General features: G+C 35.6%; 8 protein-coding genes across 11 annotated transcripts; 3 read left to right on the forward strand and 5 right to left on the reverse strand.

Annotated features, from left to right (window-relative positions):
* Positions 1-8,165: 8,165 nt before the first annotated feature.
* Positions 8,166-13,315, reverse strand: LOC113496155 (uridine phosphorylase 1-like). The gene is made up of 7 exons (XM_026875288.1): positions 13,010-13,315; positions 12,125-12,248; positions 10,758-10,916; positions 10,083-10,268; positions 9,490-9,628; positions 8,939-9,132; positions 8,166-8,585 (listed from the first exon to the last, which is right to left on the reverse strand). Exons 1-7 carry the CDS (start codon positions 13,180-13,182, stop codon positions 8,487-8,489), a joined length of 1,074 nt encoding a protein of 357 aa, XP_026731089.1. The 5' UTR covers positions 13,183-13,315; the 3' UTR covers positions 8,166-8,486.
* A 3,106-nt stretch (positions 13,316-16,421) lies between these two features.
* On the forward strand, positions 16,422-27,147 carry LOC113495985 (stabilizer of axonemal microtubules 1). 2 transcript variants are annotated; one of them, XM_026875017.1, is made up of 13 exons: positions 16,422-16,566; positions 18,135-18,307; positions 19,322-19,525; positions 19,953-20,139; positions 21,452-21,594; positions 22,160-22,251; positions 22,840-22,950; positions 23,907-24,003; positions 24,540-24,726; positions 24,978-25,070; positions 25,578-25,690; positions 26,045-26,138; positions 26,808-27,147. In XM_026875017.1, coding segments are annotated over exons 1-13 (1,578 nt in total). In that variant the 5' UTR covers positions 16,422-16,565; the 3' UTR covers positions 26,891-27,147. The 2 variants fall into 2 exon arrangements, with proteins under 2 accessions (XP_026730818.1, XP_026730819.1); XM_026875018.1 differs by having other exon boundaries at positions 16,424-16,566; positions 18,151-18,307; positions 26,808-27,146.
* Positions 27,148-27,476: 329 nt separating this feature from the next.
* Positions 27,477-34,307, reverse strand: LOC113495987 (NSFL1 cofactor p47). Its single transcript, XM_026875020.1, has 9 exons — positions 34,112-34,307; positions 32,315-32,537; positions 30,658-30,763; positions 30,113-30,195; positions 29,460-29,512; positions 29,152-29,273; positions 28,702-28,833; positions 28,256-28,382; positions 27,477-27,904 (listed from the first exon to the last, which is right to left on the reverse strand). The coding sequence occupies exons 1-9, from the start codon at positions 34,214-34,216 to the stop codon at positions 27,689-27,691; spliced, it is 1,167 nt and encodes a 388-aa protein (XP_026730821.1). The 5' UTR covers positions 34,217-34,307; the 3' UTR covers positions 27,477-27,688.
* Positions 34,308-34,628: 321 nt separating this feature from the next.
* Positions 34,629-38,559, forward strand: LOC113495986. Its single transcript, XM_026875019.1, has 2 exons — positions 34,629-34,746; positions 34,823-38,559. The coding sequence occupies exon 2, from the start codon at positions 34,840-34,842 to the stop codon at positions 36,340-36,342; it is 1,503 nt and encodes a 500-aa protein (XP_026730820.1). The 5' UTR covers positions 34,629-34,746; positions 34,823-34,839; the 3' UTR covers positions 36,343-38,559.
* Positions 38,560-43,455: 4,896 nt separating this feature from the next.
* On the reverse strand, positions 43,456-102,162 carry LOC113495890 (rho guanine nucleotide exchange factor 28). Its single transcript, XM_026874886.1, has 35 exons — positions 101,719-102,162; positions 100,263-100,321; positions 85,210-85,319; positions 84,122-84,238; positions 83,505-83,625; positions 82,358-82,466; positions 81,674-81,779; positions 81,041-81,222; positions 78,813-78,938; positions 78,024-78,090; positions 77,585-77,690; positions 77,029-77,102; positions 76,764-76,849; positions 72,537-72,596; positions 71,598-71,738; positions 71,033-71,129; positions 70,192-70,405; positions 69,332-69,450; positions 64,298-64,432; positions 63,541-63,695; positions 62,733-62,865; positions 62,182-62,339; positions 61,458-61,579; positions 60,162-60,188; positions 51,804-51,914; positions 51,327-51,433; positions 50,648-50,804; positions 50,104-50,269; positions 49,357-49,529; positions 48,699-48,806; positions 48,170-48,262; positions 47,428-47,558; positions 46,698-46,793; positions 44,164-44,258; positions 43,456-43,627 (listed from the first exon to the last, which is right to left on the reverse strand). The coding sequence occupies exons 2-35, from the start codon at positions 100,318-100,320 to the stop codon at positions 43,456-43,458; spliced, it is 4,032 nt and encodes a 1,343-aa protein (XP_026730687.1). The 5' UTR covers position 100,321; positions 101,719-102,162.
* A 2,162-nt stretch (positions 102,163-104,324) lies between these two features.
* Positions 104,325-136,509, reverse strand: LOC113495838. The gene is made up of 7 exons (XM_026874827.1): positions 136,067-136,509; positions 110,755-111,093; positions 107,266-107,409; positions 106,822-106,917; positions 106,370-106,482; positions 105,848-105,960; positions 104,325-105,400 (listed from the first exon to the last, which is right to left on the reverse strand). The coding sequence occupies exons 2-7, from the start codon at positions 110,875-110,877 to the stop codon at positions 104,835-104,837; spliced, it is 1,155 nt and encodes a 384-aa protein (XP_026730628.1). The 5' UTR covers positions 110,878-111,093; positions 136,067-136,509; the 3' UTR covers positions 104,325-104,834.
* A 3,759-nt stretch (positions 136,510-140,268) lies between these two features.
* Positions 140,269-166,520, reverse strand: LOC113495616 (F-box only protein 33). Its single transcript, XM_026874438.1, has 12 exons — positions 166,340-166,520; positions 164,203-164,339; positions 162,465-162,611; positions 155,788-155,880; positions 153,604-153,709; positions 153,190-153,303; positions 152,412-152,588; positions 151,599-151,694; positions 150,391-150,522; positions 150,074-150,152; positions 149,389-149,576; positions 140,269-148,871 (listed from the first exon to the last, which is right to left on the reverse strand). Exons 2-12 carry the CDS (start codon positions 164,337-164,339, stop codon positions 148,722-148,724), a joined length of 1,419 nt encoding a protein of 472 aa, XP_026730239.1. The 5' UTR covers positions 166,340-166,520; the 3' UTR covers positions 140,269-148,721.
* A 659-nt stretch (positions 166,521-167,179) lies between these two features.
* LOC113495695 (anoctamin-8-like) lies at positions 167,180-203,088 on the forward strand. Of its 3 annotated transcripts, XM_026874572.1 has the most exons (24): positions 167,180-167,651; positions 167,840-167,968; positions 175,499-175,628; positions 177,340-177,445; positions 184,070-184,208; positions 186,038-186,154; positions 186,661-186,767; positions 186,968-187,071; positions 187,376-187,457; positions 187,848-188,000; positions 188,306-188,423; positions 189,338-189,393; positions 191,212-191,286; positions 191,801-191,933; positions 192,364-192,545; positions 192,958-193,155; positions 193,715-193,846; positions 194,048-194,179; positions 194,578-194,729; positions 197,837-197,942; positions 198,568-198,696; positions 199,840-199,963; positions 200,203-200,330; positions 201,188-203,088. In XM_026874572.1, exons 1-24 carry the CDS (start codon positions 167,531-167,533, stop codon positions 201,278-201,280), a joined length of 2,946 nt encoding a protein of 981 aa, XP_026730373.1. In that variant the 5' UTR covers positions 167,180-167,530; the 3' UTR covers positions 201,281-203,088. The 3 variants fall into 3 exon arrangements, with proteins under 3 accessions (XP_026730373.1, XP_026730374.1, XP_026730375.1); XM_026874573.1 differs by lacking the exon at positions 200,203-200,330 and having other exon boundaries at positions 167,188-167,651; XM_026874574.1 differs by lacking the exons at positions 197,837-197,942; positions 198,568-198,696; positions 199,840-199,963; positions 200,203-200,330; positions 201,188-203,088 and adding an exon at positions 195,531-195,795 and having other exon boundaries at positions 167,202-167,651.
* The last annotated feature ends 16,337 nt before the right edge of the window (positions 203,089-219,425 follow it).

Raw genomic sequence — 219,425 nt, forward strand, 5'->3', positions numbered from 1 at the left:
ATAATTTGCTCCCGTTGGATTGAATACTTTTTTACTCTTGGTATAAATCTTTTCTTCAAGTATAACCTTGAATTGAAAACTGGAATGTTAATACATACCATAAAAACCCATCTCATTATACCTACCTAGTAACTTAGCCGGCAATAATGTGTAAACAGTAAAAGATTTCTATTTAAGATAACATTGTCATTTGTGATAGCATTTATGTTCCTCGCTATTTTCTCTCGAAGAAAGAAAAACATTAATAGAATTGTGTAACACAATTTAAATGTAAAATGACGGATTTGTTAACGATAATTATGTTATGCTAATGTGGTTTAGATCTAAAACGAATATAGTAGGTTCAGTGCGTTGATATGAGGTTCAACTTCAACGGTTTTGTAAAATTCAATGCTTTACGTAATTAAAAAATGTATCTTTAATACTCACTTGATTTGTTAAAGACCTTAGAGGTTTTGTCTTTACATATAGAAAAGGAACATGAATCTATGGTTGAGGTTTATGTAAAGATTTCCAATCCAATATATATTAAGGAGTCGTCAACATAAAGCGACTTATAAACATCAACAAAAGTATATCAATTATTTTGTTGATAGCTGGTACTTTGTAACTTAATAACTAACAAAAAATATAAATATACCGTAGAGTTAAACTCGACGCTGCTGTATTCCCTTTTAACGGAGTCACAACGAGTTTATGGCGTGGCGTGAAAAATTATATTACAAATTGGTTTTTGCATTTGCCTTTGAATGTTGTGTACTTTTTTGAGTTGCGTACAGAAATGGAAAAAAAACGAACCATATAACTGCGGCGCTGTTTGTCCATCTGTCATATGATCACGGTTTCATAGTCACGGTATTTTTATGAGGTGTTATATGTTTAAAGGTTTATTAAAAATATCCATTTTCTGCGATATTAAATTTGCTTAGTCTCATTTAAAATAAACATTTGAAAAAAAGACACAAGTTGTTCGCTAGGAAGTTTTGACGTTTCCATTTCTTATAATTAATTATTTTTTCCCTTATCAAATTTGAATAAAAACTGTATGAGCCAGGTACATTGGTAGTCGCTCAACATTAACGAAAAGAAACGCAGACTTTTTGTTATTCACTCTATGTTAACTAAAGTTTCACGCTGAGATTGATAAATGCAAAGCTGTGTCGATAGAAAATACAGAATATCTACTACATTATTCAAGCACTGACCAAGTTGTAAGATTTATATACGAGCTGGTGAGTCAGTTTCACTGTTTCTCGAAGATTTACATTGTGCATATATTTCGTGAACCTAAACAGTACCAAACAATACTTTAGACACATATATTGCAAATGGTCTATATTCAACACTGGCTGACCGACTCATAGTTTGTAAGGTAGTGTTTTCGTGTTGAAATGTAATCTGCGACACTCACATATAACGTTGTGCCTATTAGCAAAAACTTTCGCAAAATCGGTTGAGTATTTCTTAAGATAGCCGATAAACTGTTACTGACAAATTATTTTAAGAACTTTAGTACAGATTATATCAAAATTACTGAACTATTGACATCAAGTTCTGTACACAAACTATGAGGTCTCCAAAATTTTCTATACATACTATGTATCCGTTGTAATATCGAACCCAACCCTCCTTGAATTTATTTATGGAAATCGTATTGTGTGAGATCGGTTTAAAATACGATTTCTATACTTGGACGTCCAAATATTTTAAACGTTTTACTTTATTTATTTTTGATTTTGAATCATATAAAAATTATAATCGTCATCTAAAGAAAGGTTGAAAGCATCTAATTACTCTTACCTCCCAATTGAGGTAAAAATGATCCTAATTCGTGGACAACAATCCAAAAATAAAAATGAAAAATTACTCACATTAGACTGCTAACTGCTAGGCAGCACTTTATAAACGTCAAATAGTTATAATAGAGAGCATCCTGACTCGCCCACTCTTCATCTCTTCCTAAGTGCTCCGGCGGTAGAAAAGAAAGCACAAAAAAAATATTTTTACGGAGAGCAGATTGTCACCAAGTTCTCATCGAACAATAAAATAACTTCGGCGTAGGCCAGTTTACAGCTGCTGATAGTAAATTAAAAAAGAATAGTATCAAATGATTCGTAACCAAAACTGGAGGTAAAAATGTAAGCAGACTTGATCTCATTTAAAAATATAAATTCAATTCTATTAATATATCATTCCATTATTTTTTTTAATTTTGAAGAACACTGAATTAACCATTTGCATGCTATCACCGAATGTCGAACATAAAAATACAACATACACATAAATAAATTTGAAATGCCTATGTAAATTATATGGAACACAATAGAGCGAACGTGGCGTGAACGTTGGCACGCAAACATATCGTTATTGGCACGGAAAGCTGCGGAATAAAGCGGAACAGCCAATCAACTTATCTCACTGTGGTTAGAGGTAATGTGTTGCTTAATATGACATGCAGGTTGCGTTTTAATTAGGTTTTATTACTGTGAATAGCTTCGAATTCTCCGCTCTACGATTGTCAATCGCTTGGGCCTAGCTTAAAACTCCCCACTCTTCTTCCAATTGTCAATCACATGGGTTTTTGATTGAAGTGTATTAAAAAATTGACGTGAAAATCTTCAAACACTTGTTTGCAATTCCAATAACGGTAATACAAAATGGTATCCACCTAAATCAGGTATAAAATTTTTATAAAAGCCTTAAACAACATAACTCTGAAAAGGTTTAACTAAGAAACCTGAAATATGTAGAGTTTCTAAAAACAGGTCAAATGATCCGAGACGATATTTCTATCGTTTCAGTAAAGGAATATAATTCCATACTAAAATGGTTATCACCTTTTGCACTTGTAGATTCAAGTTGGCCGCTACAAGGCGAAGATTTCTGTCTTCCTCATCTTTGATATTCTCAAAGCTTGATACAATGCTGGGCAGCATTGTATGTATAGTGCCCATTCTAATTTGTGTTTTGATGAATGAAGATAATAGTTTAATTAAATAAGAATATAGGACATCAAAGACACAGGCGGATTAGGAAACCTTACACATTTAATAGAGTATCGGGTTCTGTTCCTGCCTGTCTTCATCGTATCGAATTCTACTACAAAAGCTAAATGTACGAATGAGGAGTTCATAGTAACTGCGGAAACAAAGTACTGTGAACTTCGAAAGCTGATAAATAATGACCTTTTATATAAAAGCCAGAATCATAAATGGAGAGGATTTAATTTAGACTCTATTTTTTGTGTGTTACCTCATATTTTACTGCATGTGTTGGTTTTGTTGATGTACTTTAATTATTTATTAATGTCAGTAAGCTCTGACAAAACAGCTATCTATAATAATGTGTCCTATAATAGACCAATCGCCTTCTATTTAAGATACGCAACTCGACATAAAAAATAGGTATTATATCGACTCTCCTTTTATGTACTTCACCTCATATCTTACTGCGTTTTTTTTTAATTGATAATACTTAATTTTTGGAATACAGTAGGAAAAACACTGGCTTTTTATAATTTATTCAACATAGATTTAATGTATTGACACTAAAACTATTTTTTCAAATTTAATTTCATTTTGAAATTCAAATCTCCAATAGACACCTACAGCACTCCAGTTGTTCATCTCAAATACTTCCAAAAACTCAGAATATTAATACTAGAAAAGCTGTGAATTTCTATTGTAATAAATCAGGTGACAGAACCAGAGCCACCGTTTTGTTAAAGGCTCTATGCTCGGCAAACACTGCATATAACTGAATACCTGCAATTACTGTCCGCTGTTGAAGTATGGAAACCGCTTGGGATAATAATTATTTTCATTAATTCAACGAAAACGGGATCAACTATATGAAAAGACTAACGACCGTATGAAATAATAACATTGAGTAATCCCTTAGGTGTCATGCTGTCTCTTTCATTATCGAGTGGAACGTAGAGACAGATAGATAATTAGCAAAGTATTATTTTTGCACATGGCTGTTAGACTTTTAATCTAGTTTTTCCCGTTTCTGTTGAATTAATGCAATTCATTTTGAATCCAAACGGTAGCAGTGTAATTGTAAATGTCGCCTTCAGCGAAAAACTTAACAATATTGTGTTTACGAATCCCTTTAACAGTAGGTAAAATCATCAACAAATTTTTTTTTAAATTAAATTTTTTTTTCCACGCCGAAATTTGGTCAGCATATTACTATTTTATGTTTTAAGGTATCAAACTAGGCTTGAAAACAGAAAACAAGTGAAAACGTACAAAAATAACCTACATCTTCCTCAAAAGTACCAGCACTTCGTAAATCGGATTGTTTTAACCGACTTCTGTTGCTAACTGTACTTACATTTTGATACAATTCCAATACTATTACACAAACACCTACTTACAAATCACATTCGACCTTTTTTAATCGAATACTTCCAACTACAAATAGGTAAACATATTTTCTTCCTACAAGTCGAGGTTAAATATTTTCAACCGACTTAAAAAAGAGGTGAGTTCTTAATTCGTCTGTTTTTTTTTTATACTTTTTCATTTAACGTGGAATAGACGTCATTTGGTTCCATGGTCACTTCATAGAGCTCAGTAGTTTTTATTTGTTTTTATATTTGTGTGCTTTTGTTTAAAACAATATTACAAAAAACAAATCACGTTGAGATGATGATTATAGAATCCGTTTCATTACAAAATAATTAAATGAATCTTTGAAAGCCTCCGAAATCCGATTCATCTTCATTCATATTTAAGAGACGATGGTATTCAGTTGAATCGTCCCTATCATACATTCATAATTAAATGAGTCACCTAATTAATCATTTTCGTGAATAATTAACGAATTATTACGACTAATTAGTTTGAAATCGTGATACCGAATGTTTGATTTGAATTATCATTTGAAGGCTTGCGTAATTTACATGATACATACACATATAACATTTAACAGTCAAAAGACTGAAGATATACATATATAATTTCTTTATTAAATGTTACGCCATTGATGTTGACGATACAAAATGTCAAAGATATTTTAAATGAAATTCAATATAAATACGAGTTTACAACCAGTATTTTAATCCTACTAATATTAGAAGCAAAAGTTTGTATTTTATTATTTGTTCCTCTTTCACGCAAATACCACTGAACGGATTTAGACGAAACTTAGCACACAGATAGTTTATACCTAGGATTAATACATAGGATAGTTTTTATCCCGATTTCATGATCACGTAAGATCATTTTCAATTTGTAGTGGGCAGGTTGCGAGCAACAGCTAGTAATACATAATTAATATATAAAGTTGAAGTTGCCCTTCCTGAATGCGCATGCAAATGCTTGTAGATTCAAAAGTGAATTTCAAAGCGATGTAACACTACTAGCTGTTGCGCGTGACTTCGTCCACGTGGTTATGAATGTTTAAAATCGTTTTCTAATGCCCGCGTTTTTCTAACATATTTCAATACTATTCTTTTTCTATTAATCATAGCGTAATAGTATATGGTATAGCCTTCCTCAACAAATGGGTTATCTAGCACTGAAATGATTTTTGAAAGTTCCTGAGAATCAAACACAAACTCTTTAGCTGTATAGTCTTAGTAAAGGTGAGGGATTTCTGTCGTATTTGTAATACGAATAAAACATTTAGGGGAACAAAAATAGATAGCAGAGGATTCTCAGATCTACTTAATATGCGTAGAAAAATTTCATACAAAGCAGCCAATCAGTTTCGGAGATATATGGTAACTAAATTGTGACTCGAGAATGTAACGTATAAGAGTTTCCAAAAGAAACCTGGCTCTCAACTAGTGAAATAATTGCGTCTTTTACTTTATTCCTATTCTACATAGAGATCAAAATATCCTTTCCAATAGCAACATGAATACAAACATATAACTACGATATTCACAAACTAGCAATTACAACGTTACGTTCATTTGAAATAGGTATAAACGGACCGTGGTAAACTACTCGGTTAATTAATTAAAACCCGTGGTTAGGTTAGTTTTCACGTGTAGAGTTTATAGTTAAATATTTTAATAAGCGAAATTAACTGGGCATGATCGTATTTCCTTGTTATTTCCCGGTTGGAGAGCGAAGAGTTATGTTACAAATTCATGTAAGCAGAGATATTTGTAGCGTCGGAGTTAAATTAAAACATCTTAATAGGAAAGAAAAAGAAAATCTAATTACTATTCGAAGAGTTTATTATTTATACTGGTCAGTGGTGACCAACAATGAGGTTTTGTAAATGGCATTTTCTTGTCAACCTGTTTTAAATAACCTTTCTTTAAAATAAACATGGAAGTTACTAAATTCTATAACATTTGTACATTTATAAATAAATAACTAAATAAATATAGAATTTTTAAAACATTAGTGTATTGAGACTATAAAAAATATAGTCAATTCACTATGAAAATATTTACACTATCAACGAAAATATAAGTGAATACTTACTCATAATAGCTAATCTGATCCCAATATACAACAGAGGATAACAGAGACAGATAGCAGCGAAAAAATAACGTAATCTCACGCCACCAAAACCTCTACTTCCCTCATTAACACGAACACTAACACGCAAAAAACACTAACAAACACGAAAACACACTCACAGTCAAACAAAATTCACTTAAACACACAATCAAATACAGTTTTAATAGAGAAATTGTGATTTGAAACAACAATAGAGTGTCGTAGAGCCCGCGTAGACCCGTCCGGCCGCTACGAGGCTCCGCTACGGACTGACGTAGCTTGGAGGGAAATAGATTTGCGCACGCTACGCCGTCAGTTATTTGGTGCTTTTCTTATTGAATACGTTCTCGTGGTGGAGTTGAATGGGTTGTTTTTAATGTTTTGCACACATTTTTATAAGGGTTAGGGCTTATGCTCATTGGGGATTACCGCCTTGGATTTTCATGTAAATTTATAACAAGTTTTTTAGCTTGTAGAAGTTTTTGCTTGATTTATTATTCATTACGATAGTCAAATACAAAAGAGCTGTTTATACTTTTCAATTTGGTTTTCATAATGAGTTTCAAATAAGCTGTAACATTAATTGGGAATGAGTACTAGCTTTGTATAAGATTATGATGTGTTTTTAATTTAAAAGAAAATGTTAGTATTATTGAAATGGCATCTACCATTTCGACCTTTGAAATAATAAGAATTCGGACGTTAAATAATTCTGAATAGTTTGATTAGTAACGTATTTAACGGAGTAACCGTAACAGTATTTTAAACCATTTTGACGTCATTTATTTTGTTTTGAAAAACATTTTCTTAATTTTCCTTTTTTTATTAATAACATGGACTTATAACTTATTGTACATAATCTTCTATATGCTAGCGCATTCAGCGCCCTGCACATTAAGATTCAATGTAACGAAACGCCGCGCCGTTTAAATTTATAATGAGACAGTTTAGATCTATTTCTGTAATAGTGGAGTATTAGGTCACTGAGACAAAACAAATTTAAAGTTACACGCCTATACAAATATATAATCTATACTAATATATAAAGCTGAAGAGTTTATTTGTTTAAACGCGCTAATCTCAGGATCTACTGGTTCAAATTGAAAAATTATTATTGTGTTCAATAGACCATTTATCAAGGAACTATAGGTTACATAACATCACGATGCTACTAATAGGAGCGAAGATACAATTTAAAAAGTGGAAAAAATAGAAAAAAAAAATCACCTTCGAGGTCTTCCGTTGCATGCGCTGCGAAAACGGTTCAAGATCTTCAACCACGCGGACGAAGTCGCGGGCAACAGCTAGTCCAAGTATAAAGAGATTCATTATTTCAAATGAGAATCACTGACAATAAAAAAGTCAAGTAAAAAAAACAAAAATATAATTTGGCAAGGACTATAATAAGAAGTAGTAAAATATAAAATAGTCTATGCCTTTGTTATCTTCGCTCTGAAGTAACCACAACCCAACTCATTAGTCTGGTTCCTCATAAGCACTTAGCGATAATACAAGACAAGTTATCTTTGCGTCTTAATGATTAATTTTTTATTACGGTTTAAGCCTGAATAGAAAAGAGGTTGGTATTCTTATCTATTCGTTTAAGTTATCAATTATTATAATAATCAAGTTTTAATTAACTTTTTAGTGGTTTAAACATATATTATAGCGTCCTTGGCCATAAAATAATACAAAAGGTAATTTATAGATACGATGTTTATTAGATATAAATAAGTATTGGTTATTAAAATAGAGCAAGCATATGCCTTAAAAGGTTACCTATTATTGTAAATTTATTTGTTTCAAAAAGCGATTATTAATTATTAGAACAACACCGTCATCTTATTTCAAAGAGCTACGAGACAGGACATTTAATTGGAAATATAATTTCATGTGAAATATTTTGTGTCTAATCATTTTAGCATCGAAATCGGTAGTCAGTTTTAAGAAGCATTTAAGATTTTGAAACTGAATCAAATTTTCTACTAAGTATAGTAATTTTTTATGACGTTCTTTTTATTACATTTTTCTGTCCTCGAAATACTTCTCGATATATCTGCCGACGACAATCATTGGTCGTTTCTGCCATTCTTTTAAAGTAGCTTTGTTTGGAGTAACCTGTAAAGAAGAATATAGATTAGTTTTTCATTTTTGACTATTTCCTTAACGATAATACTATCCATCTAACTATCTAACATTATTCATGTGCCTGTGACTTTTTGTTTGCACTTTTCTACACTGTACATCATCATCATCATCAAAATCAAAAAGCAAAAATCAACCTTATTGCGTTAAGATAAAATTGTCAGCACAAACTAGGCTTAAGCTAGGCTAGGCCAAGGTTAGCAAATATAAAACTTCTACGTAATAATAGAAACGTTGTTGCAATAAGTGAGGCTAACGCCATCTAACGAAACAAACTGCAACTAAAACAAAACTTAACAGCGCCATCTCTTAGCAGTTTAACGTACCTGATCGCCGAGTAAGCGGTTTAAGAAGGTGACACAGATGATACCGGCTCGTATGCCCGCTGCCCTGGTATATGCGGCGAAAGCATTCGCTTCCATCTCAATGTTGCGGACGCCTAAGCCCTTCAGAGTGTTGAGAAAAGTCATTTTATCTGTCTGCGTGTAGTCACAGAATGGCCCATCTAGACGCCCTTGGCCTGTGAACGACGTTTGAATAAATATGAGATTACGCATAGATGTGTTCACTGTTCTCTATGCAAAAGTATATTACTATAGTGTCAGTAGTTATATGGCAAAGTAATTTGTATCAAGAAAGATTGATGCTTATGTTTTCAGATGATTTTTTTTAGAAGACAAATCTTACAATAGATACCAATAACAGACCTAGTAATGGTATGCACACTTTTATTTACCATGTTATAATGGAATATTTTTAGTAAATAATAGTAGGTCTTATTTCTTTCTACTACTGAATCATTCAAGACTTGAAATCTTCTTACTACTAACTCAAAGTTTAAGGCTCATTCCAATCCACTCGAATATGAAAGTCTTACCGATATAAAAGTCATCAGCTCCCATAGTCCCTCCAATATAAGTCCCGAAGTCATCATTGTCCACACTTAGTGAGTGTACTTCCTGACACACTCGAGAGTCCAGAATAGATGGTAACTGACGAGTTTTGCCCAGCACTGGCTGAAACAGGAAATTCAATAACACTTAGCCAGATGAAAGATAGAAAAAAGTTACACTAAATGAACTCTTGGTCGCCATCGGCATAATATCTTCCTATTATGACGATCTTAGTTCTTTATATGTTTAGCCCCAAAAAAATTACATGCATTATCTATCAATTCTTCTTAAAGACTTTTTAAATAGAGAGTGGGCAAAATTTTTGTTCTGGTTCTTTACATCGTCCTTACTCCGTCCGTAATCCTTACGTCGCTCGCGGTTTCTCAAACATTCACTCAGGACATGCTTGCGATCACGCATATCCTCTGTAGCGATCGAAACCACGACATGTCGCGCGCAGCGAGTTTGACGTATTGGCCTAAAGAACTCACCTATCCTATGCCTTGCTGACCTCAACTCATTTACTAGATAAAACAGCCTTAGCTCTCATCTGCTAAGAATATATACGTTCACTTACTATATCGAAAGTTTTGCCCAGATTCCCGTTGAGTCCAAACGATGTCACCACGACTGACCCTGGAGGGATGTCCAGACCACCGCTCGTTCCTATCCTGAAGATGATCGGGTCTTTGACCTTCGCGTATGCTAGCAGCTTGATCACCTCTTGAAGAACCGTTGTCATTGATGGGACTCCTATACCATGCTGTAATGGAAACAATGAGATATTTCAGTTTGGTTTTTAATCGCTCATCACATACATTTTGGGGAGTGAATAGACTTTTTTAAGGCTATAAAGAATGTTTTCATAATGGACGGAATCATAAACAAAAATGCTAAAATGAAGATTTTTAATCTCTGATTAGTGCTGCAACATCATTAATTTAGAGCTCAAATAGAATAGTCAAGAATTATAACACTATTGACTTATAATTGTGCTAGCATTGGACTGCGGGTAATCTCAGGGCGCTAAACAGAAATGAGTTTTAGCATTAATAATTTAGTGCTTAGTGCGTAGAATCGGACAAAATCTATTTTTGATCCTCCTTAGCGATTTTATCCGCATCAGTGCAAAACAACGCTGGGTCAGCTCAGCTCTTAAAAGATTAGATAATATTAGTTACCTACAGTTGGATGCTAACCTTCGTCTCTATTTTTTACTCACAAAAGAAAAAGACAGCAATAGGGTACTTACGCTAACTGAGAGGACTGGTCCAGCTTTATACATGGCGTATCTTTGGGAGTGTTTGGTGAGGTTCACGAGCTTCTTATTCTTCTCAGGAAGGTCCAATAATTCGGCTATGTACTGTGCAAAATCTCGCATGCGATACTTGGTGCCGCCCATGCAGACAAACTGGGAAAAGTAACGAAACATTCAAGGTTCCGGTCAAGACCGAGTCGGACTCGCTTCACTGGCGTTTCTGTACAAATTTGCGATTTGTTAATTATCGAAGATATATTCAAAAGTAAAAGTAAGTAAAAGACATTTTTTTTTTTGAACGTCAAACAATTTATTTACACAATATTAAAATCTAAAATGTCAGTCTGTAGGTAGATTCTCATGGAGAAAAACGAGCAAGAAACTCCATGGTTACTCTTTTTCACTGCCGTATAAAAATTATCTGGGTTATATATATTATTATGGTTGCATTCTATGAAAACGATGTAACACCAATATTCGGCCAAACAAATATGTTTAGTATTGTAATATCATCATTGGCCTAGCCTTTTCCCAACTATGTTGGGGTCGGCTACCAGTCTAACCGGTTTCAGCTAAGTACCAGTGTTTTACAAGGAGCGACTGCCTATCTGACCTCCTCAACCCAGATACCTGGGCGACACGATACCCCTTGGTTAGACTGGTTGTCAGACTTTTCAAGGTTCTGACTACCTGTAACGACTGTCAAAGATGTAAGAATAACAGCCGGGACCCACAATTTAACGTGCCTTCCGTGTAATAGTCCTTATATATTTTTATAGTGTTATAGTCCTCTTGAAAACGCATTTGATTTGATGATAAAATCAAATGCATTTTCAAGAGACAGATACTTATTAACTATGTTTGAAGTGCTTTTAGGTGTTTTTATGAAGTGATGTCATGATTGCATCACACTTATATTAGAAACGTGAAATGATGAGAGTGTGTTTGTATGTGTGCTTGTTACCTCCCTAAAAACGGGTGGACCGATTTCGATGATAGCCCGTATGGACTTAGCTGAGCTACTATTTTAGGTTTGGAATTGTTAAGTATTCTTTTCTTTGAAATAATGTTTTTTTTAATATAAATAGTAAATAAATGTTAGTTACCGAACTCCTCCGAAACGGCAAAACTGATTTTTACCAAATTTTATATACGTATTGGGTAGGTCTGAGAATCGACCAACATCTATTTTTCATACCCCTAAGGGATAAGGGTTGCTCACACTAAAAAAAAATATTTTTTGGACGAAATTGTTTGTTTTTATTTTTTTTATAATGTGGCACTAAAAATACATACAACTAGAAAAAAAAATCGGCAAATCAACGTTTGCTGGGTCAGCTAGTTATTAAATAAATATTTACCTTAACATCTCCGAATATAGCTGGCAGGTCGTAGTTTTGCGTGTCAAGTCCGAGGTGGTAGAGAATGTCTACTTTTAACTCCTGAAGATGCTTGTTCAAGAGTTTTATGGTTCCATCGTTGTTCCTGGAATCAATGTTCATACTTCCACTTCAAAATACCAAAACAAAGATTGAGGCCTACTGCCATATTTTAAAGGATTATTATTATCGGATGTGGAAGAAAGATGCTGCTCTACATTGTGCATTGCTCTGTCGCGCTTCAACATCTATATTAATATTACTTCAAGACGTGGCAGTAGACAGGCTTAAATTAAAATACGGTAAGGTCCATTAGATTCTTTCGAAATTGAAAGCCAGCTTAAATTGTGAAGACTTTAGAAGTTAATCGTTAAGAACACATACGTTGTAGACAACCAGTGTTCAGCTGGAGAGGCATCTCCCATTTTCCAGATTCTTAAGAACTTACTTTAAAAATTACAGTAACTCATCATCATTGGCCTAGCCTTTTCCCAACTATGTTGGGGTCGGCTACCAGTCTAACCGGGTTCAGCTAAGTACCAGTGTTTTACAAGGAGCGATCTGACCTCCTCAACCCAGTTGCCTGGGCAACACGATACCCCTTGGTTAGACTGGTTGTCAGACTTTTCAAGCTTCTGACTACCTGTAACGACTGTCAAAGATGTAGGAATGACAGCCGTGACTCACAATTTAACGTGCCTTTCAAAACACGGAAAATTACAGGAACTACTTTTAATTTAGCTGTGCTATAACTGATATAAAATTAAAGATCTCTAGTCGAGATTGCAATTCCTGGAAAGAACTTTGGATTTGGTAGTTGGTGTTTATTATTTTTTGCACATGTTAATTTTTTCACTTTTTTCTTACCTAGGGTACTCTTTTCCCGGATTCAGTTCGTTCCACAACAGCCTGCAGTTGTCATAGTGAGCCACCAGCCGCGGATTGTCCCGGATCACAAAATCGCAATCACACTTCATTTTCTTTTCTGAAACAATATAATTAAGATATTCTGTCGAAATGTCCACTGACCTTAAATACATATTTAAAAACAATCATCTAAACTAACTGAACTATCTGGTTTCAGATAAGTATGTTTGTCAGTAAAAACACAATAATAATGCTCTACATTAAAGTGTTGGATCGGACAATAAATCTTTTTTTCGCCAGCCCATTTCTTCCCACTGCTGGCCTTAATTCTTTGCGAAATTCTTTCACAATCCTTAATCAAATGCTACCTTCAAGCATTCATTGAGGTCATTCGGTGAGAACATTTGGTAACTATTATCATTGTACAACCGACTTGCAAAAACTCATTTTCTAAAAATCCACTGAAGCGTACGCTAATAATTTTATTTTAACAACAGGAACATACAACTGTCTTCAAATAAAAACTATCTGGTAATCGAAACTCAATGAAATAATTAAGGGGCCTAATGACAGCTAATTACGTAAATCTTCAAGAAAATCGAAAATTTATCCAGAACGAGGGTCTGAGGTAACAAACATAAAAATAGAAACGAATTGAAAAAAGAACTCTTTTTTAGTCAGCTGATAATGTCTACATCGTTGTCCACAAAAAACTGGCTTAGTCCTTTCTTGTAAAAAAAAATGATATAAAACACACATTGTCTGTTTTAGTCCTACCTTGTAAAAAAAAACTAAATTGGATCTAAAACACACATTGTCCAATAACACAAATACCATATTCAAAACCTTGTCATTGTATCACTAACCTTTCAAGAAACAACTTGTTGGTGAGACAAACAACTAGCAAATGCCGCTTGTTCAATACATTGCAGCAATAAATTATAACTCCGCCGATTGTTCTTGCAAGCGCATTGGATATTTATCTGTAGTACTTATAATCTTGATTGTACGGTAAGTAGTGCGGCGTGCATAGTAATTACAAGGATGTGATCTAAGCATTATAATTAGGAATCATATCTTTCATGTTAATGGGTTGAATTAACATTTTGTTGTAATGATTTAGTGTATTTACTGATGGCTTATACTAAATCCTCTTTTTTTGGATTATTTACTAAAAGAGTTTCAACGGAACCCTTTTAGTCAGGCTCGGTTGTCCGTCTGTCACCAGGCTGTATCTCATGAACAGTTATGGCTAAACAGATAGCCGCTATAACAAGAAATACAGAAAAAAAGGTATATGTTAGTCAACCCCACTGCGTACTAACACACTACTTCAAGACTTATATTGTCATGTATTGGAAACCTCAAATACTAACGATCTAGAATCAGAAAGCTTCAAAGTTCATTTCGGTTTGAAGAAACATTTTTGCAGATAACCCGAGTTTAATACTAGGCCGCCTATTTCATCAGTGCAAGCCAGATAAATACCCAATGCAAAATCGACTTTGCGAACATGCTAAATGGTAAATCGATTTATTTATCACAGGTGTTTGTTGCTATGCACCAAATACAGTACGGCTCTATGCGGAACTAGATAATGACAGTCTCACCTTGACCCTGACCCTTGATTGTGATCTTTTAGGTGTATAATAGGATATTATCCAAAAATAATCTGTTTATTCCGTTAGATAGATTTCCAAAAAATATTGGATACGTATTTTTTCTTTTATCTCGTAAACAAAAAATGAAGGGTCAAGGAATGATACAGTGAAATAAAATCTCGCGTGACGTCACTTACCAGTATGCTTTTTACTAGCAAGTGATGTTACTTTAGATTTATTTAAATACGTATTCTTAATGTTAATTACTGCACGGTTCGTTGACTGGTATTTACATAGATTCTGATCCTAACATATGATAAACATTTATCAGTTTTAAGTCAAGGTGCTCTTAGACAGAGTCATGTAATGATGGTACTTGTAAACAAGAGCACAAGCTTAACTTTTCAACTAAAGCGTTGCATGCTCATCTTCATTTATAAATACAGGAATGAACACGTCACGTCGAGCCGTAAAATAACTTAAGCATATTCGCTCTACAAATTTTTAAATTCTTATACCCAATGGAATACTTTACTTCACGAAAAAAAGTTTCTAAATAAAGATCTTTGCCGCTCTATATTTCTAATCAACTAAGTTTTAAATTACACAGACATTTCGGTATTTATAATGCGATTGGCGATGGAACTTGGCATTCATTATAGGGCCCCGGTAATTTGAAGTTAGCATAATTCTGTTAGTTAGTTTGCCTGGGGCACGCGAACGCTCGCGTCGAATAGTTCGCTTCGATTTGCCTAGAAATGGTGTTAAATAAATAGATACTGCAGTGTCTTGTGATGATGTGAAATATGTATTTAGAATTTTGTATTTTATTGAAAGTTCAAAGAACTTAAAGTATTATCATCAGATGTGGCAGCGCTATAAACGAATACTGACGTCAATTTATTTGTTTTACTTACTAATATAACAAAGATCATCTAGATTTAAACTACATGGATAGCCAAGTGGTATAGTGCACTACGTCAAATATGCTGTGTGCTACTTGTCGCAGGTTTGATCCCCGCGTAGGACAAGCATTTGTGTGATCCGATTGCAAGGAACGCTTGTTCTGACTCTGGGTGTATTTTTGCCTGTGACTTGAATGTCTGCAAAACCTCCGCGACATAAGGATTGGATTCATTAATGTGGGAGTCGTTTCAAAAAACGAGAACTTCCGATTAATGAAGTATAGAGCAAGTAGAGTCTCCGTGGACTATAAACTTTTTATAACCGCTTGTTGGTCGATAGTTCACGACTTTAAGCTTTGGAAGCCTTTTAAACCACGTGTAGAAGGCCCCTTATGAAACCTGTGTTTACCTATAAACATTCCACATGATCAATTTCCAATTTATATCACAATATCCAGTTTCATAAAAGAGGTGCCTAACATGAAGAGAAAGTATATTCAGATCCTCAATGAAACCACTAATCCATAAGATGTAAGATCCAAATCACTCTTTATAGCGGGTGTCATTTTTTATTGACTTGAACCAATAAATAGATTTTGTTTTGTTCACATTCAGTAAACGTGAATGCGACTAATCTTCAGGCAGATTAAAAACAGAAGTTAGGGACTTACGACGTAGGACGAAATGTATGAAGAACTCTACAAATAAGAGCAATCGTGGAAGCGAGGCACGGCATAGAACGAGTTGTAGTATAAGTTGAGGTAAAGCTCATTATGTAATAAGCTCCTATTAAGTCTCGTTTTATAGGATTTTTTAATTAAAAACTTCTTTTGCACGAACTTTCAAAATAAGAACGCGGCCAACTTGAAAATAAAAATGATGTAAACAAGTGCTAACGTTTGCAACCTGTCATTTTTCTATGATCCATTTTTAGACTGAAATGTTTTTATAAATTATTTTCAGTTAATTTTCATATTAGATTTTAGTTTTTATTTAACTTTTTTTTTATACAGTGGACCTAGTATAAGGATTACTACAAAATCATGCCAGAGTAAGCATTTTTATAACTATATTTGTATATTTTTGTGGATGTTGGCCTCTTAGTACATGGCTTCCGTAGCTTTGAAGTAGTATGGAAATATGAAAACGTTTAGAAGTATAAAGTAGTATAACAAAGTTCCACAATCTAAAAGCCAGACTTTGACGTCTGATAATATTAAACAAAAACTATTAAAAAATAGAACAACAAGTATTGGAGTCGTAGGTAGTCATTTTCACCTATTGTGGCACAACGCGTAAATTCGGAAAATGTTTTAGATCAAAATTATAACTTAAAAAAAATGTTTCGTGCCACTGTATTACGTATGTAGTACACAAAACAGGTCTTCATGTACAGTTATTATAAGAACCTATTTTGTGCACTCAACTACAGAATAGTATTTGACACAACTATTATTTTATCAACCTAGTCACACTCGCACAGTGATAATTACTGTTGAATTTTCTTGATAAAACCTTGCGACAACTTACTGCATATGGTTTAAAATTTAATAAATCTTAATCGAAAGTAAGTCTGTCTGTCTGTTACGCTTTCACGTCTAAGCCACTGAACTGATTTTAATGAAATTTGGTACAGAGATAGAGTTGACCTTGAGAAAGAACTTAGGATAGCTTTTATCCCGACCTTTTGAAGAGTTCTCTTGGAAATGCGATATAACCAACCTCGACGCGGGCGAAAAGCTAGTACGCTATAAACCAGCTAATACGGAAACCGAAAGGATAAAATGTAACTTACAAGATTTGATAACAGACCAACATTGGGACAGTTGAAACTAAACAAAAGCTTGTACGAAAACACCACGCTTACTCACCAATAAACACAAATGCTCACAACAAAATCATTAAATCCAAAACACGTGTGAACCGAGCGAAGACTTATCGAGAAATAATTGTGAACAAATAGTAACAGCTGATTGGTTGTATAATGATCTGATATTAACGCTTCCGTTACAAACTAAGTGCTGATAATGAGTGCTCTCATGTGTTGAGATAAAAGATGGGTTGTAACCTGCTTTTATTTAGAGTACATTGTTTTGTTTTGTATTAACAATTTAATATAATACTGGAATGTAATCGTCTCCGTATTACACAAATTGAAAGCTTTATCGTGTTAGATAATATCTTTTGGTGCTAGCTAAATTAGGTTTCATTTCTTTAAGTATTTGGCAGTAGTAAGCATTGATCATCACGGTTGGTTGGTTGTTAAGAACTTTGTAATATTCAAGAAAAACTTGAACGAGCTTTGTAGTACTTTTCAAATATAATTATCATCAGATGTATTCAGTAATAAGCTATTAAACCATTTGCTTTTAAGATATCAATAGAATTCTTCATGGGCTGCCTATAATATAATTCAAAAACGGTGATTTTATTTCGTAAAAGCTTTTTATTGATCCATATTTTTTAGCTTCCCTCAAACCTTTGACAAATGCACGTCCAAAGACAAAATTTCCGCTGAGTCTTAAAAACGTTTCATAACATCGTATCCCGTCACATAAACGTGCCTGTCTGTCTGTCACGTGTATGTCTTCATCACAAATGCTGGCTGATTATATTTAGTGCTATATGTCCGTAGGTGCTGCGTGCCGTGCCCGGCGGCGGCGCCGTGTGCGCCCTCTGCCGGCATCAAGTCCGGCCTGCGGGATGGCAACAGGCAGACCATCGATGGTCAGCAGGAACACCCCTGCCCCTGCCGCACGTGCTGCTGTGGAAAGCCTCCGCTTGTTAAGCCGGTAATGTACCTTTTAGCGGTAAATTGTAAATTGCCGGTTCCTTAGAAGCGGTGGTAGAACGATCTAAATGATTACTGTGTGGACTGGTTCCATGCGGCCATGTACAGAGAATCGTGGAAGGATTTGAGGGGCCTTTGTCCGGTAGCGGGAAAAACAGGGTAATATAAAAAAAATGTCAGTTGAAGTCGGTTTATTAGCCAAGATGTGAAAAATAGCTTTTCGTATATGCTACGAAAAATATCAGAAATTTTGTGTGTGTCGCCATTGTAAAGGGAAATAGCGCTAACTGCAGTAAAATATCCCGTCTCTTTACAAAACTGCAACAATACTTCGCTTTAAGAGAATCCTTTTTCTGTGGAATCCTAGTTCTTGACTTTGGGAATGACTGGAATCAATAACATAGCCATACGATGTAGAGGGTCACATTGTTGTACGTTATCTTGAAGTCTGAAACCAAAACCACTTTTCACTTCTGAATACCAGCTAGTATAATCATGAATTGATGTCTCGGATACTAATAAATACGTAATATCAGTCAATATTATTATGCGTAAAATAGGTTACAACTGATACTGCGACCTTATCTTTATTTTTGGACGTGAACTCGAGAGTTCAAGATCATAACAATTAAATCCGTACCAAACATTGGCATAATAGAGTGAAAACAGACAGTTGGATGGGTACTAATTTATTCGTAAACCCTGTCTAGATCGGCTACTAAATAAGTCACAAAAAGTCGGTGTCTTTAAAAAAACAATATACATTTTGAAATGACTATCCTGAAACTAACGAAGCGAATGATCACAATGCAAGAAATTTGTGGGTTCGATCCCCGTTTAGGACAAGCATTAACACTTGTGGTACTTTTGTCACGTGATTTTTGTGAAACTTCGTGTCAAGGATTTTCTTTCCTAACAAATCCTACAAAACAATACTATTTATATGATATTTATTAAAACTGCATACTAACTACACATCCCAACTTATAATAATTTCTGTCTTTCATATTTCCAGTGCTACAAACAACCCCGCATCCCGGAGTCGTACGCTCCCCGGCGCTGTTACATGAAGCCGACGGCGCCGGTGGAGTCGTGCACCACATACAAGCTGTCCTACCTGCCGGTGGACGGGTGCAGGAACCTGCGTGGAGAGGCGCGCAGGCCTCCGCCCAACCTCGTGCCCAGCTGCGAACCGATGGAGGGATGTACTGTGCAGAAGGTATGTATAGAGGGTCATGAAAAGAAGTGTGGGAAAAGGAAAGAAGGATTGGAAACACCAGAATGAAATTAATTCTGTGTGGTGCTGTTCTTGATATTTTAGTCTTTGTTAAAGTTTTCTGCCCTGATTTTTTTCGTAAGGCGAGGAAATCCTCTTAGACACTTACCTCCTTGGTTGAGGATGTGGGTAGTGTCAGCCTCTTACTGACCAAACCTTGCAAAGTCTCCCACATTTAGTCGTAGGTCCCACATCAAGGTCGCAGCAAAAATGTATGGTTAGGAACAGGTGCCACTGCTTCAGATTAGCTCTTGCAATATACTCCAGTAAAAATTTCGCTACACAGCATTAGTCACAGAATATCAAACTGTCTATAGCTTGCCTGGTTCCTTAAATTCCTTTTTACTACAACCCGCTATAATCTTTGCAGCTCTCGTACCTGCCGAACCCAACGTGTGTGACGCAACCAATCCGACCATGCAACCACGACATGTGGGGTCAGGGTCCGATGCAAAACATCACGACGCAGCGACACGACTACGTGCCCAAGCCCTGCGTCTTGAGAGAGAGCTGCAAGCCACCTGCGAAGTTTCACTGCGTTGAACAGCCTTTCGAAAGTATGTATTGTCAATTCAAGTATTCTTTGCTATCGGCAAAATGTGTGGGTAACTCTTATTAATGTAGACTAACGGTTGCGCACTTGAAGATATTGAATTGTGATTTGAAATATGGACATGTCATGTGATATTTTACTAGAAATGTGTATAGAGTGTTGGAAGAGTAAGCATGGGTTTCTGGTGATTGATAAAGAGGTTGAGATGACCAACGGCCGATATAGAACGGTATTTGATGTGTTCATTATAATATAGCTGAGCATATTAAATACCTACCAAATAAACGCAAGCTTTAACGCTTAGATCTTTGGTAATAAGGAGCTCAAGCGTAAACTCATTTAGTCAGTAAGTTCAGTTAAAAAGTAAATAAGTACATTTTTCAAAGGTCAGTTCAAAGGAAACCAATTCTGTCTAGATTAAGTACGTTCAGTTGTTGAGTTGTAGCACGGTCTGTGACCGCGTGTGGTCCCGGTGTGCCGGCGTTGGTCGCGTCCCTGTCGCACGCATGCGCTCTCGCTTAGGTAGATACCTTTATCGCTTTTTTGTAAAAAAAATGTTAATGTTTGTAATGTAAAGTTGTAAAAGATAGTAATTCCCACACATAAAAAAATGGAATACAGTTGAGCCCCGGTCCCTGGCTAATCCAGCACCTCCTGTAATCCGACATCGTCTATAACATTGCCAGTTTTTTTTTTTTGACAAGTCGGGACTTTGGTACTTTATGAGTGAAAATAGCGGGATTCTTCCGTCAGAAGCGGGACATAGTAGATCGAGCGTCTTTTTCGCACTTGCTGTGAATCCCCCGGGCGACGGTAACCCTCGCTCCCCCGCTGGTTTCAAAGAATAGTCTGTGTGAACCCTACGAAAGGCGTACTACTTTCGTACGTAATGTTCTCGCACGGACCCACCCCTCTCTCTCTCCCACACTTTTATCTTCATTACGCGACTTTCTTTCTCTACAATCTGCACGTAGTACCTGCCACATACGTTCAAGTTCTCTCCGAAAAGCAGGACACGGGGTGTTCAGTAGCATTGAATTCCAGGCACTACTGGACCCTTTGTCTATCAACCTCAACATCCATAAATTTGTTCAATCGCACCGCCTAGCAACAAATAGTTAAAATAATTTTTAATAATCATAGACAAATTCGGCATTATCAACCTTATTTAATAAAGTCCATTTTCACACGCATCCCTGATCTCTAAGAACACCTTATCTATCATCTATGCCACCAGAGCTCAGCTCAACTGTCGCATTATCCCATACATACCCCTACCAAAACAAACACCAACGACATTTCTTCGTATCTTTCAGACCGTACAATAAACAAGCTTTCGTACCTTCCTCCGGAGAAGATTGAGCTGACGAAGTCATTCGCGCCGGACCGATGTTACGAGCGCCCCGCCGCCAAGATGGAGGGCACCACCACGCACAAGATGAGCTACATGCCGAACCAGGTACTGGCAGAACTTAAAATCCTACTTAACTATCACTCACTTTCAACAAACCAAACCATTTTCAACATAAGTAGGTATACTTTGTGTTGGAAATGGTTTTCTAGTTTGACTGCACGGATAGCCGAGTGGTATATTGCATCACGCCCAACTCATTGAGCGCGACATGTAGCGGGTTTTCAAACCCCGCGTAAGATCTTTTGTGTGATCCATAAACGCTTGTTCTGAGTATTGGTGTCTTGGGAATTTGCCTTGAATGGTTTTTGAAAACCCTCGCGACACAAGAATAAAAGTCTGAAGATAGTTAACGTGAGGAGTTTTTACAGTGATGCTTTGCATTGCATCTATTTGCAGATTAATAGTTTGGTGAAGTAGACAATAGCTGCGCTCTATCTTTAGGATTCTGTTAAAGCGATGCTCGCTGATGTTTAAGAAGATGATGAGGATGTAGACAAATTTCTCTGATCTCTAATCGTTTCTTCAGACAGTTTTTGTTGAATCAAATTTTTACCTACATATGGAAATATTGATCTGACTTCTCAATCTTCATTTTCAACGATGTTTTCAGATCCTGCCAAAAGAGCCGTTGCCGTGGGCATGTAAGGGGCAATACCAGAAGCCTTGTCAGAAACTAGACGCTCATACTACTTACAATATGAGGTACATTTAATCAACCAACTACTATAATATGTGTCCTCGTCTGATGATGTTCATAATCCAAGTATAATCTAAAGCTATCAAGATATATCAAGATCGCCCATTTTCTATCTAGGGTACTTTTCGATTGACGTTTTTTTAAAACGATTGACGGTGTGTACAAGCTTTTGGAACTTTCACATGTCACCACCGTAAAGAAGACTGTGTCCGTAATATTACGGCTATATGACAGAACCGCTTTCCTAACCAAAAAAAGCTTTAGGGTCGGAGATATAAATACGAGTTATCAAGCTTATCGCTAATGTGTTTCCTGCCTCGCTAGATAAGTCCTCTTTTATATCTAACTATATCGAACCCCATACTGATTGAATCTATAAAATTCGTCTGTATGTTAAGACGCTATCAGATAATTTCTCAACTCGTGACTGAACAGTCAAAGAATGAGACTAACAAATGAAACATGCTAAAAATGAACTCACCGTTTTTGATGGCGGAACAAACAACATTTTGTTGTAATAACCACCAGAAACGGATTTACAGGGACACAAAATTATTCCAATGTATGATTTCACTCATCAATTTGTCCCACAGTTATCTAGACGCGCAAAGCGACTGCAGACGACGCGCCATCATCCCGGACAGCTGCACCAACCCCGTGACCGCGTCCAAACGGTTTGAAACGCAAACGATCTACAAGAACAGGTATTGCCACAGCAAATACTTTAATAAACATATTTAGGTACCTACTTACTTTCTTTTTCGTATGCCTGGTGTCAGAAATTAAACCTTCCCATAAACTCCTGACGTGGTTTAACATCCTTTGGAAAATGTTCTGGGATGCTTGTTTCTTCACGTTTATCTTCGTTGTTGCTAGCTAGTGGGAATTTATTCGCTATATGCACATGATTTGGAATGACACTGGTTCCTTTTTGGATTTGAATCAGCGATCTTAAACTCGGCAATCCAAAGGTCATGCCTCCAGGCTATTACTGAAAGAAATCATACAGAAGGCCGAAATGATTTCCTGATTACTTAAATTGCTTAATACCAAGTTTTGTCAAAATTTTAATGAAAATTATATCTTCCTGTTGCTACTAGAATGAATATCGCAAGGTCTAGTCCTTGCCCTTGAGGTGTCCCTATAATGTAATAAAAACTAACATATAGTGTAATGAAAACCCCATTGTTAGCCGTCGCCGTGTCGGTCACCTATTGTCACTTGTCAAAGCGTTCAAACCGCAAATACCATTAGTTGTAACGCAACCGTTATCACTGTCACTGGTTTGCTAGCATGAGTTTTTCTCTTTTATTTACCTATATAATCAAATTATTTTATTTGATGTTGGATACCAAGTGGTAAGATGGCGAACTAGGTAGCTATTACAAAATACTGCACTGGGAACGTAAGATTGTGAAGAAGAAACAGCTTTAATCTCTGGCAGCATCGTGTTGGACGTAACGGAAGACTTGTAAAAAGTCATTCATTTGTTTTTTGTTTTACTTATAAAGAGGCGACAGTCTTTTCACAAACAACAGTTTCCTAAAGGCGTTACCTATAACCCTTAGAAGCCGAAAACGAACGAATGGCAGACGAGAGAAACCGTCAGGGGCTAGGGCCACAGCCAGTAGCTACCTAATGATACGAATTTGTTTGATAGCTATCTGCCAACGAAGGCCCCGATCCCACAGCCTATCAAGCCGCTGTCCAATTTAGTGCCGTCGACCGCGCAGATGGAAGGGGATACTGTGCAGAAGGTATTTATGAATGTATTTTGTATGAACGTAAACAAATTACTATAATACGTATTTGAGAATCACGGATAGCCGAGTGGTTACGGTCACCACGCCACACCGAGGACGTGTCGCTTGATCTCCGCATAAGACAAGCTTTTGTGCGCCACGAATGCTTGGAGTCTGGGTGTCTTTGTGTCCATGAGTTGAATGTTTGTGAAAAACCACTGCGACACAAGGATTACATTCCTTAACGTGGAAGTCGTTTTTGTTAAGAAAAAATATATGCAAGGAATAAGAAAAAACCAATGACTATTTTCAAAATTTTCTATACTTCCATTTAAGTTTTAAAGCGGTTTTGAGTGTAGTCTACGCAGTTTTTCATTCACACATTTCATTAATCAAGTTATTTAAGTAATTTTGTGACATATACCCATAACAAAGCATTCATCTATTCCAAACAAAATTCCAAGAAGGAATTCTTAAAGGTTGCACCTTGATTTATCACTACTCCTAATACTATTTCAACCACAAGATTTCATTCGCATTTTTGTATCTAGCTGTCGTACTTACCGAATCCGATCTGTACGACGCAACCGATCCGACCGTGCCACCACGACATGTGGGGTCAGGGTCCGATGCAGAACATCACGACGCAGCGACACGACTACGTGCCCAAGCCCTGCGCCACGAGAGAGTCCTGCAAGCCCCCCAATAAGTACCACTGCGTCGAACAACCGTTTGAGAGTGAGTGTCCATGTATTTTCCACAGTTGAATCACGAAAATGCGAAATTTCATTGCAGATATTGTTCATGACTGTTTTAATAATAACTATTACTGATATAAAGAACTATATGTAACTATATGAACTACCTAAATTGCGAAATATAAAATGGATCCGAAGTTTACACTTTACCCCTTTTTTTTCATTACTATCCCAGTTTATAAGTAATTTTATTTGTCTTTTTATAACGTTCGAATCATTTAATTACTCCAGATCGCACCATCAACCGCATGTCGTTCCTGGATCCGGGCCGCTGTGCGATACCGGAGTCGTACGCGCCTCTCAAGTGCTACGAAAAACCAGCAGGTTAGTTTTAGTAGTTGATGAGTTACAAGAAGTCTCATACATACAAGAAGTCTCATACATTTTCCTTATTGCATAAAATATCGACCATTGCTCATAATCAAACCAACTTGGTTTGTCACACCCTTAACCTTAACCTATTACTGAACGTGATCTATTTAAGTACCAAATAAGCTTTTGTATGACTCGCCGCACTTTCAATCGATTATAGATACTTCCGTGGGCAGGTATCTGAATTTAAAAAATATGACTCTTCTCAATCATCATTATCATCATCCACAGCCTTTGTCCTCCCACTGCTGGTCATAGGCCTCCCCTTTCTCGCGCCAATTTCTACGGTCCTGTGCCAGCCTCATCCAGACTCGACTATGTCATCGATCCATCGTCAAGCTCCCGGACGACCGACGTCTCTTTTCACTCTTCGCAATACAACTATAAAAATCACTAGCGTTGGAATAGTTTCGGAAGGTTTAAGTGTATTATGATCATCTAAAACTATTCACATTGCAGCGAAAATGGAGTCGACGACGACTCAGAAAATGTCGTACCAGCCCGTGTGCGTGCCGCAGCCACAGCGCCCGCCGTGGGCCTGCAAGGGACAGTACCAGAAGCCTTGCCAGAAGGTAATTCACTAAACTGTACCCATAAGTACCTACTAAGTGCCATACGATTGCCGATGAATGATTGGAAATTGGATTAAAAAGATACTACCTATTCGTATTTTCCTAAGCATTTTGCCAACACCTTAATGGGGAATTCAGTATGGGGCGAAACACTGAACTGTGAATACAAAACAATGAATATGTGAATAGACAACTATATACGATTCCCCATGTTCGAGTTAAAGAATAACTCGTGAATTTTGGAAGTCAAGTAAAATACTTACTAGATTCATGACAAAATAATATTGGTGAATATCAGGACATTTAGTAGAATGACCAGTACATGCATTTAAGTGTTCTATTCACGTTTCTCAGTTGGAAGCGACTACGATATACAAGTCGTCGTTCCTCCCGCCTGGCGAAGACTGTACAGAGTACATGGACCCCTGCAAGTACGGCGACTGCAAACGTAAGTGACATATTTTAGTTTTTTGGCGTTTTATTAGCTCTGGGGGATGTATTTTAACGAAAAAAACACGATGATTGCATTGTTTTTATCGTTGTTTTGTCTTCAATTTACGATCGGATAGCTTAGTAGTGTAGGAAACTACACCCAGCCACTATGCGCGAAATGTCGCGGGTTCAATCCCCGCTTAGAACCAACTACAGATTGGAGTCTGACGTCTGTGCATGTATTAATGTTTGTGAAGCTTCCGCGACATAAGGATTAATCCTACAATTAGTGCAATTAGTCGTATTAAAGAACAATCTGCCTTGGTTCAACATTGACAAGCTCTCACCAGTGCCGGCGTTTGGGGGAGGTCGTGATGGGGCGATGGCCCAGGGCGACAAATTCTGGGGGCGCCAAGGTCTGAAGTTAGAGTCTCTTGCCTCTCCTGGTGGAAACCCTCAGAACTGTGCTCTACGCTAGAGGTGGAATACTTCCAGCGCCAAACGTAACGCTAAAGGAAAGATGAAATTCTTAATATAATTTTACTTGGGATCAGCAAAAACTAACACCTGATATTGCTTCCCTCAAGTGAGTGCCACAATATTTTCGCCCGGGGTGTCAGTGGCCCTTACGCCGGCACTGGCTCTCACTACTAACTTACCTTCAACTCGTTTGTTTTAATTCCAGCTTGCGATTGCATTTGCCCTGCGGAGTGCATAACAACAGACCCCTGTGCCTGCAATTTCCCTAAAGCGGCTTGCTGTTCCTAACTGCCAACTGTCAACGGCGTTCCAAATTCAAAGGTAAACAAGATGGCGGATCTTTAACGGCTTGGCTTGGTAAATCAGGCAGTGAGATGTAGTACTGCACATACGAATAAATCATGAGTTTATTTAATTTTTAATAATAATTTACAATAGCAGTACATAGCATTATGGATAATTTTGAATTGATATAATTAGAGGTTAAATTTTAATCTATGGTTAAATTATGTTTTGATTAAATTATATTTTGTATTATATTAAATAAAGGATTAGATCTTTCTATTACTTCGGCCTTTTCATTTTATAATCTAACAAACATTTCATATACATACACTGGATATAAAAAATATTGAAGTAATATTATTCATCTTTAATAAATAAGTCAATGTTTCCAAACACTATTGGTGACTTTCTCATTTTACATATTTATTATCCACATCCAAACAACTCGATGACAGGGGTAAAACGTAATTTTACCTACCCTTTAGATTTGATTATCCAATTAGATTACCATACTATTGCCTGGTATGGTAATCTAATTGTTGAGAAAGAGTGGAGGATCACTTTGAAAACTTCAAGTAAAACAAAGAAAAAGGAACTTAAAAACTTTATTTATTGACCGATACACTGTTTCACTCGCGAGATCGCGTTAAATAGGTCTGTGCCCGTTCATTCATAACCTTATCCACACGCAAAACGTCAAAACCTGACATAAAAAATTCTAAAAGCCGATCTAAATATCATTTTACGTGTCTGAACGGGCAGAGTCCGTGAGAATGGACCTTATGCGGTTGGATTAAGGTTTTATTTGAGTCGTTGGAGTAGCGTGGTGTTGAGGACATTGGCTTGCGCGAGCGTTGCTGAGAGGTCGGAAAGCTCAGAGCTTGGGAAAGTCGTGAGTAGAGCGAACGAGTGCAGTTGGTACAGAGGCTCTGCGCGCTGCACATACTCGAGTAAGTCGCCAACTGTGTGCGAGTGGTTGAAACGCCCTGTCAGCCTGCTGCCGTCTGCCAGCCGGAACTGTGGAAAAGTTTATTTATTTATTTAATAGTTCATGTACACAGATACACACACAGAGTACAGAAAAGAAGAAAGATAGAACACATAGTTTAGTTATAATGCATATTCCATATGTCGATAGATTGAAGTAGGTAGCAAGGTTCTTGCATTGAACATGCAGATGACCAATGTATGTGAGTATTGTGTAAAATAACAGCCGTATGCAAGGACAATACTTAAAATGTTTTAAAATGTCTATTTGTCTTTACATTCCGCCCAAAGACAAAGATAGCATGTCAGCTAAGGGCAATAATACGCTGCCTACTATACACCTTTCTTGCGTACAGCTATATCAATCTACATATGCCTTACCTGTATAGTAGTAACGGGTTGCTTGTCGTCCAGCTTGACAGCTTCCTGTGCAGCGCGCAGGTTGGCGTCGCGGTCGCTCGGGGTGGAAGCTACACCCACTGTAGCCCCCACTGTTGGTGGGGTCGGGCTGTGCAACGAAATAAGAAGAGGTTTATTATTATTGCACATGAGTAAAGTTATTTTTGGCAAAATAACTTCCGTATATTCCTGACGAGAAAATGAATTTGAAACCAAAAGATTATTACCCAGGGCAATGGATTTTTTTAAATTTTTAAGAAAAAAAAACGAAAAGTAGACAGAGTTTCTGTAACATATTCACTCTCAAACGATTAAACTTCCAAAATTCGTAACATTTAATATGGGCATACTACTATTTGCACCTATAACTAACATCCACGGATACTGCCACTAGCACTCATTAGATATACGAAGCTCTGCTACAGTACCTGCCGAGCAGATGTCCCTTGCCGGCGAAGGGCTGCGGCTTGGCGATGTGTCGCGGACACTCCTCGTGGCGCCGGTCCTCCAGCGACACGCGGACCTCGCCGCCAGACCCCGACAGCTCGGGGGGGATCTCGCTGTGGGACAACCATGTATGTAATGGAACTTTCATACACACAAACACAATTTTAACTGGTTTCTTAGAGTAAGAGCCAGATGCCTACGTTATTTTATAAAAGCTGAAAGTTTCACAGCGGATGCTCCCAACATAGCTAAAAACAGTGGTCTATTATGGAGTTTCGGTCATGGTGGCTTTGGCAGATAAACGGAACTAAAGCTAAACTAAGACGGTTGTTTACAAAAGAGGGACGCCGCTCTAGGCCGTGTAGTTTACGATTTCGTTTACACAAGTAGAACAATATATAACTACTCAATACAACTAATATTTCACTTACCCCCTACGTATACAATTGAGGAAATCAGCGTGATCGGGGTCTGTGTACTGCCGCAGCGGCCCGGAATCCACAGTGAAACCTTCGCGGTACAGTCGCAGACGCACGGAGCGAGGCTGGTCAGTCTATAACAAACAGTACAGATAATATTTATCCTTAAAGAAAGGACGTTAAGGTATATATTAGCGAATGTTTCCTTCAAACTATGCTTTTGTACTAGTAAAGTATGATAGGCCAAGTCAAATTGAACCTTAATGAAGAAAGGTTGAAGTATTTTTTTACTTGGCAATTTCTACTGTGTTTAAACTTACTTGTTGCTGTTGATTCCCAGTTGGTATCGGCTCATGATCATCTGATGTTTGACCTGTAAGTTAAATATTTATTATAAAGGTAGTAATATGAATATATCACATCCATTCAGAGTTTGTAAAAAGTTCACGAGTTTAAGTCCGTTTAGTGAACTTTGAAATTTTTGTTGTGACATTTTACACAAGCTTAACTTTGCTTTTAAGGAGCTTCAAGCGGTTAAAAGGTTTCCATAAACACTTAAGTTTGAGATTGGTAGCCCTTTTGTTAACAAGCATGACTGGGCATCACAATACAATACTAGAGAAAACCATTACTTGTTCATCATCTACATTGGGGTCGGCTTCCAGACTAACCAGATGCAGCTAAGTTAACCCAGTTACCTGGACAACACAATTCTAATGCTATTCCTTCGATTTTATCCCTAATTGTATGTCCCTCAATTAAAAGTTTTACAAATCGTGTATAAAACCTCCTAAAAATATGTTGAAATAAAACTACTTTTACGGATTGTATCGCGGTTTAATTTTAGATTTTAGTTCCTGACGTTCGACACCTTTGCAGGTATAAACCACAATTAAATCCGTAAAAGAAGTTTTATTTCAATGTCTAACATTCGCGTAATCCTAAGAAACCAGTATTCTTAAATTATAGTTACCAAGTCTGTATCCTACGCCACTGAATGCAGATCTCCCTCGGCTCGTAGAGGACGGTTCGTCTTCAAACACGACCGCGCCACGCCTGATAAACCATAGTACAGAGTATTAGAGAAATAACAACCTTATGCAGAAGTGCTTAGAGTTCATTTTTAACATTTTTATGAATAAAGAGATTTAAGTTGCATTGACAGCTGTCTTAGAACTGTGTTATATTCATTCCCCACTAAACAAGTATCTAGGTTACTTCACAACAATTATCGTGACAACTATCACGATAATCAATCGATCGGTCTTATGACTCTGACTCGTTGCGACTATCGAGTCAAAATTACGTCGTAGGCAACCACGCTTCAGTCGTTAATTAAGCACTCCGGTTGGGTCCGAAACTAGATTGGCTATCCCAATAAATAAAAATGATTAAATCGTTATTGAATAAAATATCATGAATACCTCTTAGAAAAGATATTATACTAAGGTAGACCATAGCCCTGGAACGTAAAGAACATGTCTGAAAAATATCAATATTAACAAGCTCATTACTTACTCTCTTACACTTTTGAACACTTCGGTAACAATATCCTTCCTGCCTTTGCTGGGCCCAAGGATCTGCTGCCCAGATCGTTCTGAACCGCCGGCGTAGAAGGCTTGACCTGAAACAAAGAAAACTATGTTACTTTTCTAAAGAAATGACGTCGACATCATTGGTATGTAGGTCTACTATGTATGGTATGAGCAGTTTTATTTATTTCTTCATATCCATAACTTAAAAATGACAACTTTTATACAAGGGTATAGCTGTTGAAAAAATAATTCATTTTTAGTAACAAAAACACTTTAAATATAAAAAATACTGAGCCAAACTTGGTATTTTTTTATGATACCAAATGATACTTTGCTTTAAGTGAAAGAAATAATAACCACATTTGGTTTTCCCAATCTGAAGTTCTGAGGAACAAACATAAAAAAGAACCCGACGAACGTCAAATTGAGAACCTCATCCTTTTTAAAGTCACTTGAAAATAATAGAACTATAATTTTTGCCTGTTTGATACAGATTGACTGTTTTTGTTGAGGTTGGTTTCCAATGATTCATCAACAAATTCACGATGATATGTAATTAAATGTCACGCCTACAAAAACTAAGTACTGATCATTGTAAGTGATACAAATAAAACAATAGAACTGTTTTGAAGGGTATATGCCGAAACCGGAGCGATACCTTTAAGACAGCATTTCGTAGCATGGTACAGTGAAATTACGTATTGAAACCTGCTAAGTACAAGAAATTTCGGAACTTCCCAAACCTAACATGAAAAGATGACTACGAAACTCAAGACTACAAGACATAATTCACAGACCTGTCTCACTTGCATCATCAGTTTCTCCTTTCAGTCTTCTTATATCTTTCCTCAACTTACTATTCTCACTCAACAATCTCTCCACTTCTTGTTTCATCCTCTCATATTCTTGTCTACTATCATCTGTGGATGTATCTCTAACAGTCTGTGATGAAACTTTTGACGGAGCCATATCACAATCCTTGGCAGGTATTTCCTTCCTCGTACTCGCTTTTTCATAAAAGTATTGTCGCGTTATCATTTCTATTGTATTTCTAAACCAACAGCATTTCGATTTTACTGTTTGAAAAAATTGTGTTTTTAATATTTGTTGGTTAAGTACTGTAATATTTCATTTCTTTTGTCACTGTACTTACTTGAGGAGCACAAGCTCTTACACGGCCACGTCGCATTAGCTGCAGTGCCGAGGTGGATGTATGTAACAAATATTTGTATCACCTACATATATGATCAGTCTCTATCTTGAACTATTTATTCCTAAACTACAGCCTATCATAATCATATCTAAGTACGTATAAGTTATAATCAGTAAGATATTTCGTACGATCAATGGACATGGATTCAAAGATCATATAGAAATATCTCAATTGACGCTGTAATATTCAAATTCACCAGCAAATTTTGTTATATATGCAAGACTAGAAATAACCCTATTCATAATGTCAGTCAAAAAGAATTGCAAACAGCAGAGCTTGTTCTCAAACTAATGTTTGGTTACATTTTTTAATACTCCCAAAACATACCCATGAAATTAAACACTATATACCTGACGTTTTTAAGGAATTGCACATCTAGCATTAAAGATCAGTGCAATACAAACGAGGTTGTCCTGTGTACATTTACCTTCTTCGTCATCGCTAGAACTCTCTTGCTGCAAGGAGTCTAGAGTAGCAAACTTGGAAGGTGGGGCCTTCTTCTTGTCTTTTTTCTGCGGCTGTAGCGGTGAGCCAGGCGGGGACTCCATATCGCTGTCTGAGAGAGTCGGCAGTGAGGACGCGGCGGCGGCTGGGTTGGCAGGCGCCACGTCAGCGTTTCCGCCGTGCTCGTAAAAACTAGACAGCGCTACCTGTAATTGCAAGTTCGCTTTTGAAGTTTATTTTACGTTCTTATAATGAATAGATGGTGTTGCGTGCATTGCGTTTTGTAGTCAACATCTTCCAAATTCCAAAATTATTATTTAATTTTTATAATTTTTTACTAATTATCCAGATTGTGAATATATTGTTGGTTGTATTAGATAGCTACAAGTTTGTGAAAATGAACAGTCTCTTTTCTGTTGTGTCTATCACACCAAAGAGTAGGCCAATTTTTAGTTTCTGCAAGTCCTAAATTGACGTGATTAAGGGATGAAGGGCAGTAAAAGTTAGACTTAACACAGTGTTAGGTGTAGATGATAAAGACAATCATGTGTTTTACCATATCACCTATGCATACACAAGCTGCAGTGCAATTTTTTATTTGAGGCACCAAAATTACATGAAGCGGGATGCTGCATTATTGCCAATGTTAAGGGCAACTTTGTTAAAAAATTAAAAAATGTAACAATGAATCTATTCTATTTGAGTTGATGTAGAACATTTTTTTCATGAATCATTATAGTTTATCAACCCTAAAAGTCAGACAAAATAGCCGTAGTGGACATTTTCAATTTTTTTTACGAATAACAGTTCTGTCATAATTCATAACATATGTGATTTTTATGTAACTGATGATGCAGTGCGTGCACAGAAGTGAAATTTTCTCAATGTTTTTGTAGCAACTCTCATTGCGTTGTTGATGATGGCATAATAGAATAGCCAGAAGCCTTCCATGATATCAATTTTTTAAACACAACACAAAACATGGAAACAATTTTTAAAATCGGATCAGTAGTTTCTGAGATAATGCATTCAAATTAACAAACCCTTAAGCTTTAAATATGTAGCATACATTTGTATCAGAATGCTACATATTTAGTATCAGACATAAACAAAGACTGCAATATTGTATCTTGTATAATTTCATTTACATTAACTTGCATTCTTGTTTTACCATCAACCCTAAATACTTATAACCTTTTTAGTTAATTATTCCATGGTATATCAAAGATTTGTTGAGTCCCATAGACAAGTAACACATACACAATTTCTACTCATAAAATTTTACACAGTCATGCCTAACATCCAAGTAATGAATGTAATGATTTGATAGATCAGTATGGCTGTTCTAATAAGATTCTATTTCACTTGAATAGGTATAATATTACTATCCTTTCTGCTTTATATGCGTTTTGTTAATAAGGAGCGATACCCATAATAAACTAACAATGAACTGTATGTTCCAATAAGTTAGCACAGCTAGGTCACAGTCAAGATCACATTAATTAATGAGACAAATAAAGACCTAAGTACCAGAAACTTAATCGATAGTATGTCAATAACTAAAACAACGCTTGGGTATAAAATATGAATGATTTAACATATTTATCTTTGTTTTAACTTGGTTATTTTTTTATCTAGAAACATTTACAATTTCAGGAATACATTCAATCAAAAGCCTCAAAGCTCAAAGTATTTGCTCAAGACTCGTTAAAATTGAAAATAATAAGATATTATGACGCGAAAAACAGCAAAAAGGTGATAAAACAAGCAAACTACATACGTCTAGCTGCCAGTTCGATGACTCCAAGAAAAACTTGCTGCGGCCCTCATCAGCACCAGTAACATCGCAAAACTGTCTCAAAGTCTCATCTTTATTGGTGGACATATTTGAAATTAATTTTATATTCAACTACACAAGACTATCCATGAAAACGCCGATGACTTGCTCGCTTTTGGTTTTTGTTTTGTGATTATGGCAGAATTGAGTCATTGACAAAACACTAGAGGATGGACCCAGCCAAGATTTCAGGACATACTATGACGTTTAAAATTAACACCGACTTTATTCAAACACCAGTAAAAAAATATCTAAGGAAAAGTGTGAAGAAATCATACGTTCTCAGCGTAAAAGAATGTGTATAAATTTTACTTTGTTAAAATTAGATCAAAAGTGACTATCAGAAACAAAAGTAGAATACTGACGAAAAAATAAAACCTGTAGTTGTGTTCTCATCTCTATAACACAGGTTAGCCACAATAAAAAAGCTAACATCATTCAATTGTCAGACTGACAGTAGTAGTAGTGTGTGTTCATTCATTTTGATTCATTCATAACAATCATCTGCAATGCTGTGAAATGATTATCCCCTTTTGGAAGTTATTATTTTAATTATTTTTCTGTTCTACACTGAATAGGTAAGTTAAGGAATGTTAATTAGTGTCATATTTTAATGGCATATATACGATCTCAGTGGCTGATAATTCTTTATAGATGCCGCCGGTGAATAAATGAAGTCTTCTCGAAGCTCTTCAGGGACCACAATGAGGAAATATTATCAACTTATACTCGTGATAGTGTGTTTTATAAGCGTAATAACATTACTCATATACCGCCATGAGTATTACAGGCTTAGATATGTGTTGGAGGTGCTGAATTTCTTCGGCAAACCGGGACTCTCTGAGATCGAGTTTTGCGGGCCCGGGTTCAATGCTACGATGTTGTCAGAAATTCTTCGTAACTCGTCGATGGAGATTCGCGAAACACCGCCTCTGTTCCAGCAGATCGATGAGAATTTCTATTCTTATTCATCGTTCTTGAGATCGTACCAGAAATACGATCAGTTGACTCCAACACACGCACATAACATCGACACTATCGTCATCGGTAAGGCGAGTATCCCGCCTAACTTTCGTTGCAACATTTGGTTAGAGAATACAAACAAGCCAAAAGCAGGCCGTTTTAGTTACAAAACAGTTTCAGAACCGACAAATGATTTCCGTTTGTATATCTTCCAATGTTCACTGGGTCAGAATCTGGGGAAACCAAAGGGTGTTAGTTTCTACATCAACGATTACAATATAAACCCTATTCATGCCCCAATTAATAGAGTGATTGAAGTGAACACTAAACGGAAACCTAGAGAAAGCAGCAGCATTAAATTTGTTAATAACATTGAACCAGCTATCTGTGTTATACCAAACCAAGTGCCATTAGTATCCCGAGATTCCTTTATAGAGTTTCTGGTCTTCCACCATATGATGGGGGTTAATGAATTCACAATATATGATAGCATGATTTCCGAGGACATTATAAGGAGACTGAACTTACTGCCGGCCGATATCACACAATGGAATATACAATTCTTCCCTTTGAACTATCCTTTTGTGTTTGCTAAATCTTACAGTATAGTGAAGGATGCAATAGAGCTTGATTGCTTGTTCAGACATTTTCGATTGGATAAAGAAGAGGAGAATAAAGCAAGTCATGCCATGGTATTGTCCTGGGATGAGTTCTTGGCCCCCCGAGTACATAACAACATTAAAGAAATATTCAACGACTTTGACCCAACAAGGAAGTTCAAGACTTTAGAGGTCAAACCTCTTTTGTTTTGCTTGAACCAGCCTGAGGATGATAGAACTGAAGAGGGATTCCCGGATATAATGAGAAAAACTCATTACTATATACTGCCACAGAAGTTGAAGTCTGTTAATGTGAGGAACATGGATTCTATGCAGACATTTGAAGATATCTTCACTCTGAACTCAAGTACTAAAGTAGTTCCAGTTGAGATACTAGGAGCCCATAAATACACAGAGTGTAGGGATCCGAAAATACCCAATCCTTCTGGCACAGGTTACAATGAGACTCAAATGCAAGTATTCCAACACAAGTTTGAAGGTGGGATGGCGAAATTCGGTCAAGCTTTGGTAAACAACAAAATCTACCGCCTGTATAGATCAGGAAAGATATGGGAGAAAGTCACAAATGAATTCGTTAGAGACATGTTATGAAGTGATCATTTTGTTGCTATGGCAAAGCATTGGCCATAAGATTAGATTGTTCCCAGAAATGCCAAGCTAATTTCCATTTTCAGTAGTATCAAAGTAAATTAGCGAATAGTTATCCTAATTTTGAGTAGCACTCGCTCAATTAGAACAAACAAGTATTCATAGTTGCCATTTTATTGAGACAGAAATTGTACATGATTAAGATGTTTATCTTGGTCCGATTATTGGAATTTGTGTGACCTATAAATGTTTATGATGTTGTTACGAGTGGGGCAGTTATCTAAAGATAAGGATTTGTTGAATACAGTAAATACAAGGTGTTTCGAATGTGTGGTCATTTCTGAAGTATAGGAGAGAAATAAAAAATATCCTCCTAACCAAAAAAAAAAAACAAATTACGTTAAAAAAATGTTTTTCAAAACAGTAAAAAAATGTTTTCCTAGTGAAAGTTGATTATTTCTACGTGCTATATAACTTTACTTGGAATATGACCCCAGATTACCGTAACACCCTGTATTTAAATAATTGAAGAGTTTTTGTTACTAACAGATTCAAGTAACGATAAGTCATGTTTTCTTTGGAATATCGCTTTCGGCAAAAAAAAATCCAGCTAAGCTAGATTCAAAAATCAAATTCAAAATTTTCTTAAATTTGAAATTCCTTAGAATCGATTAGGTTATCGTTAAGATGTGCCTTGATAATAGTGGTGGCTAGATAGATAGACCTTCTCAATTCTTCTCCTTAAATATAGAAATAAGATTGCTTCTAGAAGCGTTAATCCAATACTGCCATAGGTAATCGATGAGGCCGTGTTATGACAGTGTAGTGAAACTAGTTTTAGTCACCAATAGGAAAAAGTACGCAAAGCAACACAAGTCCAATTCTTTAATATTGTACTCTCGAAGTATTTAATGAATATCTACGGATCCACAACCACAATATCATGAAGACTATTTCAGCTGTGGAAGCAGGATGCCCCGTCTCTACAACTGCAAAAATATGACTAATGCTGGGGACACACTAACGAGATATGCTATTAATTATCTCGATTATGGACATTATGCCGTTTAGCATTAGACGATAGCTCAAGTGGCGGTACATGAAAAAATTACTCAATTATTATTGCGCTAGTGGGCATTGACCTTAGCCACTAGTGTGGCCCCAGCATTAGGAATATGGGGGTAGTCTCGTTCAGCGTTTGGAGACCTTCATAGATTTACCTTGTGTAAGATAGGATGAACCTTCTACGTCATAACACGGCTAAAAATCGTAAAATAAGTATTTAAGTATTCTCTTTTTTGTATTGAAGTTTAATTTATGGTTGCTAGTTGATCTCTTCCAGAATTTTATTTTTTAATCAATTCGAGCGTAGAGTAAGCTCGTTTGTTTTAAGTTTGTGTGCTTTCAAATTTCTTTATTTTTTATACTATTGCGAAGGTCCGCCTTCTCTTACCGTAATATTGTTGTTGTGTGAGAGTAACGCTACGCTGTGACACTTCCACAAATGAAATATGATAAATGCTGGTAGGGCCCTAGAAGAAATAAGGTTGAATTTACAAAAGCAAGGTTGTAGTCCCAGACCTCAGGTTGTAATGTTCCTGATATTTAACCTTGTATTCTTCTGTGACTTTTTAAGTGCAATAATAAATACATTTTGTTGCGAATAGCTTATTAATGTAAGTCTTCCATTTTATGTTTATATTGTAAGAAAACCACTTGCAGACAACAAAAAATCAGTTTTAAGCAGAAGATTATTACTGTTTTTTATTTATTGAAGGTAGTTCTAGTTTTGTTTTGGTAGTAGGCACTGCTAGCAATGTATCATTTCACATAGTATCTAAGATATGAGCACTAAAAGGTATTCGAATTAATATTAGGCCACTCAATACTAACCATGTTTATAGATTTACAATTTTGTATCACAATACATTTAAATTGTTTAAATAATTGTAAACGGATTGTGGAAATGTTTAAAGTTTGTTGTTTGTAGCTATTAAATGAATTTCTCTTGTTTTAAGATTGTACCACAGATTTTGCAATGAACATTTTAAAGACTGATAAAAATTGCAAGATTCTATTGTAACTGATCTTAAACCATGTGAAATTCATTCAATTGTTACTTTTGTAAGTGGAATGTAATATTCGAATAAGGGATCCGTTGAAACTAAAATCTTTGTTTATTACGTTTGTTTAAAATAAAAACACATGAAATGATACTAAGTAAATGTTTATTTTGTCATCTATACTAAATACAAGTCAGGCGTCGCCTGCAAATCTTCACAGATCAATTTATTAAACACAATTAAATAAAAAAAGAATTACGAATAGACAAACGATATATAACCGATTGTTTTATACAATTAAATTTATATCACTAGAGAAATAAGTACAAGGATAATGAGCACACATTGAGCAATACATGAAGTATTGTCGTTGCCACAAAATAATGGAATTTGGAGGGAACATCAACTTATATAAAGTATTAATATATTTTTTAAAGCTTACATAAATTTTAAATATTGCAACGAGCGAACTTATATTAAGGCTACATTGTTAAGTACAGATTAATATCTCACTAACGCGCGTCTATGCAGGGACAAATACTGAAATATGGAGCTCTATGTTAAATCAGTGATGATTGCGTAATCTTGGGGCATATTTGACTGCCGAAATATTTAAGCCAAATATATATAACACCTTATTCATTATTATTAAAGGGAAAAATAACATTCTATTAACAATTTGAGCAGTCAAATGATTTTGTCGAAGTATACTGTTTAGGAGGGATTGTCGAAAAGAAGGTTTTAATTTAAGAAGGCACGGACTGTTATACCTGCACACAATGGCATCCAAGTCTTGTGTCAAGCTCACACATCGAAAGGAAGCTGTATATTAAAGTTTTAAAACCCAAGGTGTAAGGCAGTGCTTTTGTTTACATACTGCCCATGACACGTATTAAATCTCTAATAACGCCTCAGTTAAAATAGCAACTCTGGAATTACATATTATGTGACAATTTAAATGCTTTAAATATTTATTTATCAGTTACAATTAAAATAATCTTTATACTCTTAATTATAAGGAGAAAAATATTCAATGGTATTTCAAAATACGGCTTTACCTTAATAGAGATTAGGATAAAATTATTTAATGTAAGATCGTGTATTAAAATAAGCCCCTCTGGTTCCAGTTGAACATCTAAATGCAATATTATGCTTACGTCTACAATAGCAAAATACCCAATGAATAAGACAAAAGTTACATTTTATGTAAGGAACAATATTTAAATGCATTGTCTCTGGCCATTGGAATGCAAATGAAAAGCGTAACATGATTATAGGATAATGTTCTAGTAATAAGCATAGTAAAACAATGAATACATTAGGTTTCATACTTCAAGTTTGAACATGTCGTAATAGTTCAGAAAAATAGAACATTATTTATTTATTGTCATGATGTTTTAAGTCGACAGCTCCGGCCGTAAGCCGACGTTCTTAACACAATACAAATTAATTATTTATAAACTCTATATCCGATTAAAACACTTTATAAACTACTAATTTAAAATTTTCCATATATTTTTTTGTATCGAATAAAATTTATGCATATTTATTGCAAGTTGAAAACATCGATCGATCGAAACGTAAATCAATCGGTATATCAAGATTTATCTTAATATTAATATATTCAAACATCAACGTTAATATATATACACACAGTATGAAAAGGTCCTAAACAAGAAAATAGATTTAAATATCACCTCGTCTAAAGACTAAATAGTAAAAAGGATTACAGTAAATGCACGAAAAATAGTTACATAGTCTTGAGTTTTTTTTTTATAACAACAGTATTTTCTAAATGAGCTAAACAACTGCTGTGTGCGGATATCATATATTTACGACAAATTAATATATTACAAGAACATTTTTATTATTATATTATTATTGCCATATGGCTTAGCTGCCAGAAAACGTTTGGTTAAGTTCACTGCAGCATTAAATATTAAACACACAATAGCTGCACACAAACCTAGGATAACCGCAACCGAATTTACAGACGAGATTATTTAGAAATGTCAACCTTGAGCACGTTATTTTTAAGTCCATATTTGTTTGGCAATTAAAGTCTGTGAATTCGGCTGGAAGAATGGTATTTTTAAGTCTTTGTTGTGGCTTTACGATAACTGGACAGTTTTCGTTTCCTGATACTTCATTTTACTGTACTCTTTCATGGGATTCTTGACTTTAAGGACGCAATACAATGGCTTACTGAAATGCTATCCTAATGAAGATACTTTTAAGTTTACATTCAGATTACACGGAATAAGATGGTGACTGCCCAGTGATCATGAAGCCTAAAGCTAAGACGTTCGCCAAACGCTACACTAGCGCCACGCGAAACATGCGTAGACGGCGAAAAACTATATTTGAAAAAAGAACCATTTACTAAGATACATATGGTCGTTACTTTTCACTTGTTTGAAACCTATATCATGATGTCATCAACTCACAATGTTCCGTTTCTAAAGAATTTGATCTATATTTACAGATACCAACATTTCTTATACAGAACAATGACTGAGTTTCATAATACAGGTTCACGTTTGACGAACTTATACAGTGGTACAAAGAACCTTTAATCCAAAGCAGTAAAGTCTATTTTCCAATCGAACTACGAACCACAGTACCATGCAACTGCAGAGCGTTTAAATACAAGCTTATATAACGCCCTATACAAAGTATCTTAGTACATTATATATAATTACAATAATAACATTCTAATTACAACATGTCAACATATATACAGTTAACAGTTATCAACGTTACCAGAAGTTAAAAACGTAGTTTGTATAATAACAATTTTTACTTTATTTTAAAATATACATGTATATTTTGGAACAGCGTGCGTATTTCAAAAGATAAATTTGTTTAGTGGAGAAAATTTATTGATAGATTTATGTTGCCTGTGCGCGAACAACGCAGGGGCTTTTTATATGATAATAATATTCCAAAACTCAGCGCCATCTAGTCTCAAACTAAGCAAAGCTTGTGTTATGAGTACTAGACAACTGATAAACATACTTATATATTTCTAAATACACACATAATATAGATAAGTTACATTTAATTTTTCTATGAAATTCGTTAAATTCATACATTTCATGACAGTTAAATTACATTTTGATACTGAAATAATCAAAATTTTCTCCCGGTAAGGGCGGCAAGTCTCTAAGTAAAAGATGTATTAACAGTTTTTTGCCTATTTACACAGGTTTATTTAAACAGTCCTATTTAAACAGTTTAACTATTGTAAAGCCCCTGCTTTGCCCACGCTCCCACTATACGTGTCACACCTCCTACTCCCACTCCACACACCAATACCGATTAACAAGTAATTCAAAAAGATATAATTTATGTAAAAATGTTTCATAACAAACAATTTTATTATTTTCAAACATTAATTTCATATCGAAAACATTTTCTATGACATTCATCCAACATTATATACATATACTATTTCTTGTCATGGCTTTTTAACATATTGCTCACATATTAACCATCCTGAATGTTTTGGAAAATGTTTTCTCACATAATATACATATATCAATGTATAATTCAACAAGATTTTTCATTTATTTCGAAAAACATCTAATTTAACAATTTCTATTATTTACCTATAGACCGCTAGTGTAGACATTTTTCTACGTTCATAATATTAAAGTTTCGCTTTTATTTAAAGACGAAATCGATTTTTTAATTCGATATTTAATCGATTGTGTTTTATTCTCACGTGAGCTATTAACACTAACCGATGTTATTAATAAATCTACTGGAGAAAACGCATCAGATAAACGATTAGTTAACATATACATAGCTCATTTTATCGATTAAATCGTAACTAATCGATTACCGATCTTCAAATAAAAGGTAACACGAATAAATGTAACATTATCGCCCACTTCGTTTGGTTAGAATATACATTTTCGTTACACTACAGCGATGGCATACGTCAGCCGGTCAATTAACTCTCAGATCTGGTTTCGTTTGAACTTTGTCAACTAGTCACAGTTTATCGTCAAAATGCATTACCACACACACGTACAAGTCGTGTATTTTATATATCGATTCTCACACTTAGGAAATCGTAATCGACTAATAACGTCACTGTCTTTCAGTATACTTCTGATTATTATCACCTAATTATTTAAAAGTTCACCTCACTCGACCTTCCTATTAAAATTATAAAGGAACAGTGTAAAGTTGCCTCTGTGCTCAAGCTGCTACAAAAATACTGTTACAGTAAAATAGATTTTATAGTGTGTAAAATAGAGATCAGTTTTGTTAAAATGGAATGGTTTTAAAATTTTAAGCTCTGTTCTTTTTGTTTGTACTTTATATAAATATGTAGGTTATTTGATAAAAAAAATTAAGCTGCCAGAATAATTTTAAAAGTAATTCATATTGTTGATAGTAAATAAAGAATGGCAGTCCTTATTGGGATTTAAGGAATAAGTAGTAATTCTACTTACAAAAATAATAATAAAAATCTTAACTCAGACTCATGCTTAATATAAAGACGAATTTTATTGTTAATTTGATAACCATCTTAATCCAGGACTAGAGATGTACTGACTAGAATATCGACTAATTAATCGATACTTTAGGGATTCAAATTAGTTACGAAAGACTCGTTGGCCTGTCAGTCAGCACATCACTAATAACTAAAATTGTAAACTAAGGTTAGTTTATTTTAGTCAGTCGTTCAGATTGACTAATACGATCTTAAACCGATCGTTCGAGCTGTTGTTTCAATAAAAAAATATAACTTTTTATCTTTAATTGTCTATTCCCATATCAGTATAGTCCTTACCAGATTTAATAAAATATGTAGTGTATTTTAAGTGGAACCAATATTAATCCCACTTTTTTCGGTAAGACTGTCTAATTGTGTGAAAATAGTAAAAAAATATAGGTTAAAAACGTAGTTAAAAGTCAAGGTTATTGTTAAGAGCAGGCAGAATCACTTAAAAGCAAGTACCAGGGCTACAGATGTCGGAAGGTCTTATGAGAGGCGGCAGTCTCAGGAGCGCGTCTGCGGCGTGTTGTGTCGCGCGTGTCAGAAGAAGATGACCTCCTCCTCGGAGGGCGGCGCGGCGGGGGGCGAGCCCGCGCCCGCGCCCCCCACCGCGCCCCCACCCGCGCCTCCCGCCCCCGCGCCCGCCGCGCCCCCGCCGCTCTCGGGAGAGCGCACGCGGAACTTGTCCGGTAGCTTCGGGTATGTGTTCGTTCTATAACATATGTATGAATCAGTATTGTTTAATCAATTATGAATGCATTTACAGGGCAAAAATATAAATCAATTTAGGGACCTAGACTATACGAAATACTACTACACTGCTGCATGAGCACTACGAGTCGTTAGTCTCGTCTACTCGACTTTAGACGATACATCGATACTGACAGTTCTGTAAGTGATTTCTAAATCTAAATTCTCAACATGTGTGCGTCACATTCTGCAACGCAAGAAAGCTGCTTTTTTTCTTTTTTTTAACTACTCCCGCAATAAGTAAGTCCTTTTAATGCGGGGGGTTTCACAAACATACAAATCACATGCACAAAGACACCCAGACTCAGAAGAAGCATTCGTGGATCACACAAATGCTTGTCCTACGCGGGATCGAACCCGCGACAGAGGTTTCGGCGTGGTGACCTTAACTATTCGGCTATTAGTGCAGTCAATGCTAGTATAATGGGTGTACTTTCCCACTTATTCATGCTGAGTGACAACTATTTTACAAAACGGGTTAAAATAAGGATATATTACCTGGTAGCCTTGTTGTTAATCTGTTGCTGCGACGGCAGCGGGGCGGGCGAGCTGCCCGTGCGAGTGTGGTGGATCACTAAGCCTTGGCTCTGATGCTGGAAACACATTGTTAATGATATTATTTAGTAACTATCGTGAGCCTGATTAATTATTTAATGATGTAACGGTTTACGCAATCGTATTTATGGGGGTAGCCCGACTAGTTTCGGACCCAACCGGAGTCTTTAATCATGAGCTGACGCGGCGGGATCGCAAGTCGAACTGAGACGGGCAACTCCGATAAATACGCGTGAGTAAACCCTTTCATCATTTAATAGTGAAGATTTTACCCACTTTTTTTGTTTAATCTTTCATTCCGTGTATTCAAATGCACGGCCCTTGCTTCTCCTCTGTTTTATTATTTTTATTCTGTATTGATTTCTTCAGTATAGATTGAGAATGGTTAACTCACGAAATGCCACGACGATGATTAAAGACCCAGGTTGGGTCCAAAACTAAAACGGCGATACCGATAAATACGCGTCAAGCATACTTATCAATAATGCTTTCTTTTTTTAACTAATTCCTTTCTTTCATCCCATTTGAGTGGTCAAAATGGTGAATGAACTTTAAATGAGAATTGTATTCTTTCGCAAAGTTATCACATACTTCTTAAAAAAATGATATGAATACTTTACCTATTAATTATACTTAAAATGCATGCTTTGATATAGCTTTCTGCACTGTTCCGACCAACTGTTTAAATGATAACTTGGCAGATACTCGATAACAAATTTTAACAAATTTGAACTTTACTTATAACAAAATAAGAGTGTTTTTCATTTGTAGACCGGTGCAGTGCAAAAGCTTAATACAACTTAACATCGAAAGCCGAACAGATAAAATGGTTGTAAATACACCGAATACAGAAGAATTAAAGCCAATTGTGTTGTGGTTAGATAATAATTTTGTCAGCCGAAGCCAATATTTATAATCTGTGTATTTTTTTGTACACGGCAACACTAAAAGCTTAAGCGATTGTGTAATGTAAAATAAGGGTGTGAGAATATTATAAAAAAGCGTATTATTTATTTGTTGAAACATACTTTTTTTAAGAGTAATAATCAGTCATATTATATGAATGCACAACAAGACACTTTTAGGTCTTTTTCCTTCTTACTAATTCAAATTCAAATTCAAATACTTTTATTTCAGACATGTGTCGTAATAATATTATTATTCTTTTTCACTTATTATATTTAAAATAAAAAGTTATGTTTTATTATTAAATCATCCTATATTGACATTGCTTTGCTTGTAGATATTAGAAAGGGTGCAATTGGACAGTTAATAGAAACACACATTATAAAGTATTTAGTCTCTAAGGGAGATTACAAATGAGTGTAAATAGACATTTATTAAAGCTCTATCTACAGGGATAGTTACTTAGAAAATCTATTCACATAAGAAAGATAGAAGACCTATGTTTACGGAATATAGTTACTAATTATTAATTTTCAGTTTTAGAATCAGAATATTAGGTTTAATCGATTGAAAATCCGTCTGTATTTTATCAACTCGAGGCAAATATGTATGTAGGGTGGTCAACTATATACTTTAAAAAGAACTTGATAACAATAATCGTCATTTTTTTTTGCTTTCAAAAGAAAAGAAAAAATTGTCATTGGTTTGAAATGCTGTATGAAGACAAGACTTTTTCCTTGTCATTTCATCGTCCACCCTTTTTATATACCAATTAAAACAAAATCTCATTTCTGTTTACTACGACGGACAGACAGTATATTTATACAGGTAATAACTAAGCTTTACACTACATCTAACATATATTACCACAAAACGTGTTGCTGTGTACACAACGTAACTAAGATACTTACTATATAACACAATATCCGTTAAAATACGTTCGGATAGTCGATGTCCTGTAACATTCATCAACCATTTGATCTGTTTCGCTAGATTTGTGTTTTATGGACGTATTTATAGTACTATTGGTATTTTAAATTATTATATGGAGGAATAGGGATGATGACAAATCCTATCTAAAATTGTTGACTTCACTTCTTTACAACAGAGTATATGATCTAGTTCAGATAAAGGCAAAAATATAAGTGAGTAGTTTATATTTTAAAATCATCCACGAGACGAAATTAGAGTCGTCATCCCTATTAGTATAATTCTCTTTAAGAAAAAGGAAATTTTGTTTTTTCATTTCGTTAACGCGTTCGGGGGAGTCCTAGCTAACTAAAAAAGTGGACTAAATATCTGAATATTTTTAAATGAAATAATGATATGTAAAACTAAACTACTATATTTTAATTCAAGCAAAGAACATTCATTTTAAATAAATAAATGACATTAAACACCTATATATACAGACAAAAAAAAATAACTTTTATGAATGGTTTACCAATTAAAATCAAAATAGTTTCAAGTAAATGGTACGGAACGTTATTAATAAATTTTCCAAAAAATATGTTTATAGAATAAAATTAACCACGTAAAGTGTGAACTGGATAAATTTCGTGAATACATACATCGCTCGGCGACTCGTGCAGTCTGTGGTAGCCCGGCGGCGGTTGTTGACTCTTACCGCTCGCTAGTTTCAGTGGTAGCTGTTGTTTCACCATTTGCTAAAAGTAATCACCACAATTTACTTACATATTTACTAAATTTAAACTTGGATTGAATCAATTAACTATATAAAGTACCAGTAAAGTAACAGATCGCGCGGTCGATCCGTGGACGGTTGATCCTCTATGTCCTACTGAATTCCTTCGTATTTCGGAAGGCACGTTAAATTGTGCAGTTGTAAGGAACAAGCAACCATACATAAAAACTTTCGAGTTTATAATATTAGAAGTATTTAAAGATATAATTCACCAGTGGTCCAGTACTCATAATACAATCTTTGCTTAGTTTGAGTAAATTTGTGAAATGTTAACTATTTAAAAAAAGTTACAGGTTGCACTCCGGGTGTGCCGGAAGTTAAAACCTGTATATTAACATTGAGTTTCTTATATTCCGGAATGGTTATGAAATAATTTTACACGAATTGTTTTAATTATCACTATTAAATTACTGTCATTTATGTGATAGAATACAATACTTATTTATTTCGCTATCGATGCAGTATTGTGCTAAAGAAGTTTTCGTCTTACGAATTTTCGATCAGGTCACGTGTCTTGACGCGAGTTTAACAGTTTTTACCAGTCAAAACTGTTAAACTTTTAGGCCGCTAAAGGAGTTTTCAGTTCAGGCACTTACGGAGATGGCGGAGGCATGCACGGTGGCGCGGGTCTCGTTCTGCGCGGACAGCAGCTGCGGCGGCGGCAGCACGCCGCTGCGCACGCTGCACGCGCTCACCGACGACTCCGAGCCCGTCGAGCCGCGGTTATCTGCCCAGGGGTGGGGAGTTACATGTGTTAGAGTGGAGGGTATTGATGATTTGGTAACAATACTTATGGGAAAACAAGACATAAGTGAAGAATACATACATATAATGCTCCGTTTTTCTGGTGGCATGGAAGTTTTTGAATTTCGGTTAATGAACGCATAAGTGAATCGATCACTTGTGCAGTCAGATAAGAAGTCGCTCCTTCTAAAACACTGGTACGTAGCTGAATCCGATGTAATTCCAAAATTCAAACTTTTCATCATCTTAGTTATATTTTTTTATATATCCCAATACGAAATTGCAAATAATTGACGAGCATCTTCATCATCCGCGGTCACACACATCACCATTGAGATTTGAACTCTAGGTCAGTGTTCTCGATAACTTTGTTGGTAGAGCGACTGGTGCCTTTACCAGCTATCACTAAGTAAAATCCTACCTAATGTTTGAAATTTTTCTATCACCATATTTATTGGGACTAGCCCACCCCTTGTAGCTTCTTTAAGCCAGGATCTACAATAAAACCAACAAACCGCTGTACCTCGGTATGTCCCAGGGAAAACGATTAACTATACACTGTTTGTATTATATTCACTATAGTTCAATACATACTTCGCCACTTGGGTTCTTTCCGTCGCGTTGTATCGCTCACGCTTGAGTCTGGAGACAGAGTGCCCACGCTTGCTATCTCCTCTTGTGATCCACCTATCACAGGGAAAATATTTATGTAGAGGTTCATTACATTATGTAAGATAACACATAGCTAAGTGACGTTTTAAAATTGCCCCTTTAGTGATTCCATTTGAGTTTAATATACAGCATGTAATTTAAGGGTGACCCTTTGATATGCGTCTGCAGTGCGTTATTCTTAAATACTGCTCAGAAATCATCCATTCAGAATTGTATTTAAATAAAACACGTCGAAATTCATTCTGAAGGATGGAAGAAGCCAAAAATGGCATCGTTAGTACTGCCTTCACAAAAAAAACTGGAATAACTGTAATTTTTTTATAGTTACGGCTTGCACAGTTATACAAATCTTAATTTGACTTGAACAATTGGTACAAACAGTTTGTGATGACGTCACCGCTCCGGTGATACGGAATTCGTTCATAATCCTACAATGTATAATGTAACGTACCGTGTTGCTGCAACCGTTCTAATCGCCTGAAGAGCCTTTCGCGTTGCTGTTCCACATCCTTCTGTTGTTCGGCTAGCTCCTGCCTCGCCGCTTGCAATTGCTGGCGTTCTGTAACATGTTACATTAGTTAAGTATATCTGCATCAAATTTTGTGTCTGAAAAGTTTTATTAATTAAATGCCGATCGCTTTGCTGAATCGAAAGAGTACATTATGTACACGGCAGTACTTGTGTTTGACTGATTTAAGAAATTATCAGCTACTGCTTAACAACATGCAGCGATCTTCTGATTACTTTATCTTATAGTAGTAAGCTCTAACAGCCTTTGCGCTGTTTTTTATCCACCCACTTCTTGTGATACTAATAGTTTTTATCGCCAACGTACTCCTACTTGTATATCGGCTCTCTTTTTCACTAAGGCCTAACATATTATAGTTCATATCATATTATTATTTTTTATCGTTCTTCAAATTCTATGCGGTGGTGAGAGAAGCGCTGGATCGAAACCGATGGAGGCAGATCATCAGTTTCAAATGCTGCGCTGCATTAAAGAGAGAGAGAAAGACCAATTTTCGGGGAAGGGGGGCTCCATCCCTACCAATGCCTCTACAACCAATCTGTTAAGACTTATACTGAAGAGAGAAGATGTAATGACTTACCCTGTGCTAAGGCAGCATGATCAGCCGCCCGTTGCGCGTCGAAGGCGGCCCTGTCGCGCGTGAGGCGGGCCTGCGCGTGTCGCAGCTCCTCCAGCTGCGCGTCCGACCAGTCGGGGGTGCGCGCCGCCCCGCCGCCGCCCTGCCAGCGCCACGCACTCACCTGGGCTTCCAGGCTAAAGGGGGGAGGAGAAAGATAGCGTTTTACTAAAGGGGGAGCAGGAAAAAAATGACATTGCACTCACCTGGGATTCGTGACAAGGTGGTTAAGAGGTGAAAGTTAACATTTTACGACATTTAAACTATATAAATTTAAATCTGATTAGCGGTTTGGGAGATGATGTTAGAAATAAATGTTGGGACATCTTTTCGCTAGCCGTTTTAATAGCCAAACCTGCAACACAGAGGCATAAACTACGGTTCAAATACGTTGAAGACGGTACAAACTGGTAAATCTTCAGAAGTGAATATATGATAAAACAAACTAACTGCGCAAACGATCAAAGGCGAATGGTTGAGGTCACCAAGCCAAACCCACTATGCGCGACATGTCACGGGTTCAATCCCCATGTAAGACAAGAGTTTGTTAATCAAAATACACGAAAGCGTGTCCTGAGTCCGAGGAGTTTTTAAGCATGTAATTTGACTGTTTATAAAATCCCCCACTACACAAGGATTAAACTCACTGCAGGAGTCGTTTAAAAAAGAACAAATTAACCAGTCCTTGCTTATAACTTGTTGTTTACTAACCTGTGTATAGTAGTCAGCTGCTGCCACACAATACAGGTGAGCGTGTAGATAGCGTGTTGCAGCTTGAGTACGGCCTCGCTGCTGAGCTCGGGCCGGTCGTCGGGCGGCCTGGCCTCGGGCTCGGCGGCCTCTGTCGGCGTGTCTGTCGACATGCGGAGGGTTACGCCTGGAACGAGACCTATATGTTAGTGCGTAAAGCTGCTCTTTTCTTTGTTAATGATTGACTTTAATTCGCGTTTGGTGAAATTAAGTCTTATCTATCAGATAGGACTGAATTGCGGATTATCAGAATTGCGGAAAATTTACACGCGATGGTATATGTTACCACGGTTCATATACAAGGTCTTTGACAGGGATCCATATCTATAGGTTCATATTATCGTATTTGTACCCTGATATGATCTGCTTTCTTAACTAAAAACTCAAAAACAAGTTGTAGTCTACATTAAAAAAATATCGCAATACTTCCAAAGTTTGACTGAACCCTCATCTCATACCAGCCTTCAAATTTCAAGTCTGATCATCTCCATGAGTTCCTAGTTACCTCTATGTCTATTAGCGTCGAATCCAGCGAAGGTGTCAGCCCTGCGCGGTAGAGCAGGACTCTCGTATGCTACAGAGTGTCGCTCGCCGGCAGAGCTCGTACTTCGGCCTAGAGCGCCGCCACACTGCCACTGTGCGCTGCTCGCTTCTAGGGCATCCTGGGGTAAAGGATTTAAAACGGTTAAAGAAAATTTAATTTTTCTGCTGGAATAACAGATGCTTAAGGTAGCCCCACCTGATGATGACTGTGTATCAAAAGAAAAAATCTCATGAGGCCCTCAGTTAGATAATTGAAAAGTATTCATTCACTGTTTTATGTATTGTTTTTAATTTATGTATGCGGGAAAAATTAAAAAATACGTATCCATTATTATACAAAAAACCACAAGACGGACACTGCAAAAAAAATTGCCATCATTCTTAATTTGCCATTTGGGAGACCAATTAGCCACCACTTAGCCAAGTGACGTTTTAAACTGTATATGAGCTACATTCAAAGATACGCTAACTCTTAAAAACGACATTGCACTTAGTTTTAAATTTAAATATAACTATTATAACCAATCACCACGCTGAACAAAGCATCAGACTAAAGTTTTCTGTGTGGATTCAATTCAAAATCAATACAAACAAGAAACCAAGAGCCTCCATTGCTATACGTCATAAATAAGTAATATTACCTTGACAACTTTGCAGACCTCCTGCCATAGAGTGTATTTGTCAGCTGACGGGGCTGCCAGTCGGAGGTAGTCGGGAAACACTAGCCCTGGAAACGCTGTGTTACTGCCTAAAACATCAAATAATATAAACGTATTACATTAAAATCTTCGATTTTTTTTTGCTTGGACACAAGACTGACAGACAGACTAGAAAAATTTGCTCAGGTTAATCCATACACCGTAGAACCTACCAGAATTTTCCTTTTTATACAATGTTACCTCACTTGAAAGATATATTTATTTGTAAGAATATGGTATTTTGAATGTTACAAAAATTTCGCTACATAATATTCTGCCGTTTTCGGCGCAAATATTTGGGGATAAGTCGAAAGAAACAAACGAAACATAAAAGAAAACTCTTTAAGCTTTGATAACATTACTATAACAAAAAGACAAACATTTCAATATCATTTGGTTGTAGCAACACTGATTTGTTACCTGAATTAGGTGCAAGCCACGTCTCATCTGTGATGCCGACCATTTTCATTTGTAGCGCCATTTTCTCTTCTAGCAATGTCGCGTGCTCCCTGTCTTTGGCTCTCAGAGCCTCTGTGGAAATAAAATAGCCAATTTACATTAATAAAGACCCTTTTATGATCTGCTTAAACAGTCGAAGACTGCGCTTAAGCTAAATCCACGATTTACATAAAATACACATTCAAAACATTCTGCACTTCGCTTTTAAGGTGTAAATAAGTTTAATTTTATTTTAAGACAGTTTCGTGACATCTGATAATTAAGATCTGTACTGTTGTACTAAAGGAAGTGCATTAGTGCTGTAAAACCCGAGGTCGACTTCCGAGGGATATTAATAACACCACAGATTACGTCACTTCCCGTTTATTAAATATAATTAGTTACACGTAACCCCGATAGGTGCGCTGCTCACACAAAATAAAATTAATAAATACTACCTAACCAAATGCATGTAACGAAACCATAGCGCGATCTAAATCGACGCCAACGCCATCTATCGAGCGCCGCGACAACTCGTGACAATAATTCAGTAGAAATGTTGATCGCGCTATGATTTCGCTCCAGATCTATACATACCGCCCACCAAGGACATATTGGCTAAATGTCCTTAAGCACCGCCCACCATGCCAAATATACTGTAAGTACCCCACTAACATCACGTCCTTGGCGGTCGTGTGTAACATACAATATAAAAATCTCCTGAATTCAAATTAACTTAAAAATAACAACACAAAAATACCGAAAAATTAACATTACCAGGGTAAACTTAACCATATTAATAATAATATAATATAATGTACCTAAATAATTAGCAACTTAGATTACTGGCAAATTGGCAATACGCATAACTTCGATGTCGGTCTTTTAATTACCGACGTTTGTGTGCGTATTGTGACTACCCTAGTAATTCCGTCAGGCCCTGGATGTTTCTGCTCAATTTTGCCCATTAACCACCTGCCTGGAGGCATGTTGTCCTCCTTTATTAAAACGATCTCCCCCACAGATGGTTCCGGGTTTTTCTGAGCCCATTTATGCCGCTGCAGAAATTGATGCAAGTAGTCGTTAGACCAACGCCGCCAAAAATCCTGCATCATCTTCTGATGGAATTGCCAACGTTTCAAACTGTTTACATTGTTTGACCTTTCATAATTTGACTCCGGTGGTAAAACAGGTGGCTCCCCAATCAGAAAATGACCAGGCGTTAATATGGTAAACTTACCTTGGTCCTCCACGTAAGACAATGGCCTTGAATTGAGGCACGCCTCAATTTGAGCCAGCACGGTGGCCATCTCCTCGTATGTCAAGGTAGAGTTTCCTATCACCCGTTTAAGGTGGTGCTTGGTGGACTTTATTCCTGCCTCCCATAAGCCTCCAAAGTTGGGCGCGTGAGGCGGAATAAAATGCCACTCCGTACCATTATTGGCGAGGTATTCTGCTAACTCTGGATTGCAACTAGATTGCTGTGCATTAAACAAATAGAGCAATTCACGTGCTGCGCCCACGAAATTTGTGCCATTGTCGCTGTGTAACTCAGTGCAACGACCCCGCCTTGCCACAAATCTCCTGAATGCAGCCAAAAAACCCCGTGTGCTCAGTTCACTGACAGCTTCTAAATGCACTGCTCTGGTGGACATGCATATGAATAATGCAATGTAGCCCTTGTAGCTTTTATTACCCCGACCCTTTGATACCCTTATGTCAATAGGGCCGGCGTAGTCCACTCCGCTACACAGAAATGGTTTTTTAGGAGAAACCCGTGCTGATGGCAACTGCCCCATTAATTGGGTTTTAACCTTCGATGCATAACGAATGCATCTACTGCATTGCCTTACATACTTCCTAACTAACAGTTTCACTCCTATAATCCAATATTTGGCCCGCAAATATGTTATCATAAGTTGCGGCCCACCATGCATAGTTTTACTATGCGCCTCTGCAATTAAAAGATTTGTCAGAAAGGACTCTTTCGATATTAATATGGGATGAACTCGATCGTAAGGTAATTGAGCCATCTCAAGCCTCCCTCCGACTCTTATAATTTCTTTGGAATCCAAAAATAAATTTAATGATTTTAGACTTCCTTTCTGACAGATCCCGTTCTTCTTCAATTCCTCCAATTCAATTGCGAATCTTTCTTCTTGACTTCTTTTTAAACATATTTCTGTTGCTTCATCTAGTTCTTGTTTACTCAGATATTTCAACCTATTTCCTGGCCTTTTTAAAAACCGACGACAATACGCTACAACTCGGATCATTCTCGGCAGCGTTGAAAATCTGCTCCAAAAGGTCACATCCAACGTACAGGTATGTACCCTAACTTCTTCTAACCGCGTAGCAAGATGTTTTGGCCTTTTGTAGTCTATTACCATTTCTTTTAGGAGACTCGGCCCTTCCCACCATATCGACATGCCTACAAGTTCGGAAGAAGAAACCCCATGCGATGCACAATCTGCCGGATTTTGCTTAGTCGGAACATGTGCCCAGTGATGCGTATCTAATGTGGTCAGAATATCTGAGACTCGGTTGGCCACAAAGGTTTTCCAGCGGCATGGATGACAGTTTAACCATGCCAATACTACTTCACTGTCGGTCCATGCATGCCAATCCGTTTTTGGTATACCCATGACTTCACCTACTTCTGCTATTAATTTACTAACAAGAACTGCCGCACAGAGTTCCAGCCTTGGGATGGACACTTGTTTAATAGGTGCCACCTTTGTTTTAGACGTTATTAACGACGTATGAATATTTCCAGAACTATCGACCACCCTCAGGTACACAACTGCTGCGTACGCTAGCTTTGATGCATCTGAGAACCCGTGTAACTCTGACTTCGTGTTATCAGACCCGGTATGTAACCATCGAGGAATTCTAATTTGAACCAGAGATGCCAAGCTGTGATGGTAAGTACTCCATTCTTGTTCTAAATTGCTTGGAATTTCTTGATCCCACTCTAACCCTGCCAACCATAATTTTTGTATATACATTTTAGCTAAGATTATGGTAGGTGCTAACCATCCCAAAGGGTCGAATAAACGCGATATTGCTGAAATAATTTTTCTTTTTGTTACCGGTGCAGTCATCGTCGGGAGTTTCAGAGAGTATTGAAACGTGTCTTTGCGTGAATTCCAGATAAGTCCTAATATTTTCGATATCTCATCCATTTTTATTAGTAACTCTTCATCTGTAGGTTTTTTCTCATCTCTTATATTATTTAATAATTCTTTACTATTAGTCATCCACTTTTGCAATTTGAATCCAGCTCTACTCAAAATATCATTCATTTCTGTGAAGATTTTAAAGCCCTTTTCTATGTTTTCAGCTCCAGTCATCAGATCGTCCATGTAGAAGTCATTTAATATAATTTTCTTTATTTCAGGATTAAATTCACACTCATCATAAGCCACTTGGTGAAGAGCGCGAACCGCCAAGTATGGTGCTGATGCAGTACCAAATGTCACCGTCATCAGTTCGTACTCTTCTATTTCATTTTCAGGATTATCCCTCCAAAGTATGCGCTGAAATATTGTGTCCTTCCGGTTAACTAAAACTTGCCGATACATTTTAACTATATCGGCAACCAAACATATTTGATATGATCTCCAGCGCATAATAATATGGCGAAGTTCTGCCTGTAAGGGAGGTCCAATCAACAAATTGTCATTAAGTGACATCCCATTTGAACCCTTACAGGAAGCGTCGAATACGACTCGCACCTTGGTCGTATCCCTGTCTTCGCGGATGACAGCGTGATGTGGTAAGTATATAGCTTCTTTACATTTTCTTTTATCCTGTGATACCTTTTCCATATGCTGCAATTCTGAATATTCATGTATGACCTTTTTGTAATCTTGTTTTAATGTATCATTCCTTCCTAATTTTAATTCTAAGCTTTTCAGTCTTTTTTCAGCTATAGCTTTTGACTCGCCATACTTACCAACCAGCTCTTCATCCCGCAAAGGTAATCTTACGATGTACCTTCCTGCTTCATTACGCAATGTAGAAGTTGTAAACAATTGTTCACATTTGACTTCATCCTCCGTGAGCATCTTTTTTGTTCCAGATGGTTCCGCCTCTAACTCCCAAAATTTTCGCAACATAATATCATCATCTTGGACACTAGAATGCATCACGGCAATATGTGACTGAATGTTAGGATCATTGTCTACTTCGACCGCCCCCGACAATATCCAGCCTAAAGCGGTGCCTTGCGCTAAGAGCGTCCCGCTTAAGTTCTTCTTTAAACCATCCCGAATAACCTGGCTGTATATTTCAGCACCCAATAAAATGTCAATTTTATTAGGCCTAAAATATTCGGGATCAGCTAACTCGTTGTCGTCTAAGTCTACCCATTCTACCCTGGTTACCCTGGTAGCTGGGAGAAGGCCCGTGACTGACTTAAGAACGTAAGCGTGCATCTGCAATCTGAAGGTTGGATCGACTCTAGAGCCAATCGTGACTACTACTTTGGCAGTCGACGTAGTACTTTTCTGACCACCTACACCTATCACTGTATTTTTTGAAGGTATTTTCTTTAAACCCAAATACTGGACCATGGATTCCGTTACAAAGGATCCCTGTGATCCTTGATCCAGTAACGCCCTAACCACCCGGTAAGTCCCATGTTTCGACTCAGCTTTTAATAAAGCTGTGGTTAATAACACCGCTTGCCTGATGTTTCCTGTCGAAAGGCATGAGACTATTGGTTTATCGTCCGCTTTTGCGGCAACATCTTTTTCCTCATTAGCAACCGATGAGGTTCCCTCGTGAGCAGCCGAGCTACCCTCACCAACAGCCGACCCAGAAACACCCGTGGGGTGTAACAGAGAATGGTGGCGGCGTTTACACACCTGGCACCTGTGAGTATTTCTGCAGAACCTAGCAGAGTGGTTACTATTTAAGCAAAGAAAACATAAATTCTTTTCTTGCACGATATTTCGACGGCTATCTACCGACTCTTTAGAAAACTTTGGGCAAGAGGAAATTCTATGATCAGCTGAACAATATCCGCAAGTAACATTTTTTATTTTATCTTTTGTTACGTGAAACGACTGTGTACTTTTGGGGTTTTTATCTGTTTTGCTATCGAGATTTTCCAAACCACGGAAGCGACTTATTAAAAATTCACTAAACAGGTCAAACGTGGGAAAATCATCTTTGGAATCTGATGCAACTTGAAACTCCCAGACTTTTCTAGTTTCTCTATCTAACTTTGTACTCACGATATGAATTATCATGATGTCCCAAGAAGCAACATCAATTCCTAAGTTTTTTAATGACCCCAAACACTCAGATGTTGTACTGATTAACCTTTTAATATCCGTAGCTGATTCTACCGTTAAAGCCTTTTGCCCAAATAGACGTTTCAATAGACCGTTTGCCAGAAATCTTTTGTTGTTATACATCGACTCTAACTTTTTCCAACTTTCCTTATAATTATCAGAAGTAACATTTACATTTCTTAACAAGTGTTCTGCGTCTCCGGTTAAATATCCTTTCAAATAATACATTTTTTGTGCATCATCCAGCCTTTTATTATTATGAATTAACCCGATAAATAAGTCCCGAAAGGTCTGCCACTCGTGGTATTTACCGGAGAACACAGGAATTTTTACTTCTGGTAATTTAAAATTTGAAACTTCATTATTATTTCCTGGAATACTACTTGTATCACTACATGGCATCGTCTTACGTTTACACAACAATTCTTTTAAATCACTTTTATATAGCACGTAAGTTTCCTCTACCTCATCATACATACCATTTTTGTGATACTCTGAACTAAACAACTCTGACCGTTTAATTTCGCTAATTATTTTTAAGTGCGTAGTATAAAACATATTCCAATGTTGTTCCAGGCTTTCCAAACGAGTTTCTATATATGAAGCCGTAAGCCGATCTTTTGGACATTTTTTAAAATTTATTTTAGCCTTTATAATTTTGGACTTAAGGTCCTCTTGGATATCATTATATGAATCCATTTTTATAAGCAAGAAAAAACACAACAGGAAATACACATACACAATAGAAGAAAACAATTTAAACTTATAATAATAGCATTACACTACTACTAATTCAACTTAATGTCTCTCACTTCGAACTTCTTCAAAATTATCACTTTAGACCGAATCACAATTCCTTAAAATTTTACAAGTGTTTCAGCAACCGACTATTTTTGAAATTTGGACATAGGTTCCCCGTTCCAACCACTTTTTGTAAAAATATTTTACAAGTCCGAAACTACTACTGAGACTGCACTTTTCAATATTATGTAAATGTACTCACAGTTTTTCTTCCGAATTACTATTTTTCTCACTAACAATTACCACTTGCACCGTTCAAGTGGCGCCCTCTGCTTGAACTCCGCTTCACCTCCCTAGCGCCGCTCCTCCAGGGTGTCCACATCCAGTCCCAGCTGCCTTGGCTCCAACAGGCTGCTCCAGACTGCAACTCCACCCGGCTCCACCTCCAAGGCACCTCTCACCTGGTGCCTCCTCTTGAAGGGGCTGCTCTGGACAGCGATCCACTGTCCAGTCACGGCGCGTAGGGTGGTAATCACTACCACCACCGGTGACCACCAAAAACACTCACGACCATATCCAACTCGAAGGACCATGTAAAACCCGAGGTCGACTTCCGAGGGATATAAATAACACCACAGATTACGTCACTTCCCGTTTATTAAATATAATTAGTTACACGTAACCCCGATAGGTGCGCTGCTCACACAAAATAAAATTAATAAATACTACCTAACCAAATGCATGTAACGAAACCATAGCGCGATCTAAATCGACGCCAACGCCATCTATCGAGCGCCGCGACAACTCGTGACAATAATTCAGTAGAAATGTTGATCGCGCTATGATTTCGCTCCAGATCTATACAAGTGCAGTAACTTAACCATTTAACACTTTCATTGATCAAATATTAACAAATTATCGTATTTCAAAAACAGTTACGACCATACTCAAGGTATAAACTATTTTTTATGTATGCAACGCCCTATGACATTTGATCCGTAGACAAGTATAACTTTCAGAGCTGATTACTGAATATGAATAGAATAGCTGAAATATACTGAAGGGAGTAATCGATGTTGAAAAAGTACGTCAGATACATTTTAGTGAGACGGAACCACTATGGACCCAAAATAACGTAGAGTTACAATGTAGGTTTCCATTATTTGTATTAACAACGTGCAGTTCAGTTATCACAATGCGTTGCATACTTTGAACCTGTTTATGTCTGAGTACAAGTGGGATTACACAATTTTCTTCGGTTTGTTTTACTACTCCGTTTTATCGGATACCAACCAATGTTTCGATATTATACTAACTACTAACATCATACGCCATCAATAAAAAAAACTTATATCTCAATCCGATAAAACAGACCAGGAAAACGGACACCCATGTGTAAATGGGCCGAAGTAAAGTCATAAGGTTAAAATTCTTGTCAAGAAAGTTTGAAACTACTTTCGGCAAAATTTGATGATAACATAACGAAACATATCGAAACATTTAAGAAATTAAAATTTATGAAGCATTAGGGATATACATATAATGACCAAAAATTTACTATTTGGAATACATTTTACCATACTTATACAGATACATAATATATCAAGACACAGAATAAATTATAACATTTATACTACATACAATATGTTCACAGGGGATTATAGGGTTGCGTCTTACACTTTGAAGAACAGCGTATAAAAAACTATACAATTATGAATGTTATCACGTCTAAAGACGTACACTGTCCGACAAAGTGTTAAGTTTAAAATGGTAGCTGTCAATTTAATAAGCGGAGTTCCTTACCTTAATGTCATAAAACAAAGTTGAGGTTTCACACTTAAAAACAAAGAGATGGACATTATGAATGTGAGCTCTATTTGTCTGTGGTACAATAGAGCTGAAAGAAGTGAGCGATTTGGCTGTGGAAATTAAGGAATTTATCAATACCATTTACAGGTCTTATCATATGTGTTCCATTAAAAGTAATCGCAGCACCATCCTAGCCTTTCTCAATTATGTTGGGAACGGATTAGTATGTATCAGAGGAGGGACTGTCTCCATCCGTAACGACTGTCAAAGTTGTGTAAATAACAGCCAGCCACGGGCTAATGACAATTTAAAGGGCCAAGTGGATATTTCCATTATTTAATACCAATATAATTATGTCTATCTTTAGCCAGATAACTAACAAAAAAAGAGGTACGATTTTGACAGCTACCATTTAAAACATTCGTCAGACGCTACATAAACATGACATGCGTTCATGCATCAGGCACATATTACTTTGATTTATCACCTTCTATTTGCCACCACGGAGTTTCATCTGTTCAATAACAAAATTTTTATTTACCGAAGTTCTTGGTACATTTTATATAGAATTGGGAATGATGTTGAGGTCAATTTCAATAAGATGGATATCTTATTGAAACCCACGGATGTGGATCGTTTTTATACTCGAGATTTGAGACAATTTGTACGTCAATATCCCGTTTCTTGCTGGAAAAAATAAGGCTACGCCATATTTCATGGAAAAAATTTCTAAATTAGCCGAGAAACATTACTATTTCGTCAGTCAGGCACATGAATTTAAAATATTGTATTCATGACTGTTTAAACACACCCAGACTCAGAACAAGCATTCGTAGATCAAACAAACTCTTGTCCTATGCGAGGTAAGACCCGCGACACGACACGTTCAGTGAGTGGGTTTGACTTAGTGACTTCAACCACTCTGATATCCGTGCAGTTTAACAATAAATACAGCTTATATATACATTTTGATTTACAATTACGTAAAAGAAATACAGAAATTTTACTGCCATTCATTTTCTATTGGTAGTAATCATCTCCACAAAAAAAAAATACGTGTTCTTATATTTCTCATGATCTAACTGACTAAATAGATAGTTCCTTTTCTCATTCCCATTAAGCTATATAAATTGTACTAAGAACAAAATAAACGTACTGGCTCATAGATGAAGAAATTTTGAAGAAATACTTTGAGTGTATACTTTAAGTGCCAATCTAAGACGTCTTTACGCAGTTCAGTAAAGACTAACTTTAACGCCACAAGACAGTACAAAATAGTCCTTAACGCTATTAGAATAGAATACAATTTAGTTTACATGATAAGGTTCAATTTGGTCCTACGAAGTTCGACCAGAATTTGTTTTACTAGCCTTTATGTTAGAAAGAGGCTCAGCCTTAAATTTGTATTGCTGTTTTTCGTGTTGTTCGTTTTAATTGTATTTCCAGAAAAGCAAATTAAATAAAAAGTTATTAAAACTTGGATTTTTCTAGGTGACTAGAATAGAATAGAATAGACTTTAAATTAATTAATACTAATAGAAATATAATAATATAAAGTAACGTTGATTTTAAGAAATGTAAGTTCAAAAATCCTTCGAAAAAGAGCTTTAAAATATCACTAACTGAAAATAACTCAGAGACTTACTTTCCGGCAAACATTACTCTATTATTAAAAACATGTACGTTGAGCATATTTCCAACAAAAACAGGCTTAAGAAACGAGGTCTCAAGAATCTATATACAACTTTGTAACATAGTCCGTAAGGTATAAATTAGCACATACCAGTGATCAGTCTTATATTCTCGTGTCTGGCGTCGAGCTGTCTCTGTCGTTCCTCAGCTGACGGCGCGGTCGCTCCCACTTCTGACTCCTCGACTTCTTCAGGACAACTTTGGACTACCGCTCTGGTACAATAATGTTTAATAAGTAAGAAGAGCAATACGACAGAATTAGCTCAAAAAGGGGATCGTTTTTTTTTAGCCTTCAGTCCCCCTAGAAAAAATCAAAATCAAAAGTTTTTATTTCAAGGAGGCTGTTTTACAGGCCCTATCAAAACGTTAAAATATGACTCTAGGTGAACGGTTCCAAAATGTCATTCATATGGAGAAGAACCGGCAAGAAACCCCATAAGTTCACTGATGGGCTGGTCTTTAGGTCACATACACAAAGACACCCGGACTCACAACAAGCATTACACAAGTCGCGCAGTAGGCTTAACTTGTGTTTGACTGCACGGATAGCCGAGTGGTTGAGGTCATCACGCCAAACCCACGTTGCGCGGCGTGTCGCGGGTTCGATCCCCGCGTAGGACAAGCATTTGTGTGATCCACGAATGCTTGTTCTGAGTCTGGGTATGCACGTGAATTGTGTGTTTGTGAAACACCCCGCGACACAAGGATTAAATTCCTAAGTGCGGGAGCAGTTTAAAAAAAAAACTTGGCGACCTTAACCACTCGCCTATACTTTGTCATAGTCTCTACATAGCGGAACAGTCTTGGTCCATTACCTGATAGCCTGTATCCATGTATGTATGTCCTTGGGCCTGTGCACCCTCAACTCGAACATCTCAGGCTCCGTAGGGCCGGAACAGATGAGGTACAGGCCGCGACCTTCAGCGCCAGCCTTCTCTCTCACTAGGAGCTTCACTAGGGATACAACGCCCGTCTGGGGATGAAGATATAATGTTGGTAAGTCAGGCTAAGTACTTAGGATTGGATTGTATAGTGTTGGGTGTAAGGGCAGAATTTGTTATAGGTACAGTGGTGTATATTTTACTGTTAGATATAGTTAATCGATTGCACATGAAAAATGATCTGAAAGATTTCCCCAGAAATTCTACATTAAAAATACACTCATGCGTTACAGTGGTTTGAGAATACAGCCTAGAGTAGACTATACATAGGCGGTGAAAAGAAGGTATTCTTTGTATAATGGTTCACTTCTAATGTACAATACATTCCGAATTTATTTACTCCTGTACCTTAACCATGTTAAAATATAATATCATAAAAAGCGAACCCATTTTAAATACTCGTTAAAAACTTAAGGAAAACGTACCTTATTATCAGGCGTAAAGAACGTATATTTGTTGTTGTTGTCGTGTAAGAAGAACAGTACGTCGGTGAGTACTATTACGAGGAGAGTCTGCATCTTGCTGCGGCCCTGCATTAGCGTTGCTACGCCTTCGAACCTGAAATAAAAACATAATAAGTGCATCTTGTTTTATTAGAGTATATTATGATGCACGGCGATAGTGCCTTTTGAAAATGTTAAATGATTGATGTTAACAGATTAAATACGAGTGCATTTTAAACTCTCGAAGTTTTCACACCATGAACCCTTGACAAAACCGGGTCATAAGTCGGTCAATCACGATTAAAATTTGCTACTATGTATGTTTAAAGAAACAAAATTCGCTAATAGAAATGACAATAAGTATGAAAAGGAATTATATTATTTACGAAGATAGCCTACCTCCGGAAGTAAGAATAAGAGTAGCTGCGAAAGCGAGATAGCGATACACATCATATATGAGCGTTTCACTTCAAAAACCAGTTTTTTTTTAAAAGAAAGACTCCCGCACTAAGAAATGAAATCCTTGTGTCGCGGGGGATTTTACAAACATACAATTCACATGCACAAGGACACCCAGACTCAGAACAAGCATTGGTGGATCACACAAACGCTTGTCCTACGCGGGGATCGAACCCGCGGCATGTTGCGCAAAGTGGTTTTGAAGTGATGACCTCAACCACTCAGCTATCCGTGCTGTCAAGAAATTATTGTGGAAACAAAGTTGTCGCAGTTAGAGTCAAAAGAGGTCTAGACCAATTCACGACTTTAAGGACAATAATATTCCACTCACTTCAAGCTCCTATTCCCCTGCAATATATCGCTCTTCTTGAACTTGCGTCCCCTGAAGTTAGCGAAGGACTTCGCGTCGATGCGGTGGTAGATCTCCAGCTTGCGGTCTTCGCGCTCCTTGGCTGCCACTTGGTTGTCTACGTCTACTAGGATTTCCTGGAAAGGACGTATGTTTCATTAGACGTCCTCAGTCATTTTTGTTGGTTTTAGTGTAATTTTCTCACCAACGTCTAAAAAGGAGAGATTCTCAATTTGTACTTTAGTATTATTTTATGTATGTTCTTATTGAATATCTTTGTTTTTTTATAAGCGGTTTCGCATAATTGTTTTAAGGAATTATCCAACATTATCCTAGCCTCTTCATAAATATGTTTGGGTCGTCAGTTTACAAGGAGCGACTTCTTATTCAAAATAAATATCCTAATTCATTTAAAGTAAAAAATAAAAAATATGAGCCATATATCCTCAGTTATAATCCAATTAAAACTCTTTGACCTACCCTTTTACAGACTAGGTCAATTAGAAAAGGAAAACTACGCTTGTTGCTATCGACTGTCATGATGAGTAATTAGACAGTTTTATGACTGAGTACATTTTAAACAACTTGTTTAAGGTTTCACTAAGTGTAAAGATAAATGATAAACACGGACAATCAATCAATCCACCTAAAATTCTATTGATAATTACAATCAAAAACAGGCTAAGGGGTATAGTATGGTAAAATGTACTCTAATACCATACGGTATGGTTCAGTTTACCTTGACACCACACAAAGCTTTCTGTAAGAGCTCCCTCTCGTTGACGTCATCGCCGGCCGTCTTCAGAAGCGGCTCCAGCAGCAGCGGGTATTTGGTTAGTCTTTGTGCGACGAATAACACACATTCTGGTACACCCTGTATGCGACATAGATGTTTTATAGTTAATTTTGAATTGAAATAAAGATATGATTAGTTAAGGTTTTGAGCATTGATTCCCACGGTTGCTCACTGCAGTTTGGCAATTTCAGATTCCAATATTTGGGATCTATTTGATACATCGTTTGTCATACATATCTGTTATAATATAGTAATTTGTGAATCATGCGCCTTGCAACACTGGTATAATATTTTGTCTATCGCTTTTTTATCTTATATATACTCTGTGAACATTATTAGTGACGCTACACGTTTTTCAATTATATCCAAAGTTATTAAAGTTATTTCTTATCAAATCAAGAAGTATATTCATTTATTTCATCAGGTTATGGGCCCAGAAAGCCTAGAAATATAAAGTGTTGAAAAAAGAAAAAAAAAAAAAACGTGACATTGAACTTAGTGTTGAAAAATTAGTGCTCAAGTCCAATAAACGTATAATATGACTACAAATAATCAAACAGCATTAATTGAAAAACTAACTGGCCGCGAAAACTACGCAACGTGGCGTTTTGCAATGCAAACGTATCTTCAGCACGAGGAGTTGTGGGACTGCATAGAATCCGACAGTGAAAAGGATCCGAAACGAGATACGAAGGCGAGAACAAAAATAATCCTCTCTATTGATCCTATAAATTATGTACATATTCAAGAGGCTCGCACCGCTAAAGAAGTATGGACTAAGTTATCCGCAACATTTGATGACTCTGGGCTGACACGCAGAGTTGGACTACTGCGTGATCTGTGTAACACGTCACTAACGGAATGTCGAGATGTCGAAGAGTATGTAAGCAAAATAATGAATACCGCTCATAAGCTCAGAAATATAGGTTTCAAGGTCGACGATGAGTGGCTTGGAACGATGCTGCTCTCTGGTCTGCCAGACACTTATAAGCCCATGATAATAGCAATAGAAAGCTCAGGCATGAAAATCACTTCAGATTCAGTCAAAGCAAAATTATTACAAGATGTTAGACCAGTAGAAAATGAATCAAAAGCGTTCGCAGTAAATAAAAAGTTTCACAAGACATTAAAGAAACAGTCAAAAGGACCAAGGTGCTACACCTGCAATAAATATGGACACAAAAGCCCAGAATGCAGATCCAAAGTTAAGGATACAGTGCAAAAATCTAGTAGTTCCTCATCGTATGCTGCTGCATTTATAGCGACAAATGTACAATGTGATTCCTGGTATATTGACTCGGGCGCATCCTCTCATATGGTCAAAGATAAAAGTTTGCTACAGAATGAAACTACCTCTGTTATCAAAAATATAAGAGTAGCCGACAATAAAGTGTTATCAGTGCAATGCTCAGGACAAGTAAGTTTAAATACCTACAATCAAAAAGGTCAAGAAAACAAGATTCTGTTTAGAAATGTCTTGTATGTTCCAGAACTTGCTACTAACCTACTATCAGTAAGTCAGATTATAAACAGTGGTGGCCAAGTAAGATTTGACAAAACTGGTTGTGTTATTATGAACAACAGAAGTCAGATAGTAGCAACAGCTAGCATTATCAACAACATGTACCGGCTGAATATGCCTGGAGCAGGCTATGCATGCATGTCAGATGTTGAAGAACAAGATGTCTTCCTATGGCACCAAAGAATGGGACACCTAAATTTTAATAGTTTAAAGAGAATGTCTGAAAACACAGACCATGTAATTTTCTCCGCTAAAACAGAAAAACTGACATGTGTCACGTGTAAGGAAGGTAAACAGACTAGGTTACCTTTTAAAAGTGAAGGAAGCAAGGCAAAATGTCAATTAGAATTGGTTCACTCGGACATATGTGGACCTATGGAAACACAAACACTAGGTGGTGCTAAATATTTTATAACATTCCTTGATGACTACTCAAAGAAAATTTATGTGTATTTTCTTAAACATAAATCTGAAGCATTAGAAAAATTCAAAGAATTTAGACAAGAAGTAGAAAATCAACTAAGCACTAGTATAAAAATCCTTAGAACAGATAATGGATTAGAATATGTAAATAAGAATTTCTCCGAATATCTGAAAGCAGCAGGTATCATACACCAGACGACTACACCCTATTCTCCTGAACAAAATGGGACTGCCGAGCGCATGAATAGAAGCCTAATTGAGAGAGCAAAATGCATGCTTCTAAATGCTAATCTACCTAAACAATTTTGGGCCGATGCAGTTCATACAGCGGCATATGTAATAAACCGTTCTCCAACTCAGTCTCTATTTTTTAAAACACCAGAAGAATTGTGGTCGGGGCATAAACCAAGTGTGAAACACATGCGTATATTCGGCTGTGAAGCTATGGTACACATACCTCAAGAGAAACGAAAGAAGTGGGACCCTAAGGCACAAAAACTGATATTTATTGGCTACTGTGATCACACCAAAGGCTATAGATTCTGGATGCCGAAAACTAAAAAGGTGATCAAGAGCAGGGATGCCACATTTCTAGAATCAACTGTCAAAAGAGACTATGTACAAGTAGACTTAACTGAGAAGAATTCAACTATGAACGATAAAATTAGTGAAGAAAATATCACTGAAATTGAAGAAGGAGATACCAGTATAAGTTCATATGATACTGTGTGTGACAACAAATCTAGTTCTGACAGTGAATATATACCAGACATCAGTTTTAATTCTCCTCCAGTTAGCAACATTACTCTGAGACCAAGAAAACACAGAGTTGAAAAAGGAAAACAAGATGATTTAGTAGAACGGATTTACTTGTGTCAACATGAATGCAACTTGACAGATGTACCTATGACATATAAAGAAGCAATCAACTCAACAGATAGAGATAATTGGATGAAATCTATAAGTGAAGAACTTGACGCCCATAAGAAAAATAATACTTGGACACTAGTAGAGAAACCCTCAAATGCTAAATTGATAAACTGCAAATGGGTGTTCAGAATTAAAGACGAACCAACTGGACTGAGATATAAATCGCGTTTATGTGCAAAAGGCTATGCTCAAACTAAAGGCATTGACTATCATGAAACCTTTGCCCCCACAGTGAGATATGACTCGATAAGATTGTTACTTTCCACAGCTGTACAAAACAACCTTAAGATGATGCAGCTAGATGTCAAGACAGCATTTCTGTATGGAGAGCTTGAAGAGACTATATTTATGAAACCTCCAGAAGGGCTAGAGCATGATGAAAATATGGTTTGTAAATTAAATAAGTCACTTTATGGACTGAAACAAGCTCCCAGGTGTTGGAACAGTAAATTTGACTCAATACTCAAAAGATTTGGCTTTGTTAACAGTCCAGCTGACCAATGTGTGTATGTTGGGACAGTTAATAAGAGCATATGTTATTTGTGTCTGTATGTAGACGATGGACTATTATTTTCAACTGACAAATTAGCACTTAAAGAAATTACTGAAGAATTGCAGACTATCCTTGAAATCAAAATTATAACTGAACCTTGTAACTTTGTAGGAATGCAAATTAAACAGTTTAATAAGTCCATATTCATACATCAAACAAAATATACAGAACAAATTTTACAGAAATTTAACATGAATGAAGCAAATCCCAATAGTATTCCGGTAGATCCTCACATGAAACTATGTAAAGAAGAAGGAGAAGCAGACGCATCAATACCCTACAGAGAAGCAGTCGGCTCCCTGATGCACCTGGCTACAGTGAGTCGACCAGATATAATGTTTGCTGTCAGTTTGGTGAGTCGCTTTCTCAATTGTTATAAACAATCACATTGGAACGCAGTTAAAAAGATTTTTAAGTATCTGAGAGGTACAAAAGACTATGGGTTGTGTTACACACAGACTCCACAAGCTGCAGAAGTCACTGGCTACAGTGACGCAGACTATGCAAATGATTTGGATACACGCCGTTCAGTCACCGGTTATGTATTCATCAAAAATGGAGCAGCTGTAACTTGGTGCAGTCAGAGACAGCAAACAGTTGCTCTCTCTACAACAGAGGCTGAATTCATGGCGGCATGTGCTGCCACTAAAGAGACTATGTGGTTAAAGCAAATTTTAGGTGATATTAATCAGTATCTACAAGACTCTATGTATTTATTTTTAGACAGTCAGAGTGCTATTAGTATCATTAAAAATATAAATTTCCATAAGAGATGTAAACATATTGAAGTTAAATATCACTTTATCAAAGAAAAATATCATCAAAAGGTTATTGTACTTAAGTATGTTAGTACTGGTAATCAATATGCAGACATTCTCACAAAAGCATTATCAAAAGACAAATTTCAATTTCTTAGAAATAAACTAGGAATGTGTTCATATAATTCACTATGTATTAATACTTAAGAGGAAGATATTGTTTAAATAGTCTTGTACTTGGTGTCTCTATAGAAAGTTTCATTTTGATTTTTATGATTTATGTTTCTTTACCACATTGTTTGGTTTATATGTAATTAGTTTATAAGTATTAATTATTCTTTTGTTGATAAGGCTTAAATTCAGGAGGAATGTTATAATATAGTAATTTGTGAATCATGCGCCTTGCAACACTGGTATAATATTTTGTCTATCGCTTTTTTATCTTATATATACTCTGTGAACATTATTAGTGACGCTACACGTTTTTCAATTATATCCAAAGTTATTAAAGTTATTTCTTATCAAATCAAGAAGTATATTCATTTATTTCATCAATATCAAAAATTTATTTTAGCAAAAAAAACGTATAAAATGTAAAATAAATCAGTAACCTTGGACCTTACTGTCTACTTTCAACCTAAAATCTTTAATTCAAGATTATTATTTGTTGGGTAGAATGACTACATGATGTCATAGGCAATTAATAACAGGAAATTGAAATTAGGTAAAATGAGGGATACATGTACATTGCAATGGGACACTAATAAAGATATTTCATTATAAAAACATACCTTTTTCCTGAGCAATGGGTTCTGTTGGCACTTCCTTATGAATCGCGAGAGTCGCGGCTCGCGCGTGCAACACTCCTTGAAGACTTCTACTGCGTCGCGGTGACGAGAACAGAACTCTCCTACAACACAAGTTATAGGTAAATTAATTAAGGAATATGTATTGTGGGAAAGTGTAAGTATAAGATTGCGTTTCCATAAGGGTTCCGTAATTCCTTTTATATCTACATCTAGTTATAAAGCTTCTAGCTAGAAATATTGAGATTCTCTTAAGTTCTTAAAAAACCGATAAAATTCCTTTTAACAATACATTCCTCCCGCGAATAAATGTTTTATACTTCATTCTTTCTAATTTATACTAATATTTGTCTATTTACCACAGATACAGAATCAAAATATATTTATTTGTAGATTCAAAGTTTTCGTAAATTATTTAGGTTCTGATCATTCAGATAAAACTGTAGATCATCACACTGCAAGTATTGCAAGAAGCGCAATAACACACTATATACGAAGTAACAGAAAAATACATTCGAGTTGCTTTATCAGCATCAACCGACACTCAAAATAATACAAAGTGTCTGAACATATGTTACACTAGCTGTTGCCCGCGACTTCGTCCGCGTGGTTAGAAGATATAAGTTCTGATTTATATCACATTTTCCATTGTATCTTCGCTCCTATTAGTCGCAGCCTAAAACATTCCTCGACCTAATCAACCCAAAAATATTTTTTCAATTTGAACCAGTAGTTCATGAGATAAGCGCGTCCAAACAAACAAGTAAACAAACAAACTCTTCAGCTTTATATATTAGTATAGATTACAGTAAAGCTAATTGAGTATAAAGTATAGCAGGAGTCACCGTAAGCCGCCTTGAGTTTCTGATGTCCGGGCGGCGCGAAGGTGTCGGCCAGGATGTCGGCGATGCTGGGCACCGTGGGCGCGGCGGCCTGGCGCGCGCGCAGGCGGGCCAGCAGCGCCGCGTGCAGCGCCCACAGCTCGTCCACGCGCGGGAACATGCGCGCCACCTGCGCCGCCGACACGCCCGCGCCGCGGACCATGCCCGCCGCGAACATCTACACACAATTATATTCTATTTTCATTTCCTTTTCATTTCTTGAAGCTATTTTGTCAATTCGCGGATCATAAAGGCCGCTAGCATTTAAAAAAATTACATTCCATTTTAAAAAAAACAACAAGTCGTCCTTGAAGCTATGTAGTCAATTCGCGGACTATAACGGCCGCGAGGGTCTGGGACAATTCAATTAAATTTCATTATTTTTTTCAAGTCACTCGTCTAACCTATGCTGTCAATTCGTCCAACGATTGTTAGAAAACGTTCAATTCGAGCAAAGGAGTATTTGAAAAAAAAATCAGTTTAGTTCTTATGACAGATTTCCAAAAAATACTGGATAAGTACGTATTTTTTTATTTTGTCTCGTAAGCAAAATTCAAAGGATGACGTAATGACGTCACCCCGTAATGTACTAGCCCCTACTACAATACATTTCACCATCTTAAGTGCTTTTCAGATCAATCTTCGTTGCTTTCAGAAGAAAATCTTTTACTATCAGAATTAGTCAAATACCCTATAAGCGCTTATAGGAAACGCTAACCTGTTACCGTTAACCAATTTATTGCAGAAATTTCAATTTTATTTGTATGTAAAAATCGTAGATCCTAGAAGAGAAAGTTTTACCCACCTTTTGCATAAGTCTGATCGTTAAACAATGATGTTTCTCCGTCAATATCAGTTCGTATATGTGTTCTTGACGTTTGGTTTCTCTATCGCCAAGTGCCCTGTAAAGGAGAACACGTTTAGAAAGAATTTCGTTTCTGCCTTTTTTTGATACAGCTCAATTTACGAGGCATCATTTTGAGTATTATAATTGTTTGGCAGGAGACAACGAGCAAAAAGAACGAATTCATAAATAGTGACATGCGTACCTAGCTCGAGCGCAAATCATCAGATGATTACCTACTTTAGACCACCATGAGTCTGGACATGAGCCGGTCAACTGACACGCCACATAGAATACATGCGCATTGACCTCCTAGCACTGAAGCCGAGTACTGGAGCCAAAATATTACTTCACTGGTTCCTGGTGGTTAAAGTCATCTTCCTTGTCATCAGTCCTTGCTAGGCACTAAGTCTTGTACCAACTGTTTTTAGGACCTTTTTACACTTAGTTTGCAAATAAACACTTTGACTTTTGCTTGTCTTTTCATCCAGTTACGAAGTTAAGTCACTAAACACATAGTACATACTTGGCTAGTCCCTTAGGAGCGCCTGCTGCCCAGGTGTCGGGCTCGGCGGCGCCCAGGCCGAGGCGGATGGCCTCGTCGCCGAGCTGCTCCGGAGTCAGGAACACCTCCGGCCACTCCGACACGCCCGCGTCGTCTGACGCGCTGTAAGGATATTGTCATACTAAATACTGGCAGGGACGGCAAGGCCAGAGGGCAGTGGCGTAGCTACGGGGAGGCGGAGGGGCGATCCGCCCCGGGCGCCACTACCAGGAGGGCGGCAATATTGAGAAAAGTTGGCAAATGATCATGTAAAATTTCGATGTTCCGCGCGTGAACGAAACATAAACAAACAGGGGTGACTTTACTTCGTGACAAATTAAATTGAGCGCCAAGCTGTGAATCCCGCCCCGGGCGACGGTGACCTCAGCTACGCCACTGCCAGAGGGCATACTAAAAAGTCTTTAAAGCGCGCTCTACACTCGCGGCGCGAAATACCGCGAAATGCGTGTCTAGATGGATTCGCGCGCACGCTTCGCAACGTTCCCCGTTCGTTGCGGGGAACGGCGCGAATCGCGCGCGAGTTAAGAGGCCGCTTTAAATGTGTTATTGCAGTGGTGCTGGCCTTACGGTTTTATGTGTGGATTTATATGCACAAGGGTAAGTTCGATCCTAACGCAGGATATGACTACTTAATGATTAATACTTATCTATTTGACATTAAGCCTCATCGACCAGTTGGACATTTAACGCTTCGAAAATTTTCTTAAAATACTGTTGTATTCCAACTTTGTTCGTGGATTAAAAACTTAAATTATACAAAATATATTTCTTTTTCGGGATCATTTAGTGAGATATGTTTTTAAACCGGTAAAATATTGTATTTTGGTCATACACAGATTTTTAAAGCAAATTCTCCCTCACAACGAATCCTGATTTTAATGAATGATCAAAGTTTCTTACTTGCTCTGGTCGTGTTTGTGATCGGAGCCATCCTTCTCGTCGTTGTAAATGTGGCTCGTGCTGCAAACACAAATAATGGCGTCAGAGCTACGTCACTACTAGACGCGATTATTGATGGCAACACAGAATAATCTCGATTCGGTAAACAAACATAAAAGACTATCTTAAATGAGCAATTTTATCTTTGATAATCAACAAGTCCATAAATCATGAATTCTAAAATAATTAGAATAGAGTTTTTTTTGGTCCCAAAAAGACAACATAATTAAGAGAATAGACTTAGTTTGAATACTTATCACCGCAATAAATTATTTACAATTACAAACAAAAACCTCACATTATTCTGTGTTGCCATAAAACAAAAACAAAATGCAAATACAGGGTCGAATCAACCGAGACATAACATGGACGACACTGTGGACCGTACAAATACTCTTACACATAAAATATTTAATACTCAATTTATTTAATTCTTATATTAATATCAGCAAAGCCTAAATAATAAGAAGAAGCAAAGAACTTACAATACGTGTCATGCAAAACTTTGATATAAAATATGAAAAAGTATATTATCAAAAGAGTTTCGTTGCTGCGTCGAATAAATCTACCATCTGTTCGAGGTTAGACATGTTTTTTGAAAAAGGAAAACTTTCTCATTCTTTTCTTTCTAAAGTATTTGCAGTAGAAGTAATATAGTGTCTGTGTCTTTAACGTGTTGCAGTAACGTTCGATATGGGTTAAATCATTAGACATTCGGTTTGTTAGTCATGTCTTGTATTCTTATATTATTCTGGCAAGCCGATCCTTTGATCCATCATGACAAGTGTCTGTAACAGGTATCGTCGGGTTTGTAATAAAATAAATCAAGCTAATTGACTTCAGTACCATCACTAGCGTGTTACGTCAAAATGTGTCATTGTTAGTTATATCATGAATGTGTTGTGTCATATTATCATATATAATAAATACTCAGATAAGTGCAAGCCATTTTCAAACTTACGTGAATACAAAAAAGATTCAAACTAGCATCTACAAAACATCCCTTTCCAGAACAACCATGCCAAAACCTTGAACAGACAACCTGTGACCTATGAACAAAATAATAAACTCCAGCAATAACGATATAACAGATGAATAACAATAAAATCTTTTATTGAACAAGTGCTACAACAATTTCAAAGAGAAATTCAAACTACCTCCGTACTTAATAGAGAGAAAGGTACACAAGTAAGGCGTCGTGGATGATTCGAGAACAATCTAGAAGAATCTCTGCTTTACACTATGTGTCATGGAGAGTTGGCGCGGTCTCGCAAAGCGCGGATGAATTACTGTGACTTTAAACTTGTGACTTGTATGTATGTTGGTAGACTGTAGTCCTGACTATGAAACTGTTTCTACACATTCTACAGAAGAAGTCTAAACCTTATGCTTAAGAATTAATATTACTTAATTGTTCTTATGTTAGCTCATTATTATATATTTATTATAGTAAACATTATTCGTACTTCGTCATATTTTATGTGTGCTTTTAGCAATATTTCCAAATTGATCTTAATTACTCTAGCCTAGCTGTAAACAATCATTATACTTTTCTACCTAGAAATGCCAACACATAAACTATTAGAAAACCACTTCGAATACCTTCAATTTATGAAGGTATATGTTGGTCTTCTGGACAATTAAAACTACGTTTATAACCATGTAAAGTCTTCTAATTATTCAATAATTACACAGCGACCTTAAGGTACAAACACCCACAGCTGACAGTCTTAAAGCGTACCAAATACTGTAGGTACTTCACTGTCAAAGAATAAACCGCAACCTACCAGGACTACATAACCGCAAGTGAACAGAAAGAGACAGATACAATAACAAACAATGTACGTGATGTATGGATGAGAGAGTAAGAAATAGGCAGCTTGCTGGCAGCATTCCCGAACTTACTGCACGCCGAGTTTGGTGGCGACGCGACGCCACGGCGAGTAGCATCCTGACTGCTTCTTGCTGTGTGTGCGCACAACACGAAACACACGTACACATGTGCCCGGCACAGCGACGGCCGGGCATGTCGAGGTGGCCATACTTAGCTATACGTACTACTTGTGTCACACCTAACATCTAACGTATCGTAGTGATTGAACCGAACATTGTAACTGATAAGGAGAAAGTATAGAGAAATTGTTTTCTAATTTTATATCGATGTGGTATGGTTGTTTGAAACAAATTGTGAAATAGATAACTTATATAACAGTTTTATGATTTTATTTTGTGTGAAGTCTTTAAGGAGACAAAATCAGTTATATTGAAATAATATATAGCGTAAAATTCGTGAAAAAGATGATTGAAAAAACAGTGTAATAAATAAGATTCCTAGTTTTAACACTCGATTATAATTTGACTTAAGTATTGATGTTACTTTGATTTTAAATTTAAGTATTTAGCCACCTCAACATCTCCACAATCCAATGATACTTATAGAAAAACATTCCGTTCACCGAAAAAAATAAATAAATAAAATACCAACGAAAACACGAAATATATAGCTTACAGGAAAAATAACATAGCATAGAAACAGCAGAGAAGAAGATATATACAAAGAGTAAATAAATAGCGAGAGTACGAAGCAAAATATATAATTATATATTTCAAATAGGTAACAGACTATATTGATATAAAACCTCTTTGCATTTGTCGCGAAAATATGGCATTAGCAAAAGGCGGGTTTCTTGACAGCCAGCCAGACTGTAGAGTTTTGTTTTACAAGCCATCATAAGTTGCAATAAAAATTATACCTTGTTTTGTCTGAAATAAAGTTTCATTCTCTTTACAAACTATGATTTATCATTTATGAAATTCGGGAGTTTCTTTCTATCATACTTAACGTTTATTGGCATTGCTCAAAGTGTTTTGATAAGTTTTTATGTAGTAGAAAGTTTATGGTGAATGAGCTTTTGTCATGTCTATTATTTATTTATCAACAAAAGCGTTACCATAGCAACGTATCAAAAATAATGACACAAAAACAATCAAGTTTTATATGAACCAGAAAGTAATACATCATAATAGTCTGTTATCTATGTTTTAAAATAACACTCGTGTTTCTTATAATATGACATTAATAAAACGGGCCTATCCAAGTTGATATTCGAATTGTTTAATATTGGGTATTGGCACTTATTCTATTGGACTTGCTTGGACTTGCTCAACTTATTTTATTCACGGTCTCTTTCCTTCCTCATACTATTAGAAAGGGATAAAATGTATATATGTTGAGTCGAACACTGAAAAGTCTCATATAAGCTCTTTATGAATTCTTTTCGTGATCTTAACCTACTAATCAAATTGCACTTGCTCTTTTCCTCAAAACTTGTTAAACTTGTGCGTTTACAAACTGTTCCACATATGTTATCTATATTAGTTGTTTTCGCAGGTCAAAAGCCAATAACACACTTCCAAATATCCATAAATGTGATGCTTTCGCTTTCTCTTTCATGTAAGAAAGAAACGTGATCAATCTAAGTTGGTGTCCAATACAATCAGTGCGGTTTGTTTATTGTGATAAGTTGTTAATGATTATAATTTTTGGAGACAAAGTTTTTATTTTTTGTTTTTTATTTGCAGACACAATTTTAGATGTATGTTGCCTGATCATTATTATGTCGTTGCTTAATTACGTTATCATATTTGTGTCAATATATTAATATTAATTACGTGAATCTGGTGAAAAGCAGTATTCAAATACCATTATGAAATGTAAAGGCAACACGACTAACTTGTCCTAAATGAGAAGAACAATAGAGTCATATCATGCTACCCTTCTCAATCCGCTTGAAAAAGACAACATGATATCATCTTATAACTTTCATAGTATTTCTAGAATGTAGGCTTTAGATTCTATGTCCCATTACAAATTATAATCAAACCACAGATCAAAATAAACTCACCAACCCTACGTGTATCATAACAATAATTATCCCAGTGTACAGAGCTATAGAAATAGCACCATTAATCAAAGAATAAAATGTATTTCTCAATAATTATAATTCATAAAAGCCCTCTCATCTGCACGCAAAACAATAAAAATCAGCGCATTCTGGGCGAATATCGTTGCAATGAAATTAAGCAGCAAAATATATGCCATACATAATCTACGCTTTAAACGTGGCATTATTTTTTTTTATTTAATGTTGGTTAGTTCTCTTTGGGTGATGTAGATGGCGTACTTACCTATTGGTGTTTTGTGATTGGCTGGAGACGGAGCTGCGCTTGCCGCTCTTGCCGCTGTTCGCGCTTAGGGATTTGCCGACCGATGTCTGTGGATGAAAGTAGATAATTAGCTATAGACATAGTATGTATCTATAGCGTTAAAGTTTTAATATTACTTCAAAATCAGGGAATAATGTAAATATTATGGTGTAAAGTGTGAATAGAAAAGTTAATGTAGTACTTATTGCATATTTCAGAATGAAATTAGTATTGAATTGACACTTACCTTAGAAGTTTTTGGCTTGTTACACTCAATTATGTAGTCTTTGCATGCATTCTGATGCACTGTCATTGTACAATCTGCGAAAATAAGTATACAAATATTAGTTTATTTGACGTCATGACATCGTCAATTTTATTTACAGCTCCTGGTAAGTGTTGGAAATATGTATAATCATAGGAGTCCTCTGACTTCCATCAGGTCCTCATATTGCAACAAGTATTGCTTTTTTCGATTCGTTCAAATCAAATCGTCTTCATACCAAATTGATAGTAATATATTTTTTTAATTTTGCTACGACATATGCATTTATCTGTAACGTTACTCAGACATATAGTGATAATTTTGGTAATCTATGTATTTATAACAAAAAGTTGAGAAAATGTTTAGTTAATCCCGCCACAATTTCACGTTAATGTTATGTTATTGGACACAGTTTTCATACTTATTTTAGCAATTTATCACTGCACTGATATTTGCAACTTGAATTTTAATCCGCCTCCCTCTCATTCACCCCGTTACACAAATTCCTGACATATTTAACGAAAGTCTGATAACTTACTATCGCAGTATAGCGATGGTTTATCGGCCAACGCACGTCCGCACCAATCACAGTCGCCGCCCGAGCCGGCCGCAGACCACGCGTGCGCCGCCTTGCGGGATTTGTCCTATAAACATTTACATATTATAAAATATTGTAGAAACCACCTCTTTTGTTTTGAAAAACAAGATAAAGATTTTTTTAACTTGTTGTGGCGCAACTTTTGTGAGATAAATGTCTAGCGGAGAACTGCGATTGAAGCTGGGTGGCTGTCATTACTAATAAGCTTTAATTTACTAGTATTCGGCTACAAATTCGCCTGCTAGATATACTCGTACATTATTCAGTCTTTCCTGGGGTCTCAGCTCCATGCAAACAGATTATCTTAAAAGAGGTCGCTTACAAATCTCTTACATCTAATTCATCGATCGCGAAATTGTCAAAGTCGGCCAAAAATTACCTTCTTCTTCCTGAAGAATAAACTGCCCCGTTTCCGTCGCTTCTCCGCGTGGTGATCAAAAGCCGCCCTGTATAACAATCAACGTTATTACCAACACAACACAACAAAGATTTAACAAGTACCCTCAACTCTGAACGTAGTGTAACTGTTTGTGTTTCAGTCTTGTTTCCGTGGCATGCAGAAAAAGCGAAAAATAACAATAATAATAAAAAATTGTTTTCGTAAAAAGTGTAATTAACGAACACATCAAGCGAAGCTTGTGCCTTTAGCATGCTAGTTTAAAAAGTGCTCGTACTGTTTTTCTCTTTTTTTTTGTATTCACTTACGGCATTTTGCAGGAATTATCTGGTGATGGAAACCTATACTGTGAGTTTACGAAAATACGGTTGAACGTCTTGCTTGCGGATTTAATCAACACTGATCTGATCACAGGTAACTGAGATTGAAGTATTCACGGTTAGCCTTTTTTAAGCGACGGGTCGATAGTATATTACTACACTATCGTCGACTGTAAACCTTTGAGGCAGTAACTTACCTGTCATACAATCGTGGTGGCAGTTACGAAGGCAGAGAAAATCCTTTGAAGCACCTTTTGCTAGTTTTATGACAGCTCGTAGTTGCAGCGTGTCGTTGCGGCGATGACCGGTGCCTAACGGTCGTTGTCCATTGTATGTGGAGCGCGATACTTACTATACGAAGAAGGCGAGGCGGTTCAGGCTGAGCTGGTCGGGCAACGCGTGACCGTTGGGTGATGGTCTCTGTCCAATGTATGTGGAGCGCGATACTCACTGCTCTAGGAAGGCGAGGCGGTGCAGGCCGAGCTGGTCGGGCAGCGCGTTGTTGCGGCGCGTGACGGGCGCCGGCGCCGCTCCCAGCGCTTCGTCGCTCTCCGACTCGCTGCCCGTCGCCCGCGCACTAGCCCCACACGTATGCTTATGTATCTACTCGCGTGATTTATCGCACCGGACGACAAAGCTTGTAGAGGTGACAAAATCAGTCACAAGGAGACGAACGGCCATGAAACCACTCATAGGGAATGACACTAGTCGAAAGACTAAAAAACTATTAAGAGGGTTACGAGCCAGTCATAGGAAATACAAAACCAGTCGAAGTGGACCGAAACGACTCGGAGTGGTACTCCTTCTACTCCACTTCTTTACAGGGAGTATGAAACCAATCACAGGGAAGACGAAATTTTCCGTAGGAGGACGGAACCACTCGGACGGGTACTAACTGACGCATAGGAGGGACTACACTAGTCTTTAAGAGTTTATTAGGTATGAATAAAAGAAAATACGAAGCCAATACGCATAACTCGAATAAACTCGAGTTAGGGTCCAATAAAAGTCTCATAAGAAGGGTGAAACCGCGATAAGGAGGAAAGTATACTTTCACTCTTAAATAAATGGAAACGCTGCCAAGTTCTTAATTCCTTGATACCACGCAACTGTAGTTTTTTTACTACATATTAGCATTAAATAAAATATAAAGAGAAAAAAATATTGTAAAGACAAACTTTAGTGCTAAGATTTCAGTGCAGAAAGATATGAAAATCGAATAAAATCTTTTCAAACGCAGTAAGACCTTATAAAAACTCGAATAAATCACGCTAGTAATACAAAAATGCAAACAATAACAAGTAAAAAAAAAAACAAAAACAATCGTCGTGTCGGGAAGTGCTAAAAACTTCAATCTGAGCAAAGCAATAGTGCAACGACAAATAAAAACATTGACTCACACATGCATAGCACACACTTCCAATATTGGGACCAATATTTGCGATGTACGTACGTTTACATGACACAAAAAAATCTGTGTGACTAAGTTATTATAACTATTTCAGCATTTATCGGGATTGACCCGAATGAAGGCCAATTTATCAGCTATCGCGTCAGCGAAGTAGCAGGTCGAACTGACCTTCTGATTAAGGACTCCGGTAGGGCCCGTAACTAGTCGGTCGATTTCGTATGAAAGATCCATCCAAAAAATTAGGCGGACATTTTTATAAAAACCATTTTAGTCCCAATACTTGAAGATGGTGAAATATTAAAACAGTGATCTATTAAATCATTTTTTTTTATTTCATGCACAAAAATTGTAGGTTTAAATGACTTATTCATAGGTATGTGAGGTTGTCGATGTTACTGTAATTCTAGGTTTGTAGATACATGGTGTGTATTTTTGAAGTTTACGAACAAAATTTTCTTAAGGAAATTACTTTTGAAAGGTTTATACTAATTCAAATGTTGTTTATTTACTAAGTGGTTTAATAATGTGTTCAATATGGCTGATGTCAGAGTGTAAGGATTTCATATTCACAGGGCTCACAAGATACATGGTTGAGGAAAATCTACACATTGTTTTATAAATATATTTTAATTTGTATACCAAATAATCAATAAGATAAGTAAGTAGAACTTTAGATCCTATTTATAAAGAGTTGAGATTCATGGACGTGTATTTTATTGTTTTAGTTGACATGTTACCAGTATTATTTTAAAGTTAATTTTATAACCGTCAATTTGGGATCGTAACAAAATATTGTGAGTCATGACGTAAAGATTTTCTTTATTGGTACTGAATTAAATTCGTATTACAGGTTATTTGAGCGTATTCGGTTCTGCGGTTCTAGAGTATTAATTAGATTGAATCTAGACTCGATTATGTCGGGAGTAGGAAGACTAGCTAACTTTGATCTTTTTGTTTCTCTGTCATTTTTACTTCTTACAGAAAAATTATGTGTCTAGCAGGGGCGGACTTAATATGTTTCTCTAGGCCTACAAAATATTGACTCTATCTATTCAAAAACACATGAACAGGTGGGTTAGTCCCTAATCGGCCTTTGTCTAAATCCACCTCTTGCTTCTTTTACTCAAAGTCTTTTGAGACTGTCAATTGTCAAGTGTACCTTCAGTACTGGATATGTAGTATGAACATATCCGCCAATTGTGTCTGGTATTAAAATCTTTTTGCGACTATCAAGTGTGCCTATATTAACAGTGTAGTGTAGTACTCACACGCTGGGCGGCGGCTGCGCCAGATGCGGCTGCACGGCGGCCACGATGCTGGGCGTGGACACGGACTTCTGCAGCGGCAGGCGCGCCGCCAGCCGCCCCGCGTCCGCCGCCGCCGCCGCGCCCGCCGCCGCGCCCGCGCCCGCGCCCGCGCGGAGGGCCGCTGTTACCTTCTCGAAGTCCTTCTGTATACGTAATTGGGATGTTATAGTAAAGATTGAAAGCATAGGTTATATATTTAATTCCATGGGTTCATAATTCTTCGTAGATATTTAGTTCCTTTTATTTTATTAAGTTATATGTAGCATGGTGAATGGCAAAATGCGATGATACTATTTGTTAATGTAACAACTTTATGTAAACGCTTTAACCGTATTTAGAAAATGATTTTGATTGGGTATGGAAGAAAAGAGAAAGATATTTTTTGTTTTTAACTACTACAGATAATAGCGGATTTTTGTTAAAAAATTCTTTAACTTTCACCAATACAGACGAGTTTTAAATATCATTTTTTAATCATCTTTTCCAGCAATAGTTTGAAACCAAGAGATAGACATGGAGTACACTAGAAGAATTAAGTGTTGAGTGGTATGCCTGCCAATTTATCAAAGTAATAACAATAAAAAAATGACTTACAGCAAGATCATTATCGTTGAGCGAGTGTGTGGAGTGCCGGACAGGACGCGGCACTTCCCCCTCCGATTCCATTGACGACAGCGACGCACTGTGACCATTTAACGCACTAAAATCAACAAAGTTCCTATAAAAAACACAACTACATACTTTTTAAGAAAACCGAGTTTTCGAAAACCGTGCAATCTCATTACAGTTCAAAGCAATAGGAATTGGCCTTTATATGATGCAAGTATTATACACACTGAAATTGTGGTAGGAAAGAGATGATACCCTATCTATACCCGGCGGTAGAAGAGTACAAAAGTATTTTCGACTTCGTGATCAAACGGCGTGACGAATTATTGAAATATACTTTTTCCTACTCCCTACGTCTTCTTTACTATTTTTACACACCGAGCTTAAGCCCTAAATAATAAGTGTTTCGGTGGTATTCTTTGTAATAATGAAATGTCTGTCGGTCAATGACTGGCATGTTTAGCCGGTTACACAGTCTGTGTAACCTAGCTATAATAGTAGTAAATAGAAAAGGAAAGGAATCTTTACTTTTTTGTCACACCAAGCTTAAGCGCAAAATAGTAAAATGTTTCGGCGGTATTCTTCGGTTTCATGAGCATGGCATGTTAAGCGAGCATATCCCTGTTTTCCTGAGCACACTGTTACCTAGTTATATAATGTGGTACATACTTGCGTTGCCTGTGCGGCTCGTGTACCCGCGGGCCGGGCTCGAGCGCGGCCCAGCTGCTGCGCCGGCCTTCGTCGCGACGCTCCCATAGGCCCCATTGCCGGGACTCGCCTGGACAAATGTTACTATTAGATATACACTAAAATAGTCATAGGAACCTCGGTTTTTTAAACAGGAAATATGTGTAATATTTTGCTCACTTCTTTGCCTCTGTGTTCAGATTAGTTTACTTCTCCCATAAAAAAGTACTGATAATTTTGTATAATAGTAATGCCAGTAGATTTAACATTGACTATGGCACCCTTGATTTAGAATTAGACCTATTTTATGATGTAAAAGGTTGTAGAAAAACTAAAAATCGAAATCTTCTGAGTGCATGCACATCATACACCTATATTAACAATAATCATACGCAGTGATAGTCGGAGTGATGATACAAACACAAGTATACACCATAGAAAACTTATTCCTCACCTTATTTTTACAATTAATAAAACTCCAGTATCTAAATACAAAACTTATATTTTCGGGGAGAGGGGTGAAGGGTACTTCTTTAGGATACACCAGTAACAATGCAGGTACAACAAATACAAATGGGTTTCTCTATCAATACAGGGTTTATCTTCAAAATCTATAGGGGTTCACAGAAGTAACAACATCAATTGGGGAAATATCTAAACTGTACGTAAAGAATAACACCTGAAACCACAACGTCAACCAAACACAATTTTACCAAGTACCAAAAATATATTTGTGGAATCTCCCAATTTTCCTACCTGTCACATCTTCATTTACATTCCGTAATTAAATTTTGATTCCCAGACGGCGTTGGTCGAATTAAATGCACAAAACAACAGAACAGATTTAACGATGTTCATGTACACAATAAAAAAAGGCAAAATATTAAGTACACGGATGTAAAGCTTAAACCACGCAACCCACTTATGAAAATAACAACTCACTGTGATATTCCCAATAATGTCAAACGAAGAAAATTTTTGGGGGGTAATAGTTAAGGTCCTTTAGTTCTTTTTTATTTTAGCTTTTCAGGTAGATTAGTCATTGTCAAATTCTCAGTACATACAAGAGTCAATCGTATAACAACCTTTTGCATCGGGAACTTTATTATTTTTCCATGTAATAACTCACCGCTTCCTTTCCTGCTCTGTGGATAGAAGTCCAGATGTGTTGGCGACGAGCAGTCTGCCTCCACTACACCGTCTTTGCATAGTGAGGGGCAAGACGTGCTCAGTCGACTTGTGCCTGTTGCCTGCGGAAAATATGAGAGTAAGTTAAGAGGAGAGGTAGATGGATCACGAATGGATGTGAAATGGAGAATCATACTGGTGAGTTTGAGCTAGTAAGCCTTCTTCACCTATCCCGGAGCGAAAAGTCCAAGAATGTAGAGAAAATGTTAATGAAAATCTTTGACTGATTTTGGTTGCTTTTCCAGGTATCCAACATAACAAAATGCTGAAACATCCAACAGCGTAGACTTTATTTTCCCCGCTTTTAATTCACTTTATTCGTCGTCCATAACTATAGGTTTTAACTTATTTCTATGTAGCTTATGTAACTGGATATGAAACGCATCAACTATTGCAAAGTTCGAAATAAGTACTGATTTTTAAAACCAAATTGTTTTTGTTTCCAGTCTACAATAAAATAAGGCATCAGAGGGTCATTTCCTGGTAAATGACGAAGTACTCAAGCGCTGTACAACCTAAAATGAAACTTTAGAGTTACAGCATAAAGACCACAGTTACCAGTAATGGTAGTGGCGCAGTTCTCATGCGCTGGACAGCCGCGTGTAACCTCCGCAGCTGTTGCAGACTGTCTTCTAGTAACCCCGGGCTGTGCGGGGTCACGCTTATAGTTGGCACCTGTAGAGAAGACAATATTATGAGAATTGGAAATAGAAGGTATTTTGTGGTAATATGATGGGGACAGCTGTAGATGACAAGAGAAACCAGTTTCAAATAGAATTTCTAGATTTCTTTCAATTTTTAGGTCAATCCTCGATTTTTGATGGCTTTGCATTTCTCTGTTCAATCAACTACGACAATGATGACACAGTGAGCTAGGGTGGCGATTGATGCTCCAAACCTTCTCCATATTATTTGGGTGGAGGCTTCTGCCCATTGTGGCACCATGTAACTATTTAAGATTTTAATGTAATAGTGCAATAATGAATATTCCATCTCTGTATCTTTGCCGAAACACCCTGTATACTTTTCCTAGAGAATAACATAAGAGTAGGTATGATCAAAAAGGCAAGTTCTATTGGATTCTGACATCTCCGAACATAGTGAAAAAACACAAGTAAAATAAAATCTACATTCGATTTTTCCTCGTATGCCAATCCCATTGAATTTCCGTAATACATAAATGTCATTATTGTTCAAATATTCTAAGGGACTCTGTATGCGATGTTCAAAGGTAAGGTAAGTCAATTTACCGATATCCTCTTTGTCAATTTCAGTATGGTTCAATACTACGTCTTGTCCTTGCTCTTAATTTCATGATTTTGAGTATCGGTACTCTTCTCTCCACTTCGGTACTCTTTTGTTTTATTTACCCTACTTATTTTAGTAAAGAACACTAGATTGATAGTGACTTAAAATTTAGTTATTCTTATTTGAAGATTCTCCGTGTATCTAAAGGACAGTTATTTACGTTCTTAAATTCACGCATATGGATTCTATCTATGGCGTCATTACGGCATTGTTACCAACGACTCAAAATCATCAATACATTTTGACTCCCTGCAATGATCACTTCTCGTCAGCTTAGCGCCCATTCAGCTCTTTTTGGACATATACTATTTTGTAGCTAAGTAGGTATATAGTAGTACCTGTGCCCTGGCGGCGGCCATGTCTGGTGGTGGCGTGGAGCGCGTCACGTGCTCTGTGACTTCGTCCTCGCTGCTGTCCGAGCGCGAGTCCGAACTGCCGCCGCCTTCGTCTGAAAACAACAAAACAAATATTCAACAATCGAAAACATACTTTACGTAATTGAAAACCTGAGGGAAATGTATTATTGGTTTTAATTACTCTCTTTAAATAATGAAAGAGATTTCCCTACAAAATATTTATTGTTTATGTTTGTTATGCTATTTTTTAAGTAGAAGTAATTCATATTTTCATAATAAATGTTTCGGTCGAAGGCTTAGGGGTGAAATAGGAAAAAAATAAAGACTGTGAGTTGGTGTTGCGACTGCCAGTATAAAAGATACCCCAATACTCAGTTACTGGGAGGATAAGTCTTCGACAAGAATGTTTCAATTAGAGGCAATGGAATTGAAACCATTAAGCCTGTAAACATCCAAAAAATATTTAGTCCGATGAAAGTATTTCACAAAGGCTGCTCGTTAGCCAGATGTATAAAGGAAAATATTTGCCGATCCAACAAAATACTACAGCACTAAAGAAGCATAGTTAAAGCCGCATTTCCCAGCAGCAAATACAAAACGCAAACGTTGCTATCGCATCGTAAATAAACTCCAACCAGCGAATGCTCACAAACGCAGCAACTTTGTTCCAGTTCCGGAGCGGAATTCAACCGATGCTTCATACAAATACAGCGCTACAGATCGACCTGTGTTTGCATGTAAACTTGTACAAGCTTATACGGGCGTAACGACAAGCGCTTACATGCCGTGAATATTTTATAAGAGGAAAGGATGCGTACATATTTAAACGGGGAATTTATATTGCTGGGGGCTAGAATGCGCTTGTTTTAGAGCTTTTTAATATGGATTATTCTAGAATACGCTAGGTATTCACGAGTTTTATGCTATCCTTATTTTTTATAAGCACCGACTATGAACGGCAGGAATATTTATGATTTCTGTAGTACATAATAGACAAATTGTATTACGGAAAGATTTTCTTCGTCTACCAGGGTTTAGAGAAATTAAGGCAAATGGTTAAATAATGAAAAGCAGGAAAAAGTCAATCATCAGGCAATGAATTCTGAAAATGAGAGAAGTATTTTAACGAGCACTGTTTAACGTCCTTTTATATACATGTACTCCGCTAGTAGAACGATTAACAATCTAGGGTGCTGGGAGTAATAATTACTTTAATCAGAAACTGTACAAAGCAACCCATCAACAACCCAGTCTTCTACAAAGAGCTTGTTCGCTTTTGAAGCGTAACTTCCATTTAAATGCAAACCTTCATCCAAAGCGAGTATATCATGCACTAGCTGTTGCCCGCGGGTCTGCCCGCTACAAATCGGAAATAATCCCAGGGGAAAGTTTTATAACATCGGGATAAAAACTATGCTGTGTTATCCTGGTTATAACCTATCTGTGTACCAAGTTCGTCTAAATCCATTCGTTGGTTTTTGCGTGAAAGAGCAGTGGTTTATAATATTAGTAGGATATCCCTACCTATTAGTAAGTACCCTCTGTTCGAGAACCAGGCACAGATAACTCAACTCAGCTCATATGATCGACTGGAATATACTCCCAAAATTACGTTACTTAATACCACCTTAATACAGTGCAGGATTTACTTCTCGTATTTACCTCACGGAACAGCATTGGGCCCTCTGATTGTAAAGCCAATTACATATCTGTATTTGGATTGGTACAAATATCGTGTCAAAACGGCTTCACATTTGTTTGTTCAATTGGTTGACACAGATTAGTAGATTCTTAGGAATCTAGAAAACCTGACTCATTGCTTTTGCGTTGCGCGTATTGTATTTTTTTTTGTAGTCCGCTTACGCAGGAAAACTTATGACATTTACTTATATTTAAACTTTCACGTTGCATAATTATATGTAACCCGGTTGAAACGTCGCGGGCTAATCAAGGTAAAATTCGCGTTTATCCCCGTATTCGTTTATGTTATAACATTTATTTTTCAATTTTATTGCTGGGAGGCGAAACGAAAATATCAAGCATATTAGACCCAACTTCAATTGTCATAGTTATCCATCCAATAGTAAACTTTAATTTCCTTCATCCACATACCAAAGCTTAGGAAAAGGCTTGGCAGTAACTTTCTTCCATCGCCTCGTAAATCCCTCACATTACAGGCACATTGTAGAAGTACAAAGAAAACTTCTAAGCTACGAGACACGCGTATAAATCCGTCGTAAGTTGGAAGTTATCTGATGCAGACAGCGGAACCGGATATTTGTTGCAGTCGGACATCCCTATCGCTGGGATGACAAACTCCACTTCAGAACTCGCTCTCACGGCGTTAATGAGCGCTTTGAGGACTGAGGATAGACTTTCATTACGTATTGCTATTTTAAACATCGACTCTTATAAAGACTGTTGACTATCTACTATTTGAACTCTTTATGGATACTAAATCTCCAAAACTTTTATCGGAACCGAGGTGTATCAATCACTTACCCTAGTTTTTTTTCTCATAAAATAAGTAGTAACATTGCAACACACAAATAATGCGTACATTTTATTACTACGAGTACGTACTATGTTCACTAGACCAAAGTAATTAGCTTACCGTATTGTTAAGGTGTTTACAACGTGATCCAAAAGAAACAATTAAAAGGCAACGATCGCATAACACGATAAACGTTCATGTCGCGTTAATGTGAACAAAGCATTATACAATCTCTGACACAGATCCCTTATATTCCCACGCAAAAAAAGGTAAAAACAAAAGCAAACACATCCCATATTTTCCCATTTAGCGGCATACAAAATGCATAATGATCCGCAGACGGGCGGTGCGGCCTGACCCACTTTCCTCCAAGGGGTCAAGGCTTTACATACAACCCTGTTGAGCTTAACCAACCTAAATAGACCTAGTACGCCCGTGACACCCAAACAAAAGGTTTGGACAAACGGAAACTAGGAGAATGGAGACAGCTCTTCTAAAGTTGGACAGGTCCCAAATTGTAACTGTCTGTTTTACTTGTCGAGCTTTTGTTGCATGCTCATAATACAAATGGCTGAATCTATTTTATAGTGAACCTCTGAGTGGGACATGGCTTTGAATAGAAAGCTCTATATTTGTATTCCTGATTTCCGAAAGAGGTTTAGGTAAATTGGCGGCATCTAGTTTACTTTCTCTTAAGGTCAGAGAGGTTAGATGTCTTTGCGGAATCGTATTATATCATCAGTAGAAACGCACGACTAGACTATTTAATGTGGACCCTAATAATGGCTGAGACACCCTAGAAGTACGTAAAACACGAACTGAATGCGAGCGTCCGGAGATGTGGGAAAGTTAGGAATCTAAAAAAGGCTACAGGTAAAAACTATTATGAATATTTTGTAAATGTATTTGAATTAGGATATCTCTTATAAGCCCGAAGTTGCCAACAAATGAGCCAAGACCCCCGTTCATTTTAGTTCACCTGACTTTGTCTAATTAAAACCAACGTATGCGTCCTTCGACTACCACACACTATTCTACGATACCTCTTTACAACAAAATAATTATAAAGAACAAAATTAAACGGTGCTAATTTACATTAAAAAGTATTTCAAGAACACAAACATAATATTTCATTGTAGATAAAACACTCCTTCACCCCGATCGGGTAAGCACGCCATTAGTTTATGTTTTTATTGTCTCTAATTGGCATAACAATGATAGTCGGCGGTTCAATAAAAATAAATACTAAGAGGCACATCAGCGATCAGTTAGGCAACTGTTTGTAAATGGGCTTTTGTTATCCACTCAGCAACTAGAAACTAGGTAGAAGTCAAACTTCTTGAGCATTTTGACAAAAACGTTAATCAATGATTTGCAGATGATTCTTCCCCACTTCTCCAAAGCCCAAAGATTATAATTTCAACCGACTTCCAAAAGAAGAAGGTTCTCAATTCTTTGATATTATTTCCTTCCTTTTTTTTGTTTGTTACTTCTGAAATTCGGCTGTACGTTTTTGTAACAAAAAACATATCTATTATTGAACTATATTTTTCATGTCTTTGCTTTTTGCACTACATATTTTTTTTTTTTATCAATCATTATCATCATCTATACTTCTATACTAATATTATAAAGAGGAAATATTGGATTGTTTGTTTGATACGAATAGGCTTCGAAACCACTGGTCCGATTTGAAAAATTATTTTATTGTTGAGAAGCTACATTATTCCCGCTTAACATAGGCTATAATTTATTTCAAAACTATTAGGGTTCCGTAACAAAATTGCGATATTGTTACCCGAGGTGTCATAACTTATATCTTCCAACCACGCGGCCGAAGTCGCGGGCAACTGCTAGTTATTGATATAAAAGTAGCTAGCGAAATTTTCACTTCATCAGGAACCAAAGTCATAGGGCCATAGTGTACAACACTAATCAATGTTAAAGTAAAGGATCAGTAATTTAATCATGTGGATTCGTATTCGCATACCGTTAGGCCGCAGGTCAGTCTTGACAATGAACACGAGGCCAAATATCAAGCCAGCAATGCTTGAAAATTTTCAGTAAAAAAAACGAGACTGAACTCTAAAAATACCAATATGACGTAGGAAATAGCAAAGAAAGTTATCAAAGCCAATCGATTGAACTGGTGAGGGTTGAGAGGCGGGGTTCTACGTAGTACGTACATAGAGAAGCGAGACAAAATACTAACAGTTTTAGGTCTGAAATATTTTTCAGGAATATTCGGGTCAAGGAAATAAAAGAAGTGCTTCCGAGGAGCAAATACAATACGAAAATAGAACTATTTCTATTTATGACCGACTTTTAAGAAGTCGCGTCTTCACTGAACTAGTATTGATTTTAGAGAGATAAAAAAATCTATAATTTTTATCCGGCTAAACTTTTGGAACGAATTCGCATATGGTTTGACATCAAAATGCCATCAATAACATGTTAATTTTTATCTGTTTTTATACCTTTAACTGTTGGAAAAGAAAATATTTGCATTACAGACAAGCGAATACTTCCATAAGTTATACGCTCTCCTCGGCTTTGTGTCAGTCGAAGCTATTTTCATTAAATTACGGTACCATCGTACTTCGCATATTCTCTGAAAGCTAACGATGTTTCAGGTCGTGTATGAGAATAGCAAAAGCTTGACATTTCTAATTCATGCCTTTATTTTTACCTTTTCGCTTTAGACAGAATTTGGAAATAGAGTAAATGTACAGATAGTGTCGTATGTACGCATTGTATGCAATATGATCTAAACTTTGAATTTTATACAAAAAGCTGTGATACCCTCATCATAAGCTAATTATTTGTGAAGAGTGAATGAAGAGGAAAATCAAGGATCTACATTGTACGTGTCATAATGTGTTTCATATGTTGCGAACGCGCGACTAGTTTGTCTCAACTTAAAGGCAACCAAAACCTCAATTCAAAATCGTCAGAAGCTTCACTTGGTTTCAGAATTAAGCTCCCACAGGAGTCCCCTGAGATCTTAATGAATGACAGTCTCTGGGGTTTGATATCAAAGACAAAGGGCTAGCACACAATAATGTTAAGCTTTTGATCTCTATCGACGTCAGTTAAGAGTATTCGCCAACAGTATAAGATGCTGAAGAGTATTTGGTAACCTCTAAGGACTTGTATAAAGGGGGGACTGGTTTTAAGGAGTTAAGGAGTGAGAATAAACAATACCGGTTGATTGGATCTTAGCGTTATTTTAAACGCTAGATCTAAAAGGTAGACAGAAGGATTTTAAACATTTTAGATATTTGATCATTTAAATATTAATGTTGGTATTTCGATCACGCAAAAAGGCAGATTTTTTAACCTACCCATAGTTAAATAATTTTGACTAAACATCTTTTGCAGCTACAGTCACATAAAGAACTCAATATTACAATCTATTGACGTACAATAAATAGGTTTCCTGTGGAATGCTAAGAAATATCGAGAAACCATTTTAGTTCTTGTGGGAAAGCAAACGGGATATCAGATAACGAAATTCCCAGATATTGAATTTCGAAGCAAAGCAATCAGTTGAGCGTGGAGGCAAATAAACAGATAAACATCACTTTCTTAAGATCTGAAGGCCTACCTTCCTAGGGACTTACAGTTGTGGGAAAGAGATGACGCTCTATGCTACATAGGGCTGTCTTACTTTTAGAGATTATACTATTTAGAGATCTGCTGATAGTCTGTCTGACGGTCAGTAGGGCAATGTGATAAGAGATAAGCACGTGTTTGTGTTGATATTATTAGCACTGTTAGCCTTTAAATTGCATTCCTCTGTAGATAAGGGATTCACACCTTGAAATGACTTGCGTTTACTTTAATGGAAACATACTGCAAGTAATATAATATGCTGTTGAGAAGTTCTATTTATTTATCTAATATTTCATGCAACCAAAATAGTAAGTGACCAAAATAAGATGCAAAAAGAACACTGCTTAAACCTCTACCAGCAGATCCGCAAAAGGATTGCTATCCCAAAACAGGTTTTTGCTAAAATTTCTCCCACAAGTTCAGCTAATTTAGCTAACCATCAATCATCACAAAATCGCTCAGAAAACTGTAACCAAATATCATTTAAAAACGCGTCGTTCCGTTGTAATTACAGCACACCTTAAATTAGGTCCTACTAATCTTATTTCTGTTCGCTAGGACTCTTCACTCAAGGGCGAAGGGCTCTAATTTTCCGATTGGACGGTATTTGAGGAATCTAATTAACATCGTGTCATATAACGGGGGATTATGGAGGGCGGAACGTGCCTGCGCTCAACTCTGATGTAATACGTGTTTATTGCATATTTCCCAATTAATGTGCTCAGGTTTATGGTTTGTTTGCGCGACAATGTCTCGTTGATATCATGGGAGGTAATAATAAACTTAAAGGTCAACTATTATGAAACCTTGTTTGAAAGCATTTCGGACGGAATCTACTCGTAACACGAATTACTTTGCTGGTATTGCAATGACGAGAATGACAACGGGACTTAGTAATAAAAAACTGTTCAAGTGCGAGTTAGACTAGCGAGCGATGCTTCAACAACAATAAACATCATCTGCCTGGTGACTGATAGTGGTCTTTTAGTAAAAGAGATCCGATTCAACCCTCTGTGTACGGAACCTAATAAATTTGTCCTGATGCCGATATTCACTCAAAACAACCATTCAAAGTCAAATTCTTAATTTCAATTAGACCTTTATTTCAGTCAGAAAAGTGCATAATACATATCCTGTTTAATGAGATAGGAGTGATTCGCTTAATCAAATCGAGTCAAATGAGCACAGACACTCAGCTCTTATAAAAAAAATATGTTTATACGAAAACTTTACACGAACTTGGAATTGAAATAAAAATAAAAGATGAATCCTTACATCAGCCTCTAATATATTGAGAGCAAATATCGTAAGAGCAAATTGGGAGAATTGGATTCATTTCTCCACGCCGATGTTGACTTCTAAGATGTCTTTTCTGAACTTTGGCATTTACCTTACATCATAGAATATTATGAGAATTCTAAGAACTATTTTTTTGCTTCAGTCGGTTACGGATTTTAATATGATTAAAGTTTTATCGTCGTAAATCTGTCAAGCTCTGCGTCTAGTTTAATATAATGGAGTCTTATATTAGAAATTGCTTTTTCCACTTTTAGTTACTTATGGACTATTTTCTGTCACATTATGTAGCGAGTTTTTTTTGGGGAAAAATTCCACTTTATAACTGCACCCTCGGGATGCACGTTCGTTCTCACTGTTCGATTCATTAGTTCGATTGTCGAACTAGTGAGAATTATTTTTATCGTTTTTTCGACTGTCGAAGACTTTTCCACAAATCATAATTTTGATGAATACCTTTTAATGAGTCCAGTCAATTCACCCTATCCATACAATTTTACAAAAATCAGACTACTGTTCAAAGTTAAAAAAATAACTTTAAAAATAACCTATGTGAACGGAGCATGAGCAGTAAAAAGTAACCAATTCGCGTGATTTGATGCGCTTTCTTCTGCGTGATTACTTGAGTCGCACCTACACTATAGCTACACTAGCTGCCTATACTTCCGTCATATCTTGACCTTTCACACCCGGAGACTGACTGTCTCATTCATCGGTCTTGCATTCGAGAAATAAATAAAAAATATAAAAATGTTATTCGATCTCATTTTTTACTATTTTTATTTGTTTCAATACACCAGGAAATCTACTCAGTATAACTTTTAGAAAATAATAGCTTTAGCACAGCAATAATCTATCATTCATAAGAAGAGGGGGCGACAAAAAATAACATAAGTAGTTTATCCCACACCCAACACGATACTCATTCATCCCAGAAGAATGTCAAAACAAGAATTCTAAAAACAAATTAGGCAACTAAAAGTTAAAACAAACAACTCAAGCCAAAATCTGGCAACCTTCAACCAATCGATGTTGGGTGAAAATTAAGTGTTGCCGTAAGCTGTACTAAAGAGGTCGCTTAATCTACCATTTACGCGTAGGTGTGTACCTTTACGGTCCAAACTACGTCTATTTCGTAAACCAACAAAGGCATATGCTCAATAACAAATTGATGGAGCATATTAGTACAAAAACAGTTTAACAATATACGCATGAAGCTCGCTAAATGAAGCGTGGTGAATGTTCAACATTTACTACGGAGATTAGTATCGTCAGAATACTGCTGCCATATTTGGTTACACTAAATTGCAGCTGGAGAAATATGTATTGAATAGAAAATAAAAGTTCCAGACTGAAATGAGTTTTTATTCCATGCTAAGATGAAATCGAAATGAGAATGGCGGGATGAGGAAAAGTGCACCAACAGATGGGGTGAAGTGGTAAGTTATAATAAGGACAAGATATTAGCATAATTCTAAGAAAAAACAATCAGCATTTTTTTTCCAAGATCAAATCGGCGTCAGAAGAACCAGTATAACCCAGTAACTATTGGTAAAATGACAATAGATAAAATATGATTATTGGAAGTTCGGCTCGAACATTGTTAAAGAGGGTAGAAACCATTAATCATAAGTATTGGGCGCAGGAATACTTTCATTCACTTTATCGAAGGAAAATGATAAAATGAGGTCAAAATCTTCGACATAACAAATATATTACACAAACTATGACGTCAGATAATTACAATAGCTTTAATGCTTGTTCTTTGAACAAGCGGAGAAACCTATTGTTTCAATGATGGTTGCGCCTTTCTCGACTAAACCGCCACGGACTGGGTATAAAATTATGGTCTTGACTGATTTGTTCTAATAAGGTGTCCCATAAAACGAAAATTTGAATAAAATATAAAACCTCATAATACAACGATACAAAATTAAACCCAGAAACGAATGCTCATTTGATACTACATAATCTTTAATTATTACAAAACTGTACCAATTCATCGTTCTTGACATTTTGGCTTGTCTGTTAAATTGCGAAACTCCTCCGTTGAATGCTTATAAATTACGAAGACGACGATCATATCCTTAAAGCACCCCTTTTAAGAAAAGGACGGTCCTCATATTTTGCAACTTAATCACGACCATTCAATACAGCTTCACCGCATTTTATGCCTTCGGAAATAGGGTTTTTTAAGCAAAGTTATCGAGTCCATGTCTTAAACAATAGAAAACTGCTTAGCAGCGTCATGTCCTTGTTATACACAAAAATCGGTAACGTTTCTATTTGGTTCACGTGTATTACAAGACATTTTCTCTATTTGGGAGACAATAGCCGACCCTGAAGATCGCCGAATTAGGACTAAAGTGATGTGCGTCGAAATCACACTAACCTTGTTGGTTGTTTATCGTTCTCAAATTGTTTACTCGAAAAAAAGTCACAAATTATTCAGTGAATTTTTTGTTCATTCAAAACTATTACCAGTTTACTCGAAAGCTTCCGAAAATTAGTTTTCCCTTTTGCACCTGCTTTGTTTAATTATGTATGGGCATTTAATAGGACATATCGGACGGGGTCCTTCTATTTCGTTTTCCGGTAATAGCTTTTGTCAAAACCAAAACACTTAGGGTTTATGAACAAATATTACATAAACCGACGCTATGCCTGGGAACGCTGTGTGTACGTCTATATTTGTTCCGTGTGAAATAGTGCAGAACTTAAGCTCTTAGTCACTGCTATAAATGGCTCGTCAAGATATACGTTGTAGCTATGTGGTCTATACCTAAGGACCTTAATAGCCAGCATTAGTATAAATTACATTGTGTAATAGTCGAGTCGTTTACTCATGAATATCTGCAAATGGTTTGTGTGGCAAAAACATTGATTTGATGTCAACATTGTCGATCATTTTGCGAAATGATATAGCTGTAATTAAGGTGGCATTTTATTTGAAAATGATATGTATTTACATATCGGCTATCCGCAATATGAAACATTAAACTTGTTAGTCATTATACCAGTAGTAATTACTCAATACTTCGACAGCGGACTTTATTTTTAGTGACTGAATAAGACCTTAATTGCTGATTAATATAAAACATATTTATTTATTACTCCCCTAAAAACTTCCATACAAGTTTAATTCACAGCAAAATGTCCTGTAATGTAACTTAAAAGTATGGCCCTTCCTTTCTTGCGAGAATATTGCACGTAAAAGGGTCCATAAAACTCGATTACCGACATTTAACTCCTCAAAACATCCTTTATACCTGACAAAGGTCACAGGTACTATCGTATAGCTGAGCGAATTTGATTGTTTTCTTATGTTATCGCAAAGAAGGTTTATTTTGCCATTAACATTTTTATAGTATTATGATATTACCGTATTATTGACGTTTAAAATGCTGTTTTTATGGTTAGGGTCAGTGTAAGTATTTTAATGATCTAATATAAAAGGTTGGATCGTAGCTGTCGTATAAAATCTAGTCATAAAATAAAAAGTTTTATATAGTGGCGCCCAACTTGGGGCTGTCTTGCAATGTACCCTTCCTCAAGAACTTTACTTATTTTCCATCAAGCATAAAAAAAACATGTTGCTACTTCTTTGGGCGAGCATAATTTTAACAACACTGGTGTAAACTTTTTAATGTCGCATTACGTAATACGTACATTAAAATCAAGCGCAACAAGTAAACGAATGCTACAAGTCTGAGACTTACCTAGACCGAAGCAAAAGAACCCGCTACATTTTCGTGCGACTCCACTAATTCAATTAACAGTCGAACACAAAAAAAAACACAACCACTTCAGAAATTAAACATAACAAATGAAAAAAACAAAACTGGAATCGATAACTCAAAGTTAAGCAAGAGAGCCCTTAAGGACGTCACGAAACATTTTAGGCGCTGATTAAAAGTGTAATTAATTTTAAAACAATATTGAAAGGGTCGCGTGCAAAATTCGCGAATACCGTCTATTATTTTGACAGGCCCAGCTCGGTAGGGAGCAGCCTAGCCTTTGTACGGGCGAGGGGTAGAGCGCAGGCGCGACATCGATCCCTCTGAAGCCTTCCACTGAGGCACAGACTACACACGACACAGATGTATAACTCCATACGTCACAAACCCACGTGAATTCTGTGTTAACAAGCTTGCAAATTCAATGAGGAAGTTAGAGAACTCATTTGCAATATCCTCACAGAGGATCTGTCTTAAGGAGATATTCTGTCAGAGCTGACGACTTTTTTCTGACGTCATTTTTATTACTGGCACTGTTTCGTTTATCACAGTTTTATTTTAAGTTTATCTATCTGAACTGATTTTTTTATCAGCTATTATTAACCGTAAGGTTTTTTTCATAATTTAGTATATATATCTGTTTACTTCATTATCAGTTAGATTTTGGTTGAAGGTTATATATTATGCTACGATAATGATGACTGCTTGCAAACTAAATATACAGAGAGACACAGGACGATTAAAACTTACCGATAGCTAACGCATACATCATAATAAAGTAGTAAATCGTATTACGCTGTATCTCTTTTAATCTTATGTCAAAAACCGCTCGCACTTTTGATAACACTACTTTTTTATCCAGCTTACTGGATCTGCCCTACTGCTAGGCAAAGGACTCCCCCAAATTCTTCCACAATTTTTGGTTACTGCACCACCAAGACTGTAAAATCAGATTCGATTTTTTGTTGTAGTACACCCCTTATCAGAAAGAAGCTTTGTCGAGAACATGTTTCGAACAAAGTGGGGCCTCTGTCTTCCAGTTAATCTGTGTCCGAGGCTAAAGTATTCAACACCCTCAGTCAATTGGGGGGCAGTCGCGGGACACTGCGCAAACTGTTCTCTAAACATTACATTAATTTACACATGTATGCAACAACATACCTATAAAAAGCAGAAGCATATTCCAAGACCTGTTACATCAAGATGTAAAAGATTTCTTTGACGAAACTCTGTTTCATGTTTCGAGAGACTGTTAAATACTTATTGGCTTCATTGTAAACGTGAGAAGGCCTTTGAAACGAGAACCTCCTTTTAGAAAGCCTTTTGATAAGAAATAAACAAAAAGCTTTCGGTAAAGATTTTACGAAAAGTCGAGCTTGTTAATATGACAAAATGTGGGGGTTCAAGTACTTTGTCTTAAATATACATTACTTTAAATATAACTCTCTTTTAGATAAAAATAAGTTGACTGCGGTTGCTGCTCAATTAGTTCTGTATTTAACAATAAGGTTTACTTTGGATGCTGTCGTATTTGGTAAAAGCATTACGACTAAACTCTAAAATCAGTTATCGCAGTCTATTCGTAAAAAATAGCATCTAATAAATATGAATATTTTGTGACGTCAGCAAATGTGATGTATAGATACTACAGTCCAGTTAGCCTACCAATTATAGGTAAAGGCTAGTTGAGTATTGTGAACGTCAATCAATCAATACAATGGCTTTATCTAAAAGCGCATGCAACCCGCAGCGTCCGGGGACATCATATGTGTTGGAAACACGTTGATACTTCAGTATTTATTTGTTCACACGTTTTTATTTATCTAGTTGGTTAAATACCGAATGGGTAATGAGAAAGACGTGCAGCTGACTGCGAAGTCAAATAGGAAAAGGCCTAGAAGAAAAAATGAAGAAATTAGAATATCGACACACTAACAAGATTTTGGAATGCCAAATAAAATCCACTGAACTTTCGCTGAATGAAGTCGAAAAATATGAAAAATGAATGATGCTTTGAATACTCTAAAAACAGTAACGTGTTTCATCTTCTGAAAGCATAACCGAAAAGCAGCGGTGGATCTAAAACTTTAAATCGAAACTAAGTGGGGAAGATGGTGAGTATTCTTCAAGCATGCTTAGATTCTGCCGAGGCCATCAAACAGCTTAAAACTTTCTCTAAATAGGCTAGGGTAGTACCTAGTCAGCACTATTTTAAATGTAAAAAAGACCGTTTCCTGTGTCACACATCCTTCTCCGCTTCGTAAGTGCTTATACTTTTTTTATTGGCGCGCCAAAAATCCACATCATCGCAACACTTCAAAAGCAAAAGAAGAAGTGCTTTGACTGTGAAATAGAAGCGAAACTAACACACAATCAGCGCTATCCATCATCAAGTGAAGTAGACACAAGAGTACTATTACCCCTCTGTTTTCTTATTCTTGCCTTTAGGTCTCTCAAACAACTCAACAACCACTCATTCTTTTGTAGAACAATAGCCTAGCGATTAACCTCTTTAAGTAAAGGACTCTTGGCAGCATAAGAACTAGATTCTCCCGCGCTCTAAACCCGAATAGCCGCAACGAGGAAATCGCGCAACAACGTGAGATTTTAACAGAATACTAATGTTACTTATGAAACAGTCTATTGTAAGGTACCAGAATGGAATTCTGTAAATACCTCATTTATACTACAATCGCGAGACAGTTATCAATGACACCATACACGAATTTCAACTTAGTGACTATAAAAATAAAGGCGTTAATTGTATGTGTATGTTTAAAAAAGTAATTAGTTTAGGACGTATGGATGCCGTTAGACAATGCATGGCTGATAGTGACATGTATAATTGTTATAATATGGCGAGTTATTTTTACACTTTTTTTCTATTGAAATTTTGAAGCGTTTCACACGGTTTAAAAGATTCTGTCTTATTGTCTTCGTCTGTTAAAGTTATCGTGTTGCGTACAGCCCTATGGAGTGTATGTTTTTGGCAGGGTTATCGACCTCTTTACGATTTAAAAGGCACACAACATTACCATCTTGCATACAAGTACGTACACAAACTTTTAGCTATGTCAATTTACTGCCGCCTTTAATAGACCTATCGAAGCCTGCTGCAGAGAAAGAACTTTGATATAACTTCCATGCAAAATATATTATAATTTAATCTCTAATAACAGTTATAACCATATCTAATAATAGATAGATAACGGGACATCAAAGCGTTTACCAGAATATCATGATATTTTTTTGCGCATTATCCCCAATAAAAGCGAGCGTAGAAGCACTATGGTACTTTTACTTTGAAAGAGCACACTTCTTCTCGCCTCTTCATGGCGCGCGCAATGGAGGATGACAAAAGTTTAAGGAAAGATCTAAAATTACAATTGCTGTATAAATGCTATTTTTTAAAGCTAATTTCTCCTTGTTAATGACTTTAAAGAAGTCACTTCCTAACTTGAGTCTTCCTGCTTTTTTTTGAAGGAAAATTGATTTTAATAATGTAAAATTGATATAGCATAATTTTAGAAAGTAAATATAAGGACTAACAATCTAAGTTGGTTATAGCCTTTCATAGATCTGACTCACACATGGTTACTAAGTTCTTAAATTGTATACAGTTGCAATATTTGTTTATTTGTTTATGTAGTGCACTGAAAGGGAAATCCGCTGTCTGTCCTTATATCTGTCATCAGACAATGTCACAGAATCTGTGATAGCTAGATGGATAAAATTGTCACTAAATAATGTATTTTTTTGCTGCTATAACTAACTAATATGTATGGGAGCCTCAGTATTGCGAGTCCGACTTGCACTTTATATTTGCTATTAATTGCTTTGAAAACTTATTTGCAAGTAACATAAATATCAAGGGAGAGAACAAATTATATTACCTGATGAGAAGATATTCTCCAGCGGTTGCAAATTCATTGTAGCTGCAGTTGTTTCCATGCTGAAAAGTTAGAACATAAAATTTTATCCTTGCAACAATCGACATATAAGACAAACTTAGAGTAGGCTTAGTCTGTCAATATCTGGAACCATTCAATTCAGTTTAAAAATGTATGAACTAATATAAGTTTATTCCATGGAAGACTAACTTAAGACTTTTATGCCCATAATATTTTGTTCATTTTATTCAATCCTAATTTCTTATAAATCTAATAAAATGATTTTCTCTCTTCCCATAAAATACATACTTAAAATCTCTGTTTGAAACACAGGAAATTGTGTTAAATTTGAAAGAAAAATTCTATTTAATTTAATCTATTCAATTTATTCCGTTCTAAATAATTAAGAGATCTATAAAATATGAGCAGCTTGGCAGGTTAATTACAGCTTGAAACCAATGGAACAATGAACAATTTAAGTTAACAAATGGGCATAGTACAGTTGCAAATCTTTGTTGATAAATTGTAGTGTATTTGATCAAGTATTGCATATTTCTAGGTAGCTATTATTAAACTTGGACCGCATCTATTTTCAAAGCTTTCTTAAAATATGTTGCTCAAGTTTTTAGTGATAAAAATAATAAATTAGTTTGAATGATTTAATTCAAAGTTTTCTGAAAGATGCATGACCTTTGGCATCAGTCTTTTTTAAAATATATCTGAAGTAAATTGTTGTGCAATAAACTATACTGTGTCCTAAGGAACCTGCGGTTTAACAGATACACTATTCCTTGCCCATCGTTGCGGGATCAACATGTATCATTAAAAAGTCACCTTCATTTTAATTTAATCAGAAATTGACTATCTGTATACCAAATCTTAATGTTTTCTATTAATTTATAATTTTAGTATAATATGTTTGTTGTTATCAGGCAAAGTTGAGCGTTAAATAATTAATTTAATTGAAAAAATAAACATTTTTCTCAATGGAAAAGTTATTCTTGACCTTTGAGCATCAAAAATACACCCACAAATTACAGTCCTTCTAAAACACTAATAGATAAAATGAATTAGGGTAAATGCATTTTATCATCTTATCAAAAATGCAAGTAATAGGAAATAGACTGGAATTACCTTTAATAATATTTATAACTTCACTCTAAGCAGCAACAGGTAGCGAGGAATGAATAATTGATAAATGGCTCACACAATAACAAACTAAAGTTCACACTTCCAACTAATGTTTTTAAATAAATCCTCCTTTCTGACATACAGTTATCACTTGATTGACAACAAATGACATTTAGGATTAGGTTTAATTATCTTTTGACACATATACAAACTTTTTAAATACTTTTACCAACCATTCAAAAGTTTGAACACGTATCATTTCGCAGTTTAATGAAGTGTTTATAGTTATTTAGTGCGTTTTAAAAGAATGTCACGTTCGAACACTTACCAAATATTAATTCAGTAGTTTAGCGGCATTAAACTTTAAAATAACACATATTTCACCAAAATTAGGCGTCGTTTTACTCAAATCACACTTATTAGCGTTTTTCCCAGCGTATACCCGGAAAGATCGAACAATGGGATCTGAATTTTATGCGAAAACACTTTCACATTGGGCCCAGGTACAATAGTAGGTAGCCACCTACATGAAACAATAAACAGTTACACAGCCTTCAAACATCACAAAAACACTCCACATTGATAAAACACCATTTATTCACTTCGAATTCATTAGAGTTTACCTTAAAACACAAGATTACTCAAATAAAGTAACTTTTGGAATATCGTAAAAACTTTAAAACTAGCCGTGTCGACAAGTAAACTCTTGAGTTTTTGACTGATAGACAGAGATAGCACGATACGCAACGCAAGCCGGTTGTGTTTTACCAACACAATAACTAAACGCAGTGTCATATATTCACCGCTTAGTTACATTTCAGTTTAGAGTGAGCTTTACACTGTTGGCATAAAGTACAAATTAGCATATCTCTATAGTTTTAGGTGTGTATCATACAGCTGGAATATAAAAAGTCCGGATGTCAACTTAAAAGACATTCCCCATTTTAAAGGGAACTTCAAAGAACCTCAAATGGTTACTGTTCTTTGGTTTTAGAGTTAAAGCTTCTTTATATTCACAAGAACAAACCGTCTTATACATTACATGAAATAGTGTATCGAAATAACAAAAAATATACAGTGAAAAGCATAATTGTAAGAGAAAGAAAATAGTTTGTTAATTCTTTACAAAATTTGTTTCTATTTACGGACCGTAAGGTAATTTAAAACGATCAGATTTAATTTTAATTTTGAGCGGTTTATAACAAAGGTCATAGCAAAACTCAGGTGCAAATACGTTTTGTTATTGCTCTGTTGAAGGACTAAAACTTTTAATATCTTATGATTTCAAGACAACGTAAAAGAATGCCCATCTCTAATTAATCCTAAAAACAAAATATGTATAATCAAATAGTACCTGAAATTATTCTAGAAAGCTTTATTAAGTCGGATTCTTTATGCATGTATCATAACTTTTTTTTTACAGGACAACGCGATTGAAAACCGCTTCACTACAATAAAATGATGGGTGTAATTTCAGATTATTTCTATGCAAATGTTGTATTCCGAAACTCATAGGATTTATGAATTCTTGTTAATTTAATTAAAGTCTTGTAAAGTTTGAGTAGATATAAAATAAAATAGTAGCTAAACGAAATAAGTTACCACATAAACTTAAATGTTTTTTTAATACTTAGTCTTTTTAGACAAAAAAAGTATGAAAATTGATTGTGACTTTTGTGTTTATTGGTTAGTTATCAATCTATAAATTAAGGAGCACGATTGTAGGAACCGCCTGTTCATCAAAAGAGATTTAAAATATAAAAAAAATAATTAATTTTCGATACACCTACGTTTTTTAGAATTCATCGCTTGTAAAGTACAAAACTCCAGTGGTTGAAAACTGGCTCCTAGTATGTGTTCTGTGCTCCTAGTGGTCTGGACATTATAGCATTACCTTTACGGCAATACTGTATTCAAAGTATTTTAAGGAAACAAGAAAGACTATTGTATTTTGTTTTGTATAGATGAAATTTTCTTTACGGCATGGCGGCAGTCACCATCAATATTGCCAACGTCTTAACAAATTCTGAAAATTTGCAGCTAACCAGGTAGGGATCATGGTACTGTGTATGAAGGATTGCAACGCATTGCCATACACCGACACAAAAACGCGGATGACGTGGCATGGCGGATCAGGTTTAGTCAGTAAGAGTCTGACACTACCCATTTCCTCCCCCGAAGGAATGGGTGTCCACTGTCCATGAGGATTACACCGCCTTAACAAAAAAAGGGATCATGGTACAACCAGTACATTTCACATTTCCCTCAATTTAGAGCCGAAAACGTACCCAACGTATTTTGTGCTAAGATTCAGAGTCTTGAAACGAATGCTAACTAATTATAAACAAAAAATAGATTGTCAATCTGGTCTTCCTTTTCTAAACATGGACTTTTAAGCATGAAGTCTAGGTCAGAACTTAGAACTCAATTCAGAAGGTTAACAATTTGATGTTATGTTACAGTTTCTTAATTATGTAAGAAACCACTGCTGCACGATCAGAAATTTAGAATCCAAAACTTTGAATCTCGAATCGCCAACCCGCAGCGAACTAGCGTGGTGATCAATGCTCAAACCTTCCTTATATTTAAAGAGGCCTAAATTATGGTACTTATGCATTTCGGCAGGTATTATTATTATCTACATACAGAAGTATAAAAATAAACGAAATCCTGTTATTGGTGAGAGGATCAGAGGTAAGGAATAAAAAACGAAACATTTTCTATTAAAAATTATATTTATTGTTTCAATTTATAAAAAGTAGTGACTGATTTCAACTTGATACATGTACTATCTACTTATAATTTACTGTATAATACCTTTGGTTAATTAGGTAACTTACAAACTATTGCACTTATTATTAAAAATAAAACTAATTAAGTACTTTTAAAATTGATTCATAATCCTTAATAACTAAAAATATACAATTACTCAAATCGTTTTCTGGATATATAAAAAAATATGTACTTTCTTAATTAACGTACAACTAAACTTAATATATTATGATCCTCGAGAATACTATGGCTGTATAAAATGAACTCAAGCCTTTGTGAAAGAGAGACGCCGATAAGCGCTTTGTAGAGCGCTGTCTTGCTTCCATTATGACAACAATTTTGCATTACAAGCTCAAGGTATAGGCACCGATAATAAAGCTAGCCATTACATAGAAATAGTAAAACAGGGGGCGTTAACACGTGTTCGTTATGTGACGATACAGCTATTCAGATAGATAGCACCAATTTTTTACAACAGGACAATTAATTTAGACATATCTAAATTCTACCTTTCTAATGATTTTTTTAATAATGGTTAACTTACGCGTAATATATTTCGGGATTGTCGTGAGCGTTGAACTCACCGCGACTTTAACAATGTTCGGGCAGTCCCGATAAATATGCGTGAGTAAACCCTTATAAAATAAATTATCATGAATACAACCTTTTTGCTCAAAGTGCAACATCCTTATACTTGGTCAAATCATCAGATTCATTACCTACAGACGTGTGGCTGTTTCGTAAGCCGTTGTAATACACTCTGTCCCTCGATCCACTAAAATGGTAAGGTTCGTGTCTGAGCAAGTTGACCCCATATGCCGCGTCTTCCCGTTTGTAGTCGGGATAGAATCGGGGGTCATAGTCCGGGGGGTAAGCTCTCGGGTCGTAGGGATACGACCTGTAATACGGATACGCCATCTCGCTCTTACAGTCCATTCTCTCCTCGTATTCGTACCCTTTTGGTGGGTATTCGTCTGAACCGAAGGCTCCTACTATGGAGTGCCTTCGCTTGTATGGGTTATCGTAAGGTCCAGATCTGGGTCCGACCCAGGTGCCGTACATTTGTGGTTGTTGGTATGTTTTTGGGTAGCCGCGGAGGCTGGCGGCGTATTGTCGGTCGGCGAGGTGCTGCCAGTAGGCGGGGGGCGGCTGCGGGACCATGTGGGCGGGGTAGCCCATGCTCATGGACTGCCGGCTCGCCAGGTGACGGCGGAGGTCCGGCATTGAACCGGATTTACCTGAAAAATTAAACACTTAAAATTACAAATATGCTTTTTGTTATTTAATAATTTCAGTCGGCTGTATAAGTGCGTCTCATTGATGATTGAGTGATTAAACATTATTCAATTAGATTGTTTATTAGCCTATTTTTTGTTTAATTGAGGATAGAAAAGCTTGTCGTTAGGCACATAATTTTTTTTTAACATTTGCAAAGTACAATTAAACAAAAGAATTAAAGTATAAATAATCCACCGGTAGGAATACAACAGCGGTAGTACCTTATCTATTACACGGTAGGTAGAGTTAACTTACAGTAGATTTAAAACATAAGCCCATCATGAATATGCAAATAATCAGCACAGAAAGTGAATCATCTGCTCACTCCACACTTGAACCTTTACCTAAACATCTAAATAGTTTCTAACAAATACTACTATTTCAGTAAATACAATAAGTTCAATTACCGTTGTCTTGCAGGAAGCCATCGTTAGTGAAAGCGTTAGGGGCGTCTGGCACGAAGTGGCTCGCGTCGAACTCGCTCCCACTCACGGCCCCGTTCGCGGTGTAACCGGCTTTCCTGGAAACATAGGAAGCGTGTTACAACTGAACACGTGCCACAATGTAGAATGTTATCTTCCAATACTTTCTTTGATTATGTAATTTTATGATTTCATACATTCTTTGGGTTTATATTTGTGTGAATTGGTGATTTATAAATCTCTTTTAGAATTTTGTGTTTATTTTAAATTTGTCAGTCGATAAATAGTTTTAACGTGTAAAAATGGTTGACGACAGCATTAGCTAATGCTTTCATCAATCAGCAGAATGAAACGTGAAACTAATGACTTCGACCCACTCCTGGAACACGCAGTGGACTTATATCGGACGGGCATCTATCAAAACACCCTATTCCCCATTTAGTTCAAAGGCCGGAGTCACGTGATCGCTTGCATATAGTCTGCGTCAGTCCGGAAGGGTATAGCTACCTGGCTTCTCTCAGAGCATACGCTGATTGTACGAGAACAACCCCACACACGATGGCTGGTAGCCGCGCCACGTAGCACGCCAGCTCTGCACCACCGTATACTCCTTGTAACCCCTGAAGACAGAAACAAACAATAATTCTAACATACATAAATGTATCGATAGGCAACTTTTCAGAAGACCAAAAAACCGTACAGACCACCAGTGTTTGACATCTAAAAGGACCTTCAAAAATAACCAACTTGTAACTTTTGCTTTAACATGGGACATTTAAAAACTGCTGTTCAGGTCTTCCTCATTGGAATAGTTGCTAAGCTGTTTACGTAGAAGCCAGCTCACGGACGCAGCTCGGACTTACCGTCACAGTTCAACAACATGGACGATTAAAAAAGAGACGCCAAAATTAATTGACCCATATTTACTTCGCCAGAAATAAGAGTACTGTAGAACTTACCCAATGACTTATAGACATGTAAAAGACTAGAGCACATTCTGGTATGAGGACGAGTATGACAGCAATCAGCCAGGCCAGCAGGCATCTGTTGTTTTTCTGAGAAAGAAGACATAAAAACAATTAGTGACATACATACCAGTTTCAGTTGAATTAATCCAAATTAAATTAAAAAATAATCATGAGTTTATTCCAGGCATAATTAGTTTGCAAAAATCCTTTTCACGTCTCAACTTGCGTGAAGCTTAACTCCGCCATTGATAAATAATTTTGATCCTTGGATAAAACCTAATTTATTCACCATCTCTGAGTTTCAAGGAAATCTTCTTTCTCTTTCAGATTTTCCGATGCCGTGAATTAAATGTTCTGTTTTATTCACTTTTGAATCGCTGTCCATCCTTAGTCATATAAATTATTAAAGATAATTATTTTTAACTGAATACTTACAGATATAAGTCCATGTACCAGCACCACGGTGGCAGCGATGACGATGCAGTAGCAGACCATGAGCAGCGCCGAAGCCAGCGGCAGCCCGCTTTGTGACTCCACCACCCACACGATCTCGTAAATCAAGGCTATCGCGTATGCCACCTGGAATACAAACATGAAGTATTTAAGATACTTGACGCACATATGCGCTAAAGAAAGTTCTTATAACCTTACTAGCTGTTGCCCGCGACTTCGTCCCCGTGGGTAGAAGATATAAGTTATGATTTATACCTGCCCTATTTTTTTTCACATTTTCCTTTGTATCGTCGCTCCTATTCGTCGCAGCGTGATGGTATAGCCTAAAGCCTTCCTAGATGAATGGTCTATTCAACACAAAAATATTTTTTCAATTTGGACCAGTAGTTCCTGAGATTAACGCGTTCAAACAAACAAGTAAACAAACAAACTCTTCAGCTTTATATATTAGTATAGATATAGATGGGCTCCTGGTACATTTCTGCTCTAGCGCTAATCAAATCATCCAAACGCACAGCAATCAAACTCATTTTTGTATGCATAAATACAATTATTTTATTTAATATCTCGAAAACCGTCTTAAGTCTTTATAATACTTTATATCTACCACAAAAATGCCTCTATTCCCCGATAATACATTTATAATTTCATCAGCACTAAAGCTTGCAGATAAATGCAATGCAATGCGAAAGCGTGACGTGTCGCGCTCGGGGATTCGAACTCGGCATAGGACGTTAGAGTGTCTTAGTGCATGTACCTTAAATAAGATTTAACAAGGATTAAACTCCGTAATGTGGCAGACGTTAATAAAAATGTTGCAATTTGCTAGTTCAATTCATTATACTTATATCTTTACACTAAGTTTTGCTAGTTCTGTTATTTCGTAAGCATGAACGCAGTTCGGTGTGGCTAGTTAAGGTTGTGGCACTAGTAATTATGCACGTAGGTGTACTGCCGCGACAGGATATCCTGTGATTGAACGCCATTTATATATTTCTTAACACAAATTGTTTTTTTTTATCTCAAAATGTGTAGAAACATCTATTTAAAATCGTATAATTGGTACTTACATCGACAAATGATTTTATCGAGTTTAATAGTTTTTTAAAAGCTACTTGCAAGGTAATTTGTAAGTTGAGTATTCATATAAATGAGGTTCTTTGTATGTTTCTCACCTCATCCTTTTTTAGGGCTCCGTACCCAAAGGGTAAAAACGATCACAACAGTATCTGTCCGTCTGTCACTAAGCTGTATTTCATTCATTTTATTATCTTTAATCAGTATCACACAAATATTATAAATACGCAAAATTATGAGTGTGTGTATATTGTGTGGTTACACCTGTTTCGTTGAAATTTGGTATTAGGGTAGTCTATTCTATAGCTATTACATCTATACTAATATATAAAGCTGAAGAGTTTGTTTGTTTGTTTGTTTGAACGCGCTAATCTCAGGAACTACTGGTCCAAATTGAAAAAATATTTTTGTGTTGAATATACCATTAATCGAGGAAGGCTTTAGGCTATAAACTATCACGCTGCGACTAATAGGAGCGAAGGTACAAAGAAAAATGTGAAAAAAAAAATTCAGGTATAAATCATAACTTATACCTTCTACCCACGGGGACGAAGCCGCGGGCAACAGCTAGTGCTAACTAAAGGTGTTATATTAGTAGTAAAATTTTAGCTTATCGGCCAGTGCTTCAAAATCGAGTTGCAAAAATCCAACCGGAACGACAAACCAACAATCAAACAAGAAAAGTGTATAAATATAAATTAGTGAAAAATCAATAAAACGTGGGAAAACTAAACACCCTATTATGAAAGAGAGACTTAGAACTCAGGAGTGTAGAGTCCTTCTTCCACAAATTCAAGTCAGACACAACCGTCTTACTTTAAGAAGCGTCGGTACGCTTACAGAACTACAAATGATTTCCTTAATCACTATATAAGCCTTCCTTTAAATGGATTGATCGCGTCTAATCCATTACCCCATAAATGGTACGATTATTAATCTGTGATTATTTCCGCGTGTCGAGATGACGTTTGTATGTTTCTTGTTTTTTATGCGTTTAATCCTCATCTTGCTAATGATTGAAAACTATTACTGCTTGCTCAATGCAGTTGATGATTTTCGTTATTAATTGCTATATACGTAAGAAAAAGACCGATTCGCACTTGATCGATTTTTGTAAGCACTTTGAGCTTGTTATAAAAATAGAAAATAGATGGAGAGATAGTAAAAAAAACCAACGTGTAGTAACATTGATCTCTTTTAATACAAATTAGAACATTATAATTACATAATCAAACTTGATAAGAACCTCGTTGTCTCAGAAGCTTACTCTCACTTGCTTTCGTCACTTCATGAGATAACCGCCAAGGAACCAGTATAACCGGACCTAGCTCTACAAATGAACACCAGTGTTCTTGGAAGAGTATGACGTGGTTGGAGCTCTACATATTTTGGATAGTTTCAGATGCGTTTCCGTCGTGTGTTTGGAGAATATTAAGTGGTTCAAGTCTGGGTTTATCTTTAAAGTGAATTTGTAAGAGATTTTAAATTGGAATTATGTAATTCCGAGATGTGTTACAGAAAAACCTTCAATTGTTAGTTCTGTACTAAGAAGAAAGCCAAGTTATAATTTGTGACTTAAATGCCTTTGTAACTAAGCTAAAATTGAATTGCAAACAAATGACTCATACACAAGGTATTCCACTCACAATGACTCTTATTGAGTCAGAAACTTCTTGTCTGTTTATTTATTAGACTTTATCTAGAAATTCCGACACGTTGCTAGACCGTCATCTTAGTTTAGCTCTAGAGTATACTTACAAACATACCTACATTTAAACCAAAAGTATATGAAAACAGAAAGTCTACCTCTCCAATGGTGACTGATCTATACTAATATATAAAGCTGAAGAGTTTGTTTGTTTGTTTGAACGCGCTAATCTCAGGAACTACTGGTCCAAATTAAAAAAATCTTTTTGTGTTGAATAGACCATTCATCGAGGAAGGCTTTAGGCTATAAACTGTTACGCTGCGACTAATAGGAGCTAAGATACAATGGAAAATTTGAAAAAAAACGGGCAGGTATACCTAAATCATAACTTATATCTTCTACCCACGGGGACGAAGTCGCGGGCAACAGCTAGTTATCAATACACCTTTACAAAGATCACTAAGTACCTAGCACCTCCTCTCCTTCCCCAAACCTCAAGTGATTTTTTGTGAAAATATATAAAAGGATAACATTAAATTATAACTATGCTATGTTTATGCACAAATATAGAAATAGAAAATAAAATAATACATTTTGTATACCGTCCAATACCCATGTGTGAACATGATACTACACTGGCAGAAATTGCTATCAGTCAAGCAGGCTGAGCCAGTGACTCCTGTTACAGTAAGGATTGAGCGTTCTTATGCTAGAAAAATTACCAGATTGTTTCCATGAACACTTACCAGGGCATAAGCAGCTACAAATCCAGAAGCAGCGGTAACACTGCAACAGAATATCCTGCTGACAGCCGGCTTCATCCGCAACTTCGGCGACTCTACGTCACTCAGCTCGTTACTCGTCGACATCTTCACTTCACGATCAAACCTAATATTCTAGATTGTTCCAGAACGTTCTACGTTCTCCTAGAACGTTCTTTGATAGCCCGATCGTCTTTTGTTACATGTTGTTACATCAAATGTGCGAGTTTCTCTGGTCGGTGTGTGTGTGAGTTTGTCTGTCTGAAATACTACATCTTCTCAATAGCTATGAGGCGATGGTTTTCTATGTTTTCTGTTGGTGATCTGAAAAAAATTAAAGGGTTTTAGTTAGTTAAATATATTAATGTGGGTATAGGGTTTGGAAACGAAATATACATGATACACATCGATAAAGTCTGTATAATAGTTTTTCTACACGAACAATTTATGTCAGTTTCGTGCAATGACCACACATGACTGTCTACTAATTTATATTTTTTTAATAAGCAATAAAACATTTTTTAAACACAAATGCGTGGAACAACACGTATAGTTATTTCAACGATTTCAAGTCAATTTTAACGTAATAACACTGACAGCTGTTGATAAACTAGAAAATTACTTTGATTTATGACAAAAAAGTTACCTCATTTCTCATAAATCTCTTAATTAGACTATCAATTTACGAGTATAAGAAACAAAATGGATTCCTAGTTGCCAATACCTATTTATTTCACATATAGCTTGCAACGGTTATTTCGCATTCTTTCTTTAAAAAACTAGATTTTTTTTTCATTGTGGCCAGTCATCCGATGGACACCTATTGCGATAAAAAATAATATCTATGACAGCGTAAATGTGTAAGACGTTAGTACCAACATTGTAGCATTACATTAGTTTGCTTCAATCACTTTGTTTTTGTTTATAATAATGTATTTGCCTCTATATATAACTGGCAGTTTACAATATCACCACCGAAATAATCAATTACTAGCCTCAAATTTTCCAGTCTAAATGGATGTAGACAACTACCAGTGTTTAAAAAAAAGCGACTGCCTATCTGTCCTCCTCAACACAGTTATCTGGGCAACAAGATACCTGGGCCCCAATTCTGCTATTTACAACGGCCAATGAATGAATTTTCGTATTTTCTTAAGCATTTTTCTACGCAATAATTGTAAATATACTACGGGACGGTACACTCAAGGTCAATACAATTAACTTCCAATTATTGTATTGGCTAAATGCTTAAGAGAATAGCAATAATTTCAAATTTTATCCAATTGCCATTCATTCATACCAGAATCGGGGCCCTGTTAGTTAATTAAGAAAAGAAATTGCTAACAACTAAACAATGAGTCCACAACAAATCAACAACAAACAACTGAAGAAAAATGCAAATGCCTTTAGAAAAACTCAAACGTCAGATTGTAAACAAGGTCTTCCTACCACGACAACTTGAATGGTGGGAACCCATCTAATTATGTGCCGCAAAAAGGAGTAACTAAGGTTATTCTGTAAATTAGCAAGGAAATGCATCTATAATTATATTGTGATCCCAAGGAATGGTAGTTTCTTATGAATTTTCCCAGGGAAGTCTTTATTTAGTTTTATTTACCGATGTATTATTAATTACTGCAAGTTGTTAGTACTTTAGCATAAGTTTAGTATAAGTTAAAAGATGTTTAGTTTTACGGCGAGAAGTTTTTTTCTAATACTCAGCAATATAATACTATTCGTCAATTTTCACACAGCGCCATCTAGTTTCAATCTAAGCAAAGCTTATAATTATGCATACTCGATGTTTTTACGTTACAAGCAAATTTTCATAACTTCTAAAGTTCTAAAAATACCATAAACTTGGATATAACTGAATTGAGTCTCAATACAAATGAACTGAATGTTGCGTAAGTTCTTGCTTAGTTCAAAAATGTTCACACATACATTTATAATCGTCTTTTAATAACAACAGCCTTAACTGCCTTAAGCTATAGACCAATTTATTCTCTGTCTTATAAGCTGCAGTTCATTTTACTAGGATTGCCACGCCTTGACCTAGTTTCATGAACTTTGTACATTCAGGCGCAAAAATAGATGAACAAAATTTACAATTTAGTATTCTACAACAAAAATGCTGAATTACATATTATATCTGATTTTGATGAGATTAAGTAAAGTGAATAAAATAGTACAGACATACTTCTATCGACCTATAAGTTTCCTTCTGCTGGGACAAAAGCCTTTTTCCATCTTATGAACCCAGCGTTGTTTATTCATAATTACCAGTCGCACCCAATAGTTTTAATTGTAACAAACACAGTAGCTAAAACATGGCTGTAGGTACTCTTTCTTGCAACACATTGCCATACACCGACACAAAAACCGCGGATGACGTAGCACGGCGGTTCAGGTTTAGTCAGTAAGAGTCTGACACTACCCGTTGCTTCTCCCGAGGGAGCGGGTGTCCATGAGGTTTCCCCTTGTCATATTAAAACCTTTGTCGACGTCTGTACCCATAGAACCAATCTCAACGCGTGCCTAACCAATCATTATTTTCTGCACAGGATATGAGCATAATTTTTGACAAATTACCTACGAACAGTATCTGAGTTAATATCAGAGATTTGACAAAGAAGTATTTATTCGTTGATTTATTGCAAAACTGGGTCTAATTTGCATCATCATTGTCATCAAGCACATGCAATTGCTGGTGTATTCTCTCTTTTCCAATGATTGTGTATACTATTTATCATCTATAAACTAATACTAATGCATATCCCATGATCTTAACATAACCTTTTAAATTAAGATCTCTCTTCGATAAACTCGAAGAAAATGTGTGCATCTCCTGGCGTCCAAAAATAATACAATCCTGTTTTGAAAAGTCATGGATGGGTATCCTTATTGCCCCATCCCAACTCCCAACCTTGTGGAAAGTTTCATAGGCTTTCTCCATCCTGACAAAGACTCAGATTATTCTTACCGGCAAAAACCACCGGAGTGAGTCATTTTGGTCCACAGTAACGCGGTTCAAACTACTGCAATACGAAGCGGAGTCAAATAACTTCGTAACTACATTTACTTTTGGGAATGGTCAAACGTTTCAGTGCCTACAAGGATAACAGGTAACATATTCAACCTTTTTACTCCTTTTCCACTCAAATTGCCTTTAAATTCTACGAAGACAACTATACTATATACACATAGTTACTATGTAAACTTAGACATTCAATTGGATTGTACCGACTCACTTTTCATTGTATGTTAATACCGTACATTGACCTTAACGTAAACTTAAACATTCTAAATAATATGTACTTTTGTACATATTCAATTTATTGCACGTGTTAGGTACCGTAATTGTTTTAGTAGTTTTTTTTTAACTTACACTTGATGTTTGTATAAGCTTGATCAAAATGAAGCTTTTATTTCAAGTAGGCTTTCATCCGAAACGAAACGAAACGATACATTACTGACTCCCGTTGTTCAGTTCCAAAATGTGTTTCCTGTGGAAAACAACGGTAAGAAGGTACGTTTACGGTACATATGTTTTTTTAAGTTGCACATTTTAAAAGTAAAGATATGTAGTCACAATGTTTATTCTCAATTATTCTTGAATAGGGCAACAAGCAAAATAAAATAAAAATATAAATTACATTTTGGAACAGATTATCTCTTGATTTTGCGTTATTTTTCAACCGACTTCGAAATTGTAGTGTTATTTTTATCAGCTGTCCATATTTATTAGATAATATCAATTTTACCAATGTTATTGTTTGAAATCATATAGATTTTATAATTATACCCTTACTATTCGTGATAAATAATACTTAACAAGATACCCATGCGCGATAATAATGATCAATCGTTTAATAACGATTAGAGCAATAAATAATTGTCTAATAACAATTACATAATTTGTTGTAGCGATAACATCAATCTGAATCAAATTAAATAAGGCCTTTCCTATGCAGAATAATCGTTTAGAAACTTCATGGTCATATTAATTATTTGTGTAGTTATAGAGTAAGACATATTACGTGAATGGGTCGCTCTATACATATGCCGCGAAGCTTTTGATGCCGGGAGTTACACAAATACACAGTCCAGTTAAGAAACGGTTAAGTGCAACTCAGACAATAGGCTAAAGAAAAATATATTTGCAATAAAAGTCCTATGAAATTTATGACTAACCGTTACTTAATTTCGGTTCTGATTTTTATTATAACGGCAACAGGAATGCAGCATCTGTGAAAATTTCAGCTGTCTTGCTTTCGTCCTGGTGACTTACGGGCAGACGGAGGGATCGTAAGAAAAACAGTGATAATAAAGAAGGAAAAATAATAAAGTAAAGCATAAAATAATCAGGCAAGAAAAGAGGAGCGCCCAACATTCAACTACCTGACTCAAAAACATAATTTCGCGAGGTATTCCAACAATGCCATAGCTTGTTATTAAACGGAACGCGCGATTCCTTACAATAAAATGTTTACGAACTCTGCACCGTTTCTTTGTGAACTGATGGAATAATTTATTGCTCTTATTTACCGTTTGTATTTTGTTTACATTCAAAAACAATTCGAAATAATTACTTATTTGAGAAATGTTAGAATCCGTTTAAATATTTTGTGGATTATTTAGGATCTTAGTATTTAGGAATGTGCTATATTAAAACTAGAGAGGCAAAAGGTTTCAAAAGCGAAGAAGGAACGAATTAACGAATCATTCTAAAACGAGTAGAGTTAATCAAGCATTCTTCTTTACACAAAGATAATGTAAACCGGCTTTACTCTAAAATAGAGCCTTTAAAATGCTTATAGATTTTTGAAAACCAATAAAAACTATCATTTGTCAGTCATTGCAAACGTATCGCGACGTGAGCCTCGCCGTGTCAAGGGTTTAACCTCCGCGTAGGACAAGAGTTTGTGTGATCCGAGAATGCTTGTCCTGAGTCTGGGTGTCTTGTGGATGTAAATGTTTGTGAAAATATATCTTGAGCTGTTCAAAACCGCGTGCTATCGGAACGCCGGCAATTACCCCACATAAGACTGGGAACTAAAATATAATGCGTTTGACCGTTAGACAACCATAACTTCTGACCATTTACATTTTGACGCTACGGCGGCCCAGCGGCCATTGTAATGGCTCCGGACTTGTCACCGTTCGTTCCCACGCAGACCAATAAACTTTACGGTAATATGTCATACTGGTCTTTAGTAAATACTTGCTGTTGCACGCGGCTTTGCCCGATGATGTCGATTATTACAGCAAAAGCAGACCCCTTCTTTAACTAAGTCGGATAAATGCCTATGTGGCGTAATTTACAAGGAGCGACTGTCCTCCTCAACACAGTTAGCTGGGCAACACGAAACCCCTTGGTTAGACTGGTTGTCAGACTTTTTTAATTCTGTTTTGTACGTCTTTTTTAAGATTAATATACATATCATATCATTAACAAATTCCCCATATAAATTTTAATTTAAACATCGAGTCAGCGATCGTTATTTTTAATTACTACATATGCTATTGCAAAAAAATTATTATTCTAGACTAGGCCAAGGTCCAAACAAAGACTTAAAGACATCGCTATACGCCTACCTCACATACACTATGTATTAATCACACGACACTCCCACTTATGATTGATATCGTAATGCTTAGGGCTGGCAAAACGCACTTATTTGAAACCCTATTAATATTATAAGCTAAAGTTTGAGAACATGTTTGTTCCTCTTTCAAGCAAAAACTACTGAACGGATTTAGAGGAAACTTGTTACACAGATAGTTTATAACCTGGATTAGCACATTTTTATCACGATTTTATTTTCACGTGGGATGATTTCGATTTGTAGCAGGCGGACCTGCGGGAATTAGCTAGTTACTTCATAATGTACGCAAAAAAAACTGCATTAGTGTTGATTTGAAAGTTATGAGTATAAAGTTCAATCGACGCATTACATAATAATTCTAGTATGTTATTAGTTTGTAATCATCATTTATACATAGATCAATCTGGGGATATGAGTTTCTGAGTGTTTGTCAAGACACATGTCGATTGAATGTTGTGGTGTAGAGTCAGTTTTTGTCCAATCTTTACAAATATTATAAAACTGAAGTATTCGTTTGTTTGAATGAGTGAATGTCCGGAGGTACTGGTCTGATTTAAAAATCCTTACAGTGTTCTATAGAGTACGACAGAGCTGCAATGAAATACATATGTTAAGAAACGGTAGAAGTTGCGTGCACTCTAAAATATTTTTTAAATTATTAGTATTGTTTAAAACTTAACTTACCTTCTCGACAAATTAATAGGGTTTCTTTTTGTTTATTTAGGTACTAGCTGTTGCCCGCGACTTCGTCCCCGTGGGTAGAAGATATAAGTTATGATTTATACCGGCCCTGTTTTCTTTTCACATTTTCCATTGTATCTTCGCTCCTATTAGTCGCAGCGTGATGGTTTATAGCCTAAAGCCTTCCTCGATGAATGGCCCATTCAACACAAAAAATATTTTTCAATTTGGACTACTGGTCCAAATTGAAAAATATATTTTGTTCCTGAGATTAGCGCGTTCAAACAAACAAGCAAACTCTTCAGCTTTATATATTAGTATAGATTTGTACCCAAACGACGACGGACGTTGAAAGGCGGGGTTTACGGGCGTTTCAAGACTGTCGAAGAAGAAGATGAAGCAGCCTATTTGTGCGGAACCCTCTCTGTGTCGCCAGTCCAAGCCATACTTGACCAGTTTTATTACTTTTATTATGTATGTGATATTGTCTTTCATGCATTGCTGCAATCGTCCTTATCACTATAATTAATAAATTCAAGCTTTCAATGTTAAACATTGTTCTCATATCATCCTACGATCCTTCTTACAAAAATGAATTTATTAAACCGCAGGTGGAACCGAAGGTTACCTAATGAGCACATGTCGAGTGGGATGAGCCTATTGTTGTAAGTTGTGTTAATTACTGTCATATTTGATGTGGCCTTTCTCTCAATATGGAAGTAATCCTTAATTATCAACAGTATTTATTTTGATAGCTAATTTTGCGCAATACAAAAATCACAATGAAGTCTGTTTCTAAGGTTTACGCGAATGTTAGACATTGAAATAAATCTACTTTTACGGAACTAAACGTCGGAAACTAAAATCTAAAATTAAACCGCAATAAAATCCGTCATTATTAAGTCTGTTTGTTTTGTTTTTCTACGCTTTCTTAACTAAATAACAGACCGATTTGAAAAAAAAAACTTTTTCTTCCTAAGCTGTATTATATGCGATTGATTTTAAGGGTATATTTTCAAGCCTGTATTTTGACAAACCGTTGAATATGCGATTAAGATATTATATGCTAAGATATTTATTTTTCATTATTTAATCTAAACTAATATATAAAGCTGAAGAGTTTGTTTGTTTGTTTGAACGCGCCAATCTCAGGAACTAGGTACTGGTCCAAAGTGAAAAATTATTTTTGTGTTGAATAGACCATTCATCGAGGAAGGTTATAGGCTACATACTATCACGCTGCGACTAAAAGGAGCGAGATACCATGGAAAATGTGGAAAATATCTTCTAACCACGCGGACGAAGTCGCGGGCAACAGCTGTTTCTATCTGTAAATATACTAAAACCAGTCGTTTCTTCCTGTCTTCTTGGTTGACTATTTATGAACAATGCAAGGGCAAGTGCGTCTTTAGTTGATATTTACAATATGGCATTGTCCATGAAACCTACGGCTTAACCATGGTTCTAATTGATCGGTTAATTCTGAATACTGAATACGTAACTATTGTTTCCGAGTAACGATTTGACAGCAAATATCGGCGCATAGAAGTAGAATCTTTTTTTTTTAGTCATCATCATCATCATCATCATCATCAGCCCATATTCGTCCTTTTTTACGTAGGTAATTTGTGGAAATTGTAGCGTGTTTTATAATTTTTAAGTTTAGTTTTAAGAAGATTTTATTGTTGGTTTTTCCGTATACAATTAAGTAATAAAATACTATGTCTAAAAAGACTAGTGTTGATGTGTACTGTGTGCTATGGATTACCATTATTTTTATACAAATTACTTTACATAGGCATTTATTCTTAACTAGCTATTGCCTACGAGCCTGTCTGCTACAAATCCAAAATGATCCCACGGGAATATTGAATCGGGAGAAAAACTTCCTGTGTGTTAATACTGGTTCTATATACGCACCAAGTTTTGTCTAATCCGTTCCGTGGTTTGCGTGAAATTGGAACAAACATCCGTACTACAATCTATTTTAAAGTCTTTTCGCTTTTATTTTCAGAATAATCTGACCTACATTTTGAGACATAGCCTTGTAGGACATTTTCTTAGTGAGTCATTATTGCTAAATGTTCTACCATCAGTCAAACTCCACATTACTGATAGAACGGAAACAGCGTGTGAGAAAAGGCACAAGGACACAAGTTATCGTAGCTTTAAAGTACAGACAAACCAACATTCTCACATTATATTCACTTAATAATCTTGTTGTATTGTAGTTAAGCATCTGTGGACGATGTGTCTAGAATTAAGAGACCCTAGCGTGGGAAGTATACGCTAGACTTGTGGATTCTTAGGGCTTGAGTGAATAATTGCATAAATTCACATAATGCAAGTGATTTTTTTATATAATATGTCTACACTGGTTGAGCCTCGGTTTTACTTGTATCCAAGGTCTGATGGGTGATATTGGTTGTTGGTATTTGTACGAGTATAACTGACGATCAGGCAACCGATTCCAAACAAAAAAATATTTTCCATTCGAAACTGTAAGTATTTCATAGTATGTAACAACTTCTCGATTACAGCTCAATATTAGAAAAGGTTTTAAATTAACCAGGTATCTTTTTTTTGGTCTGATTAAAAACGACTCCCACACTAAGTAATTTAATCCTCACGTGCACAAAGATACCAATTCTCAGAATAGGCATTAAATTTTGTGATTCACACAAACGCTTGTCCTACGACGACAAATCGCGCACAGTGAGTTTAGCGTGTTGATTTGAGGCGTGTTGCTTCAAGTGATCAGCAGACGCTACATGGTTTTTTATGAATTTTAATGTGTTTTTTTTAAATACATATATGTATTTCCGTCCCGGTTCTTCCTAGCTCTTTCCCTCTAAGTTTCTTTCTGTTTGAGTAACGAATGGTACAGTAGCTCAAGAAAAGTATTGATCGATTCTCCACATTTCCAAATACTTATTCCATCACTCAGGAAGAAGTTCAGTCAATTAGCGAACCAATAACTCTACGCGTCTGGAATACAAACCGCGAAACAAGTGGACAATAGTCGGTAATACACCCCAAAACAGGGAATACAGTCAGCAAAACAAGTTAATGAACTCAATCAGATTTGTGAAACAATAGTGCTCAGTAAAATTTAACAAGTGTGTGATTAGAAAACAAAGTCATATTAAAAAAACAATAAGATTTTTTTTTGACAGACGCCAATAATATTTATAGTTCTTCTCTGTATGGACAATAGGGCATAAAAGTCGATTCACAAAGAAAATGTGGATTTCATAGAAAATAGTCACCGGCGTTATATAGGAATAGAAATCTAGGTGTAGGATTTTATTGTGTTGAAACCTGCATGGATAGCTGACAGGACAACTAATTGTGTGATCCACGAATTCCCGACGTACGATCACTTACTTACTCAAAGTGGAATTGTGCCTGTAACTTGAATGTTTGTGAAACCCACACAAGGATTAAATTCCATTTATAGCATAAATCACAAAAATACAGAATAAATCATTGAAAAAAAATCCTATTTCCCCACGTTTTTATTTAAACACTCTCTAATACTCTCTATCTTGTTTGTAAGTTCGTCGTTCCGGTTGGCTTTTGTGACTCACTTTTGAGGCACTTCCCGATTAGCTAGCAGACTGAAATTTTCAGGGTAGCTTCAACCCGATAAAATTACCGACAAATATAAAAACGGCAGACCAATTTTGATAAAATTTGAATGGTTACTCCAATTAAAAACGAGAGATTTAGATTTTTTTAATTTATTATTTTTTATTAAAACAGTTTTTTCACTTTATTTGCCAACTGTATCACATTTGTCCTATTGTTGACATTAGTAATCTCCCCACGTAACGTAGCGTCAGCCGCGATCTGTTTCGCTTTCCGCAGTAAAAGTCCTTATCTGGGGGCACCGACCTCTTTTTGTTGGCACCATGTTCCATCGCAGTGCCAACAGCTTGTGAGTAAACATGGGTTCAAATATGTCGAAAGACGTACTTTTACGATAATATCATATGGAAAACTAGCTTTTCGACCGCGGATTCGCCCGCGTCGAGGTCGGTTATATCGCGTTTCCAAGAGAACTCTTCAAAAGTCCGGGATAAAAACTATCCTATGTTCTTTTTCAAGGTCAACTCTATCTCTGTACCAAATTTCATTAAAATTAGTTCACTAGTTTACAGGTGAAAGCGTAACAGACAGACAGACAGACAGAGTTACTTCATTCTACATACTCGCATTTATAATATTAGGATGTAGGGATTGAATGGCAGTTACTGTTGCACAACGTCTTGTATGAACATTTTTCCTACTGTCAATAGTTACTACTTCTGATTCATTTAGATGCGGGTTTCAAGACAGTTAGTCGTTTCCATGACACACCAAGCTTTAGTGCTTAATCGTTTTTGTTGAAAATGCTTAACAAGAGTTACATGAGTTGCGAGTTGGTCACATTGAAAAAACGTGTTGCGAAGTCGACATCTAGAAACTTGGGACAAACATTTTCAAGATAATAGCATGAATGTTTAGTTGAATAAAGAAATTGATAGTGCTAAAATCATAAGAATATTGCGTAAAACAGTTCACAGTGCAAACTATTGATGCAAGTCTACCCCCAGTGGCGGGCATGACAACTCGTTTTGACATGATTGATGTAAAGTTTGTTCTTAACTGTCTTTGCTATGATATTATCTGTTATTACGACACGGAATATCATCGAGTCTGTTGAACGCAATCAGGAAACGTACTGAAGAAATAATTAAAGGCATTCGTTATTGCAGAGAAGGTAATCGAAGGAGTTTGGGATTGAAAAGTTTGTATTTGCTTATGTAATATGAAAGTATTAGTTATTACATTTGAGATGATAAGTTGTGTTTTTGTTTTGTCTGTTTGTGATTATATGGAATTAAAGCAACGCTGGGATGACAACATATTTTATAACAGCACATTTCTGAATGATGGTTAATATTGCACTGAGGAACATGTAGGTACATTTTTTTTACAATCTATATTGTGACAACATAAAAAGGCATTCTTCCTTTTTCTATTACACAAAATTTACAAAGACTTTGGACCTCAAACTGAACTTTGTAGGAAGGTTAGGTGTACAAGTCGTTGATTAAATAACTTTAATTAAAGAGTTTATTCTTTGAACCTAAACAGACGATTCTATATCTTATGTATGGAAAACCCTCTGTGATTCTTAAAGGCAAGGATATGAAAGTGACTTGCTAGACGTGCAAAGAAATGTAAGAAAACAAACTAGGGCTTCATGTAACTTCAAAATATATTTTTTTAGCAAAGAATTTACTTTTTTAATACGTGTATAAGTCTGAAACCGTGAAAGCCGCAATCCCGACACATACGTGTTAAAAATATCTTCTAACGAATTAACACTAGCCAGTATCAATTAAAAACAGCCAATCACCATCACTCTACCGAAACATTTCAAGTTGAGAACGCAACAAAAACAAAAGAAAATCTATAATTATAGCGAACACGGAAGGATACGCAATTCATTAAATAATACCGACTATACAATGTAACGCATAGTTTAGTCTTTAAACAGACAAATATCAACCTTAACCCATTGAAATATAGTAGATATCAAAATTAAAATGAATGTGTGGTAGATTGTACATTGTTTTTTAAATGTGTTACGTCTTATGAGAACCTATTGTTACAAGATTATGGAAGTAGAGCGGTTTAGTTTACACAAATGCTCCTTTCATTAATTCCGATGGTATTAATGTTTTCGTAATTATTTTAACCTAAATAGGGAACAAAGGAAGAGCAATTAGGAGCTTGGAATTGTGACAAGGAAGTCACCAACGAGTTTGGTTGGGAAATTGAATTCTAGAATGGTTTTGCTGCATAACAATATTTAACTTTAGCAGCGAGTGAATAAAACTTTACTTGGGGATATTTAGGTACGTAATATAAAAAATATAAATATATAACAGTTGAAAATTAAATTAAATTTTAAGACTTATTCAAAAATATCAAATTTTTTGAACATTTTCTTTTCTTTTATAAAATACATAATCGTATTGTCAAATTTGAGTAAATGAAAACTACTTAAACACTGAAACCTGCATTTCAATAAAAAAAAAAATAGAAATGTAAGCTAACCTACCTAAATCCGTATGACAAATTTCATTTCTAATATTAAAATACCTAAATGATACAATCAGTACACGATTCAAGGCAAAACAAGCAGGTCCCTATCTAGCCACTTAGACCACGATTCTGACAATAAAACAACATTCCTCAGTAAAACAAAGTGAATGCCTACTTTGTTATGTAGTACTTAGTTAATACTACCTTGTTGTAATAAGTTAGTGCTAATAAAGTTGGTAGTAAATTGAAATTTGTGGTGTTTTTGCTCTTGGGAACGTAAAATGGAACTAGGTATGACGCGGTGGCTCAGTAGACAGCTAAACTTGCAGAACCTCTTTGAAGTTAATACTCAAATATACGTGATATGTTAAATTGTAGGTCTCGGCCATTTTTTTGCACATCTTTGACATTCGTAACTTACAGTTAGAAGCTTGAAAGCCTGACAGTCAATCTAAGGGTATCGTGTTGCTGGTAACTGGGTTGAGGAGGTCAAATAGATTGCAGGTAGTTGGAATAAATTTAAAACTTTTCCTATTCTGTAAGGCATTTTCAACACAATGATTGGAAATTCATTGATTTGACCGTGAGTGTATCGCCCCGCCTTGAATTTCCAAATATACTGTTGGAAAAATGCTTAGAATAATATGAATCGTGATATTTGAATCCAAATTCCATCGGTAAAGAGCAGAATTAGGGCCTTGGTGTTTAAGTTATTTAATGTATAAGTTACTAGAATGCATGAACCAAGCTAGTCCCAAAACCGAACTACAGCACCCAAAAACCTATTTACACAATTGGTCACCAAACAATTTCATTGAAAACGGAAGGATATAACACTAACAAACCGGTGTAACCTCGATATTCAACCTACTTACTTTGTTTATAGAGTTGATATCACAATGAAGCGCAGTTAACAGCTAATACCGTTCGGTGGAAGCGTGATGATATGGAGTGGCGCGTGATGTGGGTGCTGTGGCTCGACTCCTGGGACTCACGCGTGGTTTGAATGTTTGATGGCGTTTGGCTCAAACTTAGGCTGTGGTAGGATATGTAGGTTGCCTCTTTTTTTGATTGAGGACAGTTCAGAACTGTTTTAAGGTTGGTTTTATATTGGTTCTGCTTAATTTGATCATGGTCTTGTTAGTTACGATACGACAGTTTGTACGTTGTTTTACTAATGGTTAGTTTTAGTCAGTTTTTATGTTTTAACACATTAAACGGATCAGCTAACAGGGACACGGGCGTGTAGGCCTGTGAATTCATTTTATGAGGAGTGAGGAATTAGCTTTTTTCAACCAACCCAGGAAAACGATGTCAAAGGACTAGACCAGCCAGAGTCGCGCAGGCCTGGTGTGTTTTAATACTGGAAGTTCGACATATCCATACGCCCCCTTTGACGTGGCTTGAAGTCATCAGCGTTTCACTCCAGAAGACAAAAAAAAACAGAAACGCTCACGAAAAAGGAACTCCAATTACCTGACTCTAAAGTCTTAACCTAATACCACGGCATCTCTGAAGAAACGCTGAATACAACACTATTACATCCAAGAATTGAACGAATACTGGTCTCTTTAAGTGCAGTTGAAAACAAAAGAATGTCAACTATAAATCATCACTATTATGAACCTTTCTTTTCCTGAATATATCAACTCGCTTACCTTGACGACTGGACACACGAGCTACGAATACCATTAAAGTTGATTTGCTCTTACCGTAAGTACTCAAAGGTTTATTCATAAAGTCAAGTTCAAAGTATTTAATTTAAATAACCGTTTATTATTCTATATTTACATAGGAATTTGATTATGACTAAAGGAACCGTTATGGCTGGAGTATTGTATTAATTTAAGTATTCGCTTTAATATTTACAGCTAAGTTTCTGTTTCTCACCCTACCTAATATAGTTAAGATAATTTATTGTTTCCTTTAGACTATACGTTTGACCACGTACACACATATGGTATAAAGTTGTGAAATAATAAGTGTAGTATAGTGTGTAGTAATTAGCAAAAGAGTTCCACTCTGTTAGACCTTTTTTCATTTCTCAATAACACCTTCATTTTTGCAAATTCTAGTCCATTTTTCACACACGACAAAAGCGTGACACCGTCCTTTTATCGTATCCAACAGTAAATTTTAACAGCAACATAAAACTTTGCCTGCGTTGTATGCATGCGAGCAAAACTGATGTCACTGATAACGTTTTGTTGGACTTTTTACGAGAGACTGGTTCTGAGATTATCAGGATGCAGGTTTTATTTAACTTTATATTACGTATATAAGTTCTTAGTTTGTGTTGTATAGTTATATCGTGATTGTACGGATCCCGGTCATATACTGAATGCTACTTTAATGTATGCAAACCTTTTAATGTGAGGTTAAATATTACAAGGTTCAAACTTCTCTTTTTTTTCTTTAGAAAATTCAATTATTCATAAAATGTATTGTATGATTGTATTCAACTGTTTCAGAATTCTAACAAAAACAGTAATTTATCAACTACTTAACAGAACAGTTTCGATAAACTAAAACTATCTTTATTTGTCTGAACCAAGCCTTACCACAAGCAAACTAGTCACCCATTAAAACAAGACCAAGCAAATTCGGAACGCCATAATATAAAACTGGCCTAGAACGAGTCGGACTCGAGATAGTGAGGGTTCCGTACAAATACGTTAAAGAAAAATGTCATCCACCGTTTGCCTACACTGTATTTTTTATTTTATTTCTTGCTATAGCAACAACAAAAGTACATCTGTGATTAATTCTACTGTTAAGCGGTATAGTTTCAAGAGATAAAGCCTATAACAGAACGATTGATTGACAGCAGAGCCTTAGTAATAGGGTTCCCCTTTTACACTTTAAGTACGGGCCCCTGAAAAGGCCTGCATTGATATTAAAGACAGAATATTATTATACCTTTTATACGTAGTCGCCCACGCGGGCCGCATACTAAGAGAATGAGTCAGCAATCATTTGCATACGCTCAAACAATATGCTGTACTATTGACAATAGTTTCCGAACAGTTTCCTTTGGACTCTAACTTGGTGTAAATTTACTTTAGATTCTTATTTCTAACTTTAAATGGTTGGTATTCCTGTGTTCTTGTAATTAGTGATTGGATTGTTTATGTAGTGTAGTGGCAGTTCAATGTTTAAAACATTTTATTTTGAAATAAAACTACTTTTACGGATTTTATCGCGGTTTAATTTTAGATTTTAGGTCCCGACGTTTCGATAACTTTGGTACTGATAACAGGTATCATGGTCACATGTTATTTTATTAAGATGAAAATGAATTAAAAATGAAAATGAAATAAACAGTACACACACAAAGGGAAGCCACAGATTCGACACTTAAATGTCTTGCTGGTATTATATTTCGATCAAAAAAATCAGACCATTCCATTCGTCTATCCTAGTCCTTTGCTGAACATTTGCCTTCCAATAGTTGCGTCCCTAACACCAGGGCCCCAATTCTGCTATTTACAACGGCCGATGGATGAATGAATTTTGGCTTAAAATGCCAATTACTGTTTCTCCGAGTAATCCAGTCCGAACTAGCTAACTTTATTTGCACGACTAACCATTTAATCAACTGATAATTCACTTAATTTAAATTACTTACATTCTTTACTGTAAATTTTTCGCTCAATGATTTTGTAAATACCTCAATAATTCGATTGTATTGCAACGAGGTGATGAACAGAAAACCGGTCGAAACATAACGTGTCCATTACCTAATGTTGAGGAAGTATGAGGACTTGAGAAGTTACAGCGAGTGTTACAGCAAAATGACTGTTAGTTAAACTTAAACAATACTTCATTAATAATGTGGAAATCTGTGCCCTGCGGCACGATGGACCGATGATTTGAAGAAGGTGGCTGGCAGCGGATGGATGCGGGCTGCCCAAGACCGGGATGGTTGGCGCTCTTTGGGGGAGGCCTACGTTCAGCAGTGGACGGCGATAGGCTGAGATGATGATGATGATGATGATGAATGTGGAAGTTTTGTTTTAAGTAGTAGTAGGTTAGTCAATCAATTAATAAGATCACCGTCATCATCATCTCAGCCTATAGCTCTCCACTGCTTAACATAGGCCTCTCCATAATATATGTTCTCCAGCGCGATCGGATTTAATTAATAAGATAATTAATTAAATCTTTTTTAGATAAATACTTGTATTACGAGTTTACGTATGTGTACTTGCTAATGGAATATTTTGCCCATCTTTAGATATTTCGTTGATATATCAAGAAACAGGTGCAGGTGACAACGAACCGGTCGCGCTGGAGAAATTATGGAGAGGCCTATGTCCAACAGTGGACTGTTATCGGCTGAGATGATGATGATGATATCAAGTAAAACTACTTTTTTTTTATAGTACTTAGTTCTTAACATATATGATAAGTTCTGAATTGAAGCGTTTGGCTAAAAGGGCAGTGCTTTGTAAATAAACACAGTTTACTAGTTGAAGCTTAACGTATTTCTTGAAGATCTCGGTGTTTTACTGTCGGTTTTTCAGGATCATATTTATTTCATTCAATAAATAAACTGTATATGAATCGAAGTACTAAAAACGAATGTCAATATTTGTATATTTATCAATAAATACACCAAAAATTTGCAGACCAAACATCAAACTTCAAACATACACTGACCCAAGTCTCTACATTTTAATGATGACGTAATCAGTCCATAAAATATTCGTGAATGGACCAAACTCAGTTACTTGTACTACTGCTAATATTAGCTAACGGTGCTAGGCGTAGATTTGGTTATGTCCATGAACGTAATGGTTTTATCGCGGTATTTACGATATTTTATTTGTTTCCGCATTTATTTTTATATTTTTATGATTCGTGTTAAATTGTTTATGTATAATACAATGCACCTTCCATATACCTACAATATAGCAGCAGTTTTCACAATTTATCAGTTTTCATTTTTTTGGACTTTTTTGGACTAGATTAATTAACTTAAGTTCGATAAATATTGGATTGATGACTGAACAGATAAAGAAAATACATAATAAAGTTGTCAAGTGTATCGAAAAAAACCCAAGAGACTTGAATTGACCTCAACACCTTTTAACTGGTTAATTTGATTTTCGCTACAAATAATAAAAAAAGTTGGTATTGATGTATTACATGGCAATGTCTGCTTGTTGTGTTTATTACTTTTAATTTTATTAAATATAGCTTGGAATTTTCTTAGACGCTAGGCGGACAAACTTCTTCATTGTATTACTGTATAAATACTCTACTACCCCACTCTACCATTTATACTCCAAAAAGTTCTTCACAAGCTGAGCCAAGAAACACAAAGTTTAGCGTATGACATAGTATTACAACAAGAGCGTTCACATTAACAATTCGGTATGCAAAACTGTATCGTTAACGGACGACTTGTGACCGAGTGTTGCAACATTTACAAGAGTAGGCCCGAGATGATAGTATTACGATGTGAAAGTTTCGCTATTTGTTTATTTAGTGTTACACAATCGCAAACGAAATTTCTGTGAAATATGGTTTAGATGTAGATCTTTGAAATGGGAAAAAACAAGCTTTGAATGTGTTTTACTAGTCATGTAGTATCTTATATGGGATTCGTATTCTATTATTTGTTTTCCATGTAAGTAATGAAAATGTTAGGTACTCCTTCAGTGATAAGTACTTCTAATGGTTGTCTGGGAAAGATTGCTTTTAGCAATAAGACCACCTATTGTGGCACCATTAATGTATTACTCCTACAAATATATGTATACAATCCTATTAAAGTTTCAATGTGATGATGATGATGATGATTGTTCCTTTTTCACGCAACCACTGAACGGATTTAAACGAAACTTGGTACGCAGGTAGTTTTAAACCAGGATTAACATATAGGATAGTTTTTGTCCCGATTTTATGTTCCCGTAGAAGCATTTTCGATATGTAGCTAGCGAAACTTCGGGCAACAGCTAGTAAACATATAATGGAAAGCAACAATAGATTCTTTGCCTCTCAGCATTAATTCAGTACATACAAACAGCCTTCTACATGAACTATTATGTCATTACAATAACCGTAGAGTCATCGCTAAGAATATAATTACAATCGTGACTCATCAAGACATCGGTCACCACGATCACAGACATTATAACGTCTACTAAACTACTGATGGCGTCTTCTATGATATATATGTATACTAAGATATTGAAAACTGTAGGTAAACTCTCGCGATCATTATACAATAATAATTTTCCTTTATGTTATCCAAAAGCATTTCTTTTCTGTAACTAGTCTTGTTACATTACCTGCGTACACAAATGGTAGAAACGGAACCATGTTACTGGGGTACCGGTGTCTGTACGTCATATCTCGCCATCCATCCATAGCCAGGCTCTATCTCTTGCCCGTATTGGCTAGACGGAGGAAATATTTACAGATGATATATTTTTTAACGCTATAGCAACAAATTCCAAGAAAAAAGACAAAAGTTAAGCAGCGAATACCAAGAATTTATTTTTGTCACCCAACCGATTTGAATTTTGCTTAAGCCTATTTGTACCTAAACTTCAGCTGACAGTTTTATTACACTGAAATGCAGTTCAGGTCCGGTAGATTTGGTTACGGTTGAGAATTAGAACTTATTTCGGAAAAAGAATCTAATGGGGCGAGATTCATATAACCTCAGAAACACAAAATGTATGGATTCCTAAATTGTCTTCAAAACCTTTTGTATATCCAACAGTTTTTGTTACGGGTACGAAGTTTCTCATCCCCTCTCATCAAATTGTATCAGGATTTATAACGTTTCATATCGATATCACTCGACTTACACTTCCGCACATTTGAACAATTCGACGAACATTAAATGCTCGTGAAAATCTCAAGTATTCACTTTATTACACTTTCTTCACGTGGATAGTATATAGGTACATTTGTTTTCTAACAAAGTGTTAGTATTCAATTTGGATGAAATAACATTTGAATAGACGTATATTTTAATTGACTTCAAGCGTATCTGATATACACTTGATGTGTTCAGTTTTAGGAAAAAGGCTTGAAAAGAAGGCAAAAGCAATATATTATGAAATAATTTATTATAGAATGCTGTAGCTGGACGATATCATAAAAGAAAAATCGATAGACCTCCTCATTGATAATAATTAATTGAAACGATAATAATATGAGGGAAAACGCTGAAACGGTTAATGATGATATGATAATAATAGTTTCCTGAGATTTTAAAGTACTATAGTTAAACAACATGCTGCCTGCAATAAAACGAAAAAAAAAAAAGATTATGGATACATTATGCAATCACGCAAATACATGAAAACGAAGATCCGGTAAGCAATTACTAGAAAAACTGCCAAGCGAATTTAAAGAAATAATGTACAAAAGATTTAATTTTGTTACAATTAAAATAATACTATCTCTTTTTTTTTATTGTAACTATCGTGAGAATGATTCAGTATTAAATGATGTAAGGGTTTACTCACGCGGCGGGATCCGGCCGCGTCTGCTCATGATTAAGGACTCCGGTTGGGACCGAAACTAGTCGGGCTACCCCGATAAATACGCGTGAGTAAAACGTTACAGCATTTAATAATGCTATCTCTTGGACTGAATGCGGAGAGTGGAGAATCAGATTATAGTCCAGCTTTCGACCACAATAAACTAAGTTCATTGATTGATTTCAACTAATAGTTGAAGATAAGCTAGTCAAATAGGTTATGAAGTGAAGTTTTCTTAACTATAAGGTTCTATTAGGTATTTTCCCTTATCATGACCATGTCATCATTTTATGTTTTTTTTAATAAGAAATCCACTTGTACTTCGATTGTACTCATACTTTAGCACGTGACTGTACTTTATTATGTAATAATCGAAATATTCTAACGTGGTCAAAACAAACAGTAGAATGAGGTGTGTAAATATTGACACGTGTGAGTTACCAAATAAGTTTTTTGAATGAAGAGAGGTAACTCAAAACGCACACTTGAATTTGACTCAGATAAACACGGTTAATGTTTTATGTAAATAGATATTACCTAGTTTAAGATGACTCTCAATTTCTTCGTATTGTGATGAAATAAGTAACAGTTTGCGAATGCTTTCGGTGGTCTGTTGTGGAAGAGTTACTCTACGTCGTGTATTTGTCGACGCCAGTCTGTCACGCTTCTACAACTGTAGTTCAATTATTAAATCAAGGTCTAAGGGTAGGTCCTATGATCCATGGTAGGTCATATGATGATGATGTTATAGAGAACAAATCTAATACAACCTTTTTTAATTAAAAATATCATACACTAGTAGTAGTAATTAGTAAGTGTTTTCATTATAACCTTTTGATATAATAGTAGATTTGTATGTACGTATTCTAAAATTTCTGAGCCAAAAATTGATACAAGTTCACTTAAGCAAACACTCAAATAACTTAACTTCGAGCGACATACATGCATGAAATAGCTCTTAAATTGCCTACAAGGCCAGACAAGTAATGCATGGAAAGGGAAACAGTGCCTTAAGTACCAGCTAAACGGTGAAACTAGATCAAGGATGTCAAAAAGGGACTCAAACCTTGGACAGTAAAGACATGAGAACAGGCTTGGGATTTTTCGTACAAGGGAAGTGCTAATAGCACCAATTAATATTGCGTTTTGTAACTAGTATGTATAAAAAATATGTTTATATACCTATAACACTCGCCGTAACTTTTCTCAGTAAATTGGTTCTTAAAATATATAAATAAACTAGCTGTTGCCCGCGACTTCGTCTGCGTGGTTAGAAGATATAAGTTATGACTTTTTCTTCGCTCCTATTGGTCGCAGCGTGATGATATACATATAGCCTAAAACCTCCCTCGATTAATGGTATATTCAACACAAAAATATTTTTTCAATTTGAACCAGTAGTTTCTGAGATTAGCGCGTTCAAACAAACAATCAAACAAACAATTAGTACATACATAGTATATACATAGTAATTAGTATATATATAGTACAATTAGTATATAGATGCCAACGATATCTTCGCTACGTTTCATCGATTTTTAATTTCTCGCGCGGAGATTTTAATATTACGATAACTCATTACCTATTAACATTTTTGGCGTAGTGTAAAAGGCAATTTGTTCTATATTACATGCATAATATATCTAACTTATTTATTTGGATAAGGATTAATACTGTATTGTTAAAAAGAGGTTCGTAAGTAACCAATAATTTTACTGTATTAAGAAAACACATAAAAATGGTTATTGTGGGTTATCCTTGGAAGATAGACATATACCACCGCGGACTTTTTTGTAGATCTATTAAAGAGGTACAAACTTGCCATACATGGTTTTGTTGTAACTCGAAAGGTTTTGGCAGCGTTCTCGATGAAAGCTCTCGAATGGCTTAATTTTTTCCGACATGTTTAACTAATATCGCTGTAATATCGTCAGTTTACACAAAACCTAAACTTATTATACACTAAAACCTTCCTCAAGAATTGCTCTATCTATCGTTGAAAACCGCATAAAAATCCGTTCAGTACTTTTCTAGTTTATCGCGAACAGACAGACAGACAGACAGACAGACAGACGCGGCGGGGGACTTTGTTTTATAATATGTAAGGATATATATATATAGGTATATAAATATATAGGTAAATAAAATTAAAAAAAACAAGACTGTCACCCCCGCAACTTTTAAATGGTTCAATTGATTTTCATCAAACCTACACATACTTCACTTTAAGGCATAAGAGCAATTATAGTTACATTAAAATCGGTTCAGTCGTTTTCGAGCTGAGCCCAAACAGACAGATTAATACCAACACAAGCATCAAGCAACATTCACAATTCGTCATAGTATCGTAACATAATTCATATACAGTTATTTCACTTACAACTGTAATAATACTATAATGTAGTGTACAAGTCACACCTGTCGTGAAATAACATGTTTTATGATGTACTAGGTGCGCCCCGCGGTGGTACCCGTTTATCTACATTTTTTTAGTAACTATAAAAAATTAATAGATTAAAAAAAACTATAAACCACGTTTTTAATTCTCACTCCATTCTTAGTTTTATGAAAAGCGATGTTATTCTTCTTTGATTCCCTTTTCTGCTTATATCTATACTAATATATAAAGCTGAAGAGTTTGTTTGTTTGTTTGAACGCGCTAATCTCAGGAATTACTTTTTCAAATCGAAAAAATATTTTTTGTTCAATAGACCATTTATTAAGGAAGGTTATAGGTTATATAACATCATACTGCGACAAATAGGAGCGAAGATACGATGGAAAATGTGGAAAAAAAACAGGGAAAATTATTTATCTTTGAGGGTTTCCGTTCAAAAATTCCTATCTTATTTATGACTGTGTTAAAAATATATTTTACTATTATTGTACTCCAACACACACATGAACGTAAAATATAACGCATTATGATAAGGTGTATAATATACTCTGTTACCGATTCATTACAACGTCAAACACATCCATTAATCATGCGCACGCGACGGTAATGTGTTCATTTTCTTTACTATTACAAAAATATATTAACTCATTATTTTATAGTTGTGAGACCGACCGCGTTTATGAATACGAACGTAACTTAAATCCATTAAATCAAAATAAATCAACTAACTACAGATTTACTTACTATAAATATTTCGAATATAACAAAGTGATTTACAAAATAGATTTCTTAAACAACGACGGTCTTTAAACCATTTAATATATCCAGTTTGTGTGACCTGTCGCGGGTTCGTTTCCCGCATCGGACAAGTATTTTTGTGTTTTGTCTTGTGCATTTGACTTGATTTTTTTATGAAAACTCCGTGACACAATGATTAATTCATTACTCAGAGCTGGAATTGTTAAAAATAAATTTTTGCCGCTACTTTGTGCCTTAAAGTCACATAAGGTTTTTGTCTATCTATTTGGCCATGAGCTGCCCAAAAAGCTTTATAATTACTCTTAAAATGTTTAACGGTAATTACTTAATTAAAATTGCTTATCACGTAAATTATCACGCGTAGCTAGGTGTATACTTGTTTAATTAAATAACATGTGTTATACATGTTACGCATTCGTTGTCGTTCCAATTTATAATTATTACAAGGTGAACGGTTTTGTGCAAAATGTTCAAGTTTTAAAATAAATTCAGTTTTGTTTATTGCCACTACTTAAATGTTGTTATTGATTTTATTTCCCTTAGTATAAATTTAATTTACTTATATTTATAGCCTACTGTGTCCCACTGCTGGGCAAAGGCCTCCCCCAAATCCTTCCACGACTCTCTATTCTGGGCCTCATGGAACCAGCCTGGTTGGTAAGCCCAGCAGTGGGACACAGTAGGCTAGGTTAAAAAAAAACTGGTCCCACTTCGAGCTATATTCTATACTTATAGACACTGCTTTTTTTACTTTTGATTTATTAATCATAGGTTTATTAAGTAAATAATATATATGGGAGACACTGCCAGCTAAACAAAAACTCGAAGGCTGTAGAAAATCGAGTTAATTTCAGTGAAGAATTTACTTTCTTAACAACAACATTAAAATAAGTAGTAGTAGTAGTAATATCTAATTATATTTGTAAATTATTTTACAAATGTAAGGTAAAGAACTTCATTAAAACAACAGTAAAAATATTCACCTACATAAGAATGTGCTTTACGCTCGTTGATTTCTTTTCTATGCAAATATTTGTTTCACCGAAAATTTATTAAAACTGATGTTACGTCAACGAAAACTCTATTACAATGTTATCATTTTGTTTGTTTTTCTTTTTAAATTTATGATACGAAGGTTTTCATTCGATTGAATCGACCCTAAATACCTTTCAATACCCCAAATGATCTGTTTTACGTAGTTTAATGGGTTAGGGATGTTTGACAGGCAATTCATTTGTAAAATACACTTTTAAGCTGAAACTGGTGAGACTGGACATCGACAAACAACTGACATATGGTCTGCACTTTTATTTCTCTATATCTAACTTGGGGTTGTATAAGAGACTTCATATAAGTCGTTATTGAAACGTATCTTATGAAACACCGTTTGTGAATGGCAGACATTGCTGAAAAGGTTTCTCAGAAGATAAGTTAGAATGGGACCGTAGCTACAGGTACTACGTCCTTTAAATACGAAAGGCTTCTAACTAAAACCGAGTCATTTAAAAGCTTATACGTAAATAAATAAGTAGGTACATGTTGTATGTTGTATGTTGCCACTTAATTTGTACTAGGTCAAGTTACTAGCGAACATGTTGAACATGTTAAGTGCGTTTCAAGTTGAGACAAGGTCTACTTGTAAGAGTAAAAGGCTTTAACTTAAAATGTACCTTTTAGACTTAAATGTATTTCCTAAGCATGTTTGCATTTTAATGTATGTTATAGCACTTATGACGGAACTTGTTATCCAAGTTTTTTTACTTGGTAATATTTCCCTGTATCGGCCAGGTCAGAATATGCTGACCTTTAGTTCATTATTCGTAAAAGCAAGAAGTTTTTCCAAGCATTCTGTTCCCAAATATCTAATTTAATAATGGTACTAAACTTAAGAAAGATAATGAATACACTGTATGGGATAAGGATAAAGAACTTTGGAGAAGGCGTTTGCCCAAAAATGACCGGTTATGATAACAAATAAAAGTAAAAGAATAAGTTCAATCCGAGGTCACAGACAATTTCAACAAGCAAGAACATACAACGCGATGTTTGTTTATATTATAACTTACGACATCACGTTTCACATTCTCATAAATATTAATTTTAGATGACAAAGAACTGTCGCAACACAAGCAGGTCTCTACACCATTAATACTGACCCCAACTGAGCAACAAAAACATTTCGCAACAATATCCAAATAGCTTATCACAAAAACCGCTAAAAAGTATATAATATAATAAAAACATACCTTGGTTGGTGTAAAGCGCAAATTCCGTAACGCCAAAAAACTTATAATCCACAAAAAAAGTAAACACTAAAACTTAACACTATTTCAAATAACACAAGCTGTCAAATCGTACGAGAATTTTAAATTTGAAAGTGGGACGCGCGCTCGCGCACGCACTCCGGCCGATACTGACGCGTGATTGGCGCTCGGAACGCGGGAACGCATGCACTGTGACGTCACTAACCACCAAACAGGTTCTATAGCTATGCAAATTAATGGCGCAATTTTGTTTTTAATAATTTATTGCGGATTGCATTCGCGCACTGAATTTTTCTTTGATCTAAATGGAGCGTCGAGTGTTTCAGTTTTGTAATATCGATCTACAAGTGTCGGCGGTGGAATGTTTTGTGAGCGAAAGCGACCGACTAAGTTGGTGTTGCGCGATTCTGACCGATCCTTCAGTCAGGATTTTTTTATCGAATATAAAATTTTTAATTGTTTTTCTGCAGAAATTTTAATAAAATATAATTAGCTAGGTTCTTATGAATGGAATTTACAAAAGATTTGTAAATGTAACCGTATCGATTTAATATCATAGTTAATATTAGTTTTAAAAGGACAAAGTGGGAGCCTCGTCTATAGCAGTTTTCAAGCCCTACCTTATCTAGTAGACTACAGGTACAGTAATACTTTATTTGTTTTTCCAACATGTTCTATAAAAACTAAGATTGAACCTGCAGCTGCTGCTGAATACTTACCTGAGTCTCTCTAAAAACGAATCAGTATCAATGATCTTGACGTAATCTTTACAACACATCGAACAGAAACAGAGTTATAAAATTACAATATAGTAGACACCAAGTAGCCGTCGGCACACCTATTATACTCATAAATAAAACATAACTGTCGCAATAAAAATAGATGCACCTCTAACGCTGACCATGACACGTTATTATTCAACATGAATCAGTGTGAGGAGCCATGGGTAGTGCAGTCCTAGAATTTTTAACATTTCTTTAATAATTAAATATTAGATGTAAAATGTATCTAATATATATTTTGATTTTTCTACAACACCTTAAATTATACTTGGAAATTCAAGTGTTTTCAACTGAAGTCGTAGTTACACTGAAACATTACAAATATAATTCTATAACTCTCTATTACACATGAATTTGATCCTTGTATAGGGAAACGGGGGTACAAATATTCAAGACACAGTCGCAACATTCAGAACAAGCATTCTTAAAAAGGGTTTGGTGTTGAGACCTCAACCACTCGACTATCCATAGCACCCACTCTCAAACATACATCAGAGGTTGTCCTGTTTTGCAAAAAAAAAAACAATTTATGCATATTTGAGGATTGTGAGGACATCGTCGACTTACAAACATACATACAAGTCAACTTCATTACTTACCTTCTTTTTATGATGCTTACTAAAGGTCAGCTGATAAACGCATTCCAAGAAACTTGTACGTTAAGTTTTATTTCTTTATTTAATACTTCATAGAGCAAAACATGTGAAATATGTAGGGTGGTTATATTCTCTTTGAGGGCGCTATTGGCCTAAAATTGCAAAGATAGAGAAGTTTAGAAGAAAAAGGAGTAGTCTTTGCCAGCATTAGAAAATCTTACGAAGGCTATTTAAAAAGAAATCCGTTTTCCGACTAACTCCAGTATATTTACATAAGTTATCATTGAAGTACCTAACGCAGTCAGTCTGAGGGTCGTTTTCCTTACAGAGCAATGACTCAGTAGATTTCCCACGGCAGAACAATACGGCGTCTATCTTTGTTTTACACATAGGTTTAAAAGAAGATAGGTATAGGATATAGTTACATGCAGGTGTTTGTGTACGAAACTTCTTTATTGATTTATTGTGGGATAAAGCGTTGCACTTGCTATTTGTAAGCTCTGCATTAGAACATAAATTTATTTCGACGTTTTCCAAAATTTTTGAAGATGCACCGTTGCGGAATGTACGATCAAAGTTGCAATGTTACAGCAATATCGTTGACAAATATACCTATTATTGAAACTTATTTTTAATTTAGCTGCCAGTGCTTTGTGGTGCCAAGGAACAGAATGGTTCTTTCAAGGGAGGAAAACACGTACGTGCCTATGCCCAGTTGCGAAATGCAACCGACGTCTAATGATATTGAAATTGAAAATGTTTGAAATTTAATATATTTATTGTAAGTCACATCACCATCACATAGTTTTTTCCATTCACAGCTACTTTCAGGTTTTTCAACCCGTGACCATGTTTACGGCAATCCCGCTAACGTCTACGAAACCAACAAAGGAGCACAACTATACCATTGGACTACAAAACCATAATTCTTTGCTTAGTAATGCCAGCCCCAGTTTAGCACTAACGGTTTCCACCGACATAATATTATCGTACGTGTTTTCCTGCTCAGACTACCCACATACTTGCGAGGTACCGTTCCGACTTTCCTCACTGAAATAAAAGCGAAAGCGGCATCGGAAATCGATACATATATCTGGATAATACATAACAATACGTAAACTAAAAACCTAGGAAATTGTTGCTATGCAAAATGTTGCAAAAGCAATTAAACTGACCCAAATAAGTAGTGGTATGGCAGGCAGGTGCAGCTGTGATCTCGCGTAGATTAGCTTTTTGGGCAAAGGCTTTGAAGTATGATGTATCGAGGCCCACCCTGGAGGGACCTATTACATGTCATTGTGAAAGCCTCATGAAATCATTTTAAAGTTCAAACACTTTCTCACTCTAAATACTTTCATAACAAATAGTTGCTAGTTGATGGGATGATCAAGTCAAATAACTTGGCAAGCATTGGTGAAGAAATTGGTGTTAAAAGCGAGTTAATTCTCAGCGTAGGTCTAGTCATACTCGATTCTCAATCACAAAAATATCGGATTATATATTTTTTTCACGTTCCAACAGAAACTATAGATAAGTGTTTTAACATTTGCTTTCTAGAATGGCAACATTAATCAAATAAAAATCTAAGTAGTAAAACTAATAAATGCATTATTGTACTGCACATATATTATACTTATTAATGGGCAATGCGTGTTATTAATATATTCACGCAACACTACTTGATGATTTGTTAATTTAATTGACATTATAACAAATGTCCCTTTCCCATTTTATCATATATATAGCGTAGCAAACATGAAATAAATGAAATTCTCATTAATATTTATAAACGCACAAAACGAAACTGTAAAAAATAAAAAATAAAAATCCTTTTAAACAGTTTCAATTGAAGTAAATGAAAAATTTGTTTTAGAGCAAGAAAACGCAAACCTTATTAGTCCGCTATTTCTGTGAGTCGGTCCGTATGTCACGGCCAAAGATAAAACTATAAAATATGGAGTAATTGACACCCCCTCTATACCTACATGTCAATAGATGATAGCTTTAGCAATGATATTCACTTTTTAAGTTTTTTTTTTCTCAATAATTATGACATGAAGTTCCTAAGTGATAAAAATAGTCCCTAAAGTAACACCATTCTGTTATTTTCTATTTGATAATATAAAATCATTACAACACTCTTCTTGCGCGAGTCCTTGCTAACTTTTTAATTTCCCAAACGCAATAAAGTTAATAAAACAGCCTACGAAATTGGCCATGATTGTTTTAATTACTTAGGAGTGACTGCAACCTCGGCATGCCAAGATGAGTCAACATTTTGAGTGTAATCTTCATTACGTGATGTTATGCGCCCACGGTGTACTCGCGGGTTAAGGTTGCTTCAGTATTTACTCATAATGCGATAGATTGGAATTTACTGTCACCCGTTCGCTTACTTTTAAAGAAAGATTGAGATTTGTGAAGGCGGGACACAGTGCTATATGCTGTTTTGCTTCCACAGCCATTTGTTTTTTGGTAAGCCGGGGGAATCCTCTTGGACACCCACTCCCTTGAGGGAGGAAATTGGTAGTATCAGATTTTTACTGACTAAATCTGAACCGCCGTGCTACGTCATCCACGTTTTTGCGTCGGTGGCAATGCGTTGAAATCCATCGTACAAAGACCGCGGACTTCCACCGTGCGGGCCGGTAGGTCTTGCTTCCACTGCTATGGTTTGAGAGCTGATTGTATGAGCAGTAGAGCACTGGCCTTAGATAGAGATTCATGTATTATTTATACTTTTATTGGGCGAGAGCAAAGCGTTGGTATATAAAGGTTAGGGTTCAAAGGAAATAAAACAAATTCGTATCTACTACACATATCAATACATTTAATTGTGAAATACATATAGAACAGATCCAGACATTACATAGAATACAATTCGTGTTAAAACACCATAAGTACACGCCTCCAGAGGCTGTAGGTGTATTGACAATAATTTGACAGTTTTGACAGTGACAATTACAATGACAGATAGAATATTCGTAGTCTGTGGCAACGTCAACGTCCACAGATGTCATAAGAAATGCAAGTGTAACATTAATAAACTATTAATTACAAACTCTTAAAACTGACTAGACTAATTATGATTTAAATACAGAAAGTAATTGACTCCTTTAACAAACCTTGGTGTAGCTTAATTGTTTAAACAATAATAACTTTTGTAACTGTCAAGACTTGTCAGAATATTTTTAAACAATGAGATAATAACTATGTTTCCTTGTATACATAGAAGTTTACCTACGTTAACAATAAAAGCGGTGAAAGGCAAGAGGATTGTACATTATTACTGTTCATACACTAATAAAATATTATTTCATGCAAAAGCTACTATGCAATTACACTTTCCATAGAAACGATTAAATTTGAAAACATTACTTAGACATAAATATAGATTAAACATTTATTTTTTTCAAAAAATGTAAACATTTTGACACAACACTCAATGATACAAATGGATAAACAAAATTAAGCAGATCTCAATATTGAAACACGTTTAAAGTCTTAAATAATAAAAAAAAACATACAAATAGGTCCAATGTCAAAAGTTTGTCAAACATAACAGATAATAAAATAGTCATGGACCTTACACACAACTGTTGATAACGTTATCACCTCTCCCTTCTCCCTCATTCCCCTTTAATTATCACTATTAGATGGGTAAGTACAACAATTTTCGTCTAATTCTAGGCAATTCGGTTCAGCTAGACTGCGCTATACTTCAGCAGGTTTGCACGTCACACGTCTTTTGTCAAAATCATGGGTCATGTTAGATGACGTCACAAACCACAGAAGTATAAGTCTACACGAAAAGTACAATCTGTGACAAACGAGATTAAATCCTGTCATTTTTGAAACTACATTTTTTTGACCAAAATCCTTTGCATGAAATGGAGATTCGTATTTATATATTTTTGTATAAAATTGTTCAGATTGTAACTTTCCGTGCAGAGGTATGTTACATTGATTATTCCCTATTATATAAATTGATATTTGTTTATCATAAGATGCCAAACCGAACTCGAGTTGTTTCACAGCCTTATTGAGTCTTGGTGGTTTTATAAATTGCTATTTGAACTCTGTCCTTTTAAAATACTGATGAGACTAAATCATTTTAGTTTATATTATTTTTTACAAGTATATTTAATATCTGGTATATAGACATATTGAACGGTGAAATTATTGATATAGAAAGGAATTTTGAAGAAAAAAAGCGGTAATTTATTATATTTGAACCATTTTAACGAGTCTTTATTTTGAGCGTGACTCCAATAGTTAAATTTTCCAACGAAGCAAGAACTCTTTTGATAAAATATATATTTTTATATAATTTAAATCAATTCATAATTAGGACAGAGTTGAAAAAAATAATGATAAATAAACTAAGAGGCGGGAATGAATAACATGCTCAATTATTGTTCTTAATACGACGTCCAACATAGTCACAATAAAAATACACATTTTTATTTGTTGTCCCATCGCTTTTACATCAGACCATAAGAACAAGAGATATAGAAGAAAAATCACAGATTTGGTCTTTGTACATATCAATTTGTTGAATCAAAAAATAGATCTTATTGCAATGACTTACGTCATACAATACACAATCAGTTACATTCCGAAATTCTTGTGGATTAAATATCCAGATTTGTCGAATTAAAAAAAGTTAAAAATAGGGTAGAAAATACGAAAGCTTTCACAAATGGCCGCACTTTCGTTGATGTTAAAACCACAGAGTTTAGTAATGGCCGATAAATTTCAACTACTAATTTTCCACCCTATTCAGTTAAGTTGGTCCTTGTTCCTAGGTCTGATTTCTTAATATTATTTTGTTTTAATATTTATAACGTTGTTATTATGATCTTAGCCTCTTCTATGCATTTCTCAGTCTCAGGGAATGTATGTTGGTAAGTCTCTTCGTTGCCTTACAAAATATATGTTCATACGCGTTCGAACTTTTATAAAATGTCATAAAAAATATTTGAAGGAAATTATTTAAACACTTTTTTTTTATATAATTTTATCGTGCTCTAAGTTTAAAGAGTACTTAATAACTAACTACTATTTGAAGCAATAATTATTGGCCTTTTATATTGGCCTAATGAATGGTCTTGATTAATTAAGACCGTGTTTCATCACAACCGGATGAAAAACTAATCGTTTTGTTACATTTATCTCTTTATTGTTGGTCTTGTATTTGTTTGAAACTCTTAAAGGAGGAACGTTATCGCTGTGGGAGCGAGACACGTATAGCGGCATCTTGCTTCTCCAACAACAATATTCCTTCTTTAAGAACTAGTAAACTGGATTATAAAAGCGACGTCCAAAAGATTTCGTCGGTACAAAACTTCATCCTTCCGGACTGTTTAGAGAGCTATTATGATTTAATCAACATTCTCAAAATTGTCAAAGCATTACACTATCTCAATCAAACAAGACGTATACTACAATATTAATCTAATTCGAAAATACTTTGGAAATTTCAAATTGTTAGTATGTGTTCACTATAAAGGCATGTAGGAGGTTGTCTTTTGTTCGTAATATGATCACAAGTTTTGTGCGTGACTATATTAATGACGATACAATTTAATAATGTTGGCTCTAATCGAATATATTTAATCGATAATAATACTCAATTTTGGAAGCCTGAGTTTACCGCGTCCATTGATAGTCATAATACAAATATTAAATAGGTTTAATTATTTGATTTAATTGTATTTAAAAATGTCTTTGTCATATTACGCGGCATCGACTTTGAATGGTAAATCGTTTGTATTAGATTCGATTATTTCAGCAAACGATCTTTCAGTCTATATTTTCAAATGCATTTGATAATGTTCGGGGACGGACTATCGTGTCGCTTGGATGAAACAGAGCTTGTACTAAATCACTTAAAACAAGACTGTCGTCTTAGTGGAAGCGAAACAGCGATACTTTTCATGTAGCGGCGTCTCCCTTCCACAAGGGTTATAGTACAGTCACGGTTCATCTCGATTTCATCGTTCGTCAGATTCGAATCTCTTAATTGTAATTCGCGGCTTGGTCGCAGTACCTGCTAGTCTTTGCTTCAATAATTCAAAATGCATATTTAATATTCAGTTTCAAACTATTCCCTATTTCCCTAGCTGCATTGTTCATCTGCCTACGTTTTCTAATATAATACTCCTATCGTATGTCTTTGAATACTCTCGTCGTGTTTACATTTCACAGTAGTGGCACTTGTGTTTTAAAAAATCACTGTATTTGATACAGTATCGCGATAGTACGCTTAAAGCTCTATGTTGATATAAATTATGTATTTGTAATACTTTGTTATTCGTTTGTGCAATGTTCTTGAACCCGTTTGGATAACTTCTGTTCTATATTTACAATTGTACGGGTCCCTTGACTAGATAGATGTTTAACGTTTCTTTTGGATATTATTATCATTTTCACATAACCTCACACCAAAGGTACGATGGACTGTGGTACAATGGGAACAGCGTTAATCGATTATCGACCTTATTACGTTGCAATAGAAGTCTTGTCGATTAAGCTGTTCCAATTGACGTACTGCCTACTATAAGTACATTGACTCGTTATAGTTAAGTATAGATGTCGCTACGGTGTTTGTTTGTGCGATGTGTATGGCGACAGGAGTCTTTGGTGTGTGACATGTTTCAATGCTGTGATAAAACCTGCATCACCACATTTTCAAGGTTTAATTAGTATCGCATCAAAAACTACAGCGCTATAGCAGCATGTAAAAATTGTATCTGGAATTGTAGGAATGTATATTTATAAAAATTCACCTAAATGTTTATTATGTTATAAAATAGGCGTAAAATGTTAGACTGCTTTTTAGATTGTTTATAACTGATTTACATTTATCAGGCTATAAACTATTTCGCTGCATACCGAATTCACCGTCAACGATAATCATACATCAACTTAGTCTCAGACACCAGTAGCGTGGTGAGTCTTTGAAACTTTATATTACTTGATCTTCACGATAGTATTATCAGGTTTCTTAAAGTCAGGTAATACATATCTAACATTTAACACAGTTTAATAAAAAGCAGGTTTCAAAACAGCATTGAAGTGTTTCCATTAAAAAAAAACACATTGTTTCTCTAACATTGCAATTATTACAACTACATGATAAATTCGCGATTTCAGAGATGTTGCCAGCAAACATATCATTCGGCCATTCTCTATTACCTATAATATTTATTTTCAGTTCTATTACTAAGGAGACAAATTTAAAGCAATATTGGTTTCAATTTATAAATGTTCATTAGGCAAGGTGGGTGGTTTGTTGGGCTCACATTGGTTTTTACAACATACTAGCAAACTCTAATGTTCTGTACAATATTCGTGTAAAAATGTCGTTGTTAATGATAGGAATGTTAGCATACAACTTCAAAGTCATCGTTTTTTATACAGGTTTAAATTTTATGAGAATTTAAAATTTGGATACTGACTTTTAGAAGGTTGATCAATAATATTTGTAGTCGAATTATCTGATCGCGACTGTTGATTTAAAAATAAAGTTTTAAATCAAATAACTCTTAACTGTAGATTTGTGAAGATCAGCTCAGAGAAACCGAGTGCTTTGTTTAAGTGTACTATTCAAATATTTTTGCAGAATTCATAATATCAGTATCATTTAAGTTTGGATCATCCTCACAAAGAAAAAAGTATTCAAGTTATTCGCCAATAATCCTTAACCGCGACATTTTTATTCTGTATACTTTTGTCTGCAGTCGTAAATACCAATGTAAACTTGTATAAATTGTATAATAAGTGTGTTACATCTTACAAATACGAATATTATTATTAATCTGATAAGAATTTTGGTATAAACTTTGTTTTGTTCTTGTTACTCTTTCAATTGTATAATTTTATACATTTTAAAGAAATACATTTTACATATTTTTTTAATACTTATTAAATGAATGTTCTACGTAATAGCTATTTACATGCGTGTCTTAACACATCTATTAAGTGAATTAATTGTCTTTTTTATTAATATATGAAATTATTGATTTTAATTAAAACATGACACGAAATTGATTCAGGAACTTTATCGCTTTGTAATATTATTCTGATGAAAGTAAATTTTGATGCCAGTAGAATTTTTACTCTAAATGAAATATGATTGAATATTCCTGAAATTCATAATGTGACTCTTGTTATCATTAAAAAGTTACAGACACGTGAAGAATCTTTTACGACAATCTGATATAACTTCTAAAAGAAAACACATTCTGTTTATCCGATACCATATACCTTTAAGAGTAAATATAAAACTGGCATCAGACGATCGCGTTAATTTTTGTAACAGATATTATGCGATCAGTATTCATACAAGACATTTAAATAATTTTCATGAGCTCTATTTGTCTGTATATACTTTTCTTTTGCATTTATACGTAATACATTGTCTAATAAATTGAATATTATGCAAGAATGTATACGCAGACAAATTCAATAATTTTAAAACTATACATTTATTTATATGGACACTTTCCAAGATCTTTAGGCCTTTGAGATGTTTGGCTCCTTTTACTTTTAATAGATAGAGCAAAAACATTTTTTTTTACTTTTTATATTTTACCTACTTCTACGGGTAATAAACAAATTACATTAACTAAACCATGCCAAATTTAAATATTTATTTTGCCATCGATAATAGGGAGGCGTGATTAATAGAACGTATCCTTTGATTTTGTCTACGCTACAATTCTATTATCGATGGTCAAATATTTTATACAGGTTGTTTATAGAAATTGTAAACTTCGATTTAACTTGTCTCACTAACCTGTACGTTTATAAAACAAATTGTGTATATGAAAATCATCAGAAAAATATTGAAATGATGGAATCATTATTTAAAATATGAAAATCTTTTGTTGTAAAACATGGCGTATAGTATACAACCTGTAATAAACCAAATTGAACTTAAATAATATCAAAATAAGGTACATATTTGAACAGGTGATTTATTTTATTGATTCGAGCTTAACTTATTTGAATACACGTACAAATCATTGTGTGGTGAATTAACCTATATTTTTATCAGAAACGTTTTATGATTGCAACTATTGTATTTGTAATATTTTCTATAATAATACGTTAATCGGATCTTCTTTCGTTTTGATGGTTATCATGCTAGTTCTTACTGAATAAATCAGATAGCCAGATCGAATAACCTTGGATTCGATCAGAGATAGTAAGGTTCAAATATGCACTTTAAGAAAGGAAGAATAATCAGTATCTATCCTTAAAATAGCCATCTATACCTATTTAATATTTTATTTACTCATTGATTCTAAGTATATTTTAATAGAAATGCGACATAAGTTTTTGCTAAGAAAAATATGTAAGAGCAACTTTAGTGTATAAATTTCAGAATAAATATAATTGAATTAATATACGTTAAATATTGATTTTTGAATAAAAGCAGAGGAGAACGCTAAAAGATAACTTTGACACAGTTTAGCGTTTGTAATAACGCATTCTCCCAAAACTTTTAAAAAGCGTCGAATATTTTGATATATATTTATTTAAAATTTTCCTTATATTTATGTAAAGGTAACTCACGCTGTCTTAATAAATAAATAGTTTCATATCAATTGTGTAACATAAATATTCTATTTAAAGCCAAGTAACTGTGGCCGGTGTCAACAAAACAGATTTCTAATAAAAATTAAGTAATATAGCAATTTATTGAAATATGTATTCTAACATTATTCTATAGGGATAGTTTTATTTTGGTTCGTTTTTTGTATCCATAAAAGAGGCGTGGCTGTTTTTAACTCCACCCAAAATTGAGATTCCTATATTTATAACGTCAACGCCCTCTACAAGCCACGCCTCTTATAGTACCTATTATTACTTTTGCTTTCTCTATTGCTGAGTAAGAGCAGTGTATAACAAGGAAAATAAAGCAAACGACACTTAGTTTTTACAATACATTATTGTCGTGTATCCACTACAGAATAATCGCAGAAATATAAATATTAAGAACGATTTCGTAAGTCTGATTTTCAAGTCAATTGTTTTTTTTAATTCGTGAGATATTTCAATATGTATCAACAAATAATATTTAGCTTCATAGTAACGTGTATATACTTATATTATATTTGTATAAAAATATATATTTGACTATTTTGCAGTGACTTGTGAATCATATTATAGTCACGTGCAGTTTCATCGGAATACACTCAACTGTTTTGTATAAAAACAAAGAAGTTTCAGTTTGGTTCGAAACTACTGAAATAAAGCGATAGGTAGGGTGCGTTTACATTGACGCGGAGCGGACTATTATAATTATATTCGGCTAATAACACTTTCTGTCGGTTAAATTCTGCGCAATTCCTCCACATTCCACCTGACACCGCCAAATTCCGCTTAACTCATCGTTAATGAAAACGCACTCTTTTCTAAATCTACAGACAAACTTGCTTTGTGGCATTTACACTTACAAGCTAAACAATGCACAATATCGGGCATTAGGGAAACGATTACTCTCTTAAAACATCGCTCGCGTTTAATAGTTTCGATGTGGTGCGACTTTTAATCGCAAGAATAACATCCTAAAACGCGGTATAAAGCTATGTACTCATTAGGTAGTTTGACGCGTAATACTTTACACACAACATGTTGAACAGCCTCATTCAAGAACGGCATTAAGATGGTGGACGCTTCATAAATTCATTCAAGTTGATAATTCTAAGGTAGATCAACGAAATCACGTATTATTCAAGCATAGGTAATGATGTCTGTACCATACTTATTTTTGATGTGTGTTCAGTTTTGTGCATTACACTACATAATGAATACATAACACAAAGATGTTACACTAGTTTTGGCAAAGTTCTCTTCTATCAGGCGATTAATTAACGACGAATAATTTCGCTAAAAAGAAATATTTTCACTTGAATTATTGATTTGTTCGAATGCAAACCTATCGGCTACTGCGCTAAACTTGTTCATGACAACCAATATTAAAATGGTGTCATTTTAGCGAATCTGTCCGATAATTTCTTGATTTAGTTAGACTTTCGTCTTTTACTCTAACAGTACTCGCATTTAATAGCGTCAACCGCATTAAATATATACGCCAACCGCTAAATTTGCGCCCAACCAATACAAGCCAAAATATTTCCTGTTTAAATAATCTATAGTTTGCCTGTATCCCCATCGAATCTTCGACATCATCAGTACATAGATCATGTTATGTTGGTGGTTACTGTAGTTTCCATGGGTATGGACTTACATGTTGATCCTGGGCCAGTCTGGTTTCTTGGCCTCGTGTAGCATGAAGTCCGCGCGTGTGGCGGCGGAACAGGGCCCGCGAATGGCGGGGTGAAGACCCGCGATAGGTGTCGGAGTCCATTTAAAATCTATGTATTCGTTCACCTCCTGTAATAGTTACATATTATTGTTATCTCCATTATTTCTCACAGGACGGGTAGTCGAGTGGTTGAGGTCACCGCGCCAAACCCACTCACTACAAACGACGTGTCGCGGGTTCGAACACGGCGTAGAAAATGCATTTGTGTGACGCTCAAATGATTGTCCTGAGTCGTAAGGATTCAATTCCTTATTGGGGGAGTCGTTTATAAGAAAAAAAAATAAGCAGAAAGCACTGCGAATCTGATATTTCTTGCAATTAAATATTATGAAATATTGCTCACCCAAGACATGACTCGAAATTGCTTGACCTAACTAGTATATCACGTCTCGGGACTTGAATTTAGTGTTTATACTAACAACATATAGTTGATAGTAAATTATGGTTCGTTTCACTAGACTTAAAGCGGTTATGCTTTATAGCGATATTTCACGGGCGAACGCTAGTATAATATGTTTTGAGAGCATTACATGCATGACATATATGACAAGACATTTCGGAACCTTATTAGGGTACCGTTTATACCTGTACGAAGTCGGCATCGACATCGCTGGGCGGGTCCCCGCACATGACCCGCACGCTGCCCTCCTCGCTCATCTGTATGGAGTGGCTGTAGCGGTCCTGCTTGCTGTAGATGGCCGAGATCTCCAGGTGCGACAGAGTCTTGCGCAGGCGGACGAAACCCAGGAGATCGTATTGCCATACCCAGTAACCTGACAAAAAACCGTTTCTAAATTAATAGATAAAAAAATCTAAATACCCACGTTTTTAATTGTCACTCCATTAAAATTTCATCATAATCGGTCCAGCAGATTCGGTTAATTGCATTGTCATCAGGTTAGAAGCTACTCTGAAAATTTCAGCCTGATAGCTTATAGGGAAGTGCCTCAAAATTGAGTTACAAAAATCGAACCAGACCGAAACAACCATAAGAGTGTATAAAGACGTGAAAATATGGAAATTTTCGTATTTTTTGCTACCCAGCTAAGGGGATGATGAGACTTTGGGGATACGTAATTTTCTTTGGGCTGGTTTCATGTGGTGGATTTGTTCCACATGTGGGACACAGTGGGCTAGAGGAAAAAGTATTTGGTCTCGCAAACATAAATTGATCAAATTACAATGAATGGAATTTAACCGTGTTGGCGCTATGGTATACCAATTTTACGAAATAATAATCTGTTTATCTAAAACGTATCTTTCTACTCACCATGTATAACCAAACGTTGTAGGTGTACGCATTGCCAACATAACAACACGAACGGGTTTACGTGCGCGTATGTATCGGGCTGAAAAGGAAATTATACTTTTCAGAAATCGTTACTCAGGTTATATTGTTTAAAAGGGATTACAACAATTTTGGATCTTCGTTGGGAGGTTTAATGTGAGACATTTATTGAATACATAAGTGTCTTCGGTCCGATAATAAATAAAACTTATGCGTCGCGTCATTTTTGGCTGGCCTCGTACACACGCGACACGTGCGACAGCAGTGTGTAGTGTTCCCCGTCCCCCCCTGCTACGTACATGCGGGTGTCGCAGCGGGCGCACGATGCGCTGGTAGGGGTCGAGCGAGTCGTGCGGGCTGTCCGCCCACACCACCTCGCGCAGGCTGGCCTCGTACACACGCGACACGTGCGACAGCAGCGGCGTGTACAACTGCACACACGATACACACATTAGATACACGGCTAGCACACACATTTATATTATACACTCGTTATATAGACTCCGCAAACTCGACCCCATAGCGAGTGAAACGGATTTTTTTTTTGTCAATACCCTATAATCTCAGTCTATGGCTAACAACGGCTCTGAAATGAAAAAAATATTCTGCAAATAGGATAGACGTCATCACTTTTACATGACATTTTTTTAAGCTAGCCGGAGTCGACATTTCCTAGCTTGCTTCCCTGTGAAGAAACGTCAAACGAAACTCAGGGGTCATCGCTTGTTTTAAAGTCTAGACAATTTTTTTTTCACAATGCGTAAATAAATGCAGTGTCTTTTCTGGTCTGGCCTTTGAAAGAAAGAGCCAGATTGATCTGAGTAGGCCTGCGGCGTCAAGCGGCACGCATGCCCCGAACGGCCCATGCAGCTCAACCATTTAGCTGAGAGCCGCACAACCCACCCGACACACGACGATACCGCCAATGCCACGATAAAAAAAAAACATCTGACAAAAACCTACTCAAATCGCCAGCATTTGCATATCTATCAACAGTAGTAATTAAAGAAATTCGTTTTGAAAATAGACCTGCATAATATTTACACTTAGAAAGCCACTAAAAGTTGTATATACTTAAATCGTAATCAACATCATGAGAAGAAATAAAAATCAATAATGGTATAATAAAATTAGAATGTTTATAGGTAAAATAATAAGCTAAGGGATAATCGTCCTGCCCAATTCAAGCCAAGCCAAACCCAGTTTTTTTTAGCGCATTTATTGTCTGTCAAATCATTAGTATGCAGAACTGCAAACTATTATTATTATATTGCCAAACTTAACAAAATGTTGCAAAACAAACAAAAATTAATGTCTCTGCCTTCTTTCATTATTAAAAAACTACTGTCAAAATTTTAAAGGAAAATATCGAAAGAAAACCTGGGTTCAAAATATTGGAATCGGAATCCCTAATCCACTGTAGCGTAGTGGATCAATGCTCTAACTTTCCCCGTTTTAAAGGAAGAAATCATTATACCTATCTCATAAATCAGTTTATAATACTCACAGATTTGCAGAACATAACTTTGAGAGAGATGAGCGTGATGTTTGATACCAAGACTTTCACCATGATCTCGCTGAACCTTCTGATTGGCACTCCGATCTAAAAATACAAAAAAAACCACAGATCAAATATCGTTATACATAAATGTACATGCTAGATACCTTTATACATGTCAGATACCTATACTGTATTTATTTTAATCCAGAGTGATTAGAAGACGATTCCATTATTTGTGTGATCCACAGATGTCTGTTATAAGTTTGGTTGTCTAGTTCATGAAGATTGAATATTGCAAGAACCGAAAAAGGGATGTAATTCCCAAGCGTGGGAGTTGTTATTATAAAAAAGACTGCAAAATTGTGTAAAGACCACATACACGAGATTGAGGGACTGTTTTTTTTAGGGTTATTACGTTACGGTAATCAAGTTATTGGATGACTCAACTAATTACTTATTTTTTGCCCTTTTGCATGGATCCCTCAATGAGCTAGCCGTGGTAGTCCTACTCAAACCAGACCGTTTATCAAAATCTATACTAATATATAAAGCTGAAAAGTTTGTTTGTTTGTTTGAACGCACTAATCTCAGAAACTACTGGTCCATATTGAAAAATTCTTTTTGTGTTGAATAGACCATTCATCGAGGAAGGCTTTAGGCTATAAACCATCACGCTGCGACTAATAGGAACGAAGATACAAAGAAAAATGTGAAAAAAAACAGGGCAGGTATAAATCATAACTTATACTTCTACCCACGGGGACGAAGTCGCGGGCAACAGCTAGTGGGTTTATAAAAACATCATAACAATATACTTACAATATTAACTGTAACCAACAAGGGTTTCCTGAACACCAGTTGCAGCTCGGGCCAGTCGATCTCCTGGTAGGGCTGCTTCTTATGCGTGATGTTTAGAGACAGGTACTCGAAGTTCGGCAGGTGGGCGAGGGTCATTAAAGCTGTCGTATTGATCTGTTCGTAGTCTACTGCAATGTGCTGTAATATGAATAATAATTATATCCATCAATACAGACGACGTTAGCGAGGCAGACCCTGACGATCATAGCGGGATGATCTGGATCCGTTCTTACCGAAGTAGTCAGTCATGAGAGAGACAAGTGGAAGAAGAGTAGGGGAGGCTTTGTCCAGCTCTGGAACATCTAAGGCTAGTACTAGCTAGACTAGTAATAATAATAACGAAGTCTAAAATCAGGGTTGGTCGTGCCTTGGAACTCAGTTTGTATATACTGACAACTGTATGTATAGTGTTGCAGTTCGACTCGCTCGCCCGCCGGAGCGTCAGCTTATGATTAAGGGTTCCCGTTGGGTCCAAAACTTCTTGGAAAATCAGACTATTGCAAATTGACGTGAAAGTAAGTAGTAATATTGAGTATCGCAAAAAATGGCCGAGAATTTGTTATTTTTTTCAGACGATGGATGATCGGTTTTTGTTTAGTGTTGGACAAGCATTTGATTTACGAATGCTTTAACTCCGGGCATCTTAGAGCATACGACTTGAATATTTGTTAAGCTCCCATGCTACACAAGGAATAATTTTTTCAGTACGGAGGACGATAAGAAAATGTTCCATACTTACTTTCAAGGTCGAATACTGCATGAGATGTTGGTTACCACTGGATAATACTGCGTCGGCCGGCGTCTGAACACTACTGATGTTGAGTGGCCGCGAATAATACTCGATTTGCTTGTGCTGTGGAACGATAAAATATATTTTTTTTAATGTAGAAACTTTTTTGTTATTATTTATATTTAATCTCATACGATTCGGCTGGAAAAAGAAGTATAGACTTCTTTTGCCAGCCGAATCGTCTGAAAACATGAAATATATTGATATTTCATGTTTTCAGACTGCTCGGATAGCAGAGTAGCTGAAGGTAATACTCCAAACCCAAAGCGCGCGATGTGTCATGTCGTGTAACTATCTCTGATCAGGGTAGCCACTCTATTGTTAATATGTACAATAAGTTTAGTTTGTAAGTTAGATACTTACAGCATAAACCTCATTTTCATTGTGCAGCGTGTTCAACCTGCAGCCCAAGAATTGAAGCCTCTGAAGATTGCGTAAATGTTTGAACACCAAACTCTCAGTTATTACTCTGTAAAACGAAAAACAAAAGCTGATTTTAACTGACCTGTTGGCCTAGATATTAGTGGCAAAATACCGGAGACCGTAGGTTCGATTCCTACCTAGGACAAATGTGTGTATGATGAACACGATCATTAGTTCTGTTTGGGTGTAATTTATCTATAACATTTTTGTTTTAAAAAATATACACGGTGATTTTTTAGTCGTCTTACAAAAGAAGCCCAGTTCATGGATCCGAGGTAAAATACCCCTAGGCGCGATTATCATTTTTTTATCATCAACTAAAATAATAAGAACGAAGAAAAATTAAACAAGAGAAATCTGAAATATACTCTTAAAAATGACAAAAACGCCGCCACCCGCGCCCCTCACCATTGTTACAAGGCTCGGACCGCGCTCGCAACAGAGCTGTGTTTCTAAAAAACTACGAATTGCATCATAATATTGAATAAAAATTGCATTTTAAATTTATTCAAATCTCATAAATACCTATTTTTTTTTATCATGAACATGTTATAGTCATTGGATACATGAACTGGGCTGCTTTTGTAAGACGACTAAAAAATCACGGTGTATAAGTATGTTTATCAGTTGTCTAGTACTCATAATACAAGCTTAGCTTAATTTGAGACTAAATGGCATATAATTTTCAACAAGTAATACACACAGTACAAACTTTCGCCTATACAACATTAGTGCAATATGATACAATAGAAAACATGTTATCTTTAAATTCATTCTACCATACATAGTTGTATCCAATCCATTTTACAAATCATAACATAGCTATTATATTGAAGTTCGGAGAACAGTATTAATATAATCCATTGTTTTGACACGGTCTCCGGACGTGAGGCAGACGCTGATTCGACATTCATCTGTTTTATGACATCAGCATTCTAGCCTTCTAGGTATTTCATCATTATATACACTAATCATAATTATAAGAATACGTTAATGGCGAGTCTAATTGGGGGTGTCATAAGCTTGATTTCGTTTAAGGTTAAGTAAAGAAATTTGAAATCCCCCCTCCCGCTGCCACGTCAGTGTATGATTAAGAACTCTGTTTAGGTCAGAAACTAGTCGGGCGAACTCGGCATTTCTCAAATTGTTATGAAGACTACAGTGTCCTTTGCTTCGAGGTCATAAGGCTATAATAAATAAGGTTTAAAGTGATTGTGTGTTCGATTAAGACTAAAACGTGTTTGAATAAATCAGCTGCATTGTTTTGGAGGGATAGCAAAGTGATCCCCGCGTAAGACAAGCGTAGTGTGAGATCCAGGAACGCTTGTCTTGCGTCTGGGTGAATCATTGAGGAAACCCCTGTGACACAAGGATTAAATTCTTTAGAGCGGGAGTACAGAAAAAAACAATCTTTAATGGCTCTGCCAATCAATCCCTTACTTCTTGCTTCATTTAAACTGGATCACATGGCAAACTCACGTTGAAGGGGAAGGCAAAAGTTACAATTTTATAACGAAGTTAAAGTTCAATATTTTTAAAGATTTCCCTTTATTGTTTGCCATAGAAGCCGTATTAAAAGTTTCGTAACTCGGAAACTTGCTTAAAGGCGTAACAGAATATTGTTTTATTTTTCTATAACTTTTACTGTGATGACGTTTTTTGGGTTTCTTTAATAACAGAACCCTGTAACAATGGCTTCGACTATACGACGACAGTAAAAAAAACGAGAAAAAAATTACGGGGACTTTTTTCATTTGTAAATTTATTTTCCTTTAGCAAATTTGCACGAAACCGTCAGTGTCGCGAGTTCAACTCGAGGTCCGTAATCTTACGCGCGATTTCCATTCTGTTTTTGGTTCTGTTCCCAATATCTTTTTCAATATCAATCCAGGCCAGGTCCTACTGTCACGCTAATCTTGCTTCTATATTCACACTCTTAGATTTTTAAAGCAGTTTAAAAAACTTCAAGAATGTTAACATTTATTTAAGTACCTAGCAAAATAGAGAACTGATTTGTATCAAGATTACGACTGACTCTATGCCGCAGAAACAGGTATCCAGTATAAATTCGTATCTTAAAGAATAACAGAATTATATTAAAATAGCCAGTAAATATAATCTTACCTATTCAGTTTAACAAATGGCACATGATGACTTTGCTGAATGTAGCTTGGGCCGATAAATATAACTTCTTGTAGCTTCGCTGAGTCAAAAAATCTGTAGAGAAATAAAAACAAACATCTTAATATGACATTCGTAACTTGTTGCAATTAATGAGTTAGTCGTCATCTCCCACGATCAAATCTCGCACGATCGAGGGAGATGGCACAAAATAATTTAATTTATTTTTCTAGTCGTCAACTCCCACTCTCGTGTAAAGTACAGTCAAATAAAAAATATATTTCACACAGAATCGATTATTTTAAATATTTTGATTATTATGTTGATAAGAGCAAAGAGGTCTACAAAAAAGGAATCCGTTTAATACTCGATGCGTTAAAATGATTGACAGAATACATCGAGTCTATCGATTTTAAGTTGTTAAATACATTTCAACATTTAAATAGGTGTAAAAGTAAATACCGAATAAAATGGCGGCCATAAAGATACCGCTAATGCCGCCAAGCATGTACTTATTATTCGACTAAACTGAGCATAGGATAAGTAATTCTTTTTTTTAATCACACTTTTTATTTATTATTATTCTTGGTTTAAAAAAATAATACTTTTTAAGTGTATAATCTTAAGACAATAAACAATCTAAAAAAAAATATTTGAGATGAATTTAAAGGACTTGGCCGATTTCTGCCCCAGAGTGTAAAAGAACCAAAATAAAACCAATAATAGTAAAAAAATGAATAAGGAATTTAGAAAATAGCTCAATGTACATACTGTAGCAGCGGTGGAAAAAAACGTACAATAAAAAGATTTTCGTCGTTTGTACTCCACTCAAAAGTACCCTTAATGTTGCCATATAGTATTCACAAAGAACAAAGTAGGGAAAGTCCGCCACTAAAGACATCGAGCTTAAAATGTAAAATGTTCATAATTAATTATAACTTACATATAACAATTATTTAAAATAAGCTTTTTGATTTATTTAAATAAATGGAACCATCAATATTATTAAATAAATAAAACTAAGTTCGCGTACAAGGAAGTTAGTCACTTTTGTGCTGACAACACTGGAGTGATGAATATCGAACACACACCACAAGAAACTATTGATAGTGCTTGGCTATACATTATGTCTCTATGTCCAAACGATGTGAAACTCGTCAAATTCAACGATTATGCATGCCACTGTGAATAAAAAAGTTAACAGTAAACCAATCAATATTGCACATTTTCTGACCATATTACAACAAGAAGATGATTATTATCAAACGCTATATTTAAAAAATTCTAATATAAGTAAGAAAAAAAAAGAAACATGTGATTTGGACTTCCATATTAATACAACACTCACTGAATTGAGAGACGGGAAAATAAATATAGAATTATGCATCCAACAACTTACTGTATGATTTTTTTCATTATTAAAAAAATATTCATTATGTTTGTATTTAGTACTTACAAACATTTGTAACAAATTCTGTGATTCAAAGTCCTGATTTATGATTTTCAATTAATGCTCATTATTTTTTTTAATGTTGATTGTTTTGTTTTTTTATGATATTATTCATTGTTATAGTGTACGAAGATTAATATTTTCTAACTATACCTGTAAGTTAGAATTTTTTATTGTGATTTTTATGTTAGATGCTTGTTGAGTTGTAATGTTGATTATTTAATAAAGAAGTAGTCTTTTATTCTAGGTTGTTGATTATTACATTATATATTATTTATATTGAAATTTTGTTTTATTTTATTGTAAACTCATTATTTTGCTACATAAAAGATACATTCCAAAACACTTTTATAATTGACTGTACCAAATCAGCAATGATTTTAAGTGTCGTGGGAGTTGACGACTAGAAAAATAAATTAAATTATTTTGTGCCATCTCCCTCGATCGTGCGAGATTTGATCGTGGGAGATGACGACTAACTCCAATTAATCCATACATACAAACTTTTACGTTTATAATATTTGTAGGCATGCATGTATGGTGGGACCTTTATCACGCAAAAACTACTGAACGGATTTAGATGAAGCTTGGTACACAGATCATTTATAACCTGGACAAACAGATAGGAGAGTTTTTATCCCGATGTCATGTTCTCGTGAGATAATTTTTGATTTGGGGGCCGCAGGCAACACCGATATACATTCATATACTATCAAATTACTACTATTAATAATAAATACTATCTAATTGAATATAATTAATTTTTTTAAGTATCCTACAAAGTGGCACTTTTTGGAAAGTCAAGGGACAAAAGCAAGGAGTCAGCCAGCACCCTGTACCGCAGACCCTTAACCGCTCTTCAAGTGTTCTTGCTAAAGAGAAAAAAAACAGTGTAACAAACTCCACAGCACACCATATAGAAACACTGCAATCGCGCTTGTCGTGAATAATTGAATTCTCACGCTTGTCAGTTAGGACGCAAGGACCAGAGCGATAAGACCGTAATTAATTCATACACTCACGTAATAATATGTTAATTACATTTCATAACTAAACAAGGTTGTAAATGTACGAATATACATTAACTTTCGCATATCAAAATGCATACCTACATATACAAGAAATTTAATGTAATTTATACGCAGTATTTTGGAAAGTGTAGTCGACGTAGCGTTGGCTATTCGGTTAACATCTTATACATTTTAATAGGTACTTATACAATGAAACCTTATTACAGTTGAAAGTGGTCTGGGGCGTATTAATTCTTACAAACACATGTGTTGGTTTATAAAATCATACATTTTGATTCCGATGACATGTTCCTCAGTATTTTGCAGTAGCTGATAAGTGCGTCCTTCGTTGAGAACTTAAGTTGTATATTTTGGGTTAATGTATAACCTATGACATTCGAGAGCAATGTGTCTTTATATTGGTAAAAGAAACGACTCAGTAGTTTCCGAGATTATGACCGTCAACATCACAAACTCTTTGATAAAAGAAATCCCCAACATCAAGTCTACAGTAAATTGATTTAAAATAATAAATGAAAGAAATAAAATTTTAATCAATAAATATATGTGTGGATGCATCATATTCATTATAAAGTGTAGCTGTGATGTATGACATGAAAGTTGTGTAAATTAAATGAGAATTAACGTTACTGAACATCATCTTTATTCCTCATAAAGTTTCTCTAATTAACAATTGTATTTAATATTACTACCTTATGCTATTTTAAGCGCTTAAGTCAGAAAATAAAAGTGCTATTGTTTGATTCAGTATTTATAGATTCTATGTCGATAGAATGCTTTAAACGTAAAACATTTGTAAGTTACAGTCCAACCGATGCAGCAATGGTCGTTACGTAAAGTACTCACTAATTTATAAGACTTTGTTGCGGCGTTTCTTTTCCCCAGTTAAAGTCCTTAGAAGCAGTGAAGGGTGCGCAACATGGTCCTTTTTATACTCTCAAACAGTACTTACTAGGTCAATTTGAATAAAAAAATAACTGAGAGTTTTTTTTTTTTAGTCTGCATCCGGTGAAGCTGACCCTTACATTACGCAAAAGCTTACTGTTTAAAAGGACTAGTAGCATTTTACACACACAGACAATTATTACAGCTACCTAAGTCAAAAGTTCCACACTCGCAAGGCTGGAGCGACCCGAGGCGACCTCTTTTAAACCCTTTTGTTGTATTATTAAATGACAATAGCATAACGAGTATTGTTGTCAGAACCGAGAGGTCACAGGTTCAACTGCTATCCCGACACCGGATATTATTTAAATATACAAGCGCTCCACTCTTCAAACAAAAAATATGAAAAGGCTAAAATAATCAAATACCATTTTATCGCAGTTGCAACGGACAAGGTACAACATAAGGATAAATTTAACACTAGTTATAAACAAACAACATTTTCTACGGAAATACAAGAATATGGCAGGAAATATTTTCTTGCCAAGCGGAGTTAAATTACCGCAAACATATTCGAACAAGTATAGAAATAACAACTCTGTGAACCAATCATATATTACAAGTACCTTTTGGTCCTTTAAGATCAAAACTGGTCCTTCGATCCGAGAGCTCGACGCGTGAGAAAGACAATAATGAGCTAATGTAACTCGTTTATTTGTTATAAAACATTACAATAACGTTTCGTAAACATATATTGTGTTGTGCGTAGTTGTGTCATTGTTACATCACTTGGACGACGATGGCGCTACGGCGACCGCTCGTATTGATTAAACACGTTCTAATATAAGACTCAGCTATCGATGTTCAGGTTTAGACCCGACATTGACTGTCTGTCTGTATATAGATGTAATAGAGCAATCGCGCCGCTCCGTAAATATCATGTATTGGTCTGCAGAACTTTTTATTCAACTGTATTAGGATAACAGGATTCTGACTTTTCTATACGATCCTTTATGGTAGGTTTATAATCTGTACTAATATTATAAAGGTGAAAAAGCTTGTTTGTTTGATCGCGCTGATCTCAGAAGCCACTGGTCCTGTTTAAATAATCCTAATTTATATCTTCAAAGCCAAGCGGATAAAGTTACACTATCATATTCCAAGAATATGTAGGTATCCCCATTTATAATGCATCCGTTATTTAATAATCGTTATACTGTATAAAGCTAACATTAAAACTGTTTCCCAATAACACCGTATCTCATCGAGATAAGCTCCCACATTACAATGTAAATCGAACCAATTTCATTTAAAAAGGATCTTTAAAATATTTTTTAACAAATGAACTGAGGATACACAAAATGGAAAGGTATTTAAAAAAAAAACGAAATGATTAAACAGTCTATACCTCTTTCTTTCATTCTTCTCGGTTTTACGTAAGCACCGGACATTGCATGAGTACAACATGAGTTCAACAATCGAAGACTGGCATAAGAATACTTTCAACGACTGTATAAGATATCAAGAGAACATACAATACATGTAGGCAAGCTAGATGTTGACGAATGACATGAATTAATACACACAAAAAAAATCTTTTACAATCCTTGCGTTTGATCATTCATTTTGACGATCCTCATGCTCAAACGTACAAAGCCTTCGCTTCGATAAGTAACGTGTCTTTAAACTGTCAACTCCATCTGTTCGGGCGTTTGCTATTGATGTAAACGATTGTGAAAATGGCACTTAGCTTGAGGGGCTGACAAGTGTCACGCATTTGCCTAAAAGAAACGACATTTCACAATGAAGTTTTATATTTTGATTAGCCGACGCAGCCTAAATCCCTTTGATTGAAAATAAGATGTCCGATTTTCAGACCTATCTATCTATATGCACACAACATTTCTTGAGAAATGGTCAAACCGTCTCAGAGAAGTTTAATTACAAACTTATATATACGAATTTATATATCAAAAGATACGATGTATGTACCATTGTGTATCCCTCAGTACTAGGGGTAAGACAATCGAATCGCGAGGAGTCTTAGGATCAATAAAGCTTAGTCGAGACGAGCCAATACCAATTTAGGTCAAGGCTCGCAAAACAAACAATTACTTATTCAAATTCAGAATACGTTGAAAATTTCAATTGTGTTCAGTTCTTATACAATTTGCGCCGAACCCGTTTTTCAACGTCATCAGTTGAGATGAAACACTCCTTACTCCTTAAGCATCGTAATTAGCTAAAGGGCCCCTTCAATAAATCTTGCGGAGTTAAAGTACTTGAATGGGAGCAATTGAATAATGGGTCTTCGATATGAAGGGTGAGGCAGTTTACATTGTTGTCACTGAATACAAACTTGTTCTAATCATATGGGGACTTAGTTCGGACAGTATAATTTGTCAAAATCAAGGGGCAAATTTGGACAAGGTTGACTAGAAATATATGTAAATGTCTTACCCCGATGTCTCATCATCGGCCTAGCCTTTTCCCAACTATGTTGGGGTCGGCTACCAGTCCAACCGGTTCCAGCTAAGTACCAGTGTTTTTACAAGGAGCGACTGCCTATCTGACCTCCTCAACCCAGTTACCTGGGCAACACGATACCCCTTGGTTAGACAGGCGATGTAGGAATAACGGCCGGGACCCACAATTTAACGTGCCTTCCGAAACAAGGAGGAACTCGTTTTTGACAAAGATGGTCACCCATCCACGGACCAACCGCGTCAAGCATAGCTTAACCTGTGATCGAATCACTTATGCGGTTATAGCTTAGCCACGAGATGTTTTTATGGAAGATCAATACCAAAAAAACAGACTGTCTGTTTAAATCTCATATTTAATTCAGAGATTGGTTATAAATACAGTCAAACAAACGATGGGCGTTCTAAGAAACGGGTGTAAGGGAACTTAAATCGTTTTACAAACAAGAGAGTATTAGCAAACAACGACCTACAAAAGTATAGATCTGCTGTACTCTTAGCTAGTAAGTATTATATGGGCCACTCTTATCAGCCGAGTTTATGAAGTGTTAAGTTCTTATCTTTAACTCAGCTTTCAACTATACATGATTCTTAAGAAATGATTCTTTGAACGTCAGAATGTTATATTTTCATTAATTTCGACAAATAAAGAATGGACAAAACCTCAAAGTGATTAAAAATGCAAAATTTTGCCAATTTGATATTTTTTGCCGATTTCCTCGGACACGTCTAAGTCAAGTCTATCTCGCACCTGCACGGTTTCTCTATATTTACAGCACACTTTTAACACCATAGGAAGAATAAAAATATAACTTAAAACAGTTTACTCACTGTGGAAGTACAAGGTTCATGAACTTCTCGAGTTCGGTTTCGTTGCAGTCCAGGTAAACGTGCAGGCTTCGCGTGTGCCTCTTGAATATGCGAGCGATGAACAAGTTCTTCTCGAGATTGTGCTTGGCTCGCATTTCAAACGTTCTCCTGTATAACAAAATATATTTTTAAGTAAGAAATAGGTATATATTTCTGAAAAATAAAACTTCGAGTAGAAGTACCGCTCAAAAGGACTAGACTTTAGTAAAAGTTCTTTAGATACAAAGACATTCAGTCCTAAATAAGTGTAGATACTGTATGTACTTTGCATGTCTTGTATTCTGACGCATACGTTCAGTCATCACAGCTTAAAGAAGGCATACATAATCCAGTAGCTTGGTCGCACGGTCTTCAGTTCCGTAGTTAACATGATAGATCTGTCTAGCAGAAGAACTACCCAGATCAATTGCTCTTTGTAATGAGAGCATAGTGGATAACTTTTACCCTCTAATTCTCGTTTTCTACACCATGCATACTCTGTCATACTTACAATCTGAAATGGATCTATGTTCTTTACGGATGGGAAGTCATCAAATGAATCATCCTGCTTTGGGTTGAGACGAACGCATTGTCAAATCTTTACTGAGTAACCCACTTTGCCCTCTAATCCGAGCCGCGGTAATGCTTTCGTAAAATCCTGCTAGAAATATACCTTTATCTGACTTAGAAACAACTAAGTACTTTCAATATCAAGAACTCACGCTGTTTCTTAAGACCACATAATACATTATCAAACTAACATACATATACTATGCGAAGGCGTAATACAAAACAATGAGCTGATAAAAGGAATGTATTACACGTACAGTCATGGAGGCTATTATTTATAAATGTTTATAAAGATCTCATTATTAGTACAATGAAATCAGTACATTGCATAAAACAAATAGTCGTAACCGCTCTTGTATTAATCACTTTACTGATGAAAGTATACATTAGTAACTGTTATCAATATTTAACTCTAATTATAATTTAATTTTAATTGATATTTTTATATTTACGATACACGACCGTTCAATTGATATCCATGAAAGTGCATTTAACCTTTAAAAACTGGTTGTGAGTAGAAAGAATTCCCGTGCACTATCTAAGGTCGTCTGGTAATTTTTGAGCAGTCACCGCCATCTTTCTTGACTGGCTAACCTCTCACGGTTGTTTCCGTCTTATAAATTAATCAAGACGAAGGCTGTGCTGTACATAAATACTGTAATATACTGTAAAGGTCTTAATCAATCTTAACGCCAGTGGATTTAAAGTTCAAATAATATAGGTTTGACCACTTCAAAAATGATATTAAATTTTTAAATCTTGGCTTACAACCATTTGGGGCATAGAGACACAGTAAATTGACGCTCGATGAACACTAAATCAGAGATGAGAGGAGACTAAAGATGTGTGAAAATAAACCAATCACATTCAACACGACGAATCCAAGCAGAGATATGCAAATAATAAAATCCGATTGGTTCTCAAAACGCATTTTCTATGCAGCCGTATGCAAGAACAACGCACAGCAAAATGAGGCTCTTGGGTGACATTATGCCTTTATTATGATCAAGAGGAATGCAGAGACAAATGGACATTAAAGAACGTCGTTTAGATCATGCAAGATTCGTTCTTGCGTACGGCTGTATGCTGATCTTCAACCACCTTTTTCTATTATTCGGGGTTAGAAATTTATTATAAGCTATTTTCTCACCTGCGGCCTTCGTATAGCATCATGGCATTCCGCCAGTGTCTGCAGGTGGACATCGCCGCTAATGCGTCCTCCGTACTGAGGTGGTCCATAATGCACCTCAGTGGAAGAAGCGGCACCGTCTCCCAGTTCAACGCCATCTAGTGAAAAGAGAACTTTACTATACAACATTTACCAGGCTCCAACTATCTAAAAATATTTTTTAATTAAACGACAAACTTTTCATAAAACTTTGTACATGTCCATAAATAAGGGCGCAATTTAAATGAGATCTTGAATTGCTTAAACCAGATTTACAGAAAATTCCGAAATTGAGATGAGTATGAAAATGTGGTACAAATTTTAATATACGTACATATGTTACTTTCCTTGATTTATTATTATGAATAAGACGCAATAGGCAATAAGCAAATTATAGCATAAAAAATTCAAAAGTCATTGTTAAAGTCAAAATTTCCTGAGGTAGATGGATTATTTAATGCGGCTCAATTCGTAGTCGCTTTGCAGTCAACTGTTGTCTGGTGTAAAGTAGCCATCAACAGGAACCATTGAAAAGTTGATTCAAAAATCATAATACACATTTCTTAATATCAAAAACAAATATATGAAACTAAAAGTCAGACTTTATAACTACAGGTTACAATATATAAAACATAAGCACATTTGTTTATACACACCAATATGTCATCTAAAATCAGGACAACAAGTATGCACTTAAAAAAATCATGTACATGTTAGATAAGTAATCATAATCATAATATCAAGGTTGATTGCCAACATGCTAATATTGTAATAGGACATAATGTTATTATCAACATTGCCCAATACCAACATTAGAATGCAATCATTCAAAAATGTTGATAAAATATATTTTTTTTTACAAAATATATTATAACCAAGAAGAATGTTCTAAATTTTGGCCAGTATTCCTTTTTTATTATTAATTTAGTTAATTAGAAAGTAGGCAATACTTTCTTTCATCTTCGAAATAAAGGTGCCATAACTTTAAGGTTTCAGTAATATTTTCTTAGTAACTGGATGTTTTTTTTATGACAGTATTAAGTCTTTGAATGTTGTGCACATCACCTATTATTGTACACCAAACATTTTCTATAGGTTGGTACCAAACATGCAGTCTTTTTAATGTTTTCATACGGGATTAGGTATTTTATACCTTATAAAGGTGGATGGTAGTTTTGCTTGTAAGATCAAAAAATAATTTGCTTGTTAAACAGCTGTAATATTCACTTTAATCTAATATTTTGTATAATCCTGTTTTTAACAAAATTAATAATAATGTTATAGTATCCATTAAAAGTAGAGTCTCTGAAAAGAATATTAAATCCAATTAGAATCTTTTGAGACTTAATTCTTAACAAAAATAAATTCAAGATGTGTGAAAAACCGCAAAACACTAAAAAAATTAAGAAGGAATATTTAAAAATACTCCCAGAATTACTCATTTCAGTCATCTGAATGCAAAACGCTAGCTAGGACATGATATATATCTTAAATATTTTTATATAATATATAATACAGGCAAGCCAAATTTTGTAAGTACTATTAAGTGATCACAGAAAAACAGCCTAATGTCCATATTACTAAACATTAAAAGATTACACAAATCATAGGAAAGTAAAAAAAAGCAAGTGTTATAATAATTCAGAAAAGGAAGTGCAACCTCTTCACAATGCATATTAAAAGGAAGTTATTAAAAAGCATATAATCATAAATTAACAGGATGCTCTTATGAAAACAAAACGTTTTAAATTTCGCCTAATTATACCTTCAGTTTAATTTATATTATTTCATTAAATACATTCTTAAAAAATTACCATATGTTTCCGATCACAAGAAAAACAAGGATTGAAAGAATAATATTGATGTCACAGAAACTCAGCTGTAGGACATTAGGCGTGACGACATAACAGCTGTGTTTTTTGTGAAAGTGGGTTATCACAAAAACAATAAATACGACGCAAGACACACATATAAATATCAAACCTTCACGTCCATAATAAATTGAAGTCTCAACAAGCAAATTCCCAATAAAAAGTCGATACAGAAATTTAATTTTAGAAAATTGCGACGATTACATGAGTACAAAGAAAGGTCATTTATCAATACAAGTTCTACATACCTTTTTATTTTACTATCACGTCAATGATTATTCCTTCTGTTCCAGCTGCGCGTATGTTTTCGTTTTTAACACTATAATTACAATTAAGAGAAAGTCGCGACGTTCGGCTCATTACACGTCCATTGTAACTTGTATTATCGCGCAAATTAACGAACGTTTACAAATGATGTGACAGAAAGTCGAATATTTAAACTCGTTCGGATAATCACAACGGTGAATTTTCCACTGTCAAAGTATTTTCAGAAGGACCATTCCGAAGAGATCGTGAGAATGTGCTAAAAGTCATAAAGAGAATTTTGCGTTTCATACTTATTTAAATTAGGTCTCTGAATTTAAGTACTAAAATGAACCATTGTTTATAACTGAAATCGGATCGATTACATTTTATATACAAAAAAATCAGCTCGAATCAAAACTAGGATCACTTAGTTCGAAAGCAAAATCATGATGGACGAAGAAACATGGATTTATAAAATAAATCATTGACTAGCATTTACCATGCAAAGCATATGCAAATTTAGCATACATCTGCGATAATTTGTTTCTTTTTAAGTTTTCAATAATTTAAGACATTTTTGTTTAGATCATTTTATAATATATTTTGGAGTAGTATCCGAACACAGGAAGTTTTGACATCTCGTGACATTTTCGAGATAATGTTACAAGTCAGAAAATTTAGAACTGTCAAACAAATCAGCTTGCTTATTTTTAAATGTTTTCACTCATTCAGTTGTTGATTTAGTTCGTTCTACCTATTTAAAAAACAATTTGAATAATGCGCGTCATAAAATATTACGAAATTAGTGTATGCAAATTTTGTTAAAGTTGGACGCTACTGTGCTGAGGAATAGAGTGAGATTTTATTCGTCTAGCAACACCTACGCTATCTGAAAATGGCGGCCAAAAATCAATTTTGAATTAGTGACAGCCGCGCGCGACCTTAGATTTGTCACAAAATAAAATATTTACCAAGTAAATAAACGTGTTTTCAGTTATAACGACTGACGATGTTAGTCGCCTGTATGGGTTTGATGGGACGTCACATTTTTCTGTTAAATTCTGTGCTTTAGTCATAACATAAGTTCGTAGCCACTATTTTAGTGGATGATGTAAGAAACTGAAGGTCTCTCACGATCTTGTGTGTATAGTTTTATTGTTTTTGCCTTGAGGACTGTATAAAGAATTTTCACTATGGAGGGTGAAGATGGGAGTGTGGGAAACCCCGAAAAAGAAGATTACGAGAGCAGTGCGCATTCTACACCTCAAGAACACAGGTCTTTTGCGGAATTCGCGAAAGATAAGTTGGATAGTGGTGCGTATAGTATTTGTTATTTTGAAATCTAATAACTTGATGTGTTGTTGTGCCTTTTAATTGCTTGTTTTTATATCCATATTATTTATTAAAAGTGCAAAAACAATATTTTTTGTTTAAGAAACATTTTAATTTTTTCTAAACAAAAATAAAATAACTTTTCTCACAGTTGCATTTATTTTGTCTAGCCGGCCGTGAACTTCGCCGCCGTCTGCCGATGGCGGGTCAGCTCAGTGCCCATCTGATGCATCCTCGTCGCCTCCTCTTGCATTCCACACCAACACAGCACACTGATGTTGTCCTTATATTCCCTAAAGGTGAGTGTTTATTTTTATACTTAGTTGTTTCACAATATATACGACTTTTTTTATTTATGTGAAACAGGTCTGTTTATATTCTGTTTTATGAAGGCTGGTCTTTTTAAGGTTTATAACATTTTTTTTATATTAATTTGCAAGTTTTAGGATTTGACTTCTGTATGCACAATATTGCACATGGGAAAAAATGTTTTTAGCAGATGAATGTCTTTTAAATTTATTTTATTGCTATAGATTTCACTAATAACATACCTGCTGTATTATTATCAAATAATTACTAAATTTTTTTTTTTTGGTTTACTTAGTACTGTTTCCATGTCCTATACCTTCCATATATGTCAAGTCAAGCTCATTATTATATACAACATATTGATGTGATTTGAATTCTACAAGATAATATATTTAAACTTGAAACTATGATACTATTAAAAACTACAATAAATATTGTTTCAACTACTTAATTTCGAATGATTAGGAAAAGTATACAACAGAGGCTTAGTCTAATAATACTCAAGTACCCAGCCTCTTGACAACTTGCAGGAATCGGTTTCCAGTCCAACCGGATACAGCTCAGCACTAGTGATTAAGATAGAGTAGCTGAAAAAAACATGATAGATGTAAAAATTTAACTTACTTTTTAGTCCAACTAGTTTTCGTTATTTGAAGCTTAAAAGCAGATTTCCTTAAAGGCCAACTTGGCCAGTGTCTAGAGTGACAAAACAGTTTTTAATTCTTATTACTATTTTTGAAAACCAAAAACTAAATAAAAAAAACTTCTCAATATTAGGCCTATGATATCAAATAGTAATTAATTGATAGTAACTATCCTGAGAATGATTCATTATTAAATGATGTAACGGTTTACTCACGCGTATTTATCGTGTTAGCCTGACTAGTTTCGGACCCGACCAGAGTCCTTAATCCTCCCCTGGATCTGTCTGTAACTGAATTTGGATAAAACAATTATAAAATGATGATTGCTGGCGGCCGAAAGTATATCCATGATAATTATGTTCCCAATGGGCTGTGTATGAGTCAGTTGATTGTGTAATACAATTCCAATTAAATGCTTTACAACCACTGGCCTGTTTTTATTTACTGTGGTCATGTTGTACTTACTGCAATTAATCATTGAATATGAGAATTGGCTTCTCTATGTATATTTTATTAGTTATTTAAATAAGCTAGGGCTGAGGGCCTATAATCGGTGAAATAATCGTGACTTACCTTAAGAGATAGAAGTAGGTCCAAAGAAAAGTTTGGGCCAAAATCATCACACTGCGAGTCGGATACGCGACAATGAGGGTTTCGTACAAAAAAAAAATCTGTTGGGTGACCACGTTATGACCGAATAGAAATATAAAATATATCATCAGTAAAAATTTAAACTATCCAGCTATGACGATTCGTGAGTTACAGCCTGGTGACTCACGAATCACCAGACAACGGACCCTCAGTAAAAGGATTCCATTTCTAGTCTTTTGGTACGCAACCCTAAAAAACAAAAATTGCTACTAGATGAATTTTAATGATCTACGTAAAGTAGGTATATTCGGTATTCATTTACGATATTCTAAGTTCATTCATTTTGGGCAAGAAAATGAAAATGAATGTATACTTTCCTATTTCCCCAAAAATAAATTCGCAAAAGCGTACTAAAACTTTATTTATTAAACAGTTTGTACCGTCTGTTGGAATATACATAATGGAGTGCTTTATCAAAGTAAATTAGGGTATACAGCCTTTGATGCTATAAAAAGCTTGGCTAAAAACATTCTTATACAAATGTAGCTCCCATTACACATATGTACATAAAGAATGCCATTAATTATACTGACTTGCCAGTGAAATTAGAACTAAATTACTTCGTCCGAACCTCTTTGGTAAGTTTGTGATTGCAACATAAGCCTTACTTCGACTTCAAAAAGGAGGTGGTTCTAAATTCGTCGATTTTTTTTTAATGGTTCGGTCCTTAAAACTTTGGACGTGCGAACATTTTACGTGAAATAGCAGACATTTGGTTTCATTTCATCAAGTTATTCTCACTAGTATTTAATTTGAAGTCGGTTGTATGTTTTTGTTGTTTAAAAATTTTCTTCAAAATACAGCCAGGGACTAAAAAGCATTAAAAATTTATTGACAATCGATGTTGGACCAAAACCATTCCAAAGCACAGAATCGATAAACCACAAGTGGGCAAACAAACATTACATTGATGTTGATCTATACTCAGAATTCTCTATACGGAAGTAGGTTTTGGCCAGCACTAAGACATCCAGACATAGCTTCTTTCCCAGTCCATTCAACCCTTATATATTACGTTACGAACATCTCTTTGTTACTACGATTGATGTTTGGCAACACATTTCCGTGCTGGATTGTTGCCAATAACTTGTTTGTTATAGATACTTAACTATGTTTTTATCAGTTCTAAATGTTTTCTGTCTCGATTTTCTACGAGTTATAGCCTGAAAAGGCATTGTTTTAGATTTATTCATGATGAAAAAGTAATTTGAAAAACACAAAATTGAATGTTAGCAATAATCTTTATTAACTATTAGTGCTATTGAATATCTGCTTGCTTGTTGCATTTTGTTTACTCAAATGAACGTAACTAAAGAAAATTTTGCGATAAGAAACATGGAATAAGACGGGCGAAGCAGCGAGGAAAAATTGGATCATAACCAAAATCTTTACCGTAGTTGTCTTTTACAAACTATTGCATCACCTAAAATAGGTAAAATATCACAATTTTTCAAAGAACTTATATCTGTAATACCTACATCAAGGCGACTGATTGGTTTTTAAAAACCTCAAACCAATACGAAAAACTAAAAAACCTATTACCTCAAAATGTTTTGCATTCTTAACCTACGACAACGAACGTCCTAATAGAGTCATAGAGATGTATACATGGTAAGGTTCGTCTTGCTGTAAGAGTGCACCTTAATTTGAACTCCTAATGAACTTACCCAATAACGGGTGACCTCTAATGATCTACCTGACCCGATTCAACCGACAACTTAAGATCGGATTACCCCCAGATTCTTAATGGTCGATCGTCATTACAAATCGTTTGTGCTCTGGCTATCAGGTGTGATTATTAGGATTGAAAACTTTCGGAAATAGGTTGAAGTGTCGTTGGGTTTTAGCCATTTGGACAACCTACGACATTCGATTAAAAGTCTGAATAGCTTTCTAGAAACAAATAGTAATTTTAGATGTCGGTTTTTAGAAAGCGTTTGGATTTCTTAAAACAAACTCATAAATTATGAGCCGAGAAAATTTTAAGTACCAGCTGAGTAAGGTATTCTAAACTGGTACCATAATTGCTTCTTATTTTAAATAGTTTGTGCAATGTATGCTATTTATAAACTATTGAAGTTGCATGCAAATGACCCATTAAACAGAGGCGAATGTAATTCTAAACATAATTAGACCTATTAACTTCTTATAGTTTTATAGAAATTCTCGGCCCATTAACCCGGTCTGAGAATGTTAAATAAACCTTTTTTAGTGGCAGTGTAAGACCTGTATACATTTGCCTCAAGCCTACGGAGCATTGCGGCAAAAAGCCTAAACTTGCTTTGACAAAATACTAGTCGATCATAGATCAACAAATCGCGAAAACTTTTTCAGTAAGAGGGAATTTTTCCTTAACAGAAACAGCTAGCAGGTATCAGATACATATTATTAATTTCTTGTGACACGTGATTGAATAGTATTAATGAATGAAATGATGAGGAGCTCGTGGCTAAGCCTTAACTGCATAAGTTGATCGATCACTGGTTAAGCTACGCTTGACACGGTCGGCCCGTGTATGATTACCAATTATGTCAAGACACGTTAATTTGCATTTTGACAATCGTCACGGGTAGTCAGAAGGTAGAAAGTTTGACAACCGGTCTGACTAAGGGGTATCGTGTTTCCTAAAGAACTGGGTTGAGGAGGTCAGATAGTCAGTCCTTGTTAAACTCTGGTACGTATTAGCATCCGGTTAAATTGAAAGGTGAACCCAACATAGCTGGGAAAAGGCTAGGGTGATGATGAAGTGTAGGCTGATAATAAAACAGTATACGTATGCTAAGCCGGCTAACCCTTACCATATAGTGAGACATTCTCCTGTTATTTCTTAAATCATTTTAGCCGACAGCTTTGCTATATTGAAGTATCCGACCGAATCCAATTTACTAAGCTGTCATTTCTCTGATAAGTACTGCGGTTGTAAGCCCCAATCACGTATGGATGAATCGTTGCCTTAATATCGAAAGCTTTCGTGTTTGTAAGAGGGTTTTGATTAAGCTTTTGAGTATAGGGCCCAACCCGAGTGCTTTCAAGCTTTATATAGGCTAAAGAAACATGACAAAATAATCTGAATATTGTTTTCTTAATATCGTTTGTTACTAGTTACACTCATTTTCGGTTATATCTCTCAGATTTGTAATAAGCATTTTGGGTCAATGTAAAAATCTCGATGACTTCTATGATTCGATCGATATCGATCCTCTTTCTGATGCACAGGATTCTAGAGGAAAAGTACATATCAAGAGAGATTTATGGACAATACGTATTATTAAATGATGCAACGGTATGTAGAACATAGTCTCAATGAGCAGGCAGTCCAAAATAGAACTGATACATTTGCCGCATGTCAATTCAGGATTGAGGCAAATTAAACACTCGATAGGTCCTAAATGGTAGATGATATTACAGCGGGCTAAGGCTGAGAAGATGCGATAGGCTTGTTGATTCCTCCGACGAAATACTAGTACTAGATTATTAATCAGTTTATTTTATATCCTACAAGTTTTGTAAATATATGAACTACAGAAGAAGTAATAAAGTAAACAATGTACCGTTTTCAGGAAATTTTTATTCCTATTTTGAATGCGATAACCTCATGAACTTTGATACTGAATTTATGTTGCTGAACTCCTTTAAACCTCCAAACTGACTACACACCAAGCATCAGTGATACAAAGATTGGAGAAAGTGAACCTTATGGCTTTGAGTTAAAGGCGATAATTATGTTAAAGTGATTCCTTGTAAATGCGGTCGACCCAACGAATTACAAATCCGAATATTTACTGTTACTAAACGATGGGGAATTGATTCCACCGCTGTGTATCCAATTGATACGGGTACCGTCACGAATTTATTAATGTTAAGTACATGCTTAACTCTCAAACGTATTGTAGGTCGAACGAATAATTTGTATGTTTTGTGGTGATCGTTTTCCGTTTCACCCAAGTACCTACTGATTATTTGTTGACCTACGTATTATGTTTTCATGAATTCCAATTTTTGATTGCGGCTTTTTCCCAAGGCAATGATTATTGATAAAACTGCTTCAAAATTTTCTCGTGATCAAATAAATGCTACGAGAATGTCTAGGCAAAACAGCAGGCAAAATACCAATGGTTAACGAAATCTTACAGACATTCACAATCACGCGGAAACTCACGCATTCACACAGTCATATACACACACACACACACACACACACACACACACACACACACACAAACCAATTGAAACTTCCAGTTATTCGTCCATATAAATTACTTTTATACTTTAATTTTATTATAATTCTACTATTACTTTATATAGAGTTTAATTTTAAGTTTTATGTTTAAATTGTTGATCTCATAATAAGTTATAAATTAGGCTATTTCACATTTTGTTTAATAATTTTATTAATAAGACGTAGGAATAAACGACATTGTCTCCTCGGAGGGTAGCCTGGTGATCTGTAACACAGGTCTTACCTATCACAGACACCAGTCTCTATTTTAGTACACAAAATAAGTACTGTAACATTATGTGATAATGAGAAAAATAAACATTTTTTATTATTATTATTATTATTATTATTCGTTTACCCTTATCAAACAGTTCGTTTAGTCAAAATAAGACAAACGGCTTCCCATTGCCTCTTATACCAACTTAAACATTGAAATGCGTCCAGAAATGTTTCATTTCATTTTTAAAACAAATGCTAGCTTAGATATCCGTAGTTGGCTGGAATATTTCCCTTCTTACAGTAAAAACTTTTGGCCTATCGCCAGGCTATCCGTTCCGCGGACTTTTAAATGTCTGGGGGTCTACCATCAACTCTTTGAATGGGATGTAGAGGTGAGACAGCCCACTAAATGGAGTAGAGCGCCGTCTCTTTCCTACCACAGCCACGTTCGTACTTTTAAGTGGTGGTCGTGCTCGAACTGGTAGTAGACCCCCTAAAAGTACGTCGTTTTACAGAAATGTTCGTGTTAACTGCTACGGCATTCACTCTTCGTGTTAGTTATGTACGAACGTGCTATTTTCACGTCAGCTTCAAATGAGAGCCACAGTTAAACCTTAAAAGGTGTAATGGTCCGTTTAGAATTAACATTCTTGAGTAAACTTGCAAGAAATTACTTTAGATTTTCTGTACGAAAGATGCCTTACATATTCACCTTTCGCATTGTATTATAACAGTATAGCTTGAAAGTAAGGAAAATGTGTGACTAAGAAAGGTAAAAGGCCTGTCACATAAATATAATAAATATGTTAGTACAGACAAGTAATAGCTAAATAGAGATTTATGAGTTACACTGACCTGGAAAATTGTCTACAAAGTAGAAAAAAGATGAGAAATTGACAAAAAGCTGTTCCAACCAACATTGAAATTCATTACTTATTCTTTATTACTGACAAAATGATAAAATAATGTATTACTTAATTACCAAGAGATTCATATAAGCCTCATTATCGTAATCTGGCATACTTCCAGAACAGATTTATTGCCAACGAAAATCAAGATATTTCGTATAAAAGTATAAATCATGGACTAGTTAATGAATTCAGGATAAGGATTCCATATTCATGTAGCGAGTCCTGGCAATCCTCCAATATAACCTTTAAATTATGTAATATACGAGCTTAAGGATGAATAACTTACCTTCTGTTTTTGAAGTGTTCTTACGACTTGGTGTTACAATAATATTTGCATGCATTATACAATGATGCATTCATAAATGTACGTACTTGTTCTTTTTGTATCCCAATCCTAAGATATCTATTTTAGCCAATGTTCTCCTTTGTCTATTGTTTGAGTATTTTGGATAGTGACTTCCACAAAAAATTGGGGGTTTGGTTTGGAAAAGGCTAAGCAAGCATTGCGCTCAGTAGTAACTACGAAAATTAAGGTACCTTTCAAAAGTTGATGTGATTTAAAATCAGAATTAAACGACAAATGTGTTTTCGATGTCAGATCGGCAATCGTTCCATAAAATAAACGGTATTCAGCTTAATCCCGTGAGGCAAGTGAATCGACCACAACATTGGGAAAACGTCACTCAAAAGAGAATTTATGTTCAGTACAAGGACAGAAAATATTTTAATTCTGCTTATCACGCTCCTCTGCTAGAAATAGTCCTCCTCCAATGAAGGGATAATTGTCATACTCAGCACGCTGGGCCAACTTGTAACAGACCGCAGTTAAAAGTAATTTGTTAAGGAAAAAGGTATTAACTACTTTTTATTCGACAGGTCTGCCGGACAGTATGCTGTTATGGCTGCTACAGAAGTTGCGCGGGAGTCGGCCGCGGTTGCGTGTGTGTGTGAGGCAGCACGCGTCCTCACAGTGCTCCGCGTTTTACATCACAGCTGATGACGAGGTGTAAGTTAAAACATAGTGCACTTATCAATGTCTGTGAATAAAATAAGCAGAGTAAGACCGAGAAGATGTGAATGTTTAAGTTGATTTGAGAAAGAAAGGCTAAGGTAGTCGAGACGACTGGTAGGGATCTGTGGTAACCAATAACACGATGTCCGACCTCTAATAATGACGATAGATGGTAGGTGGCTCTTTGTTAGCTATGCATATTGAATTTTAGATGTATAAAGGCGAATTCAGTCGTGACAACTAGCAAAAAAGAGTCTCAAATTTTGTTTTTATTTACTATTAAAATAATATAATTTTTTCTCGCCTTTGCCACAAAATTCCACTCATCTAAAAATCTGAGCCATTACTTCTTTAGTTTAAAGTAAGACTCATTTACTCCAAAGAACCCCGTGAAACTAAACGAGAAACAAATTGTTAAACCAGCCACTCGTATCCAAGTAACGTTTACTCGAAAACCACATTGCCATTATTACTATAGCACTGATAAAAGTATATTGGAAAAGCGAATCGGCATAAAAGCTAACTGGTGTATTGCGTAATGGACTGGCGCTGAATGCTTTTCTCTTGGTATTTTATATATGCTGTCGGGACATCAAAAAGGTTGTAGTGTAGATCCATAACTTTAGAGGATTCTTAAAAAAATAACTTCTGTTTCGACATATGTACTCGATAAGAAAGCTTGTTTTTTACCAAAAGCCTGGCTAGGCTTTTTATAAAAAAACCTATTACCTTAAATTGTCGTGTGAATCATTGCATTGAAGGGTTAAAGTTATTCGAATCAACCCGAATATAATTGCTTTCACTCCTTTCTTTTCGTTATGTCTAGTAGGTCACATTATACTCTTATTAATTTTGAATATTGAATGTGTTCCATACCAATGTTAAAATCAGAATTATCTATCAGTTCACCAACATTGCAATTTAAGTGTGAAGTAACTCTACTTGAGCGAAACACACAAAGTTGTAATTAAGTCGTCAAAAATAGTACTCCTCTTGAAAATGTACCAAAATTAAACATTGTTCCACTGCAATTGTTTAGTCAACGTAATATGATATTCCGAAGTTCAGCTTGAAGAGCAAACTCCGTGCCGTGTCAGTGGAATTAAATTACAAGGACGGTTAAAGGTCACGGGGTCGACGCTTTACTGAAAAGGTTTTAGGACTTAGACGGTCCTGACTTTTTGCTATTCAATGTTCCTAGTCAGTATTTCCCTTTTACCCGATCGAGGTTAGAAGACATTTTTTTCGCTTTTATTTATGTAGGTAGGTATGCATGTTTTTTGGCAACCCCAATAGAATAGCAGCCTAAACGGTTTGATAGATTAAAGCTTGAGAAACTTACAGCCATAAGAACGACGCACAGCAAATGTCGCCCTTGGCTATCAAGATGTCTTTGTAGAGGAGAATGCTGAAACGAAAATACATATTAGAACGTCGCTTACCTAAGTGTTCTTGCATACAGATTCAGGATCACGCTTGTATTTCCGTATAAAAAATAGTGATTTTAACCCAATCAGGGTTACATAAAAGCAAAAAGTTTGGTTAGGAACATTTAGGGGGTTAAAAAATCATAAGAATCGGTCCAGCAGTTTCGTAGGTGTTCAATTACTAGTATACCGTGACAGTAGGAGTTTATATATAATAAGATAATAAATATTCTTTCAATAACATTTTGTGTAATTCTGACGTACTGATTTTTAATCAGGCTATTACAAACTGCGGAGGAGATGCATCTACCAAAACAGTTGAAACCGGAATTTGGTGGAGGCTACAAAGAGTTCACCGTTCGAGACATGCATTGTTTTCAAAAGGTATGTGGTTTTACATTATTTAGATTACGCCAGTATCAAATAACGACGCTGTGATTACAAAGTCTCAATATCTTGTTACGCTTTGCCATTCGACATTCGCTCTACCCTTCGCCATTGAAATACGGGTACATATACGATTTATAATGTACATTTAAAATTTTACTTTACACACCCAGCCAGCAGTGAACCCGATGAATTATTTGATGCCTTATTTTAATCATTGTTTTTGTTTTTAAGTAAGTGAACATAATATAATTAAACTAGTTTTTAAATATATTAGTTAGAGTTTTGTAAAATATAGTTAAATATATATTTTGGGTCATTGTTTTTTTTCTAACAAACAGTACAAAATTTATCTAAAGTATATCAAATGAATACTTAAAATTTTATTTCGATAAAAGTAAAAAAAGTCTTGAAAATTTTATAATATTGTATCATATTATCGTTAAAAAACCTACAGAAATACTTCTTACTCCCAAAATTACCTACCAAGCAAAAAAGCTCACTCGATCCCATTCTCCAAGGGTACTCAGAGAAGAAAAGAAAAAACCTTTTACATTTCAACGAATGTACCAAGAATACGTATTGTTCAAGAAATATTCTTTCCGTTTGAATGTCGCTTACTTCCAAAGTTATATTTATATTTTATATTTCGGTTGGCCCATTTTTTCATGTTAATGCTTTTCCGGTCTCTTGTGATTGTCCTTAATGTATACGAGGATGCAATTTTTTTTTCGTTTGTATAGACCCTGTAGCAACTGTTGAAGATATTTGTTTCTTTTAATTTGAATATACATATGATGACTGCTAAAACCTCTTTGCTTGACATTGTCCAGCTACACTTGCAAGGCTTACTAATAAGTATGTCGAGTAATAATTTTTCTAATAAATGATGACTAATTTGTCGAAACTTACACTTTCGGGACTATACTATCCGTCATTGTTACACTCTCGTTTTAGAGAGTGTATGCATGCCTCAAATATGTAAGTTCCTACAAGCCCAAGGAATGTATAAATAAAGTAAAATCATACAAAACTAGTTCCTCCTGTTGGTAACCCAGACCTTATGAAATTGTCCTGGCAAAAAAAGGTTAAATAATAAAAAAAACCGTTTACATTCAAAGAAAAACAAGGTATTCTGAAATAACAGGGTTTTCAGAAAACATTCGCGTATCACGAGCATGTTCCTACATAAAATATTAATACATAGAAACCTCAACACTTCCTTAATTTAATCAGAATTTATAAGAAAAGAGTTCATGTACTTATATCATAAGTTCACAGACGAATACGTGACTAGACTGAATATACTTTCAGTCTATTTTCATCTGGTAATGTCGTCTTAGTATTAAATGCTTTCAGATAAGTCGTTAGACGTCCAAACATTATTTGAAGTAAGTTGGGACAGAAATGTCAAGTGTATTGCTACTTTTAGAAGGGACCAAGTTTTGATAAGATTAGACGCTTATTGAATACACTTAGTTTATTACTAGCTGTTGACCGCGGCCCCAGCAAAATTTGAATTAACCTGAAACATTTCTAAATATCCAGAATCTTCTATAATTGTCACCTTTTAGCTTTCAGCTTCTTTTTAAAACAAATAAACATACGTATGTTCCAAAATTGGTATTCGTTTTCTGTCTGCAGTCTAGAAACCGCGTGCGTGCGTTCTTTAATAAATTTCGTTCACCCTGAAATACCGTGGTGTACCTATTTTGATTTTCATGAGGAGGCCATGTTTCGCCGCTAATTTTCAACCCTTGCGCCGATCCAATAAACTATTCTTGCTACCCCACATCAAATATAATCGGCATTTCACGTTTCTGCTCAAATTGTTTCGATGTCCCTTTGATAAGTTAGTCAATCAATCATAACACTCGTTAGTATTGCCATGACAGGATGAATGGTGTTGCCACTCGAGTTGGACGTCATTTAAACTTTTTTAATTAACGGTTGTAAGAAAGAACGATGTCTTAGATTAATGAATGTGAAATTAAAGGGGATTTTTCTGGGCTTTTCCATTTGTGAGGATGAGTTATGTAAAGTCTTGAACATAACGATGTTTGAACCTGTACAGTACCTGTGTAAGTAAAGATCTCCCCCAAATACATCCACGATTTTCTGTTCTGGGCAATATGAAACCAGCCTGATTTTATTTACATATAAATATTATAAACGAGACATCCAACACTTATCGAGTCTCTTCCCAATAGGAAATAAACGTTTACGTCAATAATATACTCTATTCTGCTATTTATATCTTCCATTATCTTAAAGTAAGGTACCTATCTACTGCTAATACGAAGATTGCCGAATTTCTCCGAATATAACCGAAGTCTTTAATTATGAGTCGCTAGCTACTGATTGAAGATTGTGTTCGTAAGACCTTCGAAACTTGAACCTTCGCCATTTGGAACATTGTTTGAAAGCGATCAATTATGTGGTTTCGTATTCGAATTTGTAATTTGAAATCTGATTTATATTTAGCTGAGATTCTTAAAAGGAGGTCGATTTAGATATTTTCTTAAGTAAATGTTTTTAATGTCTTTTGGAGGCCTTAACTTTTTAAACCTTATTCAAAGGAAAAGCCATGTAAAAAAATAAAAATAGGTCATGTTAGGTTCTTTTGTATGTCTTTTCCTTCTGCTGGGTAATCTCCCTAGTATTTCCATATAACCTCAAAATACGTCTATTATCTAGCCGATACACACTTTATTATTCAATTCTTAGGCTCAAGTTATGAGGTGACGTAACCCATTTATGAAGGTTGTCTCATGTGGGCTATAAATACCGATATTTTAGGTATGACAGGCGTGTTTGAAAATAGTTAAGCTGTTTAGGGTCTGAATATTTTAAAATAACTTTTATTGCCTTCTAGTTTGTGCTTATTATTCAGTAATATCCATACTGCCAGTGCAGTATATGTTTTTTATACCCGAATTGATGGAGAATTCCTTTCTGTTTCGTCTTGTGTAAATATATTTTTACTCTAGCGTTTCGTCGTCTTTTAATCTAAGTATTTTCAAAGATTATTCACATAAAAACGTAATAGTAATATAATAAAAATTCTAACTGCAATTCAAACATTTATTATGAAAAAACAACTGTAAATGTTCTCTCGCTTAGTAAATCCCGTATTCCGTATTCATGCCTTGTTTAAGCAATGCAGTATTGTCTAGCGGAATCCCTAACAATAAGACATGTAGGGTTTACTCCAAGCTGTTACGTAGCTGTAGTCTTGGTGGCATGCAAACTGCAAAGTTTGTGTCTCGCCTCGACCCGATTACGTCGATAAACTTTTGTGTTATGTAATGATGATTTACAGTTTTCTGGGATTTGGATCGCTGAAATCTCTGATATAGATAATGAGATTGCTGAAATCCTAATATTTTATTTGAATTTCTTATTTTTTTTAACGATTCCTGCAGTAAGGGATTTATTGCTTGTTTTCACAGGCAGGGAGGAAGCAGGGGTTTCACAAACATTCAAGTCACATACACAAAGTCACCCAGACACAAGACAGAAATTCGCTTATCGCACAAACGCTTATCCTATGCACAATTCATGATTGAGTTTAGCGTGGACTTATTTAGCTTTCGTTTTTTAATTCGTGACAGTCTAAGAAATATTATTACGGGGCTGTAGGCAACTATGGTACAAGTGATCAATCATTGATGGAAATGTTCCGCAAATTACACTCCTTCCACTAATAATTTCTTTATTTACCTCAGTTTTTTCTATCAAGTTCCAGTTTAATTCCATAAAAATACAGCGGATACTTTTAGTACGTATGGCATACTTCATTCATATATATAAAAATTTATACGTTTATTTAAAAGAATATGTCCAAACTGAAATTTTTTAGATATCCTGCTATTATAGTTCATGAGATACAGCCTGGTGGCCGACGGATAGACAGATGACGGAGCCTGCATAATAGGGTTTTCGTTCCTGTCCATTTCACTCTTTGTTTTAGGAACACTAATAAAACCTTCTTTCTGTGAAAAAATGGCTTCTCCGAAGGTCGTACAGCTCATACTTATTAACCATTAATTTCCCCATAATGGTTTAGGAATGGATTCCATTTATCAGAAATGCAAAAAGCAAGGCTAGTTGAATATCACAGTCATTAGCGAACCATCTGTTCCTTCTCAGGGAATTTCCTGACGTGGACCAATCATTATGTAGGTACTTTATTGAATTTTATGGATTTCCTTTGTACCTGTTTTTAATATAGCCACTTAAAATATGGGCAAATTAGATTATATTGGTTTGCATAATTTATTTATTTTAGATGATGTATGTGGTCTTAATTTCTGAAGTCTATGCTTCTCAAATGGTGCTGGTATAGTTTTATCCTAATAAGATATTACCGTAGTTGAAACAGACAGGTAGTAGCTAGTATTTAAAGCAAGAAGTATCTATATTGACTTGACACTTGAAGTAAAACCTCAAAGATGTTTTGCATGAAAATATTGGTACATTTTCCATTTGACCGAAGTGGTCTGCGACTTGAAAGCAATAAGCCCGGGAACTTATTACCTTAATTCATTGAGTTAAATCGAAAATGGAAATATTTTGTGTAAGACTTCTTATTTCATTTTACAAATACAGGTACATACATATGTCATAAAATTTGGCAAAATTGATGCGCAAATTCGCCCCCGCTTGTGGCGAAATTTTTGAATATTTAAAGTAAATTCGATGATACTTCAATATTAACAAGTGCTTTGAGTTTGACTAACGATAAAGTAAGGAGGTTGTCATAGAAAGTTAGTAATTAAGAAAAATAACGACGCCTTTCAAATACAGCTTTTTATTCTTCATCAAGAGAAAATGAAAACGAGCTGTCTCATTTTCATCACCACTTCTTTCATCTTCATCGCCGTAAAACCTGCTATGAAACAAAAACAAACCGCTTCTGAATTTGCCTTCCCGTTTAAGAACCGTCTACGGAAAAACATGCACCAATAGTCAATATCATAACACCCTATTGCGATTAGAGGAAAAAGCAAATCGTGAAAACGTTACGTTTTTATGATAGTTACCTAACTTGTATCGGACGCGTCAGTCATTGCGAAAACAAGGCATAGTATCGATTCAAATCAATATTTACTATGAATTATTTATGTTGTGCACAGAATAAGCGTTGCCGACACGCATATGCTTTTCTATTGGCACGATATATCTGTGTCGTGATTTATACGATTACTATGAGCATTTATTTATTACAATTATTATATGTTATGAGATTAGCTTTATTTCCTCAATATCGCAATATTTCACAGAAATTCTTTAAGAATGGTTTACGCATTTTAAATACGCATAACGTATTTACCGGGATCGCCCGACTAGTTTCTTACCTAACCAAAGTCCTTAGTAATGAGCTGATGCATCTTTGAGTTTCGAGCCACAACGATCGTAGAAAGCCAGGCATGGTAGTATTGTTATTGGTTCTGAAATAGAGCTGTTCTCGCCAATGACCTTACCACAGTTTGTATAATTAATGAACCATGTGCCAATTTCTCAATATTTAGACTAGGCCGTCCGATAAACGTGTTCTAAGTGTATTCGTCGCCAGTCCATCTTACTTCGTTTTGCAATCAAAAGTTATAAAAAATATTCCAGAACTCTCAGCTCAACTCTATCTATTTTCTAACTAAGCTAAGCTTACTTAATGGGTACTAGACAAATAATAACATACCTACATAAACCCATATCGATAAATTATATCCAGACACACAACAAATGTTATGTAAATGGCTTCATCGCACTGACAATGTCTATTTCTACTTCATTACCCCGTTTGGTAAGTCCGTGGTGAATAGAAAAATATTTTATTTCTTAGATTACTCTTTTTGCGTCTGATTTTCGTTCAAAGCGGAAAAAAGTTGTATTCGTTTTTTATGGTACACATTAATATCCGTCAGAAGCTTTCTTTACTGAAATGTATATTGAATTACATTATATAGCAATCATTTTTATCTGCATGTACATAAGTAAGCTAAGCTAATAGATACAGTAGTGCTATCTATTGGCTATATGCTTCTTCGTATCCAAATATACTAACTAATAGCACAAAAGTGTCATTACCAGAGGATACCACGTCTTAAAGTAGGCGCTGGCGCTTGTGTCTTCTGAAATCCTCCCATCTCTCCCGTTTTTATTCTTGTCCAACTGATAAAGTCCCAGTTATTATCAACGGAGTCAAGTCTATTATTTATTATTTAACATTCATTACCTGAACTATCGCAATTTATGTTGTCACTTAGAGTGTTCCCCTTGGGTCTTTATTTGGACTACTGATCGTCTGACTTCTGGCTGACGTGTCCATTTCGAATAAAGTACAGCAACGCTCCAAGTATCTTTTCTATTTTTGTGGTGAAATTGATTGCTGTATCTAAGGCTTTTTTTGTATCCTGAACCGCCGTGCTACGTCATCCCTCAACGTTTTGCAATCCTTCAAACTCGTGTTCCTAATCCTAGGATATATGTACATACATTGTATTTCTTTTTTGGGCATTCGCGAGCAATTCTACAGTTTCTACAGCTGCAGTCAGAACTACAATCTTTGTTATGTATTTCCACTTGTTGGGTATGAACACTTGTTTTTTTGTTCCCCAGAGTTCATCAGCTGCCGACCTGTTGAACTCGCAGGAGCGAGGTGCCTTAGTGAAGCACGTGTTGGAGTCAGCGCGCGCGGAACCCGGTGACGAGCACGCCTTAGAACCAGCCCTCACGCTCAGACCTGGACAAAGTATTGGTGAGTAAGTCTTGGCACGTTTCAGAACTCATATAGAAAGCGGCATGTTGCAAATGGAAGAGGTAAATGCATGCGACTAGTTCCACCAGTCGGAGCGTATGTTTGTTTTTAAGATTATTAACCCGTTTCTTGGAGGGCAATTTAATTTTCTGTCTGTGATGATGATCGTGATTACTTGACCGCAATACTTAGAAGTTATAGTTAAGTGCTGTGCACTTAACGTGGCAATTAAAAATATGTTTAGTGGTTCCTACTTCACACTAGGGGACAGAAAGCATGAAATTTCTCCGTAATCTAATGTTGAAATGCATATTGTTGTTTGAAGAAAATGGATGTAACCCATGAATATTTCAAATCTTAACAAAATGTATAGTCTTATATAGTCACTTATTAATACTTCTTTCGACGTTGATTCAAAACTTTTCCTAATTTACACACGAAACCTAAGGAAACCGGTTTAACGTGTGTCATACAGCTAATTACTATTAACTACTATTATAAACATACTCAGCTCTAGTGTATTTCCTATATAAAATACTATATTCCAGTAATATGGGCAAATGTTTATAGTTGAGACTACAAACGCAGTAAAACTGCGCTTTTATTAAACCGTAAAAACGTATTTTACTGTTTCCCATTATTGCTTGCAAGACTACATAGGAAATTGTATTTTTAATCCATGTTTTAATAAAGAATATTATTATAGAATGAATTGTACTGTTATGAATTGAATTGAATTCATAACAGCACAGTGTAATATAGTTTTTCTTCACTATTAATTTGAATGGACGGGATATATTTTTCCGCACATCCATATTTAAAATCATCGATACGACTTTAATAGCATTAGGAATGCGAGTGTATGCTATATTACTATTGTCATTTGTATGTTACATAAACTACACACTAATATAATACAAATTGCTAGAATTTGCTTCATAAATATTTAAATTTTCCCCATGTTTTCATACGCTCAGTTTTCTTCTTTGTTTGTTTGTCGTTCCGGTTGGTTTTTTTGCAACTCAACAATAAGGCACTTCCCGATAAGCTATCAGGCTGATATTTTCAGGGTAGCTTCAAACCTGATGACAATACAATTTACAACTATAAAAACGGCTGGACCGATTTTGACAAAAATCATAGTCACTTTTTAATATTATATGCACCTATGCGCGACATTATTCCGGCTATTTTCCGGATATGTTACAAAGAATTTCTCTAACCTGTACTGTAATGCTTCAGCTTACCTAACTAATAAAAATCTAACAATGAGGTTAAATGCACTATTGTGAGCTGAGAGCCATTTCACCTTGGACCGGTTTTACCTTCGTTTTACGAGTTAAGGTCACCTGTTCTTCTATACGTTGAACTTTGTAAAGGACAGTCCATGAATGGGAATATACGCTTAACGTAATGTATATGCTACATGTTTTGTGGACAAATTTTCGTCTGTAGTTTTGTCAGACAATATTGTCTTTTTTTTGTTACTTTTCGCACGACTAGTTTCGGTCGTAACCGTATACAAACAGCTGACGCAGCGGTGTGTAAATGTAGTTGGCGAGATACTATCTTTAACTAGTCCGCCTTTAATGTCACATTAAATATGTACACGAAGTGTTGTTCATACAGAAGCTTTAGGTTAAGCTAGGTTTTTTTTACCACTTAGCAAGCTTTCAAACTTTACTTCTATATCAATATAAATTTATTTAACTAAATTAAGGATAAAAAAAGTTATATATAAAAAAAATAAAGAATTCAACTCTTAACAAAGCGGAGTACTACCGCTTCGTTATCAGTTGAATTAAATAAGAAATGTGCATTTTTTACAGTGCCAGCCTGTGTTAGCAGAGGTGTGGTAGCGAGTATGTTCCCTCTCCACGAGAGAGCCGCTCTAGAAAACCTCAGAGGGAAATGGGTTAAAACTATATTCTCACCTCAGCCTTTAGGTAAGATACATTGATATTCAAAAATACCAATGATGATATAATTTTCTACAACTTTCACACAACGCCATCTAGTCTCAAAGTAAGCAAAGCTTGTATTATGAGTACTTGATAACTACTAAACAGACTTAAATGATATATTCCTAGGTACGTACATAATTACAAAACCTAAAATCTGTGCAAAAGAGCCACACCTCTCATTGTAACTGTGTGACCTTCAGCAAACAGTCTTGCGTTGCAAATACAACTTTAAGACATATGTTTAAGGTTGATTTTGTGTTATGTTCGTGTTAATTTCAGTGTTGCGTTGACCACAGATTTGTTGATATATTTTCTTCAGGACTATGTATATTTGAAATGTACAACAAATAATACAATTAATATATTATTGCCTATTTTTGCAAGAATACGGTAGCTAAATCAATATATTAATCATTTTTTGGCAAATGTTGCGACGTTTTGAAATTTATCATAACTTTTATTGATATTATTTCATTGTTTATTTTCAGATGAAATTAGTGAATATTTCGGTGTAAAAATAGCAATGTATTTCGCTTGGCTTGGACACTACACACAGTCGTTGACGGTGCCTGCAGCTGTCGGTTTTATATTTTGGGTAAATATTAATATTCTTAAACATACCCTAAATACTGTGTATCATAACAAAAATAACTAGAAGCCCGTCTAAACCCGGCATAAAACCTCCTCTGTCATTTGGAACAACAATTATTGTTTACAACAAACAATTATTCTTGTAAATATATACCCAGAAAATATCCAAGGATATCTACTCTAAACTGTTCGTTTTTGTTGTAGATTTGGCTCGGGACAGCGAACGACAATTGGAAGGACATAGCTTATGTATTATTTTCTCTATTTAACGTACTCTGGGCTTGCGTTTATTTAGAAACGTGGAAACGGTATGTCACTATCACATTTAACATTTTCTTCCACCTCAACCGATCTTAAACTTCACGGCCACCTTTTATAAAAACGCTGAATTGGATAAATCTTGTAAAATTGTAACTTTTTTTGAAGCCTTAAAATCTTTGGCTTTTCTATTAAACATTATTTTATAGCATACACTGCTCTTTCAATGTCATTATCAACGTTATCGCAGTATTCAATAATACATGCTTCTAGCACCCATTGTCTTGGTATTCTCATTAATCATTCATTACATAAGTATACAGTCAGTATTGAGTTAATATTGATTTGTTACAGGTATTCAAATGTACTAGCCTATAGATGGGGGACATTAGATCAAAGAGATGACTTACTCGTTGAACCGAGACCACTGTTTCAGGTAAGAATTGTTTTTGCCACTTTGTTTTCTAAGCCGTTTTGTGTTCTTAACTTGATACGTTTGTGATGTGCTAATAAGTTTGCTACCTTTTCAAATACATTGTACTTACTAATTTTGTTTAGATTTTCTCTCGAATTGAGCGGATATTGGAGTTTAAGACTTTTGCTGAATAAAATCCTTCCTTAGCCGTGGTCATAGTAAATCTTATGAATAATCCCGCTGATCTAAAAAAATATTCCCAGATTAATTTGCTTGTTTAATATATTACGCAGCGAGAATGAATGAAATAAGTTTTCTACAGCTTCTGCTTAGATTATCACATATCATTTTTCACTTACATGCAAACCCCGCGGGCATAACTACATCCTACATACCGCGTATATCGTACAGGGCGAGATGAGCACGAGCGCGGTGACAGGGCGGCCCGAGCCGGTGTACGCGGCGTGGCGGCGGCGCGTGTGGCGCCACGCCGTGTCGGTGCCGCTCATGGCGCTGTGCCTCAGCGTGGCCGCCGCCGCTACCTTCGCGCTGCTCCGGGCACAGGTAACACTTGCACAGTTGTACCGGCACTTGGACGCGGGTTTTCACCGGCCGGTAGATCACTTTCTCGAGTTGTGTGTAGGCCGACGTGTAAAGAGCGTCGGCCTCCTCGCCTCATATTGGGACCACATCCATAGCACCGAATGTGGCCCCCCGCCGTGGGTCCTATACTCGGACGACAGATACCCCCGTGCCGTCGCCCAGAACGCTAGTTAGGGCGAGAGAGCGCGCACTGGTACAACCGTCCCTTACGGTACCATGTCTTTTTATCACCTGATAAAATTCATAACAACATTAAATTATTTCAGGATTGGTGGGAAACCAACATAGTATACTTTACTTGGATACCCCGCGCCCTACTAGCAGTTATCATAGCGGTCGAAGAGGAAGTCTACGCTAGGATAGCGAGGTGGCTCAACGACAAAGGTAATAATAATAATACGCCTTATGAGCTCATTGTTTTGTTTTTTTTTCTGATTTTGTTAACGCAATGTCGACTTTGTTTGCATAACTTAAAAGCTCATATTTAATTACATAAATTAGCTCCCCGATTTGTTTTCAGATTGATTTTCTTGTCGCAATGTCGACTTTATTAACATAAAGTTCATTTTTTTACTTTACGTTTTGTTTTACTTGATAGGAGGATAATAATGAGTTATCACTACTGTGAATAGCGATTTGGGCGGTTTTTATTCTGAAATTTTAAAAAAAAACGTTAAATATTCCTGACAATAATTTGAGCTTGTCATTCTGTTTATAAAAGCAGTTCCAAGCCAAAATTCGAATTAAATTTTAAGTAGGTTATTTATTAACGAAACTACAGTCAGACTTAATACGTAATATTAATTGGTATATTATAGTATCAATGTATTTTATGGAAATTAATGTATTGGTCTAATTTAAAAAATATTACGAGGGCATCCTGACTTACATATTCGTTTGACAAGTAACGATTATAGTCTTAAAATTGCAACGTTATTTAGTTTAAATTTCATTTTATTTAATCACTTAATCGTTTAAATAAACGAATGTGTAAGTTCTAAACAGATACGTATAAATTTTGCATGACACTTTTAGTTTGAAATTACCATTTTACTTCGTATAGAAATTTAGATTATATTATCAATTGTTTAAATAATATCGATAAATAGACATATTTACAATAAATAGTCACGTATAGAATAGATTAATCAGTAGAATAACACAGTGTGTAGATATTATACTATAGTGCATATTATTTTTCTCTTTACTGCTTACCAAACGGGACTGGACACAACAAAAAAATAAAATTAAAAATATACAATGGTAACACTGAATTATGACGTCACTTTTTTGAACAGAGAACTATCGACTCGAGACAAAGTATGAGAATCACCTGATTGTGAAAATAGCATTGGTTTGTATTTAAAAATGCTGTAAAAAAAAACTAACGCCATGCTCAAAAGCTAAGCTTCCATCACGCTTTGCTTCTAGAAAATAACGGAGATGGTCATTAATATGATATATTGGTAAATGTAATAATAATCTGGAAGGCACAGTGACTTAGTTTGCACGCTGTTTCGTTTCGCTTGCATGCGAACTAATAACATTCCTGTATAGCATATACAAACGTCTACATCTATCAGATAGCTCCTGCAGTAATATATTTATTTTAATACGGTTAGAATACAATTAAAAAGGTATAGCAATTTGGAAATACACCGTGATTTTTTAGTCGTCCTACAAAAGAAGCCCAGTTCATGTATCCAATGACTACAGCACGTTCATGATAAAAAAATAGGTATTTATGAGATTTGAATAAATTTAAAATGCAATTTTTATTCAATATTATGATGCAATTCGTAGTTTTTTAGAAACGCGCGGTCCGAGCCTTGTAACAATGGTGAGGGGCGCGGGCGGCGGCGTTTTTGTCATTTTTAAGAGTATATTTCAGATTTTTCTTGTTTAATTTTTCTTCGTACTTATTATCTAGTTGCTGATAAAAAAAAATCGCACCTAGGGGTATTTTACGTCGTATACATGAATTGGGCTGCTTTTGTAAGACGACTAAAAAATCACCGTGTATATTAACCTTAACCTATAGTGCGTACTATAGCATCTTTTTTAAGCTTAACTGCATAAATCCAATAAAAAAATATTTTAAGGTTACTTCGTGGATTGCAAGGGAACCTAATAATAATTGTTTCTTTTTAGTCATAATATGCAATAGTTTTGCGTCTTCGTCGGATTGTTCATATTAGGGCCCCGATTCTGCTATTTTACTATGGCCGATGAATGAGTGGCAATTGGATTAAATTTGAAATTATTCCTATTCTCTTAAGTATTTTGCCAATACAATAATTGTAAGTTAATTGTATCGACATTGAGTATACCGTAATGCACTAAATTTCCAATTATTGTGTAGAAAAATACTTAAGAGAATACGAAAATTGTCATTTTAAGCCAAATTTCATTCATTCATCGGCCGTTTTAAAAAGCAGAATTGGGGCCCTGTTCTTCCATAGAACATGGATGGACGGTATGTGGTATTTTAAAGTCTATTGTTACTTCAGGAGTAGAAACCATCTGAATAGATGCATCCGTTTGTACATTTAACAAGTTAATAATAATAAACTGTAATACATCATTATTATTTGTTTGTCTTTGCATTTAGAAGTTGTAGTACACATTCATTGATGTATTAGCTTAGCATAAAAAAACTTAGAAGACTATTTCTTTTAATTTTCTATTCAATGGACTTCTCAGTCAGTCTTATTACAATTTGAAAATAGATTCGAAAGTCATCTAAATTAAAGATCTGTTGGTAAATCCATCATGAATAATGCAAAAAAAAACATTTTCAGTATAGTGTTCAAAATAATTAATTTACACATTAATCATAAATATGGTATACATATATATCACGAGCACGACCAACATTCACGAATATAATAATATCTATAAATAATTAAGATATAATTATAATCACATTCAAAAGGCACACACAAGTATAGTATGTTCTAAATTATTCCTACAAGACATCAAGAGTATGTTAGAAAAACGTTCAAAACATCAAAAGTAATTAATTTATTGTTGTAATAAAAAGAAGATACCATAAAAAACAATATCATAAATAATGTCATTGTTTATAATTTTGTTGTAGTAACGTAGTACGCTTTCGATGTGTAAAGTATTATGAAATACAGGAATTATAATGTGTTATGTTTCTTTTCAGTTCCAATTTCTGAACTCGTTCATGAGTTTGTTCTATATTGCGTTTTACCTTCAGGATATGGATAAGTTGAAAGAGGTTTGTAGTTTTCGTTATACTATAGATATGTTCCGCTAAAAAAAGTCCAATTTTAATTGTTTGTAGAGTGAAGAAATAGTAGTATAAAATATGTTACGTAATAAGTAACGGTTTACTCACCCGTATTTATCGGAATTGCCTTACTAGTTTCGGACTTAACCGGAGTCCAGTTCGACTCGCGACCGTGCCGCTGGCTACCGCATCAACCCTGTTACTCTTTACGTCCGCGTTAAGAACTCTGGTTGGGTTAAAAACTGGTCGGCAAATCTCGATAAATACGCGTTAATAAACCTTTGCATCTTTATACATGATTAATTGTTTAACTATAAAATATTTTGCCGAACTATGAGCCGGTGCGGGATTCATTGAACGTATAATTAAGGACTTTAAATTACTTAATGAAGGAAATTTTAGAACGATTTTAGAATAGCATTTACCCTAGCCATGTGTTACTATAGGGTAGCAATACAATACTACAGAAAATTTAATAAATAGCTTCTTCATTTTCTTGCAGCAATTAGCAGTATTGTTAATAACAAGACAAGTTATTGGAAATCTAAAAGAATCAGCGTTGCCTTATTTGATCGAGAATTTGAGGCTTGCGAAAATATGTGTTGATGTGTTTGGTGCCATCAGTCCGAGCAAAAGTAAGTAGGAAACTGAGATTGACTTAAAACTTTTTTTGAGGACTTGTAATGTATCTCAATTTTCTTTGTATTTTGTAAAAGCATTACACTTGTCTAAAATGACCCCCTAAACTCAGTTACAAACTAGTTTTCGTATATATCGTTTTTTTTTAATAGTATGATTCATACCAAACTACGTGTTTCTTCAGACCTCAGTCATTTAAACATCACCCATTACATAAAACCATTCCATTCCATTTAGATGTTGACCAGATAATGATAATTCTGATATCACACGCTAATCTAATTAAACAAGTCAAAGACAAAGATCTTTATTGTGAGACAATGGATACAAGTAATTTCACGGATGAAGATAAACTAAATTAGTTCAATTTGTTTGTGACGTAATATCGTAGAGGTTTCTTCTATCTTACACGTAATTGTTCCGTAGTACCGACTTCAGCGCAATTGACGGAACTATTCGAGAAGAAGACGAATTCTTCTGGCGAAGCGCCAGAGAACAGTCTGGTAAACGGTGGAACTGATAAGGAGAAGGATGATAGAAGGGATTCCGAGCCGCTTGTAGGGCAAAAGGTCATACATCAGGCTGAGTTGGAGTCGCAGCTCTTTAAGGTATGTATGAGACAATAATTCAGTTTCTAAAACCAGACGCAAAAGTAGACACGGGAAACTAATAAAACCTCAACAAAAGATTGACTTGTCTGTCTGTAAGTATCGCGAACGGATTAAGCGATTTTTTTTTGGTATAATCCGCACAGCCTGAGGTTGAGGTCACCACGCTAAATCAGCTGAGCTCGGTGTATGGGTTAGATCCCTACGCAGGACAAACATTTGTGTGATTCTCGGATACTTTCCTGAGTTTGAGTGTCTATGCGCACGCGACTTTAAACATCTTAGTGCTTTAGTCGTATTTTTAAATATAAAAAAAAAAACTATTTTTGTCGTGACGGGAGACGTGTCAAAAACGCACCTCATTCGCAACTGCATTTTAGTATAGCTTTGAATATGCCACTGTGTTCCGCAGTACGAGGGCACGTTCGCGGAGTACCTGGAGATGCTGACGCAGCTGGGCCACGTGCTGCTGTTCTCGGCGGGCTTCCCGCTGGCGGCGCTGTGCGCGCTGGCCAACAACGCGGCCGAGATCCGCGCCGACGCCTTCAAGCTGTGCCACGTCGCGCAGCGGCCCTTCGGCCAGCGCGTCAAGAGCATCGGCAGCTGGCAGGTCAGACTTACAAACACACTTATACACACGCGGCTATATGCCACCGTAACACCAGGCGCCGCTACCAACAAAATGTATACAGAGTTACTCACCTGGTGTCCGTTGGTTGAGTAACCAATTTCGTGACGGCCATTGCGTTGCAATTCGCAATGACGGATACTTATATTGTAAAACAACACCGTTAGCATTGTCCTGAGAGAACACGAGCATAGCGGAGTATCTGATGCGACCATCGCCCGTTCGTGCGATGGAAAAATCTTCTTAACGACGCGAATGGACACCAAACTCTCAGTTTTTGCCGTCGGGAAAAAATTGATTTGAATGATGAGCCGTGTTACCGCGTTGTGCGCTTAAGACACTAATCGATTTCAGTATGTTAAATCTCGCGTGCGAGTATACTTCACGCGAACTTGACAATCGTGCTATCGCGTTCTATTTAAACGATGTCTCACATTCATACTAATAGGTACACGCAAAACATCCCAATAGTATAGCTCCAATTAACTGCCGCACTCCTTATCCTTTTAACTTATCTAACAGCTTATTTTAAATTTTCTAGCATGCAATGGAAGCGATGGTCGCTGTAGCTGTGTTAGTTAACTGCGCGCTGATTGGTTTGTCGGGGCCCGTACACAGGTTGTTGCCCGACGCCACTCCCGCGCAGACCATTCTCGTCATTGTAGCTTTAGAGGTAAGGCTTATTTTTGTTTGGCATTCATTAAAATTATTGTAATTTTAAAATTAGTTGTTGAGATACTGTTTGATTATTAAACGAAATACATATAATACTAATTCATCAAAGTTAAAGAATTGTCTGTGACAATGTTTTTATGCGGTAAGCATAAATGTTTTGGTTGTTGATTAAATCAAATAACATATGGTTATTTTTCAGCATGTGGTTTTAATAGTAGTACTGGCTCTCCGTATCGCCATACCGGAGATCCCGGCCTGGCTCGCCACTGAAATGGCTAAAGTCGAGTTCCAGAGACGAGAAGCCATCAAAAATTCTCATGCTCCTTTAATGGTAAGGCGATTTCAATATGTGTTATGGATGTAAGGTAGTGGAGCATAGTGCCTTTTTTATGAAATATGAGTATAGACTTTAAAGTTGTATGTCATCATCATTAACCTAGCCTTTTCCCAACTATATTAAGGTCGGTTTCCAGTCTACTACAATGGAAACCTTAAAGTTGTATATATAGAGTATAAATTGCTTTATTATAGTAACTCTTGAGAGGGGTTAAATTGTTGAAAAAAAAATCCTAGTCTTATAGTGTGCTAGTACTAGTCATCCCATGAGATGTGTTGGTTGTGAGACGTGTTACGTAGATTGTCTTCCCTCACCGACCCACTTCCTACCTCTCACATCAGCAGCTGACTATCTCTTGTACACTGCTACAATTCTATACTTTGTGTTGTCAGTCTGAATGCCCGAGCCAAGATGACATACGACCGTCGGCGCGGAACACGCCGCGTACCATCACGCCGACGACGCCCAAACAGCCTTCCAATGACAAATTAAACGATAAGAAGAAACTATTCATCGGGAAAATACCTGAAATACCACCTTTTAGGTAAGTTTGTACAGTGTTTATATGAGTACACAAAATGTTCTAAAAATCAAAAGTCAAAGGTACTATTTGAAAGAAGTTTTAATAAAAATATTCAGACTCACTATTTGTATGCATCACTAATTAGGTATATGTAGTCCGTAAAATGAAAAACTCACCGTTCCTAAAATTATTTTTATGAGATTAATGAGCTCTGTTGCGATTAAATAAGAAGTTTGTATATGAATTGCTAGCGATATCACTTCACAAAAATATTGAGAATTTCTTTTTGCAATTCTTAAAACGAATTGAAGTAAAAATAAGGCGCAAAAGGCAGTTTTCTATAAACTAACTAGTTATATTTTACATTGAAAATTAGACAGTACATATTATTTAATGTGAAAATTAAAGTTATTAAAGTATAAGTCACAGTGGCAGAATCATTTTGTAAAAGTTCATCGCAAGAATTGAATTTATGTGCTTTTATTGTTCAGAATATATTTATTAAATTGCGAAGCAACTGTTTGTGCTTGCGTAGTATAAAATATATTTTTATCATTATTTTTGTGTATAAAATCGATATTTGCAAAAAAAGTACATGGCGTATGCACGGGACTTAACAAAATTAATAAAGGTCATTTCGTAAAATGTTATTCAGCTCAAATATCGATTTCATTGACAAAATTAGAATCGAGCACACACAGTTACGATTATAATCCAATCGATTAATATATCAAATTAGATGTAGCGTTCACAATCATTGGCAGTACATTAGGCTTGAATCGCCATTCCCAATTTTAATTTTTAATTTTATTCTTTTTTCAGTTAATTTGACACAAGTATTAAGTGGATGGGTGTGTAGTGAAATATTATATAAGTTTTATTCATAAACATCAGTATTTAAGCTTGTTAATAATATTATATTTTTATTTGCAATAAATTTTATTAACTTTATTAGAAGTTTTTCTTGAACCTACTTTATTGGTTTACGATCAGTTTCTTATAGCACAGTCTTCATAGCCACGTCATCGATGTTTTTTTATTGTGTGTAAGTTTTATAACTTTATTATTTTAATGATGGTCAGCGCATAACTGTGTTACTAAATATATCAGTAGGTAGTTATAAAAATGAAACAACATTATTTTCTATGAAATAAATAACTAACTGCTATAAATTTTACTTTTGATAATTGTTCTTTTCTTCATGCGTTGGCCATAATTTTATATAAATATTTCTATAAACCCTTCCTGCATTGCTATCAAACCTGTCTTTAATCTGTCACTAAACTTTGTAGTGTTCCTTTTCGTAATAATATTTTCTGAAGTTAAAAACGTTTTTGGATATGTATAATGTGTTAATTATAATAAATTATCCTTGGAACAGTAAACTACATCTGAATTGAGTTCCTCTGAATCTGACTTCAGTTACTTTGTTTACATATGGTAAAAAATATAGCTTAAAATGCATCCGGAGTTTGTTAATACGATTAATTCCTTGAGTGCTGTACAGTGCTCATTTTCTGTAACAAAGAAATGTACATTTTCTTATCGTCTGGTCGATTAGATCTGTGAATACATTTATAATTAGGTATGTATCAAGATCCGACCTCTGCCTGTACTATGAGCTCTTAATCAGGGCTTTTGCCATTGTAAGAGACAGCGTGCTACAAGAATTCATAAATTTGGCATCATATATATTCACTCATTGGAACGTCTGACATGTGTGTAAGATTATTTATTACTAGCTGTTGCCCGCAACTTCGTCCCCGTGGTTAGAAGATATAAGTTACGATTTATGCCTGCCCTATTTTTTCACATTTTCCATTGTATCTTCGCTCTTATTAGTCGCAGCGTGATGGTTTATAGCCTATAGCCTTCCTTGATAAATGGTCTATACAACACAAAAAGAATTTTTCAATTCGAACCAGTAGTTCCTGAGATTAGCGCGTTCAAACAAACAAACAAACAAACAAACAAACTCTTCAGCTTTATATATTAGTATAGATTGATTAAAGCTGTTATTTGTGTGACTGTGACACACATCTGTATTTACACACAATGTACCTACTTGTATATTTAAATTAATTAATTGACAGCTAATGCTACACTGTGTGTGTCTGTGCTCGCTAGGCACACATCCTTTGCTATACTTCTCGCTATCATCGCATGTACCTATGTATATGGCGTCTGTCAAAGCCCTATTTCATACAGCACTTTAATCCGTCTATTTCGACAGAGTAAAGTGTGCTATTATAAATTATTCAAATTAAAGGTTATTTTTCTATTGTCAAAATGTATACTTTTTTCTCTCTCTTAGATTATATACATACATATATTCCTTATATAAATTTTATCTGACAAGTGCAAAATAGTTCTTCAACATCTATATTACTTAAACTGCAAGAGTATTAAAAATTTAAATGATATAGTTCGAAAGTATAATGACATATTAGATACTCTTTGTAGTCTTATACGTGCAGTTGTTTTGAACCCTCGCATACGGTCTTGATTCCAAAAGTCTAGAGTTTAATAAGTAAGAACGCTAATAAAATTACACACACTATACGGAATCTTTGACTGAAGAGTATTTCATAAATCTTCCGCTTCTCTCCAGCAATGCAAACCTATTGGTTAATATAATACCGTTCTTCACACCGCATTTAATGCATAGGTAGCCTTCATTTAACCTGTGTCAGGATACAAAATAATATTAATAAATATAGTGTGGTTTGAAATTTCCTAATCTATCTTCTTGCACATACTTCTTCCCTATCACAGATTGGTGTACAAATGGAGTGTTAATGTCTGAAATAATTTTTAAACACTGCTAGTAGTGGATCATTGAGCATTCTGCATGTATATGCCTTGCTACCACGCTATAGTTCTTGAAAGTGATTTAGATTTAGCACTAAAGAGCATATATGAGGCCAATTAATGTGCTAGCATGCCGTAAACAGTAAAATTAACATTTTGTAAAAACATGTTCAAATGCGAATGTTTTGTCTAACAGACAGTACATGGTCAAGCTACCACATTTTCACTCCATGAACTATCTTTTCTGTGTCCTTATCTTGCTTGTTTGTCTTCTTCTTTACTAAGAATTCTTGATATTGTGTGACTTGGTCTTTCAGGCCCAAAGCGGCGTCGATAACGACGACTACGGAACCACCGGTGACTGTCACGGGCTCGTTACAGGCGTTGCCCGATGTTAGTCCTACGAAACCTATACGACGTAAGGTATGTGTAATTCTTTGTCTCATATATCTTGAGGTTTAGTTTTTATACCTTGTGTGGAAGAATACCTGCTAAATTACATTTATGAAGATTTTACATAAATATTTTATTCTTAAGCTTTCAAACTTTGTTGAATTGTAAAATTTGTGAATAATTTATAGCTTAGTTATTTGGTAGGATAATTGTCAGAGAAATTGCGTCGTTTCTAGAACCCCCTAAGTCCAGGTCATCTCGCCATGGCAACCTGAAATTCCTTATATAATAATCTGCATCGCGAGCTCTCCACTCAAACCCACTGCGCGCGACTTGTCGCTATTTCGATCCACGCATAGGGTTTTTCAAACATGGGGGTTCACAAACATACAATTCAAATGCACAAAGACACCCAGACTCAGAACAAGCATTCCTACGCGGTTCGTGTCGCGGCTACGGGATCGAATCTGCGACACGTTGCGCACAGTGGGTTAACGTGGTGATCTCAACCACTCGGCTATCCGTGCAGTTGTGGATGCTCCACGAATGCCTGTATTGAGTCTGGGTATCTTTTTGCATGTGACTTGAATACTCCTTAGTGGGGAGGGGGGAGAGTTCTATAATATTGACAAGTGTGTGGTGCCGCGTGACGCAGGAGGCGGCGGCGGGCGCGCCGCTGTCGCTGCTGGGCGTGCGCGGGCTGCGCGACGAGCCGCTGCACCGCTCCGCGCACTGCATCCCGCACCCCGCGCAGCACCGCCCGCTCGTCAACCCCACGCTGCAGGTACCCCACCAGGGATAACCGATCCCGACCAATACCAGACTCCTTGCTATCTGCGTTACATGGAGAGTTATGTTCCCTAATGCATCGATACTCTGGTGTCCAGTCCTTTCACTGGATGCCAGCGGATAGATAAGAATATCATCCCCTAGAGGAAGGATATCGTGGCCAAGGTCTTCCGCAACGAAGGTGGTTTGAGGATCTTGTCATTATAGTAAAGGTTGAACATCGTCGCCGAGGTCGTTTGCGTAATGGTTTAATGGTAAAGTCAAAATCGCTCGACGTAGAAATCGCAAAAGATGCGAGGTCTGAAAGAAAAAGTGTGAGGCCTTTGCTCTGCGATAGGATCTGATAAAGACTATAAAAACATCCATACAATTAATTTTATCTATAGTCCGATTTTTAATTCGAGGCAGTAAAATGACATTTCCAGTGTGGCAGGTTTTTAATTCCAAATAAATAGTGATGTGTTAGAATCGACTTATTACAATCAAAAGTTAGTCGAGCTTACATTTTTTTATTCAGATATCAAATTAGCTCTGTATAAAAAAAAAGATATTTACGACAATTAATCAAAAGACATGCACGGTGACTGATTTTAAATGTAAAAAATAATAATATTAATTTAAATTTATGAAATTAAAGCCAAATGCGGTGCTGGTATAAGATGAAGCACCTTACCATGCAAGAAGCAGTGAAGTGTCGCAGCGAAGTGCATGAAAAGTCGAGCGCATCCAACTCCAAACTGGATGAATTCTGACATTATGCAGTGGTTGGATGAAAAACAAATTTAATATCAACTTACAATTATAAAAGCTCAATTAATAGAAATAGTAAATTTTTGATACATAATAAAATAAAGCATGACTAAATGTCATCGTCGTAGTAAGATTTCCAAACATCACTATTGTAGTGGGTCACCCTTTTTTGTATAAATGACAGTTGCAATTGTCATTTTACTGCCTCGAATTAAAAATCGGACTATAGAGATTTATTTGTTTAGACTGGTATGCTCTAAAATTGAAAAGACAATCTGCACACTAATGTTTTTTTTTTCATTGATTATATCCATAATTTTTTTATATCTTTTCAAATCACAAGTAACCAGACATACCATATTCAGTTCCATTATACGTATGCCCATAGGAGTTGTCTGGCAGCGTGAGCGCGGGTGGCTCGGAGCCAGACCTGAACGCGGTGCCCTCGGCCGCGCCCTCCGTGGACGCCAGCAACACCTCCAGCGAGGACGACAAGCCCAAGGATAAAGGGAGTGAGTTCAATTAAAACCTTATTATTCGTGCTGTAAGGTTGCTTTTAGGTGCAGTGCAGACGGCAGACTGATTGCCGACTATTTCATTATGAACTAATTGATGCTACAAATCGAAAGTGATCCTGAAACGTCACGGAATTATGTCCCTGTGACCTTTCAGGATCATTTTCAATCGGGATGAGAAAATACCCTTACTAAATATTTGATTTGTAATAGTGAATATGTCCCGTTGCGTGCAGGTCGTTCCCGCGCCAAGGCCCTGCTGGTGAAGCGCGTCCGCTCGGTGGCGGTGTTCTCGCTGGGGCTGCGGCGCGCGCGCGAGGCCGCCGCCGGCGCCGCGCCGCCGCACACGCCCGACAGGCCCGCCGTCTGTACCACACCATATATACTCACAGATATAGGACCATTTTTTTTTTGGTTAGGCGGGGGAATCCTAATGGATTCCCTCATCCTCACACCCACTCCCTCGGAGAAGGAAACGGGTACCTAGTGTCAGACTTTTACTGACTAAATCTGAACCGCCGTGCTACGTCATCCGCGTTTTTGTGTCGGTGTATGGCAATGTGTTGCAATCCTTTATACACGTACCGCGGGCTTCCACCGGCCAGGACTGCGGGCCGGTAGGTCACTTTCTCGTGTTGTGTGGAGGCCGACATATAAAGAGCGTCGGCCTCCTCGCCTGATATTGGGACCACATCCATAGCACCGAATGTGGCCCCCCGCCGTGGGTCCTATACTCGGACGACAGACACCCCCGTGCCGTCGCCCAGAACCCTAGTTAGGGCGGGAGAGCGCGCTCATGCGCGGCTCTGCGCCGCCCCACTCGACGTCGGCGTATGGCGGGCGCGCTGGGGTCAGTTTCCCGAACGCGCTCCGCCGCCTCCTTCTGTGACATCACTGTTTCACAGAAGGAGGCCAATGCATCCCACGCCGCCCGGCTGCCGATCGCTGCAGCGACCACAGCCGACAAATCAGCGACGTCCACTCACTCACAACAGATATAGGCCCTGCTGGTGAAGCGCGTCCGCTCGCAGCTATATAAACACATGCATAACATAGACAAATTACACCCCAACACAGAACGACAAGATCGTGCTCATCACAAATATTTGTCCTTTGTGCTAATCAAACCACGACCTCCGGCATATCACTCAGGGTCAGGGTTAGGGCATATCAACAGACTACCTTCAATTCAACAACATTTAAAATACTTTATATTTCCAGAGCCTGCCCGCGCCAATGTTAGGCGGCGAGCTGTCGTTAATCCCGATCGAGCAGCTCATACAAGTCGATGACGTCAAGCCGAGGCCCACGTAGACTGGTATCGCTACTTTTATACATGCTCCCCTAGTACATGCGTGATCAGTTACTGAATATGATATGTTGAACTAACCAATAAAACTTGATCTTTACTTATAGTTTGATGTATAAAAATCCTGGATCAATAATTTAAATACTTTTTCGGAAATACGACCTTATTTACACGTCTTAAAGTTGTTTTTAAGACGCGAGAGACCCACATATTTTTTATTAAATGTGTGAACATGGTATTACTCAAATATCAAACGGCGAAATTTATCTGTCACAGTCGCACAACTGCTGTCAATATGTGACGAATTTTGCTTAGTTACTATAAGCGAAAGCGAGATGCCGCGCTCATTGTTGTACGCCGTCTCGCTTACACATTGATCATTATAAGAGACTGTCTTAAGGTACTCAACCTGTATCATGACTCTTAAGACAGGAAATTAAAGAGATAACATTCCTTAACACTTAATAAACGACGATTCATATTCAATAGCTGAAAATACACGTGATAAATTCGGAGTACAATTTAGCTAGAACGTCATAGATAGCGCCTGTTAGAACATAGAATAGTATAGACATACTACGTATGTTAATTAGAATATCCATTCTAGTAATTCTTTTCTATTCGTTTACTAGCTATAGTCAATACTTTGTTATAGTAAATAGGTTTAATATTGATTTTCTCATTGAATTCCAATGTTTTGAGAATTGTTTTGATGAGTACAAATTTTGTAAGTGTTTTTGCTTGTACTGTTGCTTTCAGTACTGTTGGGAGAAGTTTAATATCATTACCATGGTCAATTATGGTCTATCATACAGAAAAACATGTCTTATGCTGATTAAAATAAGATGCAAATTTCAACAATACTGAAAACAGCAGAATAGCTAAGAAAGATGAAATGCAGAAGATTTGTGATAGTGAAAGATATCAGACACATCAGTCGATGTGTTATTGTGAAGGCTTTTTGATGTATTTTTAAGCGTTTCGATGGACATTTTTCGATGTTATAATTCGATGTTTTTTGTTTTACGATGTTCTTTCTGAAGGTCTAAGCGCGATGCGACGAAATATAACGTGATTGTGTTTGCTTTATATTTCTATGAATTGTTGTTAAAGCGAGATGCACTTATATACAGTGTTGTGCGGAGTCTTGCTTCCACCTGAGGCTTATAACAGCAAAGACAACAAAGATTATTTAAATAATTCTTGGTAAAACTATATGCTCTTGGTGCTTTTTAATGTAAAAATTATTTTTTTTTAGTTTGCAAGGCATTAATTACATCAGACGAGATTAAGAAATTAAGTAATACCTTGTTAATGATTGTTGAATTTTATTCTTGCGAAGAGAACACTGCCCAGCACTGGTATATTGAGTTTAAGTCCTAGTCGTTCCACTCCTCATTTCAATATTCTCGGATATTTCAATTAAACATTATTCTATGTCGCCTTGAAAAATTCGTATGAACAAGATCTATATTTATAGGAATATAAAGCACATGCCAAAAGAATTAAGGCTTATTTAGACGTTGTCAGAAATATCGGCGCAATACATTATGGAATAGCAAAGCTCTTTTATTAATAGAGCTTAGCTTGTATCGCGGGGGGTTTCACAAACAAGACGTCGAAAGTCTGGGTAGACACACACATAAAAGAAGCAAAGCACATAAAAGAAGAAAATAAAACAAATAAATTTTTAAATAAACTAAAGTGTTTTCTAGAGGTCAAGTGCTACTACACAATAAATGAATTTTTTGATGATAAATTAAACTAAAACAAAAAACACTATCTAAATAATATTATATACCTATAGAGTATATTGAATACATACACATAACACCAAATAAAAATAAAGATACACCCTTGTAAAAATAAATAGATAAAAAAGAAGTAAAATACCAACATAAATACATATATAATTATATTTCTTACATATGATATATAAAATTATAATGTGCATTTATTAATGTAATACATAAAAAAATAAAATAAGTTTTAGATAGGCATATGTATCATGTATGTATATAAGGCTATTTGTTACTGCTTCCTCTCTCCTAAGATATTTGCTGTGCCCGACAGGGTCCATAATGGTTCTGTATTATTAGATTTTAAGACCTTAATGTACATTATGGAACGCAATAAATAATTGAGTATTGAGTATTGAGTATTGAGACTCAGGGAGGGACAGACAAGTAATCGTGGATCGTACAAATGCTTGTCCTACGCGGGGATCCAATCCGCAACACTTCGCGCTCAGTGTGTTTGGCATGGTGCCATCACTCGATTATCTGATTTTGTAAAAAAAAGAAATCTGTAGTATCGTAAGTGATATATCATGGTCGACAAAACAACACGATGTTGCTCGCATCGTCTGAATAAGCCTTTAGTTATATTTTGTCGAACAGTCGGTGCAGTGTAAACGGCCTTAGCGATGTACCGCGATAGATTCCTAAGCTTTCCTCATTCGAAGCAATCGTCTGACAATAATTTCGAGTTGCTCTATGTAATTCATACATTCTATTTACTTTGCTTTTCGATCTGACCGGGATGCGAAATAATTTATATCAATGGTAACTATCAGTATTCAATTAAGTAAAACATTATTTTCTAAGCGCAAAAGGTTTCAACCAATTTCAGAAAACAGAAAGAATAGTTTATCATTTTGTCCGTATGTTACATTTCTTGACCTTTAGACTGAGTGGACCTAATATAATATTTTTTTCTTTTGACGTGAAATAAAAGTCATTTAGTCCCATAAGAATTTATTAAACAAATCCAATCCACATTATCTTACTTTATTTATACTTTTGGAATTATCATAGCAATATAATACAATCATACATATTCAATTACACGTATTTCGTGTTTAAAGTTACATTTATTTAAAATATCAAAGCAATTGTTTATCCTCCCGGTTGGCCTGTACATAGTGTGACTAGTCAGTAATGTATGTGTACCACTCTAGTGTCCTTTGTAAACACAGCTAGAACTACTTCACTCCTTGTAATTAAGACTAACGGCGTATAGTTTTCTTAGAGGATTTCTGTATCAATCGAAAATAGACTTCAAAACTGTAACCGTAAGTTAACTGTAAGTTCTAAAATGTTTGACAAAACGAATAGTTTATACGGGTTCGTACGTTCTCCATGACATTTTTTTCTTTTGAGCAAATGTGAATTTTATGCCTATAGTTTTAAAGTCGGTTTTCGGTAAAGAAATCTGTCAACTTCGCGTCGTACTTAACGTATGGTGACATGTCTGACTCAAGTAGGAACGTATTCAGTAAGTTACTAAGAAACATAAGGCGGTAGGCATACGATTTTTTTGATGTATTCATATTTATTGAACTTTTCGTAATTTATTATAGTGTAAACTCTATGGGAAGAGGCCATTAATACTATTCATTTTTACTAACACGCGATGCAATAAATTGGGGCGTTTGGCGGGTCTGTCTGCCTGTGGCAAAATATCTCTCTAATAGATTGAGCAATCTCAATTTAGTTTGTTGTGTATTAAAGAAGCCTAATGTGCGAGAGTACATGTTCGATAAAAAATCTGTGAAGTCATTGAAAAGTTATAGTTTGTAAATCTTTGACGGTCGGGGCTTTTTTATCTTGTCTCATTGGCTTGTCTGAAGCATTTGGATGATGTTGACAGTCAACATGTAGCGTGGTGCGTAGCAATCTGTTTATCGCCGTAACGTTAACGTAATGTTCGGATTGCTTCCCCTCGCCCTTCCTTAAAACTTTCTACATCAATCGAAAATATTTTCGATTAATAAAGAAGTTTTCAATTCTAGTTTGATACTGTTTTGTAAAACGCATTTTGTCATGTACTATTTTAACTCCAAACATTTTTATTGGTCACGATTGTCTGTCAAAAACTTTTGAATACTAAATACTTGATACATACCCTTTTTCGTCATACTACGCAGTAGACATTTAAGTGGAAATTTTTAGCTGTTGACTTATTACTTCAAATAATTATCGCCAGGATTCTAATAAGTACACTTAATGTGTTTCAGAAATATCGAGTTCTGAGTACAGTTTTAACAAAGAGGCATTTATGGTACCATAATAATATGCCTAGGTCTTACTATCAGTGCGGGTGTGGAAGAAGGGAAGAGGGGGCAGGGAAGCGACCTTTTTTAGTACATGCCATGAATAACCCAAATTAGATAGGGACGAATAATAAATATTGCTTTTATTTAAACCAATAACTAACAAACGAATTATATCTATCTTTAGTCCCGGGTTACATATTTAGTTAAGGCTATGTGAATGATGGAAGACAAATATATGGGTCCTACGAGATAAGACAGTGGGTTTGAAGAGAAGGAGGTCTTTATCCAGTATGGGAACTTATTCAGCCTACCTATAAAAATAGGGAACAAGATGGGTCGATGACATTATAAAGGTCTCGGGTCGAGTATGGATGAGGCTAGCACAGGACCGTAGAAATTGGCACGAAAAAGGGGAGGCCTATGCCCAGCAGTGGGAGGATAAAGGCTGTGGATGATGATGATGATGATGATAAAAATAGGCTGAACATTAAAGTTAAAAACAACACACAAAGTTAAACAAGTACACGTATAATTTGTTAGGTAAAATTTGTAATCCACCCGATTAAGTATTGGGGGACGACAATAGGTACAGCGGGTAAACCGCAAATATATATTATTTTTAATATTATATACTAGCTGTTGCCTGCGACTTCGTCCCCGTGGGTAGAAGATATAAGTTATGATTTATACCCGCCCTGTTTTTTTCACATTTTCCATTGTATCTTCGCTCCTATTAGTCGCAGCGTGATGGTTTATAGCCTAAAGCCTTCCTCGATTAATGGTCTATTCAACACAAAAAGATTTTTTCAATTTGAACCAGTAGTTCCTGAGATTAGCGCGTTCAAACAAACAAACAAACTCTTCAGCTTTATATATTAGTATAGAGTATAGACAAACAGGAATAATTTACAATTTATTAAGGGAAATCCCTGTTATGTTCCAAATAATGTTGTTGGAGTTAAACAATTCATATCGTAGGAGCTGTGTATGTGTAATAATAGATAAGATGCCATAGTTTTTCGACAATTTTATTAACTAGCCCATTAAATATAATTATGCACATTAACTTTATTGTTTTTATAGGCACAATATGCAATACTTCTGTGTCCTAACACAAGACTCTACAAGACCTTTTAAAAGGATTGTTGAAAATATTGGTATCCAGGCAGATTCCATTTGTTTAGTTATCTAGCAGTTGCGTGACCTCGTGTATGAATCGTGTCTTAATAAAAATAGATTATGGTTCGATTTGCAATACATAAGCGGATAACATTTTACGATAACTTATCAAATTTTTTAAAACTTGTCTTGTCTTGTCCAAAAATGCATAGTTTTTCTGCAAATGTATATTTTTTTCAAACATTTGAAAATCGACGTATCATTTTCATCTTGGTTTTTTCGTGATCGTCTGCAAACCGATTATCCTTGTCAAATTATTTCTTAAAGATTATTTCTTACAACTGATACACAAAATATTTTTCGGCCTAATTAAACGCCTTAAGAGATATCTTCCATAATAATAGTGTCAAAGCATTTGTATTTGTTTACACGAACAGGTCTTCCATTTATCATTGAGATTCGTCAGGACATGTCACTACACGTTTATTAATTATAAAAGTGTTGCGAATAAGAAGAATGAATTTTAGCACAACCGAATTAGTTAATCACCTATAATATCAGCCTATATACCTACGTCCTATTGCTGGGCACAGGCGACTTCCCGTATAAGGAAGGCTTGAGCATTGATCATCACGCTAGCTCACTGCGGATTGGCGATTTCAGATTCCAATATTTTGAATCCATGTTTCTTCACGATGTTGTCGTTGACCGTTTGTGAGTGGTGTCTCAAAATAATGAATAAGATACATATAACTTTGAAAAGTCACATTGGTGCTTTGCCTGCGTTGAGAGCGAACCTGCACCTCGTCATGCATGGAACCACTAGGCCACCACGACACATGTTGTTAGTATCTTGCCAATCAATCGCACTCGTGATTAGTTAACTGATAACATAAAGTATCACTCATTCATTTCAGCTTTCTACATGACTGAAGGCCTCAATAAATGATTTATTTTCAAACTAAATAAAATTGAAGAATTATTTATCTTATTCAACGGGACAGTTTGAGTTGAAAAGAATTTGAATAGTACATCTTCTTATTCGTACTTACATACTACATTAATATAATTGTTATGTAATTAGCTGATAGGTATTTATCAATAGTATAAAGTAATATAGGCGGAGGCAGCTCTAATTCATGCTCTGTTCTTTTGTTTTAAACAATCGCTCAACATAGCACAGTCAATTAACATTGTAAAGTTTATAGTCTCTTCTGCGACCTTTTAAAGCAAGACTGTTGAATTTGCACATTTTTTTTATATAAATCTACTCCCGCACTAAGGAATTTAATCATTGTGTCGCGGGGGTTTCACAAACACCCAGACTTACAACAAGCATTCTTAGATCACACAGAAGCTTGTCCTATGCGGGATCGAACATGCGACACATCGCGTACTGTCAGTCTGGCGTGATGATCTCAACGACTCGGCTATTTGTGCAGTATTTTTCGACAGTCCTGCTTTAACAGATTACAGTGCAGTGAATTTATAACCATTTTTCATATGTAACTACGTATTCTATCCAAGTATTATATTAGGTTGTCGTCTTATATAGGCTTATTTTACTGTCAATGTATAATGTATTAACAATTAATATGAATGAGGGATATTTGAAAACCACGGGATTTGTTGGTTTGTAGGTGGAATGTTCGCATTTTGTTTTTAATATTCATCTTTGCGTTGATGAATCGTTACCTGAAAGCCACAATATTTATAAATAGGTGCAAGACAAAATCTGGTTGAAATGTCTACCAGTAACAAGAGGCCTGTTAACTTTTAATCCATTAAAATAGAGAAACTTCTAGAATGAGAAAAAAACTTATTTTAACTGCATGAAAAGTCGTGTTTGGATTCCTTTTATGTAAAATGCCTTGTTCGCTCATTTTATGTTTATCTACTCATGTTATAATATGTCATACCTTTTGGTTAACCATGTAACATTCTTGCTGAAATATCTCCATTTTGATATAAGGCACGATTTTTTCTCTCACTCCAACGCACATGATTTCCAAAGTGCAAAAAGAAATAATCTAGTGTTATCTCCAACTGGCGCGATTAACGCGATTAACAGTGGCTTGTATAAAATCTAAAATATATGAAATAATCGACAAGTTATAACTTTTAGTCTTAAACTAAAAGTTTCTCCCACTGTAGTGGGCTATGAGAGAATTAGTGGTGGACAATTGACCTACTTTCAGTCCTATCTGAATACCAAATAACCCTAAGGTCTTCAAATATCCCCACTTCTCTGTATAAATGTAATCGAAGAGAGTAATTATTTTTATCGTATTTTATTGTAAAATAGTTTTAGTTGAGCTTTTTATTGTTAAGATTTTGTATGAGTAGCCTAGTATAGGTATAGCGTTGTAATTGTTATTGTGTGTTGTACTTATCACTGGTTATCGTGTGGGGGCGGACGTGTAGCATTCTTTTCAAGTGTGTCAGTACTTTCCGCGCCAGATTCGATTTCAGGCCAGAATTAACTTTCCACGTTTCGTTCAAAAATGTCACTTATTTATAACGGAATTTCAGTATAGTCGCATTATGTTTCACAACGAATTGCAAATTCGCAAAATACCTAATCATTTTCAATCTAATGAGATTTTAAAATCTAAAATTTTCTTCAAAAAAATCTAGCTTTACATCCAATTTTTAAAAATGTTACATATCTACAGTGTGTTCTCTCTTTTTCTGCTTTACACGTGTGAAAGTCTCTTAGAACAAATTCTGCAAACCTCCTATCTGATGTCCTTAACAAAATTACCTGGGCAACACGACACCCCATAGTCAGACTGGGGTAACGACTGTCAAAGATAAATAAATAACAGACGAGAGCCATAATTGAAGTTGCCTTCGACTTGTCACGACGTAGATAGTCCTCATCCACGGAGGACCGACCGAATCATGTGTAGCTGTAGATGATTGATCACATGTTAATGTGATCAATCATCTTGTGTAGTTGTAGTTTTGCCATGGACTCCTTTCGGCTTTCTCCGCTTCATGAAGCTAAATTAACTAATGTATTATGTATTAGGGCCCCTAGGAAAACCAGTGGTGTTTACACAAATACACTAGGTACTTAATATTGTTGTTTATTTGCAAATGTAAGCTAATGTATTGAAACTTGACGTCCAGTGAAGCTTTTAAAATGCTTTATTTCTATTTCTATTGTTGTTAAATTCATACTCAATCTTTTTATCACTTTAATGCCGTGACTACAGCTTTAAAAGTGAAAATAAGTTTCTAACTCAGTATTTTATTAGTGTTTTTTTTTCTGGCAGAGGTATTACAAGGTTTGAGTAGGCACCCAATATTATAAATAAATATATGTATGTATAATATATATGTATGTTTATTACATCTTTAATTTACGGTTTAATTTAAACTTTTCTAGCTGTTTTAACGGCATGCTTGTACTGTATCAAAAGATATTACATTATTTTGCTATCGACTCTGTGGTTAATGAAAAGTAATGAAAACTCTTTAATATTTTAATTCAAACGTATCTAATTTTGAATAATACCACATACTACGACCAAAACATTGTCATTTTCACGTCGTTTTAAAATTTCATATTTATTAATATTCTATTACTAACTTTGTGAACTTAATTTGTTTAAAAATCCTGCGGTACAAAAAATACTATTTGTTACAAATGATCGATTTATATCTACATATTGTGATTTCCTTTAAGTTCTTACAGATAACGAAATACGTTTATTTATTGAGATCGACCAACAATTTTCGGATCTAACCGGATTGTTAGTACCCCACGAAGGGGCCTTGCTCTGAGTTCACGGTTCTCATTTTCCAATCATTATTTTTTTAAAGTGCTTGACTTATAATTGTAATCTGACCAGTATCATAAAGTAAGACTTGCAATTGTGGAAGAGGGACCTTGTTCAAAGCCTTGTAGAGCGCCATCTAGCTTCCGCAACCGAAACAATCTTACTTTAAGAGACTACGAGTAAATCATGAAAATGTGTAGATAAATATCTTTCATTATGATGTTACTCAATGTTTATCATAATAGTAAAAGATGCTTCATTCTAAATAGTATCGTGTCGTAGATATTAAATTTGTTGTTGTACTTATTTTTATACGGAATATTGATAAATGTTGCATTTTTGTGTAGATTACAGATTAAATTCGCAGAATTAAATTTTGTTTTAATTACCAGTGTTAGATACTTGCTGCGCCTTATTTTTTGTTATCAAACCATAAAGCCTACCCTTTCCCTAGAACCTATAATTACCGCAATAAAAAGTATCGCAGTATCTACTAACGTAAGCTTATATAGACGGGCCTGTTGGTCTAGTGGTTAGTGACCCTGACTGCTATACCGGAGGTCGTGGGTTCGATTCCCACCCAGGACAAATGTTTGTGTGATGAGCACGGTCATTTGTTCTGTGTCTGGGTGTTATTTATCTATATTATGTATTTATTTAGAAATATATAAGTATGTTTATCAGTTGTCTAGTACTCATAATACAAGCTCTGCTTAGTTTGAGACTAGATGGCGTTGTGTGAATGTTGTCCAATATTATTATTATTATTATTATATGGTTACCCAAGACTTCAGTTATCTCTACACCTAATTTGACCAAGATCGGTCCAGCTGTTTAAAGTACACAAATATACACATGAATCATGAAATCGCGCCTTTATATTTGTCTTGTACCTAAATATTGTATTTTGGTTTCAACACGATGTCACAACATTTCGAAAAACGTTATTAAAACATGCATGAATCATTTTGCGCTTAGGCATGAGACTAATTTAAATTAAATTATTTCCTCAAATATTTTATGTATAACGTTTTAGTCCGAAGTGTCCGAAAAACAATGGTTATGAATTGCCTAAAATCAGTTGCAAAAAGTTTCAATTTAAACAATTATTACTACCTACGTAAAAGTATGAAATCACCATCGCAACATTCGAAACCGGCATTTCCGAATGTCGATAATTTATCAATGTAAATACTTAGCTGATAAATTGTTATCTGTATTGAGTATTAACAACACCATTCAGTAGGTATTTGTTATAAAGTTTATTTAATTTGAATTTATAATGCTGCAAATTCGACATACGAACAGTCTGAAGTCCGTCTATAATTAGATAAGGGATTCATATATTTTCGCGTATTTTATTTTATGTCACAATATGAAGAATGAATGTTCATGCGATGTGTCTTACAAATACTAGTTTGAATAACATAAAAACTAAACTTGTCAACAATAATTGTTCGAGCCCAAACTCAATAGGATTGCGTTGTTTTATTGCGGAGCTCCTGTGCTCAGCAACCAGCACCAGCAGCGGCGGCCTTACCCATTGCAAGGCTCCGGGCGGAAGGTCTTAACAAAATGATCAATTGCCCCGTTCGCTACCTCCTAAGGCCGCCACTGAGCACCAGCATCAGATATTGGCTTTATCCAGCAAATAAGTCTCGTATAATTACTCATTTCTAGCAAAATTTGAGCGTAATCGAAAACCGCAGTAGGTTAAATTCAACTTTCAGAATTTATTCCAGACAATGAATAGGTATGATTACGAACGAGTAGAATACGTAATCTCGACAAACAAAATATCGATGAATGCTAATACGATGCTACAAAGCTGCGATGCACGTTACAGTGAAACACCGTGTCTGCGAAGCCACTACACTTCGAAGCACGTTACCGCGATATATCTTCACTGCGATTCTACTAAGCTTGGATGCACGTATTAATGATGGTAAATTAATTGGTAGAAAACTATGAATGAAACAAATAATTCGTAGGGAAAACATATTTAGATGGCCTTGCGTATATGTGCTACATGAAGAAAAAACACATGAAAATTATTTGTTTCATTTATAGTTCTCTACCAATTAATTTACCTTTAGGGATGATTTTAAAAGACTATTTAAGACTCGTGACTTTCAATGAAGGAATTAATTACGTTTTTTACGAATATTTTCGAAGCCTGCAGTTTTATAGGTACTCACTTGTAACCCCAATTCATATCTTAGGGGATGAATTGTCATACCTCCTTATATTTTGTAAGAGGAATCATACAATTTAAATATAATTTAGGTCCTGTGTTGATCTGTCAGCCAGTCATCATCTCTAACTTAGAACCACCTAACAATTTACTAAAAACATGGAGGTAGAATAAAACATTCAATAAAATCAACTTGTGTATTTTTATAAACGTACAGTATTATTTTGCTTAAATGACTACTTATATCTAGTTCTATCAAACTCATAAGATTATTATAATTTCCTAAATTATTATAATACAACAAATATACACATATATGAAACGAGAACAAAAAATGTTTATATAATCTCATAATGTAGTTAGCAAATGTGAAAGAAACAGCCCAGGGCCCCGATTCTGCTACTTTACAATGAATAATAAATAAATAAATGCGGACAACATCACATACATTGTTCTGAACCCAAAGTAAGTTGCTGAAGCACTTGTGTTATGGAATTCAGATACAACGACGGTACCACAAACACCCAGACCCGAGACAATGTAGAAATGTGAATACATTGACTCGACCGGGGATCGAACCCGGGACCTCAGAGCTAGCGACACCTTGAAACCGGTGCGTACGCCACTCGACCACGGGAGTCGTCTGGAATGAATGAATGAATGACAAATGGATTAAATTTGAAATAACTCCTATTCTCGTTAGCATTTTGCCAATACAATAATTGGAATTTAATTGTATTGGCCTTGAGTGTACCATCCCGTTCTGAATTTCCAATTATTGTGTAGAAAAATACTTAAGAGAATACGAAAATTGTCGTTTAAAGCCAAATTTCATTGATTCATCGGCCATTGTAAATAGTAGAATTGGGGGCCAGTAAAAGGTTGATAACTTGTGGATCCTCGTAGATAATAATGTGAAACTAAGTAAACAACAATTTAACAAAAATATGAATTAACAAAGTATTATCTAAATTAAAATCTTAATAAAATGTAATTGTTAAACACTAAATGCATGGTTAACTCTAAACTCCAACCCAGAATCATAAGTAAAATAAAAGAATTTCGGTAACAGTTATAATCCGGAATTAAGAACAACATCAAAAATCATTAAACTGTGTCAACCTTAAAAGATAGACTTATACTGTTAAGGACTCTAACGTCGTCCTTTTTTTTAATTGCTGCTCTATAATTAGTATAATTACCCTTCCTCAATAAATGAGCTATCTATAATTGCATTTAAATAATTTTTGAAATCCGATCAGTAGTTTTTGAGATTAAGATGTACCGAACCGAATATAGAATTCCTAAGTTCTCCTAACGGCATTTTTTTCGCACCAACACCTAATTATCATTATTGGTAAATTCGCACAGCTAACGCTTAGCTGCGAACACCTTGCATTAATTTATTAAATTTCCTATACAGATTTAATTTTATTTCTTTATTTTCTACTTTTTTAAGACCTTCAAGTATTAACCCAAAGTCTCCGTTGTATTCGGGCTCACAGTGTGATGGTAGGAGATGCATAACTAGTAAATATATTTCTGGTTTATCAAACTCCATTAATCCTAAACATATCAAAATCATAAACGCATCTCTATGACTGTAAATATCAAATTTGTATATCAACTTGTGTATTTTGTTAATTATCATTGAAGTTAGATCTGTCAATATGGAAGCGAAATACATTCCTTTTTCGATGTAAGATTTAATTACATTTTCTAATTCCTTAGCAAAATTTAAAGCGTTATGTCTCATTTGTATTTGAGTGTCACCGCTTTCATCCCAGTTTGCTCCGACTATTGCTCTTCTAGTCGCAAACCCAAGTTCAAGTTCCCAAACATTATCGTAATTCTCTTCGAATGATAATGTTTCTTCAAGTTGTTTTTTCACAGACCTCAAAACAATATCAATATTACCGAAATTCTTTATATCCACATAGTAACCCGATTCTTCAAGATTGTTTACGAAACTTAAACAGCTTTCTTTTAAGGCATATTTAGGTTCCGTAAGACATCGTTTTATTAAATTTTGTGTTAATTTAATTTTTTTGTCCAGATCAGTTTCGTTTTCAGAATGTATAATATATTTGACAGTAAGGTTCCATTTAGCTCCGATTATTTCTTCTATTTCTGAATGACTTGTGTTTTTTGGACCATGTTCTGTAAATAAAGATGCTATAAATTCGTCAACAATTTCTGCGATGATCTCTTGGTTTATTAAACTAAAATTATCCGTTATATAATGCAATACGCTATTCATATGTGAAAGGTTCAGTTGTTTTACAGGTAATTGGCTAACTACTTTCCAAACAATTCGCGTAAATTCAGATAGTAAGCGACTGGGAAATTCATCATCCACAAAAAGTTCAAACAACTCTTTGTCATCGTTCTCATTTACAGTCCATGTAATACTTTTTAACGTATCAAATAGCTTATCTTGCGAATCATTACTAAGTTCTTTTATAATCTTTATATAAAGGGCCTTGTAAATTATCAATCTTAGGGAAATATTTTTCGTTTCCTTCCAAACATCTAAAACCAGTGTGTTAAGATTTTCGATACTGAAACATTCAAACGCGAGACGAATGCCATGTTTTTGAATGGATACTGGTGTATCTAATAGTGCTCGAACAAATTCTATGCACTGAGGTAATGGCAGGTTTGCCAAGTATGATTGAAACGTAGGCAAACAAAACCGCACATAGTCGCCTTTGATATATTTGAGCATGACTTCAAGAGCAACCGGTGGCCGCGAGTAGCACGCATGGGCGCATATGGCCTGTTGAATCAGTAGCATGTTTTTGTCAGCGGTTACGTGATCTATTTTTGCCTCTTCAGGAGCATATTTGTTCATAAAATCCGTTTTAAATTTCTCATCGGCGAGTTGGAAGATGCCATGCGTAGCAGCTCTAGCGTTTTTGTAGAACAACTCTTTATCTTTCAATAAATCATCGTAAAAATCGAGGAAGTCCTTTGCGATATCACCAGGATAATATGTTTTCAGAAGTGTTTGGAGCTGGCTCAAGTTGTAGTAAGCGCCACCAATGTGTGTTTTTATCATTGGCAGGTTTTCTACTAGGAGTTTCGCATCTTTTTTCAAATCACGTTTTAAGTTGCGGGGCTTCGAGTCTTCGCCATTATAAAAAAGTTTATGGTATTTAAATTCAGACGAGTCTAAATTTAAAAACGTAGTTACAACATCTGGGATGTCTTCTTTAGTCTTTTCGTTATAGTATAAAAGGTCTAAAGTGAAGTGGATAAATCTTCGCAGTTCGTGCTGTATATCATCATTATACGGAACTTTTCTGTATTTCTCTATTTCGCTCACGTAAATATCGAAGAGGAAATCGTATACCATAGCCCGTTGGTCTTTCGTCAACTTTTTTGTGTTTGTATTTAATCTATAAAAATATACATTAGTCTTAACCTCTTTAATTAAAGCTTCGTCTACGTCTAACTTGTTTATTATACAATAAACTAAAGCAATAATTTTAAATTCGCTTCTACCATTAAATTGTTGAACTTTATCGTAAACATCTATGCTGTGAAATATTTTGTTTAAAGCGTTCCAGCAATCATTATCAAATTGGTAAACATCAAATTCTTGAAACAACTTATCTAAGAAATTCTCTTTAATGTATTTTGCTTCATTGTTGTGTCTTTCATAATAATACTTTAACATTTTTTCTACGCAACGATTCCAAATCGTTGGATTCGCAAGATGGATTTTTGCAGACTCAATTAGAACGTTGATAATCATTGCTCTGCGCGTTTGATCTGTGGTCCTATTGACATAATTTTTTATGTTACTAAAAGCCTTATCAAAGCTGACGAACTTATACCAAATGTATTCATTGTCATTGCCGAGAATCTCATTACCGCTTGCAATCTGTTTAAGAGCCCATTTTTCTTTTTCTTCATCTGTCATTAAATGATAACACTCTTGGTTATAAAATTCCAAAGTCATTTCAAATTGTTTACCTGGGTATGACGTGGTAAAGATTTGTTTTATAAATGCAAACTTATCATCCTTTAATATATTAATAATATGTTTGTATGTGCTATAGTAGTTCTCGTACCAAAAGGAATCCACTTTTTCTGGTATTAAAGCTTTTAAGTAAGTTTTTGCATCATCCGGGTTGCTGTTAGCAACCAACACACTTGGGTTCAGTATTCGCACATATAGCAACGGAAGTTTGAGAACTCTTTTCCTATGTTTTTTCATTATCTGTTTAGAAATACGTGCACCTAGTTGACCATAGCTTGCATCCTTAACTGTTTGTTCCAGTAGGTCTAAATAATCTTCGCTAGAATCTGCAAATAAGTAGCTCAGATCCCGAAGAACAGGGAGCCTATTATTTTCATAGAATAGTTCTATAAAAGCTTTAGCTAGTACGAACGAGTGTCCAATCAAATTCTTTCGCCTTAAGCCTTGTATTGATGTGACTAGTCCACAATTAGAATTGTCTTTTATGACTTCTAATTTGAAGTTATCATTTGTGGAAGTAAGGAATTTTACAGCGATATTGTCTAACCTTTCGGATCGACAGTATTTATAAAATTCAGCGGCTCTATATTCATTCTGAACATGCATTGATATAGCAAGTAGGAGCTTCCTTTTCATTCTGAAGGACATCAATGGTATAACATTGTTACGAAGATTATCTACACTTATGGTATCGGAGAATTCGTCATCATACATCCATATGCATTTCAGGGCTCTTGAAATATGTAAACTGTCGCCTGACTTCAGGACTTCTATAATGTATCCTATTTTCCTGTATTTCGATGCCAGTTCTATTTTGAACAGTTTGTCTATGTCCGTCTCGCCTTTGATGTCATCGAAACTTACACCATTTGAAGCGGCTTCGCTGACTTTGACGTTAAAGTCGTGCTGCCTCTCCCCCAAACCGTTTCCCGTTAGTTTTATAACCATCTTGTTCGTTGCTGAATCTGTAACAAACGGTTTCTGTATCATTTATTTGGAACTTTAATCCAATTGACTATATACGTAGTTTTACTTCGCCCAGTTATAAACTCAATTTTTAAGTTGTGTTACTTAGTACTGGGACCCAATTCTTCTATTAACAGTGACCGATAAATGAAACAGTGGAACACTTACGGTCCATACAATGAATTTCCAAAAGCCTTGGGAGAATACGAACAGTGCCATTGTAATAAGCCTAATTAGTGTAATGTGATATCCGCAAGAAAACTAATTAAGTTCGGATATTTTTAAAATTGTCTTCTCAACTGAGAAAAATGCTTATGGCTGTATAGGGTTACTTTTTAACGACCAGCCAAATTTTCCAATACGTTTCTGTTGCGTAGATCGTTCTTATTACTGATTTATCATTATTTATTTTTTTAATAATACTGGGGTTTTCGAAAATATGTTAAATGAAATATAATTTACATGTACATAATTTATTCATGAAGTCCTTAAAACAGATGTAGATGAAAAGCAAACTCCTTCCAGGGACTCGAACCCAAAATTCGCCGTATGTGTTTCTATGCAGTTTATTACAATATGTAGCAGGTTTACCACTTGAGTAAAAGCATTTTATCAGTTTATTTTATCCATTTTGTGACTAATACATATCGTAAGTACCCACTGTGAGCAATATCTTTATTGTTAGGCAGTGACAAACTAAGTTATAATTTGTTAAACGATTGGACCATAAAGCCAGAAGTCGCAGGTTCGAATCCTGTCAGTATTTAATTACAAGGATTTAACTCTTTAGTGCGGGATTTGCTTTTCAATATGCAAAAGTGTGCAGTCTCGTAACAGACCGATGCGTGATTGGAAATTGGACGAAATTTGACACTATTTATATACTTTCAAGCATTTCTACCAACGCAATAATTGAAAATTCATTGTTTCCATTTATTTATCGGCCATTGTAAATAGCGAAATTGGGGGCCTGCGTACCTTGTAAATAAGGTAATCGAACAACAACAGATAGTCACCTAACTCAAAAAACACCTAAACAGGTGTAGGTGTGAAAAAACTGCATGACCTCAGAGCTAATAAACACAATATTAAAACAGATTTATAATGACTCATTGCCATGCTTCGTTTTCCCCAATTGAACTACGTCATAATGTTTATCACTCCTCTCGCTCAAACTTATAGGCATAGCGGAACTTTCATTCGCACTCCTAGTGTTGGATTTTACGATAAAAAGAAACATTTGTCGATAGTCAGTACCAGGTAATAAGCTGGTAAAATGTGGTTAGCAGGTAAAGGTTTAATGGAATTATGTTTTATTCCATTTTATTATCACATGTATTTTTAACACGACTTCTACAAGAAATACATCAGTCCGTTTGGGTATATTGTCATAGCCTTAAAATATTATAGTCGTTCAACACAGTAGTCTAACTAGACAGGGCAATCGCGCGGGGTGTGAGGGGCGGAAAGCGGGGAAGCCGATACGAAAACAATGTTAACAGTTCCGGACCAGTCTTTCAGGGCTGTCGCGTGTTCGTTTTTTATTTATTTAACTGAGTAGAAAAATTTAAGGGAGGTCTTTGTCCTGCATTGGGACAGAAACGGCTAAACAAAGAAAAAACTACTTGTGCTGGGAGTGGCTGCAAGTCTTTATTTGCGGTCAGGCACAGAATACAGATTAATAAATCTGTTTTTTTATTTGTTGTGTCGAGCCATGTGGATATCGCTAGAAATGATAATAGTAGATTTCAAACGTGGGAAAATCTAAAATCCCACGTTTGTAAATGGCACTCCATTCAAATTTTATCAAAATCGGTCCAGCCCTTTTATAGTTGTAAATTGCATTGTCATCAGGTTTGAAGCTACCCTGAAAATTCCAGCCTGCACTTATCGGGAAGTACCTCAAAATTAAGTTGCAAAAATCCAACCGGAACGACAAACAAACAAACAATAAGAGTGACGTGAGTGAGTGTATAAAAATTTGCAAAATGTTCGACTGGGCATAAACATTTTATTAGGTTCTGGACACCTGTTTTTA

The sequence above is a fragment of the Trichoplusia ni genome, chromosome 7 (genome assembly GCF_003590095.1).
Source record: "Trichoplusia ni isolate ovarian cell line Hi5 chromosome 7, tn1, whole genome shotgun sequence".
NCBI lineage: Eukaryota > Metazoa > Arthropoda > Insecta > Lepidoptera > Noctuidae > Trichoplusia > Trichoplusia ni.

What these genes read in the sequence shown, in the direction of transcription:
- LOC113496155 (XM_026875288.1), bottom strand. Translation starts at nt 13,182, where the DNA reads ATGTATTTAAGGTCAGTGGACATTTCGACAGAATATCTTAATTATATT. An exon ending in TGGGCAAAACTTTCGATATA is followed by an intron (nt 9,629 to 10,082) that starts GTAAGTGAACGT and finishes TTCCTGTTTCAG; the next exon opens with CCAGTGCTGGGCAAAACTCG. An exon ending in AGCTGATGACTTTTATATCG is followed by an intron (nt 9,133 to 9,489) that starts GTAAGACTTTCA and finishes CGTCGTTCACAG; the next exon opens with GCCAAGGGCGTCTAGATGGG.
- LOC113495987 (XM_026875020.1), bottom strand. Translation starts at nt 34,216, where the DNA reads ATGTCCACCAATAAAGATGAGACTTTGAGACAGTTTTGCGATGTTACT. An exon ending in CATCGAACTGGCAGCTAGAC is followed by an intron (nt 32,538 to 34,111) that starts GTATGTAGTTTG and finishes TTGCAATTACAG; the next exon opens with GTAGCGCTGTCTAGTTTTTA. An exon ending in TGGCGTAGGATACAGACTTG is followed by an intron (nt 29,513 to 30,112) that starts GTAACTATAATT and finishes TTTAACTTACAG; the next exon opens with GTCAAACATCAGATGATCAT.
- LOC113495890 (XM_026874886.1), bottom strand. Translation starts at nt 100,320, where the DNA reads ATGGAAACAACTGCAGCTACAATGAATTTGCAACCGCTGGAGAATATC. An exon ending in GTGGCTTGCACCTAATTCAG is followed by an intron (nt 51,434 to 51,803) that starts GTAACAAATCAG and finishes TTGATGTTTTAG; the next exon opens with GCAGTAACACAGCGTTTCCA. An exon ending in TGCATGCCTCCGCCATCTCC is followed by an intron (nt 46,794 to 47,427) that starts GTAAGTGCCTGA and finishes GATTACTTTTAG; the next exon opens with CAAATGGTGAAACAACAGCT.
- LOC113495616 (XM_026874438.1), bottom strand. Translation starts at nt 164,339, where the DNA reads ATGGCGTTGAACTGGGAGACGGTGCCGCTTCTTCCACTGAGGTGCATT. An exon ending in TGCAGTATTCGACCTTGAAA is followed by an intron (nt 152,589 to 153,189) that starts GTAAGTATGGAA and finishes TTCATATTACAG; the next exon opens with CACATTGCAGTAGACTACGA. An exon ending in ACAACGTTTGGTTATACATG is followed by an intron (nt 149,577 to 150,073) that starts GTGAGTAGAAAG and finishes GTTTTTTGTCAG; the next exon opens with GTTACTGGGTATGGCAATAC.
- LOC113495695 (XM_026874572.1), top strand. Translation starts at nt 167,531, where the DNA reads ATGGAGGGTGAAGATGGGAGTGTGGGAAACCCCGAAAAAGAAGATTAC. An exon ending in TCGCGCTGCTCCGGGCACAG is followed by an intron (nt 188,001 to 188,305) that starts GTAACACTTGCA and finishes AAATTATTTCAG; the next exon opens with GATTGGTGGGAAACCAACAT. An exon ending in ATTCTCATGCTCCTTTAATG is followed by an intron (nt 194,180 to 194,577) that starts GTAAGGCGATTT and finishes TTGTGTTGTCAG; the next exon opens with TCTGAATGCCCGAGCCAAGA.
- LOC113495838 (XM_026874827.1), bottom strand. Translation starts at nt 110,877, where the DNA reads ATGTCGACGAGTAACGAGCTGAGTGACGTAGAGTCGCCGAAGTTGCGG. An exon ending in TTGTAGCTGCTTATGCCCTG is followed by an intron (nt 107,410 to 110,754) that starts GTAAGTGTTCAT and finishes TTTGTATTCCAG; the next exon opens with GTGGCATACGCGATAGCCTT. An exon ending in TGGCTTCCTGCAAGACAACG is followed by an intron (nt 105,401 to 105,847) that starts GTAATTGAACTT and finishes TTAATTTTTCAG; the next exon opens with GTAAATCCGGTTCAATGCCG.
- LOC113495985 (XM_026875017.1), top strand. An exon ending in AAGGGGATACTGTGCAGAAG is followed by an intron (nt 24,004 to 24,539) that starts GTATTTATGAAT and finishes TTTTGTATCTAG; the next exon opens with CTGTCGTACTTACCGAATCC. An exon ending in ACCAGAAGCCTTGCCAGAAG is followed by an intron (nt 25,691 to 26,044) that starts GTAATTCACTAA and finishes CACGTTTCTCAG; the next exon opens with TTGGAAGCGACTACGATATA.
- LOC113495986 (XM_026875019.1), top strand. Translation starts at nt 34,840, where the DNA reads ATGAAGTCTTCTCGAAGCTCTTCAGGGACCACAATGAGGAAATATTAT.